This window comes from Neovison vison, chromosome 11 (assembly GCF_020171115.1).
Source record: "Neovison vison isolate M4711 chromosome 11, ASM_NN_V1, whole genome shotgun sequence".
NCBI classification, from domain to species: Eukaryota; Metazoa; Chordata; class Mammalia; order Carnivora; family Mustelidae; genus Neogale; species Neogale vison.
Genome location: NC_058101.1, coordinates 71,327,494 through 71,535,920, shown reverse-complemented (window position 1 = coordinate 71,535,920; position 208,427 = coordinate 71,327,494). Strand labels below are relative to the sequence as shown.

Here is a 208,427-nt window from a genome sequence, read left to right as displayed (position 1 = left end):
CAAAAACAATGAATCCTGTTACACTGAAAAGAAATTAAAAAAAAAAAAAAAGTAAAAAAAAAAAAAAAAACCCAAACATGATAATCAGTCATTGGTTTGTCTATGAGTCAGAACACATGATAGTCACTCAACATCTCCTCTGTGCCAGTTACTGAACTAGGTACTAGAGATACAAATGGTCCCCTGCTGGTTCTGGGCTCTGCCTTCTTCATGCTCAAACATGGATGCACCACACATGCTCATGTCCCTACCTTCCAAAAGTGTTCAAGACTCAGCTGAAACGACACTACCTGAAGACTTCGTTGATTGTCCGTGTGTACAGAAATCTCTGTCCTCTTTGAAAACTTGTAGCACTTAGGTCTTCTCTCAGGACATTCAACGTGCACCATATTTATTTGTTATGCACATATTTTATTTCTTTTACCACGTTTTGAGTCCCTACAAAAGAAAGATTGTGCCTTACATATTTCCATATCCTACTCCCCGCTGTGGATTCCAGGGTGTCTTACAGATCAAAAGTAGTCTGAAAAACAATCTGAGGGGTTTGCAGTGGCAGGGGGGTGGGCGGTTGGGGTATCAGGTGGTGGGTATTATAGAGGGCACAGCTTGCATGGAGCACTGGGTGTGGTGAAAAAATAATGAATACTGTTTTTCTGAAAATAAATAAATTGAAAAAAAAAAAAAAGTAGTGATTGAAACACAAGCCTGTAGTACTGAGCGATCAGTACTACAACTGAGCGATCTTCCCAACAAACTACCCGCAGTTGCTAGCTCCTTATGGTTCATGCCGACAGTAAACACCACTCCAGGAAATCCAATGGATAAAGAACACAGTAGCGTTCTCAAGGACCTTCAGACTTCCCTTTTGCGATTTGCTTTCTAAAATTAGTGGCACATTCAGACCATGGGAAGTAGAGAACTGCCAGGGCAAATAATGCTCAATATGTATAGGAATATTTATGGGAATAACAATGGGAACGGGAAGAGTATTCTCTGGGGGTATGACCAGCCCTAAAGCCATCAGGGCTTCTGGAGTTAACTTTGGTCGAATGGTGGTCTCACAACTGTTAGGAGCAAAGAAAAGTAAACTTAGTGGGGACGGATTTTTCTAGTTCTGTATATATGTAGGATATACAGGTGGAAAGAATCTGAAAGATAATAACTTGACAAAAATGCCAGTTGTCCTGGCCCTGTTGTCTGTTTCATGGTATGTAGAAATAAGTCATCTGTGCCCACCTGAGTGCCATCTGTTTGGCACAGTTCTGGAAAATGGCAGCACTGAGAGGAACTTTTAAGGGTCATCTATGTCAGCCATTCTTCTTCTTTTTTTATAGTTTGCATTTTAAAGATTTTTTATGTATTTATTTGACAGAGAGAAATCACAAGTAGACGGAGAGGCAGGCAGAGAGAGAGAGAGAGAGGGAAGCAGGCTCCCTGCTGAGCAGAGAGCCCGATGTGGGACTCGATCCCAGGACCCTGAGATCATGACCTGAGCCGAAGGCAGCGGCTTAACCCACTGAGCCACCCAGGCGCCCCTGACAGCCATTCTTCTTAAATAACAATCACCTGGAGGGACGCCTGGGCAGCTCAGTCAGTTAAGCGTCTGCCTTTGGCTCAGGTCAGGATTCCAGGATCTTGTGATTGAGTCCCCCTTAGGGCTCTCTGCTCAGTGGGGAGCCTGCTTTTCCCTCTCCCTCTTCCTCTGCCTGCTACTCCTCTTGCTTGTGTGTGCGGGTGCTCCCTCTCCCTCTCCCTGACAAATAAATAAACTCTTAAAAAAAAAAAAAAAAGGAATCACCTAGAAACCTTGTTAAACAGAGTTCTGGGCCCACCTTCAGTTTTGATTCAGTGGGGGTAAGGCTGGGACCCCAAAAGGGGCGTTTCTAACAAGTCCCCGATGATACTGACGGTCCAAGGGATGACTCTTTGGGAATCACTGCACAGCAGTCCTTCATATTATCATAGGTTGGATTTGGGAAAAAGTATAGATTACCTAGCTTACTCTCTTTGCTCAAATCATTCCAAAATACCTATGTAATAAAGATACTACATTCTCTGCCATCAGTTGGGGGGTGTGGGTTTCCATGATGTGCCCTGGTTGTTATATTCTAGATGTTAAACTTGTCTCATATCCCTGAATGCACCAAGACAAGCCTGATTAGGGAGGAAAAGGCTCCAAGTGTCTAGAATTGTCCCCTGAATTGCAAGACTGTAGTCCTACCAAAGAGGCCTGCCTAGGTGAAGGCTGAGAAGGGGAAGTAGAGAACTCCAGCTGCACTCCGGTGCGGGACTGTTCAGAGCAAGGAAGGCATCTCATATTCATTCATACAAAAGCATCATGTAGGCTTCCGGAAGCCTCGACCAGGCATAGTTCTGGTCTTAACAAAAACGAGGAGGCCACTTAGATGACCACATCAGGTATCTAGAAAAGCAGCAGAAAAACCAGCTCGGCTCATATGTTACAACCCAGATGATAGTACCAGTCTCCTACCATGGGTGCAGGAGCTCAGGGGTCCTGGGTCACAGTTTTCTCCAGAAACTCCTGGCGTAGTTTACAGGCCAAACATGTGAATCTGCTTCAATCTAGTTTTCAGTGAGAACAGATCTGAGGCCTGATCCTGTCATCAACCATGATGTGGCTTATGTGAGAAATCACTATAGTAAGTGGTATTCTCTTACTATCAGACACTGTCTCTCTTTTAAGATTTTATTTATTTATTTGAGAGAGAGAAAGAGAGAGCACAACAAGGGGAGAAGGAGAAGCAGGCCCCCAGCTGAGCAGGGAGTTCGACATGGGGCTCGATCCCAGGACCCCAGGATCATGTGCTGAGCCCAAGGCAGATGCTCAACCGACTGAGTCTCCCACGTGCTCCTACTATCAGTCACTCTAGAGGACTAAGCAACAGTCTCTTTTCCCAGCATCATCATTTACTTGTTCTCCTTCTTTTGACATTTCATCTTTTTTCCATTTATCACCTGTCAGAATATAGACTTAGTCTCAGCCACAAGGAGAGCAGCAGTTGGAAACTTGCCAGGGCCTTCCCTTTGTCCATTCCCACGAGGAAGGGGTAGGATTGTCTCAGTCAAGTACAACAAAGCTATATTCCCACTCTGTGAGGTCACTGGGAGAAACATATAGCCAATCCTTACTTGGCCACATGATATGAAGTCACTATCCAACACAGGCGGGCTCCTTAAAAATATTCACATTTATGTAGAAAGGAATGGAAATTGTGTCTTGGGCAGCAAATCTCCCTTCTACTCTGTCTTCCAACTGAAATGTTGGACCCTAAAGCACAGGGTCCAATAAAATAAGTGTGTACAATGGGAAAGAGAGAGTTCTCACCATGCCCCACCCCCTCATCCCCATGGCCATATTGTGATTTTTAATAAGAAATATATATTGTGTCTTCAGCCAGTCCTGGCACAGAGCTCCTAAGACCCTTGGAATTTCCTGAGAGAGAGAGTGATAAAAGTGATTTTTGTTAGGTTAATGAAGTCACTTTTAGAAAGCATGTAAGGCAGGGGTGGGAGGGGTATTGAACATTCAGTCCTATCCCACCCCTGACCTCTGGGGATGGGAGAAAGGCAGGAGATTGAGTAAAATCACCAAGGGCATCGGAGATTTAATCAATCATGCCTATGTAATAAACCCTCCATAAACACCAGAATGGGTGGAATTAGGAGAGCTTCTGGGTTGGGGACCATGTGGAGACTGGGGGGAACTGGGGTACTCAGAGAGTATAGAAGCTTCGTGCCTCTTTCTCCACACACTGTCCTACGGATCTCTTCCATTTGGCTGTCCCTGAGTTAGATTCCCTTATAATAAAGGGACAAAACACACATTCACCTAACTGATGCAGCCAGCCCTCTATATATCTTTACATTGTATTTTCAATACCAGTTCTAGTTTCAGTTTAACAACTAAACTACTTTATAGATGGCAAAGAATCTGATGTGTCCCTATGTTAGGATTGTAGGGGCCATTTTCTGCACACCGGAACGTAGAAGGCATTCTTTGGTCCAGAGTGTGGACCAAGGTGAAAGCGCCCACAGTGACCACCATCAAGCCGAGTGCAAACAGGCTCTTTAAGTGACCCACCTGGAAATAGCTGTTACAGTCCCTAGATGACCAATTCAACAAGGTAGGCACAGTTCGTAAGATTACCAAAAAAAAAAAAAAAAAAAGGAAAATTCTGCACGTCCCCTTATTCCCTCCCGCCTCCCTATTACTAGGGCCCCTCACCATCACCTCCAAGCCTCCTCACCTCAGTCTCTCCTTTCTGCCCTGCCTGCTTGCTCCCTTGCAGTGTATTCAAGAAACTTCTATCTCTTTTCTATTTTTTAAAAAATATATTATTTATTTATTTAGAGAGCACAAGCAGAAGCAGCAGCAGGCAGAGGGAGAGGAGAAGTAGACTCCTTGCTGAGAGAGGAGCCTGATGCAGGACTTGATCCCAGAACCCTGGGATTATGACCTGAGCTGAAGGCAGCCACTTATGTGACTGAGCCACTCAGGTGTCCCAACTTTCATCTCTTTTGTTCTGCTTTGGATGAATCCTTTCACTGCCCGTGCTGCCCACGTTTGGTATCCCCTCCTCTGAGCGGGACTCCCCACACAAAGGGAGCCAAATAGTCCTGGACAGTGTTTGGGCTTTAGTCCAGGACAGAATACATGTCAAAATCATTTGGATCCTACAGGGACTGCAAATAATAATCCTATATCCTCACTGGCTTTGACGCTTGGAGTCCTTTGCCCAGGAGATTTTCCTGAATGCCATCTTTCAATGGCTAATTTTGTTGTTGTCATTAGCAGTCAACAGTCTCCTACCACATTAGTGGCACAGGTGAGAGACAAGTGGAATAATACCATTATTCTTCCCACTCTTGTCTCACTTTGGCACCACTGTACCCACATTATTACCCACATAGCTACTTCAAGAAATTGGCAGGGCATCACCTAGGCATTCCATTTCCCTGCCGAACCAACTCACTTCTTGTCGTAGGCATTTCTTTTCTTTTCTTTAAAGATTTTATTTATTTATTAGAAAGAGAGAGACAGCAAGAGAGGGAACACAAGCAAGGGGAGTGGGAGAGAGAGAAGCAGGCTTTTTGTTGAGCTGGGAGCCCGATTTGGGGCTCGATCCCAGGACACCGGGATCATGACCTGAACTGAAGGCAGATGCTTAACTTAGGACTAAGCCACCCAGGCAGCCTGTCATAGGTGTTCTTTGATCCACTAAAATCCTCCTTAGGAAGCCTTGTGAGGTGTCCACAATTTTATCACCTACCCTGGGAGTATTCTTATGTTCCCTCACCGAGATTCTCATTTGGTGACTGGCCCACTACTCTTTGAACATGCGGACATTGCCCTGAGGTAGAAAACAGTTCTCCCCCCACTGTCAAGGATTTCGCCCTCATGGCGGCCCCTTGCCTCACTTGCCTTTGCCTTATTTCACTGGGTGTTTACCGCTTGTAGAGCAGATGGGGGCAGAGCAGAGGGTGGCTGACTTTTACACTGCAGTTGTTACCATACAGGACCCCTCATGGATAATCCAAGAAACTGGTTTTATTTTGGTGAAAGGAAAGTCATGAGGTTTAAACTGGTCGGCCAGAGAAGTGGACTACGAATTCGTCCGAAAGCACAGATGCTATGTGCTCATGGGTCACGGGTGTGTTTTAACTCCTCAGAGAACCCTCTCGTGACACAAATTTCATTTCATTTGAGAACTTGTTGTGCAGTTTCCTCTTTATCACAACTTCTTCCTGATATCACATATATCATATCACAGGTCGTTCAGGTCTTGATATTAATTTGCTCCTCTTAAGTTATGGGGAACTGTGTTCATTAGAGCCCAACAGTGTGCTGGTAAACCGGCTCTCTAGCGCTATCAGGAACTTTTGAGTAAAAATATCCCAGTGGTCGCCACAAGGCGGCAGTATCATCTTATTCAAAGCCAATCTGCTTGTATTCTGTGACAGACTCTTGGAAAATTATGTGTGAATGTATAAGAATCAGAGGGTGTTGGAGCATATATGGACTATTGCCCGTTATATATTTTTCATAGCTTTCCAAATAGTTCATAAAGGGATTGTGCCTTCTTTTTATTGACAGAGTTCTGGAGAGAGAGTTATGTATTTATTTAGTGTTCATAGAATACCTCTGGTTGTCCAAAGTGATCTTTAGAAATTTCAAAGATTGCATTAAGTTCTAAATTTTATCTGGATTGATGAGCCATTTGGCTAGTTATATTTGCCACTACGTATCTCATATCTTCTGAGTTTCTTCCTTCAACGGGGAAATGATCATAATGTTATCAATACAATGTATTAACGTAATTTTGATGGTAATCATATCTAAATTCAATCTCACCAATAGTGGCAGCGAGTTGGAGGGGTCAGATATCTTGGGGGGAAGGACCATGAACAAACTGCCTTCTTTCTCGTGTACCAGAAAATGGTGTTTGAGTTCTGAGAGTGGGATTGAGAAGACAACATTTACTGAAATGATCACAAAAAATCCCAGTCCCAGTTGGCATATTGAACCTCTTACAGTTTTTACAATGCCTGGCATAACAGACACTTGTTTAAATCATGGAAACTACTTTGGTTAAATCATAACATTAACATGTTATTTTTAAGAGCCTTCTTTTTTCTTTTTCTTCTTTCTTTCTTTCCTAGGCCACAGAGGATTAATGTAAAGCATTAGTGGAGATCAGCTCTTCCGCTCCCGTGTTTCCTTAATGAAAGGTGAGATTTTCTGTGTCCTTCCAGAATCTGACACTGCCTTATATTTACTATAAAGGCAGGTTTGGGCGATTCTTAGGTCTTCCATTTTGCGTGTCCAGTTAAAGCTACATGAAGGGCAGACTTCTCTATCTCTTAAAAACATTTGGCTTTAAGCTGGTAGCAACAAGAACCATCATCACATTGATTCCAATTATATATTCTGCTTAAGTCAAGAACTGGATAGTTCTTTCTTATTCTCCATCTCATTCTTCATCATTTTCTCATTCTTCCTCTTCCTCTTCCGCTTCATGGTGATCCCGGCGCTACCAAACTTGAATTTTCATACCTTAATATTGTCCTTCCGTTCTTCTGCTGGTATTGTGCCACATTTTGCTTCATCATTCACTAATCCCCAAAAGGTATTTCACTACCCTCTGCCTCTCAGAATCTCAAGATTGTTTGTTCATCAAACAATCTTGGACCTCCCACCAGGGATCAAATGAAGATTTATTGACCCTCCAGTTAATCGTCTTTTTCTCCCACAGCCTTAATGGATGAATCAAAATCACCATCCTGTGCTAAACACTCTTTACCTCCCTGTTTCCCTTTGGTATCATTGACTTGAAACTCTCAGAGGCTGGGAAAACCGGAACAGATCTGATAGGTTAGCTTAGGTGAGGTGGATGTAGGAGCTGGAGTGGGTGTCCCTCCTCTCAACTATTGCTATCAAATGTGCTACCAGGCCCCTGGTAGGTCATCCAACTTCCTGCTTCTCTCTTCCCTCTCACTCTCCCTTCTTTTTTTAAGCAATCATAGAAATCATTTAACCTGATTCAATATTATTTCCTTTGTCCTGGTTACCATTTTCACCCCAGTCCATTAGCTTAATTCTGAATAGTTTCAGCTTTCTTTTCATCAGTAAAGCTCTGTACTGGGAGCTCTCAGAATCAATCTGCTTTGGCATTCTGTATATTTCCTCTTCTCCCACTAAAAGAATCAAATGGGAAACCATATACTTATGAGGTGGCCCCCCTAATTACAGTGTATAGCATTTAAAATAGATTTAAAATAGATTTAGAGAAGTATAGCACACATCATCATACAAACAATCAGTGTTGCCACTGTCCTTAATATTTTTTTGTCCTTCATATTTTTAATAATTCCACAGGAGAGAATCCATTTCATTGTTAATGAAAGGAGTCTACAATTCTCTTTCTCACTATAAATTTGCTTCATTCCAGACCTCACACACTCCAAAACGGGGCATTGATATTTAATTTGATTCCTCTGTGAATCAGGTGCTGAACATTGCAATGAGCTATTGATTAAGTCATGCCAAACAACCTTTCCATTAAGCATTTTCTAAAATCAACAGTGCTTGATTGTTTAGTCTAAGAATCTAAGAACACAAAGATTCCTTAGTACTACTCAAAAATATAACCAAACACCATTACACCATAGCCTTTGTTTTCCATTTAGGTTATTTGACAGAACCAGGTGAAAGCACACAGATTAGTTCAGAGACCTAAGTGGGGTCCCACCTTCTCCTTGAAGTCAGAATTCTAATCCCGAGTTAACCATCAGTTAGCTGGCCACATGGAAGAAGAAAGCCAAAGAGAATGAGAAGAAGGACAAAGAGAATGAGAAAGAGAGAAGGACAATCTTCCCTGAGAGACAAGAAGTGCTTAATATATTTGCCAGCTACATACAAATGAATCAGTGAAAATAGAAGAGGCAATCATATGCACATGACATGTTTTACATATATATTTTTTTAATTTGAGAAGAGCTTGTGGTCATTGTTGGGTCTCCTGGCTGGGGCACATGACATCTAAATGACAGTGACTTTGCTTCCAATAAATTCAGTTCAATCAACTTTTCAGGTTTTAACCAAACAGGTTCCCATTACTTTCTCTTGGAGGAAAACATAGACAGAGGTGGACCAACAGGCAGCATGGAGACAAGAAGACAGTCCTCTTTATACTCTGAACTCTCAGCATAGCAAATTTTAAAAGTAGAAGGATTAAGTAATGGTACTACCGGACTATCTCACTTTCAATTATACAAAGCATTTATGTAATAATTGAAAGACCCTTAAATAGAAGTTTGTTTCCACTTCTTAATTTGCCAAATTGGCTGTATACTTTGCCTTTCTGAGTCTTTTCATGTACAACAAAAAATATTCAATGAGATCTTTAAGTTTCCTTCAAGATCTAAGATTCTATGATTCTATTATTATAGGACATGTCCATTTTTCGTGACCACGTTGATTGTTGGTTGCTCCCATGGGGCTTCCGTGTCTAGTGTTTTACAATCAGCACCTTTTGAAAAAATGTTGAAGTGTAGAAAAGTGTGTATGGCTGCTGCCATGTTTGTTAACACATAAGGGGATGCGGAGATTATACAAGTACACACTTGCACAAAATATTCCTGGAGGTATGAACAAGAAAATAATGCTGGTTGCTTTTGAGAAAGGGGACTGAGGGCTCAGGAGTTGTGGGTGGGTGGGGATAGGTTATTTCTCCACGGAAGCTGTCCTTTACTCTTGCTGCATTTACTCTTCCCTTATCCTTTGCTCCTCCAGCCACACTGGCCTTCGTGCTCTTTCTCCCATTTATGAAGAATGCCCCTTTGCACTTGGTTTTCGTGCCTGGAACGCACTTCCTCCAGATACTCGTGGGTTTTGGACAAAGTCCCAACTTCTTTACTCAACATAGCAGAGTTTTTGGTGTTTTGTTTTGTTTTTGTTTTTTGGGTTTTGGGTTTTTTTTTTTTTTTGCCATTTATTAGCCATGGTCAAGTCCTTAAACATAAATGCCGTTTCCTCATCCATAAAGTAGGGCTATTAATAAATACTTCGCTGAATTAATATTAAATGTAGGTGAAAGTGCTTTTGCAACCTTGACGCTATGAAGGTTACCAAAAGTACGCTGTTTCTCCGTGAATTCTTGGAGTTTAGGAGTAGCACACAGTTCCAGGACGCGCAAACGACCTGAGGTTTAAGGCGAGAAGTACGTCCAGAGCGGCGCTTTTGACAGACCAACCTTTGGCACAGGGCGTGCCTCCAGGAAGGCGTTGCCAGGGAAACCGTTGGGCGTCCCTAGAATCCGAGCACGCGCGCCAGAGACTCAGAGCCACCGCATTTTGGCTTTAGCAATTGGTGGAGCTCGGGCCAATCGGAGTGGCGGGAAGGGCGGGGCGGGGGCGGGCCGTGCCCCGGGGAGGGCGTTCCCGCGGCCTCCCTCCCCGACTTCCGGGTCGCGGTGCTTGCAGGGAGTGCTCCGTGGGTAGCGTCGTTTCCGTTGCCGGCTGTTTGCAGTTGGGGAAACCGAGGCAGCTCCAGCTTCCCCCCTAGTTCTTCCGCTCCTGTGAGGTGGCTGCTGTTTCTTTTCCTCTCGGCGGTCGCTGCTTTGGCGCGGCTGCGCTGAGGGCGCGCGAGCTGGTGGAACCCCTCGGTGTACTAAGGAAAACCGTGGGGGTGCCCAGGCCGGCGGGGCTTTGTGCGAGCCGTACTTTCCCACTCGCAGGCAGCGCGCGCCCTGGGCTCGGCCAGGCTCCGGAAGGGGGGCTCCGCGCAGCGACTCCCCGAGGTCCGGGGAGCTCCGGCGCCTCGAGGCTGGCGTTCCCCGCGCTCGGCAGTTCTCGCTTCTTTTGTCCTCTTGAGCGCGGACCTAGGTGGATTCATTTTAAAGTCGCAGTTCTGCCCCCATCTCTGACGGTGGGCGTTGCTTCTGCACTGACCTGCGGGGATTTCAAATTTGACAGTCCCTTGGGCCGGAGTCGAGGGACGACGTACCTGTGGGAATGTTGAAGGCAGGAAGGAGATTAAGCATTTTTATTTTAAAGTAACTTCTCACTGGTATTCCCCCTACCCCACCCCCACCCGCCGCTTCCTTGAGAAGTTCAAAATTTTTCTAATGGCGTCAAGATTCCGCTTTGTCGAGGGTGTAGTTTATTACTCTTCATTAGTGTTTCTGCCCTTCACCTCTTGAATGGAAAATCAACACTTAATAGCCGGGGTGTGATCTACTCTGGGTTCAACTTACATACTTAAGTTTGTAAGCCATGTGTTGTGGTTTTATTCGCTGGAATCTCCTGACTGTAGGACAGATGTAACTGGAATTACACGTCGGGGCTAAGAGCTCCTCGTTATACAAACCATTCAGATGTATGGCATATTTGATTTAATTGTTGCTACGTGGTGTCCCTTTTGTTCTTGAACTGTTGAGCCCCATTCTCAGAATACAGGGAACTGAGAAGTTGAAGCTAAGTAAGTAGTTTGATTTTTACAGTTAATTGCTAAAAAGTGAGAAATTGACTATTTGACCATCCATTATTTTTAAATGATCTAAATGGTATATACTACATCTGTCATTGTTTTCTTACATGCCTAACTACTACTGCAAAGTAGACCCAGTGGAATAACATGATGGATACAATTTGGGATTTGATAAGTCGAAATAACTATTTTTTTTCCATTTTTAAATCTAAGGTCATTAAATCTGTCATAATTTCCTTCTCCAGGATTTTAAAAAAAATGTTTATTTCTTTGTGGGAGTTCTTCTATGGGCACTTTTTTCGCTTTTGGATGAAATGGCTCTTACGACAGATGACTGGAAAATGTGAATTGCAACGAATTTTTGATACCTATGTAGGTGCACAAAGGACACACAGGATAGGTAATGTTATCTGAAAAAGAATAAATCAATTTTAACTCTGAATGAATATTTTTTCTCAATATTGATAGTGACAGATGCACTCATTGTGTATCCTGATCAAGAATCTTCAATTTAGTTTTTTAGTCTTTGAAATCTAGCTTTGAATGATTTCAGTTCTAAAACTATGATTTGATAGAAAAGGAATCATAATTTCATTCCACATCTGTGCAAAAAATGATCTTCTCTGGCTCCTAAAATTCATCAGTTGTACCTTAGGTTATAGTTATAGCTACAACCTATTTTCCAGAGAAAAATCTCTATATTTCTATATCCTTGGAAATTTTCACTTAAATGATGGGGAAGAGTGTCTGAATCTAGACCAGTTTTGTATTCAGCACGCTTATCTGTCTTTTAGTCTTTTATGTAATTTGTGAAAGAACAGTAATAGGTATCTAGTGATCCCTGATGAAGATTATTACAGAGTCTGTACTGTCCAGTGTTGTAGCCAGTCAGTAACCACATGTGGCTCTTGAGCACTTGAAATGTGATTAGTCCTGAATTGAGATGTGCATAAAACCCATCCTGGGTTTCAAAGACTATATGAAAAAGGAATATAGAAATACCACATTAATAATTGTATATTCAGGATATGGTGAAATGATAATATTTTTGATGTATTGGATTAAATACATAAATTTCATGTGTTTCTTTTATTGTGATGTGGTTCCTAGAAAATTTTAAAGTACACACATGGCTCACACTTTGGCTTGTGTTGTATTTCTTTTGCACAGTGGTGTTCTGTTACCTTCTAAAGTTCATCAGCTTTCAATGCTTAATTGAAAATATTGCTTTAAATTAGAACACAGAGGAGTGAGAAATGTGGTTGAGGTGATTACTCTTTGACCAGAGTAAGGAAGACCAGGGATTGGCTACAGTTCATGTTCATTATATTAAATGGAAAATCATGACTTAACTAAATCCTCCTTTGTGTTGAACAAGTGTACTTCAACTAAGAAATCTACCCCTGTGAGATCTGGGGAGTGGGTGTTGGTATCCAAGGCAACTTGCGAAGAATGAGAGCTATAAGGAGGGAGTAAACCTCAGGGCAGCTGGATGATTGAAGTTTAATTACTTCCCTAGTTTTTTTTCACAACTTCGTGGCTGACTTCAGTTACTGCCCGTAGTTCTGATTTGCCCTTTTGGCTGCTCAAAGAACAAAGTACCTCTTGATAAGAAATCTTAGCAGTCATGGTTTATGTTTTGTACTGTGGGGGAAGAACATACTGAGGCATTAATTTGTGGCAAAACTGTTTTTGCTTGAATTTTTCAAATTGCTGAGAATAAAGATACTTAGTAAATGTGCCAAGAAAAAAAATGTTTAAATAGTCTAGTAGAAATGTTCTAGTCATTCTTGAGACAGAAGACAAGAATGGAGAAGCTGCTTTTCTATCTCTATTCAGAAGATAGTTGGCTGTATAATCTAAGTCATTACATGTTTGCCCCTTTGTTGTAAATCAGTCACTGGCTCCTCAAATCTAAATGCTTACTTCGTAAAGCCAACAGATGAAGAAAACGTAGTAAAACGCACTTTCCTTGTATGTTCTTGAGATGAGTTTCTGTGACCTGAGCTATTGTGAGGTAGCCACGAATGAATTTGCATTGGTTAGTAGACACTGGGGATTTGCACAGAAACATGACCTTCAGGAAATTAGAATGGTCTCAACTCTTTGGCTCTGGTGTTGTATTGGGTTGAGGATCTTGGAATCATATCTAGTTCTCTATACTGTGAGGATAACATTTAAAAATGTTTGCTGTATTATACAGGTAGAAATCACATTTTCTAGAACTATTAACTTATTACTGGCTTGATATTTATATTATTTGTTTATGGAGTAATTCACAAACAGCTTTTAAGTGGTAACATTCTTTTTTCTTTTTATTTCAGAAAATTCCTTGACATACTCCAAGAATAAGGTAGGATTATATCAAGGTGGTAGTTCTAGAAAACTCAACCTGGAGATTCTTTTTCTTTAAAAGAATGCCTCAGGAAAAAAAAAATGCCTCAGTTTTAGAATTATTTTTAATGTGCTACTAGAAGAGTCTTCGCTGTAGAGTATTTACATGAAATTTCCCACTTTGAAAGTATTATTTTATCTTTGAAACATTTTCTGTGTGTGTGTGTGTGTGTGTGTGTGTGCTACTCATGCATAGAGAAGGTATTTGAATAATTAGTCCCTATCTGAGGTTTTGTTTGTTTATTTTGCCTCAAAACTTGACAGCCTTTGGGAAAGCATCTTCTTAGGGAAAAAAAAATCTCATAACCTTTGTCCTTCAAATAGATTCTTATGTGAGATAAAAACAATTTTGGATAGTTACAAAAAAAAAGAAACCCCAAAAACCCTGCATCACATGCCTTTTGATCCAAAATTAAGTCCTACTTCATACTGTTTATTAGTTAGCTTTTGCTGTGTTACAAACTTATAAAATCTCAGGGGCATATATAACATTACATTGTTTATTTCTTGCCCATGGTCTTCAGGCCAACTGGAGAGATTCTTCTTCAAGTAGGTCCCAAATTCAGGTTAGTTCCAATTGTGTCATTATTGGAACCTAGGTTGAAAATGTAGTGGGTACTTTGAAAATGTTCTCACAATAGATCATTGAATGTCCAACCACAGAGACATATTTTTTAAGTTTCCTTTTGTCATGTCCATTAACATCCCATTGGGTAAAGTAAGTTGCATAGCCAGTCCAAGTCAAGAAGTGTACAAATACACTGTGCCCACTACGAAGCCAGGGTAAGCGTGTGAGTATATAATTTAATTATAGGGGAGTGAAAAATTGGGACAAATGATTCAATCTGCTATATGCTGTACTTCTCTATAGTAGTTCACAATTTTTTCTCTCTCTATATAGATAGATTTCTATATATATACAAAATTTGGAATGGAAAGGTAGAGTATGGGTCATCTAGATCATTGTTTAAAATCCCATAGTAGATCACAGCCAGCATTAAACAAAACGAAAGAAATAGAATACAAGATAATCAGAAAACACTGATTATAGTAAAGTTAAATATTGTTTTATGAAATTTTAATTTTATCTGTATGCATCTGTTGATATTCTAAATATCTGTAGGTGTGTTTGTACTTAGTCATGATTTGCAATGTGGATAAAAAATAGAATGAAAAACTGTTGACTTGTTATTATCTAGTGATACCAATATGAGTTACTAATTCATGCCAGAAAGAAAATGGGCACTGTTGAATATTGCAAGCATATCATTACAATCTTGGGAGTGACCTATAAAATAAGTGCCTTTACTGATTTAGTTACAGTGTTTTTTTATGAGTGGTCAAGGTAAGAATAACTCTTACATGAATATATATTGGGAACGGGAATCTGGAGTCTGATTCTTTTGTTTGGAATCCTAGAAAGTGATTTAATATTCTTGTTCTTCTTTTTAAAATAAGAATGTAGGGATCGAAAAGGTAACAAGTTGCTGTTTCTAAAAATTTATACACCCATATAGTTCCTCCATTAATTGAAACTTAAGATGAGGGTGCCTGGGTGACTCTGTGGGTTAAGCCTCTGCCTTCAGCTCAGGTCATGATCTCAGGGTCCTGGGATCGAGTCCCGCATCGGGCTCTCTGCTTGGCAGGGAGTCTGCTTCCTCCTCTCTCTCTCTGCCTGCCTCTCTGCCTACTTGTGATCTCGCTCTGTCAAATAAATAAATAAAATCTTAAAAAAACAAAAAACTTAAGATGCAGTGTCACAAAATAACAATATCATAAACTGTGGGAGAACCTCTAGAGAAGTTCTGAAACTAGCAGCTCAGTGTCATAGATGTCTGTGTAACTATTGTTACTACAACTGATTGTAACAACAGTTTTGGTCACAGATTTTACTAATGGGATTTTATATGTGGTATAATAATGCCAAACTTAAGTGGGACCATACATAAGATCTTGCTTTTTAAGAACTTCAGTGCCTTGGTCAAATCCTTGACCAAAAATTTGAATGGTGCCATATGTTCAACAGGATCTTCGGGTCTTTGGAATATACAAAAGAAGTAAAGAGCATTGTTGAATGTAATTATGAATAGGCATTTAGAGAAGGTATAGGTAAACTTTACTGGGAACTTCAACATCATGGTAATGAGTTAAAGAAAAATACAGTGTTTATTCTTTTTTATCTGATTTACTGACTATGAAAAGCCCACTTGAAAAGTAAATATTAACATTGTATTGTTAACAATTTTATTGGGACACCTAGGTGGCTCAGTCCAATAATTGCTGCCTTGGGCTCGGGTCATGGGGCTCGGGTCATGATCCCGGGTTCTTGGGGTCAAGTCCTACATGGAGCTCCTTGCTCATCAGGGAATCTGCTTCTTCCTCTGCCTGCTGCCCCCCCCACTGCTTGTGTGCTCGCTCTCTCTCTCTCTCTCTCTCTCTGACAAATAAATAAAATCTTTAAAAACAAAAAAACCCCAAATTTTTATTATTAAAAAGTATAGATTGCTAATAGTATTTTGTAGGGCATACTGAAAAAAGGATAGTCAATGAATGGGTAGTTCCTTACTAAATTAAATCACAGAAGCTGGTTTTCTTGAAGTTTTAGATCTGAGGTAAACTTGTCATTAAACAAATGGAGGAAGCCTCATCAATTTAAACATACCATTTCTGATATGTATTACATCTCACTTGTATATTTGCATTTACTTTGTGGAGTAAAATCAAATTTCGATTTTGTGATATATTTCTATTAATCTGATCTACTTTTTTATCAGTATGAGAAAAGTCCGAGTTCAAATCCTGATTTCATCACTTGCTCGTGGTTTGACTTACTTGCAGGGTACTTATTTTCTCATCATAAAAGGAGGTGTTAATATCCACGTGATTGTTTTAGGATTTAGATATTAATATGAAAGCAGTCTAAGAGAATACCTAGTACATGGTAGGTATATGACAAATAGTAGTTGTTAGTAATATTAATGATAATGATATTAAACCAATATATACTACAATATTTTTAGAAGTTTAAATATTCATGAACCCTTGTTAGGTATTTAAACACTTAACCTTGCTGATAATTGCTGTGAATAAAAGTGATTTTAGTCTATTAAGGCCACTTTATTCCTTAAAGCAGTGATAGTGTGTTCCTACTGGGTTGTGAACTATTTCAGTGGAAATTCTTTGACTGTTAAAAATTGAGTCTCATTTGCTTATATTTTAGGCTAAGGACTACTTATTATTGTATATTAAGGGTTACTAAACTTTAGGATTTATAAGTGAAAACAAAAACCTTACTGGACTTTGAGCAGTCTAATTCAGTATTGTTCTAACAAGTCTGGCTGCCGTGCAGTGTATGGTAATGTTGCAAAACTCAACTGTACTAATGCATATACAGGCATTGGAAAAATTTGAAATTGAAAGAAAGAACACTTTGTCAGTCTAATAGTGTTTTTGACTGGCTGTACTTTTCAGTCATAGCTGCTATCTTAGCTTTTAAATAATGACAACATTCTAGCTGTTGAATGATAAATCAGTTTTATGGCATCGGTTCACTTGTCTGTGAGTCGATGGTATGGTTCAGTGATGTACATTTGTGTATTTTTTTTTGTCTTTAATTTTGCAAAAGGTAGGCTTAGATCCCTAACCTTTAAGTATATAACCACATAGGCACTGTAGTTCACAAATGAAATGTTCATACTCTGTATATATAATCTCCCCGAATTTACTTGCATAGTGAAACTCACTGTTGATATTTGTTGCCTGGAAATATGTGTTAATCATGTAGCTTGTAACCTACTCTCAAGGTAGGTGCAATAAAAAAGACCGTTTCACTTTTATGTTCATCAGATGCTGTTTAATAATAAAATCATACACAAAGCATATGTAAATTTTCTTACAAAATATATGATAAGTGATTCATATTTGTTGTTTTCTTTATTCTTTATTATCACTTACGTTTTCTTTAGTAGAAGTAAACAATATTGGGAAAATTGTCTTTGGGTGTGTACATGGCTCAAGCCAGGTTTTAAAAAAGAAAGTTTTGGAATTACTGATTTCAGAAATTCTGTCAGGACTGTATATTCCAGTATTGAGTATACCTTCAAATTGAACATAGAAAATGTTGTAATGGTTTATATTTATCCTCCATCCAGGCTGCTATTTTATTTTTGATGAGGAAGCAAAGACCTACCCAAAAGTTAGAGAATAAGCCAGAGATTGACAGATGGATAAAAAAGTAAGACTCCATTAACTGAATGTTGTTTCAAAAAATATACTCTAAACATAAGGACACAAGTAGCAAAAAGATACGCCATGCAAACAAGCATGAAAAAGCTGTTGTGTCTTTGTTTCAGAAAATATAAACTTGGAATATTATCAGTGACTGAATTGTTTTTGTAATGATAAAAGGGTTTATTTCTTAAGAAAACACAACAACATTAAAAGTATGTGCGCTTATTAACAAAGCTGCCAAATACTTGAAGAAAAATCGACTCAACTAAAAGGAGAAATACATGAATTCACAGTTGTAGTTGGAAATTTTAATACATTTTTCTCAATAATTGACAGTACAAAAAGACCCACTCCCCCCCCAAAATCGGAAGGGATGTATACCATTTGAACAATACTTTGAACAATACTTTTACAATAGTACTTTGAACAATACTTTGTTTTGACCTGAATGACATTTTTATGATGCTATACCCAATAAGTGTATAATATACATTCTCAAGTACATGTGGAATATTCATACAGGTACATCAATATATGTGTCTTTAAATAAAGTCTCAATAAATTTCAAAGGCTTGAACTTATACAAAGTATGTTTTCTGTCCTCTATAGTGCTAACTTAGAAAAGTGTGACATCTAGAAAATCCACAAATATCTAGAAATTAAAAATTGAACTCATGGATCAGAAAAGAACTCACAAGGGAAGTTTTTTTAAAAATTGAACTAAGTGATTTAAGGCCTCAAATCAATGATTTGTGCTTACACCTTAAACCAGAAGAGAGCAAATTAAACCCAAAGTAAGTAAAAGAAGAGATATAATAAAAAGATGAATTAGCAAAATGGTAAACAGACAAAAATAGGAAATAAACTCAAAAGTTGATTGTTTGAAAAGATTTGATTCTTAGCGATATTAATAACCCTCTAGCAACACTGATCAAGAAAGAGAAAACCCAAATTACCAATATCAGGAATGATAGAAGAGACATCAGACTACAAATTAAAAAGTATTAGGGGATACTATGAATAGTTTTATGCCAATAAATTCTGTAGCATAGATGAAAGGGACAAAGTCCTGGAAAAATACAATTTATCAAAATGAATACAAAACAAAATTTAAAAATATAAATAGCCACACACCTAATAAGCTGAATTTGTAATTTAAGAATTTTGCACCAAAACCCCTCCTTTTTTGTTCTTGTTGTATTGTTAGTCACCATAAAATACATCATTAGTTTTTGATGCGGTATTCCAAGATTCATTAAAATCCTCCTTTAGGGCACCTGGGTGGCTCAGTGGGTTGGGCCGCTGCCTTCGGCTCGGGTCATGATCTCGGGGTCCTGGGATCGAGTCCCGCATCGGACTCTCTGCTCAGCTTCCTCCTCTCTCTCTCTCTGCCTGCCTCTCTGCCTACTTGTGATCTCTCTCTGTCAAATAAATAAATAAAATCTTAAAAAAAAAAATCCTCCTTTACTAGTGAACTCTTACCAAACATTAGGAAGAAATAATACCACTATTATAAACTCCTAGAAAATCAAGTAGAGTGGCACCTGCGTGGCTCAGTCGTTGGGTGTCTTCTTTCAGCTCAGGTCATGATCCTGGGGTCCTGGGATTGAGCCCTGCTTTGGGCTCCCTGCTTGGCGGGAAGCCTGCTTTCTCCCTCTCCCACTAACCCTGCTTGTGTTCCCTCTCTGGCTGTGTCTCTCTCTGTCAAATAAATAAAATCTTCAGGAAAAAAAAATTCAAGTTAAAAAAACACACATTTTGTGAAGCCACTATAACCCCAATACTAAAACCAGACAAGGACAGTGTAATACGTGAAAATTATAAAGCTGTATTCTTCATGAGCACAGATGCAAAAGTTCCTTATTAGCAAATTGATTCCAGTAATCTATAAAAAGGGTAGTGTATCACAGTGGAGTTTTCAAAGTCAATGAATGTAACTCACCACATTGACAAAGTAAATGAGAAAAGTAAGATCATTTCAATAGATACTGAAAAACTATTTTGACAGAACTCAATACCCATTCATGATTAAAAACTCAACTAGGAATAGAAGGAACTTCATCCTAATAAAGGCCATCAGTGAAAAACATGGAACTAACATGATATATAATACTGAAATATTGAATGCTCCCACATTGAATTGGGAACAAGGTAAAGAGGGTTGCTCTCTGAATTTTTTCAGCATTGTGCTAGAGATCCTAGGTAGTCCAATAAGGAAAAGAAATCTAAAACGATGGGAAAGAAAACTTTTCATTAACACATGACATAGTTTGTGAGTGCAGAGAACCGTAAGAAGTCTACAAAAACTACTCACATTATCAATATAAGGGTTTAGCAATGTCTCAAGGCACAGTGTGGTTCTGTAAGTTAGCAACAAACTTGGAAAACAGGATAAAAAAACAGTCCCACTTACAGGAGCATTCAGAAATATAAAATATTTAATGATTAATGAAAGCTCTACAACCCTTCTGCACTAAAACTCCTTTTCCTAAGAGAAGTTAAAAGTGGAAAGATACCAGATGGTCATCAATTGGAAGACTTGTGTTGTTAAGATGTTAATTCCCAGGGGCGCCTGGGTGGCTCAGTGGGTTAAGCCTCTGCCTTGACCATGGCTCAGGTCATGATACCAGGCTCCTGGGATTGAGCCCCACATGGGCTCTCTGCCCAGCGGAGAGCCTGCTTCTCCCTCTTCCTCTGCCTGCCTCTCTGCCTACTTGTGATCTTTCTCTCTCCGTCAGATAAATAAATCTTTTTTTTTTTTTTTAAAAGTGTTAATTCCCAAATTGACCTATGGATTCGATGTAATTCCAGTCAAAATCCCAGCAAGCTATTTTTGGAGAAAATGACAAGATCATTCTGAAGGGTTTTTTTTGTTTTTTTTTTTAAGATTTTATTTATTTATTTGACAGAGAGAGATCACAAGTAGGCAGAGAGGCAGGCAGAGAGAAAGGGGGAAGCAGGCTCCCTGCCCAGCAGAGAACCCGATCAGGGGCTCGATCCAGAACTCTGAGACCATGACCTGAGCCGAAGGCAGAGGCTTTTACCCACTGATTCCCCCAGACACTCTGCATGCTAAAGTTTATACCAAATGTAAGGTTCCTAGTATAGCCCTTGTAATCTGTTAAGAGAATGAAGTTGGGGTGCCTGAGTGGTTCAGTCAGTGAAGCATCTGCCTTTGGCGCAGGCCATGATCCCAGGGTCCTGGGATCAAGTCCCACATCAGGTTCCCTGCTCATCAGGGCGTCTATTTCTCCCTCTCCCTCTGCCCCCCACGCCACCCTGCTTGTGCTCTCTCTTGCGGGCATGCCCTCTCAAATAAAATCTTACAAATAAATAAAAAAGTCATAGAAGAATGTCTACAGGAAAAGTATTTGCTGAGAGACTAGACATTATTTCTAATATGAAATCTGTCTCTACGTTTATGTAGGCCTTGAGCAAGTTCATTCAATCAGTTATTCATTCCTTCATAATGTAAGAGTATGTAAGAGGGACAAAGGCCGGTGGCAAATCTGTAAAAGTAAGCAAATACAAAAATACATTGTCATAAGTACTCTTTCAGTGAGTATGAACCTGAAAGGGAGTAGCTAACTCCAGGGCTGAGGAAGTCCTCACAAAAGCAAATGATATTTGACTAGGTTTTTCACGTTTCAGGAAGCAAAAGTTTTCTATCCATGGTAAAGACAATCCTTTAATTACCACGGGGGTTTAAGGTTCAAGTCATTTCCTGTAGCCATATTACTTCAGGGTTTGACCAATTACACCTTGTTGACCATATGTGTATCCTTACCAACTGTTAGTCTTTGATCATTTTCCTTCTCACTTTTTCATTTACTTTGAGGAGTCTTCTTTTTGTTTCCTTTTCTTCCTTTTTAAAAATAATCATATGCATTGTTGTATGTGTCTTTTAGTGAAACAGTTGCCTTTCTTAAGGTTTTTAGCTGCTAAATATCTCCGTTCAACAGTTATTTGGTCAGTTATCTTTTACATGCAGGATAGGAAAAGATGAGCTAGATACAGTCTCTATGCCCAAAGAATTTCCCACTTATACAAAAGTAACTAATTTAGAAAGTAGAAAGCATCATAAAAAGATTATAGATAAATCACTTTGGGGATTCCAAGAGAGGAAAGGTTAATTCCCCTTGAATAAAATCCGGGAAAATTTCTTGGGCCTCGTACATGAGCTAGCTTAAAAATGGGCAGTGTTGATATGTTTAATGATTGGGAAGGAACATTCCAGAAGAAAGGTCCAGGAGATACAGAGGCATAACTTCAGGTATGATGAGAATATTTTGCCTGGGGTTATAAAGGATACCAGAGAGAATTTTGTTGGTAGTTTACAGAGTGATAAGAGTTAACTTTTTAAGGATAAAAAAAGTCCTGAACTTGCCTATTTGTTAAAAGAAGGATCCAGTGGACATTTATAGGACATATGTAAGAAATCTGTTTAACATGAATAGAAAAAAGACTAAGGATACCAGTTACCAATGACTGTTTCTAGTGGTAGCAGATTAATTACAAGAATATTTGAGTTCTCTTCTTTTTGCTCTTCTGCATTTAAAAGGTTTTTTGACTTCTACATTAAAATTTTTGTACACATACATGTAATTTAAAAATTGTATAAAAAGTATCTGCTTCACAAACCCAGTATGGTGGGAGCTCGTATGTTAAGAACTTAACGGTTGAGAACCTGTTGGTTCTCAGTTGAGGAAGCCTTCATTGCATCCTGCTCTTCTCTTTTATGTATGTATGTATGTAGGCATGCATGCATGTATGTGTGTGGGTATGTATGTATGATTTTAGCCCTGGGGGAACAAATTTCATTTCATTTTGCATTTTAATATATGCATTGTATGTTGACTAATTATCCCCAAATTTCCTGTAGTGTTTCAGCTCTAAGAGATTTTCCTCATTCAGCTTTCTTTCACATAAACAGGTTTTGCAGAAAGCGACTCTTGTTGTCCAGAGTGAAGTGGACAAATGTGTAGAGGATATAATGAAGGAAAAGAATATTAACCCTGAGAAGGATACCAGGTATGTTGTTTTCATGGTGTTCTCTTTTATTATATACTTCTGTTGTGAGGTGTGGAGATGACACACAGTCAGTTGTAAAACATTGGAGCTGAAGGGGTTGTAGAGTTCATCCAGTTCAACCCTCTCTCGTCAGTAGATGAGGACTTGAAGAAATGCTTTCTAGATCGACATGTAACACACAAGCTGTGGAAGGCATTACTTTAGTGTGGTAAGAAGGAACAATTTTTAGGAATAATAATTTTCTCATTTTCAGTTTTAAAATCTGTATGAAGGCATGCTTACTGCAGATATCGGGTTATAAACAGCTCTATTTGGATGTAGAAAGTGTGAGGAAAAGGCCGTATGACTCTGATAACCTCCAACATGAAAAGCTGCTTCTCAAGGTAAATTTCTGTTCTCTATCTAAGCCGGTAAAGTCTGTGTGCAGATTCTAGAGGCTTACCAATCATCCAGTTTCTTTGCCCCTTATTATTGTTGGTGAAAGATTTAGCTATTTTTGCAATTTTCTGATAAGCCTCATTAAAATATATTCATGTAAATTTTATTTTAATGCTTTTAATTCTGAAATAAATTAAAACTTACTGAGAGAGGTATCTTTTCAACTGATGAGTCCGCAAGCTTCAGATTTTCCCCCTACTTTTTATGTAAATTGCTTGTATAAGGTAGGCATTCTTTTTTAGCTTACTTAGAAATTGTGAACATGACTGTCCCTTTTCATATTATTATGTCAAAAATTTTGGGATTTACAGAATGTGAATTGCCAAATGATGCCACCATAGATTTAAAAATTAAGAAAGTAATTGAATTTTCTTATTTCTTATTTCTAAACTATAAATACATAAGGCCAGTGAGAGGATGAAAGTAGAGATTACTAAACCTGGAATAAGCTTTCCAAATCATCTAGCCTATCAGCTTCATTCTAGTTTTAGGGATGAGGATTCTAAGGCTGGAGGAGGTGAAGTAATTTTCTTTGGGGCCAATTTCATTTTTAAAGGGATAAAATAAAGAACATAGCACATTTACTTGGAGTTAGGAGTTTGTTGTATCTAAAAGTGCTATGGAAAGAGACATTGATAATATCTAAGTAACAGATAATATCTAAGTAAACAGAAAAGTTTTTTTTTAAAAAACCCTTTTTTTTTCTGAGAAAGTATAAACATACACTTCACCTAAAATTAAAAATAAAAATTGATTTTTTAAGATGGGGATAATGAAAATACACACCTCAAAGGGCTGTTGGTGTAGACTGAACCTTATTTAACTAGAGGTTGGCCACCATTTATATCTTCATTGTTTTCATTATTCCCTTAATTTCTGACCTTTTCTACACGATACCTTCCCTTTAGAAGGGGTAAGATACACATCCTAGCATCTTGGTCAAGGGAATTTTTATCTTGTTGATTCATTATGAGACTCCATTTTCAAGGTAGAGAGCCAGTTGCTGGTGGTAAATCCCACAGCCACTGCGCATACTCCGCTGTGTTCCTGGGTGAAGAGCTAAGTAGGTACATGCTTCCTTAAACTGTAGTTTAAGGACCACCTTCACGAAAGTTAACCAATGTCTTATATTTACAGTGTAAGATTTCACATTTGCCCCATGAAATCAGAATCTCAGGGGTAGAACCCAGAAATTTGATATTTGTGCATATTTAACTTGACTGTTACTGGTTTTATTGTGTCTCTCCCCACATCACTGAGGCTTTATCACTGGCATAATCAAACCCCTTGCCGAACTCGTGGAGAGACACTGATGTGTTAGTAGAAAGAGAAGGGACCAGAGAAAAACCCAGTCTAATGATTGGATTAGCTTCAGGGCCAGAGTCCTGACCCTGTCTTAAAGTAAGGTCACAAGTCTTCACATTTTATTTTAGGTGACAGGATACTCCTTTCATTAGGAGTGCTTTACTCAACAATGCCTGAAATGGTAGTGAAATGGAAAAAAATGCAAGTATTTCTGTTCTGCAAATATTTACACACTTTTTAATCAACTTTTGTAAGTCTGTTTTGTTTGATGACTTGTGGTGTTGAATTTAGAAAACGATTAAATTTTTTAAACTTTGTTTTGCATTGGTTAGTCAGTTGCTAATCTGTGATTGCTGTTTTTAAATGCTCCGTGTTAAGGAACATATTTACTTAAAACCAAGCCATATTATTTTTTCTTCTAAAATTATGAAAATTTGTAAAATAATAATCGTACGGCTTCAAATGCTGTCATTCTTACCTCTTCATGATTCCCTCTGTTTCCCTTTTTCCATTTAGGGACCCACCATTAGAGTGGAGCCTATTTTAGTATGTAGTATTTGAGTGAAGGGCCAAGTACCTAACACTGTTTTGTTTTGTTTTTTCTTAAGGAGGCAGTTTACCAAGCTGGTATATATATACCTTTATTTACTAAGTAATACATATAGTAAATAAAGGTATCTCATTGTTTTAGATTTCTATATACTTGTCACTTTTTAAAATCTATTCTTAATATCAGTCTTTTAAATTGGAATAAGTATGCTGTATTTTTAAGGGTAACTGAAAAGTTCTCTAAATATAGTCTTTGTTGAACTCCTGTGATTTGTCTACTAAAGCTGTTTAATTGAAAGCATTCAGCTTACTTATATGTCAGCTGTGAGAAGAAAAATGTCTTAGTAAATTAAGAACATCGCTATTATTTGTAATATGGAAGTATGTTTGTACAGCTTTGGAATCTACTAATGCCCACAAAAAAGTTGAAGGCTAGAATCTCCAAGCAGTGGGCTGACATTGGTTTCCAGGGTGATGATCCCAAAACAGACTTCAGAGGCATGGGGATACTTGGATTAATCAACCTTGTGTAAGTGAAATACATTTTTTCTTCTCTGAAATGACGTGTAACCTCCAATATTGTTAAATTCTAATAAGATCTAGTTGTTTCATACCATCTCTGAATTTTAATACCTATGGTGCTTAAAGTATTTCCTAATATCCTGGCAACAATATGAAGACATTGGAAACATTTTGTGTATGTGTGTGATTTCTTTACTTACTAATATCTTTCTTCCTTTCTCTTTCCTCCTCCTTTCTGATACCTCTTAAGGAAGCATGTATACTCTTACTCATTTTATCTTCTTGCCACTTCTCTCTTGGCTCTCCAGTTCCATTTTGGAAATACAGCTTGACACTAATAAAGTCTCTTCACATACTCTTCACCATCTGTGATCAGTGATCTAAAGCCCTGACTTTTCAGAGCCTATATGAACTCTCTCTCTCTTTTTTTCCCTCCTTTAATACTTATGCTTGGGCATACATATGAAATCCCCAAATATGTAATTAAAATCAGAATAGATGGCCAAAACTATTCTAGAAAGTAAACTGGAAGATTAGTATGGATGTGGATACGCAAATTAAGATTCCACTCTTAATGTCTGTCCTTGAATTGTTATTTATAGACCATAAAATGCCTAGAATGGGAAACCTAACCATTAGCAAAGTTTGGATAATTGTTACTATGAAAAAGTTAGTCCTAAAACTGTGCTAATATTATTAATAGGTCTGTATAGATAAAGCTACTTGGAGGAAAATAGAAGACATAGTAGGGTTTCAATATCTATAATTTTTTCCAGTCATAAAAGTATTTAATTTTCTGTAATACCTAAATTTTGTAAGTATAAAGATTATAAAGATTCCCTGTAAGTATACCTGCCAAAGATACAACACAATACAAAAATGATAATTATATGGGCACCTGGGTGGCTCAGTTGGTTAAGGGTCCGTTTATGCTCAGGATGAGATCCTGGGGTCCTGGGGTCAAGCCCTGCATTGGGCCCAGCGGGGAGCCTGCTTCTCCCTTTGCCCCTCCCCTCACTGTGCACACTCTTTCTCTCTCAAATAAATAAATACAGTCTTTGAAAAAATTACAAAGTAATAATTTTAAAAATGAGATTGCCAGTTTCTGCTTTGATAAACTTCCAGTTGGAATTGAAGTAGAATAAATGCAGTTTGTTTCCACTTGGAAAAATTATAAAATATTTTAAAATCCATTGTTTTTCAGAACACATGGATTCTTTGTTCATAGCCTTTAAAGACCACCTTTCTTCTTGGTACATGTAAACTACACAGATATTTGAACCTCAGTTAATCAGACACTATTCTGGTGTTGTTTTTTTTTTTTTTTTGAAAGAGAGAGTGCATTTGTGGGGGGATGGGCGGGCAGCAGAGGGAGAGGGAGAAAGAATCATAAGCATGTGGAGTCCAACACAGGGTCAGTCTCACAACCCTGATGCCATGACCTGAGCCGAAATCAAGAGTTGGACGATTGACTGAGCCACCCAGGCACCCCATAGTGTTTCCTTTCTCTTTATGAGTAACCTTGCTTCTCAGAAATCAAGATTTTTCAGCATTTGCCAGAGAAAGAATTTAATGTAGCTTAAAATTTAAGTGAGTAGGATTTGATTCAAGATTGTGGCAAGGGTTTCTGATAGACCTTTAAATGGTTTACAGATACTTCAATTTAGAGCTGGTATCTACTGATTTAAAAAATGACAAAGACTACATTTATTAGTAATTACTTGATTGCCAATGATGTACTAGAGATGGTTGAAAACATGAAAAATCCATTCTGATTCCCCTATAATTATGTTTGCTGTCCTGTGTATAGAGCTATGAGTCTTCAGGATTGAAGTAAAGATACAGTCAAGAACCAGACAAGCTGTTCAAACACCCTTATGTGATTTATTTTTTAACTTTCTTGGCCTTTGTCATCTAATCTCCTGAGATATTTTGTTGCTTTAAAGGATAGCTGGTAGTTTGATGATGATACTTAGGTAAGTGAATGTTGAGGCAGCTGTAGAAGAAAGGATATTGTACAGAAAATGAATTCAGGAGAGACTGAAGAAAGCGGAATAGATGAGGAAATAGAAGCAGCTAAGTTGAATGTACTGATTAAGGCCAAATGTATGTAGAAAAGGAGAAGGAAAGTAGGCAGGCAAGAGGTGAAAGGGAAGGAAGGAAGGAGGGAAGGAGGGAAGGGGGATGGAACTCTACAGATTATTGTAAGGAATAGTTTTCCTATTGCATAGATGTTCATTTTGCATAGATGCTGTTAAGATAGGGGTTGACTAAGTTCATTAAGGAAATTAAAAGTTGTTCTGTGTTACAGATTGGATACTGTAAGAGTAGTTTGGTTCTAAAAATATTAATACTGAATTATATTCGTATCATGACAAAAAATGAAAGATAGTTTAGTTAGGGCATCCTTAGAGTCAACCTAGGGATAAAGGAGAAAAATTAGTATATGTAAGGAAAGCATTGCACTAAAACAGGACTTTTTCCTGTCTGGGGAATTACATATCCCTTTGGGAATCTGGTGAAAGTTTTATATATTCTCTTCCCAGGAAATGTACACACAGAAAATTTTATGCATAATTTAAGGTGGTTCATGGATACCCCTTCATTCATGGAGTTCAAAAATAACAACCCTTTTTTTAATGGGTTGAAAATTAGTAAAGAAAAATGGAAGTCTATAGTATTAATGTATAGAAGGAAAATGAGAAAACTTGGTTAGAAATTTCTCTGTTGTATGAAAATTTCAGTGCTTGTGCCTTCTAAAATTTAAATGAGCCATGGAAAGCCACTTTTTATTCTACCTTTTTTTAAGATTTTTAAATTTTATTTTATTTATTTATTTGACAGAGAGAGAGAGCACAAGTAGGGAAAGCAGCAAGCAGAGGAAGAGAGGGAGAAGCAGGCTCCTCGCTGAGCAGGGAACAGATGTGGGGCTCCACCCCAGGACCCTGGGATCATAACCTGAGCCAAAGGCAGATACTTAATTGACTGAGCCACCCAGGCGCCCCTCTGTTTATTCTACTTCTTACCCTCATACAAACATCCGGTCAGTCATCATACGTGTATATGTGCATGAGTACCAGTGCGTCATGAGGTGACCCAGGAGGCTGAACAGAAGATTTAGTCCCTCTCTTGAAGAATTCAAAGAAGTTGCATTAGTATAAGACAACAGGATATGAGCCTACGAATAGGTAGCTTCATATATTTCTCCATTATACCTGCTAATACTTGCGTTTTATGGCCAGTATTTTAGTTATACCACTGATCAAGGAGGGCTTTTTTAGTGCAAAAGAAAGGTTATTGCCTTTCCTCTGTTTGCACAGAAAATGGCACTAAACAGTACAGACTCCAGTTGCAATAGAAAGCATTACCCTAGGAGAAAGGATGAATGTCCCAACCGGTACACACACACTATTTTACGGAAAATTTAAAATAACAACAACAAAAGAGGACTCTAGATTTTTTTTAAAGGTAGGTAGAAAGTCTCTTGTTAAATCATTTCTTTTTCAAATACTTCAAAGCGTTGCCAAGGGCCCCTGTCCTGTACTAACTAGATAGGCCTGATCCCTCAGAATTAAAGGTTGATTCACAAGCATTTCCGAGTCACAGAAGCGATTTGAGATGGAGATTGGGATGATTGTGGCAGTCCGGGGACTATCCTGTTGACATTAGCTTTTTAAATTTCTTCTGGATATCTTCAATTTGAATAACGTGTTAATTTTACTATTTTCCTTCAACTTTTTAAAGGTATTTCAGTGAAAATTATACCAGTGAAGCTCACCAGATTCTTTCCCGTTCAAATCATCCAAAATTAGGGTAAGCTGGATACCTCAAAGAAATTGTAAATTCTTGAATTTTAAAATACTGATTAGATTATCTGAATTTGAAAGTATTTCATGGTATTTTTAAAAGTGAGATTATTTTTATTAATAAGAACTTCATAAAGATGGTACATGATCCATTATTTTTAAGGTGAAATGTGATCGCATACAAATTTGTATTATTTCAATATATTTTTGTCACAAGATACAGTTTGTTAGAAAATGGAGGTAAGGAACTTTCTGAAAGTTTCTTGAGGAATAGATTTGAAAATAGAAATGGGAAATAGCTTTGATGTAGATATAGGAAAATGAGAAATAGTTGAAAATTATAAAGTGAAATGCAGTTGAGGTCTGATTATCAGCTTTATCATAATTATTTTGTTTTTATATTCCAGTGATACCTACCTTTGAAAAAAACATTATAACAATATTACATCATAAAAATAAATACCCTGATAATGGAGGAGAAAATGTCAGATTATCCAGTGTGTTTTAGAAACCAATGAGAGTGTACTCTTTTTAATTTTTTTTTTAATTTATTTTCAGCGTAACAGTACTCATTGTTTTTGCACCACACCCAGTGCTTTATGCAATCCGTGCCCTCTCCAATACCCACCACTTGGTTCCCCCAACCTCCCACCCCCCACCCCTTCAAAACCCTCAGATTATTTTTCAGAGTTTTTTTAATTTTTTTTAAGGCTTTAAAAGGTTTTTGGTATTTGTATGACCAAAGTTTCATTATTACTTCTTAGATTATATCCAGAAAACCAAAGGCCTCTAAAAAAATAAAAATCTTTTATCTATTCATAAAACCAGTACTGTATTAGAAATGCATTAAAGTAATTTTTCACTAATTTCTTGCATAATTTTAAATTTATCTCATGAGCTATTTGGCTAGCTGGTGTAACTGGTAATGTCTCTGACGTAGGTACTCTTACGCAATAGTTGGAATCAACCTTACCGAGATGGCTTATAGCTTGCTGAAGAGTGAAGCTTTGAAGTTTCATCTCTACAACTTTGTTCCTGGTATACCGACGATGGAACACTTTCATCAGTTTTATTGTGCGTATTAAAATGAGTCAAAACTAGATATTTCTAGACATATTTCTACTAAATATGTAATTTACGCTTGACATTTTATTTTATTAAGTTTTTTAAAAAACAGGGAAATAAGGGGAGGCGCCTGGGTGGCTCAATCGGTTAAGTGTCTGACCCTTCATTGTAGCTCGGGTCATGATATCAGGGTTGTGAGACTGAGCCCCATATCGGGTCCATGCTGGGTGGGGAGTCTGCTTAAGAGTCTCTCCCCCATCTCCCTCTGTTCCTCCCTGCTCATGTTCTTGCTCTCTCTCAAATAAATAAATCAACCTTAAGAAAAAAGAAAAGAAGGAAATAATGGAAGCTGAGTCCCCAAGAATATTTTATCCTCAGTTTCTATATTTGCTGAATAAAAAAATTCAGCAAGGTCATTTTTTCACATATATGTTAATTTAGAATTTATGCAGTTTTCCTGTAGACATCCATTTTCCAGTCAACTATAAAACGAATTTTTCCTCTTGAAAACTTGTTAGCGAATGCTGTTGAGTCAAGGACAATCCATTTGCAGATTATTTTGTTAGTCTTATAAGGAAATCAAATTTAAAGGAACATTCTCCCCCAACCCCCACTTCAAGGCCAGGCTTTCTTGTGTTAGGTTGGGGGTACTTACTAACTGGTTCCTAATGCAGTCATTATTATTACTGTTCCATTAAGTTTTCTTGTGATTTGCACACTAAAGGTTTAATTAAATGAATTTATCTGTGAAGCTATTGCTCAGAAGCAAAGACTTTAAACCTAGCTTAGTTTCACATTCTACTTTTCTTGATCTCTTTGTGTCTTTAGAATGCCATTTGCATGTTGGCAGAATGTAGGAAACTAATTGCTTATAAATGGCTAAATCATAACTCCTTCATCTGCACGTTGAAGGCATCATTCAAGTCTCTCCTTCCCACAGCCTCCTCTGCCTTCACTTAATCCCTTGTCCCAGGTTTGTCGGGTGCTGAATATCTCTTGCCCTTCTTTACTTTTTCCCATCCCCACTGTAACTGCGCAGCACGAGGCCTTTTGTTAGTGGGTTACTGTGACAGCTTTTTGAGTAGTCTCTCTGTGATGACCTTCTTCCAGTTCTTCTCCACATTGCAGATAGAATGACTTCAAATGAAAATTAAATCATTTTGCTCCACTACCTACAATTGTTGAAAAGGTTCCACTACAAGGCCTTTCATAATCCATACCTTGGTAACCTCTCCAGATTCATTCTCTTGCCAGACACCAACTCCCCACTGTCTGCAATGTGGGTACCTCGCCTTTTAGTTGTGCAAATGTATTACACTCTTTTGACTCTCAACCTCTCACTCGGCCTGGAACACCCTTTCTGCTTCTTCCATTCTGTCCAGGTGACACCTGCGCATCTTGGAAATCTCAGTTTAGACATGACCTTCTCTGGGAAGTCTTACCAGAGACTTTGTTCCTTTGGTTATCCATTTCTGCATTATTCTTCTTTCCTTCTCTTTCAGAGTATCCCTCTCAGACTACACAATTCCATACCTCGCGTTCAGGCATTCACGCACTTGGTGTCACCTGCTGTTCAAGACACTGCAAAGAGAGCAGAAATGAGGCCAAAGTCTTAGCAGTTTTAAAGCTTTCATTTTCAAGACCAAAACACTCCCTTCACGCAGCACGCACCTCCAGATACCACTCCAGTAATTCACCCATTTTAATTATACGATTCGCCAAGTTTGGGTCAATTTGCTAAGTTACACAACCAACATCATAATCCAATTTTAGAACATTTTTGTCACCCCACAAGGCCCCTCAGGCCAGTTTACAGTCAATCCCTATTCCTGTGGTTCCCTTATTTATTTATTTCTTTTAAGATTTTATTTATTTACTTGAGAGAGAGAGAGCAAGCAAGAGAGCACAAGCAGAGGGAGCAGCAGAGGGAGGAGGAGAAGCAGGCTTACTGCTGAGCAGGGAGCCTGATGTGGGGCTCGATCCCAGAACCCCAGGTCCACGACCTGAGGCAAAGGCAGCTGCTTAACCAACTGAGCCACCCAGGCACCCCTGGTTCCCTTATTTTTAACTCCTGTTGGAAAATATCCGGAGCCCCTGTGGCTTTGGTTAGAGACAATAAAAGCACACAGGGAATTTTAAGGTTAGAAATTTTGTGTGGGATTTCCATGGACTCCTAGAGTCAAGAGGAAAATAGATGTGCTTTGTGGAAACAACTCTTTTCCATCCTTTCCCACAAGGATTTCAGAGTCTGTGTCATGTAAGGCCCTGCCAGCTCGCTTCCTATAATTTTGGTGTCATCTCCTACAGTTTCTTGATGTTTCATCAACTTAGCCATTACAGTCTCAGGACCTTAGGCAGGTCTTTCTCTGAGACCAATTTACATTATAGACCAATAACCCAGCTCTGAAGCAAGAAATTTCTAGTACTTTATACTTGAGCAGTTTGTTCCAGATCTAAGTAATCATTTGCCGAGGACAGTAATGAAAAGCAGTTTTGGGATGCCTGGGTGGCTAAGTTGGTTAAGCTCAGGTCTTGGTCTCGTGGTCATGAGTTTAAGCCCTGCATTGGGGTCCATGCTCAGTGTAGAACCCACATTAAAAAAAAAAAAATCTAAAGGACTTATATGAATGGTAAATAGCTAAAACTTAATAGCCAAAAATACTAAAACAAAAATACCATAAAGTTTAGATAAATGTCTTATTTTTCATACTACCCAGATTATTAATCTCTAAATTTTTTATTGTACATAACTATTAAGTGATGGGAGTAGGGGTAGGGGAGAGCACAGATTCAATTTATACACAAATAGGTAATTTCTGTAGATGTACTATTGTTCCACTGTATACACAAACTAAATTTTGAATGAAATAAAGATTAAAAATATACTTAAAAATAATTACAAGATTATCATTCTCAGTTTATCTTTTAGGAATGAGAAGGAAGTAGCATCCCTCTGCCCAACAAGGCCTTATTCTTCACTTTTCTAACATATCCTAGTTAACAAAATCTATTTTATTAGATCAAGAGATTAATCTGAAATATTTTCTTAAATTGGTCTTCTTAGATATTTCAATGTTGAAGTGTCATGGTTCTTAACTATTAATGTTTGCTTTATTTATGACTGATGTTCTAAAATAGAATTTACTTTGTTTTCATATTAAGTGATTATGATAGTCTTGCCACACTTTTATGCAGTCACTGTCTTTCCCTGCTCCGTTTATCTGAAATAGGTCACTTCTGGGGCACCTGGTTGGCTCAGTGGGTTACGCATCTGTCTTTGGCTCAGATCTCATAGTTCTGGGATTGAGTCCCATATCGGGCTTCTTGCTCAGTGGCGAGTCTGCTTCTCTCTCTGCCTGCTGCTTCCCCTGCTTGTGCTCTCTTTCTCTCTCCTGTCAAATTAAAAAAAAAAAAAATCACTTTTATCCCTTCTTAAAAGTCCTTTGAGGAGAGGAAATGAGATTCTGGTGGAAACAAAGTCTAACTTAGAACATAATAGAGACCACTTGTAAACTTTGTGATTTGGACAAGTTACTTAAGCTCTGTGGACACCTGGCTAGCTCAGTCAGTAGAGCATGCAACTCTTGGTCTAAGGGTCGTGAGTTCTAGTCCCACACTGAGCATAGAAATTACTTAGTAAAAGCTCTCTGCACACTCCATTTCCTCTTCCGTAAAATGGGGATTAGGTAGTACTGCGTCATAGGATTGCCTTGAGAGCACATCTGCACATGAGTACATGGCGAGCACTATGATAACACTTGTTAAGTAATATTAAATATATTTGGTTGAATCCAAGTACAGTTTAGGAATGGTTTTAAATTCATGTTTTTTCATTGTAAATATATCTATATGCATATTTATTAAGTACCATTAACACTTTGATGGTTTATTTGGCTACTTTTATGAAGATATTGCAAAACAAAAATGTTAAGCCTACTATTTAGAGTGCACATATAGATTTTTAACATTTTATTTATTTGAGAGAGAGAGAGTGCACAAGCTAGTCGGGGTTGGAGGGGTGGTACAGATGGATCCAAGGGACAGGCAGACTCCATGCTGAGCACAGAGCCCGATGTGGGGCTAGATCTCACAGCCCTGAGATCATGACCTGAGTCCAAATTAAGAGTCAGATGCTTAAACAATTGAGCCACCCAAGTGCCCCCCATATGTTCTTTTTTTAAAAAATGAAGGTGTTGACTAGTTTATTGAGGAAAGCAGAAATAATTCTTAGATTTATAATGAAGTAGACTTCATTATACTTTATGCTTATCTAATGTTTCCATGTACTTTATGCTTTCTAATGTTTTCTCATTACTTTCATATTTGTGTTTCAGGGATCTCTGGGGATAACTTTTTCCTATCTCCAAGGTATTTTTTTGATAGTACTGTATCTCTACATTTGAGGGATTTTATTGACATTTGAGACAAACAGTAGATACACTAAATATTTTATTGAAATTCCGGCTTATTTTGAACATACCAAAATATTCCTTTTTTTTTTAAATGGTTTTTCCAGGTTTCTAGTAGGTTTTTTTTTTTTTTTTTTTTAAGATTTTATTTATTTGTTAAAGAGAGAGTATAAGCAGGAGGAGCAGCAGGCAGAGTGGAAAGCAGACTCCCCGCTGAGCAGAGAGGCTGATATGGGACTCCATCCCAGGACCCTGGGATCATAACCTGAGCCGAAGGCATGTGCTTCACCAACTGAGCCACACAGGCATCCCTCTAGTAGTTTATTAATATGATTTCTGATTATTATATCTTTTTAAAAATTTTTTTATTTAAATTCAGTTTAGATAACATACAGTGTAAAATTGGTTTCAGGGGTAGAATTTAGTGATTCATCAGTTGCTTCTAACACCCAGTACTCATTACATCAAGTGCCCTCCTTAATGCCCATCACCCAATTATCTGATCCTCCCACCCCCATCCCTTCCAGCAGCCTTCAGTTTGTTTCCCATAGTTAAGAGTCTCTTATGGTTTGCCTCCCTCTCTGTTTTCATCTTACTTCATTTTTCATTCCCTTCCCTTATGTTCATCTGTCTTGTTTCTTGAATTCCCTATTTGAGTGAAATCATATAGTATTTGTCTTTCTCTGACTTACTTCCCTTAGCATACTACCCTCTAGTTCCATCTGTGTTGTTGCAAATGGAAAGGTTTCATTCTTTAATGGCTATGTAATAGTCCATTATACACACACACACACACACACACACACACCATCTCTTCTTTATTCATTCACCTGTCAGTGGGTCAGTGGACATCTGGACTCTTTCCATAGTTTGGCTATTGTGGACATCGCTGCTATAAACATTGGGTGCAGATGCCTCTTCGGATCACTGTTTTTGTATCCTTTGGATAAATACCTAGTAGTGCAATTGCTGGGTCATAGGGTCTGATTATTATATCTTCATGTGGAATTTAAAGGAGGGTTCTGCACTTTTTTTTTTTTAAGATTTTATTCATTTATTTGACAGAGAGAGATCACAAGTAGGCAGAGAGGCAGGTAAGGGGGAAGGGGAAGCAGGCTCCCCGCTGTGCAGAGAGCCCAGTGCAGGTCTCAATCCCATGGCCCAGAGATCATGACCTGAGCTGAAGGCAGAGGCTTTAAAACCCACTGAGCCACCCAGGCGCCCCTGGTTCTGCACTTTAAAATGAGATGCTTTGTTTGTGATTTCCTTTACTGAGCACTGTATATATATCTTATTTTTACTGCAGGTTACCTTGTCTATGAATTTGACAAGTTTTGGTTTGAAGAAAAGCCAGAAAGCATTATGTATTTCAACATGTATAGAGAGAAGTTTCATGAAAAGATTAAAGGACTCTTACTGGATTGTAATGTATCACTAACTTTAAAGATATGATTCCTCCATATTATCTTCTATTTCTACCACATTTTGCACACACAACAGAATTTATATGTTGTAATAGAAATTATCTGATCAATTACACTCATTATATATAATTTCCTACTAAAATATTTCAGAAATTCTATTTAAGAAAGCTAGTGGACAATCAGTGTATGTTTACAGTCATTTATACACTGTCCTCCAAAGGTACCTTATCCTTCCAAAGATCCCTACTGTAGAGGCCTGCAAACTACAGTTTGGAACTTGGGACTTAGCCCATTTAGTGTAAAAGTATAAATCAGGTATTTGTATTAAATTGGTTGATTAAAATGTGTAAAAACCAGTGTTCATTTTTATGTATTGTTAACTATCAAGTCCATCTCTTTTCAGAGCTCTTTTCAGATTTTTCGTGTCTTAGTTTGGGAACAATTGTTTTTTATTTCCTTTGTCTTGTTTTCTCCCTAGGTTAATTAACAGGAAGAGTAGCTCTTCAAGGCTTTCTTTCTTTCTTTGAAGCATCTCAATCACATTCCTAATGTTGCTTCATTAGTAGCAGAAAGCAGAGCTATGTCAGACAAGATCAAGAAACAGGGCCTCTTTTTGGTTCCTTTCATTAGCATAATTGCTAATGAGAGAATGATAGTATTGGTGACTAGCTTTTTTGTTTTTAAATACCATACTTGAAAATATCACAGTGGTATTTTAAAGCTTAAAGGCATTTTCTCATCTTCAGTATTTGCTTTTCAGTCTGTTATAGGAAAGAACTATAGTTAGTGCTCACTGTGAGGGTCTTTTATGAGGCTTCTCTGGCTGTGAGTGTTTATGAAAAGAGATGTATTTGCTAAGAAAATCTTGACTGTATTCAGAGGACAGTGGCTTACTTTCCATAAAGCTGTCTTTGAACCGAAACAAAAGGAAAACCTAAAGCTTCTTAAAAATATCCGTGAAACATGGTTGGTTTATTTTACTCACTGTTAACTGTTCCTTCTTTTTGCTTTGCCTGCATAGTGTTTCTGGATAATGGCGTACGGACTTTATGGGTGTTCTTTGAGTTGATGGTCTGTGGGATTCTAAAGTAGCCTGAGGATGATGACTGTGCATTTCGTATAGCTTTATTCTCCTCAAATCTCAGGAGGGCATCAAGTGCTGTCAAGGATTATATAGTGAGGAAATTCTAACGGGAATAATTTCTTCCTTGTGTGTTTTAGAAATCTGTACTCCTAGCAAAACTAAGAGTTTAAAGATAAGTTTGTCTGATTACTAAGTTCTCAAATCCTACAGAAAGCAGCCTGTTAGAGACATCATTTAAACATGATGAGAGTTGGTGGATCTCTTAATGTGAATATCAAGTGTTTCAGGACTGACGCCTGTGGTATAGCAAGACCTGAGACTTGCAGTATTTGTTCCTGTCTGTTGACAGTCCTCTCTGTAAACTTGCCAGAGAGAAAAGCGATGAAAAATACCTGAGCGGGAAATAACAGATGCGGTTTTGTATGGCACATACATTGAGAGCACAGCGTTAAAACTATTATTCTCAAAAAAAAAAAACAAAAAAAAAAACCAAACCTCCCCCCCCAAAAAACCTATTATTTTCTCAACAGGATAAAACTTTTAAAAATTGGATTCATTTTATTATAGTCATGGTGGTCTAGCATCTCAGTATCACAGGGATTTAAAGATTGGCTTCTTGTAGGAGACTTCTCAACCTTGGGATTATCTTTCTTTTATTTTGTTATTTTTATTATAACAAATAATAATTTGTTATATTATTGTTATAATTGTGCTTTATTATCCAGGTCTAGAGTTCTAGGAGATGTAGGAAAATCCTGGTAAAGGTCAGGTGCTAACCATTAAAGTTTTAAGTGTTTACTCTTACATGGAAAGCAATTCTGTTTAATTTCCAAGCTGAAAATACTTACCTTAATATTTTGATCTTTCAATAGCTGAGGTCTTGAACTGATTTAAACCTTTGTCAATACGCTTAATAAAGAATGATCCAACTGTGGAAGGGGAAACTTTTTAAGCAAGTTTTTCCCCTTCAAGTATTTCCCTATTCAAGGAAATAGCTTGAATGTTTTAAAAAGAATGTCATCAGAAAATTTGGTCAATAATATGTTCTTTAAGTCATCTCTATTTGTACAATATAGATATTGTCCTGTTTTTGCTTAAAATAATCAGTAACCATTTCAGAAATTCTGTAGTGAATTGGTCTAAAAGCTACCAATAAATTGTAACGTTTGATAGTCTGGAAGCCAAGCTAAGTGTCACCACTTGTAAATTAGAATGTAATATAGTGACATACATGAAAAGAAAAAACATAATTGTGTCTACCTTCCTACTTTTCCTTGCTTTCGACCTATGTATGTTAGAATTTTATGTAGTCTTAAAAATCCATATTTAGAATCCTGCCTGTTTCTATAATAATGAATGAAATATCAAAGTAGTGATAGAATTGAAGTAGCAGGAAAATTATGTTTGCTTTAGCATCAGAAAAGTGAATCAATGTGGAAATGAATTTTTGTATGTGCCAGATCAAAGAGAGTGTGCCAGTGACAAGAATAGTGTAAACACAGTTATACTGGTTGTAGTTCAAGTATGTTCTGAAAGACAATCTTTAAGGAAATAGGAGAAATCAGGGGATATCAATATATCAGTGAACCTAGACCCGCCTCTCTTTGTATATACTTATGGTGGTAGAGTTAGATATAAAATCATTGTCTTACTGGCACCAGTTAGAAAACAAAATCTTTTTCTTGAAAACGCCCATCCTGTATTTTTTTTTCCTCTCTTAACAACTGTTTGGATTTGTATGTATTTTTCTATCTGAAATTTATGTGTAGTCTTCATTTTTATTCCAGCATTAATAATTGTTTATATTACTGTTTCTCCCCTTAGCATTCAGTGAAATTGAACTTGATCAAAGATTGCTCAAAGGAGCAGCATTACACGAGTGAAAAGTGGAATGCTCATTGCCAGAGCAGGAAATATTACACACTATCATGGCACAGAAGAAAAGAGGTTTGGCTTGGAGAGCAATAATGGTTATTATCTTCCTTGAAGTAATGATTGGGGGCCAGCAGCTATTTTCTCAGGATAAATGGTCCACTCAACTTCTCTATGAATAAGTCTGGGGAGGCTTACTTTCCATTTTCACATTTAGGAACTTCTCCACACAGGCAGATTGTTAACGAAGATTAATGGACTTTAAACATCTGAGAGAAATCATGACTGAGCTTGTTTTGCTTTGTTTTGTTTTCTGGCTTCAGCTTTTGACAAGAAAAAAATTAAATGTACTTCAGCTAAGACCCAACTATTATAGGGGAATTCTTTTTTTTTTTTCCCAATTATAGGGCAGTTCTGTGTTTCTGTTAATGTATTTAAAAAATGAGCAGCAGCTTTCCCTGGGGGGAAAAGTGCGGGTTGGCAAGTTAAAGAAATAGATTTTTGTCTACTTTGGATAAAACAATTAACTTCTTATGTAAAAGCAATAGTTGAAATGTGATGTTATTTTGTTCGGAATGTTGTGAACAAATTAAAACAAAAGTGTCAAAATTGTTATAAGCCTTTCTGTAATCCTTCCATCTCTTCCCTTCCTCCCCATCCCTAATTTAAGTCACTTATTTCCATGAAATAGTGCCTTTCTTATTTAATCCTTTAATCATCTTGATTTATCAGAATATACAGAAAATTTTTATTTTTATGACTTTAACTCATCCACTAACTACCTATTTAAGATGTTACTGGATAACAATAGTTGGTTATAAGACCAGAAAAGAAGCTACCACTCCCATCTCCCATTCTTAGAAAGGATGGTAATAATTCATACTGCACTGTAGTATGTTTTACTTAATATTGCAGTGTATCTTAGATATATTTTTATATTAATACATAGCTTCCTTATTCTATTTATGTACAGCTGCAGAGCATTCTTCTGTGTGTGTATGTGTGTGTGTCTGTCTGTCTATCTTATTTTAAGCTAAACAAACATATACCACATATGTCACTGCTTGGATACAGCAAAAGCAGTACTTATTGAAGTTAGTATTAATAATAGCTTTAAATGTATACATTGAAAAAAGAATGGCTGAAAATTAAAGACAAAGTAATCATCTCAAGGAGTTTGGCAAAGAACAAAATAAGCCTAAAGAAAATGAAGAAGGAAATACTAAAGGCAAGAGCTCAGATGTGTGGAGTAGAAATATATACCATAGAATCAACAAAAGTAAAAAGCTGTTGCTTGAAAAGACTAGTAATACTGATAAACCATGGTGAGATAAGGAAAAGCAAATAATGATATCAAGAATTAAATATGAAACATCACTACGGATCCTGCAAACCTGAAAATATATTAAGGATCACCTCAAAAATTTGAAACTTTAGATGAAATATAAACATTTCTAGAAAAATATACTTATCAAAACAAAACTGTATAAGAAGAAATAGAGAAGCAGAAAGTCCTACCACTATTAGTGGATTCAGGAGTTAAAAATCTTTCCATTAAAAAAACCTACAATTTCCCTGTACCCCTGACAAAAATAATACATTATATGTTAATTAAACAAAAAACACCCACAGTTCCACACTGATAAGTTAACACATTTAAGAATAAAATAATGACAGTTTCACAATCTCTTCTACATAATGAAGGGTAGACATAATGAAACTTCATAGTGTTAGTGACTCAAATCCAACAAGAACAGAATGAAAAAGAAGAATTATATGCCAATGTCATTTTAGATGTTGTAATGCTAAATAAAATAGAAACCTACTGAAGTCCAGAAATAAATATATTAAATAATAATGAGCTACATATAGATACGTTGTTTTAATGTGTGATCAATTGCAGCTCAGGTTAATTCCCAAAATAAAATTAATGAAATTTACCACATTAACATTTGAAAACCACATAATCTTAAAAGTTGCAGAAAAAGAATTTGGTAAAAATTCAACATCCATTCATGTTAAAAACTTAACAAATAAGAAATACGGGTTACCTTAATTTTATCAATTATATCTATAAAATAAACACTAACCAATATATTTAATGGTAAAACATCAGGATCAGAATTAAGAAAGGGTGTTACCACTTGTATCTGTTTTTGCCACAATAACAACACATAACAACCAATCACACAAAAATCTTAGTGGCTACAAAAAAACATTCCCTCCTCACTCATGGGTAGGCTAACCAGGCAGCTTTGCTAATCTCAGCTGGGCTCAGTGGGTCTTAAACACAGGTCATGTTTTTTGGCTTCTGTCATCTCGATGTGATCTACTCATCTGGGACCAGTGGGCTACCTGAGGTATGCTCTTTTTTTTTTTTTTTTTTTAAGATTTCATTTATTTATTTGACAGAAATCACAAGTAGATGGAGAGGCAGGCAGAGAGAGAGAGGAGGAAGCAGGCTCCCCGCTGAGCAGAGAGCCCGATGTGGGACTCGATCCCAGGACCCTGAGATCATGACCTGAGCCGAAGGCAGCGGCTTAACCCACTGAGCCACCCAGGCGCCCCTGAGGTATGCTCTTTAATGGTGCAGCAGAAACACAAGAAGTCCAATGGTTCACAGGTATTTCAAGCCTTTGCTCACATCATGTCCACTCACATTCCCTTGGTTGTATAGCAAATCACATGGTCAAGTCCAACATCCATGGAACAGGAACATGTATTCTATTAGGAAGGGCTAAAGAGTGAACATTTGATGAATAATCTAAATTGTCACAGTACATCTATTCAAAATTGTGCTAGAGTTCTGCCTAGTGCCATAAAACAAGTGGATGGAATGAAAGAAAAGTTAGTCATAAATGATCTAAATGTGTACATAGAAAATCCAAGAGAATTGATCCAATATCAAGGGTAGAAAAGGAATTTCTGATCAGTTGTCAAGGGTGATCATTTATGAAGGGTGAGGGACTCTGGCTAAACCTATCCAGTCCGATTCTTGTTAAATTGGGCTCTTAAAGACATGCCTATGGAGTATTTAGTAGAAAAAGGCAGCTCAGAGAAGCCTGACTATAGTTTGATCAAGGGACAGTATCTTGTCACTACAGCCTACTTCCTGACTGCAAAGAAACGAACTTTTATGTTTTCTTCTGTGTTTGACAGAAACATGCTACTCCAAGGTTATGGTTTGTCTGTGGATTCCTCCAGAATCAGACCTTGAATAAGGATTTGTCATTCATTTGGGCGGTGATCCCAGGAAACACTGGTAAAGGAGTGAGGGGACTGAAGTCATCCCATAAAGGGTTTTGTATTAAGCAAAATAACACTGTGTAACTGGATTTTGAGTCCTTGGGTGAGGGCCAGGGGACTAAAGTATTTATACACCGACTCCCATCAGTTACTGGCCAAGGGCGGCTCCCAGGAGGTGTGTTCTTTCCTGTTCTTCGAGCGTGCCATGCGCAGGCGCACAGGGATGGCTCTGCTGGCCGGAAGACCCTAGACAGATGCGGAAAGGACCACAGGAAGTGAGGCGCGCATGCGCTAGAGTGGTGAGCTCAAAGAGACAGGTGAGGGATACTGCAGACCTCTGCTACAAGACCATTTTACAGTTAACAGCAGGGGAAATAAGCACCAGGGAAACCTCATAAAGTCAAGGGGGAAAAACACAACAGTAGATAGAATGCGGAGCTGATGAAAACAAATAGAATGACACCTTCCTCCATTCTTCGGTTTTGGCTCAAAACAAGCCTGGGTTTTGTCTTACACTTCTTTTCTAATCTCTTGTTTATTCTTTCCCTATTTCTTCTGCACTCAGTTTGTGGGCATAAGAAAAAGGTTCCTACAGGTGTTAATGATGAATTTAGCTTGGCTGGAAAGATGCCAAGAAGATTTGTTTTTATCTCACTAGGAATCCCAGACTATTCTGCTGTCTCACCCAAGGTACCTTCTGCCTCAAAAATTCTGCACTTCTGACACAGATATCATGATTGTAATAACAATATGCCCAAAAGACTATAGTGTCTTAGATTAGAGGTTGTTATAAATGCCATAAAACACAGACTCCCAAAATTAGAAATCTGTACCAATTACATTCAAAGTACGTTTATGCTTGTTGATTCTAAAGACCTTCACTTGCTAGAAGTGCACCGCAAATTTTACATTCAGAGATAGACCCCGAATGGCAAACATTCAAAGGTACTGGGAATACTTTACTGAATATATTAACTGACAACTGGGTTAATAAAAGGAAACAGCATTTTCTTGATAACTGTTCATCATTAAGTATTTATAAACATAAAATGCAGCCGTTTTCCTTTCTTGTGAACTTGAACTATAATGAAAACATGTTAAATTTCTTCATATTCAATCGTAAGGCTCCCACCCTCTCAAAACAGCCAATCAAATGAAGTCACTTATTTGCACCTTGCATGAGCCAAGGTGCATGCTGAGAATTTTGCTTTCTCCTTCCTGAGACACTGAGAATAAGAGTCACAGGAAATAAACACCCATTTTTCTTTGAAAAGTCCAAAACTCTTTATCAGAACTCCTTTATCTTTTTAGGGTGAAATAAGGGGAAATAGGTGTTTTATTTTCATTTTTGATTTTAGTTATCCGGTCAGCAAAGGTTCCCCCTGGTGTGTTACCGCCTTTTCCTGAAGGTGATTATGTGGCACAGTCCACGGTCCGCCCTGACTTCATCAGTTCTCGCTTCAGCTGTTCGAAGCACACAAACATGATGACGTTCCAGGATCCGAATCGCAAGAAGGAAGGTACAAATCTAGAAGAGGGCATGTCATCATTCTCTTGAGTTTGTTGGAATTCTTAAAGCTATTATCACACAGTTTCTGCTTCTCATTGCACCACTCTCCTCAAATAAAGACATTTAAAATGACCTATTCCTCCCCTTTCCAGCGATGCCTAAGATAATGTTTTATGTAGCCATCTAATACTGCTTCAGAACCGCAAAACCCCGAATGATCACATCTATCCAAATACATAAACGGCTTTCCTTCCCACCACACCAAATCTTGTGTCCTTTCTGAAGGGGCATTTTCCATAACTCTCTTTTTTTGAGGAGCAAGGAAATTCTTGCTATCTTTTGCTCTGCTTTCTGAATGGGAGGTAGGAATCTGTTGAAAGAGGAAGAGGAGAAAGCCAAGAAAAATCAATGAGTAAGTGGACCATTTTCTAAAGAGAAGAAATTAGTGCTGTCCCAATCTTGGCAATTCTTGGCCTTAGACCGTTAAGGACGTCAAGGACCGTCAAGGTACTTTTCTTCTTTTTTTGTGGGGGGGGGAGGTTTGGGTGGTTTGTTTTCTGTTTTTTTGTTTGTTTGTTTGTTTGTTTTGTTTTGTTTTGTTATGCTGTCAAACTGTGCAAACCAAATGATTGATTTTGAATGCCTGTTTGCAGCAATAAAGACATTCAGAGAGAAAAAGACGTCATCAGTTAACTCTGTTTTGGATAGATTTTTTAAAAGAGATCTGGCCTATAAAAATCATGCCCCTAAGGTTTTGGTTAACTTAAGGTCTCAATACATTTCTCCTGACTCCTGGATTTGTGTGTGTGTGTGTGTGTGTGTGTTTGTGTGTGTTTTAATTGTGGTACATTGTTCATTAGTTTGCCATTTTAACCATTTTAAGTGTATAATTCAGTAGCATTAAGTGCATTCACATTGGGAGCAACCGTCACCACTACCCCTCTCCAGAACCTTCTGATCATCTCTAACTGAAACTGTACATATTAAACAATAATTCCCAGGCACCTGGGTGGCTCAGTCAGTTAAGCATCTGTCTTCAGCTCAGGTCATGATCTCAGGGTCCTGGGATCAAGTCCAGTGTCAGGCTCCCTGCTCAGTAGGGGAGCCTAATTCTCCCTCTCCCTCTGCCCCTCCCCAGCCCCACTCATGCTCCCATGCTCTCTAATAAATGAATAAAACCTAACAAACAAACAAACAAAAATAATGCCCTACTCCCCCACCTGCCCTCAGCCTCTGGTAATCACCATTCCGCCTCTGTCTGTATGAATCTGACTACTCTAGATACCTCACATAAGTGAAATCATACAATATATGTCCTGTGTCTTGCCCATTTTATTCAGCATAATGTTTTCAGGGTTCATCTTTGCTGCAGCATATATCCCCAAAAGGTTTCAAGTTTGAAAAAAAAGAAAGTATTGTTAAATGGTTAATGGTCAATAACTGAGATATCCATTCTGAATTAATTTTATAATATAACTCATTTGTATTCATATACCATTAGTGCTAATTATGGTGATTTGAAAAGCTTGTGTATAATGTGTATGGTGCATTTATGCTTATTTCATAAAGTTTGAGGCACTGCCTTACAATTTTAAAGGGTTATAGAAATGGCTATATTATCACCAGTTTAATCCTTACAGAGTGCATCCATACAGTAGCTCATACTGTACTTTCTCAGGAAGGTAGTAGTCAATGTAATACTACTTAACAGGAAAAGTGGCCTACTATGCAATACTGGTTTCAAGGTAAGCATTATTATTCAAACCACATCATTTTCTGCATGACTTTGCTAGGTCAGTGGCAATGATTTTTCTCTAGTTTGACTTTAATACAATAAAAATCTGAGTCCATCAAATTAAAACAGTGAAAATTTCAGCAATCACACTACTGGATATTTACCCAAAGAATCCAAGAACACTAAATCAAAGGGATACATATACCCCTATGTTTATAGCAGCATTATTTACAAGAGCCAAGATATGGAAACAGCCCACATGTCTACTGATTGATGAAAATACACATGTACACACACAAACACACACAGTAGAATGCTATTTAGCCATAAAAAAGAATGAAATCTTGCCATTTGCAATGACGCAGGTGGAGCTTGAGAGGAAAACACTATATGAAATAAGTCAGAGAAGACACATACCATATAATTTGACTCATAGGTGGAATTTAAAAAACAAGCAAGAGGTGGGGCACCTGGGTGGCTCAGTGGGTTAAAGCCTCTGCCTTTGACTCAGGTCATGATCTCAGGGTCCTAGGTTCAAGCCCCACATCGGGCTCTCTGCTCAGCAGGGAGCCTGCTTCCCTTCCTCTCTCTCTGCCTTCCTCTCTGCCTACTTGTGATCTCTGTCTGTCAAATAAATAATAAAATCTAAAAAAAAAAAGGGTATTTGGCCTTTAAAAAACAAGCAAGGGGTAATGATGAGAGAGAGAGAGAGATCAAGAAACATACTCTTAACTATAGAGAATAAACTGATGGCTACCAGAGCAGAGGTAGGCAAGGGGGGTGGATTAAATGGCTGATGTGGATTAAGGAGGGCACTTGTGGTGAGTGTTGGGGGATGTATGGAAGTGTGGAATTGCTATATTGGACACCTGAAACTAATACAGCTCTAACTGGAATTAATTAACTGGAATTAAAATTTTAAAAATTTTAAAAATTTAAGAAATTCTCTCTTTTTTTAAGATTGTATTTATTTATTTGACAGAGAGAGAGATCACAAGTAGGCAGAGAGGCAGGCAGGGAGAGGGGGAAGCAGGCTTCCCGCTGAGCAGAGAGCCCAATGCGGGGCTCAGTCGCAGGACCCTGAGATCATGACCTGAGCTGAAGGCAGAGGCTTAACCCACTGAGCCACCCAGGCACCTCTAAAAAATTATTTTAATAGCAAAAATTATTTTAATAGCAAAAATCACATCTTGTTTTTGTAGTCCTCTATTATGATTTCCCTTCACTTTATAGTTCTCTAGTCCTGATCAAGCAAAATCCTGTCCAATTCCCAATAGGCTGGGACCAAGAGAGAGGTCACTGAATTTAAATGAGCCTCTGATCAAGGCTGAGAACATTTTAATATCATAGTTTTCTGGCCCAGAGGAACTGGTGATAGTTATGGCAAAGAAAAATAAACACTAAACATACGGCATAGACTAAGGCTGGTCGACTGTTTAGACGAGACAGCTTCCCAAAGCATACAGATAGCCTGAACATAGCATTACAGACCATTACATATCCTACCCTTTGAAAAAAGCCAGCGGTCCTTCCTTGGTGAACATTGTCATGGCGCAGTTGGGCACACTTGTGTACTGGCCTGGTGGAGAATTAATGAATCGGGTTTTTACCACATCCACTGGCGAGCACAGGACCGTTGTGCAAAATCCGGCGATAAGGGCTGACACAAAGTGGCAGGGTAAGTCATCTAAAAGAGATCAATGAAACAAATCAGCAGCAGACTTTCGGAAGAAGCTTCTAGTTTTTAGTTATCTATCAGATCCTCGGAAACCCGATGATATCAGAAGACCAATGTGGATGTCTCATCAATGAATAAAATATCTCAAGGAAGCTTTCACTTACCCTTACCAAAAAAGATGACAAAGAGTACGTGGCACAGGGGATTGTTAGCGTTTTAGGAAAATATCCTGTGAGTCTGCTCTGTGCCCTAAGGGTATCGCATAATGCCCGAGACATAGGCATCTAATAATTCTTTTGTTGAATTAAAGTCATTGTCCAGGGAGAATTTCAATGTCTCTAGAACCTGTGAGACTGTCTTAGGAACATATCCAATGGTACTACTTTTGGATGAAAACACTGATGGGCTCCTTACCTAACCAGCTCATCTGGATAGAGTATGGGATGTTATGCTATATAAAGAATAAGATGCTAGGGACGCCTGGGTGGCTCAGTTGGTTAAGCAGCTGCCTTAGGCTCAGGTCATGATCCCAGCATCCTGGGATTGAGTCCCACATCGGGTTCCTTGCTCGGCAGGGAGCCTGCTTCTCCCTCTGCCTCTGCCTGCCATTCTGTCTGCCCCCTCTCTCTCTCTGATAAATAAATAAAATCTTTAAAAAAGAAAAAGATGCTAACCAAAGTCCCATATACTAGTATTACATGAGTATAATGCTGATGTACGAATACTGTTACACTTTCTGTTGCAGAAAAAAAATTGGTTGCAGCAAACTTCTAAAAGTTAGTGTTTGGGGGTTTGGGTTTGTTTTTTCTTTTGTTCTGTTTTGTTTGCTTAAAAGTTCTATCTAGTGTTCAAAATTACTTAGTTTTTTCAACTGTTACGATTAAGGGATTCACTACAACATCCCTGGAGAATCTCCAGGATGAAACTGTAAATGTGTAGACCCACAGGTTATGTATCTAAGAGGAAGTTACCTGCCAGGAGTTTGTTTTTCACAAGGCCTTCCTTCATTAGGTCATATGTAACCAGCTCTGTACAATTAATGATGACGTTTCTTGTCAGATTGAGAGTAGTTCCTAGAAAAAAGAAAATGTGTAATAGCTTCATTATACGATAAGGTGCTGACAGGATATATGTGTTCTTTTTAATTTAATTTTATTTATTTCAGAGAGAGCTAGAGTGAGAGTGCACAAGTTGGGGGGAGGGGAAGAGGGAGAGGGACAAGCAGACTCCTCGCTGAGGAGGGAGCCCAATGACAGACTCTATTCCAATCATGACCTGAGCCGAAGGCAGATGCTTAACCGACTGGGCCACCAAGGCACCCCCCAAGATATATGTGTTTTAATAATGATCAGATTCACCTTGAAGTCAATTACCTTTCCAAAGGCCTATCAGGCCTTCTGTTGTCGCTATGACTCTGTAAGCATTGTAAGTCCCGGTGTAGCGAGGTTTGAGACCATGCAGATGGCTCTGTGCTTGAAGTCTGACCTTCACGACCTCTGTGGGTTGCCCGATGAATACTGCCACCCCTCCAGTCGTCAGACCAGCTGAGATCTTGCTTCCTAAACTAGGTGTTGCTATCCGGAGAGAAAAGATACTTATCAAGCAAAAAAGAAAAGAAAAGAAAAAAAATAAAAGACCCAGAGGGCAACTCTATGTCTTTTTTAATTTTAGTGGTTACTATTACTGTATCTCTCTATATCTTTTCTAGTTCCTTAATGCTCGTACATGCTGTGATCATGTACTGAGTATGGGCTAAATCACTTTAGGCCTAGAAACTTCGAAGTTGACTACAGTTAGAAAATAAATAAAGACTTTCAAGTACAAAGAAAATGCAATGCCTATTTAAACTGTGCTTAGTTCTCTTCTATATTTAGCTCTCTTTTCCAGTATTTCCCAACTGGGAGCAGGTACCAGTCACCAATGATGCTTAGCCTTCCTCTTGTCAGTGTAATGTTAATTATAGGGCTTCAGGGTTTTAGGAAAATCCCAAGTGAACAAACGGCTCCCATATGGGATGGCGGTGGTATTAGGCTACAACAGATTACAAAGGAAACAAAAATAAAAAGAAAGAAGTGAAGAAAGTGATTTTTGACCTGAAAATTTAAAAAATTAGCTTAGGTTACTCAAGACAGATATTATTTAATAAACTATAAGTAGTCTTGGATCCATTAAAGTATGGCTCAAGAACATGTACTCATCAAGGACTTTCTCAGTCTGTCTGTTTCTTAATCTGTAAAATAGAGATAATATCTATCTCATACCAGTTATCATGTGAGTTAAAATAATAACAGTATAGCATATAACATACTGTCCTGCATATAGAAAGTACATAAGTTTTTTCATAACCATATGATTGTACTCTTTCCTCCTCACGCTTGTCCAGCAGCTGAGCATACAATAGATAACCATCTTTTAATGGGCAAGATCTGACAATTACAATCCCCTTCACTTGGGGCCACATTCATAATCTTATCTTGTGACACTCATCCTGTCCACCAGTCCCCTTCTCATTTCCCTGTCAAGCCCTTTGAAATAGAGGCTATATTTTCTGTCTTTACTTCTCATGGCCCTTCTTATAGTTCCTCCTCAGCCCTCTATGAGCCAGCTTCCATCTCTGCTACTCGGCCTCCAGTGTTTTGGCAAAGGAAAACCATGGGTTCCTTTTGTTAGTCACATCCATCACATTTCAGTCCCTTCCATGCTAGATCTCTCTGCTCTGTTTGACCCTACTGATGGTTCCACCTGTAACTCTCTGGAGTCTAGCTCAGACATTTCTCCTAAGCTCATGTATTGACTGGATGTTACTTGTTTATACATCTTCAAGTGTCAGCCTTCCCTAAGGTTTACCTTCCCCCAAGACAGCTTTCATGTTCCTGCCCTCCATGAATGGAACCTTTAGCCAAGACCTCAGAGGCCATCACCATCGCTGGCTTTCCCTCATCCTTACTGCCAGCTGCCTACCAAGTTCAGTCAGCTACACTTTCTGAATCTTTCTGATCTCTCTTCTCCTTCCCTATTGCCATTGTAGCCTATCCCAGTTGTTTCTTACTTTCTAACTTACCCCCTTCTGGCCCTTTTTCTATAAATCCTCTAGATATTGCTGCCAAAATGATCTTTCAAAAATATAAATGGTTTGTGACACTTTCCTGCTTAACATTTTTCAATGATTTCCCATCACTGTAAGGACAAAATCTGAACTTCTTAGCATGGTCTGCAAGGTTCCTTGTGATCTGACTCCTTCCTGCCTGGGATTCGCCTCTCCCTCCTTGCCAACAAGTCCTCCCTCTCTGCCCTGTGTGCTCTTGCCACTCCTCTCTGAGCCTCTGTACATGACCTTCACTCTCTTGGAAGGTCTTTCCTCACCACTTTACCTTATTAGGCTTATTGATTCAGACTAACGTCTGAATCAAATCAAGATTCGATTCAGATGTCAGTTCTTCAGGAAAATCTGGCCCAAGCATGCCCCGAGCCTCAGTAAAATATTCCTCTTCCATGTGCCCAACATCCTGTCATTACTTCTAAATGCTCTAAAGAGCATGTGTCATAGTACATAGCCATCTACCAACCTACTCAAAGCTCACAGGTCTTGCCTAGACAGAAATCTATAATCCATGCATTGAACACAGTTTGGGGCACATGGCACCTCAATAAAGCTAACAAAATGCATGGAATTGGCATAACAGAGAATCCTGCTAAGATAGGTCCTATTAATTTAGTATCGAAGTACTCACCAATTGGGCAGGACAATCAATTGTGAAGGAAACTACCAGAATGGGCAGCTTTACATCTTTTGTGATCCCTCTCTTGTTACACGTACAAACAGGACAATGCAGTATTGATCTCAAAGCATCTAGACTTTACTTTGAAACTGTATAGAGTAGACTCATTCCTTGTTTGTATGACTAATATTTATAACTTGTTCCATAAAGTTATGTAATCCTAAAGTGACTTTTTTTTTTTTAAAGAAAAACAGACTGCCACCACCAGTGCCTCATTTGGATGTGTCTGGAGTCTCGGGATCTTGACTACACTACATACTCCTACTAATGGACCTTGAGAGCTTGTTTGGAAGTTTCTAGCAGGGGAATGCAGCTACTCCTATACCCTTGACTCAAGAATGGTCTTCCTGTATCGGGGAAGGTCATCCTCTTTGATCAAGGGTTCAGCTTTGGGAGGGACACACACAGAGCAGTGAGAGGGGAAAGGGACACCCGTCTAGCCAGCCGGATCAATGGGGTGACAGATGTCGCAGCCCGATCGCCCTCGCATCCATCCTCAAGTTACTTAAAGCAGAAATGATGAACTTTGCCCACGTAGTCACTTAACATATTCATTTTTGTCTGCTCCATAAGAAAGTGACTCTGATACATGCTAGCTGGGTGATCTTGATGTTACTTAACTTTTCTGATCCTCAGTTTCCTTTCCTGACTGTGGGGATAACACTTTGTATCTCACAACTCTGTTGGATTAAATGATGCCCAGAATCACATGGAGGGGGCAGGGCAGTGAAGTGGTTGAGAGACAGGTTAGCTGCCAGACTCCTGGGTTTGAACTGGTGCTCTGCCCCTTTCCAACTATGTGACCTTGGGCAAGTTCTAAAACTTCTCTGTGCCTCAGTTTCCCCTCTTATTAAAGGATACAAATAATAGTATATTTCCAGCAGTGATGTATCTGAGGCATTTAGAATAGAGTCCAGCTCATAGTGTGGCCTCAAATAAATGCTGACTAAACTGACAGGAATTCTTGGAGAGCAATGAGGAACTCCTTTCCCTGTCCTCTCAGCTCTCCTCATGAGGTCTGGTTTTCTGCCCTTCAAACCAAGGTTTTCAAATCTGTGCCTGCCAAAAATTTCCAGGAAGCTTGTGAAAACATCCATCTCCTGGTCCCAACCTGAGCAGTTCAGATTCAGGGAACAGGGAACAGGGCAGTCCTCAGCACTTGGATTTTCAACACGCTCCTCAGATGTTGTTGTGAGACTTCACCGTTTGGGGAACCTCGAATTACCCCTTACTCTCCAGCCCATCTGTCTTCTCCAGGTGGATATCCAAATTATGCCCCAAACTTCCATGACCGATCAGGTGATTTTTATAAGTATAAATCGGCATCTGAAAAACTGATTTTGCACATTTCCTTTTCTTTCTACGAACAGTGAGTATCAAGCTAATATTGGATGTCTGCTTGCCAGTTTGTTATGAAGACCACTACCCCGCATGTAACATTTGCTTGAACAGAGCTGGGCCCAGGGCATGTCTCTGGCTGTCTGCCCCTCCCAGGGATGCTCATTGCTTACTTTCTTTTCCTGTGCTGAAGAACTCCTGGACGGTGTCGTAGAGGCCGATCCGAAGAGAAGCAAAGCTTATTTGTCTCTGGAGACCAGCAGGCAGCCCACTATAGAGTTTCACTGGCCCTTCTGTTTTTGCCAGAGTGGTGATTGTTCCCAGGACACCTTTATACCTGATGGCTCTGGAGGTCTGGCGTTCACCTTGGATCTGGAAATGAGAAAGGTACAGGTCAGAGGGAAGTGAAAACTGAGTGAGGAGGTCCTAACTGGTGAGGAAAAAACAAAGACTGGCAACAGGCTGTCCTCTGTGGAGAAACCTGCAGCCAAGATTTTTCCCACTGTTTTCCTGCTCCCAGTTCCCTTTCCCTTCTCAGTAACATCTCCTCTAGATATCTCTATATCTCTCTAGGTACATATACGGAGAGAGGTTAGCTACAATGCCCATTTTGAACATTCCCACTTTCCCTGTACAAATCCTTCAGAACCTGCAAGCAGCTGATGGGAAGATGCCCCCACCAAAGTAAGGAAGGCAAAGAACTTGACATGGAGACTTGGGAAAGGCTGACAGTCTTAGCTCTTAGAACACATAGTGCGCCCTAACTCTGGGGGCTCTGGCAGTGGTCATGGTCAATCGATCTTCTGGGGCTTCTTGTGGTTCTTCAGTTAATCTCAGGTAAGTTCCAGTTCCCCACCCTAACGCATCCAGTTCCGTGACAAGCCCACACTTTTAAGGCGGCCACCGGCCCCACCTGCGGAGTGGTTAAACCAAAGCCATTCCCAAAAGGGCGCACAGAATAGGTGTCCCCCCTCTGCCCTGAGACACCTCCCCAGCCTCATCTCACTCGCTACCTGGAGCCGGACTTTGACGGTGTCCAGCGGGAACGTGATGGCATCCGCCACACAGGCCGCCACGCCAGCGGAGAAGATCTTGACCGTCATCGTCGGGGGCACGTCCAAGGCTGTGGGGCCCACCATCTTCGCTCAAATTGCGGAGCGACGAGCGGGCGCAAGGACTGATGGACTCGGGCCGCCACAAGGTGGAATTTCCCGGACAGCAAACCGGCTTCTGACTTGACTTCGGGGGAGGGGGTGCGCGGGCAGCGGCTACACTGGAGCTGAGCCGGGCCGCGCCTCCCGCCTTCGCGCCCTAGTGCCAGGAGGACCCAGGACGCGCAGGCTGGCTGCGCCCGTGCGCCCTGCCCGCGCCGGGTGACTTATATAGCTGGCCGCTCCCGGGCTGCGGCTCGTCGAGTCTCCACGGACCCGGGCCTGGGAGCTGGCCAGGGCGTGCCAGGTCCCTCCCACGTGCAACCTTGCCGCGCGCCTGGGGAGCCGCTCCCAGCGCTAGAGTCTTCGCGGCGCACTTGACCGTCTGCGCCTGGCGTGTCCGAGGGAGGGCGCACCGCAGCAGCCGCCCACCGCCACCCCGAGCCTGGCTGCGTGCCCTTGGCTGGGGCAGCCTGACAAGAGCGGTCTCTCGGTCTCTCGGGGATCCTGGTAAAAGGTCCTGCCGAGCTGGAGCTCTTTCAAGAGAGAAAGGTGCGCCCTTTTTATTCCTCTGACTCCCCTGGAACCTTGCAGGCATCTTCTCAGCTTCCTTTTCTCTCCTATTAACTTTCTGCTTTCCAACCACCAAATCCAGACCCGGAAAATTCCCAGGCAGAAACCAAGATCACTCACAACTTTTAAAAGACATAAAGTGTTTCGTTTGAACACTTTTTGTAAGAGGAAGTCGAATGAGATCATTGACATACTAGAAAGCAAATAGTAAATTGCTAAAGTGCTCTAAAATGTGAGCTATAACTTGCTCCTTTTGTTTTTTTTTCTTCCCTTCCTTTCCCTTCTCTTCTTTTCCCTATTCTTCCCTTCCCTTCCCCTCCCTTTTCTTAGGAGAGTGTGTTGGAAAAGACATTGGCAGGTTCCTTCGCAGCAGATGTGTAGCTCTGAGGCTTCCCTTCAGTGGGAAGTCATCTTTACTCCCACTTTTTGCTTCCTTCTGGGTAAAATGTGTATCCAGAGACATCCCCAGGTGTGAAATCTACTGCTAACTTACCTATATTGATAAATTAAATATTGCAAAGTGTGTTTTTTGTGGAAGGAGGAGCTTTTCCTATTTCTGTCCTTGTGCAAAGATTTATTGTGAGCATTCATTTATTCTTTTGGTTGAAGAGCAGGGAAAATGAGACTCAACCCCCCTAGAGAATAATTTCCAAATACTCTGTGAGAACAGGTTGTAGGTACTGTGCACCTGTTCAAGAAGCCATTTCTAGGGGATGTTGGAGGTATGTCGAGGAAGTCAACTGTAAAGGTAGGATGGGCTCTGGAGAAACAGAGAGAAGACGACAGTGGGTTTTCTCCTCTGCAAACACTTGTTGAAATAAAGAGCAATTGAGGCAAGTAAGTGGTATGTATAAAGGCAGGAATTTGGGGAAAGCAGGGCGAATATATGGGAATGTGATCTGTTGGCCTGCCTGAGACACTGGATGATGGGGAAGGAGAGAGGATAAGAAGTTGGTAAAAGATGAGACCTTAGAAGTCCACTGAGGCCAGCTTGAGGGTTGACCTTGAACATCTGCTCCAAATGTGAATTCATGTTATCACCACCTTATGCATGGACAGTACTTTACAGACCGTAAAGTGTTCTCACATAAATGTCGTATTTAATACGGTAGACAACACATCTTTATGAACGATTGGGTAGAAAGTCAAAAATTTTTCAGAGATGACTCTAAGTTTAAGAACATGGGTAGTAGCTTCAGGGATGGTGACAGCTGATTGTCATGAGAGTGTAAGAAGAGGTGACTTTAGGGGCAAGAAGTTGAGATCAGCCTTTAGAGTCTTGGAATTCTTGGAAGAGAAGGGTATTTCTTACAGGTAAGTAGTTACCATAGAGAACGTTACATAACATGATAAAGGAGCAAGAAATCAGGGAGGGAGGCATTTGGGAGTAAGTAAGATGGATGTGATGAAAGAGGGTACACTTTAAACAGGACTGAGAACAGCAGGACTAGGTCACGAGTCAAAATGTAGGGATAATAGGGATACCCAGAGTTCTGGTCTGGGAAGAATGGCCTTCAAAGGTAAAATTATAGTGTATTGAGTCATGGAACCATGGTATTTGAGAAAACAATTTAAGGAAGGGTGGGGTCTTGACTAGCATGAAGTTTAGAAATGTCAAAGGAGGACAAAAATGAAGAAAAGCCTGTAGGCTTTGGCTCTAAGGCTATTGGTCATCTTAGGGAGTACACAGGAGTGGAGTCATTTGGTTGAGTCTGATGGTTAAGTAGAGATTGCAAATGTTTGATATGGGGAGACTAGATGTAAAAGGAGTGAGGGCATTTTTCCCAGCTAATTCTAGTGAACAGCTACTATCAACTGGTTAGTCCTCAACCCACAACCCAACCCTAACCTAAATTGTTCACGATGTTCCATTTGTAGTAGTTTTAAAGCATAATCACCAATTTCTCCCACCAAAGGGTGAGGGTCCATGGCTCTTCCCTCTTGTATCTGGGCAGGCTTGTGAATGCTTGGACCAACAGAATGAGATGGAACTGATTCTCTGTGGTTCTGAGGCTGGATCATAAAAGCCCTTTCAGCTTCTTAGTCCCTTGGAACACTTGGAGCCCTGGGCCACCATGTAAGAAATACAGCTCCTCCGAGTCTCTCACACACTGGAGAGGCCCCATGGAGGCCCTTACAGCCTTCCCCACCAAGGTGCCAGACATAAGAATGCAGCTGTCTTGGATTCTGCAGATAAACCCACCCAACTGCTAGATATCACCGAGTCACCTCTGTCCATGCCAGTAGGACAGAAGAATCATCCACTTGAGCACAACTCAAATTTTTGACTCGTGCAATTATATTTGAGAAAAAATGGAATGGTGGCTGTTTGAAGAGGGTACACAACCTTTACTTTTTTGAGAAGTAAAATGGAGGGGGCATGCACTGTCTCTTTGCTCTTTCCTCCAACACTACCTACTTACCTTCCTGATGAAGAGTTGGAGGCAGTGGATTGGTATAGAATTTTTAGATTTGGACTACAAATTTTGGATTTGTACTATGCAGTACATTTTTGAAGGAGAAACAGGGTAAACGGAAATTTGTTTTGCTCCATGAGGCAGATGTTTCCATGTTTCCAAGGCAGGATATGATAAACCAGACCAGGGGGTGAAATGAAAGTCATTAGAAGGGAAGAAAATATGAGGAAAAGATCCATTAGAAATAGGAAAGGTGAGGGGGCGCCTGGGTGGCTCAGTGGGTTAAAGCCTCTGCCTTCGGCTCAGGTCATGATCCCAGGGTCCTGGGATCGAGCCCCACATCGGGTTCTCTGCTCAGCAGGGAGCCTGCTTCCTCCTCTCTCTCTGCCTGCCTCTCTGCCTACTTGTGATCTCTGTCTGTTAAATAAATAAAATCTTAAAAAAAAAAAAAAGAAATAGGAAAGGTGAGAACCAGTAAGAGCAGGTGGAAAGAGGGGACCTGTGGTGGGATAAAGAAACTGACTTGTTTGAGACCATAGGAAGAAAGACAGCTTGAGCCTCTGAGATATTAATAGACATGGTCAGAGAACTCCACAGAAGACAGTGTCAGTTTAGTTCAATGGTGACCGAGCACCTGAGATGTGCCAGACACGCTGCCAATACTAAGGGTCAAAGAAGCAGAAGAAATCAAAGGCCTCATATGAGGAGACCCTCAAGGGAGGGTTGCAGGAGTTCAAGAGCAAAATGGTTCTGTATTCCAAGGAGCAGGCTACCTCGCCCTTTCTGAGAGGCCCGGGGAAGTAGGAGAAAGTTTGCTTCAGGTTGGAGAGAACAGTAGGGTAGAGGGTGGCGTCCCCAAAGGATCAGACTGCTCTTCTGGCCCAAAGAAGACGTGAAGGATAAGTCAGTGTGAACAAGGGTAACAGCCCTTTTATGAAGTAGCTAAGGAGTGGCAGAAGGTTCCTCATGTACTAAACACCTGTTTCCTTTCTGAAAATGTAGAGTGACATTTACAACTGAACTCGTGCGAACTGTGGTCAGGAATCACTGAACAAAATGTCTCCATATTAAATAAAACAGGGTAACGCTGTGCATTTGAATAATGTTCTACAACTTCCCATAATTCTCTCATTCACCACCAGTAGGAAATACCGTGTTGTAGTTGTATAGATAACTGTGCAAATGATAGAAGGAATAATTTATAAAAGAAGAAATACAAATTATACAAATAGAGGGAATATATTTTACATCATTAATAAAGTAATGTACCTTCTTTACCTAATAAATTAATACCTTATCTCTACCAAAATTATAATTATAATAACATTTATATATACCTTTTCATATCATAAAGTTAATTTATAAATATACATGAATGACTGTTTTAATTACAAATTGTGAATGTGAAAAATATGATTATAATAGCAGTACTGTATTAATGATGGCATTATAAATTTGTGTAATTTTTTGGAAAACAGTTTAGCAGTATCCACTGAACAAAGATAATGTCCATATCCTTTGATCTAGTAATTCTACTTCTGGATATCTGCCCTAAAATGGTTAGCCAAAATGTGAAAAAAAAGTCTTATATAGGTTGATGCCCATTACAGCTTAATATTGATAATAGCAAATTACCAGGAGCACCTGTGTCAGTTGGGATCCAGATGTGTCTATCTGGGTTTGTCTGAAGAATTGTGCATAATAGTGATCCATTGGTGTCTACATGTGTATGCATAAATATGTAAATGAGGGAGACTGCCCTTAGGAATTGGGTGGGGAGAGGACCCCAGTGGGTTTTCTTGGTCCAGCCCAGCCTAAAGACAGAGACCATCAAGCTGCGTGTTAAGGAAGAAAACACTCCATTGTCATTCCAAGGCTGCACAGCCCAGTAACTAAGAGAAAGAGGCCCACGCTCCAGTTCTATCCAAGATGCTCTCTAGCTGAGCAAGTAGGGACAAAGTACTTCTCTGAACTCCAATTCTTCACTTTTACAACGCGTCTTCCTGCGTCATTAGGTTATTCTTATTAATGGATCACTCTCTGTTTGGCACCAGTGTACATAATGGTCTTCAGCCTCTGAAAGATGTACCCACTTCATTCACTTACCCAGTATGTATGGAACCTCTCTAAGCACTTCACAAGATTTGACCCGCATAAGTCCTTGCATGATAGCCCTTTGGAAAAAGTACTGTGTTATCTCACCTCACGGGCGAGGAAACTCAGAGGCGCAGAGCGGTTAAGAAGCTTCTCGATCATGTAACCATTCAGTGGTGCACTTAGGGCTTGTCTGACCCTCAAACCTTCTGTCACTCTGTGATACCCAAACCACCTTCCCAACATATTTATGACACGATATTTTCCTATGCTTTGAAGGTGTAGATTGGCTAGGTATACTCATATATTTTCTTAATAGGTCATAGAAAAAGTTTTCAAAAAGCCACATGAAATATATACCCTTTAACTTGGTTTCTATACATTATGAGGGGGATTTACAAAGGAAAGAATAAACATTGCAACACTTCTAATTTTAAAAATCACTTTCTTTTTTTTTAATACTTTATTTATTTGAGAGAGAGAGAGAGAGTAGGAGAGAGAGCAGGAGAGGGAGGAGTGCCAGAGGGAGAGGGAGAAGCAGATGCCCTCTGAGCAGGGAGCCCGAAATGGCTCAATCTGGAATCACGACCTGAGCCGAAGGCAGACACTTAACCAACCGAGCCCACCAGGCGCCCCTAAAATCACCTTTTTCCATTTCATCTTCAGGAGAAGCTGGTGGAAGACGTATGGAAGGTGATATATGAAATTTAGAAAAATGTGATTTATAGGGACTGAGGCCCAGTGGAGGGACCAGAGAATGAAGAGGAAGAGATGACTTCAAGAACAGGACATTCCTGTCCTCAGACACTGGAAGGCAGATGCAGTGGGATGGTGAGATTTGTTCTGTACACAATTAAGGAAGAACATTAATGCTGAGGCATGGAAAGTACAGGTGAACGGATTTCAGGTAAGTGTAAAAAATACTCTACGAGTCAGTGTGATCAGAGATAGAAGGTGCTGCTACTTTAGGTAAGAGTTCTCATCCCTCAAGGCATTGGGTTTTAAGCAGTTTGGCATAATATCATTTAGGAGCAACAAACTTATTGTCCTGATTGTCAGAAAGACCTGGATTTGAATGTGCCATTTGCTATTGATGTGACCTCAGGTAATTTATTCAATCTCTTTACATGTGTTTTCCTGTGTGTAAAATGGGGATGGTCATCATTATTACACTTACAGTGGTATTGTGAGGATATAATTAATGCTAGTAAGATTTTGGCACAATAACTATGAGTGGCATCTAGACAAGGCATAATATATGTTCACTACCGCTACATTTTATTAGTAGAGTTTGCATGACCATTTTGCAGGCTGTCCTAGTGGACCAAGGCATTGAACGAAAAGGTTTTACTGAAAGATGTGAAAGGTCCCTTCACACTCTGAGATCTGGAGTTCGAGATTCCATGACTCACCCTGGATGCAGCTATTATTCCGAAGGAGAAGCAGGACTGGAACCCAGGTCTCTTGACCGAGGACAGCCAGGAGCTGCATGAAGGTGGAAGGAATGGGGCCATTGTAGCTGAGAGTCGGGCTTGAAGTTCCCAGGATGTCAAGATTACTGGGCTAGAAGTCACAGCCCAGTTTCAGGACCCTCTCCCTCCCCCATCCCTCCTCCATTCCCGAATGCAAATGTCAGCGCAGGGCATTCTGCCTGGCAGAGAGGACTCGGCGAAAGGTCAGGGATTGCAGCCCTAGTGTGACTGGGACTGGGACACCGGGGGAAAGGAGCAAAGACTAACTGAGGTTAGTTTGGAAGCGTTCTTTGTGAGGTCTGTGGTTGTTGCTTGGATTTGCCTGTTTCCAACACCACACGGAAGGCAGAGACATGCCAAGAGGTCCTCTTGGCCAGACAGTGAATCACCCCATTGCCGTTCCTGTTGGCAAGATGTCTGGGACAGACACAGCCCTGACGCTAATGAAAAGATGGGTTTTATTTCATGCAGGGCGTGGCGGAGCAGGGCCAAGTAAAGAAATGACCATCTTGAACTTTCGCTTTGAATGTTCACTTTGCTGTTTGAGTCTGGTGTGTTGTGAAATGCCAAGGAGTAGAGGATGGAGATCACCCACACCTGAGGCGCCTAGGGCGCTGGGTCTGGAGGGAAGAAGACGAGGGAGAGCATCTGGAGTGGAGGCACCCTGGATCACGTGCAAACATGTTTGTGTGCTCACAGTTCCGTAAACGTTCTCTCTTCTACACGTTTCTTGTGGGGTCAAAATGATCACTTGGGAACACACAGGTGACTGGTTTTAAAATGTCTGAATTTCACAGATAAGAAAATATAGCTTCCTCTGCATTATTTCCCTCTGATCTGTAGAATGACGTTTCGAAAATTCTCCCGATGGCTTCTTTGCTGAGCTGAATTCTGTAACAAAAAAACTGTCTTGGAGTTTCGTTTCCTTAGAAGCTCTCCTTTAGGACTCCACTCTGTTCCGCATTTCTGGGCCTGTCCCTTTTGAGGTGTTCCCTCTTTGCTCAGATCTTTTGCTAAACTCTTTTGTTGTAGCTCTTGGAAGGGCTGAAGGGGGTTGGCATTTGGGATATCTATTCATTGGGCAGAGCTGTTCCACCATTCTAGCTGTTCTACCTTTCTTGTTTATGCAATGAATGTGATTCCTCCACGTGCACTTATTGAGCGCCCTCTGCATGCACTGTGCTAAGGTAGGAGCAGACAGACACATTAATACGTAATTACTATATACTATGCTAAGTGCAGTGTTAGAGATGTACCCAGGTGATTGGAGAGCAGAGAAGGGGATCTAACCCAGATCGCGGCCATTTGGGAGGCCTCCTGAGGAAGGCACAGATGGGATCCAAGTCTTGAAGAGTGAGTAGGAATTATCCAGACAAGAGATACAAACAGCAAGGTCATGCCAAGCAGATGAGACAGCACAGCCAAGACATGGAGCCAAGGAATAGCCTAGTAAGTCTGGAGAAATAAAAGCCTCTTGGTGTTTCTGGACCATAAAAGCAAAGTGGGATAATGCAGGATACAAGACTTGAGCCTGAGGAGACAGGGCAAATTGGGGAGGCCTTGATCCTAGCATCTTCTAATAAATGAGGAGGTTTTAAACATGGAATGGACAAAGTTAGTTTTATGTTTGAGATAGACTTAGGTGGCTTCAGGGTAGACGTCTTGAGGACTATGAGTGAGAATCTGTCCCATGCCTCTCCCCACCCTGCTGGTGCTTTGCTGCCTGTTGGGAGGTGGAAGAACCATCTTGATCTCTGCCTTCACCTTTACATGGTGTCCTTGCGTGTGTGTGTCCGTCCACATTTTCCTTTTTATAAGGACACCTGTCCTACTGGATTAGGGCCCCCCCAATAACGTCACTTATTTTCTCATCTAATGAAGATTGTATGTATTTAAGGTGTGCAACAGGATGGGGGCGCCTGGGTGGCTCAGTATGTTAAGCGTCTGCCTTTGGCTCAGGTCATGATCTCAGGGTCCTGGGATCGAGCCCCGCATAGGGCTTTCTGCTCAGCAGGGAGCCTGCTTCCCCCCGCCCTGCCTGCCTCTCTGCCTACTTGTCATCTCACTCTATGTGTCAAATAAATAAATAAAATCTTAAAAAAAAAAAGCTAATCAAATTAAATTTTTGGTTTTCCAGTGCATAGAAAAGTTATGCTTATACTGTATGCAATAGTAGTTTTTAAAAATCTGCAATAGTACTTTTTAAAAATGAATGTGCATACCACCCAGGCGCCCTAAATAAAATATTTCAAAAACTTAAAAAAAAATTCCTTCTGGGATTTCCATTTGAACTTCCTGGTTTTTATTTCCCTTGTTCAGTGAGAATGCTGGAAGGTCTGCTCAGCTTCTTAACCTCTTGGCCATATGCTGCTTAGCAATGAGCAGCACCTGATGTAGACTTGACTTCTCTTTGCTAACATTCTGTCTGGAATCTGGGCTCCTTGTGTCCTTGCTGGATCACCATTCCTGCACTCCTATTTTTTCTCTCCTGCCTCAAGAGACTACCAAATGCTTTATTCAGCACCTTTCCTCGTTGCCACCATGTTCTACTTGGCTTCTCCGCCTCTCGGGCCCTCTACTGATTAATGGACAAATTCCTTAAGGGAAAAGCCTGATAAGGGAGCTGGGATCAGCTCCATGCATATTCCTTCTTTCTAGGACTTGGGTCCCTGAAGTCCTAGTTGCCTTGATCGCTTTCTTATGCCTTCAGTTTTGTTTTTTGGTATTTCACCCAGCTCTGCCAGTTCTTTAATAAATAGGGTGGGTCTGACACAAACTACCCCATCTTAGTACTTAGAAGCAGAAGTCCTCAGTAACCTTCTTTAAGAAGAGTAAAGAAGGGTGGGCGGCTGCTTTCTCATAAAGCCACTATTAAACTATAAAAATGAAAATAGACTGACACTTTATTAAACTTAAATTAGTCGATCTGAATTCGAACAAGTGATTTGTACTGGAAACCCTTACGGACATCAAATAATCTGAATCAGGTAAAGCATGTCTTTTTACATGCATTCTCTGAATGTTTTGTTTACACATATGAAGCAGTCAAAATCAAAATCTATATGAAAGCAATTAGACCGTCCTACGCGTTCTGCGGTTGTAACTTGATAACTGGGCAATTGTTGCTGCCAGTTAAAAACAAAGGGGATTCTTTTTACTGTAAATAGTAAGAAGCAGCAGAGAGATTTAAATTTCCATTATAAAATGAATTCTGACGTTTCTTGGGGGCGAGGTGGCCTGCCTTCAGAGTGAGAGGGTAATTGACACCCACTCCCAGCTGTCCAGCGTGTGCTAAGGGAAAGCACTTGGGACATGAACTTCCGGAGGGGAGGCTGCCTGGGGTCTCCCGTCAGGGCTGTGGCGCAAAGTGCTGTGAGCTACTGGCACTTCTCAAAGGGAAAACCTGACTGTTCATATCTGTGCCCAACATATGTTTTGACAACTTGCAAAGTGTCCAAAGCTCTTTGAGTTTTCTTTAAACACTGGGAAATAAAACAAGTTTGAAGCTGAAGATTGCCAGGTTCACTTTTATTCCCTGCCCCGCTTGTGTATCCTGTTAAGGTCTAATGGGTCTTTTATAAGTTGATTTCATAGAAATGAGTAAATAATTACAGCTCCTTTCTGAAGGAAGATTGTCAACCTGAGAGTCGCACTGTAAGCATTTTTGGGAGCTGCCTTAAGCCTATCCCCTTCTCTTATCACCCCCTCCATAGCTCACCATGAGTGGCCTTGTGTGTGTGGTGTTATGCCCTGTCTTATACACGAGGACTCCAGAAACAATCCTCCCAACAGAAGACTCACAGACACCTTCTGCTCTAGGATGCCCACATCTAGGACACATGGATCTGCTCTCAGGAGGTTGGGGACCTGCCAGGCCCTGGCAGGGGCTTACGGCTGTGTGGGCAGGGAATAATGGGGCCGGTTCTGGAATGTGCTCTAGAAGGGAGGGTAATACAGCCTCATGGACCAGTCTCAGGTATTCTTCTGGAGCAGTATTTAGGGATTCGTACAGCCTGAGTGGGTGGACAAAACAGGGCACACTAAAGCATGGGGCCCCGGACAGGACACCAAGGGCCCATGTCTGAGGACTACTGGATCCAAATGGCTCTCTGATTCATGGCATTACAGGCCTAACTGTATTAACAATATGTATTTTTAAATACAGGCAGAGGAAGGAAGGATGAGTATTAGAGGTAGAGTCTGCCCATAAGTTTAGCTTTTCTGAGTGGTTTCACCAAATCTTCTCCTTTCTTCCTCTTAGGAACCAGAGGGTTCACTAAAATCCCCAGGTTAGTTTTTTTCTCACAAGAGTTTGCATGGCACCTGCAGTTGGTGGCGGGGGTAAGGGGAGTGGGAGTGGGGGTTCTGGTGTGGGGAGAGAAAGACGATTAAGAGGGGGGTGGATCTGGAAAGGGCAGAGGTGTGTGTGGGGAGGATGTTTATTCCCATAAGCAGTGGCTCCACCAATCTGCCCTCTGCTTGCCAACTCCCTGGCCTCATTGTTAGTCTTTTTTTTTTCCCCACCAGGCTCTCAGGTAATTGACTCTATGCTGGGGAACAGTTTCCCTTCTGATTTCCAAAGGTTCCATCTGTGCATGGAAAGAGAGTCAGAGAAAACATGGCGGCATGTCAGCTCGTAGTTGCTCTACTTGAGCCTACCTGGCCCTCAGCACTGCCACAACCTGGCTCCTCAAGGTTAGGGGTGCCCATCAGAAATAGAATGGGGACATTATTAAGGGGGCCAGCCTCCCTGACTCTTGATGTTTTTGAAACTCGGCATGGCTGTTTTACTCAGCGAGATCATATGTCCTGTCACATATGTTCTCTTTCCCTCTTTCTACTTCTCTCTCTCCCTCCCCTGTCTCCACATCTGGGAAAGAGCATTCACGGCTTGTTTGTTGGTGTTGCTGTCTGTGAGCTCTCATGCTGAAGGCCGACATGATATCGATACTCTGGCAAGATATTATTCCATTTTAAAGATTTTATTTTTAAGTAAGCGCTACACCTCATGTGGGGCTTGAACTTACAACCCTGAGATTGAGAGTCACAAGCTCTACTGACTGAGCCAACCGGGTGTTCCAAAGCTTTATTATTTTCAAAGTAGCACCTTTGAGTCCTTAAAGGGTTGTCTCATTTAATTTGGATCATCTTGACCTTTTAAGGGAGCTTGTATGGGGATGCCTGGTGGCTCAGTCGGTTAATCTGCTTTGGGCTCAGTTCATGATCCCAGGGTCCTGGGGTCGAATCCAGCATTGGGCTCCTTGCTCAGCAGGAAGCCTGCTCCTCCCTTTGCCTGCCGCTCTCCCTGACTGTTCACTTGCTCTCTCTCTGACAAATAAATAAATAAAATCTTTAAAGGAGCTTTTACGAGAGCAACTGAAGTGCCTCCTTTGCAGAGAAGATAAAAAGTGTGCGACAAAGGGAAGTAACCTTGGAGGCATGGACGATCTTTCAAAGGCTGAAGAGTCACCCGAACTAGCTCAGTTTTGGTACATGACTTTACTACATGCTTTTGTACAGAAAACCGGCTTCTACCTACTGTGTTCTGAGCTTATGACTGTCAGGGGAGGCCACCAGGGGGTCACCTGTGTCCCGGGCCAGGTCCTTATGGGAACGTGCCAGAGCACCGCAGCTGGGGATGATGAACTCCTGGTCCCATGAGACCCGCTGGCGCTGGCAGGGCTGCAAAGGGAAATTTTGCAAGCTTCAGGCCATGAACCCAAGAGGAAATTACATTTTAAGCAAAAATAAAATGCTGTGGAAATATTTAATGTTAGGTAATGTTTGCGTCAGGGATCACCTCCCTTCTGTTTAATCTTTTCTTCCTTTTGTCCTGTGGCTTCTCATTCCTTCATAACAGAATACAGGGCATTGTCCGCGGAGCACTGTCTGAGGAACGCTTGTGTCAAGCTCTTCTCGATAATATCATTTCAGTTACACTTGAATTTGAGGCTCTGCCCTCCTTCTCAGCCCTGATTGTCTGGAGCATGAAGGGGAAATGTATCCATTTAATTTTGACTGGAGAAGTAAAACTTGAACTGGAATGCATTAAATGTGGGTCTAAAATTCAGTCACAGGAAAAGTCACAGTTTTTAGCCCAACGTTACCCCCTAGTGGGACACAAAAGAATAGATGCTAACCAGGGTATATGGGATGCAAACAAGCAGGTGTAACTAGAGGTTTTGTGTCTGCTCTATGGCAAATACTGGGGCTCTTAAGAATGCAATTTATTTTTTTATTTATTCTTAAATTTTACTTATTTCAGAGAGAGAGCAGGTACACAGGTATGAGCAGGGGAGGTACAGAGGGAGAAGCAGACTCCGCGCTGAGCAGGGAGGCAGACTCAGGGCTTGATCCTCCGATCCTAGGATCCTGAGCCACCCCGGCGCCCCAAGAATACCACTTAAAAATACACTTCCGAAGGGTACCTGGGTGGCTCGGTCAGTTGGGCATCTTCTTCAGCCTGGGTCATGATCCCAGGGTCCTGGAATCAAGCCCCACATGGGACTCCTTGCTCAGCAGGGAGCCTGCTTCTCCCTCTCCCTCTGTTGCTCCCCGGCTCGTTCTCTCTCTATCAGATAAATAAAATCTTTAAAAATTATATACTACCCATTTGGAAAGTCACTAGGCTTCAGAGAAGGTGGAGCAATTTATTATGCTTAATAACCTGCTCATTTTCTTTCATTTTATCCTCCTGTTGTTGCCATAGTGAATGGCATGTAAGAATTGGAGAAAAAAACAAAATGATCTCATGGAAATGATGCAATGTTGTAGAACACAAGATACCAAAGGTTGGAAGATAAATCCAGAAGAAATCTAAAGGACTGGTAAACATTTCAAGAAATATTCAACTATCTCTATTATGAGAAAATTCCAACTGAAAATATCGTCTTTCACTGATCGGATTAATACAAATTAAAAGGTTGTGGAGGGGTCCCTGGGTGGCTCAGTTGGTTAAGCAGCTGCCTTCAGCTCAGGTCATGATCTCAGGGTCCTGGGATTGAGCCCCACACTGGGGGGTGGGGGGTTCCCTGCTCAGCGGGGAGTCTGCTTCACCCTCTGCCAGTGCTGCTTCCCCAGGGTTGTGTTCGCTCTCTCTTTCAGATAAGTAAATGAAAGAAGTAAAAACAGAGCTACCCCATGACCCTGCAATTGCACTACTGGGTATTTACCTCAAAGATACAGATGTAGTGAAAAGAAGGGTCATCTGTACCCCAATGCTCACGGGGTACAGCAATGGCCAGCAGCAATGACCACAGTCACCAAACTGTGGAAAGAACCAAGATGCCCTTCAACGGACGAATGGATAAGGAAGATGAGGTCCATATACACTATGGAGTATTGTGCCTCCATCAGAAAGGATGAAAACCCAACTTTTGTAGCAACATAGATGGGACTGGAAGAGATTATGCTGAGTGAAATAAGTCAAGCAGAGAGAGTCAATTATCATATGGTTTCACTTACTTGTGGAGCATAAGAAATAACACGGAGGACATTAGGAGATGGAGAAGAGAAGTGAGTTGGGGAAAATGGAGGGGGAGACAAACCATGAGAGACTGTGGACTCTGAGAAACAAACTGAGGGTTTTGGAGGGGAGGGGTGTAGGGCATTGGGTGAACCTGGTGGTGGGTATAAAATAGGGCAACTATTGCAAGGAGCACTGGGTGTGGTGCATAAACAATGAATTCTGGAACACTGAAAAAAATTAAATTTTTTAAAAAATTAAAAAATTAAAGGTGGTTGACTTCAAAAGTTGAAGACATGGGAGAAGACAGCACCGGCTGTTGGTGGGAGTGTGAGAGCAAGTAGATTGTTTTGAAAGGTGATCTGGTGGCTATTTGTTACTATTTTTAATGGGCATTTTACTCCTTCAATTCTACCCCAAGGAAATATTCTTATATATGCTACAAAGTCTTTACAGTGATATTTTCTCCCACAGTGTTTATAATAATAAGACTCTACTTATTATAAACAGTGAAATAATGAAATAGTGAAAGCCCACCAGCTGGGAGGGGGAAGGCAGGTATGGTATGGGATATTCCTTTTCTATGGAATATTGGGCTGTCATGAATATAAATGAGGTAGATTTACATATTTGAACAAGAATAGCTCTCTCTGACACTTAGGTGGAAAAAATGGAATCACAGAATAACTTTCAATTTGACCTCATTTTCCTTTTTTTTTAAAAAATGCATGTGGATAAACGTGTTTATAAATTCATAGAACAAATGAGCCTCAATCCATCAAGGATATCTACCTCTGTTAGGAGATAGGATTTGAGGTGCTAGTCGAGGAAGACTTTCTTTCCACCTAATTTTCTGTTGTTGGGTATGGGTGTTCATTTTCAGTTGCTGCATCTGTGTATTCCTTGCATGTAAAAAGCAAACAAAATAGTTATTAAGTGATGTTCATGCAGGTGCCCTAATGTCTACTGGAGCCTTCTTTACTGTATTGTATAGAGAGTTTCTATTTAACAAAGTAGAAGGCTGTGCAGTGACAAGTCTTTCCACCAAGTGTCATTTTCCAAGAAATCTCAGTATGTGGTAAACATTTTTCTGGAGAAATGTGTGAATCTGTAATCTTCCAGAGAGTCTGTCCGAATCGTTTCCTGGCTTGGTCACTGCCCAAGTCAGCCCTGTTGACCCAGGGCTCTAGACTGAGCAGTGGTGGGCGAGGTGGCAACAGAGTTCCAGCCCAAGGACCTCAGCCCTTATTCTCTTCACAGCAAACCCCTGAACCTCTTCAAGCCACTGAGGAGACAACTCGCTCTACAAAAATCCTCCATTTCGCTCTTCCCTATTCAGAAAGAAGAAGGAATTCCAAAGGAGATTCTGAAATCTCCATGTCAACCTGTGTGTTTTATGAAAGCTACTTCACAGACTACTTCCTTTTCAAAGGAGTTTGTACTTTTGTATTTTGCTTAAGTCTTTTGGAAAGCCCCTGTACTCCGGTTAACTTCACGAAAAAAGCATTTACAAATTCCCTGATTGCATAATGCCTCTTCTTCTCCTCCTCCTCTCCTCCTCCTCCTCCTCTTCTTCTCCTTCTCCTTCTCCTTCTCCTTCTCCTCCTCCTCCTCCTCCTCCTCCTCCTCCTCCTCCTCCTCCTCCTCCTCCTTCTTCTTCTTCTTCTTCTTCTTCTTCTTCTCCTCCTTCTTCTTCTTCTTCTTCAAAGATTATTTATTTATTTATTTGACAGACAGAGATCACAAGTAGGCAGAAAGGCAGGCAGAGAGAGAGTGGGGGAAGCAGGCTCCCCGCCGAGCAGCGAGCCTGATGCAGGGCTCGATATGCAGAGCTCGATCCCTGAGCTGAAGGCAGAGGTTTTAACCCACTGAGCCACCCAGGCGCCCCTGTAATGCCTCGTCTTCTTCATGAGACCAGCTGCTGAGGAAATCACCCAGTGCTCCATTGCAAAATGTGTTGTGCTTTCATTTTTTTTCATTAACTTTCCATTAATAGTCTTCTCAGCTTCAATGAGCACGTCTTTGACTTCTTTCAAGAAGGACCCAGTGAGGGACCCCAGGGTGGCTCTGTCGATGAAGCGTCTGCCTTCAGCTCAGGTCATGATCCCAGAGTCCTGGAATCGAGCCCTGAGTTGGGCTCCCTGCTCAGCGGGAAGCCTGCTTCTCCATCTCCTACCTCCCCTGTTTGTGGTCCCTCTCTCACTGTCTGTCTCTCTGTCAAATAAATAAATAAGTAAATCTTTAAAAAAGAAAGACCCAGTGAATTCAGGTATTACTTCTCTTTTTTTTCCCCTTGCTCTGATGTGTAGTTCGTTACTTCTCATTGTGAGAAGAGATACTGCGTTATATCATGCTGGGCATACCTGATGTTTCAATTTATTTTATACAAGACTATCTTTATACAATTAATTTTATACAATAAATACAAATAACAAAAATACGAATTTTTTTAAAGATTTTATTTATTTGCCACACAGAGAGAGAAATCACAAGTAGGCAGAGAGTCAGGCAGAGAGAGAGGGGGAAGCAGGCTCTCCGCTGAGGAGAGAGCCCGACTCGGGGCTCGATCCCCAGACTCTGAAGTCATGACCTGAGCCGAAGGCAGAGACTCAGCCCACTGAGATACCTAGGCGCCCCCAAAAATACAAATAATTTTATACAAGTATTCAATTTATACAAAACTAATGTCCAAATACCAAATACTCACTTTTGGGCTCCTGATGAAATGTCATCTTGATCACATCCTATTTTATACCAAGATCTCTTTCACTTCCAAAACTTAAAAAGTCAACACTTTCCTTTACATCTCGAGCTAGACCTAAAAAAGTTGCCACAGGAGTTGAGGGAGGAGTTCGAATAACGTACATGGCTCACAGATTTTGACAGCATGACAGAGGATGCTGTAAATCATGCACCAAAACCAGCCAGTGGGGAAAATGAATAAACTGTAGAACATTACACTCTAGGTTCTTCTCCTCTCAGAATATGGACCAGTGCTGAGAAATCAGTTTCTATGCAGACAGGGAGTGACTGATCATAACTGTTCCTATGTGCTTGTTTATTTTTCTATAGGAAGTTGGGGCGGGAGGGGAACATGATTACACTGAAGTTTTAGAAAGATCATGTAACAGCAGGTTAAAAGAGTAACTGGAGGGGATGAGGGGAGACTAGAGGCAGAAACATAAAGTGGCCACGATCCCGCAATCTTTGTCCTTTCAAACACTTGCCACAAACATGAATGTGCACATATGAAAGTGTGGCATCGTGACCTTACAGACTTCATCATTTTCTTTCTTGTTAGCCGGTGATTAGAGGAGTAACTCTCATACTCAGCCTGACCAATAGCCAAGGGGCTACTGTGAATGACTGCCTTCCAGTTATTAAGAGAAACAGACCCAGTTAAGGAAAGTTGCATTGGGGTTGCAAGGGTCAGGGGCTATAAATCCATATGTAGCCTTTCATCAGAGCATCAGCCTCTGAGTCCCCCTTTTGGGTCATACTTTGAGGCATGAAGTTTGACCATCAGATATTGTGCAAAGTTGTCAAGAAAAGTCAAGGTGCTGAGAGCTTGCTTGATCCACCATAGACTGAGCACGTTCTGTTCTTTTAAGTAAGAAGCAATAGAACTTCTCAAGTCATGCACCAGGCAGTTGGGATTGCTACTGTAGTTTAAGGATAACCCTTTTTTTTTTAAGTGTAGTTCCGAGTGATGAGGATTGATCAAATATTAACGTGAGCCTCATAAAATCTTGGACCAGGATGCCTGGGTGGTTCAGTGGGTTAAACTTCTGCCTTTGGCTCAGGTCATGGTCCTGGGATCCTAGGATCGAGCCCCACATTGGGCTCCCTACTCAGCCAGGGAGCCGGCTTCTCCCTCTCCTTTTGCCCCTCCTCCTGCTTTTGCCCCTTCTCTCTCATAAACAAATAAAATCTTAAAAAAAAAAAAAACACTATCTTGGACCTATAGACAAGTACAGAGCCAGACTGATTGCATACTTGGGAACAAACAGAAGAATCCAGATTAAGAGGTGTTTAGAAGGGCACCTGGGTGGCTCTTGCCTTTGGATCAGGTCATGATCTCAGGTTTCTGGGGTAGAGACCCACATCGGGCTCTCTGCTCAGCAGGGAGCCTCCTTCCCCCTTTCTTTCTGCTTGCCTCTCTGTCTACTTATGATCTCTCTTTGTGTGTCAAATAAATGAATAAATAAAATCTTTAAAAAAAAAGAGGTGTTTATTTTTTTAATTTTTTTTAAGGTTTTGTTTATTTATTTGACAGAGAGAGATCACAAGTAGACGAAGAGGCAAGCAGAGAGAGAGAGAGAGGGAAGCAGGCTCCCTGCTGAGCAGAAAGCCCGACGAAGGACTCGATCCCAGGACCCCGAGATCATGACCTGAGCCGAAGGCAGCGGCTTAACCCACTGAGCCACCCAAGCGCCCCAAAAAGAGGTGTTTAGAAAAAATGATGGCTAGGTCTTGGTAACTAGAAGTGGATCGCATGCTCTCAGGAAGAATCAAAGATGACTCACATTTCTGGCTTCAGGTACCAATGGATATTAGTGCACTTAATTAAGCTAAGAAATGACAAAAGGGAATATGTTCTAGGGAGAACATGGCAAGTCCAATTTTTCAGATGCATATAGTACATTCAGGAAATGAGAGTGAGGAAAAAGCTTGAACTCCTAAGTCACTCAGTACACACTTGTTGAATGAAACAGTTCAGGAGAGAAGCTTGAGCTGAGATAAACTTCTCCAGTCAATAGCAGACAGATGAAGTTGAAACAGTTGAAGTTGGGTGAGCTCCTTCAGGACAAGCAGTGGAGAAGACAGCCTTAGGGGATTGCTGTGGTACTCATTGCTTATGGGGTGGCAAAGGAAGGCAGGCCAGGACTACTGATGGAGGCTTTGTCTAAGAGAGAAAAAGGAATCTGGAAAATACTGGTTTCGCAGAGACCATGCAAGGGAGGAGGGAGTTTTAATGTAGGAACGTCAATAGATCTAAATGTCACAGAGAGAGGAATTAAGAACTGGAAAGCATCTATTGGTTCAGGAATTTGGGAAAGCACAGGTGTTCTAAGCTTCAGTGCCCTGGTGAATCCCCAATTCATAATGAAGTGAAGGGAAGTCAGATTGGAAATGAAAACATGGAGGTAGAAGATGGCACTACTCTTTCATGATGTTTGGGGCTGTAATACTGTTGATAAATCCGTAAATAGAGTATGTAAGAGAGCTAAGGAATTGAATATATGAAGATGCTCAAGACAAAAGAAGTAAAAGGATCCCAAATTTTCTCCAAAATGGAGGAAGGGGAAATCAGATTGCAGGTTCATATGAATTGGTAGTCGAGGGACTAAAAGTGGAACGTTGCAACTGATAGCGCAAGTTATATGTGTGAATCAAATTTTTTACCTAAGAAGGGGCAGGAGTAGGATTAGGGGTCTTTAAGAAACCAGCCAAGAATTAAAGTAGCTATTTTGGGATTAGGAGGATTGGATTAAGGACCTGAAAAGGGATCGTTGAGTGGCAGTCGGAGCTCCTCTGAAAATTGTATCAGCACAGATCTATAGAGTGGGAACTCACCCCACCCCCCGGAGCCCAGATAGGACTGAAGAGGGCAGATGCTTGTAATGATTCAAGATTTGGTGATCACAGAGTGGCCTCAGAAGGTGGAGGAAAATGGAGTCGAGCAAGCCGGGAAGACAGTGGTTGAAGAGACCACCACGGGACCGAATCTGGTGAGGAAATTCAGCGAAAGACGTGGCAAACTAACCGAGGCTTAGCGGCAGCAGCGGGAGGCGCGGAGCTGCGGAGAGAGGTTGATGTTCTGAGACACAGCGGGGAGTTGAAACCACAGAAATCAAGTTTGGAGTCTTTGGGGAGTGTGGTGGAGTGTTCTTTCCACAGATGCTGAAGTTTCCCTGGTGGTGGCAAAAGGGAGGGCGGTTCAGAGAGGATGTCTGTGATGTGGATGCTAAGTACTTGGTGAATGCTGGCGAGGACTCAGGGAAACCCAGATTGGTAGAGGCGACGGGGCCCAGGGGGCCCAGTTCCCTGACACACCTCTCCCTGAGGCATAGAGTCTAACTCCCTCGTTTTGGTCTGACTGGGCCTGTGACTGCTTTAACCCCTGCGTGGATGGGTCCCTACTCCAGGAGTGAGGGCGGAGGAAAAAGCCATGGCCAGCTCTTAACCTGAATCATGACAGTGATTCTTAACCCGCCCGCCCGCTTCAAATGTTGCGCTTCTACCATGATTCTCATTTGCGTGCTCAGAATTATTCTTGACATCTAAGTCCGAACATGCCACCTCTGCTCCCGCTTATAGGATGCTCCATCTCAGAGCAAAAAGCAAGAGTCTTTTCACTGGCCTCGGAGATCCTGTGAACTCTGGTTCCCAGTTACCGCTCTGCCTCATGGCTAATGTCTTCCTTCTGCTTATACACAGATCCTTCTTTTGCCTTCAACTTGCCAGGCAGCCTCCTACTTCAGGGGCCTTTGTACTTGCGGTTTCTTTTGTCTGAGATGCTCTTCCCTCAGGTATGGGCGTGGCTCACTCAAAAGGTACCTCTGTGAGGTCTTCCCTGAGAGTTCGAGGATTTCAAGTCCCGCGTCTTTATTTTTTTTTAATGCCCATGTCACTCACATAACATATATGACATTTATCTCGCTTATTGTCTATTTCCCTTATCAGAGTGTAAATTTCTCTTAAGGACAGGGACTTCTGATCTGTGTCATTTGCTGCTGTACTCTGGGTGCCTAGAACAGCATAGGAGCTGGGCGATAATCGTGGAATAACGTAAACTCACTAGCTCTTTTCCCGAGGACTCAAGATTCTCCAGTCCAGTCCCAGTGACATGACTTCAGTCTAGCTGGCACCTGCCCTTCAAGGAGTCTAAGAATTTCAGTTTGTAGAGTCAGATCTGGCCCCTCGGTGAAGGGGGAGGAGAGGAAGCAGCTGTCAACCCAGAAAGCCCTCATCTGCAGCTTTCCTCTCAGCCACATGCTTCTAGCTGCTTCTAGCTTCCTCCAGGCAACCAGGCACATCAACAAAGATCACAGGTAGAGAAACCTGATCCTTACCTTCTAAGCTCAGCCTGTGCCCATCTGTTGATTCCTTTGTCTGGCTCCCTAAGCTTTCCTTTTAAGGAATTAGACTGTCAAGAATGAGTTCAACAAAAGGCACAGGGCCCTGAACATTATGTAAAGAGTCATCTTAAAGCAGAAAATTGTGTGCAATGCTTTGTACTCACCACATCAATTGCTAAGAGTTCACTGTAACAGAAGCGCCTTGCTCTGGGATGGGGAGTGAAGAGTGCCCACTCAGCGGCTCTTCCCCCCAGAGGTATCCGAAATGAGGCAGCTTCGACACTCCCCATGAGCTTCTCTCCGTTAGACTCAAGAACGAAAGTAGCTCTACATTTTGGTCCCTGAGACAAATCTTCAGGCCGAGATCAGCTCCCAACTGGGAGGCAGCTATTGAATCCCTGGGGACAGGAAAAGTAGAAGCACCAAGAGCTGCCATCTGCCTGGCTGCCTGGGTCCCCACATCCCATACCTCAGAGGGAGATGAGCATGCTGTGCACCCCTCATCCTTCTCATTGCCTTGCTGGCACTTCCACGTAGCTGTCCCCTTCTCCGGAATCAGACTTGAAGTAGCGCTGGATGGAACAAGGTTAGATCTGTGGTTTCTCTGGCCCACCCACTTCCCTAGCCTCCAGGCCCCAAGTGGTTTCTTCCTTTCCCCAAGCAGTAGCTTTTTCTTTGGAGTTTTCATAGGTAAAAGCTCCACTGAGGCCAAGGCCCAGCGCTCTGTAGCTCGGAGCTCACGGGGATGCCAGGTCAAGCTGTCGAGGGTAGACACAAGAGCCACCATCTGGAGGGTGTAATGAACATTAGCCTGGGAATCTCGTCATCACAGAGCCAGCTCAAAGGGGACCACTAAGAGTCAATCACCGTCAGCTCAAGAGGAGAAACTAAAAAGACACAACAGAACCATTAAAACTTGAAACTTTTTTCAGAAAATGCTCTTTGAAATGCATTAACCGCCTTCTGGAGGCTGAGGAGGGTGGGCTGACAGGCCTGTTTGTCTCATGGGCTAAGCAGTAAATAACCATCTCCAAGGCTCAGGGCTCCTGTAGCTTTGAGAAGCAGGTGGACTACACATGGCCATTACGGAGTGTGTTCCTACAGTGACGCACTATGAACCGGTGAGGGCGGTATTACAACCCGGCATCCGCAGAGACATCCGCTTTCAGGACACACCATTCAAAGCTCCTTTCTCAGCAGTTCTGGAGAGTCCTGACTCCTCTGGTTTATCTAGCGCAAGACATTTAAACGCATTCTTACTCCCCTCCCAAATCCATCTTTGATTTTGGCAAGGTAGAGGTGAGCAGGAATATCGGCTTTTTTTTTCTCTTTCTCTTCCCTCCTTAGAGTTTGAGAGAGTGAGAGAGAGAGAGTGAGCATGAGTGGGGGAGGAGCAGAGGGAGAGGGAGAGGCAGACTCCCCACTGAGCAAGGAGCCCGACATGGGGCTCGATCCCAAGACTCTAGAATCATGACCCCAGCCAAAGGCAGACGCCCAACTGACAGAGCCACCCAGGTGCCCCTAAAGGGAGAAAACACGTGATGTAATAATGTGTAACCATCTTAAAGTTAAATGAAATAAATTACTGGTCACTCAACTAGATAAAAACCCAATGGTACTACAATGTATTAATGAGGATGAAACGAGGGCTTTTCATCCTTTAATCTCTTTTGCAGTTTAAGTTAAATAATTAGATAACTGATAAGCATTCTCTTATTTTAAATATACCCATTCAAGCGTAGATCACTGGATAATATTTCTTATCTCAAAATATTTGCCTGTAAGCCCTGGTTTACTTAAAATGGTTGCCCAAATAGAATCGCGACCCCCACCCCCCACAACATTGTGGAAAGAGTCACGTTATTGCCTTAAGCAGGAACTCAAGCACCGAGATGAAAGCCGTATCTGAATATCTGATGTATTTTATTTGTTCACATTGGTCCTACTTGAGGTTAACACTACTTCATTGGACAGTTTAAAAATCATTCTGTAAACAAAATAAAAAACAGCAGCAAGAGCTAAAATAAAAACACAAGAGTCATAAAGGAATGTGTTGACAGGAACGCCGAATAAGCAAAGAAAATGTGACCATGATGATGATTCAACAGGAGAGAACACCTTCCATGTCTGTAAAAGGCAAAACTATAATAGTAATAAAATTTAAAAAAAAAAAATCAAGAATCCAAAGTGCAGGTGCGCTAGTCTTCTTTTCCACATCCACTCAGGAAATAGATAGAGCATCCTATTCTCTTAATAAAGTGACAAGTTCTGCTTTAAAACATTCAGGTACATTATCTTGCAGATAAGTTTACATGATCAGGTACGTTATCTTGCAGATAAAGTTTACATGATCTCTACTTTACATTGATTTAACTGGAAAGGTGATCATAAGCGATACATGGCATGATTTCTTGAATCTATGGAGAGTATAGAAATGATAAAGTTTATTGTTTTAGTTTTTGCTTTGTTTGCAGTGAGTAACAAGAAGCTGAAGATCCAGTATCAGAAGCATCAGTACTTTTACTCTTTCCAGAAAAGAAAGAAAGAAAAAAAAAAAAATCCTGAGCCCTCTGTCATCTTTGTTGCCATTTTCAGATTCTCTGTAACAAAAGACTGTTCATTTTCCCTGAATTCTGGTCAGCTGATTTAAATAATCAGAATAGTTTTCCAATGCAAAACCAGCCTGGTATTGGTCCAGATTGATCAAATAGAAGTGTCATTCTGGCATCATGTAAAAATCATTTACACGTTCATAGTTGTATAGAACCTCAAACATTTCCCCCTTGAAAGGAAATACCTGTCGAATATGATTTCTGAATAGAGGAATTTTATGAAATGTATTTCAAATCTTAAAAAACATTCTGAATACTCCCTCCGATGCTATAGAATTTCCCTCAGCTGACACTGCCTTTTCCTTTTGGGAACATTCTTGTGTTCGTGGCATTTCATTTTCCTATGGATCCAGGTTCATTTAGAAAGCCCAAATACACAAATGGCCGTTGCCTTATTTAGCATTAAACAGCACTATTTTTTAAAACCACGTATACAGCTCAACAGCAAGATTAAAATACACACATATCACAGACAGATTCATCTCTGTTTGGAATTCACGGAATAAACTGTATTTTGGTAAATCCCCCTCCCCCCAAGACAGTGTACCTACATCGAGGCATTTAAATATTTCTCCAACGGTTTTCATTGTATTATATTATGAAAACACGAGGCTTCAAGCCACGTACTAATAAATATTTAATTTAAAAGGAAGAAAGAAACCCCAACACAGAACATTTAAAAACAAAACAAAACCCTTCCCCTCCCCCACCCCACCCGTCCCCAGTGAAGGCGCAGGTGTCAGCCCGACATGGCGGAGATCTCATAGTCACTGGCCGAGGTCAGGGGCTTGCCCATCATCCGGATGTTTTTTGCACTGGTGATTCTGGCCATCATGCACACGGGCTTGTCAAAGTACTTCACCAGGGCCGGCTCAGTCAGGAGGGAGGCCAGGAACTGCTCGAAGGTGATGGCCCAGTCCCGGTCCAGGCTGGTGCTCCGGGGCAGTGCCGCCGTGCCCTGGCCGCTGCGCACCAGGACTGTGTCCTCCCCGATGTCCTCGCAGTGCAGCTTGTCCTCCTCGTGGGAGCCGGCACTCAGCACTGAGTACGAGGACATGGAGCTGTCGTCCTTGGTGTCGTCGTCGGAAATCAGCATGGAGGAGCAGGCCCCGTTGTCCCGGGGAGAGGAGTCCTCCAGCTTAATGTCCTCCATCTGGCCTCCTAGGGAGTGCTCCTCACCCTCCACCGTCAGGCTGGCCGGGAGGGGCTCAACAGACTCCATCACGTAGGCCTGGCTGGGCCCTTTCTTGGGGAAGAGCATGCCCGGGATGCCCGGGGGGCAGGTGGGCCCGCTGCCCCCGCTGCCACCCTCCTTTGCAGGCTGGGTGACAAAGAGCTTGCCGACTTCCCCGATCTCCAGCAGGAGGCTGGTCACCGCTGCCGTGGCGTGGTAGAGCTCCTGCTCATTGGGGTCTTCGCTGAACATGTTGTACATTGTCTTACACAGCTCGATAAACTGGCCCTGAAAAGGGATTTGGAAAAACACAAAGGATGTGAGAATCTCATGGGAGGCACCGAGGCAGGACTGAAGCGGACTGCAAAGCGATTTAATATTAGGGCTCCTGGAAGTGCCTGGGTGGCTCAGTGGGTGAAACGTCTGTCTTCTGCTCAGGTCATGATCCCAGGGTCTTGGGATCAAGCCCCACATTGGGCTCCCTGCTCAGCGGGGAGCCTGCTTCTCCCTCTCCCTCTGCCTGCCATTCCCCCTGCTTGTGCTCTCTCTGTGTCAAATAAAATAAATAAAATCTTTAAAAAAAATATTAGGGCTCCTGAAAGACTCTGGAAAAGTCCCAGATGTCAGATGAATTGATGGGTTGTTTAAACTCTCTTTATTCATGTTTGCATTCCACTTAATTTGACAATTTCCCAACATCCATAAACATAGAAAGAATGAGATAATAACCCTTCACGTACCTGTCACCTGGAGTCAAGAATGACGGTCAGACAATTGCTCCACTAACTCTTTCCCCCTCTGTTCAAGTACCATAAATTAATTTTGTCATCTCACTTCACATCTACACACTTCAATATGTAGTAGTAGAACGACGTACTATATGTCACCAGCTGACACCAGCTACACTTTGATATGTAGCCATGGGGAGGCTCCAATCCCCTCCCCCATGACACACCTGCTCGTTTCCCTGGACACCCCACCCACATGGTTTATCTGCTCTCCCCACAGGAAACTCAGCATTGTCATTCTGCCTTACAATTACTTACATTGTTTTATTTGTTGCCTGACGTTTCAGCTTTTTTTTTTTTTTTAAAGATTTTATTTATTTATTTGACAGAGAGAGAGATCACAAGTAGGCAGAGAGGCAGGCAGAGAGAGAGAGGAGGAAGCAGGCTCCCTGCTGAGCAGAGAGCCCGATGCGGGACTCGATTCCAGGACCCTGAGATCATGACCTGAGCCGAAGGCAGCGGCTTAACCCACTGAGCCACCCAGGGGCCCCTGACGTTTCAGCTTGTTAAGGAGCAAATGTGTTAGATACCTCTATAGCCAAGCACAGTGATTTGCAAACAGCATGAACTTGTCTTCTGCGTATCTGAGGGTATTTTTAATACCTAAAATGAGAATGCCTGTACTCTCAAAACTGAGTATTTTGTGACTCACATTTTCTCTGTGGGGTTCAACTTCTCATGACGGAGCCTATTTTTGATTCACAAAAACATGCAAAAAATGCATCCAAACAGATCCTAATTCAATATTCCGAGTTACTATTTTCCTTGAGGGGGACTTCTGCTACATTTTTCTATGACTGGAAAACAGAGCTTCAAGGTTCGAAATGAAGAAACTGAAATGTTAAACACCTACCTGATTCAGTTTGGGTAAATCCTTTGCGTTCTTTGATTTTGATTTATTTTCTGGAGTCCAGAGTCTCAGATAATTACGATTTTCTTGAGAATTTGCCCTCTTCCCTAAAACCCAAGAGTTGAGAAATAAGCATGTAAAGGCCAAGAAGCAAGCGTCCAACCCGCAGGAAGGTAAACATGCGGAGGACAGCGTCCTCACCTCTGTCCGGCTGGAGACTCACTGTGACGAAGCCGTCTTCTGCACCGTGTTTCCTTCTGCTCTCCAACCCAACCACTGCCAAGAAATAGAAGAAAAAGAGCAAAAGGTTATACAATAAACCCAGAGGTCCAGCATTTGTCGTAGGAAATAGAGAGACCTCGAGGTTGGGTGTCCGATTCAGCAAACCAAACCAAACCACACCAAAATCAAAACCCAGTACAGGGAGCTATATTTGAATTTGAGATAAATAACCAATAATGCTTCAGTAGACGTGCATCTTAAATAGCACATGGAACATACACGTGCTAAACAAATGATCTTTGGATCACTGGATCATGCAACACCTAGTAAAAGCTAAGTTTTTAATCTCAAACTTAGCTTTTACTAGGTGTTCCATGTTTTATCTGACAGCTCTATTTCTCGGTAATGGTTTCCCCCAGAGTTATTTTTCGCAAATGGGGTTCAGTGTAGAATTAGGAATTAAAGGAATGATGTCATGTGGTCTTCTGCACTTAAAAAAATGGTGGTGTTGCCTAATGAATGTTGATTTCCCCTCCCTCTCTGTGTCATCATCATCTTAACTTTGCCGACACGAGCCTTGTTTTCTGTCAAGCTCTGCAAAAGATCAAGAACTTTTGAAAAAAGAAATAAAAATCTATGTGGATAAAAAGTAAACCAAAAAATTCTACAAAATTCCTTACATTCATAATCTGGCATTTCAAAGATATGACTTTCAAGGAAACCACTTGTAACTGTTTTCCTTTTTCTTCTTAAAATGGGACATCACAGGGCACATAAGGCCTTCAAAGGGAAGAGGTGCAGAACCTCTTCCCGGTTCCCATTCAGTTTGTCGGCCGTCAGAACGCATTCCAGCATTCTTCCATCATCCAGAAGGTGGCTGGTTTGCCAGATATGGGACCTTCGGTGAATTCAGAATCAGGTTAAGCTCAGCAGCTTTTAAGATAAAGTGAGAACGGCATACTATATGTCACCGAAAAGTTCTTCTCCTCTTAATGTTGAAAATGATTTAGGAAACCAGCAGATATTAAAAAGTATTTAATACATGGAAAATTCATACCATAGATATAATACAGCCATTTAAAAACCATGTTTTTTAAACAAACAAACAAGCAAAAAACCCCACATTTTCAGAGAATGTCTCATGACATGGCGACATCCTCACTGGATTTTTTTATATATAAACATACATATTATTATAATGACCTTTTATATGGAGAAAAATGACAGAAAATAAATTATTTCAAGATATTGTCATCTTTGTATCACAAAATTTTAAGATTATCTTTAGCTTGTTTTATATTTTTATATTTTTAGAATTTCATTTTATATTTTTAGAATTTCAACACAAAGCAATAGTGGTTTTCGAGTTAGAAAACCATTTCTAGAAAAGCAACTTTTGGTGATGATTCATTGCTATTGGCATGTGAGCCCTGCTGAAGGATTCTGGAGGATTCCGAAACAAGTGGATCCTTTTCTGAAATGAGTGTTTACGAAGAAAGATAGGACTCACATTTTGCAGCCAAAATTCTATTGCTAACAAAGCTAAGAATAGGGTAGGACACGCTAAGACACCGTGCTGAAAGCCTTCCTGCATGATCTCATTAAATCCATACTGCACCCAAGAGAGCAGCTATCATCTCCATTTTCACAGAAGGAAATGGAGACTTGGAAATACCAGGACCCATGGGAGGTCACCTGGGTAACAACATACAGAGCAGTAGAGTACATTCTGTCCACAGATCCTACCCGCAACTCCTACAGCCAATAATAAGGCTGGATCCAGTGCACCCCTTTCTACTCAATCAGAATAACAGAGTTTGATGATAGATGCTGACTACACTTATTGTGAGGAGCACTGAGTGATAAACAGAATAAATCATGTTACACAGCTGAAACTAATACTAATGTTATATGTTAATTATACTCCAATAATAATAATAATAATAAAGCTGGCCTACACTGCATTTATTTTGGAATGGCAAGATTTAAGAGCCAAAGGGGCCTTGGAGCAACCACTTTTATTTTAGGACTTGGGTGAAGCCACGAAGCTTCACTGATGATCTATGAAAAGGTGAGTAACTTGCTGTAGCGGCAAGTTGAGAGACGCTGCTGAAATTCATACAGGACAAACAGTACATGACAATATATAAATTTGGAGAGGAGCTGAATGACGTCTATGTAGATCTGACAACTACATAAAGCAGAAGTGAGCACTTTTTTTGGGGGGGGGGTAAAGGGCCAGAGAGTAAATAGTTCAGGCTTTGCAGGCCGTACGGTCTCTTTCTCGACTACTCAATTCTACCCCTCTGTCATGCAAGTAGCCAGAGGCAATACACAAATGGACAGCTTGGCTATATCCCAATAAAACTTTATTCTAGGCACGAAAGTTTAAATTTCATATAATTTACCCCCTTAAAATATTATTTCACTTCTGATTTCTAAAAACCACTTAAAAATGTAAAAACCAGGGCGCCTGGGTGGCTCAGTGGGTTAAGCCTCTGCCTTTGGCTCAGGTCATGATCTCAGGGTCCTGGGGTTGAGTCCCACATTAGGCTCTCTGCTCTGCAGGGAGCCTGCTTCCCCCTCTCTCTCTGCCTGCCTCTCTGCCTACTTATGATTTCTCTGTCAAATAAATAAATAAAATCTTAAAAAAAAGAAAAGAAAAGAAAAGAAAAAAAACCACTCTTCACAGGTTGTGCATACAGACCGTGGGCCACATTTGGCCCATGGGCTGGAGTTTGCTGACGACAAAGACAGAAACAAGGGAACTCTTTTTGGCAGACATGTCCTGATTCTGGAGAGCAGCCTAATAATAGGAAGATGTTCTTAATGAGCCTGACTAGAGCAGGGACAGGGGAACAAAATATATCATTCTTTGGGCCATGTTTCCTCTAAGCCGGGGGACAAGGTGTACATGGTCCCTTCCATGGGCCAAGGACCCACTCCCCAGTAGTTGGTTGCCTGACTTTAGATATATGAAAAGAAAGTAACACAGGCCACTGCATTGGTATACTTCTCTGACTGACTAGCTTTGGGGGCAACTGTTTCCAGTGACAGGGGGCTGTGGAGAAAAGAAACACAGTACTCCTAGCGACGAAAGCCACTTACCGTGTGTGCATTCTGGGGTGATGTCTTCAAAGAAGTACTGAGTTGCTTCAAAAGCAGAATCTGGCTCATCTTGATCAGAGGATGGCTCTAGAGAGAGGAGGAGAGGTAACTGTCATATCGGCAAAGCTATAACTCAATGAAAATGTGCGTTAGTTGTTAGAGAAGTGACAAGGGGGAGGGTGAGAAGCTGAAGGTACAAAGGTAGAGTGAGGCACGTCACCAGGGGCCCTGAACGCCTTATGAGGGTTGGGGGACTCACTCCATTTTTACTCCATATTCCTTTTTAACAACCTCACACCAAAGTGTCCCTTTACATCTTCCTCTTCATAAGATTTCCCTAGATTCTGTGAAATGCTACTTCACAAACCAAATTTCAGAAACTGTATGCAATTAAAGATAATTCTCAAATCTATAGTTCTATCCTTTCTCTATCTTTAATGCAAATCCCCCATTTTTAAAGTATTTGCTAGCTATATCCCAGCTACAGGCCAACCTTTTCAAAAACCTGAGCTCAAAATCTTTCCTACTTATTTCTGTCAGTGTTAAAATGGCTCCTTCTCAACTCAAAATCTCAGGTTCCTACCCTCTCTTCTCTTTTACAACCTTTGTATCCCATGAGTTACCAAATGCTATTTGTTCTCTCTCTTGCAGAAGTCTGCTCTTTTCTTGTACAATTCGTACCTCAGACAGGTAAATGACCACAGATGCAAGCATGTACTGATTCAGGAACCTATGTAGGTAATTAATATCCAGATCACCGTTAGTGACCAGTGAGTGATTTTGTGTGTGTGTCAAATAGGATGCATATATACAAAAAAGATGTCAAACCAGGTCATAGTTAGGTACATAACTATAACTATAGTTAGGCTCCTCCTGTAGCTCACTTACCAGGCAAGACATGCATTTTGTACAGGAGTTTGAGTTTCTCTGTGAGGTCCCCATGGCACGCAGCACCTAGAATCACAGAAGTTCGATGTGAAATGGATTGTGTGCACCACTAACACCCCTGGGCTTAACATTCCCCCGAAAAACCTACTTTTTGCAAATTGAAATCAAGATATTGGGTGACAGGAGGTTTGGCCAGGACGTATTTGGGCTAAGAGCTCTGGAACCAGGATGCCTTGTTTCAAATCCTTTGTACTTACCATATGCCCTTCAGAGAGTTAACCTCTCTACTTCAGTTTCCCCTACATAAGTCCAGACAATAAAGAGAAGATTCTACCAGTGGTCTTGACAGGATCAAAGGAATGCGAGAATTAAACAGGCTAACGTGTATAAAATGCTTAGAATAGTGGCTGGCACGTAATAAAGGTGTTACTAATAAGAAAAATCGTATGACTGGGTCTCAACACTCAAAACGGAATTCAGAAATAATCTCAAAATAGGTTTGAGATTCCTTCCAAGAACTCATTGTAGAAATCCCTTTTAGTTGTTTTTGAGATGTCCTTAATGTTTCTTCAGTTTAATTCATCCTAATCTATTTGTCATTATATCACCATCACTTTGATCAAAAGAACCCTGTTACTTCTTCCTTTAAGGTCCGTAAGTATTTCAGGAATCAGAAAATCCTCTGTAAGTATCTAGTCTCTGAGCACCTGGTTGAAGATCAATCAGTTTTGGGAAAAGAGGAATCACAGAATCTGGGTTAGCAGGAACATCAGGGGATGTCTTGTCTGTGTCCCCCTAAATGTAGGCATCTCTCTTCCTCCATGAAAGCCAGGAGAGTCTAGCACCTGCTTGAACACTCTCAGAGAAGGGAGCTCATCACCACCAGAGGCATTCCATTCCACCAATGTATTCTTTACATACTGAAAATTCTACAATTTTTGTTTTAGTCTTAGGATCCTTTACCTGCAATCTCAACTTCAGAAAGTCTATGAAGCCCTTAAAATGTACAACTTTGTCTCTATGTGCATATGTCTTTTTGTGGGGAAAGAAAACGTCCGTAGTCCTTATTAGATCTCCAAGAGTCTATGACTCAAAAAAAGATTTAGAATTGCTTTTCTTCCCCTTATTCAACTCTTGAAAGCCAAACAGAATGGGTCTATTGCCTTAATACCCTTCAGATTTTGAGGATAACACACCTGTCTCCCTCAAGCTTCTTTTCAAGGTAAGTGTGTCTATTTTCCACTTTCTACCTTCCCTACTTTTATGCACGTTCACCTTACAGGTCAACTTGTCAATCAATCTCTCTCTGGAAAGAGAGTTCCAGAAGCCTCTAGTCCACTTCAGAGAATCGTAGAGCTATTCTTGACTCCTCTACTGATAGAGCCTGAGTCTACATTCAATTTTTTATACTCTTTCACTGTGGAGTTTCATACTGACCACATGGTTAACTAAATCCCAAGATGTTTGCACACCAATTAATACTCATCATGAAAATGACAGACATTTATTAATTACTTGCTTTGTATTAAGTCTCATGTTAACATGTCAGTTCACTTTTCTCTCACAAGAATTCTATGAGATGGACATAAATATTATTCCAATTTTACAGATGAGGAAAGTTGAGCTTGTTGATGGTAAATACTGTGTTCAAGGTCATAGGTTAGTAAGTAGCAAGGCCAGGATTTGGATTCAGATTTGTCTGACCCTAGATCCCATGCTTGAACCCACCATATATAAAAACCCTAGTTAGTTTTGGGTTTTGGGTGTGTGTGTGTTTAAGATTTTTTATTTTTAAGTAATCTCTACACCCAACATGGGACTCAAACTCACAACCCCAAGATCAAGAGTTGTATATTCCATCGACTGAGCCAGCCAGGCACCCCTGGGTTTTTGTTTTTGTTTTTTCCAATTTATTTATTTTCAGAAAAACAGTATTCATTATTTTTTCACCACACCCAGTGCTCCATGCAAGCTGTGCCCTCTCTAATACCCACCACCTGGTACCCCAACCTCCCACCCCCCCGCCACTTCAAACCCCTCAGATTGTTTTTCAGAGTCCACAGTCTCTCATGGTTCACCTCCCCTTCCAATTTACCCGAAAGCACATACCCTCCCCAATGTCCATAACCCTACCCCCCTTCTCCCAACCCCCCTCCCCCCAGCAACCCACAGTTTGTTTCGTGAGATTAAGAGTCACTTATGGTTTGTCTCCCTCCCTATCCCATCTTGTTTCATGGATTCTTCTCCTACCCACTTAAGCCCCCATGTTGCATCATCACTTCCTCATATCAGGGAGATCATATGATAGTTGTCTTTCTCCGCTTGACTAATCACGTCTTAAAATTTAGGATTTCTGGTTTATCCTTACCAATTTGTTTTTGCCAATCATTTCCGCCTGTCCTACTTTTTTTTTTTTTTTTTAAGATTTTATTTACTTATTTGACAGACAGAAATCACAAGTAAGCAGAGAGGCAGGCACAGAGAGGGGGAGGCAGGCTCCCTGCCGAGCAGAGAGCCCGATGCGGGGCTCGATCCCAGGACCCTGGGATCATGACCCAAGCCGAAGGCAGAGGCTGTAACCTACTGAGCCACCCAGGCGCCCCCTGTTTTTTAAATCTTATTTTGTCATCTAATGTTTTGGCCGTCTCTCAGCTTCATGTAGCCCACATGTCAGCTGAGTAGGCCTCTTACTTCTCTCTTTTTTTTCCAGTTATAAAACTGCCAGGGTTGGCCTTTATTGAGTCAACTTCACATAGGAACTCATTCTTTCAGATCCCTAATACTCAAAATACCAGATGTTAGACTTAGTTGGAAACTTTGGTGAGCAATATTGGTCTTTTTTTTTTTTTTTCCTACAAGTTTTAATTTGGCTTTCTCCTTTTCTATGACTTCAGTTGCTGACTGAGTCCAGTAGAGGGGGATGAAGAATAATCACAATAACAGTAATAATTAAGCCTTTTCAGTCAGGCACTGTTCCAGGAACTCTACTAGAAGTATTTAATTTAATCCTGACAGTAACGCAAATGAAGAAATGGTCAGAGGTTAAGAATCAAGCCCCATGCACTAGAGAACTCTCCCCTGAAACTGATTTCATTAACCATCCCACATGGCAGGCAGTGTTCACCCAGTCACCCAATCACCAACTTCAATATACTCCTCCTGCCTTTTCATTTTTCTCTTTTTAAGGTTTTTTTTTTTTTAAGATTTTATTTATTTATTTGGCAGCAAGAGATACAGTGAGAGAGGAAACACAAATAATGGGAGAGGGAGATGGAGAGGGAGAAGCAGACTCCCCTGTTGAGCAGGGATCCAGATGCAGGGCTCCATTCTAGGTCCTTGGGATCATGACCTGAGCCCAAGGCAGATGCTTAACGAATGTGCCACTCAGGTGCCCCTTGCCTTTTTGGTGTATACTGAGTTATCTGTCAAATGACCAGCTGCGTCGTGACATATTTAGAGATTGCCTTTCAGCAACACAACTGGAAAAGGAGACACAGCTCATTCGTGGCTTCTGATAGTAATCCTTCATTTCTAATTCCGTGTAGACCATCTGTTCATGAATTTCTAGAGGGAACTTTCTGGGGACTGACATTAAAATTACTGATGCATCTTTTCCCAGAATTCATTTTTTAGTTTTTAAAGGCTGAACAGAATTTCTCTTTTTTTTTTTTTTTCTGTCTCTGTAACTAATAATTGACCCACAGAACTAGCAACAGTTCTGAGCATTCTCCCAGTATCTAGGGTGAGGCTTACTTACTTTGCTCAAGAATGCGACTGCATTCCGAGAAGACTAAATATAAATACTCTTTCCCGGTGTTTTCACTATGCCGGACAGCTTTCCTTTCTTGAAGATTTTAAAGGAAATTTTCCTTACTGGAGTCACCGAACTTAAGTTAAATATTTGTCTCTATCACTTTCTACATGCCACACTGGTCTCCTTTTCTTCTTTATCCTTGTCCAAAGCTAATTTTTTAAAAAATCTCCTTTTGGTAGCCACCAATCTGGTAATAAGTAGTTACCTTGGGGTGGAAAAGATGAAAAGAGGGGCAAAGGGGCCTTTAGCCCTGTTTGGACTGTGTCTTTCTTTTCTTCTTCTTCTTCTTTTTTTTTTTTTTTAAAGTGGAAGGTACTTATGTGCTACTCGTATAATTAAAAACCGATAGCTTCCCCTTCCCTAAAAAATATCCTGTTGCTGTTGTCAGCACAGAGTAATGAAAAAAGGGTGAGTGATCCACACAGACATACCCTTGCCTGAATCCTGGGCCCAGCAGGTACGATCTCTGCCATTCAGTTCAATAAGAGGTTAAGTACCAACTCGCCGAAAACTAATGTCCCAGCAAGTTATTGAACCTTTCGGAGCTTTCATCTCTTTAACTGAAAATGGGGATGATAACAGTAAGCAGGTGGGTAATAAAGCATTATTATAGTGACAGCACCAGCTGTGCCCCTGGAGTGCCTGGGTCCATGTAGTTGTGCACCCGAGGCAGATTAAATGTACATAAAGCATTGGGTAAGCACCTGGAGAAGAGTAAATGCTGGGTAAACAGTAGTTACCAGTACTATCCCCTCAAAGGACCCTGTTTGGATTTAGTGATCAAGTACAAGTTCTAAAGAATCCGAATAGCATCTGTACTTAAAAATGGCTAGTTCTGGGGCACCGACGTAGCTCAGTCGGTTAAGTGGCTGCCGTCGGCTCAGGTCATGATCTCGGGGTCCTGGGATTGAGCCCCGTGTCTCAGCAGGGAGCCTGCTTCTCCCCCTTGCTCGTGCACTCTCTCTCTCTCAAATAAATAAAATCTTAAAAAAAAAAAAAAGGCTAGTTTTTCCACGTTCCCCTTTAAGCATATACATGAGCGCTTTACACAAATAATTTTTTCCTTCCTCAGGGCATCTCAGCTATACCCCTTTGCCTTTTTAAAAACCATCAGGGGGGGTGGGAGGTTGGGGTACCAGGTGGTGGGTATTATAGAGGGCACGGCTTGCATGGAGCACTGGGTGTGGTGAAAAAATAATGAATACTGTTTTTCTGAAAATAAATAAATTGGAAAAAAAAAAAACATCAGCTTCCTCTGGCCTCTAAGCCCTCTAGTCATTATTCTTAAAGAGTTAGAGCACTTTTTTTGCATCATCGTTGGCTCTATGACTAACCCCTTCATCTTTCCTAGGGCATATCATTTTAAAGTACATGGCCAAGGACACAGAGTGGCATGCCTAGAATCAACTTTTTTCCCTTCTCTCCTTCCGGCAGCCTTCCATAATGCACACTACAACCACAACCTCCTATCTGGCAGGCCAGGCTCTACTACGCTATAGATCTTCTGCTCAGTTACAAACAGAGCAAGAGTTCAAAAGAACACAGGGCAGTCCTGCTAACGCAGAATCATGTCAGGGAGGCCGACGGGCGGAAACCACGCACTGCTTGTGAGATGGGGTGTTCTCGCTCGTGATGGACCGTCCTTCCTCCGGGTAAAATGGAGAGAAAGAACCTCCATTTAGACTGCAGCACTGCTGTGGTTTCTTCAACCCTTTATTAAAAACACTATGAAATATTTTTATAAAATTTTATGAAATATGATGTAAATAGAGGTTTTGTCAAAGAAAAACAATCCACCCAAATATTTCTTTTTCTCTTGTAAAGTTATCATGGCCTGTGGTTTCAGTGTTTAACTTGGCATTTTACGGTCTTGCAAATTCACTGATAATGTATTTTAACCAGAGCTGAGAACTAACTCATGTAGAAGGCAATGCGTTCATCACAGAGCACCTCCATTCACTAAAAAGAAATGTCCGCAGCAGGGCTGGCTGGGTGGCTCCGTCAGGTAAGCGTCTGCCTTCGACTCAGGTCCGGATCCCAGGCTCCTCAGAGCGAACCCCATGTCCGGTTCCCTGCTCAGCAAGGAGTCTCTTCTCCCCTTCCTTCTGCCCCTCCCCCCAACCCGTGTGTGCATGGGTCCATGTGTGCATGCTCTAATAAATAAAATCTAAAATAAAAAAATAAAGAGGCAGGGGCGCCTGGGTGGCTCCGTCGGTTAAGCGGCTGCCTTCGGCTCAGGTCATGATCCCAGGGTCCCTGGATCCCATCAGGCTCCTTACTCGGTAGGGAGCCTGCTTCTCCCTCTCCCTCTGCCTGCTGTTCCCACTGCCTGTGCGATCTCTATCAAATAAATAATTTAAAAAACAACAGAAAGCATCACTGGCAGTTTGCAAACCTTAAAATGTGTTTCTCTGTCCTAGAAACCCAATCTTTGGAGGCAATGTGGGGCTGGGGCCCTAAGGGCAGCTCCAAGAACCACCAGCAGTGGGGCAGGTGTTCCTGCCCCATCGGTCCCCTCCAAAGTCATGCAAAAACGTCACTGCTTACTTAGCCCAGAGACAAACTCTCGGAAGTTTATCAGAGAGTCTCCATTTTCATCTAATAACTGGAACAGGCGGGAGGCCAGCACTTCCGAGTGAGTTCCACAGGCCCACGGAAAGAGGAGAGCAAACATCCCCTTGAACTGCTCAAAGTCAATGCGATACTGTTCAAGGTAAGGCAGGCTGGGGTCGTGCCGGTCCAGTGCATTGCTGCTCCCACCCCAGTAGCAGCTGGTGAGATGCTCCGCCTGGAAAAGGAAAGAACAGGAGGATTGCTGGGGTTGTGAACTCATAGCAAGTAACAAGAAGAAAAGGCCCTACCTGACGTTTGGAAAAGGGCTTTCGGTCAACCCGTCAACCCGTATGCATCTCCTGGGGCGCGGTGCTCTGGTGTCAGGGCTCCTTGTCTTCTCCTTGCTCTACACAGATCTCCGCCCGACCACTCCACTAACTCCACGTGGACCCCCTCTGCAGCTTACATCTGGTATGGAAGGTCCAGACCACCATGTTTTCTAGGTGAGGATGAGGAAGCCCGGAGGCTGAGTGGCTCTCAGAAGGTCAACTCATTCCTCAGAGCAGAAGCATGATGGTGTCGGGGGTTTCTGAATTCCTAGTTCACTGTCCCATGCACCCCCTGAGTCTTGGTCACCGAAGTGACATAAATAGCATAGTCACAGTACTCAAGCTACAAATATGTAGCTTGTACTCATAGTACTCAAGCTACAAATATGTTGTCTTCTTATTGCACATCTGAAAAGAGCTCTAGAAAAATTATGAGTAGGAACAACCAGGGTAAGGAGAATAGACCTCTGGAAAAAAAAAAAGCTTCCTGTTTCTGTCCTTGGAAACAAGGCAGCCTCCCATTCATGAAGTCATATTAAATCTGGTAGATACATGTACCCGTTCTAGGAAGACCACAAAGATAAAATTCGTAACAGAAAAGCCCAGAAGGATACCCCTCCCTTGACATTTCCAGTTAGCTCTGGATGGTGGATGGGAGAGATGGGAAGGGCATGAAAAGGAGGACTTTATTTTTACCTTATTCCCTATTGTACTATCTGAGTATTTCACAACAGTAACATATAAATATTGCAATAGAAAAAAGGCACTTTCAAATCCGATCTTTTCCCCTTGCCTGGGAGTTGTGTAAGGGGGGAGTCAGTCGTTGTGTGTGGTACTTCGATTTTGCTCTCACTTCGAAAGCAGCAAAGCCCACATGTCTCTTCACAATTGTTGACTGGGAATCACAGCTAATGAACTAAAAGAGAGAGGAAGGAGGAGAGGTCGGAAGCAGAGCCAAAGCCAGGTTTCCACAAGGTTTCCTCAAGGCAGCCTCTGGAGAATGAAGGAAGCGGTCAGAGTTCACTAGGGCTTGGGGACTGCATTCCTGGTGGTGAGGTCAGAGGGCGGGCTGTCAGAGGGAGGCGAAGCTGAGATCAGAGAGACTGCAAGGATTGAGCTGGAAGGGGATTCCCAAAGCCCTCTGTTGGGCGGGGGCGGGGTTGGTGATCCCCCTCTCCCCAGGGGTCCTCTTTACCTGAGCTATGGATAAAGGTTGCCCAGAGCATTTCCTTCTAACTAAAGCATTCAAGTTACTCCACAACCAGGCTTGAATGTGGGTCCAGGCACTTTCACGCTGCTCCCAACCATCAGGAGAATACGAGCCTGTTCAGTGATTGCCTCCATACTCTGTCACGTGGAGACCAGGGACATGGACGTCCAATAAGGACCAAAGGACGTATTTAGAGAGTTCAAGATAAACTAGGGCAAAGGGGCCTTGAACTACATTTTCCATCAAACGCCTCCAGGTGGCAGCCTTTGCACCTTTTTCCTCCAAGTTTAACTTTTTAGTTTTTTATTATTTTTTAAAATTTTAGTATAGTTGACACACAATGTTACATTAGTTGAAGGCGTAGGCTTAGTGGCTTGCCAAGTTTCTGAACTCCTCGAGAAAAGACTGCATCTTTCCTTTCTATCTACAGAAAACCCCCCACTCCATCCCGGACACTAGCTGTTTGAAGGACTAAAGAGACTGGCAGAGGGTCTGATGAATACCGATGCCTCAATGTTTGTTCCAGTGATTTAAGGCCAATTAAAGTGTTTCGAAGACTCAAAAGAGAGTCCATAACTGAAGTTTTTATCTTGGGTTCCACAGTATCTAGGCTCCTTCCCAGCCCTGACCCCAAGTCTTGGATTCTTTCTTGGGGAGCTGGGCAGATTTGGGGAACTCCTGTTTGTGAACACAGGCTTAGGGCAGGGCTTTGGAGTCTCAGGACAGCGTGTTTTCTTCAGGCATATCCTCAGGGTCCACAGGACACCCCTGATACCTGATGGTGCGCAGACCAGACAGTGCAGGAGTGCCCAGGGAGGAAGTCATGGCTTCAGCAAACTCCACATCTGGGACTTACACACAACCGGCCTCATCCTCCTTTCCCGGGGCGTCCCCCAAGGGCAGCCTCCTCTTTCTAATGTCAATGTCCTTCCTGTCACCTGTTCATGGTCTTGCTGCCTCCAGCTGCTACTCCCACTTCTGTTCACTCACCCCAAAGCCCAGCTCTATCCCCTACCACCCCGCCAAGCACATTTCTTCTGGTCCTCAGCATTCCTTTAAAATCTCATCTTAACTGGATCCTTGTATCTTTTTGTTTTGATCCAGGTTGGCTCATTGCATATTTCCTTTGTGAAACCAAGAGGGACCCTTTCTTAGATATAACCTGCTTATACTGAGCAGTTAGTGATGGTGTATGGATAAAATATGAGTGGGCTGGCACACTAGAAAGACTTCATCACCAAGTGCCAAATGGAGGCTGGTGGGGGAGGGGGTGGGGTCCACTCTGCCGGTCACACTGCCGGGCTATACGACGGGCATCACTAACCAGCTGTAAGACCTCAATCTCTTTGCACCCGCATCAAAAACAAGCAGAGATTATGCTAGATGAGTAACTGATCACTCATTTACCTATTCAACACACATGTTCAGAGCACCTGCCAGGCAGAGACACTACAGTAGGCACCAGTGAAACATGAAGAAATAAAATAGTGGTGGGGTGCCTGGGTGGCTCAGTCAGTAAGCATGATCCTGGGGTCCTGGGATTGAGCCCCTCATCAGGCTTCCTGCTCAGTGGGGAGCCTGCTTCTCCCTCTGCACCTGCCCCTGCTTGCGTTCCCCCTCTCTTTCTCTGACAAATAAATAAAATATTTTTAAAAATGATGAAAATATAAAATAAAGGAGAGGTGCTCTTCAGTAGCTAACAAGCAAGCAGGAATATTAGCAAAAACGTTCTCAGCTATCACACCCTCCGATTCTAAGAGGTATTAGTATTCAACCCAGATCTTTGTTGTTTTATGCTTCCTGCTATCTTTGCAGTCTTCCAAACAGTCAAGTTTAGCTCTGGCAGTAAAAGGCACTATAAAAAAGAAGCTAGCCAATTAGAAATCAGGATAAATATGGCATCAGCATAAAAGACATCTTTTTTAAAGTTTTCTCCTGCTCACTGCCACATTTTTGCCTATGAGGTTGATAATGATAGTTAGGACAAAAGTATTTTTTTCTAGAAGAAAAAAAAATCTACTTTGTATTATTTACTAATAAAATGTTTTTGTCATTCAGGACTAAGATTGGTATGGACTGAATTATGGAATGAAAACCACAGAAATTTAACCAACCAGCTTTTCCTTAGACAGTTGTACAGCCTTATTCTGACTCTAGCTACATAGTTCTTTTTCAGTGTGCTTTAACATAGCTTAAGATAGGAAAGCTCTAAAGGCACTTTAATACAGCTTAAAATTAAAAAATCACAATTTACAATAATTTCATGCAGCATTTAAACTCAATTGCCATCATTCCCATGAGTATTATAAAGTAATACCCTTTTTGGTGAAGTCCAAGGAAACAGCTAAAATATTACATGGAGTGGAACAGAGCTACCACATTGGCTTAAATGACTGATAAGAATATGTTTACTTCTCATACGAACGAGAATGCTTCATCATAAGCATTTCGCTTTTATACTCTCGGCTCTACATATTTACCCATTTTGATCTTCATGCTGTCCCTTATCAATTTAACAGAAAAGCCTAGAACTAACTGAATCATTAAAGAGAACTCTTTTATTCCCTTCGCTGTACATGGATTTGCTTTGAAACTCACCTTGAAAAGAGCATAGAGTTCTTCCAGCTCATCAATGGTAAAGGAAGTTTCCGTCACAATTGTTCGGACCTATAAGAAGGTAGACACAATGAATCACACAATTTCAAAGATATTATATTGGAAAAGTCCTGATTTTCTTCTTTTAAACCATCTCAGTCTGTCCAGCAGGAGTTTATGGAGCGAGAAGGGCACCTGCTGTTTTTCAAAGGACTTACCACATTCCGTTTCGTAGTATCCTCCAGCGTCTGGATCACCTTCAGTCTCTGTTTGAATCTCATCTGCTCAATCAAATCTGCCCGGATGGTTCCAAATTTCTGGAAAGGAGCAATAGTGGTGTTTCTGAGAAATCTGCCAAAGTACATAGTATCATATCTGGAAGATTTATGGAGACACAATCCAGATACCGAGAAGATATTTCTTGTGAAAGGACAGACATCCTAGACCATACCTTCATTTATTTTAAAAACAATTTATTTAAAAAACAATTTAGCAACCAAAGTAAATGACAGGAAATTCTCATGCTTCTTAACTGAAATAAATACACGTCAAAGTCAAATGGGTCTTGCTCAAATCGACAGCACTTAATAGGGAAGAAAAGGTTAAATAAGCCTACAAGGGCCATTTATGTAAGAAAAAAATGCTCCAAAGAAAGAATTTTCTTGAGAAGAACAAAGGAAGAATCTGAGGCTTGCTATTAGCCTGGGAGGTCAGAAGAAATGTTTGTGTGAGGCTCCCTATTCCTGTTCTCCAACTCAGTAGCATTTATCCTCATTCAGAAACAAACATTACCTCTGGACGGCAGACACTGTGGGCTAGCTACCTTTCCAAACCCCAAAATGCCTCCTATGACCTGAATGTTTGTTGAATAAAACTTCAAAAGCCAAATGAGCCTTTTAATCTGAAGACTGAGAAAGAATATACAAAGTTTTCTATCTGCTATTGGTGCAAAAGAAAAACAAAGAAGTTCTGCTTAAAGCATGAAGCATGATCCATGGAAACAATGGCTGCCATGGTTCAACACACTGGAAGGATAAAGAAAAAGTTGAAAGATAATATCAAGTGTTGACAAGGTTACAACCAAAGCCCTCATATGTTGCCGCTCAGAGTATCAGTTGGTACAACCATTTGGGAAATCTGTCTGCAGTATCTACTAAATCTGAGTAGACAGATATACCTAAGACACACCAATTCCTAAGTACCTCCCCGCAAAAGTATGTATGTTTTTACCAAAGACATATGCCAGCATATTCACAATGCCACTGTTAGCCAAAAGCAAGTGAGTACTAAAATGCTTGTTAACAGCAGAGCAGATAAATAAACTGTGGCATTATCACACAATAGATTACTACACAGCAATGAAAATGAGCCATTCGGATAAACCTCAATCATAATGTTAAGCAAAATAAACCAGAACCCAAAGAGCTCATTCAACCTAAGTGGAATTATACATTTGTGAAGGATGTTCAAACGCAAACACAATTAGCCTACGGTATTAAAAGTCAGGAGAATTACTGACTTTGGATGAATGGACGGTGACAGGAAGAGGACACAAAGGGCATTTCTAGGATGCTCAGAATGATCTGGGTAACAGTTACAGGGCTATGTTAAACAGAGGGTTTAACACATGCCTATGGACATCCATACCACAGAATGCTACCCAAGAAATAGGATTTAAAAAAAAAACAACACAGGTATTTTATACAAAATAACTAGGATGACCCTCACAGAAATTATAATGAAGAAAAAAGACCTCTCAAAAGACTGCATATCATATATTTTGTTTATGTAATAATCATGAAATAACATTATTACAGAGAGACAGAAGAGATTAATGTGTGCCAGGATTAGCAATAGGGTGAGGGAAGGGTGGATGCGGCTATAAAGGGTAATATGAGAGAGTCTTGTGGTGATGGTACACTTGAGTAGACTTGAGTATCCTGATTATTGTGGTTTTTTTTTTTTAATTATTGTGGTTGTTAAGCAAGGCTATGCACATGACAAAACTGCATAGAGCTACACACACACACACACACACACATACACAGATGCATATGTAACTGGTGAGATCTGAATAAGGTTGCTTGGGTTGTTAGCACTGGGGCGGGGGGAGGTAGGGGCTGGGGGAAAAGTGCTCATGACTTCTTTGTACAATTCTTTGTTACCTCCCTTGAATCTATAATTATTTCTAAGTGAAAGAGTGGCTTTGAAGTTATGGTGTAACATTTTAGGGCAGAACATGATGGATCAATCTGAAAAGTGAGCGATAATCAGGGAGTTGAGAAATTACCGTTGAGTTTAAGGATACATCAGTAGAGAGAGCGCTGCATTTTTGAAATTATGAAATGAGGGCTGGCGTTATCTAGCCATGGCAATTGTGAGACAGACCTACTGGTTGTCACACAGACTGGCAGTTGTCTCCCCAATCTGTTCTCCCTTCATGTATATAGTTCAAAATTTCGGTGACTACCCAGATGTTCAGCGAGAGACTATGTCGCAGCTTCCCCTGTGGCTTGTGGTCAGGTGACTAGATCCTGGCTAATAGGATATGAGTAGAAACTTCATAGACAAGGGCCCATGAAAGGAGCAGAGCACACCCACCCCAACTCCTTCCTGTGGGGATAAGACATTTCTTAAGAGTGAATAAGAAAAAGCCTGGGTCCCTGATACCACTGAGCTGCACACTAGCCCTGAGCCACTTATGGGAATGAAAGTGAGAGACAAACAATTTTCTATACTGTTTAACTCTATTTTGGACTTGGTTGTTACAACTGCCTCGTCTGCATTCCAAGTAATACAAGATCTAACACTTACAAGCTGCTTCTTAGAGTGCCTGGCAAAGTTCATGGTTCTGTCTTAATTCCACTTAATCCCATCCTCCAGGTTCTCCTCATTCCTCACTGGCTACTTCTTCTGCCTCCTTCCCCACTCTACTTCCCCATCTCTAAACCCTGGGGAGCTCCAGGATTTTGTCTTTAGACCTCTTCTATCAGCACCTACTCCCTGGGGACTCCCGTCTCTGCTGACCCCCTCTCCTGTCACCACGCTAGTCTAAGCCTCTCTTGCTCTTACCATAGCCTCCGAATTGAGCTTGTTCCCTCGAAGTCTTATACCTTTCTATTTCTTCCAGAAGTAAGAGTGTTCTGTCTAAAACCTGTGTCCGATGACACTATTTTGCTGAAAACACCAGGTGCTTTACAGCAGGTCAGATTCCAAGTCTTCACCAAGGCTGACAAGCCCCACACGCTCTCCCTGCTTCAGCAGCGACCTCTCCGGTCACCTGCCACCAGCCCTTTGCTCCTTCCTCCAGGCACAGCGGCTCCTGCTGCTCCGCAAACGTGTCATGCAGGCTCCCTTGCCAGCCGGGGCCTGGGGACTGTCTGACCCCTCGACCCGGCATGTGCAATCCATGGGCTTGCTTCCCCACATCATTCGGATCCTGGTTAAATGTCACTTCTCCAGAACAAACCTTCAGAGAAACAGCACGTCTACCTTTTACTCTGCTGTGCTCCTCCTTCAACTTATCATTTGACCTTATGTTTGGTTTTTACTTCTTATACCTATACCGCGCTCCCCCCCGACCCCTGCTCACTAAATGAGAGCAGACGCTGTGTCCCCTAGAGCGGAGGACAGGGCTGATTTAGTAAGTGTTGGACAAATAGTCGCTGAATACATTGAATCCCCATCATAATACCAGGAAAAAAGAGCTTTCCTTCTCCCATCTCAGAGACAAGCAAGCACAAGTTTAACAGAAACTATTAACTTGCCTGTCTACAGAGCTGGTAAAGTGTTCACTGAAACGTACATGCTAATGACAGAGAGCTGGGGTTACTTCAAACGGGGCCCTAGTACGCCTATGATTAACAACGAGAAAACATAGTTGTGAGACAAATTGAGTTGTAACTCAATTTTATTATACCTACAACTAGCAGGACCATTATAGGCCATGTCATGGGCTCCTTACCATAACCTTGTGAGTTGGTACCATCATTTCCATTTTACAGATGGGAAAACCAAGGTTCACACAGGTTAAATAAGTGACCCAGAGTGCCATAGGGGCTGAGCCACAAGTGTGAGGCCCAGACACCAGGTCCATAACCCCACCACCTACCATTCTCTCCGACGGTAAGTTCTTCCCTGTCTCTGTGTAGATCACAACATAGATTTTTGGAGCTATACAAGATCTGATTCAGATTCATGTTCTTTGACTAATTAGTTGTTGTGACTCTGCACAATCCAGTTGGGTCCTTTGAACCTCAGCATGTTACTCTATAAAATGAGATCCCAAAACTGTCCTGTACAACAGCTGTTAGAGACAGATGTATTAAGTACCAATATAGATGTATTAAAGTACCAATCAATATAGGGACACCTGGGTGGCTCAGATGGTTAAGCATCTACCTTCAGCTCAGGTTGTGATCTCAGGGTTCTGGGATTGAGTCCCGCATTGGGTTCCCTGCTCAGCGGGGAGTCTGCTTCTCCCTCTCCCTCTGCCCCACCCTCTGCTCATGCTCTCACTCTCTTATAAATAATAGATAAATACATAAATAAAATCTTTAAAAATAAAATAAAAAATAAATTTAAAAAATAAAGTACCATTAATAGTAACTAATGTTAAACACTGATTGATAGGGGCGCCTGAGTGGCTCGGTGGTTTAGGCCTCTGCCTTCAGCTCGGGTCATGATCTCAGGGTCCTGGGATCGAGCCCCACATCGGGCTCTCTGCTCAGCGGGGAGCCTGCTTCCCCCTCTCTCTCTGCCTGCCTTCTGCCTACTTGTGATCTCTCTCTATCAAATAAATAAATTAATAAAAATCTTAAAAAAAAAAACTAAACAAAACACTGACTTGATAATCTTTGCAGACTGCTTGAGAAAGAATTATTTCCTCCCAAGCCGACCTTCAAAGAGCCCTATATATGTATATTTAATTAACTAGATCTAGTTGTTCCTCAACTAGAAATGGATCCCGCTGTTTGGTAGGCAGGACCCTCTCTCTGGGACTGGCCGCAGACGGAACACAAAGGAAATAAAAGGACTCTTCCATCTGAAGCAAACAGCCCCAACCTAAAAGGAAACCACGGACTCCAAGTTCCTGACTGGCTATTTCTGGAGGGTGTCTCAAGGAAAGCAGCAATGAGAATGACTGGGTCCCTCTCTCTTCCCTCCTCCCCCTTTTCTCTCCCACCTTTTGCAGGGGCTCTGACAGAATGAAATGCGAAAGACAGGGCAAACAAAAGGTGGCTCGGTAGATCCTGGAGCCAACATTCCCCATTACCCGAAACAAGGGCCCGGGTGTAATAATCTCTCCCAGACGGGGCACGTTTCAGTTCCGTGAAAAGAACTAATTGACTAACGTAACGATCCTTTTCTAACAGATAGAATTTAGAGATGAGGGTGAAGGAGCCTAAAATTATTTTATTTTTTCTAAAAATCTACTCTTCTTTAGACACTAAACAAAATAATCCGTCTCATGTACATCTCTTCTCCCACTCAATTTTTATCCAAATATTTCTGTAGCCTGTTTCTACCCTTCCAATCGAATTTCTAACGTCTTCATGAGCTGAGAGGCATCTTTAATGCAAGCAGAGCTTCCTCTTTTTGCCGCGCTGCCCCACTCCCCCAGGGTTGCCTAGACCGGCTAACGGCTAGGCATTTGGCCATTTATCATTTCATTCCACTTCACCCCTCCTGTATGCACACATTCCCATTCTCGCTGCATAGACTTGGGACAAGGAGCAAGTGGCTCAGATAAAGGAATGATGTGGGGACCGGTTTGTCTCAAGTTCCCAGTTCACGTTCTCTGGTGTTTCCCGGCCCCACCATGGTTCCTGAGCAGACAAGAGCTCCCTTCACCTTCCCTGTGACTTCCTTCCTCCTGGGCAGCCTCCCTGTGACTTCCTTCATCCCTCCAAGCATTCCCTTGCATTGCTGGGGGGACAGGGATGATGGAGAACAGAGACAGATTTGAGAAAGAGACCACAAGGTCCAGTCTCCACCCACTCCACCAACAAAGGCTCCTCCTCCTTTCTCTTTCTTTCCTTTTTTTTTTTTTTTTTTTTAAAGATCGTATTTATTTATTTGTCAGAGAGAGACGGGGGAGAGAGAGAGAGAGAGATCACTAGTAGGCAGAGAGGCAGGCAAAGAGAGAGGGGGAAGCAGGCTCCCTGCCGAGCATGAAGCCCAATGTAGGACTCGATCCCAGGACGCTGGGATCATGACCTGAGCCGAAGGCAGAGGCTTAACCTGCTGAGCCACCCAGGCATCCAGGCTCCACCTTTCTAAATCCTCCAGAGAGGGCTAGAAATATTCAAATGCTGCAGCCTAAAACCAAACCAAACCAAAACAACCCAAAAAACCCCACGAAAAACAAACAACAAAACAAACAAACACAAAACTTAGTTCAGGCCGTAAGTCCACGGAAGGATCTGAACAAATCTGCCTACCATAGGGAAATTTATGGAAACAAAAAGGTAGCATCATTTCCAAAACAGCTTTTGTTTTTATGTAAGAGTATTTCATTGAAACTATGCTCAAAAGTGCCTCTTCGATGTTTCTTAATTTATGGGTACTTATTTTCCTGGGATTAGCCAAGGACTGAACCCCATTCACACCTGAGGGTCCTTTCTTTGGTCCGAAATCTCCAAACGTCTAGGTGAGTGAGGCTTTGCTTTGGAAGAGTGGGTTGGAGGTGAGAGGAGGAACAGATGGGATATGAGCCTCTGGGCTTAGAAAAAAACAGCGTGAAATTGTGGGAGGCTGGGACCAAGGGATGGGTGATAGATTCTCAAACAGCTGAAGGAGTACTTGCCCCAAACCGCCCCCTGCCGTCTTCTGGGGTGGTGGCATCTGTCTGTCCCGTGCATGTGTGTATTGGGTGGGGCGGTGGTGTTCAGGTGGAGGAAAGAGAAGGATGAGGAGGAAGACGAGGAATCAGGATACGAATTCAGTGTGAACACTTTGCCTGTTGGATCGCATGTTTGCTGAATGGGTTGCCTCTCCAGAGTTCTCTGACCTTTAAAGAACTCTCAACTCGGGACAGTATTCGTATCCACGCAACACCTTCATAACGCCTTGTCAGAAAGCAGGGCCTTATTTTACAACCAAATCTGTGCTCCTCAAGGTACTAACTCTCTTGAGATCTCTGCCTAGCAGAAAGGCTTAGAAAAGCCATGGTCATACGAGAAAAAGTTTGTAGAAAAAAACACTTTGGTCAGGTTCATTGTAAAATAGCTCAGGTGAACTGATTAATTATCAGCTAGCTTGAGCCTGCTAGTTAAAACAGAAGAGGTGACGAGAGCAGTAGAGACAAACAGAACTGGGATCTGAATCTCAGCTCAACATACCGGGAAACCTTGGACAAGCTACTTAATCTGAGTTCTATCATCTGCAAAATGGGCAGAAAAATAAAACCTGACTCTCAGTCTTGTGATCATCAATTCTGATAGGGCATGGAAAAGTCAAAGCACAATGCCCTTTATCAATATATATTTACCTAGCATGAATGAACAAATGAATGGATTTAATTTTCAAAAGATTTTATTTATTTGTCTGACAGAGAAGGAGAGAACACAAGCAGGGACAGTGGCAAGCAGAGAGACAAGCTGGTTCCATGCTGAGCAGGGAGCCTAATGGCAGGGCTCGATCCCAGAACCCTGAGATCATGACCTGAGCTGAAGGCAGATGCTTAACCGACTGAGCCACCCAGGTGTCCCAAATTTATTTTAAAAGTTGTAGAAGGTATAAAGAAGCAGCCAGTAGGCTAGAGAGACCATGGCATGTTTGGCAAAGAGAGTATTTTGAAAATTAGGACAATTCAAATAAAATCATGACCTCTGAGTTCTCTTGAGAAATCAGAGGTTCCGGCAACCATGGCTCCTCATCTCCAGGGGCAGGGAGACTGCCCCACCGCCAAGCAGGCCTTCACCACCTAGCACCCTAAGGCCACTTTTCCCCACTCCTTCACCTGCTGCCCACTTGGGAGTCTGCCCACATGCACAGTTATGGGACCTTGCCACCTGCTCTAGAGCATCTTCTTTAAAAAATACACCATTGGGGGCGCCTGGGTGGCTCAGTGGTTTAAGCCTCTGCCTTCAGCTCGGGTCATGATCTCAGGGTCCTGGGATCGAGCCCCACATCGGGCTCTCTGCTCAGCGGGGAGCCTGCTTCCCCCCCTCTCTCTGCCTGCCTCTCTGCCTACTTGTGATCTCTCTCTATCAAATAAATAAATAAAAATCTTAAAAAAAAAATACACCATTGGAGGGCACCTGTGTGGCTCAGTTGGTTAAGCAACTGCCTTTGGCTCGGGTCACGGCCCCAGAGTCCCGGGATCAAGTCGCGCATCGGGCTCCCAGCTTCGTGGGGAGTCTGCTTCTCCCTCTGACCTTCTCGCCTCTCATGCTCTCTCTCACTGTCTCTCTCTCAAATAAATAAACAAATCTTAAAAAAAAAAAATACACCACTGGGGCGCCTAGTGGCTCAGTCCATTAAGTGTCTGACTCTTGATTTCGGCTCAGGTCGTGATCTCAGGGTCATGAGAGGGAGCCCCTCGTCAGGCTCTGCACTGGGCATGGAGTCTGCTTAAGATTCTCTCTCTCCCTTTACCCCAAACTCCCTCTCCCTCTCTAAAAAACAAAACCAAACCCCCAAATCCACAAGTCTGTTAACACGAACTTTGGCTTCTATAAAGGAGACAGCTTCTGACAGCTGGTATTATAGCAAGGCTACAATTTCATGGTCAGATAGGGATGCAAGTCTCACATTCCACAGAAGTTTCATGAAAACTGAAGAGACTCAGCTTCCTTATCAGCAAAAGAGGGAAAATTATTCCTACCTCTTTGGGTTGGGTAAGGAGTCTGTGAGTTACACAGGCAAAACAACTATTATAATGGTCGCTGTTATTACTCCTAGGAATGTTAGCAAAAGCCAGAGAAAAAGGGCATGTAGATATAGATCAGGCAAAATATACTAATGTAATAGCTTAGGTTCCATTAACAACTGGTATTAACTAATTTAGCTACATTTCTTTTTATTGAGGGATGAATAGCCTTTTAAAAATTAAACTTGGGGGACGCCTGGGTGGCTCAGTTGGTTGGACGACTGCCTTCGGCTCAGGTCATGATCCCGGAGTCCCGGGATCGAGTCCCACATCAGGCTCCCAGCTCCATGGGGAGTCTGCTTCACTCTCTGACCTTCTCCTTGCTCATGCTCTCTCTCACTGTCTATCTCTCAAATAAATAAATAAAATATTTAAAAAAAAAAAAATTAAACTTGGGCGGCACCTGGGTGGCTGAGTTGGTTAAGCTCTGCCTTCGGCTCAGGTCAGGATCCCATGGGGCTCCCTGCTCAGCGGGGAGCCTACTTCTCCCGTTCCCTCTGCCTGCCTCTCTGCCTACTTGTGATCTCTGTCAAATAAATAAATAAAAATCTTTTTTTTAAAAAAAGAATTAAACTTGGAGGAAAAAAAAAGAATTAAACTTGGAAGTCAAAGCCAGGCATTAGCAATAAAGGCCCCAAATCCTTCCTGTTAGAGATACATAAAGAAGGGTTTACAAGTAAAATAGTATACTGTCTAGAGTTTGCTTGAAAACACTCCAGGAAAAAAAAAAAGTGACTTAGGTGAGAGAGGTCAGAAAAATGTTGATAACTGTTAGACTGTGTGATGAGTTATAGAAATACATCGGGTTAACCTTGGGATTTCTACTGTGCTGGAAAACCTCTATACATTAAAGATCAAGAAAGAAAAAATATTCACACCAGGTGTTGATAATGTATGCTCAGGGCCTGGGATAAGATAAGCACTTTTAACATCCTAAATGTTTTTTCAACAAATGGATAGACAAACAGTGTTTCTTGTATCTCCCGGGTTTTCCCCTGCTGACATAATTATAATACCTTCTTTGCTAGCCTATTCCTTCAGGTCTCCCCAGTCCAATTTATTGCACGGGGAGCAGAACCAATGTCCTTGAAGAAAAACTCCTTAGCTTCCAAGGGGCTGTTCAGTGCTTTGCAAATCAATCAGTGGTTTCAAGACTCCCCACTTGCCAGCCTCTCCTGGACTAACTGACCTCATGTCCATATGTACCCTTACAATTCCATATCTGTTCTATCCAGACAAATCCCATGGGCTCTAGCTTTAGAGAGCCACTTCCCAGCTGTGTGGTCTGGAAAAACTAACTCAATGTCTCTCAACTTCCATTTTCTTTTTTTTTTTTTCAAAGATTTTATTTATTTGACAGCGAGAGATCACAAGTAGGCAGAGAGAGAGGAGGAAGCAAGCTCCCTGCTGAGCAGAGAGCCCGATGCGGGACTTGATCCCAGGACCTGGAGATCATGACCTGAGCCGAAGGCAGCGGCTTAACCCACTGAGCCACCCAGGCGCCCTCAACTTCCATCTCCACCTTAAAAATGGGTTACTATTGGGGCGCCTGGGTGGCTCAGTGGGTTAAGCCTCTCCCTTCGGCTCAGGTCATGATCTTAGGGTCCTGGGATCAAGCCCCACATCGGGCTCTCTGCTCAGCAGGGAACCTGTTTCCCCCTCTCTGCCTGCCTCTCTGCCTACTTGTGATCTCTCTCTCTCTGTCACATAAATAAATTTTTAAATTCTTCAATTTAAGAAAAAAAAATGGGTTACTCTTTACTTGGTGGGGCTATCTGGGAAGCACCCAGCACCCTGCCCAAGGTAGGCTTTCAGTGAGAGGTAACTTTTGTGGTTATCATTAATAAGCCCAACACACTATTTGGGACTTCCATAAGTGCCTGTCTGGCACAAACACCTCCTTGTGTTTTATTAGCCACATCCTTTCCCTGCTTTTCTCAGATTCGACCCACTGGGTTGGGTTGTTTGGAACATGAAGAAATTCCATGGTGGTCGTGTGTCTGCTGTAAGGTTATTCATGTGCCCCTGTGCCTGTGAGGAGGGTCACCTTGATCTATGGGTCAACCCCGAAGGCAGGGCGTTGTGTCACATTCTGTATAACTCTGATGACTGCAGAGCCTCACACACGGGACCCACAAAGGAAAACACTACCTTTCAAACTGTCTGTACAATTCCTTCCAGTAGGGTCTTGGGAGAACTTAAAATGAGCAAGAATTTCTCCATGAAGCATTTATGAATAAAGTTATCTCATTGGGAGAAACCTGATCCATACCTAACCAACCTCCAGCCACCGGGGGGAGTCCTTGACGAGACCTCAAAGCTGAAAGTACTTTCAGTGTTTTTCCTACTTTTCTGTCTTCCTAGCTGAGTATCCTGAAGCACGGGCATAAATGTACCATGTGCCTCAGAGGACTGGCGTCGTGCCTCAGTTCAAACCAGGTTATCAACAGCTTCTGCGACGAGTGGCCCCATTCTGCATGTAGGGCAGGGATTCTCAACCCTCACCGGGTACTGGGACCATCTGGGGAACTTCCAAAAAAGACTTATTTCTTAGGCCTCATGCCAAATATATGGATTTAATAGGTCTGGAAAGGAACCTGGGAATTCACTTGACTTTGAAAAAAAATGTAAGTGATTTTAATGCACAGGCGAGACTGAGAACCACCAATCTAATGGTTAGGAGGGAAAAGAGAGATAAGCAAGGGTTTGTCTCTTTAGGATGAACTGTAAGACACTGGGGAGCCATGAGAGACCTATGAGCAGTGCGGTGATGCGAAGTAGAGAAAAAAAAAACAGTCATTGTGCATTCAAAGACCAGGTAATACAGGTGTTGGTATAAATAAAAGGCGTTTATCCAGGCAAAGGAAGGAAACTGCTGCTGTATCCTGTGACAGGATGTTTGGCAACCAAAGGGCCACCATTAGGGATCCGGAGAGGATGTAAGTGAAAACCAACCCTTGGTCTTGCCTCCATTCTCTTCTCTTTCCCTTAAAATTGGCTCAATTGCTGACCTCAGCATGTTGTTGGCGTTATCAGCTGTCAAGAATAAAGCTGAGTTTCCACATACTAAGATTTATGACTTTGGTCCAGAAATCTCTTAACAATATAGAAAAACAATCCGCTGCTATGATAATAACCATTGCATTTAATCACATGGGCTCTTTTTCTGGAAAAATAATCATCCACAATTTCCAACATGGTGTTACCAAAAGTGCTGAGGCAATAATGTTTCTTTATTGTATTATGATAATAACCAGTTCTGGAGAGACTAAAGTGAAATAGCCATCCTTAATCTCCACTGGTGGAAATACAAATTGGAATAATCTTTATAGAAATTGGACAGTGTATGCTAGGAGCTTGGAAATAATTCATACTTTTTGATCTACTGCTACAGATCTATTCCTTAGAATGGACTTTAAGAAAATAATCAGAGATGTGATATTAGCAAACAAGTTTATCACAGAATACAGAATATGTTCAAAATATAACATATATATATAATCATACCATATAAGTTTGCCATAAAATACTGAAAATTTGGAAGTAATCAAAATAAATGTCCAACAAAAGTTAACAGTTAAATAAATTTTGGTACTTCATTAAAACAGAATATTATTAATCTACTAAAATTATGGCTTTATAACCAAAGGAAAGAGCCCAGATGTCCATCAACAGATGAATGAGTAAAGAAGATGTGGTTTATACATACATATATACCATGGAATACTACTCAGCCATCAAAAAACGAAATCTTGCTATTTGCAACAACACAGATAGGACTAGAGAGTATTATGCTAAGTGAAATAAAGTCAGTCAGAGAAAGACAATTATCATACGATCTCACTGATATGCACAATTTAAGAAACAAGGCAGAGGATCACAGGGGAAGAGAGGGAAAAAAATGAAACAAGAAGAAACCAGAGAGGAAGACAAGTCATAAGAGACTCTTAATCACAGGAAATGAACTGAGGGTTGCTGGAGGGAAAGGGGGTGAATGTATGGGGTAACTGGGTGACAGACACCGGGGAGGGCACGTGATGTAATGAGCACGGGGTATTATGTAAGACTGATGAATCACCAAACTCTGCCTCTGAAACCAATAATACTATATTTAATTGAATTTAAAATTTTTAAAAATTATGGCTTTAATTAATATTTAATATATTAGAGAGTGTTCACGGTATGTTTTAAGTGAAAAATAGGATGTTTCACAGCAGTTTTTAGTAGAGGCTTATTTTTTTCAGTGTATTTTGCAAATACAGGAACATACTTGAGGAAAATATGATATAGTTTATAGAATGAAGTTTATTCTTCCCCATTTTTCCACAGTTTCTACATTTTTAAAAATAAACATGCATTACTTTTAGGATTCTAAAAGATATAAAAGATATGTTTTGTTTTTAATATGTATTGAGTGTCCATGAAAATTTTTAAAAAAATAATAAATGATCAGTCTTGCCCCTTTTATGAGCAAAAGGACATACATTTCTGAAAAGATCTCTGAATCTATACCAATATTTTCAAAAGCAACAAATTTTTTATTCTCTTTAAGAGAGGCTTTTTCTGACCTCAGCTTGTCCCTCACTCTTTCTCACTTAATGCAGGCTGTTCTTGGTTGGAATGCTGACAGTTGTCCTACAGCTCCAAAACACCTGTGAGGGCCAAGTGTGCTCAGGAGAAGAGTCACACTCTTTCTTACTGATCATTTCTATAAACGTTTTCCGAGCCAAGGATCAGGAAATAAAGAAACGATTAGGTATTATGGACACTTGAATCCTTGGGGCTCCATAGCACCAAATGCCACAGGGCACATAACACTGCCTCCTTTGCCCCTAGAAGCTCATTAGTTCTGAGAATCAGGACTAGATCCAGGGTCATTGTGAACCAGAAGACCTCCTCCCCCACAGAGGCCAAGCAATTTTAGAGAAGTACGAGGACTCTTGTTCTTCTCTAGGATGGTACAGACTATTCCATGTGTCTTGGACTCAAGAGAATTGGCTTGTTTTCTTCAGAGAAGACCTACGTACTTGGCATGAGAACAGGAAGTGAACTTATGTGCACAGGTCAACCTCGCCATGCCTGCTCTCCACAGCTTTTCCGCAGTATGCCCAGAGATGAATCTGAGCTGCTGCTTGGTCCGGCTTCAGGGTGGGCAGGGCAGAGGACCAGGTCAGAGCTTGTCATGCCACCTGCTCTATGGCCTGAGACCCAGCTGGAGTCCTAGGCTCCCATTCAGTTCCCATCTCTGGAGCTCAAAGCTGTCAGCTGGAAGACAGCTGTTCGCTTTGGCAATTAGCTCTCCGAAGGTGAAAGGAAGCAGGTAATATCCATAGTTAGCGATGGAAGTGGGTGCCACACATCCAACAGAGTCCCACCCAGTACCCTCAGAGCACTGTGACACTCAGGCAGGAAACGAAACCCACCTCGTAAGATGTTCTGATGAGTCTGAAGATGTCTACCTCAGGGTAGGGCTCCACGTCATCACTGAGCAGGGAGTGGAGGTGAGGAATGGGAGGCAGCGTGCTGTCTTTGTTGGTCACACTGTCTAAATACCTGAACAAAGAAATGAATCAGAAGTCATCAGAGGCTAATTTGGAATTCTCCCATTACACTTCTCTAGCCGTGTTCTACAAACTCAGCATTTTAGAAAAGACTAGACTTTCCTTAAGAACAGAATGAAATTCTTCTGGAGTCACACTGCATGAAAATAAATCCTCAGCCACAGACAAAAGTGGGTGTTCTGATTTTCATTAAGCCCACTAAGACTCAGGAAACCAAGGAGAAAGACAGAAGGCGAATTCCAAGAAAAAACCAGAGCTGGTTTTCAAAGCGAGGTTCAGGGGACACCTCAGTGGCTCAGTTGGTTTAGCACCTGACTTGTGATTTTGGCTCAGGTCATGATCTCAGGGTCATGAGATCAAGCCCTGAGGCTCCACATGGAGTCTGCCTGTCCCTCTCCCTCTGCTCCTCCCCTTGCTTGCGTGAGCTCTCTCTCTCAAATAAATAAAATCTTTAAAAACAGTAACAACAGCGAAGTGAGGCTTTGTCCATTACCTTCCCAAAACGGTCATGGCCTCCCCGTCGTCCTTGCAACTCAACAGCTTGTCCACGTTCGCATCCAGCACAGCCAGGGCCAACTGGAATATCACCTTGATTCCTTCATAGAAGAAACAGTCCACGACCACAACTGCACTCTCAAAGGGCATCACGCTGAGAAAGAGCGTGAGGAACCAAGACAGGGAGATGGTAGAGATCACGCCCAGGTCCTGCATGCAGTCGTACAGCTGGGGGACATAGTCTCGTGCCAGTTCCTCGAAGACACCCTGGTCCACCAATGCGCCTGCAGCAGGGGCGGGCACAAAAGGCCACAGGTGAACCCACCACACCTTCTTACTGAGGGACCCCACCAATCGGCCTGGTTAAGACAGTCGAGCTCCCAGCTGCCGCTGAGACAACTTGGCTCCTTTCTCCTAACAGTTTTGCTGCTACCCTGATACTAGTTACTATGTTACTAGACCAAGGTGTCAACACAGCGCGGTCAGCAGATTAGTTCTGGGTGCTTCTTCTCCTTCCGGAGTTTTCCTGCCCTTCTTCCCTACCACAAAAGGGCAATAACACAACCATAAGGGTTGTTGGAAAAGTCAGTTTAGAAAGATCTCATTGTTTGGTTAGGCATGAAGCATATAGGACTCCATTTCTCAGCAAATTTATTTAAAAAAATAAGTAGCTTTTCTGGATGCACTATCCCCACATATGAGTTTTGTGGGGTTTTTCTGTTTGTTTTTTTGTTTTGTTTTTTTAAATTCATGTTTTTAAAACTGAAAAGCATTCCAGCAGTGCCTGGCTGGCTTGGTTGGTAAAATATGAGACTGCTGATCTTGGGGCTTTAAGCTCGAGGCCCACATTGAATGTAGAGATTACTTAAAAAAGAAAAAAATTCTAAAAAAAAAAGCATTCCAGTTGTACATATACACTCATGATCAACTTACTGACATTTCTGGAGAATTTTCCCAGTGAATCATATTAGTGTGAAAAGGCTTAGAAATGAGCACAAGAGGAAAGCAAAAAGCATACACTTTACTACTAGCAATAAAAAGCTTGTCCTGCTGAAATGGAATGTCTAACACTCAAGAGGATTATAAGGAGTAAGAGTGATACTTTGTTTAAATGCTTACAGTCATGGTTTGCCTTGCAATGAAATCAGTTCTGAAAAATACTGCAGGAACTTAGTTTGGGGTACATTTTTACATGCTTTTTTTTTTTTTTTTTTTTTTGCATACTTCTGCTGTCCGCAGGTTCCATCCACTTCATGAAAACATTTTTTGTCAAATCTGACGAGTTTGGTACAGTTCCCAATGCCACAGTGACACCTACACTGAGTGTTTTCTACAATAATTTCTCCAACGGTGATAACGTGTATATTCTCTTGAGCTCCATGGGGCTCCTTTATGTATAATCCATATGAATTCAAGCCCTCTCATTCCCATTTTGGGAAACTAGAGTAGTCTGAAACTCTTTTGGCTAAGGGTGACTGGAAACAGTGTTCTAGCCCATATCCTGGCTCTGGAAACATCTTCGCAATGAGACGCGGGTTATCATGTTAACCACCTCCCCACATACCGACAACTCTGGTGTTGTAGTAATCAGGAAGCATGCGCTCACACAGAGCCACCAGCAGCCAGAAAGCTTCCTCCTCTTTGGCATAAAGCAGCAGCACGGATGTGACAATATTCATGGCCTGAAGGCATGAAAAAGGGTGTCATCAAATAGATTTTAAATACATCAAACACAGGTTAACATAAGAAATTTTGTGAACCTAAAAAATTACTGAGTTCGTCTCACAGGGCCAGCAAACTTTTTCAGCAGAAGGCCAGGTAATTAACACCTAAAGGATCTGCAAGCTCCACAGGCAAATTCGTCTAAATTTTGTTTGGTTTTTATAATTTAGAGCCCCTTAAAAATGTACCAACCATTAGTCCTTAAGCCTGCAACTCTTGAGTCTTGATGAACACCAATACTTAACCAAAGACTGAGCCTCTACACACAGGCAAGCCCTCATTCAAAACCTTTGCCTGAAGGCTATCTGACCAAGCTTTTAACCTGCTACAATCTCAGTGCTTCTAACCCTTCATTCACAAGATAAACATTTCCTTTTTAATCTTCCATAATGGTTCCTATAACCCAGTACACATGGCCTGGAAGCCATGAGAACAATAAAACCTTTCAAATTTGTAGTCTTCACCCACTATTTTCATCTGGATAAGGATGGCAGAGATAAGTAACAGTGATTTAAATTCTAAAGTAACTCACTTTATTAAAAGATATGATCACCTAGCTCATAACCACTCAGGGCTCAATTACTTTAATAATCCTCTTAATTAAAAAGAGAAAGATCAAAAGATAAATATGATTTCTATAATTGCAGAGGCCAACTAACTCCTCGACTTCATTTTGATCTTTTACAAACCAGTAATTGTTCGTGGAACTTCTAAAGCATAAACACCAAAAAAAAAAAGGATTTTTGGTCTAACGGGCTTTTTCTTTCTTGTAAGTCATAATATTTTCCCAAGTGAAATCATTAATAAAATTCTGCTTGAGAATTAAACCTGCCAATTCTAGTACACAATCACGGTCACGGTTAGCTCCTTAGTCATTCAGTCAAGGTAAGTTTATAACAGGCTCTGGAGGAAGTACTGGGGGATAGGAAGGGGAGTAATACAGTGGTGAAAAGTGTCTCAGGACTTAAATGCTGATGTCAGAGAGACAGAATAAAGATGTAAAGGTTAATCAGTTGGGGATGTATTTAAGTTAAGTGCTATCAAAGAGATTAAATAAAGTGGTATACAAAGACCTGTACTGTGTGTGTGTGTGTGTGTGTGTGTGCGCAGAGGAATTAAGCATCCTTTAGCATTTATCTATCTGGCTATCTAGCTTTCCTTCTATTTTTGTGTTTAGCAGTCATTTAGTAAAAAATACATTTTTATAATATATTATAAATATACTATAATATATTTATATACTTATATTATACCATATATAACATATCTCATAATATATATCCATCTTTCTGGATTTGGAAGACGTCTGAGTTATTTGTCAACATAGCTGACAAATCGCTAGTTGTGATTTCACATTTTTTTTGAGTACAGTTGATTCAAGTCTCTACATTAGGCTACATTCATCACAAGCGTCCTGACAGCTACGCTGATACATGGCTATCACAGTATCAATGACTATATTCCTTACGCTGTATCTTCTATTCCCATCACTTACGGACTCCATTACTGAAGGCCTATATTTCCCACTAAAATATGGAACGCTTCCCATATTCGCATGTCATCCTTGCACAGGGGTCATGCTAATCTCTGTATCGTTGCAATTTTGGTACCCGTGCTGCTGAGGCGAGCACAGGCCTGCTTTAGCTTTTAGCTAGATGGTCCAAGAAGGCCTCTCTGAATATGTGGTCTTTAAGTCTAGAGGCACACGATCTTGGAGCTTCCCTAATTGTGGTGGATGTATTAGTACAAGAGATAATTTTAGCTGCTTTGGGGGCAACATTTTTTGAACACCGATGAAGCATTTATTTTAATGGGTATTAAAGTATAATCATAGCATATAAAAGTTACATTCTCTAGTATGCTCTTGCTTAGGAGGCAGGGCAAGAGCACTGTGGAACTCAGAATCCAGAATTACAGGCCAGGTGCTCAGGCACACTCTCTTTTTTACCTCAGGGAGGGAAGAGAGGCAGCTCGGAGAGTAATCAGAAGCACCTTGAAGGTCACCCAGAAATGAGGTGGTGGATTCGGAAAGGGCGTTCTTGTCTCCCAGCTCTTCCGCTCAATGCTAGGCTCTCAACCCAGGGAGATTTTGCTCCCCAGGGGCTATCTGGCAATGTTTAAAGGCAGTTTGGCTGTCCCAATTAGGGAGTTTGTGGAGAGAGGTTATTAAATGTGTTACTAAACAGGAATGTTATTAAACATCTTCCAAAGCATGGGACAACCCCAAACAAAAGAATTACCCAGACCACAAGGTCTCTAGTGCCAAGGTCAAGAAACATAGGTGCAGGGATGGTTCTGTTAGCCATTCCACTTACTGACTTGTTGGTTAACAAACAGTCCAAAAAAAAAAAAATCTAAACCACCTGTGTCATTTACCTGGCAATATCCTATGTTGGGATTTCGAAAAGCATAAGCTGTTAAGACTCTCCTTAGAGCAGCAATGCCCATTTCATTCTGGAAAGCTGGGTGTTCTGGAAGGGAGCGGTGTAAATCCCTCTCAATCTCCTCTGTGGCAAGATTATACTTCCCCATGGACTTCTCCACTAGGTCTTCGTAGTACCCGGGATGCGTGGCCTTCTCATTGATGGCACCTAGGAAATACCCAACAGATACAACATCCAAAGGGGCGGGCCTTGCCCTCGGTCACAAACAGAGCCAACCAAGTGAACCTCTTCGTGTTCCTCACCTCGCAAAGGACACCTGCGAGATAAAGACAGCCCGCGGATGAGGTGGGCTGTTGCAACCGCGGCCAGTTTGGTAAATTTAGCTGCCCTCCTTCAGCTCCACCAGAAGCCAAATTAGAGGTCCGCAAGCTAAACATCTGTGTTCCACAGAACTTCCACGGATGATCCGGGGGCTACTTTCGGGAAGAGGAGGAAGGAACGCCAGTAAACCAAAGCGTCCTCGTCTCAGCCAGAGCAGTTTTGCTGGTATTTTACTAGGGTTCTCCTTAAGATTTCCCTTGAAAAAGAAAAGTTCTGCCTCTCCAAACAAGTTTGAAAACCGAACGCAAAAGCGCGAGGTTTGAAGAGTTCAAACAGCCATACTGAGGAGTAGAGGAGGTATGCAAGGGTTTTAGAGCTGCAGGGGGTGGTGTGGGCATTCCTCACAGTGAGCATGTTACGGCTGGCAGTTCCTCAAGTGGAGAAATGGGCTGAGAATCACTGGTTTGAGATATCTGCATTTTAAGATTCTTAAAGACAGAAAACACTGTACAAAAATACCCAAATCTAAATAAATAGAACTTATATAATTATAAATATATAGACAGACAGAAATACACATGTAAAACACACACACATATGCATATTACACACACACACACACACACACACAATGACAAGATAAACTGATCTGTATTTCACAGATTAGAAACTAGAACCCCTGGGCTGGCCTGGACCGTGTCAATGACAGCCACCCAGAAGAGACAACCTTACCACTCACACTTACCCTGGAAAAGGCATTCGGGTTGACAGCAACTTAACACTGGCTTTTGCTTTGTTCTCAAGGGAGATGTGCAAAGATATCATGTCATCTGGCTGGCACTTTACTTCACTGGGTGCACTGAGCCTGGTCCTGGTATACCACAGGTATCCTGCCCCCAGTGAGCGGGGTGGAAATATGAGCTGTAGGCTGCCCCACCCCTGGCCTCACATCACCCATCACCGTTAAAGAAAATATACAGTCCAACTCTCTATGTGTCTCTGCAACAGTGCTGTGTACTATTATGTACTATTTTTTGGCTTTCACTTTGAGTTTCATTTTCATCCAAAATGGGGCTGCAAGTAACTTCTAATTTGAATGAGGATGAAAACAGAATTTTTCATTTACTGTATCAGTGATCTGAATGAGTCTGTCAAGGTGACTAGCTCACCAAACACAGGAAGATGGAAGACAGGACAGTAAGGCTCTTCTTGGGTTGGATTTGTAATCAGATATCATTTGACTCAAATTTGGATTTCTAGATGAGGAGCTAAGGCTCATCTACTTAAGGAAAATAAGCCAGGTAAATGAGGCTAGAACAAGCTAGTTTTATATGAAACAGATAAAGCCAATTATTTTTTAGGATTCTATCCCCCAACTGCTGAGACGTTAATACATCTCATCACAGGCAATTACCATTAATAGCTGTTTTTAAAAAGAGCTATGAGTTTGTTTGGTTGGTTTGTTTAAAAGGCTTTCCTGTAAGTGTGGCAACTATTCTTTTAATTTTGATGTCATGTTTAAAATAAAAGGTTTTGATAACAGCACTTGGGTTGGACCATCTTAGGTTCAAATAAAAATATTCACATATCTAAAATGATTACCTTTCAGGCCTCTAGTCAGTAAAGCAATTGACTTATAAAGATTGGTGACAAAACAAAAAAATTCCCTGGACGTTCATGACGGAACAGACCTGTGGGACACACTTGATGCTCTGGGCTGGGAGGCAGGCATGCTGGGGCTAGCCTGAAGAACCTACAGTCTGAAGCAGGACTCAAATGTCTGACCCCACAGAGCTCTGCGGGGGCTGTGCACCAGGGAAGGTGGCCACATTCTTCCCAACACTCCTTGACACACCCCACTCCGTCCTTCCTGGTGTCTCCAGCTTGGAGTGGAAATGTGGTCTAAGGCTCCAGTTCTCTTGCACATTCTGGCCTCTTTCACATCTCCAAGTGACAACCACCAAATTCAGGAGATGGCAAACACCAAGGATGAGGCTTTCTCATTGCTCCCTCTCCCTGCTTCAATGGGGGCTCTGACCACGTGGCACCCTTAAGCATTCTCAATGAGATATATTCTCATCATGTGTTCTCATCAATGGACACAGCCAGGAAAAGGCAAAACAAACAAACAAACCAAAAAAACCCAACAACAAACTCCTCAAATCACAGAGAAGTACATGCTTTCCCATAGGTTCTCTTTTCTTCTACGTAGCGTTAGTGAAGGGGTGGAAGAGGTTTTGCAGACTTGGGGGGTGATGGTGTCCTGGACAGTTGTATACGTGTTCTGTGTTTTCACTGAGGGACTGTAACACTTGGGGCAGGAAAGGCTATTTAGTGCTGAAGGGCAGCGCTGCATTTTCGAAAGAGCCCAGATGCATGACGGGAGGCAGAAGGGGAGCGCTGAGGTCCCGCCCACCCCAGGGTCAGGGCCCCCAGCCCAAGCCCGCTGTACCTGACAGCAGCAGCCAGAGCTCTCCCCGCATGCTCTCCGGTATACCCTTCAACACCAGCTCCCGCGTTTTTTCTGTGCGGTACATGCAGATCCCTTGCCCGTATTCAGCAAAGTGAATTTTCCAAGCTTGCTCCTTCAAAAACTCTTTGGCCTGGAAGGAATAAATGAAACATGACTACGTCATGACTACTTTGAGGATGGAAAGGGGAAGTTGGGCAGAAAGGCAGAGTATCTCCCCTACTGAATAGAGTCGTTATGTTCTGGACAGAACTCTGGGGAACAAAGAACTCAGATTTTCCACAGTCCTTCCTTCATTTGACACCTGAACCTAATTTGAAGGCTGGCGTTCTGCTTTGAAGCTTTCTGGCCCTGAATCAGAATTCCATTTACCTGAAATGGGTCAGCAGAACGCAAATTTATGGCTTTATGTAGTGAAAATGACTTGGTGTTTTTGAAATGTGCGCTGAGAAATTATGTACTTACTTGTTGGCTGACTTAAACAATAGTTAAAAACAAGACAAAAGCCCACATGGAGCCCTGCATCAGGCTCTCTGGTCAGCAGGGAGTCTGCTTCTCCCTCTCTACCTGCCTCTCCCCCAGCTCATGGTCTCTCTCAAATAAATAAACAAAATCTTTGATAAGAAAAAAAAAGACAAAAAGTCACCTGTACTCTGTATAACTCATCTCCTTCTGTGAAGCCATTCTAAAATCCAATGAGAGATTTAAATAAAAATCTATTTTGCTTGTAGGAAAATATTTACACAGATATTTATGAGTTAGCTTTGATTAAAAATCCTTTTTAAATGTTATTGTTCTAGGGGCACCTGGGTGGCGCAGCCATTAAGTGTCTGACTTCAGCTCTGGTCATGATCCCGGGGTCCTGGGATCAAGCCCTGCATTGGGCTCCCTGCTGCTTGGGGAGCCTGCTTCTCCCTCTCCCACTCCCCCTGCTGTGTTCCCTCTCTCACTGTCTCTCTCTATCCAATAAGTAAAATCTTTAAAAAATAAGTCACTGTGATTGTTCTAATAAAGTTTCAGACCAGAGCAGGAGACACCCACCAATTTCGGGTTGAACTCCTCTGGGGACCGCCGCCGGTACATGGTCATCAGGGTCTGTGTGGCCGTGGGGACGCTGTTGCCGTTCAGGTTAAACTGGCGCTCTCCGTCGGCATCAGAGCTCGTGCTCCTCTGGGGACTGGAGGAGACCAGGCTGCTAGGCCGAGAACACACCTGCCGACACACAGAGGAACAGACGCTGAAACAGCACAAGCCACGCAACCCACTTCTTCAGTGTCCTCTGCACAGACCCAGTAACTGCATTACGGTGCCCAACAGGTCTCTCGCTACGTGAAAACACAGGAGGAGGCAGAAAGCCAGTGCTTTGGTGGAGATGAGACAGGTGTGCGGGTCCTAGGCCATGAAATCGCAATGCTGGAAACAGGTCTCCTCGTATTTTAGATGCATTTTTGCAGCAAACTCGTTGGCCATTAGTTTCTGATTAGCATGCAGGGAAACATGACACAGCTGAATCAGCGCTTATGGGGCCACCTCCTCGTGCCCGCTCTAGTTTCTGACACCCCCATGAGCTTGGACCAGGTGGACTGGAGCAGGCCTGCTCCCTGTGAGGTAACCATCTTTATAGTACATTTCAGCTGCCAGTAATTGCTCTGTCATTTGTGCTGGACACCTATCTTCCTGGACTCTGACTTCCCTGGATGTTGCCCAGGGCCTAATTCGAAAGGGACACAATATGTATTTGATCATAATTAAGTCATCATCATGATGCTGCATCTCAGATTCGAGACTACAGTGACCTCTGTACACTCCCAACAATGTCACTATGTGAACACTGTTGCATAAACAGGACCAATTACTTAGTAATTTCTTCAATTATGAAATACAGCTAGACCAGATGATCTACAGGGCTCTGTCCAGCTCTGTGATCCCAAAGACAAACTCCATGAGAGTTAAATGAGCTGAGACACTGCTTCGGGCATCAGGGTAAGTGCCTTATCTTAGCACAGCTTGAGGATCCAACAGAATGGACAAGGAGGGCCCACTCTCGGGCAAAGCACTAGGATGAATGCAAACACCCTCAGGCAGATCCCACAGACCTCCCACAGACCTCGTCATCTGAGCTGTTGTAGCTGCCTGCAAACTCCTTGTCCGAGTATATCTTGGAGGTCGTCTGTTGCAGGAAATCCGAGATCCTCTGCACTAGAAAGTCTCTATCTTTCAAATTGGCAAACAGGAAGGTCATCCTGTTCCTGGTGCTGATGGATAAAGGACTGGGGAGTACACTGGAGCTGTCTGCCTTTTCCACAATTGTCACCTGAAAGAAACATGAAACAAAGAGCATTGTTTTCCAGGGATCACAGCAGCCTCTGAGCAGCATCAAACAAGGAATGCAACTCTTCTTCTTTTTTTTTTTTTTTAAAGATTTTATTTATTTATCAGAGAGAGAGAGGAGGAGAGAGTGAGCACAGGCAGGCAGAGGCAGAGGGAGAAGGAGGTTCCCTGCCAAGCAAGGAGCCCGATGTGGGACTCGATCCCAGGACGCTGGGATCATGACCTGAGCCGAAGGCAGCTGCTTAACCCACTGAGCCACCCAGGCGTCCCATGGAACGCAACACTTCTACCTTCTGTAGGAACTACCCCATCTTACTGAGGCAAAGATGAGACTCTCTGCCTCTGCTCCAGTAAAATAGAATCGCTCCTAACAACTCAAATTGGAGTTCGTATCAGAAGCTGGAATTATGGTGCTGGTCGTTCTAAATCAGCAATTCTACCTCGGGAGGGATTTTGTTGCCCCAGAGACATCTGGCAACATCTAGAGGCGTTTCTGTTTGTCAGAAGCGGAGGGGACCAGCAGCATCCAGTAGGTGGAGGCCAGGGATGTCCCTGGCCAGCATGTAGTGCAGAACAGCTGATCCCCAACAGAGTCTGGCCTACGATGTCAACAGGGCGAAGGTTTAGAAAACTTCTTGTGAAGAAACTCCCTGATTTTCATCAAAATTGCACGAGTCCTAAGGGAGAGGACTCCTCGCTGCCCTCTCGTGTCTAAGAGAAAGAACCCGTGATACTCCTGCCTTTTTACCAAGCTTCATGTTGGGATGGTTTTCAAAACCTCACCCATCTTTCAAACGTCTCCTTCGAACTCCAGGGATTTGCCACCTCTCCTCTTACCACCTGAACGTTTTAAAGGCTCCACTCGGAACAGACAGGAGGTAAACAGCTTAATCCCACCTCCACGGGCACTGGCGGACCGTGCGCGCGGTGTGCGCATGCGTGTGGTGAAGTAAATCGACCACATGAGGAAACGAGCAAAAAAGAAGCACGTTTGTTCTAGCTCTGAACTGAAGACATGCAGTTGGGGCTTTAGAATAGGATTTTCATCAACTAGAAACCAGGGTAAATGCATGAAAATATTTTTCTTTACCACAATAGGAAAAAAAAAACCAACAACAAAACCCTCAAGGCCAGCCCTAGATAAATGGTTTACTTGCAGCAGCTCTGACTATATCCTTGAAGTTCAGTTTCTCTTCCCCTCTTCATTTCCACCTGTAAGCAGTCTAGACAGGTTCAACTCTACTTCATGAACATTTTCATGTGAAATACATGTTCTCCAAAGAAGAATTTTAAAATCCTTTTCCCCTTCAAGGCAAGAAACCTGTTGGAGGTGGCCCCAAGTGTAAAATGGGGACAACTGGGATCCACAGAGGGAAAACTGCAGGATCTGATGTCTACTCTCGGATTTTATCAATACACACACACACACACACACACACACACACACACACCCCACATATTCTTTTAAAAAGGATTTTATTTATTTGAAAGAGAGAGAGTGAGTGGGAGGGAGAGACAGTCTGAGGGAGACTCTGCGCTAAGCACAGAGCCTGACCTGGGGCTTGATCCCACGACCCCAAGACCATAACTTAAGCTAAAACCAAGACTTGGATGCTTACTCAACTGAGTCACCCAGGTGCCCCTATATTTATATACTTTTAAAGGAATGTATTGAGGTACTTGGAGTTGTACATAAAAGTGGGTTTTTTTCCTAATGCAAAAGCTGGAGAAATGGCAAAAAAATTTATCATGAATTTTCCCATGGCACTTAAAACATGCTAAACAATACCTATTTTTAAAAGACCTATGAAAACTCCTTTTTTCACAACATTTTTTTTTTTTAATTCTTTTGGTCACCAGATGTCTCAGACCAAATGACAAATGCCAAGGGAACTAAAGGTTCAAGTTTCATACCCAAAACCCAGAGAGCCACGTGGATCTTGATGAGGTCAAAGTGAAAGTCCTTTAGCTAGATCACAAATACACAAACCACCTGAAAGCTCCTACATAAAACATGAATGCTCATATGCACTACAAAATATTTTTTTCTGACAGATTATTTCTGGTAGAATCCAATCCCCATAAGCTCAGTGACACCAGCAAAGGGTAACAGCCACATTTGAATATTCTAGTTTAATGAGGCACATTTCATTACCAACTCAGGTTATAAAAATAGACTGGAATTTAGGCAAAGCTTTATGTTTCATATGTAACACCTGCAAGGTAATTTATGATTTTTGGAAAAAGAGATTTCATCTGGAATCTCTATCTAAAGAAGAACCTGATCAGTTCACTTTATCTCCCTGCTTTGCTGCCTCAGCAATTTCTTCAAAATCTGTAGTAACGTGATTCTGTGTCTATTTGATCTACCTTAAGTCTATCTGCGGAATATACATTAATAATCTCCAGTCAGTATTTTAGTTTAGGTTGTAAAAAATTAAATGAAACAACAATTCCTAGTTGATATCACCCTAAAGTAGCCATTTCAAGTAGGATGTTCCCATGGAGGCTGCTGCTCATCCATCAGCTTAACTTGGGTCTAAAAGGTACCCAGTTCACGGAGAGACGCCTCTCTGCTCAGACAGACCCTGTGTCGGGGGGGTGGAAGGGAAGGGGTAGGGGCGAGAGGAAGGAGGCCACCCTGTCACTTTTCTGTCACTAAGGTAACATAAAGGTTGTAAAAGGTACACTGAGTCCTTTGCTTCCTCCATTAGTTGGGATTAGGGAATCTGTCCTCATCTGTCTCAGAGATCCATCAGGCTAAAGGAAGCACACTGCTGCCTTCTTTAAAGTTGCATCCACCAACCATAACACACTTTATTTCTTTTTCTTTTTTTTTTTTTTTTAAAGATTTTATTTATTTATTTGGCAAAGAGAGATCACAAGCAGGTAGAGAGAGAGAGAAGGAAGCAGGCTCCCGGCAGAGCAGAGAGCCCGATGCGGGGCTCGATCCCAGGACCCTGGGATCATGACCTGAGCTGAAGGCAGCGGCTTAACCCACTGAGCCACCCAGGCGCCCCAACACACTTTATTTCTTGATGCTTCTACTACTATTGTTCCTCCTCTGATTTACCCTGAAATACAACCGAGTGATCTCTGCTCTACCAGCTATTAGGGAAAACAAGCAAGGCAGAAACGGGCAGAGAATATCAACCCCCATTCTCCCAGCTGCCCTGAACTCTCACTGTCATACTGGATCCAGCACTGAAAGGTGAAGAGCGGTGAACAGGAGAGCGGACAGCAGACATCCCGACCCCTCCCCACTCCTCATCTCCCTTCGGATCCACAGTGATGACTCGCTCCACCCACCAGTGCAGAGCCTTCGTCCTGGAATGGGTAGCCCTAGCTGTTGCGGGTAACTTGCTTTGGGGTTGTACGTGATGGAAGAAAACTAGAAATGAAGAAAATTAAGTCTGGTAACAGTCTATGGCCAAGAAGGTCCATTTGCTGGCAAAAGTTATGAAATCCATTCCAGAGCCAAATGTAGGTACTTGCCGAATTATCCCCCTCAGAACTCACCCCCACCATGTATCTCCTCAAACAATGTCACAACACCAGTTAGCTCATCTTAGAAGAAGTGGAACCAGATTTGTCAATTGCCTAACGTTTTGCATTCTTTTGGACACACCCATTCAGCTTCTAGGAAGTTATAATTCATACTTGAAGCAAAAATCATACATATAATTGGAAGAAAACTAAAAACAATGCACAGGTCCAACCACAGGTAACTAAAATAAATGTTATAGATCCAGTTAATGGAATAAGAGGCAGTCATTAAAAACGGTACTATCAAAGAACATTGGACAATACAGGGGAAAGTTTAATATACACTTGATGTTGGGGGAAATAAGCAAAAAATAAAAATTCACTATGTTTTATAGCTAAACAATATAAATGACATACACAGTCAAGTATAGAAAAAGCCTGGGAAAGCTGTACAGCTGAAAAATGGGCTATCTGACTGGTGGGACTAGGGATGTATTTTATTTGCCTTTGATTTGTACTTTCACAAATTTTCTGTGGTAACGGGGAATTATTCTTTAAACAAAAGAAAATAACAACAACAATAAGAAAAAAAACCAAAAAATCTGTTTATATAAATGTTCTCTCTGAAACAGAAAAGAAGGCAGAGGGATACTTGAATCCTTTAAGGAATCTTAACCAAGGGTCAATCTTAATTACATAACCAAAGTTTCTAACCTCTCTTCACTTCTAGAAAAGGACTAGGGCAAGTTAAAGTGGTCTTCGGGACTAGAAGCTGTAGGACTTTTAGTCCCCAGCAGCCTAACCTGGAGCTCCTTCTCAACTCCAAACCTCAAGGCAAGGCAAGGTCTCCGTGTAAGTCCCAGAACTACCTAGCACCGTGGAGATAGGACAGAAGCCACCTCCTCCCCAGAAACAGTAAGAATGTGGAGAGAGTAAGATAGTACAATGTCTTCATTATGCATGAGGATGGGCCTGTATTTATTAAAATACAGATTCCAGAATTTGCAGAGATTCAGAAAATGCGGGTCGGGCTCAGGAGCCTGTCTCTATGGCCAGCAGCCCCGTGGTTCTCTTGCTGGTAACTGGCAGACCGAAGCTAACACCTGGCTTTCTGATTCACAATCTACACTGTTCCCTTGGGCCCAAGCTGCTCTCTGGCTGTGAGCAGGTATAGTAACTACATTTTCTTGATTTTGTATTTGAGGCTTTGATACCCCGGGCCTTGTAGACCCTGGCAGGGCCACCTTCCCACCAGGGAGCAGGACATTCTTATGTAAACCAAGCACACAGAGCCCACCACACTGCCTCCACCGCCTTTAATCCAGCTCTTACACTCAGGATCAATGACCATTGCTCTAGTCACCCCAGGGGCGGGGGCAGATCTCAGATAGCTAGGGATGGCCCCTATGCCCCAGAGCCTGCTGAAATTATTCCAGCGAGCCCATTCTAAACCTGTTTACCCTGCCTCGCCTGTTTCTTCCCATAGAAATCTCAGTAAAGGCCCTTTCCCGACTCCCTCTGCCTATGGACCAACCATGGTGCTTCCCCAGTGGGTCCCCAGAAGGACGGTGAATACAACAAGCTCTTTCCAGTGGCAGCCACCTCCTGATGTGTTGGCCTCACCACACCTGAGTAACATTTTAAAACTCTAGGCTGGAGGTGCTTGGGTGGCTCAGCACGATCCCAGGGTCCTGGGATCGAGTCCCGTTTCGGGCTCCCTGCTCAGTGGGGAGTCTGCTTCTCCCTCTTCCCTTGCCCCTCCCCACTGCTGATGCTCCCTCTTGCGCTCTCCCTCTCTCTTAAATAAAGAAATAAAATCTTTAAAAAGCCCAAAAAACTCCAGGCTGCCTTTTCTAGGAAGAAAAGCTCTTTCAAGTCACCAACAGCAATGACAACACACAAAAGGAAGCGTCCGGGCCACCAAAGAATTATAAACATTCACCTAAGGTTAAAAAAAAAAAAAAAAAGTGAAATGTTGGTAAAAACATCTGTGGTTCACACAGAAAAGTATTACAAACAAACACTTAGGAGATCCACTTTCACCCAACACCCACCTCACGGAGTGGGATGATGAGGCTACACACGTTCTCCCCCTTGCTGGTGAAGCAGATGTAATTCGTGGACACAAACATCTGCCCCAAAATGTGCATTTTGTTGAATGGAGTCCAGAGGGTGCAATCTGTGTGGCCGTCCAGTTTTTCATCTTTGGGCAGCCGGAAGAGTGCACGGTACCTCTCACTCTTCGCCCTGGCATCGAGATCGCTGGAAGGCAAGAACAGCATCACCTCGCACGAGAGAAGCGTTTCAGTGGCGTCTGAAGGATTCAACAGGGAGGTCTCGCAGCCCAGCTCTCCGCTTCTCCACCCTGTCACTCATCCCCACCTTCTTGGCTTTCTACTGGAGCTAACCCTAACCTATGACCTAGAAGCACAACAGAATTATTTTAATCTATGTAGGTCCCGTGGGCAGTCATTTTATTTTATTTCCCGCCCCCCCCTTCCCTCCCCCGGGCAGTCATTTTAGAATCAGTATCTGTAAATGTTGAAGACATCTGTGGAAGACTAGGCCTAGATAGGAAATCCAGTGTTCTTCTAAAGGAATGTGGTAATTTCTAAAGAGATTATTATATTCACACTTCTCCAGAGGCACTTTGGGGGCCATAACTCTTAAGAAAGACCTAAGGAGAGTGCAAACAAGCCTCATGAATCTCCTGGCTATCACGGTCTGCCCTAAAAAGACAACAAAACTGCCTGAAACACAGGAACAACCCACTTCTTGTCCACTTTGAGTTTCCAACCTCAGCTCAGTTTTTCTCCCCTTTTTCCTGTTTGTCAAGTCAGTTGTTCAGACCTCTCAAGCTTCTATGCCAGCTCAGCCGCTGGGTGAGAGTCTCTGGCTTCCCAGAACAAAGCCAGGCTCCCCCCACCCTGCCTCCAGTGCCCTCCCTTTTACCGCCAATTTGCTTCCACCCTCACCTGCCCTTACTTCCTTTCCATTGCAGAGGGAGAGGTATGAGCACACACAATTTTCTGCACGCCCCATTGGATGTCACTTCTAAAATGACTGATTTTCTTATAGCTTTAGCTCTGTGCCCCCCTCCTTCCCTGCACCTACCTTCACCACAAGCCCTTCCCCTTCTGTCCTATATTCAAATCTTCTGCATCCTAAGAAGAGCAAACCTTCCTCCTTTACCACGGAATCTCTTGAAAGTGCAGTCTACTCCTGCCTAATGCCCGTTCCTTGCCTTTCATTTGTGATTCAATCCACTGCAGTAACACCCTTCACCCTCAACCGCTCCACGGAAACAGGCCTCAGAGCAGCAGGCATCTTCAGTGCAGTGATCTCTTGTCAGGTTCCAACACCAGCTGAGCGCCAGGGATTTCCAGCTCCATCTCCGCTATGGCACAGCCCTCGTATGTGCTCTCCCTCTCTCACTCCCCATCTCAGTTCCAGACAATTCCATGCATACATTCCCACTTGAGAGACTCAACTTTTCCTTCGCCCTCCCTCTAGCTCCACTCCCACATCCAGACTTCCAGGCTTTTCTGCAGCCTCTCCTCATCACATGCCTCACCACTCTCCAGACACTGTTGGACTTAAACCCCTCTGGGCTTTTCCCCTGGGGTTCCTGCATCGTGTTATTCCCTCTGCCTGAAATATCTATCTGACTGAATCTGTAGGGGTGACTTCTACCACCTCTGGAGAGACCACTCCAAGCAGCATCCTGTGAGGGCTTTACCCACCACCCTGCCCCATCTCCCCCCAGCACCCCGCCCATAGGCACCCCATTCCCTAGGACCAGAAGAGTTCCCGTCACTTTGTGTCAGAGCTGGCTGTGCCTGCATCACTCATTGACCTTTGAGTGCTTCAGACAGTTTTTTTCAGTTCTGCATCTATACGCAGAAAACTGTTCAGACACCTTGCAATGGTTCAGAAAAGGTTACATTTCACAGAAGAACATAAGAGTCTCTGTTTCTGAAGCATGTAAGACTTTGTCTCTGTCACCTACCGTTTCAGGGCCGACACTTTTTTAGGAGACTTCTTTTTCAGTTTGGGCAGGGATCTGTCCTGTTCAAATCCCTCATTGTCTAAGAGTTGCCTCATGGCTATGTTCGCCAGCTGCTCCATCAACTTGAAGGTCTCATTGATGTTGAGAAAGACGGAGAAGAAATGTTCACTGGACCTCGTGCTCACTTTGATCACATCAGGCAGGAGCAGCGTGGCGCTCTTCTCCAGCTGTGTGATGTCTACCCACCGGATCACCAGCTTGGCTGGGCACAGGGAACAAGCTGGTCAGCACCTGGCTCCTTAAAATCCCCAAAGGATCCTTCAGTCTCACCACCCAGCCCTCCATCTCGCTGAACTCCTCGGAATTTGCATGTGCCATATTTGTTACTGTTCTGTTTGTTTGAGAGACAAATTTGGATCCTATAAATTCAGAAGTCATCCTTATTATGGACTGAAGTCCATGTCAACAATGTTTATTATAGCTTTGGGGACTCTCTATTATTTAATAACCTTTTTTTTTTTTTAAATAATGAGACTAATTGACTTCACTTGTTACATAGTTAAAACACAGTGTAGACTGAGTCATCACTACAGATCTATTTGGGGCATTCTGATGTGGTTTATGAGTTTGGGGCAACACCTCAGCAGACTTTCCCAAGCTTCCCCCTGACGTTCTAGACAGCTCACCTTCCCTTCCCATAAGGAAAGAATAAAAGCAAAGGTGGTTAATACTGAGGTACATCCAGCCCTGGCGGGGGACCTTCCCCTTCCAGTAGCTGCAAGAGTAATAGTTGACGAGTTTCTCTTCCTCGGGCATCCCGAACAGCCTGTGGAATTTCACAATGGCTTCTTTGAACTTCTCGGTGTCATCATCTTCCTTTACGTCGTTGATCTTGTTATACTCTGCAATGATGCCCTGGAGCAAGGAGAAAATGAGGCACAAGACGAGTATTAACAAGACTAGGGCTGCTTTTTTTCTGCATGCTATAAATATTAGAAAGAAAAAAAAAAACAATTACTCATGCTAGAATTTTTTTAATTGATGAATTATTTTTCAAAGGCAGCCCCCCAGTTCTAAGCCCATTACCAGGAAGCACTTGTGTACTAAAAGATCTTCAAATAACAATATTGATTTGATTATCTGTTTATGGGTGTTAATCGTTTTAAGAGGTTCACTTAGAATGAAGCCCGTGGTCTTAGTCTACAGATGAGGAGATAAAAAGATTTTGCAAATTCTACTGCTTTTCCTAGCTCATCATGATAAAGTCACCCCAAAGGTCAGTTTCTGCTTTTCTCAAGATTACTACTTCATTAAGAGAACAGAGAGGACTGGCTTTCACGGAGACCAGGGGAGATCCATTTGGAACCGAGGCTAATCTGGGGGTGAGCAGGCTGTGGGAGCGTGCTGTGTTAGGGAACTTCAGACAACCATGAGGGGGCATGAGGGCACTAGACCTCTGGGTGGGGAGAAGAAGCCACTTCAGAAGAAGGATGTACAAACCTTTCCCAGTTGGCAAATATACCTACAGCCCACGTGACATTTCAAATTATCAATGCCTTTAGAGAGGTATTTAAAATGCATATATATTATATATATATTATATAAATTAGATATATATGAAATAAGTGAATAAATAAAAGTGACTGAGTCGGAAACCACTAATAAGAAGTAGCAGTTGGGTTTCTAGGCAACCTCAATAACCAATCAACTTAGAGTAAGTGGGATAATACCTGTTCCCCTGGACCACTTAGCAGGGCTCTGACCTGAAGTCAGAATAAGAGCATTAGAAGGGAGTGATGGATAACAAACCAAATGACAGCCATGTTTTAAGTGGACAAACATTCAAACTGCATTATCCCAGATCTACTAAATAGCAGACTTCTAGAATGTTCATCTAAATTTTAAAAACAATATGTCTCTAATATGAGAGAATTTATGAGGCTGTAGAACTGAGAAACAACACTGGAACACTCCAAGGCATAGTATATAATATCAATAGGCTGGGCCTTGCCAACTAACTTCAACAGTAAAGGTAACAGTCCCACTAAGGTTTACTTCCCAACTTCTCCAACTTTAAGAAGAGAGAGGATCCAGAAGGCAGAACCTCTCCCTAGTTTGCTTATAATTTTTGTAGCTAAGTGGACCAGCTGATGGAGCAAAGGGAAGAAACCTCTCCCTCTTCTACATTCTACAGGTTCTACATCACATAAAACAGGTCATTCTGATTCCAGGCAATAGCTCCACATAACTTTGAAAAATCACTACCATCCAAATATTTGGGATGCCCAATACAAATTCAAATACACAAAGGACAGTGACACGATATTCACAAAAAGGAAAATTAACTTAGCGAACATGAAAAAATGTTCAACCTCATAATCAAAGACAGAAAATTCAAACAGTAAGAGCCCAACTTTTACCTATTAAATCTGGGAAACCGTTTAAACAACCAGAATGCTGAAAAGTGAGCAATGATGTAATTGCACAGGGATTCTAATATACTGACAACCTCTACTAAGGGACGCTAAAAAGCTGTAAACTTAATAATCAACATTTTATAACCTGTAATCCATCCCAAAGGAATGAAACAAAAACTCCAGAAGAATTTATATGAACAAGTGTTCACCGTATGCTATTACTGCTTGTGCCTACCCCAACTGGTCTAGAATCTAAAGAGACTTCTAGAAAGAGAGGAATGGTATAGTCAATAGTGGGATGACGTTACATTATTAAAATAACAATGAAGAATTATGTAGCAATACCAGTCAAGGAGACAAAGACGTGATATAAAATTATATGCACAGTAAGACTATTATGATAAAATGCACTCAAGAAATCTAGAAATAAATACACAAAATATTATCTATGGGTTTGAGTTATGGTTGCCTCTGCAGTTAATTATTACATTTATAATTTATAAAAGTTAATTAAATCTCAAAACAAATACATTTGTTGATTCCCTTCATGATTGGACAACTGGGAATGCTTAAAGCATTCATTTGCACATGAATGACATTCTTTCACACATAATTGGATTAATAGCAATTCCTTCCTCATAATTGGTTTCAGGGGAATTAAATGTGACATTTTTGGTGTAATAAAAACAGTGAGAAGAATGGCTATTTGACATAATTGGTCTTTGTTTTATTTTCTGTTTTTTTGTGTGCTTGTTTTTGTTTTCCTCCTGGCTATTGTCACTTCTAAGTAATTTGTATCTATTATCCAAAGACGGACCATCTGAGGGAGGACTAGCAAGACCTAACTGAGGACCTCAGAAGTGCCTCCTGCACAGGGAAGAGGCCTGACGACCATCCCCACACCAGTCAGCTGCCCCCTGAGACATGGTCAGACGAGGAACCTCACACTCTCTCTGTCTCCATTACTTCCCAGAAATTTAGAAAATCAGAAATTCAGAAAATCAGAAGGGTTTTATCAATAAAACAGCTCTCGGGTATTCGAGAATACTTCTTTGTTTGGAAACTCCTACTTCCTCCCAGCTTCAAACTGACCCTTTCCACCATCTTCCCTGCTCCCATCTTCACCCTCTTCACTACCTGTCTTGTTTCGTTAATCATGACCATGGAGTAGAAGCTGAAATCAGCCATCCTGAAGCAGTGAAAAATATCCATCTTGAGGGGCAAAGGGTGGGGGAAAGGGAAGAGGGTGACATGTTATACGTGCTTTTGTGCTGTTCAACCCTCCCTAATTTTATGTGGTCCAGTTAAAATTCAATTCACTCCCTCAAAAATAGCAGACCCTAAAAACCAATGATATTCCACTTCTTTTTCTGATTATAAAACTACTACTTGAGGGGTGCCTGGGTGGCTGAGTGGGTTAAAGCCTCTGCCTTCAGCTCGGGTCATGATCTCTGGGTCCTGGGATGGAGCCCCACGTCCGGCTCTCTGCTTAGTGGGGAGCCTGCTTCCCTCTCACTCTCTGCCTGCCTCTCTGCCTACTTGTGATCTCTGTCTGTCAAATAAATAAATAAAATCTTTAAAACTACTACTTGTTCGGGGCACCTGGGTGGCTCCGTGGGTTAGGCCGCTGCCTTCGGCTCAGGTCATGATCTCAGGGTCCTGGGATCGAGTCCCGCATCGGGCTCTCTGCTCAGCAGGGAGCCTGCTTCCCTTCCTCTCTCTCTCTGCCTGCCTCTCCGTCTACTTATGATTTCTCTCTGTCAAATAAATAAATAAAATCTAAAAAAAAAAAAAAAACTACTACTTGTTCATGTAAAAGTTTAGTGAAAGAGAAGAAATCAGGTAGAAATTGGCCATCCTGTATAATTTTAATGAGAGATGAACTATCAGATCACTTCCTAGAATTCTTCCTTAATCCAGATATAAAGAAAGGCTTTCTAACAATGACTAAAAATCTGGAAAGAATTTCTAATTTTGACTAAATAAAACATTTACATGTTCCATGGCAAAAGCTATCATGAGCAAAGTCAAAAGGCAAATGACAAACTTAGGGAAAATATCTGTGGTATATATCACCGACAAGAGGCTAGTGGCCGGGCGCCTGGCTGGCTCAGTTGGTTAAGCTACTGCCTTCAGCTCAGGTCATGATCCTGGAGTCCCCAGATCAGGCTCCCAGCTCTGCGAGGAGTCTGCTTCTCCCTCTGACCTTCTCCCCTCTCATGCTCTCTCTCACTCTCTCTCAAATAAATAAAATCCTTTTTTAAAAAAGGCTAATGGCGGGGCACCTGGGTGGCTCAGTTGGTTAAGCGACTGCCGTCGGCTCAGGTCATAATCCTGGAGTCCCCGGATGGAGTCCCACACCGGGCTCCCAGCTCCATGGGGAGTCTGCTTCTTCCCCTGACCTTCTCCCCCTCTCATTCTCTCTCTCTCTCAAATAAATAAAATCTTAAAAAAAAAAAAAAGGCTAATGGCCTTTATATAAAAGAACTTAAAAATTAAGAAAAATAAGACCAAAATCCCATAGAAAAATAGGTGAAAGACATGAGCAGGCATTCTACAGAGATATAAAAATGGCCCATTAAGGATTTAAAAAGATAATTCAACTTCACTCATAAGTGAGATAAATGCAAATTAAAATAACACTAAAATATTTTCCCCCATCAGATTGGCAAAAACTCAAAAGCCTGATAATCTACTCTTTTGATGAAGTTGTAGGAAAACAGGCATTCCCATATATGCCAGTGGGAATGTAAAATGGTACAATTCCTGTGTGGGCGGGTTGGGGGAGGATTTGGCAATATTAAGCAAAATGACACATTCATTTACCCCTAGATCTGGCAATCCCACTGCTAACAGTGTATCTTAAAGACAGATACCCACAAAACAGACACACACACAAATGTATATGTATATATACACATACACATATCTATGTATATTATTATATGTATGAATTATAATTTATGCATATACTATATGTTTGTGTGTATGTATATATATATATATATAATCATTTATAATTGCAAAATATTGGAAACTACTTAAATATCCAAGTGTAGAGGAGTGCTGAATTCTTTATAGTACATATACACATAATATTCACCTATTTGGAAGAATCAGGCACTCAGCGTAATGTGGGATCTTGGATTAGATCACGGGATAAAAAGACGTGAAGTGGAAAAACTGGTAAGATCCGAATAAAGTCTGTAGTAAACAAGATTTTCTTTCTAAAGATCTATTTTTTTATTTGAGAGAGAGAGAGTGCACGCATGCACCATGAGGGGGTGAGCAAGGGGAGGAGCTGAGGGAGAGGGAGAGAATCTTCATCAGACTCCATGCTGAGTGCAGAGCCTGATAAGGGGCTCGATCTCATAGTCTTGAGTTCGTGACCTGAGCAGAAACCAAGAGTCAGATGTTTAACTGACTGAGCCACCCAGGTGCCTCTGTAGTTAAACAGTATTGCATTACTGTTCATTTTTTAGTTTTGATAAGTACATTATGGTTACAGAAGATGCTAATATTAATGAGAGCTAAGTGGTAGGGTCTACGGAAATTCTCTGTCCTATCTTTACAGTTCTCCTGCAAAACTAAAAATTAATATTTCTTTTTTTTAAAGATTTTATTTATTTATTTAACAGACAAAGATCCCAAGTAGGCAGAGAGGCAGGCAGAGAGAGTGGAAGGAAAGCAGACTCCCCACTGAGCAGAGAGCCCGATGCGGGGCTCTATCCCAGGACCCCAGGATCATGACCCAAGCTGAAGGCAGAGGCTTTAACCCACTGAGCCACCCAGGTGCCCCAAAAATTAATATTTCAAAATAAAAACAAAACTATTAAAATGTTTTTTTAAAAACATGGGCACCTGGGGGGCTCAGTGGGTTAAAGCCTCTGCTTTGGCTCAGGTCATGATCTCGGGATCCTGGGATCAAGCCCCTCATTGGGCTCTCTGCTCAGTGGGGAGCCTGCTTCCCGCCCCCTCCGCCCCACCTGCCTCTCTGCCCACTTGCAATCTCTGTCTGTCGAATAAAGAAATAAATTTAAAATTCTTAAAAAAATAAAAAACAAACAACATGTGGATACTCTCTATGAACCAATACAAAGTGTTTCCCAAGAGTTACTGAGTGAAAAGTGTAAATGCAGAGGAGAATATATACATAAAGGATTATGTGTAAGATTTAAAGAGAAATAGGAAAAATACATACATCTGCCTCTTTTTACAAAAAGAAACATAGGAAGGATAGATAGACCAGATAACAAGGAAGTTAGTTAACTGCAAGGGGTTGGGGAGAACAAGGTTGCAAGAATGCAAGAGGGAGTAATTTAAACTTTTGGAAGTTTGGGAAATTTAAACTTTTGGAAGCATGCTAATATTTTCTACCTGCAAAAAATATTAAACTAACATAAATTAACAATGTTAAAAGAAAGGGCCTGAAACTGAAAGCAAATGGAAACAGGGCTGATTCCAGGACTGGGACAGAGAAAGTACAAGATGAGTCTGGGACACAGGGTGCCTGGGTGACTCCGTTGGTTGAATGTCTGCCTTCGCCTCAGGTCATGATCCCAGGGTCCTGGGATCAAACCCTACATAACAAATCCTACTCCCTCCACTAAGCAGCGAGTCTGCTTCTCCTTCTGTGATTTCTCTCGCTTTCATTCTCTCTCAAATAAATAAAATCTTTAAAAAAAAAATGATGAGTCTGGGATATCCTGCTATAGCTGAAGTCAACAAGTGTTCAAAAAAGTAACAAGGACATGACACGAGGATGAAGAAGGCACGCTGTAGGTTTGGGACAGTGCGAGTACCCAAATAAGTCTAGGAGGGAAACGTAAACAACTGAAAACCAGAGGAATCCATGAGTCCGTAACAAAAATAAATCGATGAAAAATGCCAAGTGAGCTCTTGCTTATAGCAGAATAACAGGTGCCAAATGATAAATGTGAGAGAATGCTGGGGTTGGAAAACAATTGTTTTGTAAAAACGTCACAGCCAAGATTGGTTCAGATAAAAAAAAAAAAATCATGAATGGACACTAACTCATGGGGAAATTTTGATAAGGAGTGGGATATCTGTGTAGCCTTAAATAAAGTGTTTTCTCACAGAAAATTTCAAATTGTTTATTATTGGAAAAGGCAAGATTAGTAACTCTACAGTGGAGAACTCAGGTAGGTAACAACTTTCTGGCTTTCTATCCTCCACGAGGGGAGATACCACATCCCTCCAGAAATGCTCCTTTGACAAGGACGTAAGCATTCCACCTGGGCATGCATCATCAGAATCAGATCCTAGGAAACGTGACAAAACCCAAAATGGAAAATGTCCTGTTTAAAAAAAACGAACAAACAGAACTACATACTTAAAAATATGAATGTCCTAAAAGACAAAGAAAGGCAATGGAAACATTCTAGATTGAAGGACATAAGAGATGAAAACAAATTCAACAGCTTCCCAGACTGGATCTTGCACTGGACTGAAAGGGAAAAAATGGTAGACACTGATCAATTAACGAGACAGGGACATGTACCAAATATTAGAGTAGAACTTTAATGTTCAATCTATACTGCAGTGTTATTATTTAACAGAATATTCTTAGAAATACACACCGAAGTATTTGGTAGGAAATTCCACTCAAATAAAAAGTAAATGAGCACTCAAATGATAACATAAATGGGGTAAACGTTAAGACCAGGAGAGTATGCAAAAGGTCTACAAGGCTCTTATTTTTACAACTTTTCTGTAAATCTGAAACTATTTCCAATTAGAAGTTAAAACAAAACAAACAGGGGTGCCTGGGTGGCTCAGTGGGTTAAGCCTCTGCCTTCAACCCAGGTCATGATCTCAGGGTCCTGGGATCAAGCCCCGTGTCAGGCTCTCTGCTCAGCAAGGAGCCTGCTTCCCCCTCCTCTCTCTGCCTGCCTCTCTGCCTATTTGTGATCTCTGTCTGTCAAATAAACAAACAAATAAAGCTTTAAAAACAAAACAAAACAAAACAAACAGCCCACTACCTGTATTTTTCCTCTCACAAATGTGGTGATATCATTCTCGTTTTCAAAGATGGAGAGGGTCTGCAGTAGATTCTGCTCCAGCCATTCCCAGTGCTCGGTGATTTCTTTTCTGGAACCTCCTGTATGAATAATAAGATGATTTTTAAAAAATGATAATATAATTCGGTGAATTTAAAAGATACTTAAACAGGCTCACTTCATCAAGATGCACTAAAGGAGACCCCCCCCCCATCCTGACAGCTCTGCCTTGAAATGCTTTGTCCCTTTCCAAAGAGACCCAGAAGACACATAAGGATATGGAAACCCAAGAGTAAGCACTGCGTCAGAATCAAGTGTGACCAGGTGGGTTCAGAAACTTCTCCGACACTGTCTCCAGTTAGAAGGTAGCAAGGTTTCTCCCACTCATTCTCTGGATTGGGACTTGAGCATGACCCTCCACTCGTCTCCCTCCTAGAACATCTATGCACGTCACAGGCTAGGGGCCTAGGTTACAGTTGTTAAGTTGCAATAATCTGAGAGCTCTGGTGTGCCACTGGAGGTCTGCGGTAACCACCTCCTATAATGGGCAAAAATGATCCTCGCTCACTTCAATTATGAATGAGATGTGACAGGGGACAATCGCTGGGGAACAGCGGCCTGGCTCTCGCGAGCACCACTGCCTTGAAATGTAATGGGATGAGGTCACCCTCAGAGCCTCTGAGCAAATCACTCCCTTTCGGTCAGGGCTAAGAAGCATTAAGTCACCTCTCCTGGCAGTTTCCGCACTCAAACCACCCTGGCCTTGTAGCCTATGTAATAGGCACCGCTCTCCGCTCGCCACTGAGGGGCATCCCATGGATGAACGGCATCAGGATATGCTTGGAAAGACACTGAGCTAAATTCCTTTCCCTTGCCCTTTTATTCTTGCTCTGGGATTGTTAACGATCTTGCAGAAAACCAGGTTGTATAAATCATTCATAGTCATATATATAGATTGTAGGCACTGCTCATTCCAGAATTAAGGAACGATTTTCTGATTCCACTGATTCATCAACCAACCTCCAGGCCTCTCCTCAGATTTCCAAGCTTTTTTCTCCTTGATTTCTTAACAATGTCTTTGCTATTCTTTGTTCTCTGTCACCAGTAATTCAAGGGAAGTCAGAATCTCACTCTGACTCCTGACAAAGAACGGCGGGAGACACAAATGGGTCTACAATGATACTCAGAATCGCAGAACTAAAATCTCCTTGGGGCGAGGTCTCAGAACTGCTGTTTAAGGAGAGGGAAAACCAAACCAAAGCCAAGTTCATTTTAAGACTAAATGCCAAAACTGCCTAAATGGAATAATAGAAGAGGACGAGAAGCCAATTTGTTAGTGGAGAGGTAGTCCTGTGAAAGCACAGAGGAACAGACTGCAGCTCTCTGCGGGCTTTACCCATGGCCATCGTCATCCACATGTAAAGGCAACCAAAGACTATACTACAATGTCACCGAGAGAGCTAGGACTCAGGACACGTGGTTCCCCTCCTGCTGCTATTAGCCCGCTGGATGACTTTAGACCGTTTAATCTGTAAAATGGAGATGAATCACACACACACACACACACACACACCCCTTTCCATCTCAGAGCAATGCTATAGAAACCCCAAGGAATAATGTCCACAGAGATACTTTGGAAAATAGAAAATATTTTTCAGATGCAAAGAACAATGATCATTTGGAATATTTAGGGGAATGAGTCATTCTGGAGTTTACCAGAGTGCTTTCAAACATTTTAGAGTTTAAATTTTTCAGTAGTCACTGAAAAAAATTTTTTTTTAAAGATTTCATTTATTTGGGAGAGAACAAGCGAGTGAGCATGGGCCAGGGAGGGGCAGAGGGACAGGGAGAAGCAGACTTCCAGCTGAGCAGGGAGCCCGACGCAGAGCTCGATCCCAGGACCCTGAGAGCAGCGTGACCTGAGCCGAAGGCAGATGTCTAACTGACTGAGCCACCCAGGCGCCCTGGCTGCTGGAAAAATTTCTAAAATATACTGTTTGCCCTTCATTGTCTGAAAAGAGGTCGCTACCATCCTCGGCTGCCAGGCGCCCTCCACCCCGGCCACCTGTGCTCGCTGGCACTGGCGGGTGTGGGCACCTGAGGACAGAGGCACTCCTGGAGACCCACGGGACTGCTGAGCTTCTGCAGACCTGTCGGGCACAATTCCCAGCATCTGTCTGTATTGCTTCTTCTTCTGCCCCTGCCTATGCTGACTGCAGATGTGCCTTCCAGAGGCTGGTTTTCACGTGCTATCTCACCATGCTCTGCCCTTGACTAGGTAGTCACTCCGGGTACTTGACTTTAGAGCCCCTGTTACACTGGCTCTGGAATCCAACTTCCGCTCAACCTCACTAATCCTCAATCATCCTGGATAGAAAAGTCCATCAGCTACAAGACCTAAAATGGAACAGGTGCGCCTTCAGCTTTGCACATGCTTCAAAGTGTTCTTTCTGCACATATTCACATAAGAACACCCATCCATGCACACACGCAGGGTAAAAATGGTGTATGCATGCATATACTCATTCAACAGACACCTACTCATACTTCCAATTGTCGTGGATAGAATATAAAGACATTATGGCTAATTCCCATCCTTTTTTTAAAAAATATATTTTTTAAGGTTTTATTTATTCCTTTTATAGATAGAGAGAGGGAGTAGGGGAGGGTGCAGGGGAGAGGCAGAGGGAGAGGAAGAGGGGTAAAAGTGCTCTCCACTGAGTGTGGAGCCCGACACACAGGACTCCATCCCACAACCCCGAGATCATGACCCAAGATGAAACCAACTGGATGCCTAATTGCTTAACCAATCCTGCCACTCAGGTGCCCCTCCCATCTTTAAGTAAGCCAGCCGAGTGCTATGGTACTAAAGTTCAGATTTACTACAAACATTGCTTCCCCACCTACTGCCTTCTCTGCTATCCTAGGATCTGCTGTGACCCACCCCATTGCACTGTCCATCATTTCCGTGATCCCCACCTTCTACCACCTACCACCATTTGCACCATTGGCTTTTCTCCCTACTTTTGTTGCCCAGGATGTAAATCCCCACCCTTCTATCTTCAATTACTGCCACTGCCCCCCACTGATGCTGCTAGTGAGGCTTCCATTCTGCTCTCCATCTCCTGTTGCTTCTCCCATACTTGTGTCACAGGAAAAGGTAGGTTTCTAGAGTTATCCTGAGCCACTCACTGCTCCCACATAGGAAAGGAGCTGCCACTGCCTATCTCCACATCTTTCAGCATGCTCGGCGCCTTGGGTCTGCTTCTGTACTACCGAACAGGTTTTGGTGGTTTCTTCTGGCTCTATCTACATCTAAGATTTCAAAGTTCCCGAAGACTGAGATCTAGATACGGAAGGACTTTGTGTACCATGATATGAAACCTTTATCACCATATACTATTTGAGGAGAGAAAAGATACAAACGCCATCAGCCAATGGTAGTTTCAGGAATTAACTATGGATAGTCATCTATGCCCAAAAGATACTTCCTAGGGCAAGTAATGAAATATTCCTTTTAAGTTTATTGCTTCCTATAGAACAGCACCACATTCTCTGAACACTTCCCTAAACGCCCCAGGTTCTGGGGACTAGAAGTATGATCAATACCAACAAAGCAGAGCTGGAGTCCGTGACCCAGACAGTGAGACGAATTCTGAAGATGCCCCCCTTGTAAAAAAGTATTTCTGGAATCAGGCGTCCATTTCTGCCCACTTCTCACTCCAGACCAGAGCCCACATTACCTCTCAGAGATCACAGAGCAAACGTCCTGTTAACGGAGACCCACTGTGTCCCTCTGCCGGACCACTCTTCAGGAATGAGTGAAACTCCGCAGGAAAAAGGCCGGCATCCTACAGGTTCCTTATAATAGCCCTTTCCTTTCTCAAGACACTAAATACAAGGGCTGCCTATTTAAGATCTGGGAAGTTTTCTTTGGTGACTTTTTAAGGTGAGGTAACACATGGAGCTCTTGTGCTGTGACTAGGGACTGGTCTGTTCGCCCAGCAGTTCGAACAGAAGGTGTTAGAAGCTCAGAACAAGAAAAGGAGGTCCATTTTCTGGAAACACTTTATGTAGAGAGATACAGCAGGACAAACAAGCCGACCCGACTGTGTGATCAGATAGCACTACAAAGAACGCAGGTGCTGGGCAAGCGAACCCCCCAGAAAATCCAAGTCAATCCAGGTTGCAGCTTCCTGCCGTGGTAAAAACTAGATCAACACCTGATGGGCTTAAGGTTACTTAGAAATTAATTGTGGGAAAATGGGAATCTTTATCTCTTGGACCGGTGGTTTTTGTTTGGTTTGGTTTTGAAGAACACTAGCCCTGTTGCATGTATCTGCGCAAAACCGGAACATGATTTAAGATGATGAAAAATACAAAATCATCCCAGTCTAGTGTCTCATCTAACTTTAAATGTATCTTCAAGTACATAAGACTACTTGAAATAACAAGGAAGAAGCATTAAGATGGACCCACGATTTGATTCTCCCATATCTGGCCTTTGAGGATTAAGAACAAAGGCTTACAGCCCTACCGATACTTAATCAGCAGGTATTTCTTTGGGCTGCATGGTCACCTAACTTCAAAACCTATACTGAAGGGTGAAGAGCTACCATTTACATCCACGTGGAGGGGACTGGAGGGGATTCTGCTGAGCAAAGACAATTATCGTATAGAGTCACTCATATGTGGAACATAAGGACTAGTGCAGAGGATCATAGGGGAAGGGAGGGAAAACAATGGGAGGAAATCAGCAGGAAGACAAACCATGAAAGACCCCTGCCTCTGGGAAACAAGCTGAGTGAGGGCTACGGAGAGAGGTGGATGGGGGGGATGGGGTAACTGTAATGGGTATTAAGGAGGGCACGTGACATAATGAGCACTGGGTGTTGTATGCAACTGATGAATTATTGAACACTGCATCTGAAACTAATGATGTACTATATGTCGGCTAACTGAATTTTTTAAGAAAAGGATGTTTGTTGGAAAAACAAAAACAAAACCCCCAAGAAACAAAACCTACTTAAGGGCAATAAGTAGGACTGGAGGTTAGATTATCTGGAATAAGAAGCCTGGTTATTACGGAGACAATATCACACCTAGATCAGAACACAGGCTTTGATGTCAAAAAAAGTAGAGCTGAGGGGCGCCTGGGTGGCTCAGTGGGTTAAGCCGCTGCCTTCGGCTCAGGTCATGATCTCAGGGTCCTGGGATCAAGTCCCACATCGGGCTCTCTGCTCAGCAGGGAGCCTGTTTTCTCCTCCCTCTCTCTCTCTCTCTCTGCTTGCCTCTCTGCCTACTTGTGATCTCTGTCTGTCAAATAAATAAATAAAATCTTTAAAAAAAAAAAAAAGTAGAGCTGGTTTCAAAAGTGCACACATTGACTTTGTGATCGTAGGTAAAGCACTTAACTTCTTTGTGCTGCGGGGCGCCTGGGTGGCTCAGTGGGTTGAGCCGCTGCCTTCGGCTCAGGTCATGATCTCAGGGTCCTGGGATCGAGTCCCGCATCGGGCTCTCTGCTCGACAGGGAGCCTGCTTCCTCCTCTCTCTCTCTCTGCCTGCCTCTCTGCCTACTTGTGATCTCTCTCTGTCAAATAAATAAATAAAATCTTTAAAAAAAAAAAAAAAAAAAACTTCTTTGTGCTGCAAATACCTCATCTGTAATATGTAGGTAACAACACTTGCCACATTGGTTTGTGCTGGGGATTCAAGAAGATAGTACACACACGTGAAGTCCCGAGCACAGGTGTAGAATATACAGAGCACTAAATAAACAGTTGTTTTGCTATTATCATCGTGAGCAATAGACAAAGATCTCATCTTGACATGTGATGCAGAAGGTATTTCTAACTTCTGAAGTCAGGGAGCTAAAACATTAGCTATTTAACCCTTGCCTGACTAACATGCATTCAACAGAAATCTCTCTGGCTAGGGCATCATTATGTTTGGCATCATTATGTTTGGACTGCAAAGTGTACATATTACTAGAGTAAGGCATTCATAGAACAACTCCTTGTGTAACTACTGTAAGCTTCTTACGTAACTCTGCTTAAATCTCTTATGCGTCATAACAATATGCTCATAGCTTCACAACCACATTTTTTTTTAAAAGATCTTATTTATTTGTCAGAGAGAGAGCACAAGCAGAGGGAGCAGCTGAGGGAGAGGGAGAAGCAGACTCCCCGCTGAGCAGAGAGCCCGATCTGGGACTTGGATCCCAGGACCCTGGGATCATGACCTGAGCCAAAGGCAGATGCTTCATCAACTGAGCTGCTCAACCAATGTACCCAGGCACCCCACTTTATAACCACTTTGAGAAAAGAGAAGACCAGGTAACTCACCCAGCCTCGACTGTAAGATTCTTACAGTCCTGAATGTGGTTGATGTCCTTATTTTATGTATTTCACTTAAGCACTAAGGTCCTTTCCCACTCTGAATGGGAGAAAGTAAATGGCTATCTTTCTGGAAGGCAATCAAGCTAGGGGCATTAAAAGCCTTATAGATATGGATACTTTTTGACTCAGCATATCTGTTTCTATAAACTCATCCTCAAGTGATAATTAAAGGAATGTGAAAAGTTTTTTTCCCCAGAGGATACTGATTAAGGTTGTTCAAAATGCAATTAACATAAGGGGGGAAAAGATTCCTGTTTTCGATAATAGCATATCAGATAAATTATGTTATACACACAATAAAATATTGTCTACTTATTAAAAATGACATTACAGAAATAGGCTTTATTAACATGGAAAGCCTATACATACATGTACACACATATATGCATCATATGTCTGTGTGTATGTATGCAAACACATACACACATGTTTATATAAAGTCTAAAAGGTGACTTGGAAGGGCCCCTGGGTTCTTCAGTCAGTTAAACACCCAACTCTTGGTTTTGGCTCAGGTCCTGATCTCAGGGTCTTTTTTTTTTTTTTTTTTTTTTTTTCTGATCTCAGGGTCTTAAGATCAAGCCCCATGTGGGGAACTCAGCAAGGAGTTCTGCTAAAATTTTTCTCCCTCTCTCTCTCTCTGCCACCCTCAACACTCGTGTGCTCCTTCTTTCTCTAAAATAAACAAATCCTTAAAAAATATAAAAATAGGGCATCTGGGTGGCTCAGTCAGTTAAGAGGCTGCCTTCAGCTCAGGTCATGATCCCAGGGTCCTGGGAATCGAGCCCTGCATTGGGCTCCCTGCTCAGCGGAGAGCTGCTTCTGCCTCTCCCTTTGCCTGCCGCTCTGCCTACTTGTGCTCTCTGTCAAATAAATAAATAAAATCTTTAAAAAATATATATAGAGAGACACCTGGGTGGCTCAGTGGGTTAGAGCCTCTGTCTTTAGCTCAGGTCATGATCTCAGGGTGCTGGGATCGAGCCCTGCATCGGGTTCTCTACTCAGCAGGGAGCCCGATTCCCCCTCTCTCTCTGTGCCTGCCTCTCTGCCTACTTGTGATTTCTATCAAATAAATAAATAAAATCTTAAAAAATATATATATGTGTGTGTGTATACACACACACACATATAAAATAAAAGGTGATTTGGAGTATGGTATTGTTGTTTTTAAATTTATTCTTTTTTCTTATCTACATTTTCTACTTTTTAAAATGACCATGTATTACTTTACAGAAAAAAACAAGTTCTTTTTTTTTCAGAAGGTTTGTTTATTCTAGAGAGAAAGCAAGTGAGCACAAGTGGGAAGGACAGAGGGAGAAGAAGAGAGAATTCCAAGCAGACTCCCTGCTGAGCATAGAGTCTGACATGAGGCTCGACTCCACAATCCTGAGACCTCGACCTGAGCCCAAATCAGGTGCACCACAAGCTCTTCTTTTTAAGCTGCTGTGTTTCCAAAGATACAGAACAGTTCTTGTAGATACCCAGAACAAGGAAGGATTATAACATGCCAACTTCCGCATTACATGCATTTCATGTGGATGGCAACTAAATTACCCCACATCTTCTCTCTCCCTTGTAGAGAAATAGCAGAAGCAGAACCCACTAGCCATCTTTAATGAAACTCTGGGTCTTCCCAGCTGCTGACTAAAAGAATGCTTAATCATGAAAGCCAGTAGGGCACTGCTCAGAAAGTACTGGGCTAGGAAGGGGGAGACCTAAGAGTTAGGTCTCAGCTCTGCACTAGCTAGCTACAACTAGCATTGTAGCTACAACTAGCATTGTAAACTTGAACGATTCACTTTGCCTTTGCATCCTAGTAAAATAAAACTGTGAGGCACGATGGTGGCTCACAGAGCTTGCGGGTCTGAAAATGAATGACCATCGAGGCCCAGATGAAATTCTGGGATGGTAAAGAAAAGAGAAACTAAACCAACAGGCAGACAAACCACGACACCACGCCGGGCTGTGTCCTCAGTGAAGTGCCCATCAAACACAACTCCCCTATAGTCCTGCTGGAAAGCCCTGCATCGGGTTCTCTACTCAGCAGGGAGCCTGCTTCCCCTGAGGGGACAATTCCTAGAGGGAATTGTCATCAGCTCCTTCTTTCTTTCTGTTTGTCCCTCGTCTCAGTGGTCCCAGAGCTGCTCTGTAGACAACGTTCTTGGAGTTACCAGCATTTTTATGTGTCTGTATTGTCACTGAGGCTGTATAACCCTTCTTACCATTAGAACCTTCTAACTCTTCTAATGGGGAGAGCCAAACGGGCTGCCTTCTGCTGAAATCCACGGAAGGCTAAGGAGAGAAGTGGACTGGGTTCTCTCCTGCCTCTGGGGCACCAAGTCCAAAACACCAGCTGCTAAGGGAAGACCTGTCACTGTTTAGCTCCCTAATGAGAGGTTCAGATGCAAAACAGTCCAGTCAACTGACTGGTAGGGGAGAAGGGGAGACTGTCTGCATATAATGAGCTCAGCAAAGCTGGCTAGACAAATTCCTACAGTATTGCTTCCTTTATGTTCTTAGAGACAGCAAAAGGTATAATTCACTGCATAAAGCACCGAGCAAAATGCAATTCAGGAGGTTAGAACTGACGGCACAAAGGGATAGCAACCAAAGAGAAAGATGGTCGGGACACCTGGGCCGCTCAGTCGGTTCAGCACCCACCTTTGGCTCAGGTCATGATCCCAGGGTCCGGGGATTGAGTTCCTCATTGGGCTCCCTGCTCGGCAGGAAGTCTGCTTCTCCCTTTGCCTGCCACTCCCCCTGCTTGTGCTCACACATACTCTCTCTCTCTCTTTCTCTCTCAGACAAATAAATAAATAAATTCTTTAAAAAATTTAAAAAAAAAAAAAGCAAAGAGAATGGTGGCTTCATTTTGGGTAGTAGTGAAAAGAAACAGTCATTACTTGGGAATGTTTTTTGCTCCCTTTCCCAATGAAAGGACTCAATGCCAAGGAGAAGTTTAAAAAAAAAAAAAAAAATCTAACCAATCTGGATATAGCCATTAGATTAGAAGCAGCATATGAAAATAATGTTCATAATGTTTCACCAAATAACTCTAGCTTTTTTTCCCAGTCTTCTTTCTGTATGGATCACATGATTGCCAAGAGCCTGGTGACTGACCGCTCTATTGGGAGGAAGTGAGATTCCATGCAGAAGACCCTCTCCCCCGCCTGGCTCTTTGTGGCTCAAGTCTAAGCCAAGTCAAACAACTAGGATTCACCACGGCTCTTCTACAGACAGTGGTCTACGTGCAGACACCGCTGCAAGGTGCTCCCTTGAATTCAACTGACCGGGTGCGGATTCACAAGTATCACGCACACCAGTATTTCGCGATCCCATAACTTCCACAAGGCAGTGGGTTAGACTCACTCGGTTTTCTGCTGACAATTCTCTACAGCAAAGATTCATGAAAGTCAAGCAGATTAAAAAGCTCTTGACACACTGCCATCAAATAGCAACTTTGTAGTTTATAAAAAAAAAAAAAAATTAAAATTACAAACGGAAAGGTCAGCATATCAGAGAAATCTGAAAGCTGGCAGCTTCCGCTCTTAAAATCCTCCCCTGAAAGGGAGCCAGCAATTTAGGTTTCAAACGGAAATCGATAAGAAGGACTAATGGGTGAATGGGGCTTTCACGCTGGTTGTCACTTCCGTGGAGTCTTCCACAAGGAAATTTTGGAGGTAACTCTATGGGTAATCAATATATACAAGAGCTAAAACTGTTCTGGGCTTATTATAATGAGATCATGCCATTGTGACAGGCATTATTTACTGGGAAAATGAAAGTACACCTCTTTGTGTATAAATTATGCCATCAGCATGTCCTGCCTCGTGTTTTTTAGCCTTGGCTTGGCAAATAATTCAAGAATAATTTGGCTTTGTAATTCTGGGCTCTTTCCTACATGAGTGTTCACAGGAGCATCTGCATCAGAGAATGGCAATGCCCCAGAAACTAACTGAGGAGTAGTGATGTCAGGTCACAGGGAAGAAGGAAAGGGTAGGGCCGAGGGGGGAGGAATAGAAGTCACAGTGACACCCAGGAGCGCCTGGGTGGCTCGGTGGTTTCAAGTATCTGCCTTTGGCTCAGGTCATGGTCTCAAGGTCCTCAGATTGAGCCCCACATCAGGCTCTCTGCTCAGCAGGGAGCCTGCTTCCTCCTCTCTCTCTGCCTGCCCCTCTGCCTACTTATGATCTCTCTCTGTCAAATAAATAAATAAAATCTTAAAAAAAAAAAAAAAAGAAGAAGAAGAAGAAGTCACAGTGACACAACCAGCAGCTCCCCTCAATGCAAACATATGCCGACTGGCAAGGTCACACTCCTAGAATTGCTGTAAGGAGAGAGAAGAGAGCTTTAAGGAGCTCTAGGCTCCAAAGATCTCAAAGCCCTCTGGACACAAGTAGCAGACGGGCTGGAAGGTGAGACAGAATGTGCCAGAGTGTCTAGTCATACTCGTGTTAAGTCAAGTGGTTAAGGAGCTCTGCCTGATTTCTAATTCCCTTTCTTTTTACTTCTTCACTTGCTGGCTACAGTCTATTTTAACACATTCTAGAATGTTCACGGACTAAGTGTGACCCTTTCCCCACCAACCACCCCAGGGTACTTCTCCCTCTAAGGTAGCTATTGGGTCCTTCTCCTGTGTACAGAGAATGGCCATGGAGTGCTGGCTTACAGGAGCCTGGGTGGCTCCAGACGTCTGTCTTCTTCAGAGTTCAAGCTTTCCTCTCCCTTTGACCTTGATCTCCTTCGTCTTGCTCCAATCCCCACCCTACACTCCTAGGTGGTTTTCTCCATGCCCTGCACCCTGATGCCATTCCTTCATTTGCCAGATTGCATAAATGACTGATACCTATATTCCATCATTTCTTATGGGGCTGTTTGCATCTTAACCAGAATAACTTGAAAGAGATACAACACTACAATGTCAGAATTTCAGGTACCATGAAATCCTTGGGGGCGCACTCCAGGACCTTCTGGCAGCTGGAAATCACACCCAGATAACCTCTCCTACCTATGTAAAAGGCCGCTGAGATTCTTGCATTTAGCTGGGCACCCTGGGATCAGCTGGCACTGCATGGTACTGGTTCACACTGGGCTATAATTGACTATTTACTTATGTTCTCAAGAGCAGAGACCGGATCTAATTATCGTTATATCTTTAGATCCTAGCACAGCACTTCCCACCGAGCAGAGATCAATTTAAAGACTGAGCAAAGTCAACTGAAAGAGCTCCCAATGGCCAAAGCTGGAATGATTTGAGCAAGAAAATAAAGTAGCATTGGACTCCTCCAAAGTATAAAATCAATATGCATAGATTCTATACTGATAAAAATAATTGAATAAATTAAAACTCCTCACTCCTTAAGGGTGGGCTGTGCATAATGACTTCCAGAGAGTAACAGCATGGAAAGGGGAAGAAAATAGTTACATAACAGTGGAGGAACCCAAAAAATACTACTTTAGCTGGGTGATTGAGGAAAACCTCATTAGTCATAAATTAACAGTATGTACCCTTGCTTGACACAATTTGATAAAAATAGCACTTTATCTCTGTGATCTCCTTCAAGAAAAATCTTTGCCTAATCATGAGAAAAACATCAAATTCCAATAGAGGGACACTCTATAATATACCTGACTAGTAACTTCCTTCAAACCTGGCAGGGTCATCCAAGACAAGGAAAGCCTGAGAAACTTCCACAGCCAAGAAGAGCCTGAAGAGACATGACAACGAAATAGAATATAGTATCCTGGATAGGATCTTGGAACAGAAAAAGGACATTAGGTGAAATTTAAATAAACTGTGGCTTTTGTTTAATAATAGTGTATCAAGGGGAGCCTGGGTGGCTCAGTTAGTTAAGCATCTGCCTTCAGTTCAGGTCATGATCCCAGGGTCCTGGGATCTACTCCCATGTCAGGTTCCTTACTCAGCAGGGAGCCTGCTTCTCCCTCTCCCCCTGCCTGCTGCTACCCCTGCTTGTGTTCCCTCTCTCTCTGTCAAATAAATATATTTTTTTAAAAAGTAATAGTGTGTTAATATGAGTTCATTTACTAAAACATACTAAGATGCTAATAATAAGGGAAACTGTATGTGGAGGGTAGATGGGAGGTCTCTGGACTATCTGCCCAACTTTTCTATAAATCTAAGACAGTTCTAAAAAATAAAGTCTATTAATAATTTTAAAAAATCACATGGAGGTGAAAAAATGTAAAAAATTAAGTGCTTGGTGCCCTTGCTTTTTCTATGGTTATATGCAAAGCTAAAAACAAATAACTAAAAATAACTTAAAAATAACTAAAAACAAATAACTAAAAAAATCTTGGCCATTTTGGATTAAAAATCCTTGTGAGAGATCCAATAATGAATGGCAGGGCTGCTGACCACCATTTTAAACAAAGGACATTATTATAGATTATGATCAGAGAAAAAAAAATCCCTACTCAAGTAGGAAGTACTGTGCTTGGATATGTAAGTATTACTGAGGACGCTCAAGTAGTCCCCATGTTCTTCTTCATTTCCCAACTGCCCATGGAGTTAAGCTGGGGTCATGTGACTGGTTCTCGTCAACATAGTATGAGTGGTATGTGACACGTCTGGGCCTAGGGAGTTAAATGTGGGTGTGCCTCCCCCAGTGTTTAGAGCAGCAATGTCCACAATAGCCAAACTATGGAAAGAACCTAGGTGTCCATCAACACGTGAATGGATAAAGAAGAGGTGGTGTATAGATATAATGGAATACTATACAGCCATCAAAAGATGAAATCTTGCCATTTGTGATGACATGGATGGAACTAGAGGGCATTATGTTGAGCGAAATAAGTCAATCAGAGAAAGAAAATTATCATATGATCTCTCTGATATGAGGAATTTGAGGCAGGGTGGGGAATCATGGGGGGAAAGGGAGGGAAAAATGAAAGAAGATGGGACCAGGGAGGGAGACAAACCATAAGAGACCCTTAATTTCAGGAAACAAACTGAGGGCTGCTGGAGGGGGTTGGGAGGAGGGATAGGGTGGCTGGGTGATGGACACTGGGCAGGGTATGTGCTATGGTGAGTGCTATGAATTATTTAAGACTGATGATTCATGAGTGCCTGGGTGGCTCAGCTGGTTAGGTGACTGCCTTCAGCTCAGGTCATGATCCTGGAGTCTCAGGATCCAGTCCCACATCAGGCTTCCTGCTCAGCAGGGATTCGGCTTCTCCCTCTGACCTTCTCCCCTCTCAGGCTCTCTCTCTCTCACTCTCTCTCTCCCTCTCAAGTAAATAAATAAAATCTTTAAGAAAAAAAAAAAGACTGATGATTCATAGACCTGTACCCCTGAAATAATACATTATATATTAATAAAAAGTTTTTTCTTAAATTAGAACACTCTGGGAAAAAATACATGGGTGTGTCTCTATCTCCTACTTTTCCTGTCTAAGTTGTCCTCCCGTAGAGGCTTTGTCTCATGATAGATGGAGAAGACCACAGGACCCAAAGGAGACTTTGTCAGAGTGAGAAAAAAACCTTTACCATGTTAAGCCATTAAGATTTGGAGTTCACCTGCTGAAGTGGCTCTGTTTAATTACCCTACAAGACCAAGCAACTGTATTCCCAAACAAAGGTTCCTCCCCTTCTGGCAGAAAGTTGTTAATCATACAGTTTCTCCATATTTCTGAATATGGCTACTTACCACAGGCGATGGTCCAATAGACCAAAGAGTCTGGAGTCTGGTATAGGATTCGGTAAGGAGCCACCCGGGCACTGGAGTCCAGCACGACATCAAGGGTACCCACAAGAAGGCCTGAGGGCAGAGAAGGGAGGAGAATGCTTAAGGGTTTCCGCATGCTTCCCCCAAATTCCCAGAGGCAGTGTCACACCCTTTCTGTTGGACCTCCCAATGGTCTTCCCCTACAACCCTTCTCGATGGCCCCTATCCTGTTGCACTCCACCCTGACAAGTCTTCATCTTAAACAGGCTGATGTTGGCTCCACTGTTTCTTGTTCCAACAACCTCCAAGAGAAACTGCCTAAGTTGGAAGGCAGTCGGTTGGTGTCAAAACTAATGGGAGGCTGGCAAATCTGCGAGCCCAGTCCCTGGTAGATGCTGGTATTTACAAATGCCTACTGAAAATAAAAATAGGGAAGGTATTAAGCATTTATGTGTTGGTGTCTCTGCTTTATCTATATTAGGCCCAATATGCATTGTTTCCTCCCCCTTTTCACCAAAGAAATAAATCCTTGGGAAGCAGTCACGTCTATCTGAGTCAGTGTGCCAGGCTGGCCTACATATTATTTTAAACTGTCCCACTTTTCTTTGTATTGAAAAAGTATAGGTCAGCTCAGCAAGCATCAAGTAAGTACCTACTATGTGCAAGGCAAACCCTGTGGGCACAAAACACAGTAAGACAGAGTCCTTAAGGTATTTATAATCTAGCAGGGGAGTCATCTAACACTTGTTTAGGAGTGAACAAGGGCTGGGAAACAAGCATTTTCGCATCTCCGTGGCAGAGTCCTTTGGCATTTATGACATCCATCATTAAAACCAGAGATGTCTGTAGATGAGTGCCCACTCCAAGGATGCAGGAATTAGGCTGAGGATCAGGAAAGGCTTTGGGGTAGCATATGGTGGCATTCCGTGGGTCAGGAACCTCACTGATCTGTCCAGACCCTGAGGGAAAGAAATTCGCCCACATCATCCAAGTCCAGGAAGCCTGAACAGTGAGCAAATGGATTTACCTACTAGTTTGTGAGAAATGCAAATACTCTGTACACCAGTGCTCACTTAAGAAGAGGCAGTGTCTTCTGTTTTCAGGAGTGCACATCTATCTTATAACCACCATTTCTCCAAGTCCCCCCAACCCCAGGAAAGTGTGCCTCTTTATCTATCCGAAACTGGGATTAGGCACCAAAGGTTTTCTCCGCTATTCCAAAATAACATGGACACACCCACAAATTCTACAAACTCAAATAAATTAGATCCTTTACTTGGCAGGATGAATCCAAAAGATTCCCATAAAATAAATACCCGTAATTATTCCAAAGTCAGACAGAAATCGGCACAGAGCGGGATGTGGACTCAGAAGAACCAATTAGGAACTCTGGCTGGTTTTCATCTCAGAGCAAGACATCTTATTTTCAATGCCTTGGTTTTCTCAAGGATAAAATACAGACAATATCACAGTTACAAGACTGTTCTTGTAATAAGACTGAATATAATAGGATTTAAGGGCAAGAGACTGAGTGGAAAAAGGGGTTAAGAAACCTGTCTGGAACTTGCCAAGACACTCCTTTATTTAATTTGACTTCTACTTAGACGGCAGGTTTATTAAAAATGGTTTTGGATACTGCTGATAGTGTTTGAGGCTGAGAGGGGAGGCTAACCATCCCCAGGCTCCCTTGCTCGGCTCCTGCTGAAAATAAGCAGCATACTGGGAAGTACAGAGCCCAGCGCCGGGCTCACAACAGGATTTTCATGAAGTTCTGCCGAATCTGAACCATAAGTTCTTCTGAAACTGTCACACAAGTATCTCTTGAAGGGTTGTCTTGTAACAATGTCTTGTGGTTTGGGTCCCACCATATCATCATATTGAATACCTTGATGTGTGCGATACCAGTGAAATTCACTTCCTTCTGCCCTGGCAGCCTGGGATCCCGGAAAGAACTAGATTGCTGAGTTCAGGCGAGCTCCGTTCTGGCTCTGACTCTGTAATAACCAGTTCTGTGGTGTGGACCTCCCACTTCACTTCTTGTTGCTTTGACTGGCTTAGTTGTAAAGGGATTCTCATAGCACTGGCCTTCCTGAACCGGCGTTATTCATCAAGAAGCCCTACGGAAGGTTTAACCACGGGCAAGTCCTACAGTTGTCCTTGGTCTTTGTCCAAGGACAGGAACCCATCTGGGTTTACTCCAAACCACAGTGACCATAGCCGATCTGAACACACCAGGAAAAACAAACTTTCACTGAAGTGGAAATTAATTCATTTGTTAGATCTGGCCTGTACGAAATACAATATGGCCTGCAGTCTTCCAAGGAGTAAACTTCCACATAATGCCACACATGTACGCATTTTGGTTTTCTCGACCGTGGCGTGGATTTACTGCAAAGGCTTCTAATTACTTTTCAGTTATCTGCAGACGGAAGAGTACATTAACAGGAAAAGCAGAAAAGAGAGCCAGCTAAGCTGGATTCCCTCTGATGTTAACTAGAAATACAAGCACATCATTCATCACTGAGTGTTTGTAATACTTCACTCCTCTTGAATCAAAAGAAGAAACGAAATCCCCACAATACTGGAAAGGTCACATACGTTGGTTCTAAGGAACACATACTTCATTCCGGGCTTAGGGAATTCAGTCAAGGATCAGCCCACGTGGTTCAATGAGCCTCTGAAGAGTGTCATCACAGATAAAGCTTCTTCAGAGGGCAACCACCGCTCATGGGGCAGAGCAGCCAACAGAAGCGGTCCCAGTTCTGGAATACTTCATGCCACCACCCCCCTCTCACACCCAGGCTCCCTGAGCCTCAGTTTCCCCATCCTTCATGTCTCCCTAGACTTCTATACGCTGTAAGACACAGTAGGAAGAGACTCCGGAAAGGTTCAACGTGATCCACTCATCTTGACCACCACAGAGTTCCCAACTGAAAACCATCTCCAATACTCATCAGCCTACGTAACAAAATCTCCAGTGTCACCCAGGGACAAAGAAAACTGAGCTGTTGAAAGAAGACCCCCCAGAGTGAGGGCTTCTGACGGACACCAGCTCATCAACACCGAGTGTGAATTTACAACCGGCACCGCCAGCTTCCACTAAGATTTAGATGAAAACAAACAGGTTTTCATACCAACCAGAGGGTCCATGCTGAAAATATCTGAAACCACAGACAGTATGATATTGTAACACTCGCGTGAGGAGAACGCACGATTATTAAACTGTTGTGAGAATTCTTTGAAAACTTAAGGTACTAGACATTCAGAGAGAAAGTAATACTGTAAATTGAGGTACGCAGTTGGCCTGCCGAATCTGTTCATACAGTTTTCTTCCACATGAACCCAGATGTGTCCTTTCCCTCTGTAACACTGACCAGAATTCTCCCTCTATTCGGAATGTCGTGTTTATCGCTCAATTCTCACTTCCCACTGCCTGAAATGACAAACTCCTGTGTATTTAATACGTCTCCTTCTATCCCTCCTCCCCTCCAAGTTCTGCTTCTGTAGTACCTATTGAGTTTATTTAAAATTGCTTGTACGCGGCGCCTGGGTGGCTCAGTTGGTTAAGCGACTGCCTTCAGCTCAGGTCATGATCCTGGAGTCCCAGGATCGAGTCCCACATCGGGCTCCCAGCTCCATGGGGAGTCTGCTTTTCCCTCTGGCCTTCTCCCCTCTCATACTCTCTCTCAAATAAATAAATAAAATATATAAATAATATAAATATATTATCTATTAATAAATATATATATAAATATATTATTTATTAATATATAAATAAAATAAATTTTAAAAATTTTTTAATTGCTTGTACATTTTGCCTCTTTCCACAAGACCTCTTAGGGTGGAAGCTAACTCTGACTCCTGGGTCCTGGACTTTGCTTGGAGCACACACTGTAAGCCCTGAACACACGTTTGATCCATGGATGAGTTGGGTAGTTTTCGAAAACCTGCAGAAGTCATCATTGTGCCGCCGAAGCTCTATGGATAATGAAGAGCCACGACTCTGGGAGAGGGGAAATATTCCTCCCATAGCCCCCATCCATACAGAGTCCTGGAAGATGGGACATCTGAGCCAGAGAATCCAATCCCTCCCTTCTCCCCCCCCCAAAAAAAAACCCAACCCAGCAATCAAGATTTTCTTAGAAGTTTTATTACTCATTCCTCTGAAATGGCTGTCAAAATACTGAACCTTTTATCATTTCCCACACAAAGTGCTGTTTTAGCAGCTGCTCTAGTCAGCTATTTCTGGTGTTAAACAATCTTTGATTGCCTAGGATAACTGAGTCAAATTATGGCTCTCAAAATAACTCTTCCCCACATCTACCTACTGTATTAGTTCGGGGGCATCTTGTAACATAAAAATGCTGTTTTCAAGGAGACTCAGAAAACACTACAAAATTGGTACGTTTAGGCTTCCCTTCTGCCTGCGGGCACTGGAGGGTGTGTGATACACACAGAGGACTCGCTCGCTCTGCTCCCGCGTCAGGAGCGTGCTGGACAGGTAGGAACGTGCCCAGGACAACGATCGATCACCTCCTGACGATCTTGAAATAACTTAATGTCAAAGTGGACAAGATACTAAAGCTCATTCAGCCTTCCTCTACCCCCTCAGCCACGCAACCTGTCCGAGGTCTGCAATGAAAATGGCAGCAGAAAGGTCAAGGGCACAGGCAATCATAGCCCCTCTGCAGAGAGTGCCACGGACCCCTAAGCACTATTGTTCAACCATGTTTTTCAAAACCACAGAAGAAAATAGGAAATTACAAATACATGCACCACTACTCTTTTAACATCTGGCCTTATCTGTTTTGTTTTGTTTTTAAATAAAGAAAATATAACACACATAGGAAAGGTCCCTTTAATGCCTCCCTGATCCTATTTCCCTCTCTCCCTCTCACCACTGTCAGGTTGTTTCATATTCTCCCCATCCGGGTCCTTATAATTTTATTGCCCGACATGTATGTACGTGAATGCACACTTGACACTGATGTGCACTTTAAAATTTACCGTAATGAGAAGAGTAGATATTGTCTGGCAACCTGTTTTTCTTTTTACCCAATAAAATGATTATAAAATTTACCCAGGTTAGACTTGTAAATTTGATTCACTCATTTAAAATGCTATATAATATCCACAGTATAAATATAAGTTACTCTTTTTCCTAATAAAGGACACTTGGGTTTACCTCCAATTTTCTTCCTGTAATAGGCACTGCAATTATTTTCTTTATATATGATGTTTTAAGCATGTGAAGACATTTTAGAATGCAACTGCTGGGTCACAGGGTAAGTTCGTCTTTAAACCTTATCAGATATTACAAAATTGCTCTCCAAAGTGACTGTGCCAACATACTCTTACCAGGAAAGCTAGACAATATGTTTTCCACAATGGTCCCAACACTTAGTATTATCAGTGTTCTGGGTTTTTGTTTTTGGTTTTTTTTTTTCACCAGTCTTCTCCAGGATGAGAAATAGTATCCATTTGTTTTTGTTTTTAAGTAAGCTCTACCCCCAGCATTGGAGGCTTGAACTCACAACTCGGAGATCAAGCATTGCATGCTCTACCAAGAGAGCAAGCCAGGGGCCCCTCCATTTGTTGTTTAAATTTGCTTTTTTTTTTTTTTAATATTAAGGAGTTTGAGTACCTCTTCCTGTTTATTGGCTCTTCCGGTTTCCTATTCTTTGAGCTATTTGCCCTTCCCATGGAACTGACTTGTGCTGAAGATCCAGCTCAGAGAGTCAGAGTTTAGAGGCTCCCACGAATATATACCCTGATCAATTCGTTTCACCAAATACCCACTAATCTCCCTAAAGCCAGACAGGTAGTATGCTCAGACTTGTTTCTTTATATATATTCTATTTAAATGGAGGGATTTGGGATCAGTATTTGCAAACCCCTCTGCATTACTCCCATGGAAAGTTTCTGCAGGTCACAGGCTCCCACCTTCTCCCACCTCCTGCTCCCAAGGTGTCATTGATACATCCCCTATGGTCTTAGCACTGACATAGGGTTACCTGCTCTTAGGCAGAAGTAATTGCACAGTAACACCCACAAGCAGCGGCGGACAGAATTATAACCTCCAGCCAACACCATAATTTTTTCACTTCTTTTAAAGAATCTTGTTTGTAGTTTCTTCCCACCAGTTTGTGAGCTCCTGGAGAACAGGCCCAGCCTTGTTTACCTTGGAATTCCCAAAGCCTCCAGTTTAAGTCCCTCAAGTTGTGCTGAATATTTATAAATTGGGCCACAAAGTTTTCACTTTGATGGACATTTGGAGAAACCCAGAATTATTTTCCAACCTTATTCAGCTACCATAGCTGAATACCATAGTTCTAGCAAAGTGATCTTAAATAATTAAAACTGTCTTAGCATCATTCAATGAATGGAGACCACTACTTGAGAAAAGGCTGGAAAATCCCACCTCGGAGAGTGCGAGGTAATACAGCTCAAACTCACATCTGAACTTTTTACCATGGGAGATCAAATTCTCTAATTTCGGAAGTAATCTGAAATTTTTTTTATGAATATTGAGATTTATCTGGAATTATGGTGGATCAAAAGCAGAGATCTTTAGGGAAAGCACAAGTCTTTTTATTCTCCTACTTTCGGAAACTAGTCCAGAGATTGGCAGTTGTTGCCAAAAGACCATAAAATTACCGCAAGGTTGAACCAGTTGAAACTCCTGCACCCACACTCAGACTGGTAAACTATTTGTTTTGCATTCCACACCGGCCAGGGGGCCAGGTCAGAGATCAGAAAAACCATCCTGCGTGCACAGCAGTGAGGGGGAGGGGGAATGCTGGAATTGCCAGGTGAGGGGTCAGCTGCAGAGCAATAAACGTACTCGAGTTCATAGCACCACCATGAACGATGTAAAGCACTCAGACCAGCTACAGGGTCCCTGAGATGGGTCATGTCTGTTCTCTGGGTAAGGAGCTGAGGAACGTAGGTTTGTTGGGAGAGATGGCTGGGGCTGGAGATGGGGGCCGTGAGTTTCCTCAGTTTCACAACCTCAAAGAGTCTAACAGCCTTTCTCAAGGACTGACTAAAAGGGAGAGACCCGTCCCAGTACTAGAATTCTACCTTCATTGTAGAACTGTCTCGGCATGCTTTTATTTTAAGTGTTGCTTACTTTCTGCCCCCAGTAGAGGGTTTAGGTAAAGAGTTTTTCGACATAGTTCAAACCACTGTTGCTGCTTCAACAGGCCGTCCACAACTCTCTCCTCTCAACCTCAATAGCGGTCTGTCACAACACCATCCCAGCCACACATATCATGGCTGCCTTACAATACAACGCCTCTCTCTTGAGGGGACAGAGGAGACAGCCGTCTTATACACATACACACATAAACACACACACACACACACACACACAGGGATTTGTCACCATTTATGGAAAGATGAACCAATGAGCAGTCTGGTAGTGTAGGAAATACACTGCCAGCTCTGTCAATTAGGACTCCTCAAACTGTTTCTGATCAAAAATCAGTTTGGGTTTGGTTTCCAATCTGTTACAGACTGATACTTCTGTCAGATATGGTACATGTGAAATACTGTATCTCTAGAATATGAAAAAAAGACAAAAAGAAGTCTATTTTTTTTTATTATTGAATTCAACAAATTGCTCTAGGTTTCTAATTGCTTAATCTCAATTTCTGTTCTTTAGCTCAAGGCAGTGGTAACACACGGGTTGCAAACCAGTACTTTAAAGAAATAGCATTAAGTTAGGGACGGGACGGCTGGAGGGCAGTAATTCTCTCAGGACTGTGTTTATTAGAATCATATGCATAGTTTTAAAGAGCACCTTCAATCTGGAATACACATTTTTTACTTGGGAAATTAAAACAATTGTCTACCCACTGCAAACTAAAAGGAAACTCGACAAAATCATTTCTTAATTGAAGGCAAGAAGACAGGAATGGGGGAGGCATGAGGTTTTTGTTGTGTATTTATCCCAAGGGCACTGGTTTAGAAGTGTGGAAAATCTACAATCCTGCATCAGCTGAGTCTTGGGAGACCCCTGATGCATTTCGTACCAAGAGAGGGGCAGGCTCTGGGGCAGAAAGACGAAGCTTGGAGAGGCAGACTACTCCCTCTGTAGTATTTCAGGCTAATTCTGGATTGCAGGGTCTTTGAAATTCGGGCTTGCTTATAAGAGTATGGTAGTTCTCTATCCATGGTTTCACTTTCTCCCCAGTCAGCTGCCATCAGAAACAGACCACCCGCCTTCCGATCTGCGGTCAGAAGGTCGACAGTAGCCTCATGCTACGGCACAACGTGTACGTCCTTCATCTCACCACACAGACCTCCTCTCATCTCACGTTATCACAGGGAGGAGGTGAGTGAGCACAGAACGAGATGCTATGTCAAGTGTGGGACGCGTGTATTCTTATAATTGTTCTATTCTGTTAGCAGTAATTGTTGGTAGGCTCTTTCTGTGCCTAATTCATAAACTGACTTAATCACAGGTATGTATGTCCAGGAAAAACCCAGCGTGTACCTGGGGTTCAGGGCTAGCCACAGCACCGGGCATCCACGGGGACCCTAGACTGTATCCCCCCACAGACATGGGAAGGTACTGCCCACAGAAAGTGAGGGTTCGAACGGACAGAAAGCAGCCGTGACTTTCCTACTTTCTATCACAGAAGAGAAAGCACACAGGCGGGCTTATACCTAAAGCAACTGCAGAAAACTGGAATCGGAAGAGCATTTCCTCAGCAGAGCCTTGGTCACACGGCCAATTAGCATGTGCTGCCCAAATATGCCAAGCACCCCTGACGGCCCAGGCTTCTAGCAGCTGCTCCACTCCACCCCGTGGGCCACACACGCCTCCTCCTACAAAAACAGAGGGCTGTTGGAATAGACTTTTCCTTCTCTTTGGGGCCGTGTCTGAGAAGGAATCACAAAGATATTTCAATACCTTCCCCAACACCCTGGTTAGGACGACCTACATAATTTGTAGGGCCCCTGGTAAAAAGAAAAGGCAAGTCCCCTTGCTCAAAATTCTGAAGAATTTCAAGACCACTAGTGGAACATTCAACCAACATCAGAGCCCTTTGAAATGCAGTTTCCTGGGCTACGCAGTACAAGGCCACATCCCCAGGAGGCGGGTCCTGACCCCAACACTGCCGTGGTGATTTCATCCCCACAGACAAGCTTGTTCTCAGCCTTTGATCAGGGATTCAAGTTTGCTATGATATAGACCAAGGCGTACAATGAAATGAACTCATTCAGAAAACACGGTAGGCACCTGTGTGTTCCGATTCCACAAACAAGCCTTAGTGGTATAGTGGTGAGCACAGGTGCCTTCTGATTATGCAAACAAGCCCTCAACCCAAGAGGAAGGTAGATTCACTTTTGTTACATTGCCAGCTGCTTCCACATATGCAGCAGCAAGGTGTTCTGGTGCTAATCTTGACTGTAGAGGCAGGTATGAAAACTCGAGACTGATGTTTCAGGGCTGGCCAAGGTTAGCCTGTAGAGCAAAGACAGAGGGGTCTTTCTGGTGCTGGGCGGAGTTGTTCACTGTGAAGCCCATCGTTTCTAAGAGGCAAGCCACATCCACCACCGCAGGGAAACCTGGGTACGATGCCCCCCATCTACCTGCTCCCAGATGGGCCACATTCATACGTACTACTCACTCGGTCCCAAGATCATTGCCAGCCCTCTTGATTCATGTAACCCCTTCTCCCAAATGAATTAATATCATGAAATAGAAGCAATTATGAATTTTAAATTACATTTAGGTAATGACCTAGTACGTCCAAATAATTGTATTTATGCAATGACAGACATTTAAAATCATGCCCTTGGGGCGCCTGAGGGGCTCAGTCAGTTAAGCGTTGGACTTCAAGCCCAGGTCATGATCTCAGGGTACTGGGATCCAGGCCTGCACCTGGATCCCTGCTCAGCAGAGAGACTGCTTCTCCCTTTCCCCCTGCTCCCAACTTGTGTTCTCCCTTAAATAAATAAAAAATTTAAAAAACAAAAAATAAAATCATGCCCTCAAATGATTATCCAATGACACGGTGAAACATATCTAGTATATCATGTGAAGCAAAACTAAAATTTTTGTTCCATATATTTCCAATCAAAATAGAAGTATAATAGTATTACATTATAAACTATAATACATGCATTCTTTTAAACTTTATTTTTTCAGTGTTCCAAGATTGTTTATGCACCACACCCAGTGCTCCATGCAATATGTGCCCTCCTTAATACCCACCACCAGCCTCACCCAACCCCCCATTCCCCTCCCCTCCAAAACTCTCAGTTTGTTTCTCAGAGTCTTCAGTCTCTCATGGTTTGTCTCCCTCTCTGATTTCCCCCAACTCACTTCTCCTCTCCATTTCCCAATGTCCTCCGTGTTATTCCTTATGCTCAAGTAAGTGAAAACATATGATACAATCGACTCTCTCTGCTTGACTTATTTCACTCAGCATAATCCCCTCCAGTCCAGTCCATGTTGATACAAAAGTTGGGTATTCAGGGGCACCTGGGTGGTTCAGTGGGTTGAGCCTCTGCCTTCGGCTCAGGTCATGATCTCAGGGTCCTGGGATCAAGCCCCGCATCGGGCTCTCTGCTCAGCGGGGAGCCTGCTTCCCGCCCCCTCTGCCTTTCTGCCTACTTGTGATCTCTCTCTGTCATATGAATGGATAAAATCTTTAAAAAAGAAAAAGTTGGGTATTCATCCTTTCTGATGGAGGGAAGGAATACATGGCATTATTTTTAAAGACTATAACATTATTGGTAGGTTAAAAAAAAATCTCTTTCCTGTACTGTTCTGTGTTTCCAAAACTTTTTCAAATGTACATCCAATACTTGTATGATTCAAAAAATTTTTTATCTCCATTACTTCCAACCTTTTGTTTTAGGCTTTTTTAATAAGAGAGTTAATAGTCTTAAGCAAATAAATGGTCACCATGTTTATAATAAAGCTACCAAATCCTTCGAGATGGTCCAGGTTAGTCATTTCATTGTTAGGATGAAATCCCACAGGTAGGAGGGTCAATATCTCTAAGGGTGGCATCCTCAAAATCACACTCTGATGGAGAAGGGTCTGGCTTTATCCTTTAGAAATTTGTTTAAAGTTTGTGTTTTCCCTCTTGTACACAAAGTGCATGAATACCATAAGCTGATACATCTTCAATCACAAAGTACCAAATTATTTAACTCAATGATAGGGACTACATATTTAAACAACTAGCTTAAGTCAGGACGTTTATATTCCCCAAATAAAAAATATAAACACTGGGGCACCTGGCAGGCTAAGGTGGTTAAGCGTCTGCCTTCAGCTCAGGTCATGATCCCAGGGTCCCGGGATTGAGCCCTGAGTCAGGTTCCTTGTTCACCAGGGAGTCTGTTTCTCCCTCTGCCTCTGCAGTTCCCCCGGCTTGTGCTCTCTCCCTCTCTCTCTCAAATAAATAAATTCTTTAAAAATAAATAAATAAATAAATACACAAACTACAAGTATTAAATGGATGAAATTAGTTTTGCTACTTTGAATACGGAGTCTTTGTTATAATGGTAATACCCATGGTGCTGCCTTTGGTCATATGTAAGTGAGGCAAAGAAAGAGGCTATATGTGCTTGTATGTACCTAGGAAATGTCCAGGAAAGATGTATATTGAACAGCTAATAACAGTTACTTCTGGGAAATGACATCGATATGGGGAGATACCCCGCCGGGAAGAAACCAGACTCCTCTGATTATTAGAACTGTATTTTTAAAAGTAATTTTTAATGCTGTTGGAACTCTGTAAAATCAGACTCTTGCACATATATTATAATAAAGTAATAATGCAAGAACTATTAAAGGGAAAAAAATACCACAATGAATATCCTGCTCTAAGACTATAAAAGATGAAACTCTGTAACCAATCAGTTCCTGGTACTCTCTGTGCGGGCCAGAAACATGGCACCCACCCTCGGCACACCGTGACTGGGGACAGAGAGCAGGACTGTCACATTGGACCAGACAAGGCTGCCTTTCACCAGGGACTACGGTCGAGGCTAACTTAACACAGGGCTCAGAGGTGGCCTGCAGGGAAAGATGAGGCAGACCAGTCACATCCTCTTCCAGGGAATCTGAGCTGAGAAACACGAAGAGAAAAGTCAAGTAAGCTAGAAGCAGAAGAAGCAAAAGAGTATAGGATTTCAAGGCAAAGGAATGTGGCACACAAGACAGATGACAGGGAAGCAGAAACACTGAGGTCAAACAAAGATAGAAAACAGAGGTCAAGAAAGCCAGCCGTGGGCAAAAAGGGAGGGGGACAGAAATGAAGAGGGCAGACAAGCGTGCACGTGACCCCCCGGAGCTGGGAGGGAACAAGGAGGAGAGGAGCCCCCTCCCCACGGCTGCCTGGCTTCCTGCCAGCCTTCCAAGCCTGGTTCCAGTTTCTGCACATCTTGGCTGCCCACACCAGGTACCACAGGCCTGAGTTTCTTGCAGCCCCAAGCGCCCAACGAAAACCCTAACTAACCCCTTTGGCTCATCTAAGATGAAATGAGTAAACATTCCCTTCTGTATGGCAGGAAGACTAGTGTGATATAACCAAGTATCAAGGCATTAACAGCAATTTAATAATATGCTTTCCAGCCCTGCATCCCAATATTCTAGAACAGACAAAAATAGCAGCTACAGAACTGTAATTAAAATAAACATGCTATTTACAGGGGAGAGATAACAGGAGCAGGCCAGTTTGATCACTGGGAATTCTGTCTGACTCTGATCAACTAGAAGGCATGTGCCTCCCCTTGCATTCTCTCTTCAGAAGAATTCTGGTCTGGGACGCCTCAATGGCTCAGCAGGTTGGGAGTCTGACTCTTGGTTTCAGCTCCTGTTAGGATCTCAGGGTTCTGGGATGGAGCCCTGCATCTTTATCTGCAGGCTCTCTGCTCAGTGGGGAGTTGGCTTGAGGATTCTCTCTCTGCCCCTCTCCCCTGCTAGCACATGCACTCTCTCTCAAATAAACAGATGGGTATCTAGATAGAAGAATTCCAGGTCTAGCTCAGCCTTAATGCACCTGGATAAGGTTAAGGGGATATTTCACAGAACACATACAGCTTGTGATACGTCAAGTGAGAACAACCCTCACCTAAGTTCCAGATAAAGCTTCAAAGAGAAAAATGAGCAGGGAAGACCTGAACATGAAGAGGCTATCGTGGCACCAATGACTGGAGAAACTAAACAAGGAAGCTTACCAAATATGGTTTCACTTTGCAAAAGCAGGTGGATAGCCACAAGTAAGGGCCTTATTTTGTCAAGTTGTTCATTATAATATTATGCATTTTTCCATATATACAAATGACCTACATATGCAGATGAGTCCCTTATGGAATACATGAGATCCAGCTGAGATGTCCTAATAGTTCAGGTGTGGCCTATAAATAGCCTACGAACTGTTTGGAAAAATACTGAAATGGATGGAAAAAGGAATCAATGACAATGACAAAAGCAGTATACGGAGGTGGGGAAGCATTCCGTTGCAAAGTGATTTTAAAGTCATTTCCAAGAAATGGTTCATTTCTCATGTTATAAACAAGGTCATGACACAAGAGACACAGAGCCATATGACCACCAACAGTATGATACGAGCAATGTCACCCCCTCACACACCCTCAATTAATTAGGGACTGAAGAACAAAGACGAAAGGCAAGGGAATTTACTTTTCTTTCTTTCTTTTTTTTTTTAATTTATTTATTTGACAGAAAGAGCATGAGTGCACACAAACAGATTGAGCTACAGGCAGAGGGAGAGGGAGAAGCAGACTCCCCGCTGAGTGGGGAGCCCAATGTGGGGCTCCACCCCAGGAACCTGGGATCATGACCTGAGCTGAAGACAGAGGCTTACCCTACTGAGCCACCGACATGCCCTGGAAATGGATTTTTTATATGATTGTTTTACTAATGAATGGGGAAATTAAAGGAATAAAGGTCTTGTTATGTTTCTTCCCCTCTGAATTTTATCTATTATACCTAGCTCCTTAATTGGTAAGCAAGTGACAATATGTTCACATATATGTATATACATACATACATAATATACAGACATATAAGCACACACACACATACTATAATACAATATGCTTATTGAAGGTATTCTCATTTCAACTGAGTTTAGACTAGTGTGGGCTCTAAAGACCCCTGGAAGTCTGGTTTCCATCTTTGGATTTAATGAAACACAATGATTCAAGGAAAGAATAAGTTTACATCAAAATAAACACTTTCAAACTTTTAAAAAAGACAATCACATGCAAGAATTCCTTTCATGCCAATGTCTCTTAACCAATATGCTCTCCAAATAAACAAAAATTTCATTCTTTCCCTCAGATTGTTATGCCACCCTAAACATGATTTTGTCAAGTATTGCCTTATGTTCCCCGAATGGAGAAGATATAGACAGAAGATTTTTAGGCTCTTTCCACAGTTGGGCTATTGTGGACATGGCTGCTATAAACACACAGGTGCACCTGCCCCTTTGGATTATACAATTGTATCTTTAGCCTAGATGTCCATCAACAGATGAATAAAGAAGATGTGGTGCATATATATAATGGAATACTATGCAGCCATCAAAAAACGAAATCTTGCCATTTGCAACAATGAGGATGGAACTAGAGGTTTTATGCTAAGTGAAATAAGTCAATCAGAGAAAGACAATTATCATATGATCTCTCTGATACGAGGAATTTGAGAGGCAGGGTGGGGAAGGGGGGGAGAGATGGGAAAAATGAAACAAGACTGGACCGGGAAGGGAGACAAACTATCAGAGACTCTTAATCTCAGGAAACAAACTGAGGGCTGCTGGAGGGGAGGGGAATGGAAGGGATGGGTTGGCAGGGTGATGGACACTGGGGAGGGTATATGCTATGGTGAGCGCTGTGAATTGTGTAACTGGTGATTCACAGACCTGTACCCCTGAAACAAATAATACATTATATGTTAATTAAAAAAAGGATTTTTGCCCCAACTTTCCTTTCTGTCATTTGTTTGAGAGAGACAGAGAGAGAAACAGAAATAGAGAGGGATGGAGAAAAGGCCTATTTTTAAAAAAAAAATTATCAGTTACAAAATAACAGTATTTTAAAATGTTTTATATGAGAGAGAGAGAGAGCAGGCACAAGCAGGGAGAGGGGTAGGAGAGGGAGAGGCAGAGAATCCAATGCTGACTCCCACTGAGCACGGAGCCCGACATGGGGCTCGATCTCACAACTCTGAGATCATAACCTGAGCTGAAATCAAGAGTCAGACACTAAACCAACGGAGCCACCCATGCTCCAAAATTCAGATTCTTCTTCAGACTGTACCAACTGTCCTCTCCTAGCTACTACATCAATGATTCAAGAATGCCAGCAATTGTTCTCTGACAGCAAATTCACAATCCCTTATCCTTTTAGACATGCCTCCGCTGTGTCCCTGTTAGGACAGTTGATGGCTGTCAAGTTCATTTCCCAGCAGACTGTCCACTGGACCCACTGATGGCAGGGGCAGGGACCATCCTGGGCACAGAAAGCTGCAGCAAATGCTCTGCTGAGAGAGGCTGAGGCACAGTGGGTCATCGCACCCCAGCACTCCCAGGCTTCAGAACACTTGTCCTCCATGGCTCCAGGGCCAGGGCCTCTGAAATCTGGAGCATGGATAAGGAAAACAGATTCTTCCCATAGCTCGGTCACATCAGTAGGTCATGCCCTCGGGAGAGGCACGAGTTTCCAGCACAGAGTTTCCACTGGGAGCAATCCAGTGCAATCTACGGGCAACAGGAAAGCCAGGCCCTGGGTTCCCAGGTGCCCACCCCAGAATTCTGTCTGCTAGGCCATGAGATGGTGACAAGTGTCGTTTGGGCTTCTGCATTTTTGGAGTTTTATTGAAGAGACAGCCCATTCTCAAGGGTTTTTGTGGAAGACAAACCATGCCGCTCAAGCCTAGTTTTGAAATACACTTTTGGCATTGGAGAGACCCATGGGTTCCTCACCCCTTGGTGGAGCTGACTGGGGTCTTCCCCTGTGTCCTGCTCATGCTACTATTTGCCAAGTGTGCAGGGATGTGAAAATAGGTGGGAAGCTCTGTGTTAGACAAAATAAAGCACAACAAGCCTTCAGGTCACAGCACATTACACTACAAAATTTCTGTACATTGAATCTCAGTGCACACGGACACCATTCAGGTAACAATACGTAGCTGTCCCATAGTTTGTGTATAAAGCTGTAGTAAATGTGCTTCCGTTGACTTACATACAATAGGTGCACTGTTCTTTTGTAAGAAAGAAAAATAGGAGCGCCTAGGTGTCCCAGTCGGTTAAGTGTCCCACTCTTGGTTTCGGCTCAGGTCATGATCTCAGGGTCATTAGATCAAGCCCCACGTTGGGCTCTGCCCTCACAGGGGAGTCTGCTTGAGACTCCCTCCCTTTTCTTCTGCCCCTTCCCCAGCTCATGCTCTCTTTCTCAAATAAATAAATAAAATTTTTTAGAAAAAAAAAAATACACCTAAATTTGTAAAATGGGGGGTGACTCATGTGATATTTGCCTGATCTTTACTTCTCTTTATGCTAGTTCTTGGGAAATTTTTACTAAGATTAAAAAAGTCTCCCCTAAAGTGTTGGAATCTCAGACCCTTTTCTTCAGTCTTCTGAAGGGACCCTGAGGAAGTAACCCAGGGCCATATAACTGCTGCCCAGATCTCAGGCCTCCAGCCCCCTAGCCAGAATCTCCAATGAACAATCACTGTGACTGATCACCTTCACCTGAACAAGCCAAATGATTAGGAAATTCCTAATAGGATTACTTCAAACCATTTTCAAAAACATCACCAGGAAAACCCCTTAGAAAACCTTAGCTCTTTTAACTTAAATCTGGGAGAGTACCCAGGAATCCAAGGGAAACATTTAGATGTTTGTACTGGCCTACTTCCTTGATGGAACAGGAACATTTCTAACATGGCAGGGCCGAAGCCGTGTCATGCAAAGTGATCACAGGCAGTGGATTGGGTTCCTACTTCCCCATTCAGGAGCTGTGTGGCTTCAGGCAAGTCACTCAGCCTCTCTGGGCCATAGTTTCCTGACACTAAGTAGGGAACAATTTATCTTCTCTGCCTGTCTCCCAGGGTTGTTGGTAAGTCTGACAACATGTAGAATATCTCGCCAGTGTAATGCATCTAGACTTTTTTGAAATAATACATAATTTTAGAGTGAGAGAAGCTTTAGGGGGCGCCTGGGTGGCTCAGTGGGTTAAAGCCTCTGCCTTTGGCTCAGGTCATGATCCCAGAGTCCCGGGATTGAGACCAGGGAATCTGCTTCTCCCGCTCTCTCTCTGCCTGCCTCTCTGCCTCCTTGTGATCTCTGCCGGTCAAATAAATAAATAAAATCTTTTTTTAAAAAAGAGAGAGAGAGAAGATTAGGTCATACATTTCCATCTTCCTGTATGACAGAGAAGGAGACTGAACATTAGATGACAAAGTACTTGCCAAGGTCATGTTTTGAATCTTACTAAGTAGTCACCATGGTTATTACCGTCTAGAACAGGTGGATGAATAAATATGGTCTCAGTCCTGGAAATGTGTGTTTTCATCCTTATCCTCATCAAACAGAAACTGAGCACCTGTGAAGAGGACACTTTGTTGGGCCCTGGAGATATCATCTATCTCTGCCCCCTTGGAGGAAAGCAGGATCTGAATGGGAAGACAGAGGTAGCTCGTGCAGACAAGAACTACTAAAATGACCATTTGTTCCTTTAGTTCAAGGACGCACATTAAGAGATGCTTATGGGGACAACTGCCCAGGGCTTGGGAGCTCATGCAAGAGACAGTTTTGAACAGTTGGTAGAAGGTAACACTTAAAAGCACTGAAATAAAACTTGCTGAGAAAGTCAAGATCTTAAAAGTTCACACCACAAGAAAAAAAGAATGTTCTCGTAACTATGTATGGTAAAGACCTGACTTATTGCGGCGATCACTTTGTAGCAATTACAAATATCAGATCGTTACGTTGTACAGATGAAACTAATACAACGTTGTATGTCGAATATACCTCAAATACATAAGTAAACACATACATTCATAAATACATAAATAGCTAACATGGAGAACCCCAGTGGAATCCCAGTCTGACTACATCCTAGGGTCAGGAAGGAACAAGGCATACAATTTATAAAAACCCCAACTTCTTCACCTAGACAGGGTTGCAGTGAGGACTAAATGATGTGATGCATCAGAAACATGTAAACAGCGCCGGGCACTTTGCAAGTGTTCAAACCTACTGCGGTTGCGGAAGTGTGGGAGCATAGCCCAGCCAAGAGGGAAGGTATGGGGCATGGAGACCAGATTGTGGCTGGGCAGCCCTGTGCTACACTGGTTGGATTTTATCCCACCCATGACAGCTCTTGGGCTGGAGCTACATAAGCTGTTCAGAAATCCCTCCGATGACAAGTTTGCAGTAGTTGGGAAAGGGGGACCGGAAGTCGGAAGGCAAAGTAGGAATTTTTTATGAGGAGGAGATTCATCAAGCCCCTCCTTTTATACCAAGAACTTCCCTTACACAGAACCACCTCTTTAATCCTTGTGAACCTGTAGCAAGTTCTTACCCCGTTTCACAGATGAGGCAATAGAGGTTCAGAGAGACGAAGCCAAGATCTGTTAACTGTCCATATGAGTCCATGGTGGTGCTTTCCCTGTACAGGCTGATAAGGGCCACTGACCACCAGCAGCAGCCAGGGAAACCGAATCTGCTTCATTACTTGGACGGTAATACTGGCCACTGCAGGGAAGGTGAAAAATTCTCTGCTGTTTTTATTTCCATCTGGGCCAAATCATCTTAATCCACTCTTTCTGGGTGTGGGGGGTTGAGGGGTGGGAACTAGCCTTTGAAGAGCTGGTTTCTAAGGTGACCCGTAAGCTTCTACCACTAATGGCAAGTTCGGCCCTCACAAGTTTGATATTTCCAACTTACTCTCCAGAAGGGAAAATGGACCCTTGTAGCTGGGCCCACAGACCAGCTCCTCGTGTGTGCACCCAGAGGGGAGCCACTGTGGTCCCAGCAGCAAACACAACTCCTTTCCTGGTTTCTAGAAGGTGCTTTTCTGTCTGGGATAAATGTCCTCACTGTAGCTCAGCCAGACTTCAAAGGAAGTTTCCAGAATTACCCTGGCACCTAACAACAGAAAACTAGACCCAAAGGGAGGTCCTTAGGGTCTGGGAAATAGAACCCACCTTCCACTAGAAGCCTATTTGTACTCTGGTTAGAGAAATGAAGTGAAAATTGCTATGCATGCCAAGCAGACATATTATTCCAATGGACCCCTGAAACCACCACCAGATTATCACCAGTAAAATGGCTAACAGCGGTGACCACTTGCCAGCTGCTGTCTTTATCACTTTATATGCACTTTCTAACTTAATTCTCACAACATCCTATGCCAGATAGATAGATAGATAGATCATCCCTATTTGATAGATGAGAACACCAGTGCCCAGAGAAGTAGAGAAACTTGCCCAGTGGGCATGTAGCTTAGCCGGCAACTCTGGTCACCAGGCCCAAGGCAAGAGAACTCTAAAGCCTGTGACAGTTCACTGTATCAGCTTCTAGAATCATTTCCTTAAGGGAGTGGAGGTACTCAGAAGGAAGCAGTACAAATAAAAAGAGTAATCATCAGAACCTTCTCTAGTTTCCAGGAAATGCAACCGTATTTCAGTCCTTATGGACTTAAGATCCTATAGCGTCCTTATCATTTTTTTTAACTGACAATCTATAAAAAAAAATCTATAAAAACTGTGGTATTCTCCTCAACCTACACTTGCGGAACTGTCAGAAATTCTCATATATAACGATGATTCACAGTCAAGAGGAAATACAATAGGCATTCTCTGGGCAACTGTGAGTCAGCTTTTGCATACTGGTTAGCCTGATTTAGTCTTCTGCCTATGAGCCTACAGTGGTCCTTCATCTCTCTCTCTTCATCTTCCTAAATCCTAGAGTGGCAGAGGGGGAGCACTGGTACTTGGCTATCAGCCATATTTTGTGACAAAGAGAAAGAGTACTTGAGGAACACCCACCTTCCTGCTGGGCTAACAAGGTCATTTTGACCCCCTGTCTAGAATTCTTCTCCAGTGGCTGAATGGCTGTCTTGGTACCTTGCCCAGCAACCCAATTCCCTTGGTACATAGTCTTCCTACTTGCTAACACCTATTCATCTCTGCCTATATCTTAACCAACTGCCTTTTGCTGGGATGTTTCCAGAAACATGCCTAGCCTCGAGGAGTCTAAATGTCTACCTCCATTCTCCCAGGACCCAGCCTCTCCCACCACCAACCCAGGATTTAGCCCTCCCCTGCCTGGATTCCCACAAGGCCTGGAGCCTGTTTTTCAATCAATGGAATTAATAACTCATGCCAAATCCATGGAAGCAAGGGGCCTTTGGGGGTGAGAAAAAGTTTACTCAAGCCAAGCTTCAAATGACACGAAATCAAAGTGTTATGATATGACCTGGGCATATGAGCCAATTATTGTTTGCCGAAGTGATCACCACATATGCCATGATGAAACAGGTATTTGGTCATTTGAGAAGTTCCACTGCTCACTGATCATTCACCTCCACTCATTTCCCATAAAAAACACAAGCCCTCAGAAATCTAGAAGGAGCGGTGACTGTGCATACTGCACCAAGTGTGTTTACTGAAATCTTTTCCATGAACCTTTCCACCTGGTTCTACAAAGACGTAAGTCACTGTCATAATAAAGCCAAGGCCACACATATTTTTACTCAGTCTGAACTTAGGTTAGAGATCCAAACATGCCCCAAACTGATCATTCATTTATCAATTCAATCATTCATTCATCCTGCAAACATTTACACAGTGACTCACCAGATGTCTAGTATGGGGTTGAGTCATGGCAATGCTACGTTGATCTTAACAAAACCCAAGGTTAGTGGGGACTAACTAATTTAGTAAATAATGTAAGATAGATCACACTATGATTCTGGCCTAAAATTAATTCTCAAAAATAATACCATTCTGGAGCGCCTGGGTGGCTCAGTCGGTTAGGTGTCTCCCTTTGACTCAGGTCATCATCTTAGGGTACTGGGATCAAGTACCACCTCAGGCTCCCTGCGCAGCAGAGACCCTGCCTCTCCATCTCTCTCTCTGTCACTCTGGTTGTGCTCTCTTGCTTCTTCCCTGTCAAATAAAATCTTTCAAAAAATTTCAAAAAAAAAAAAAAAAAAGGTAATACCATTCTCAACCTTTCACTCTTCAGCTTTTATTAAAACAATTAAACCACTATTTTCTGCTCCATGCTACTGTTACTTATTTGGTGTTTTTTCCATATTACTTTGAAAAGATTCTCCTCACCAATTTGTCTGAAATGTCACTCTCATCCCTTCCAAGGTACGTCTCTGATTCCCCCCACCTTCTTTCTTTCTCAGAACATTGGATTTTGCCAGTAATTCTCCTTCCTGTCCAATGAATTATGACTAATTACTCTTTAGGCTTTCTCTTATCATCTTTCATGCCTGCCCTCATCCCTGCTTTTCTCCCTCTTCTTCATTTCTTTCAACTTCCTTTGGGAGTAGGTGAGCTTTTCATTTTCTCTTAGACCATCAAATTATATTGCATGATGGAAAGCACAGTATCTACTCATTAGAGTCCTTTCAAAGGAGAAAGGCCTTACTATGTCTGAGTGATTATGGCATCTTGAATTGCAAACTCTAATAACTCCTAGTAATTACCACTTCTATGCTGTGCTCTACTCTCGGCTTCTCTTCTCAAGACCCTGGGAGGCGGACGTAAGTAAAAGGTGTCCATACACCACAACTTCATCATTACGGCCTTCCTTCAAGGACTTATTATGAAGAAGGCATCGCCAACAGACCCAGCCTTAAACTAACCGATTTTTATCATGACCGCCCAGTCTCAGACAGCTTCCTTCCGATCTGGATAGGCATTTAGAATTACTGAAATGAGAATATTTTGACATACAGGCTCCATAAAAGTGTCAAATTTAACAATCAAAAATGCTGCTTTTCAGGGGCGCCTGGGTGGCTCAGCTGGTTGAGCATCCAACTCAATGTTGGCTCAGGTCAGGATCTCAGGGTCGTGAGATCCAGCCCTGTGTCAGGCTCCGTGCTGGTCGTGGAGCCTGCTTAGCATCCACTGTTCCTCTCCCACACTTCAAAAAAAAAAAAAAAAAATGCTGCTTTTTAATTACATAGGTAGCATTACTTTCTGAATAAATTTAGGATAATCAAAATCACAAAGATAGCAAGTGATGGTAATTTGTGAAATGAGACCAAATGGGCCTGATTAATGCAAGGTCACTGGGCAGTTTCCAGGGTCAGCTGGCCATTTCTGCTCTACCCTTCTCTCTTACCAGTCCCTCAAAAAGTGCCAAGGATGGGATGCCTGGGTGGCTCAGTGGATTAAAAACCACTGCCTTCCGCTCAGGTCATGATCCCAGCATCCTGGGATCGAGTCCCGCGTCAGGCTCCTTGCTTGGCAGGGAGCCTACTTCTCTCTCCACCTCTGCCTGCTTGTGTGTTCTCTCTCTCTTTCTGACAAATAAATAAAATCTTTAAAAAAAAAAAAAGTGCTAAGGAAAAGAAACAGGATACAGGCTAAGGCCAGAGTTGGTCTATTACTGCGATAGACATCTAAAACACCCTTGTCCAGCGTCAGCTCCGTGGAGTGCAGTAGGTAAGAACGATGTAGGAAGTACCACAGGAGCTCCAACGTCACAAGGCTATGATGTAGCCTAGAAGGGCAACCTCATCGGCACTGCCAGCTACATGTTTTTAAAGGCTTTTTCAAAATTCCCTTTGAATCTGGAGTAGGAAGACTTTCTATGATTCATAATCCAGAAACTGCTTTTTTTAAACCCCCAAATCTCTACATGCCAAAAATACCCTAAGTTAAGTCAAAAGACAGACGGGGGAAAAAAGATGCAACTCAGATCACAGACAAAAAGACTCACGTCCTTAATATATAAATAGTTCCTAAATGCTGATAAGGAAAAGAGCAGCCACCCAATAGAAAGTGAGCAAAGAACAATAACAGACAATTTACTGAAGAGGAAGGAGAAATCATTTATAAATACATAAAAAATGTTCAACATCACTTATAGGAGAAAGGCAAATTAAAAACATACTGAGGGAAAAAAAAAATACTGAGATACCATTTTCACTTATCAGAATGGGAAGAATCCAAAATTTGGTAACACATTCTCTTATAATGAGACTGGGAAAAAAAGGCAGTCCTCAGATATTGCCTGGGAGAGAGGAACTCGGTAAAACCCCAAGGGAGGGTGACTTAGCAACAGGTATGGACATTCCAAATGCAAGTATTCCACAGCCCTGAAATTTCACTTCTTGGTATTTATCCTACAGGTCTGTTTCCCTTGGCCAAATAACATTTACAGCAGCATTAGTCTGATGTTAAATGTTTGAAAACAACAAAGGGGAGAAGTTAAATAAACGATGGTTTTGTCATATAATGGAATAACAGGCAGCCCTAAAAAAAGAAAATTGGCAGCATTCTATGTCCTGAGAGAAGAAGAGATACTATTCACTGAAAAAGTGGTAGGTGCAGAAAAGCCTTTCTGTACCTGGAGTTGAGCCCACAAGGTGGGCTAAAGCCATATACTGGTGTTGGCTTGTATATGCAGAAAAGAATCTGGGGAAGATGCACAAAAAAATAGGGGCCACCAAGAGGGAAGAACAGGGCTGAGCGTTAGTGCAGTGTATACCTTCTAATATCTATGGGTCTTTGAATCATAGAAATGTATTATTATCTGAAGCATTTAAATGTTAAGAAGCGTCTTCTTCTTAACTGTTAAAGATATTCTTTGCTGAGAATAGTAATAAATCATTAACCTCAAGAATTAGAGGATACCCAAGGGAAAACTGCTAAGGGTCATCATTTGCAGTCTCTTCTTGTCTAGTATAGCTTCCCAAACATGAGTTATGGACCTCTCACAACCCCAACCCCTAGCAGTACCTTTCCTTAAAATGGCCTTACTTACATACACACAAGCTCAGAACCGAGTATAAACTTCTTGGGCTCAAAGCTCATTTACTATTCTAAAACCAAAATGTATTTTCAAATTAAATTCAGCAAAATTATAGAACCAAGAAATATCTAAAATAACCACAGTGTACCTGAAAGATGAGTTTGAGTTGTGTGAACTAAAGGGTTCCTCGCAGCAAGAATCCCGTGTAGGCTCTCTGGGATTCAGCCCACCGCGTATGGTGGACTCTACAGCCATGGTACTCTATTCACATTTAGGAAACCTTGGTATGTATAGTGTGTTGAGAAATCAGCATATCTTCCTCTGACCAAATGTACTTTTGAGGTATTCAACTCCTCTGCCACTTTCTCAGTGGCTGAAAACAGCTGATACAAAAAGTACCAGATATAAATCCAAGCGCTCCCTGAGTACTGAAATTGGCATCGTTCATAAGGTGGTCACCCCAATAACTTGGGATCAAGTTGTATTATTTTATTCACATCACTAATTTTTAACATCAGTGTGTCCTCCTGTATCAGGACATAGAACATCATCATTCTAGGGTTAAGTTTCTGCCTTCCACTCAGGTCATGATCCCAGCGTCCTGGCATCGAGTCCCACATCCCACTCCTTGCTCAGCAGGGAGGCTGCTTCTCCCTCTGCCTCTGCCTCTGCCTGCCACTCTGCCTCCCTGTGCTCTCTCTCTCTCTGACAGATAAATAAAATCTTAAAAAAAAAAAAAAAAGTCTCTCACCATTCTTTTGTTTTTTCTGTCTCTCATTTCATTATATGGCAATTCTATCATGTATTTAACATTTCCCCTAGGAAGAGACATTTATGGGGTTTTCAAAAACTTACTGTAAAACTAATGCTGCAAAATGAAAATACCAAATTTAAAAATTATGACCAGAACTCAGGCTGAGAGTGAACCTAGACCCTAGGATGCAAAACACAATAGTAATCAGTTACTATGTTTGTAAGAGGCTGCCTCTATTCATTGCCCCAGCTGAAGACTCTGCCCTAGTTTTTGGGCCTCTGAGGGGTCAACGCTGACCCAAGTCGGGCTTCACCTTCGATGCTCTGTTTGTGTCACTGCCCACAGCTGTGGAATGAGCCTGATCCCATTCCAGTGCCCACTCCCGGCTTTTCAAACCCCAGCCTGGGGCAGAGTCTGGAACTACCTATGGGCTAGGACAAGAGTATGGACTATCCATGAGAACATAATCCCCATTTAGTACGAATAACAAATCTCCACTGAGGGCACATGCATTTCCATCTGGATTTCAACGTCTCTCTCATTAAGTCTTAACCAAAACCAAGAAACTAATTTCAGCATAAAACATCTGTGCAGATTCTTGCTGAATCCAGTCTCTCTAGAGTAGGGGTGATGTCATACATTTTTGCATCTTCGGTGCCTAACAGGTGGTAAACACCTAAATCTGTTTGATGGATGAGTGAGTCAATGGATGAATAAATGAATGAGCGAGTAATGAATTAGCAGAGAGTAGAAATAGGGAAAAGGCCAAAAACAGCTCCTCCAACTCTACCGCATGCTGGTAGACTCCCCTTGAGACATGAGCTGGCCTCTCCTTTATGGGTCTAATACCTCTTTGATTACACAGAAGCAGTATTAACGTTTTCTAATTAAAATCCTTCTCCACTTCTAATGTTCTTTATCCTATTTTTCTGACAGACTATGCTTTTTAGAGTTTTCGTATGCATTTATTTGCGAAGCATTTGCAGGTATATTAGAGATGGCAATCTGACATTTGGCCCTCACCAAGACTAAAGATAAAACAAGTAGATTCTCCCGGACTTCAGTTAATAAAAAATGTAATGTGGTAAACACTTTTCCATCAAATGGTACTGTGATTATAAAGGTCACTTGCTACATACTTCAGGCACATTCTTTTGATACCACGTTCAACATCAGTCAGGAATGTTGGCCACAGTCCAACCCAAGGAGGAAAGGAAACAATTTTCTCTCAAGTTCAAACAGCCTCTGAGCTACATGAAGGTCTGCATTTACTTATTTATTTTACTTCAAATAGTAGAGAATTAACAGTTCTGCAAAAGCTTTTGATTAAGTTAGCCACTTTAAGAAAAGGTAGAAATCTACTTCCTTTGATGAAAATGTAAGCATATGTAATACAAATAAATGGGAGTATTTACTGCCATTCTGGGGTCCATATTCTTCAGGCATTGCTTTGTTCCCCTTTGAATCCTTCTCCTTTTTGGATTTTCTCTATGTCACAGTCCTCATTCACCATTGCTATGCACGTGTCATTAACCAGTTGCCCCATCTCTCCATTAACATTTCGGGTTTCACATGGTAACACAGTGAAGCCATCTCAGTGGATCTCAGAATGCGATGCTCTCATACAAGTAATGGGGTAAGGGTGTAATTAGCAAATCTGCTTTCCCTAAGATGTCAGGGACACATGTGGTTTGAACAAATCCCAGTTTTGTATTTGTTTTTTTTGTTTGTTTGTTTTTAGATTTTATTTATTTATTTGACAGACAGAGATTCACAAGTAAGCAGAGAGGCAGGCAGAGAGAAAGGGGAAAGCAGGCTCCCCGCTGAGCAGAGAGCCCGATGCAGGGGTCAATCCCAGGACCCTGAGGTCACCACCCAAGCCCAAGGCAGAGGCTTAACCCACTGAGCCACCCAGGTGCCCCACAAATCCCAGTTTTAAGGTGACTTAATTCCACTAGAAGACTCTGGTGATGTGGACATGAGGCTGCATGCAACCATATTCCCCAAGTTCAACTTTTCCATCACAACTGCCAAGAGCCCACTGAAGGCACTAGGGAAGGTGGTCACTTCCCTTCTATGAAAGAAGCTCTACTTTCCTTCCTCCTGGTTTTCAAAGTAGCATAAAAAACAATGATGCAACAGGATTTTCTCCCTTACAGTGTTCCTTTGTAAAAAAAAAAAACAAAAAACAAAAAAAACTCCCTTTCAGGCAATTATTTCACTTGGGATTTGAGCAAGCACTCTATTTTGGAGGCACATCATCACTGACTCTCCCAGACATTTTTGTCATGACCTCTATGGGGCCAAAAATCTCAGTGTTAGTGAGTGGCAGATATTGTGTCTTCCCCCACAGACACTCCTGGCTACTTTAGACAGAAAAAACTTTCACCTGCTTGGTTTCATCCCATAACTTCACAGAGCTTCACCTTTTAGTCCCACTCTTCCTGGAGGCACTAAAAGCTTTCACCTGAGTGTTCAGCCTTTGATGTGATTAGCAAGATTGCTTGGGTCCATCAATGAGCAGCTTTCCCTCATCAGACCACTTTGACAATTAACACCTCTCCAACAGCCTGTGTGTGCAAGCGGGCCACTCTGAGGACAAGGGCACCTGGTCAGGAAGAAGGCCTCCGGTCTAAGCTGTTGGAATCAGGGGAAATCAAACATCAGATACTCTGACGAATGACAGATCAGATGGCACTGTCTACCTGAGACAGCTACAAGAAATAGAACACGCATTTGCTTGCACACCAAAGCCACCAACACACAATGGTAAGGAGCTGAGCACCACAGGTGGCAAATACGAATGATGGGTCCTCCCCATCCCAAAATGGAGAACACTGCAGATAGGCCTTTTTACTGCTGGAACATCACTGTCCACCCTCAAGAGACTTTGAACTGCTATTCTAAACAATCAGTCAGGGGCATGTGGGTGTCATATATTGTTGGACATCTGCCTTCAGCTCAGGTCTAGACCTCCAGGTCCTAGGATTGAGCACTATGTCAGGCTTCTGACTCAGGAGGGAATCTGCTTCTCTCTCTCCCTCTCCCTCTGCCTCTCCCCCCTACTTGTCTTCTCTCCATCTCTCTCTCTCTCAAATTAATAAAGAGAATCTTTAAAAAATAAAATAAAGAGTCAAACACTACTTACCAGTCTTCAACAAATTCAAGTTTTATTTATTTATTTGACAGACAGAGATAACAAGTAGGCAGAGAGGCAGGCAGAGAGAGAGGAGGAAGCAGGCTCCCTGCTGAGCAGAGAGCCCGACATGGGGCTCGATCCCAGGACTCTGGGATCATGACCTGAGCTGAAGGCAGAGGCTTTAACCCACTGAGCCACCCAGGCGCCCCCAAATTCAAGTTTTAAATGATACCTACCCATTACCCAAAGATGGTCAACTACATTGGTACCCGGACCATGGCACAATTTAAACTTGCTTCCAGAAATGCAAGGGGGACAGGAGGCAGGCTGCATAGTGTTTCAGCAGGTGGGGTCAAGGCAGACTGCTGGTGTTCACACACCGCTAGCTCAAGCCCTTATTGGCTGAGTGACTTTGGGCTCAGTCTCCTCCTCCAAAAAAGCAGGAATCATGGTGAGTGCTACTTCTGGGGGTTGTTCTGATGGTCAAAGGAGCACACCAGACTCTCCGTAAGTATTCAACTGGTATTATGTATCATTATTATTAAGATCACTAATTATTATGAGGAGTCTCACTGCCCAAATCTAGACACTGTCCTCTGACTAGCCCATTAAAAAAAAACAAAAAACAAAAAACACAAGCCTTTGAAATCACCAGAATGACTGATTCACCAAAGGGTAGATGGTTTGCAAACTGGTGCATTTCGTGACAGAATACCAGGTCTAAAACCCTGGTCCTAGCTCACAGGAAAACAATACTAAGCTAAACGTTGGCGAAGCACCTCAGTGACTCCAGACTCCTAATACATCCAATCTTCGTGAAAATCCCAAGGAGCAGTTCTCTTTCTCACCTTACACCTGTAGGGAAAAAAAAACCCGGAATTGGTAGCACTGGGGCCCAGAACCCCATTTCTTTCTTATGCCAAATCCTCTTCTTCCACTACATTAGGAAGCGAAAATGATTCCTAACTGGTGCTTTGGAACTCGAGGCTGAATCCAGTCAGAAGCAAGGCTCCTTGGGGCCTCCACTGCTTTCTGTCTATTGCCGAAAGGAGCGGAGTTCCACGGGGTGAATCTCCACACTCTCACTGCCCGTTCTGGAACTCCTCTTCATCAGAGCCATGATTTACTGAGCTCTTTCTAGGCTCCAAGTGCTGTCCTCAACGCTTGCCATGTGTCATTGTAAACAACTCCAGTACAAGGGTACTTGGATCCGTCTTTGAAGGATGAGAAGACTGAGGCAGGGAAATGCAATTTGTCTCAAATCACACCAGCTTGGAAGTGAGTAGATTTCAAACTCCAGCACAGGGCTCTTTCAGGTCTCAGAGCAATGTCTGCATTGCAAAAAGGTACCTGGGTAAGAGGGATGGGTAGTGATTGGTGCTAAATTGTAGCCTCAGCTCCATCTAAGGTGTGGGGGGAGGGGCTGTGCTTTCCCAGCTACACAGCTCAGAAGGGATACCTTGACCTGCTCAGGGAGCAGCTTCAAAGCCATGCTCTTAAACACAAGTCTATACTCTTAAACACTACACCACGGTCCCTATGGGGAGTACCCGACGAAAACACAAACTCAAAAGAGCACTGATGTATGTATGAATAATGCATTAAGAAGTAATGGATTCTGAGTCATTAAAGGGGAGTGGGATTTAGAGGCATGGGCTAGATCATATATACCTTAATCTTCCCCTGGCTAACTTCCAGGACAGCAAGTCTCCATGGACTGTTGTTTATCCTTGTCAGACACCTGCCACAGGTCTTGTTTGGAAAGAAAACCACACACTAACCGGTACCTTTGTACAGCAACAGATATATTCCATTATGCAAATGTGTTCTGCCCTAATAGGGAGATACTCCTGTAAGACGTCTCAAATACACAAAGACCTTTGGGAAATCAGAACACCTTTCCCAATTAGGACACTCTCATTGTTTCTTCATCCAAGTTCTCAAACAAACCATTGCTCAGTTCCCATCTCATCTCATTAAGTGTTTATTTCATTAACTGAAATAAAATCTGGTCTTGGTCAGCTTGCTTCAGCCACACCGCCACCAGCTAAAACCGGTTTCGATACCGAACTCAAGTCTTTCCAGAGCTGTTTATACCACAGGATGTAACACTCCACCGAGCCCCAGAATTCCTTCAGTGTTATCAGGAGACCAGGTTTTCTATGGAAAGTGTGATTATTAGAATCAGTAACCCTTTGGGCCTAATTTCAAAACTGCTGAATAAATAGCAGGGAATGAACATTCCTACTGATACATTCCGACCAACAGCATCTATTTGTAAACTGTCATAACGGGCATCATGGTGAAACTGTACAATGCCAGTGTAAGTAACAGCCTGAGACAGGCCGGCTCCATAAGGCGTGGGTTCGCCACTCTGCCCTGGTCCCATCACTCCTGATCATCTTCCTGACGCCGGGATGAAGACCAGCTTCCACTTAGCACCGCGCACTCAAAACAACTACGGTTATTGTTCATAGTAATGAAATGTATCTCTATAACCATAAACGGTATCTCTATTAAAGCTAGAAAAACAAAGAAAGAGAAAAAACAAAAACAGGCCGAGAGGCCTCTATGTTTCAAAATATTTGGGAAAAGATATTTCTTTGTGCAATAAAGAATATTCTTAAGTGTTGAACATTTTTAAAAACTGACCTTTCCTACATAGACAATATCCCTCTTCCCTCTACTCCCTCCTTCCTCAGTCCCCTTCAAAAATCATTATTTGAGTTTAAAATGCCAGGAGTTATTAAACATCCAGTTACTAATCCTTCCTTTATTTAGCTGGTGTCAAGATCAGACTTGCCCTGGGGAAAATAAGAAACAATCTTCCCAGAGAAATTTCTTTTTTTTTTTTTAATATTTTATTTATTTATTTCACAGACTGAGATCACAAGTAGGCAGAAAGGCAGGCAGAGAGAGGGGGGGAAACAGGCTCCCTGCTGAGCAGAGAGCAGGATGTGGGGCTCAATCCCAGGACTCTGAGACCATGACCTGAACCGAAGGCAGAGGTTTTAACCCACTGAGCCACCCAGGCGCCCCGAAATTTCTCTTTCTGAGAGTTGTTTCCTAGATCCTTCAGGGGCTTGGGGGAGGGAGGGACTGTAAGTCCTTCTTAATGCCTGGAGCTTCATTTTCCCTGTTAAATTTCAGCAAAGAACCCAACAACTTAAAACTACACAAGGTGAAATTCTTAGTGTGTGTGTTTACACTCATTTCTTCCCGATTGTCGCTGAGAGCCTGGGAAGCTGGATAAAGGGCTGCCCAAGAACAGGGAGGCAGGCTTCCTCTCCATTTCCTGCTTTGATCGTCCCAGAATGAAATTATAACAAGGTACATGGAACTGTCTGACTGTGTGGGACGTAAAAATCATGCGTGATCTACTCCCAAAGAAATAAGGAATAGTCCTTCAATTTCACTTAGATTTAAAAAATACAGGACCTGACAACTGGTCACTCCAGACAGTTACTGAAACCAAACATTTTTCTTTTCTTTTCCTTTTTCTTCTCTTCTTTCCTCCCCTTCCTTTCTTTCCTTCCTTCTTTCTAAGGAACTTCTGTCTGCTCCTGCGGGCAAGTCTGTCTTGTGTATGCACTATTTCCACTTGGTGCTTGTTGTCACCAAGGTGAGGGCTGCCCAGTGGGTTCAGGATACTGTCACTGCCGCTATTGCTGATTTGGCAGAGGGGATGGAGGATTCTTTGAAAATACAAAATCTGGACCCCATATGAAACCTGACAGATGCTTTCAGCTTCCCAAGCACTTTCAGTAGCTCATTTGATCCTCACAATGAAGATGTCAGGTGGCTGGGGGGAACCACTCTCCTTTTCAGAAGGAAAATAGTCCCAAGAGTCATGGTCACACATTTAAGAGCTAGCATGGGGGCGCCTGGGTGGCTCAGTGGGTTAAAGCCTCAGCTTTCAGCTCAGGTCATGATCCCAGGGTCCTGGGATCAAGCCCTGCATCAGGCTCTCTGCTCAGTGGGGAGCCTCCTTCCTCTCTCTCTGCCTGCCTCTCTGCCTACTGGTGATCTTTGTCAAATAAATAAATAAAATCTTTAAAAAATTAAAAATAAAAACTTAAAAAAAAAAAAAAAGAGCTAGCATGGCTGGGTCTCCTTCCATTCTAGAAATCCCTTGAGGATAGGAACCACCAAGAATATTTAAGCTCTCTTACTATGAGTATAATTTATAATGAAAGACAAATACATAATTTCTTATCAAACTCTTTCTCTCTGCCACAAACAATCTCAAACAGCAACAAATATTCTCTGTGACATTTACATTCTATTTGAAGAGCATCTCCAAGGCCCTTTCAGAGATGACTAGGCCAATGACTAAAAAACCTTTCTGAAAATACTCTCGCTCCCTCTGTTTAAGCATTAGGGAACCTTTAAGACAACGTTCAAGCTGGTAAATATGAATAAGGAAAAGAAAGTGCTGAGCTAAGGACGTTAAAAATCTGTGTGCTCTTCTAAACTTTAAAAATGTCCGTTATTCTCCCTCTCCCACACCCCCTGCTTGTGTTCTCTCTCTTGCTCTTGCTCTCGCTCTCTGTCAATAAAAAAATCTTAAAATGTGGGTTAGAAGCATAAGAGAAATAGAAAACTGCAAGAGGCTTTTAAAAGCACACATGCTAAAGTTTAGTACAGCTGTGACATCCAACTGTATACAGTCCCAGTAACAAACTGAAATGTCCACAAAAGGCAAAAAAGCAAGGAGCTGTCCTCTGCAGCCCAAAGTTTCTATTGGCACTAAGGAAGGGGAGACAGATCAAAACACATTCTAGATATTTCTCTACCCAGGGTACAAGTGAAGTTATTTAAGCTGTGAAAAAGTCCTAGGGTGTTGGCATCCCTGAAGTTGGCATCATAAGGACAAAATTAGCAGGACCCCAAAACAGAACAGCCCATACGTTTATGAATCTTTTCAAAAACAAAACGACATGAGGCCTTTATGAAATCTGCCATGAAGATGGGGTTGTCAAAAGAGGGGGAAACTGGCTCTCACCGAGGAGGGTGCAAGGAAGAAGGGGAAAGTGGGCTCTCAGATACACAAAGAACAGACAAATGGTTGAAGTCACAGAGCAGATGGCACCCCGTCTTCAAGATCCCAGGTTACACTGGGGTGATAACCTCAGGCCAGGACTGAGAGACAAGAGGTGACCCAGCTGAAACACAGAGAACAGGAAGAAAGAGGAGTTTACAGTTCTTAGATTCTGAGGATTAGCTTCTGGCAGTTAAGCGAGGTGGGGAGGCAGGCTCTGTAATGATTAGCCAGGCCATCTGCTTAGAACTGCACAAACATGGTCTGATAGCAGACCTGAAGGGGGCAAAAGAGAAATGTCAACTCACTGTTCTGTATTTAGACTCCATTTCTCTCTGCCCTTGCCCACAGAGGAGGAGAAACGATAAGGGAGAAACAGGGGAGTTACCTGTTAAAGCTGTGAGCTCTACATTACAGAGCTTCCCAGGGAGGGCTGCCTGCAAAGGGCATCTAGAAGGAAGGGAAAAGCCAGCTCCCTCCCTCCCTAGGCCCTTCCCTCTCCCCCTACACACACACACACACACACACACACACACACACACACCCGCCACCCCCAGGGTCCTCCCCACCATAACAAACTGAGAATTGTAGTTGAACCGTCCCACATCTGGGTATCAAGATAAGAGTAAAAGAAGCAAGAGCATTTTTATCACTGTATTCAAGGACACTGATGTATTACCATTGTTTAAACAATATACAGCCACAGAATTACTTAAAGATGGATATGATTTCTTACAATGCATAGTAATCCTGGTAAAAGCAACAGCAATTAAATTTCTGACAACTGCATTGGTGGGAAATTCAGCACTGAGAAAGGTAAGACTGTAGGGTATGAGCTCTTCCTTTATTTGATTCACAATCCACTTTAAGCAGCTAATGAAGTGGCAGAGCCTCCGCTCTAGAAAAATACACACTCCTAATGGATTCCGTAAGTCTTATGGACGATTTCAGGCCATTCGAGGACCTCCTCAAATCCCCACCAGCTTAAGTATTTCTAAAAGGAAAAAAGGTCTGAGAAGTATGATCCTACTGAAAACTCAATATTTTTATACCCACAGAGAAAAGCAGATACCAAGTAGAGAAAATTATAACATTTGACATAAATTACATTACTCAAAAATCAAGACTGTATGTCAAGTTTACATTTTACCTCCTTGGCGGCCATACATTCTTTGAGATTGATCTTATTAGTGATATGCATGGATACTGGTTTTCTCTGCGGAATATTCATACAAACAGGCCTTGCCCTTGTCTGTCCTTCACCCAGAGGGCCAATGCTTCTTAACTGGAATGGCTCCACACTATGGTCCCAAAGACAGCTTGCCAGAAAACTGGAAATGGGAAAAGTTTGGAAACCCTTTTAGGAAAATCCAGAGATGGTGTATGGATTTCCACCCTGGTGTACAGGAGTCATGTAGTCGCTGTCAGCCATGTAGTCACGACAACCGCTAGTCAGTGACATCACAGCCCAGGAAAAGGGGCAGCCTTGCTCCTCCTGCTCCCTTCATTTCCACACTCAAGCCTGCCTTTCTAAGACTGGGGCTCACTTTGCTCCAGCTCCTTTAGCCTTCCAAGTGCTTCCTCCTCTCTCCTTTTTAATCTTCCTTCTCCCTTTCCAAATTCAATCAAACTCAAGTACAAATCCAAGCTGTTAGTAGCAAGGTCTCCTCAAGGATCTTACTTCTTAAAGCATTCGGTTTCTTCATCTATAATAGAAGGAACATCTAACCTACAGGGTTGTTCTGAAAATCAAATTTGTGACATACGATGAGTCTAAGCAGAATGCCTGAACCACAGAAGGATTTCAGCAAATGTTAGCTCCTCTGCCTTTATACTTTATGATATTTGTAAAATTAATTTAAAAAATATATAATCAAGTGTTAATTTAAAAACATGACCAGGGGCACCTGGGTGGCTCAGTGGGTTAGGCCTCTGCCTTCGGCTCAGGTCATGATCTCAGGGTCCTGGGATCGAGTCCCGCATCGGGCTCTCTGCTCAGCAGGGAGCCTGCTTCCTCCTCTCTCTCTCTGCCTGCCTCTCTACCTACTTGTAATCTCTGTCAGATAAATAAATAAAATCTTTAAAAAAAAAATATGACCAAAAAACTCAGAGCATTTCTCCTAAGATCAGGGATCTTAGGAGAGATGTCAGGGCAGGGATGTCAACTATCACCACTGCTATTCAACGTAATACTAGAAGTCCTAGCCTCAACAATCAGACAACAAAAAGAAATTAAAGGTATCCAGATCAGCAAAGAAGAAGTCAAACTCTCACTCTTTGCAGATGATATGATTCATTAAGAATCCACTCCAAAACTGCTAGAACTTGTACAGGAAATCAGTGAAGTGTCAGGATATAAAATCAATGCACAGAAATCAGTTTCATTTCTTTACACCAACAACACAACAAAAAAAAGAGAAATTAAGGAGTCGATCCCATTTATAGTTGTATCCAAAACCATGAGATACCTAGGAATAAACCTAACCAAAGAGACAAAGAATCTATACACAGAAAACTACAGAGTACTCACGAGAGAAATTGAGGACGACACAAAGAAATGGAAAAAAGTTCCATGCTCATGGGTTAGTAGAACAAATATTGCAAAAATGTCTATGCTCCTAGAGTAATCTACACATTTAATGCAATCCCTATCAAAATACTATCAACTTTTTTCAAAGAAATGGAACAAATAATCCTAAAATTTGTATGGAAGCAGAAAAGACCCTGAATAGTCAGAAGAATACTGAAAAAGAAAACCAAAGCTGATGGTATCCCAATTTTGGACATCAAGCTCTATTACAGAGCTGTAATCATCAAGACAGTAGATACAGGCACAAAAACAGACACATAGATCAATGCAACAGAATAGAAAGCCCAGAAATAGACCCTCAACTCATAGAGACGAAAGCAGGAAAGAATGTCCAGTGGAAAAAAGACAGTTTCTTGAACAAATGGGAAAACTGGACAACCACATGCAGAAGAATGAAACTAGACCATTTCCCTAAACCATACACAAAAATAGACTCAAAATGGAGAAAAGACCTCAATTTGAGACAGGAATCCATCAAAATCCTACAGAATACAAGCAGCAACCTCTGTGACCTTAGCTTTAGCAACTTCTTACTAGACACATCTCCAAAGGCAAGAGAAACAAAGGTCAAAATGAACTATTAGGACTTCAATAAGATAAAAAGCTTCTGCACAGCAAAGCAAACAATCAACAAAACCAAAAGACAACCGACAGAATGGGAGAAGATATTTGTAAATAACATCAGATAAAGGGCTAATATACAAAATCTATAAGGAATTTATCAAAGTCAACACCCAAAGAATAAACATCCAATCAAGAAATGGGCAGAAGACATGAACAGGCATTTATGCAAAGAAGACATCCAAATGGCCAATAGACACATGAAAGAGTGCTTAACATCACTCGGCATCAGGGAAGTACAAATCAAAACACAGTGAGATACCACCTCACACCAGTCAGAATGGCTAAAATTAACAAGTCAGAAAACGACAGGTGTTGGCAAGGATGCTGAGAAAGAAGAACCCTCCTACACTTTTGGTGGGAATGCAGGCTGGTGCAGCCACTCTGGAAAACAGCATGGAGGTTCCTCAAAAAGTTGAAAATAGAGCTACCCTATGACCCAGCAATCGCACTATTAGGTATTTATCCCAAAGATACAAATGTAGTGATCCGAAGGGCCACCTGCACAGCAATGTTTATAGCAGGAATGTCTACAATAGCTAAACTATGGGAAGAGTCTAGATGTCCACCAAGTGATGAACAGACAAAGATGTGGTATACATATATACAACGGATTATGCATCCATCAAAACTCTGAAATCTTGCCATGTGCAAGACATGGAAAGAACAAGAGGGTATTATGCTAAGCAAAATAAGTCAATCAGAGAAAGACAATTATATGATCTCACTGATAAGAGGAATTTCAGAAACAAGACAGAAGATCATAGGGGGAGGGAGGGAAAATGAAATAAGATGAAACCAGAGAAGGAGACAAACCATAAGAGACTCTTAATCTCAGGACACAAACTGAGGGTTTGTGGAATGGAGGAGGGTGGGAGGGATGGGGTGGCATTGGGGAGCGTATGTGCTATGGTAAGTGATGTGAACTGTGTAAGACTGATGAATCAGAGACCTGTACCCCTGAAACAAATAATACATTATATGTTAATACAGAAAAAAATATGGCCATAATAACAATGCTTTGAAATTTAGCTTTTAACCATATATATGAAATTTTATTCAAAGATGTTTTTAAAAACACTGTATTTTCTATTATTTACTATAGCAATAGATACGTAAATGTTATAAAATGCCAGTGGGGTGAGAGATAGTAAATGAATCAATGATTTCTTCTTTTTATGCTTTAACAAAAAAAGTCCAAATACAGGTCTGTTAAGTCTTGCTCAATTTCATTAAGGACTACCTTGGTTCCTCAGTTAACAGAGATTAAAAAGACTAATTGGTACTACTGAAATGGAAATAATTTTCCTTATTAAGAAATATTACACGCAGGTAATTTAGGAAAAAACTAAATGCGATCAATAAGCGTTCACTTTTTGTTGTTCAGAGTGTAAACACAGATGAGTCTGTAACTCTTAGAATGAGGTAGGTGAGAGGGGGTGTTTCACAGACCTCACCTCTTGGGCTAGACAGTTACCTGTCCAGCTTTGTGCTCCTAGGACCCACACGGAAAGTTAAGAGTTGATTCATCTAAATGCCAGTTCCTAGTCCAGATCTCCAGAGGAGTTAGAAGAACCTAAATGGAACTCTAGAATGGATCCCAGCTCTCTTGAAAGGACACATGAATAACCTAAGAGCAAAAGTGTGAAGGAAGATTGAAGAAAGCTAGATGCCGGGGGCAACTTTAGAACACTTTTAAAAATGAGTGGTCTTGGGGCGCCTGGGTGGCTCAGGTCATGATCCCAGAGTCCTTGGGATCGAGCCCTGCATCTGGCTCTCTGCTCAGCAGTGAGCCTGCTTCCCTCTATCTCTGCCTGCCTCTCTGCCTACTTGTGATCTCTCTCTCTCTCTGTTAAATAAATAAATAAAATATTTTTTTTAAAAAAATGAGTGGTCTATCCTCTCTGAGCTGTCTAGAACATACATCTGACAAGAAAGGAAAACAAAGAAATAGGGAAAGTGGGTGAAGACTTCTTCGTCATTCTCCGGTTTAACTATTAGAATCCATGTTTCCAAATTACAAACTCCTGACTGACTAATTAACCACTTATCCATATAGAGAGAAAAGGTAGCCCCTCTCTGCCTCCTATCCCAGTCTTCTCCTTAGAAGTCCCACTTGTCGAAGTCAGAATCATTTGCGCACAGAGAGAGGTGAGGAAAGAGGGACGGAGGAAAGAGAGACGGAGGAAAGAGGCAGGACAGTGGGAGAGAGTACTAGGTTTCCTGACAGTTTTCAAAAAGTGCCTGTCCTGGAAGGGAAGGGGGAAAAGGGAGGTATACAGAAAGAACTTAAAGTTGTTGATCAAAAATCACATTTAAAAAAAAAATTTCCATCTTCCAAAAGCCTGAATAGGACTTTGCTTTTTTAAGCTGCCTAAATATCAGTCATCCATTTGCTTTGACAGCGCCCTTTGAAAAAGGCAATGTCTCTGTAAACTGCGGACTTTTCCCGGGGCTCACACACTGGTGTGAATTAGTTAGGGGTCAGCTGCTTCCTCACACCTCCCCTAGATCCTCCTCATACCTCCCCTAGATCCTCTGCAAGGGTAGAACAAGGATGGGCCATCATCTGTGAATGGCTCTTTATGCTTCCTGTACTTTACATATCTGAGCTTATATAGAATCTTCACAACAGGCACCTAAGGATTATTCAGCCATTTTACATCAAGAAATCAAGCTCAGAAAGGAAGAGAAACTTCCTAAATGCTATCTCTTAGTCACAGATGGGGCTGGGATGTGAACCCCAAGGTCTGCTTACCAAGGGATGGACTGGAAAAGACCAGAGCCCTGTGACGCAGGTAGTGACCATGAAGTTGTGCAAAAAGCAATCCTGGTGGTTTTCCAATTTTCCTGTGGCATTCTCTACACTCTGCTGTGCCCTGGAGCACACATGGGCTTTGGCCTCTGACACCCAGAACTCAAGGTGGTACCTATCAGAGCTATTGGCATAAGCTACCCAGTTCGGAATGACAAAGTCCTGATTTGTACACAACTACAAAACAGGCTTTGTGTAGGCTTTTGTGCAGGTGTGGGAACCACCCCACAATTGAGAACCTGATCACTTCATAAGGTGGGATCCCCATGTGTGACGGCAAAGCAGAATGTATACTTATGAAGGAAACTCTGGAGTAAATATTCCCGTCTCTCCTTTTTAAAAAAAATTATTTATTTATTTAAGTAATCTCTACCCGCAGTGTAGAACTCGAACTCACACCCGATGATCAAGAGTCAAACACTCTTCTGACCAAGCCAGCCAGGCGCCCCCACCACCCCTTACTTTTTGAGACCAGTTTACAGAAACCCGAAGATGTCAAAAGCCATCTCAAATCCTACACAAATTATATGCATTCACCTTTCAGCTTCTTTGTAGAATAAGGTAAAGTCTCAAGACAAATTGGAATGGGTGATTAAAGCATTCTGCAGACAAAATTCTTTTAAAGTTCATCCTAACAAGCAGAGGGGGGAGAAATTCATGGAACAAGCAGGCAACACCTGCTTTTACCTAATCATGCTCCTTGCTAGTAATGCTTGTTTATTTGTATTATGAGCCAACTCCATACACAGCTGTATTAGACGGTCCATCCCAATGCAGAATCACCAGCTGTAACATTAGACTTCATTAGGAACTAACATATAAATACAAATGCTTTTATATATAAATTAATCTACAAAGAAAAACTTTTATTGCTAAATGCAACTAGAGCCAACTTTGCTGATAACAGTACTTATGAATTAGCAACATGAAAGCATTTCCCCTAAAAGCAGGCACCTGTTAACCAGTAAGAGCTTTAAGAGCATTGTTTTATTATTTCTCTCACCACTGGGAGTTCTTCATGCAGGGGAGGAAAAACTTTCCTTGACTCTCTTAGGATCCCTGGCTGGGTCTGAAAATTAAACTCACAAAGATAACAGGGGAAAAAAATACGAATTTTACTGAATTTGTACATGTACATGGAAGCCTTCACAGGAGATTAAAGAAAGAAAGAAGTGGCCACAGCAGGAAGCTTTTATACCTTTTAGTCAAAGAAACTATGCTTTGTGAAAGACTGACAGAACATGAGGGTTTGGGCTAGGAGTAATCCAACTAGAGCTAGACAGTCCTCATCGTCCTTAACTAGGAAGGTAAGGGTTATTTTAACAAGGTTTATTTACAAATTCCTCTGGTGCTTCTCTGGGCTAATAGGAGTCTGTCTCCAAGAAAAGAGGAATTTATTTCCTGTCTTAAAGTGAAAGTGAGAGCTTTTTCCGTGTTTGTTGTTTCTTAATTGCTTTCAGCTCTAAATAATTTCTGTGTCAAAGAGACATGTTTTTAGGGGATAGCCTGGTTTTCTTCATCAGTAAGCAAATGGGGTATTTCTCTAGTTACAAAGGTCTCCCTGTGATTAAAAAATCCAATTCCTGGGCAGTCCAGTGCTGAATCTCCAAAGGAAACAATCTGAGAACCTTAGTCTTCACTAGTATCATTATCTCCATGCATATGTTCTTACTTTTCCCAAATTTACTGATACAGGTTTGATCACTGGGTTATTAATGAATGGCTCAGCAAGAGAATCTTGCCTTTGCCTTCCTTGTATATCTTTATCAAGTTCAGCACTCATAACAGCTGGTACTTAAACACATTTCTGACAGAACTGCCTACAGCAGATATTACATTTTTGATTTCCATAATGAGAAATTGTCTTGATCTTTTGGTGACATCCTCTAACTTGAAGCATTTATGTACTAATTCACTTGGGATTCACAGAACTTCTGAAATTGCATGTAAATTTTGGGGGTGTTTTCATTTTTCCAGAGATAGCATCAACAGTTTAATATTTATTAGATTCTCAAGGAGAATAGTAAAGAAAGTAAGATTAGTCCACACCATTATAATTAGTTTTGTAAAGAAAAATAAATAAATACAAAATCTAATAGGCCTTTAACTTACTAGCCATGACCACGGCAAGTCATACCATCTTTCTGACACCTTATGTTCTTTTTGTAGAAAATGGAAATAATAATAGCAGCCACCTTATAATGGCACACAATGTAATTTGCTACTAAGGACAACTATACAAAAGAAATAAAATATACCTTAAAATATCAAAAAATTTTTAAAAAGAGAAATTACTTCACTTAGGAAAGAGAGCAGCTCAAAGAGAAGAGCCTTACATATGGGATAGCTATTATTTTGGGAAGCCTCTGACTCTTCTAGAAGGCACTGCTGAGTGGCTGAAAGTCTGGGTGTGCTTTTAACAGATTAACAGATTAATAGAATCAGTGATTGGGAAGACAAGGATAGGAATCAGTGCCACCAAAGAGGTAGAGAAACCAATGATGCTTCCCTCTCTTTGCTTTGGGATCTGTAAAACCTACAACCTAATCACAAGTGTGAGTCTTAAGTAGGCAAAAATCACCGTGGTTAGAGCTCAGTTTTGAAATATATCAATACCTAAAACTAACGTGATTTAGGTTTGCAACTGCAAGAAAAAAATTCTCTCATATCAATCATCTGTTACTTCAGATTACTTCTACAAAGCAGAAGTACAATGTCCAGCACATAATCAAAAGTAGCCAGGCATACAGGAAAACATAACAGCATGAATGAAAACTGGAGGAACAAGAGATAACACAACAAATCCACGTAGGCCTTGGGATATGGGAGAGAACAGAGACTGTAAAATAACTATGCTAGCCATGCTCAAGACAGATTTTTTTTTTTAAGATTTATTTGTTTTAGAGAGAGAGAGAGAGAGCAGGGAAAGGAGCAGAAGGAGAGGGAGAGACTCTCAAGCAGAATCCCCACTGAGCGCAGAGCTCAATGAAGGGCTTGATTTCACAACCCTAAGATCATGACCTGAGCCAAAACCAAGTCAGACACTCAACTAACTGAGCCACCCAGGTGCCCCCAAGATAGTTTTTTTTTAATATTAAGAGTTTTTATAGATAACTGGAATTTATAAAAATGAGCCAAATGGGAATTTTCAAATTTAAAAAGTAATTCAGAACAGGTAGGCTTAACAGACTATATACAGTTAAAGAGATGGTAAATTAAAACATATACCAAAAGAAAGTAACCAAGATGAAGCAAGTAAAAATCAGAAAGTAACCGACATAAAAGATACAATGAAAAGATCTAATATACACATAATGGGTATGCCATATAGATGATAAAAAGGATTTAAAGAGACAGTGGATGAGAAGTCTACAAAACTAATGAAATAAGTGCTACTACATGAAGCAGGACTTTTAAAAATCCACAAACAGCTGGATCATAATAAAACTGCAGAAACCCAGAGGGTGGCAGGAGGAGGGGGGGAGAGTGGGGAACAGGGTACCTAGGTGATGGACATTAAAAAAGGCAGGTGATATGATAAGCACTGGGTGTTATATGCAACTAATGAATCACTAAACTCTACCTCTGAAACTAATAATATACTAGATGTTGATTGAGTTTAAGTAAAATAAATTTTTTAAAAACTGCAGAAAGCCAAAATCAAAGAGAAAAACTTAAAGGCAGCTAGAGAAAAAGGCATGTTATCTACAAAGGAATATTAATTCAGAGTGACAATTTACTCCTCAAAAAAAAAAAAAAAAGAAAAAAAGGAAATCATTAGACAATAGAACAATATCTTAACCATACTTACAAAAAAATTAACTGCCAATCATTCAAACAACAATATCCTTCAAGAATGAAAGGAGAATGAATACATTTTCAAACATAAAAAACAAAATTCTTCAGCAACAGGCTCTCACTAAGGGAAACAGAAAAGGTTTTTGTTTTTTTTTCCAGACAACAGAAAAATGATTCCAAAAAAAGCACAGAAATGAAAGAAGAAAGTATAACAAAAACTATAAACATATGTGGAAATGTAACTGAATATAGACTTAAAAATAGTAGTAATTATATGTTTTCATATTAAAATATATAAGAATTAAAATACACTAACACAATGGTATACAAGTTGTGAGTGAGGGGCTGGTAAGTGGAGTTAAAGTATTCCAACATCCTTTTTTTTTTTTTTTTTTAATTTATTTATTAGACAGAGAAATCACAAGTAGACGGAGAGGCAGGCAGAGAGAGAGAGGGAAGCAGGCTCCCCGCTGAGCAGAGAGCCCGATACGGGCCTCGATCCCAGGACCCTGAGATCATGACCTGAGCCGAAGGCAGCGGCTTAACCCACTGAGCCACCCAGGTGCCCTATTCCAACATCCTTATGTTATCTGAGAAAAAATTAAAAGTACCAGTTTTAAAAAATTAAATAAAATGAAAGTACCAATGAACAATATACTTTGTAAATTAGGGAATGCATTATAATCTCCAGAGTAACCACTAAAAGAATAGTGAAATGAATATAAAATTTCTAGCTAATAAAAGGCTTGAAAATGTAATCACTAAAAAAAATCCCATAGCCTACCAAAAGGTAAGAAAAACTAAAAATAGAGCAGAGAAAGCACTTAATAAGATAGTACAGTTAAGCCAAAGTCATATGTACACTGACTAAATAATCAAATTAGGAGACAAAAATTTAAGCTGGATTAGGGGAAAAAAAAACCTGTGTTATTTATAAAAGACACCTAAAATATCACTGTACATCCTACAGATATCAAAAATGAGAATATTATAAAAATGAGATTATTAACAAATTTATGCCAAAATATTTGAAAATCTAGATGAAAAAGATAAATCTAAGAAACAGCTTATAAAACTGACAATAAAAGAAAATTTTAAATTATGTGAATAGTTGTCATACCATTCAACAAACCCACGAATAAAAGTTCAAGGCTAGACTTCTTCACCAGTGAATTTTGCCAAATATGTCAAGATGAAATAATATTGCTATCACACAAACTCTTCTAGAAAATTAAACATAGTGAGCTCTCTCCAACTTACCTTTTTTTTAAAGATTTATTTATTTATTTGGGAGAGAGAAGAGCACAGGGGGAAGGGCATAGGGAGACAGAGAGAGTCTCAAGCTGACTCTGTTAAGTGTGAAGCCCCAGGAAGGGCTGGATCTCACTACTAGGGGTGACGACCTGAGCTGAAACCAAGAGTCAGATAGATGCTTAACCAACTGCGCCACCTAGGTGCCCCTCTCCAACTTGAATTTTTAAGGCCAGTATAATCTTGATACCACATTTTAGAACAATGTTATGAAAAAGAAAAAGTACAATCCAATCCTACTAATTTATAAGGATGCAAATTTCTTAAATAAGAGATTGGCCAAGTGGGGGAGCCTGGATATAAGGTCAATATAAAAAATAACAACAATGTCTAGAAGTCAACAAAGAAATGATTAGAAAATAAAATTTTAGAGAGAATTTTTTTTTTAAGTAAGCTCCACAGACAGCATGGAGCCCAACATGGAGCTTGAACTCACACCCCTGAGATCAAGACCTGAGCTAAGATCAAGAATCAGAAGCCCAACCAACTGAGCTGCCCAGGAATCCTAGAAACTTGTTTTCTTTTTTGAAGGATTTTATTTATTTATTTGAAAGAGAGTGGGGGAAGGAACAGAGGGAGAGGGACAAGCAGACTGGGCACTGAGCACAGAGCCTAACTCAGGGCTGGATCCCATGACAATGAAATCATGACCTGAGCTGAAACTAAGAGTTGATGCTCAACCGACTGAGCTACCCAGACACCCCCAGACACCCTAGAAAATGAAATTTTAAAAAGATAAAATATACAGTAGAGTGAAAAAGTACAAAATATCTAGGAATAAATCTAATAAAATATGTGTAAACCCTCTCACAGAGAACTATGAAACATCATTAGGAGAAATTTTAACAGATCTAAACAGAGGAACATACCATGTTTATGGACCAGAAGACTTTTGATACTATAAAGATACCAGTTTTCTCCAAATTTATTTATAGACTCAATGCAATTGCAATCAAAATCCCAACAGTTTAAGTTTTTATTGCTGCTGTGGTTTGTTTCAGTGGAACTTTAATACTTTGATTCTAAAATGCTGTGTAAATGTAAAAGACAAAGATAGCTGAGAAACTCTTAACAAAAAAAAAAAAAAAGATAAGAATACTTGATCAATTTGGGGCACCTGGGTGGCTCAGTGGGTTAAACCCTCTGCCTTCGGCTCAGATCATGGTCTCAGGGTCCTGGGATCGAGTTCCGCATCAGGCTCTCTGCTCAGCGGGGAGCCTGCTTCCTCCTCTCTCCCTGCCTGCCTCTCTGCCTACCTGTGATCTCTGTCTGTCAAATAAATAAATAAAATCTTTTTAAAAAAAATAAATGCTGGATTAAATGAATGTAAACTCTTACTATAAAACTACAGTGTGGTCCTGGAGCAAGAATATTTTAATAAATAAAAGAAAGTTTCTAGAGTCCTCAAACAAGCCAACAGTCATATATCTGGTCACTTGACTTATGACCAAGGTAGCCCTACAGAATAGTAACAACAGATTTACCAATATTCATGCTGGGACAACTGGATGTCCACACAAATTTTTTAAAAATAAAACTTGACCCCTATCTCACACAATATGCAAAAATTAATTCCCAGTTAACCAGTTAACTGTAAATATAAATTTAGATGTTAAAACTGAAAAGTTCCCAGAAGATAACATTTACCTCAATCTAGAAAAAGACTTCTTGAACAGAACATAGTAAAACACCAACCATAAAGAAAATGGAACCTTTAGGGGCACCTGGGTGGCTCAGTGGGTTAAAGCCTCTGCCTTTGGCTCAGGTCATGATCCCAGAGTCCTGGGATCGAGCGCCACATCGGGCTCTCTGCTTAGCGGGGAGCCTGCTTCCCTTCCTCTCTCTCTGCCAGCCTCTCTGCCTACTTGTGATCTCTGTCTGTCAAATAAATAAATAAATAAAATCTTTAAAAAAAAAAAAAAAGGAAATGGAACCTTTAAAGAATTTGGACATTAAGCGAGAAATCACTCTCTCCTTAAGAGAGTGAATAGGCAGGCAAGCAACAGAATGACAATTTTGCCATTCGTAGAACCAACTATGAACTCATCACCAGAATATATTTTTAAAAATACTGATAATCAGTAAGAAAAAGACAAACGACCCAACTGAAAAGTGGGCAAAAGACTCAATCATGTCAGAATATTTCAGATGACCAATTAAGATGAAAAGGTGCTCAACCTCATTAGTTAGGAAAAAGCAAATGAACTCCACAAGGTGATATTTCTATAAAACCATGCGAATGGTAAAAATTACAAAGACTGATGACATTGTTAAGAATATTGTTAAAGATATGGAGTAAGGGAAATTCCCAAATACTCCCTGCTGTTGGGAGTATACTGGTACAACCACTCTGGAAAACAGTTTAGTATAATCTGCTGGAGTTGATGATACACATAACCTATGAGCTAGTAATTCCTCTCCTGGGTACAGACCAAATAGAATTGTATGCCCACAGGCACCAGAAACACACACAATAAAGATCATAGCTACCTTGCCTTTAATGCCCCCAAACAAATCATTCAAAGATCCACCAATAATACAATGGATAAATATGAACAAATGACTGTGGTATACTCATGTAACAGTATTCCATACAGCACAGAAAAATAAACTAGAGCCATAGGCAACAACATTCATAAATAGCACAACTGCAATGCTGAGCAAAGAATCCAAACACATGAATGCATACTCTGATTACATTCATTCCTCGTTCAAAAAACAGGCAAAACCAAAACATGTGTTTAGAGATACGTTGTCAAAAACAAAAAACGATATAGAAAAGTAGCAAACTGTTAACAAAAAAACTTCCTTCAGTTCTCAGCTCAAGTGTCACTTCTTCAGGGAAATGTTCCTTGCCCCCATGCCCTCCCCCTTTCTCCAAGTAGGGTAACCAACACATGTTCCTCTCTTTTTTGATCAGGACCAGTCATTCTCAGTTTGTTCCCACCTCCCAGATCCATCCCTCAGAGGCTGATCCCTAGGGACTAGATCACCAGAACATCCTGTATAGCTGGCTTTCTTGGGTGCCACAGATCAAAGACAGTGGCAGAAGCTAACACCGTATGAGAAGAGAAGTCAGGCATGTCCTCTCCACTTCCTTTTTGCTGTGCTCTGTGTTTCTTTCTAGCACATTCTGCATCTTAGGAAGCCCAAAAACCTCCTGCCTGGGTTCAGCACACAAGGCTTCCAGTAACATCATTCCTGCCACCTGGGCGGGTTGGGGGTGGGGTAGGGTTGGGGGGTTGGGAGTGGGTAACAGTGCCCCCCGCACTGGGCCTTTCTCTGATTCTGGTAACCCTGCCTCCATCTTTCTAAGTTGTCTTTTCACCTATTCTCTTCATTTGGACTAGGTTTGGTTCCATTTTCTGCTGGGACCCTGTGGAGTAGCAAATATATATTAATTTATATTAATATATGTGATTATTTTATCAACACTTGTCCTCTCCACAAGGCTGTGAGCTTCACAACACTGGCGCTTCAGACACTGCCAATAAATATTTGTTAAATGATTTAGTAAGTTGATGAACACATGAAGGAACTCACGTTAGGATCGAAATATGCTATACATAGTTCAAGGATTTCTAAAATGTTCCTGCTACATTTAAGGCACCAATCTATCTGAGCAGACATTTTTCCTCCTGTAGTTAGAAAAAAGCCTTGGTTGGCAGGAATATTTTTACTTGTTATAATAATTTCAATCATTCTAGCAATGACTGCCATAGCTGTAAAAAGATGTAACTTTATCTTTCTGAAGTAAGTTATCAATAATGAGATTCCAGGTGGACTGTGGTTAGTTACAGTTCTGAGTCAGGAAGAACATAATAAAAATATTAACTAGGAAAAGAAGGCTCTGCATTTCTGAATTTTCCATAACCTACGGCATATGACTCTAGAAAAGAAATTCTTAGTAGTTATACAGTGTAGGACGGTTAACTCCAGGCAGGAAATGTTCTTTGTTAATACAATAAACTACCTACTTTACGTTGTTGTTTTAGGCTCAAAGGACAATCTGGGCTGATCCCAGTATGAGATATGCAAGCTACATACTACTGTATATAGTTAAACAACTTCTACAAAATGAACTGGAAAATTCTGATTCTACCCCACTAATCATAATTTCCAGAATAGGGTCTGGAGTTCAGCATTCTGCCTTCTCTTTTATGGCAGAAAAAAATGTAGAAAAATCATTAGGTATAGGCAATATGATATACAAGCAAAATCCTTTAAACTCACATATGCCATAAAATGTGTCACTTGAATTTTAATCTTGAGGAAACTAGTCTGTGAACTATAATCGTAACTAAATACATACCATATCAAAAATTTTTAGTTCATAGCACAACACTTTGAAAACAAAAATTTAGCTAGCAGGCAAGCTCCCAGAGGGTGATACATTTTGGACTCCTAAGAGGTCAAAGTTCATCTCTTTTCTGCAGTCTCTTTCCTAAACCTCTCCTATTTCTTCTGCTAACTTCATGGCGAAAAGTATCCCAGTTCTCTTTTTGCTAACCACCATGGAGAGGGGGAAGGTCCAATTTCTCCAATATGGTATGAGTTCAAGATTATTTGTAACCTCCGAAACAAGCAAACTAGTTAGTTAATAACGAAGGCTTTTCTAATATGGCACTACCTGGGATATGGGTCTGACTTTACAATCCCGAAACTATAGGGCAGGGGGTTTTAGTAGGAGTTACGTTGTTAATAATAACTTGTGAGGGGGTTCAGCTAAGTGATTGAGTTAAATACCGGTAATTCTTTTTACAACCAGATAACTTGCTTTATAATGTCGAATTAGGTACAACAACAACAAACACAAAAATCCTTTTTCATTCTCTTCGGTCATAACTAATACGCGAAATGACCACACCAGCCTCTTACTGATTGCTTCCCTGGAAACAAAAGAGCATTTTATACGTGATCCTGCCATGATCAGCAAAAAGGAGGCAGGAAAAATTAATCGTCCTCTACCCCTCTTGCCCATATACAAAGCGGCATTTTTAAGGGGGAATAGGCAGGGGTGGGGGCCTGGTAGGGAGGAGTACTGCATTCAATGCATAAAGGCTGCTCCCTCCCCCCCCAATCTCCATTCTCATCAACATCACCCACTTAGGGGCGTCCGGTACTCTAAGGGCCCCCTAGCCTGACAAGGTAAGAGAAGAATCACTCTCTCACAGACTGAAAAATCACGACTCCTGATGCCTTCCACGCACCCAAGTGAGTGGGCCGCCCTGCCCCAGGGGACCGGGCGGCGTCCCGGGTGCCCGCAGCCCAGGGCCGCGGGCGGCGCCGCAGCGTTCGGGGCCCCCTCCCGCACCGACTGGCCGCGGGTCCTTACCCGCGAGTCCGCCGCCGCCGCCTCCGTCGCCCGCGTGCCCCTTCCTCCGCTGCAGGATGAAGTAGGGGTTGGCCCTCTCGGTGATCCACAGCGCGTTAGCCAGCAGCACCTCTTCGGGGTTCACCCACATGTTCCCGGGCGCCGCGGGCGGACACACAATGAGGCCGCAGGTCGGGTCCTGCACACACCGGCGCGCACAGGCGCGCACTCCCGGGCACACGCGCGCCCTCTCGCCCGCTAGGTGCGGCGGCGGAGAGCGACTTCACCAGCCGGCCGCCCGGGCCACAACAAAGCCCCCGCGGGAGGCCGGGGAGGACGGCGAGGACGCGGGCGCGGCGAGCAGCATCCTCCCCGCGGCGGCGCCGCCCCCCGCGAGCCCGGGGCCGCAGACGCCCAAGCCAGCCGCCCCGCAGCCCGACTGCCGCCCGCGACGGCGCGAGGAGCGGGAGGAGGAGAAAGAGGAGCGGGAGGAGGAGGAGGAAGTGGCGGCGCTCAGTCCCGGGATCCGGGCCGGCGGCGGGCAGGGCTGCGGGCGACAGAAGCGCACACGGCCCCGCGACGAGGGCCGAGCTGGGCTGCGACGCGGCTGCTCTCGGAGCACCGAGCCGAGCTCCGGGCCGCCTCCGTCTCTGGCCGCTCCGCGCAGTCCAGGTCACCGCGCGCTAACACTCCGCGTCGGGGCCACGGGCACACGCAGCAAAGCCCAGCTCGCCCCTGGAAGGACGCTCCGGACGCGGCGAATGAATGACGCGAGCGCGGCTCACTGGGACCCGGCCCGGGTGACACCAGTTTCCGCGGACGCGGGGCCTCCGCGGGTCCCGAGCGCCGAGCCTAGACTCTGCGGCCGGCTTTGGGGCAACCTTCTGGGGACCGTGGGCCAAGCGCTCGGCCCCACGCCCATTTCAGCAAGGAGGACGCCGCCAGCCTCCGCGGGGGTGTGTGTATGTGTGTGAGTGTGCGCGCGCTGCGTGTTTATGGTTGACGGTCTGTAGGCTAGCGCCACCCCTCTTCCCAGGAAATTAGTGTTTCAAGGTTCCAGACTAGGAGCTAGATACCCGGTCGGAAGTGGACGCAGCCAATCGTTGGCCATGTTTTTGTTTCCTGCATCCCTAGGGCAAGTCATGCGCTAAACTTGTCACCGCCTATAACCCCTCCCCCTCTCCATTGCATTGTAATTAAAGTGGCACAGCTAAGTGCATTACATCACTTCTTTCCTTGACCTGTGGGGCATGAGCAATAGCGAAGTTGGAAGCAGCCCAAGAGCTTAGTCCAACTAATTCACACTACAGCTGTTCCTATATCAGGCATTTGGAGCTCTGAGGACCCGGCACAGCAGAATTCAGGGATTTATTCACACTTAATAGAAAAATTTTTTATAAATCATTGAAATCAGAGACACACGAAGGCCGGTTTTATCCCTGAACGGTTTTCGTTCCCCCAATCCTTAAAGCCTCTGGGGATCACAGCTGATCTACCTATATATCTGATGACCTTTTTTCACCTCTTTTTACACCTGGGAGATCGGCAGACAGCCAGATCAGCAGAAAGAGGCTCTACTTCCCAAATGATGAGAATTCACCAAGCTCTGCTTTGTTGTGGAAGCTGGACGTCCTAGAGATGTCTTCCTTTCCAAATAAGCAAAGCAAAAACATTCTCAAAGCAAATGAGACTTTGTGTGGACTGAAGCAATTTTGCTTCTGTAGCTCTCATTTGTACGGCTGAATTCCTTCAATAGCAAAGTAAATGCATCCCAGCCATTTTTTTTTTAAAGATTGTATTTATTAGCATGGAGGACATGGGGAGATAGAGAGGAGAAGGGAGTTGGGGGAAATTTGAAGGGGAGGTGAACCATGAGAGACTATGGACTCTGAAAAACAGCCTGAGGGTTTTGAAGGGGCAGGGGGTGGGAGGTCGGTGGGTATTATAGAGGGCACGGATTGCATGGAGCACTGGGTGTGGTGCAAAAATAATGAATACTGTTATGCTGAAAATAAAAAATAAATTAAAAAAAAAAAGATTGTTTTTATTTGTCAGAGAGCGAAAGGGAGAGAGCACAAGCGGGGAAGCAGCAGGCAGAGGGAGCAACAGGCTCCTTGTTCAGCAAGGAGCCTAGTGGGGAACTGGATCCCAGGACTCTGAGATCATGACCTGAGCCAAAGGCAGATGCTTAACTGACTGAGCCACCCAGGCATCCCTATCCCAGCCATTTTAATGAGGCTGCCCCTGTGCCTGTTGGTTTCTACTCAGTGAGCTCTCAAGGAATGGAAGTCTTTCTTTCCCTTACCACATTGACTGACCTTCCGCCTCTTAGAAAGCATTTTAGACCTCTGGGTATTTGTGGAAACTTCACATATTTAACACAGACTCCAAAATGTCATTTGGCGTCTTTGGCCATAGCACAGTGCCTTTAGTCAGAGAATCTATTGCAAGTCAAGCGCAATAAACATTAAGATTGCAAATCATACATTGGTAAAAATTTAATAATATAATTTATATAACTTTGAATATTTGTGAAGGCTTCCATGAATATTCCTTCATTTTATGTAATTAGCATTTTTAAAACTCCACTAAGTACCTTCATATTGTCTCTTTTTTTGAAGATTTTATTTATTTGTCAGAGAGAGAGAGAATACAAGCAGGCATTGTGGCAGGCAGAGGGAGAAACAAACTCCCCACTGAACAAGGGACTCCATCCCAGGACCCTGGATCATGACCTGAGCCAAAGGCAGACACTTAACAGACTGAGTGACCCAGGCGTCCCATATTGTCTTTTTTTTTTTTTTTAAGATCTTATTTATTTATTTATTTGAGAGAGAAGGGGGTGGGCTCAGAGGGAGAGTGAGAAGGAGAAGCAGACTCCCAGCTCAGCAGAAAGCCCCATATGGGCCTCGATCAGAGGACGCTGAGATCATGTCACCAGACATAGGCAGATGCTTAACAGACTGAGCCACCCACTTGCCCCCCTTCATATTGTCTTTTAGGGTATCCTTATCATACTGCTCAACATTGTGACTTGGTAGCTCTACCATAATCCTAAAGTGTGATTTTAGTTTAGCATTTTTTATCTATTGGCACCAAAATGCTACTACTTATAATCCATGTGTTCATTCATTCATTTAACACATAATTATTAATGCCTACTATACTCTAGGCCCTGGGGATAACAAGCAAACAAAGCATTTAAAAATCTTTGCCTTCAAGAAGAGTAAAATGTAAAATTAATAATAAAAAAACAAATTTACAAAAAGTTGGTCTTTAGCTATTTTCTAGTTTCTTTTAAGAGTTAGAGCCCATTCTTTCCAGGAAATCAGGGTTTCCATTATTATCATGATATTACCTGTAGCAGAAGGCATTGCAAAGATTCAGAAAAGCTACAAGGAGTTTATGGCAACTTGCTGGTCTCATACAGTGAACTAACCATTTTAATAACCACTTTTTAATAAAAGCGTAGCTTTGTTTAAAAAAAAAAAAAGACAATCAAATATACCTGAACCAGAAATAATACAAAGAGAACCTAATTAATCCAACCAGTTCCTCCATGAGATAGGTATTTTTAGCCTCAATTCATTCTCACTGGTTTTAAGCCCAAGGATCATCTCATACCACTTAAAGAAGAAAAGAATGTAACAGATGCCTAGATAAGGTAGGGGTAAATTATGTCAGTCTTTGTGTCTCAATGAGATCATCTGCCCTCCCCTCCCCCGCATAGAAACAATCAATTCTAACAGGGTTTTGATGCCCCCACCTTGGAGCAACCAATGGGCTGACTACTTAGTGGGCATATCTAACTGAAACAAAATTGTGAGGGTAGTAAATTTGTCTTTGGCAGTTCTCACCTCCATATCCCACCCCCAATTCCTACAGTGTTTCTACTTTTCCTGCTTTTCACCTTTACCCTGGTGTGTTTTCCTCCCTGTCCTCAACCCTATCGAAATAAGTCTTCATTTTGCCTTTTAGGGATTTCCCCACCTTTGGAAATGCTGTGGAGCCTTGGGCGCTTTTCTCTGCCCACCCCCTCTCACCTCTCAACTCCGGCAGCTTCAACAGTGGGCACGTCCCTAGAGAAATTAAAAATAGAACTTCCCGGGTGCCTGGGTGGCTCAGTGGGTTAAGCCCCTGCCTTCGGCTCAGGTCATGATCTCAGGGTCCTGGAATCGAGTCCCGCATCGGGCTCTCTGCTCAGCAGGGAGCCTGCTTCCTCCTCTCTCTCTCTCTGCCTGCCTCTCTGCCTACTTGTGATCTCTCTCTGTCAAATAAATAAATAAAATCTTTAAAAAAAAAAAAACAACAAAAAACAAACAAACAAACAAACAAAAAATAGAACTTCCCTATGACCCTGCCATTGCACTCCTGGGTATTTACCCCAAAGATACAGATGTAGTGAAAAGAAGGGTCATCTGTACCCCAATGTTTATAGCAGCAATGGCCACGGTCGCCAAACTGTGGAAAGAACCAAGATGCCCTTCAACGGATGAATGGATAAGGAAGATGTGGTTCATATACACTGTGGAGTATTATGCGTCCATCCGAAAGGATGAATACCCAACTTTTGTAGCAACATGGACGGGACTGGAAGAGATTATGCTGAGTGAAATAAGTCAAGCAGAGAGAGTCAATTATCATATGGTTTCACTTATTTGTGGAGCATAACAAAAAGCATGGAGGACATGGGGAGTTAGAGAGAAGGGGGTTGGGGTAAATTGGAAGGGGAGGTGAATCATGAGAGACTATGGACTCTGAAACACAATCTGAGGGGTTTGAAGTGGTGGGGGGGTGGGAGGTCGGGGTACCAGGTGGTGGGTATTATAGAGGGCACGGATTGCATGCAGCACTGGATGTGGTGAAAAAATAATGATACTGTTATGCTGAAAATAAATAAATGAAAAAAAAAAAAAGAAAGAAATTCAGGTCTAGTCTCAGCAGAGAAGACTCCCAGAGCAGAGTTAGAAAGTACGAATGCTCCCCTGGGGAAAACCAACTCCTCCCTTAGCTTTCTATCTGAAGGTAACATTTTGATAGGAACCATTTTTTAAAAGATTTTATTTATTTATTTGACAGAGAGAGAGACAGCGAGAGCAGGAACACAAGCAGGGGGAGTGGGGGAGGGAGAAGCAGGCTTCCCACCGAGCAGGGAGTCCCAAGCAGGGCTCAATCACAGGACCCTGGGATCATGACCTGAGCCAAAGGTAGATACTTAATGACTAAGCCACCCAGGGACCCCCAAATCCATTTTTTTAGGTGCCCATATTTTTCTTGTCCAACCTGGAAGGGCAGTAGCTATGGTAGGACATTTGGAATTTCTAGTGTTACCACTAGGTTACCAGTTGGAGTAAAGAAGGGTGATACTGTTTCAAAGATCCAAGATGTTATGTAGCTTTGATATCTGAATAGACCTTTATAGTGGATCTCAGTTCTAATCCAACTGGAAAAACCAGATCAACCAGTCACCACAATGTCTACTCTGCAAGCAATAGAGCTCATTGATGATACAGAATTCACAGTTTGGTTCTTTCAGCACTGAGCGGCTAAACCAATCTGTAGCCAAGACCATCCTTACATAGAGTGCACACTGAGAAAAAGGGCCTTCAAAATAGCTCGGATCTGTAAGAGTACCGCCCAGCCTCTATTCAGTGAATCAGTCCACCTTGTGAATTCTGAGATGCTCTGGAAATCAAAAATGAATAAAACATTATTTCCTTCCATGTTGAAGAACTGTGACCATATGACCTCTGTCAAATGCTGTGTTTCTGGAATGAAGAAAGGAGAGAAGAAAGCAAGTTGTGGACGGGGCGGGGGAGGGGGTATGAAGCAAGGTATTGCACTGATGCGTTTTCTCATGAACTGTCATTAAAGAGGGCACTTTTTTTTTTTTTAAGATTTTATTTATTTATTTGACAGAGAGAGATCACAAGTAGGCAGAGAGGCAGGCAGAGAGAGAGAGGAGGAAGCAGGCTCCCTGCTGAGCAGAGAGCCTGATGCGGGACTCGACCCCAGGACCCTGAGATGGCGACCTGAGCCGAAGGCAGTGGCCCAACGCACTGAGCCACCCAGGCGCCCCTTAAAGAGGGCACATTTTAATGGTTGGGAATGATAAGGTCAAGAGCTTTGACTACAGGAAAAGGAAGAGAGATGCTTTGCCTACTTCAAAATCATGCAGTGTCAGTTCCCTGAGGGCCAACTGTGAAAAGATCATTGTTATAATCCTGGGTGTAGCACCTGCACCTCTGAAAATGCCAAACAAGGAGGTACATACTTGACTGCTGAATTTCAAATTTAAGAAAGGTTTAGAGATTTAGGAAGGAAGAGAGACCCCGATTATAGTTCCATTAAGCTCCTCATATTATATACAAGGAAACTAAAGCCCAGAGAAAGGAAAGGGCTTGATTCAGGTCCCTTAGGTAATTCAGAGCAGAGCTGGAAGTTCATTTTTTTTTTTTAAGGAGGCTATTATGGCCCCAAATCTAATGACAACTTTTTCTTCTTTCTCCACATAATATTTGTCACATTCTTCTCAAAAATTAAAATGGTTCATAATTATATGAGGCTGTCGTGGCTGTTATATATCACTACAGTCTCTGAATCTATATCCGCTGATGGCTAGACCTGAGTCACATGCCTTCCCGGAAAGGTGTGACAGCAGTGAGGGGTCAGCGGGTGTGGGATAGTCCCCGAAGGAAAATCAAAGAACTGTTATCAAAATAAGGTGAGAGGGTTGTGGGCAAGCCTGAAGAACAGAGGTCTATGAAACAACCTACTCCTGACAATGTGTTTTTCAATGACTAAATCCACTTGATTGTAATTTTCTATCGCATAAATATAACATACTTTGGTTTTGTTTTCTGCTAAAACCTACTGGTTCGACCCTTTTGATAATTATGGTCAAAGATCATTTAATTTACCAGAGGGAGAGATAAAGGAAGGAAGGGAGGGAGAATTTTTTGTAAGGAGTCACTTAGACTATAGGAATACCAGAAGCCTTCAGGAAGCTCTGGGACCAGCCTCTCAGCCTCTCTCTTGCACTAGCATGCTCTCTTGCTCTCTCCCTCCCTCTCTCAGAATCTCTGCTTTCCTCCACACATGTGTTTTAGCATCTTTCCCCACTGACCAGCCTCCTTTCGTTACCCATAGTTTCTGTTCCTCCTAACTTAAGCAGGTGCATGACTCATGACAGCTTCTCCGGTTCCACCTTTTGTCATTGCTTTCAAGCTTTAGCTCCCACCATGAGCTAAAAACGTTAGGTATTTCACAGCTATAATTCATGAAAGGGAAGTTGATTGACTCACCTTATCTTTTTGTCAAGGACCAGGCTATCGCCCAGCCTATGACTGGCTGCCATTTTGTCAGATTACCAAGACACGGCAGCTCTGTGTTGTGCTTATTGTATGCGACTGGTAACTTCATACAGTCTAAGTTCATTTTTTAATTTAAAAAATTCGTCATTTTGAGAATTGACCCATTACTTGGCCTTCAGATACTCCACTAGCTGGGAAATGTCCGACATCTCCCCTGTTTTGCATAAGCCAATCGGCCATATCAACAAAGGTAAACACTCCTTAATCTGATCTATAGCTATGGGCTCCAATGATCCAGGATATTAAAATAATCTTATTTCTTTTAAGGATGAAGTTTTTTTCCCCACACTCATGCTGTCCTCTTTTTTTTTTTTTTTAAGATTTTATTTATTTATCTGACAGAGAGAGAGAGCACAAGCAGGCAGAGTCACGGAGAGAAGCAGGCTCCTTGCCAAGCAAGGAGCCCGATGCAGGACTCAAGGAACCTGGGATCATGACCTGTGCCAAAGGCAGCGGCTTAACCGACTGAGCCACCGAGGCGTCCCTCATGCTGTTCTTCTGCCAGTGACTAATTTGTCCATTTTCTTGCTTGTTAAAAACATGCAAAAACCCCATCAACAGAATTTTTTAAACATGTGATTTTTCTAAAGGTGAATTTTTTAAACATATGAATATAGGGAAAAAGTAGATTGGTACATTGATATTAAGGTAATAATAGTGTTTCTTCTGAACATAAAAACCTAGTGCATGTAAACCTAATAAGTAGGTTTTTCTTTTTTTAAATTGAAGAATACAACTTTTTTTCCTCTGAGGATAAAAACTAACATTTTTTCTGATCTTTTTGAAATAAGGTATTTTGATTCACATGTTTATGTTTTTATGAAATAAAATGGTCAATTTTACACGGATTCTCTAATTAAAAAATTGAAGGAATAAGTGCAGTTTCCTTTTTTAATATGACAGCTCAGCTGTCTTTTTATTAGACTGATAACATTCTTATTATAGAAATACTGTATTTTATATTGAATCTCAAATCTTTTAAACATTTTAATATACTTGACTAGATGATTTAAAAGAAAGAGCAATATCTAGGTATCAATACTCACACAAAATAACAATGTATCACCTAAAATACCTTCCTTATCAACTATATTTAAACCCTTTACAGGGCACCAGGGTGACTCAGTGGGTTAAGCCTCTGCTTTGGGCTCAGGTCGTGATCTCAGGATCCTGGGATTGAGACCCACATCGGGCTCTCTGCTCAGCAGGGACCCTGCTTCCCCCTTCTCTCTCTGCCTACTTGTGATCTCTGTCAAATAAATAAATACAATCAAAAAAAACAAACACACACACCATAAAACTCCTCCACTTGTTAATTTCCAGCCTCTCAGATCTTTAGATTACAGATCATAAAACAGGATATAATCTGAAAATTGTAAATCTTTGAAAAACTGTACGTATAAAACATTAAGAGAGAAAAAAGGAGAAAAAAAAAAAAAAAGCTTACTGTCTGCACCAAGGGAGAAATAGTTCAGATCACTTAAGTCCTAAAGGATAATCATGAGAGTTGGCTGTTAAGCTACCTTTATCAGAACTGGGGAAAAGGCAAAAAATAAATCACCCTTTATTTGTCCCCAGGGCTCTTAACACTCTCATTAGGCATTTATCACTGAGATTTGTGGTTTTGTGTTTTTGTGTTTTTTTGTTTTTACAGAATGTATTGCCCTTCAGTGATGCCTTTGATTTCTTCTATAAAATATAGACCTAAACAGGCATTTTCATCATAAAATTGTACCGGTGAGAATTTTGCCTTTTTTTTTTTTTTTTGTCACTTGTGATCCTCTTATAGGCTGTGAAATGCAATCTTCCATAAAAAGGGATGTGTTAAATCACACTGATTTCTATTCCAATGAAAATTACAGTTTGCTTTTAATGGGAATGACTCAGTCAATCAAATTGGAAGCTTAGACATTCTGTCCCCGAACGAGACCTTAAAACATAATTCCTTCTTTCATCCTTTATGCAGAGCCAACCTTCACTCACCTAAAGAACACTGAAGTGTAAGGCATGTATCTAAAATACAAAAATATATACCTTTGGAACGCATCCTTATCTACAAACTGTGGCCCTTGGATTTTAACTTGAAGTCTCAATTAAAAAGCCTTTGGAAAGAAAGGAGAAAATCACTCCCAGATGTGCCGAATGAAAATCACAGAATTGTAGACAGAGACAGCTAGCTGGTGGTTAAATGAAACAGTGCTAAATTAGAGATTACATTGGATTGAGTCAACTCTATAAAAATATTTTTATGGCTATGGTGGGATTCCACGGCCAGGTGCAATTTTGAGATAATATGGCTTTGCTTCTGTCCTTGGAAGATTTCTTGGATGCATGTTCCATATGCAGAGTTAAAGGAAGGATGAGAACTGCGATCACGACCACTTTCCCTCAGTGCAAGTGAAGGAAAAAGGTCTCTTTATGCTTTACTTCTTCTATCTATATGGGTGGAGGAGGGCCTGGGAAGATCATGATAGTGAAGGCAAAGTTCAGTTGAATACCCCAGCATCTTGCTCAAGCTTAAGAGGGAAATACAGCCAATGCGAGCGATTCTAAATTTTCTCCTTTAGAAGAGACCCAGGATTCCTATGTGATCCATGTGGTGAGCTCTTTCTGCGGCTGCCAACGCAGACGCAGTGTTTCCTAAGCAGAAGGGTCACCTGCTAGCACAGCTGCTCCACAGAGTT

The 208,427-nt window shown here is 42.1% G+C and overlaps 3 protein-coding genes and 1 non-coding gene across 11 annotated transcripts; 1 reads left to right on the top strand and 3 right to left on the bottom strand.

The window, feature by feature from the left end:
• Window positions 1-9,996: 9,996 nt before the first annotated feature.
• ELMOD2 (ELMO domain containing 2) lies at window positions 9,997-51,309 on the top strand. 6 transcript variants are annotated; one of them, XM_044268038.1, is made up of 10 exons: window positions 9,997-10,102; window positions 11,254-11,408; window positions 13,333-13,361; window positions 22,566-22,663; window positions 22,917-23,046; window positions 25,351-25,484; window positions 29,222-29,290; window positions 30,224-30,357; window positions 36,064-36,180; window positions 39,090-39,750. In XM_044268038.1, exons 2-10 carry the CDS (start codon window positions 11,267-11,269, stop codon window positions 39,146-39,148), a joined length of 912 nt encoding a protein of 303 aa, XP_044123973.1. In that variant the 5' UTR covers window positions 9,997-10,102; window positions 11,254-11,266; the 3' UTR covers window positions 39,149-39,750. The 6 variants fall into 6 exon arrangements, with proteins under 6 accessions (XP_044123973.1, XP_044123979.1, XP_044123976.1 ...); XM_044268039.1 differs by lacking the exon at window positions 9,997-10,102 and adding an exon at window positions 10,211-10,999; XM_044268044.1 differs by lacking the exons at window positions 36,064-36,180; window positions 39,090-39,750 and adding an exon at window positions 51,272-51,309.
• UCP1 (uncoupling protein 1) lies at window positions 43,759-53,562 on the bottom strand. Of its 3 annotated transcripts, XM_044268045.1 has the most exons (6): window positions 53,437-53,562; window positions 52,597-52,795; window positions 48,680-48,880; window positions 48,278-48,379; window positions 47,135-47,315; window positions 43,759-43,911 (listed from the first exon to the last, which is right to left on the bottom strand). In XM_044268045.1, the coding sequence occupies exons 1-6, from the start codon at window positions 53,560-53,562 to the stop codon at window positions 43,797-43,799; spliced, it is 924 nt and encodes a 307-aa protein (XP_044123980.1). In that variant the 3' UTR covers window positions 43,759-43,796. The 3 variants fall into 3 exon arrangements, with proteins under 3 accessions (XP_044123980.1, XP_044123981.1, XP_044123982.1); XM_044268046.1 differs by lacking the exon at window positions 48,278-48,379; XM_044268047.1 differs by lacking the exon at window positions 48,680-48,880.
• A 23,021-nt stretch (window positions 53,563-76,583) lies between these two features.
• Window positions 76,584-199,283, bottom strand: TBC1D9 (TBC1 domain family member 9). The gene is made up of 21 exons (XM_044268037.1): window positions 198,392-199,283; window positions 148,974-149,084; window positions 134,894-135,012; window positions 127,161-127,389; window positions 126,475-126,736; window positions 124,520-124,727; window positions 118,756-118,962; window positions 117,690-117,860; window positions 116,631-116,781; window positions 113,850-114,064; window positions 111,316-111,433; window positions 109,750-110,035; window positions 109,119-109,248; window positions 95,039-95,137; window positions 94,824-94,892; window positions 90,681-90,921; window positions 84,320-84,385; window positions 83,432-83,518; window positions 80,303-80,377; window positions 80,105-80,208; window positions 76,584-78,751 (listed from the first exon to the last, which is right to left on the bottom strand). The coding sequence occupies exons 1-21, from the start codon at window positions 198,519-198,521 to the stop codon at window positions 78,029-78,031; spliced, it is 3,801 nt and encodes a 1,266-aa protein (XP_044123972.1). The 5' UTR covers window positions 198,522-199,283; the 3' UTR covers window positions 76,584-78,028.
• LOC122890710 lies at window positions 113,001-113,104 on the bottom strand. Its single transcript, XR_006381156.1, has one exon. It is a non-coding gene; the product is annotated as a U6 spliceosomal RNA (small nuclear RNA).
• Window positions 199,284-208,427: the final 9,144 nt, after the last annotated feature.

Bases quoted from the DNA above. Each gene is read 5' to 3' on its own strand.
- UCP1 (XM_044268045.1), bottom strand. From the start codon at position 53,562: ATGGTGGGCCCCACAGCCTTGGACGTGCCCCCGACGATGACGGTCAAG. The intron at 52,796-53,436 runs GTAGCGAGTGAG...TCTCATTTCCAG, and splicing joins CCGTCAAAGTCCGGCTCCAG to ATCCAAGGTGAACGCCAGAC. The intron at 43,912-47,134 runs GTAGGATATGTA...GCCCTCTTCTAG, and splicing joins CCGCTGGCTTTTTTCAAAGG to ATTTGTACCTTCCTTCTTGC.
- ELMOD2 (XM_044268038.1), top strand. From the start codon at position 11,267: ATGTTTATTTCTTTGTGGGAGTTCTTCTATGGGCACTTTTTTCGCTTT. The intron at 22,664-22,916 runs GTATGTTGTTTT...TCTCATTTTCAG, and splicing joins AACCCTGAGAAGGATACCAG to TTTTAAAATCTGTATGAAGG. The intron at 23,047-25,350 runs GTAAATTTCTGT...ATGTTTGTACAG, and splicing joins ATGAAAAGCTGCTTCTCAAG to CTTTGGAATCTACTAATGCC.
- TBC1D9 (XM_044268037.1), bottom strand. From the start codon at position 198,521: ATGTGGGTGAACCCCGAAGAGGTGCTGCTGGCTAACGCGCTGTGGATC. The intron at 109,249-109,749 runs GTAATGGACAAA...TTCTTTGTTCAG, and splicing joins GCCATGACCGTTTTGGGAAG to GTATTTAGACAGTGTGACCA. The intron at 90,922-94,823 runs GTGAGTTTCAAA...TTCCTTTTCCAG, and splicing joins AACTCTATGCTCTTTTCAAG to GCGGAGCATCTCACCAGCTG.